The sequence below is a fragment of the Cinclus cinclus genome, chromosome 6 (assembly GCF_963662255.1).
Source record: "Cinclus cinclus chromosome 6, bCinCin1.1, whole genome shotgun sequence".
Taxonomy (NCBI): Eukaryota; Metazoa; Chordata; class Aves; order Passeriformes; family Cinclidae; genus Cinclus; species Cinclus cinclus.
Window position 1 is genome coordinate 4,351,826 of NC_085051.1, and position 288,358 is coordinate 4,640,183.

Genomic DNA, 288,358 nt, shown 5'->3' on the forward strand with positions numbered 1-288,358 from the left:
GAGCAGCCCATCAGACACTGCCCAGTCCCCTGGCACTGCAGGCAGTACAGCTGTTACAGATGTTACAGATGTCCCCTCTGTCCCACTCCCCTGGCACTGCAGGCAGTACAGCTGTTACAGATGTTACAGATGTCCCCTCTGTCCCACTCCCCTGGCACTGCAGGCAGTACAGCTGTTACAGATGTTACAGATGTCCCCTCTGTCCCAGTTCCCCGGCACTGCAGGCAGTACAGCTGTTACAGATGTTACAGATGTCCCCTCTGTCCCACTCCCCTGGCACTGCAGGCAGTACAGCTGTTACAGATGTTACAGATGTCCCCTCTGTCCCAGTTCCCCGGCACTGCAGGCAGTACAGCTGTTACAGATGTTACAGATGTCCCCTCTGTCCCACTCCCCTGGCACTGCAGGCAGTACAGCTGTTACAGATGTTACAGATGTCCCCTCTGTCCCAGTTCCCCGGCACTGCAGGCAGTACAGCTGTTACAGATGTTACAGATGTCCCCTCTGTCCCACTCCCCTGGCACTGCAGGCAGTACAGCTGTTACAGATGTTACAGATGTCCCCTCTGTCCCACTCCCCTGGCACTGCAGGCAGTACAGCTGTTACAGATGTTACAGATGTCCCCTCTGTCCCAGTTCCCTGGCACTGCAGGCAGTACAGCTGTTACAGATGTTACAGATGTCCCCTCTGTCCCACTCCCCTGGCACTGCAGGCAGTACAGCTGTTACAGATGTTACAGATGTCCCCTCTGTCCCACTCCCCCGGCACTGCAGGCAGTACAGCTGTTACAGATGTTACAGATGTCCCCTCTGTCCCAGTTCCCCGGCACTGCAGGCAGTGTAGCTGTTACAGATGTTACAGATGTTACAGATGTCAGCTCTGGTCAGCTCTCCTGGGAGCCAAAGGGCTCACCTTGTGCTCACCTCCCCTGCTTTGGGCCTCCCAGTGCCCTCCGTGCTGTGGGATCATGTGGGTGTGGGAGGACAGGGAGCAGATTCACACCCGCAGTCCCATTCTGCTCCTTACAGCAGGAATGGAGCAGTGTGTCCAGCTGAGCACAGGGCTGGCTTCTGCCCAGGGAATGAGTGAGCACAAAATCAGGTCTTGGAGAGCAGGCCAATAAGAGAGCAATCAATCTGCCTTAAATCTGAATAAAGCACAGCTCATGTGGAAGATATAGTACCTGTGCTTGCAGTAAAGTTGGGGATCATAATGAACTTGGGCAGTTTCAATCCTGGTGTCTCCTAATTCATTAATTCTTGGCTGTACTTCTCATAGCCTTGTAAATTCCTCTTACAAGTAATATATAAACATATTTAAGAAATCTTAGCTTTATAGTACTGTACTCTTCATAATGTCTCAGCTTTTTAAGAAATTTGAATAGTAATTTGCATGTTTTTTCCTATATTTGGGTGCACATATGTTTTTATAGTATAGGAAATAACAGATCAAATAAAGCTCCCAATGTAGTTTTTGCATACAGCTGTGTTTGACTTGGGTTACTTATTAATTTATCCAACATAAGCAGTACTTTTCAGGATCATATGCCCCAAATAAATTTGCCAGACACCTTTCAGACATCAGATTAGAAAGAACACCTAATCCTGTGACTACAAGTCAACCGTGTTTTATCAAGATAACCTAATGTTAAGTACAGTGTGGAATAAAAGAGGTTTAAAAATCTGCCAGGATTTTAAAAATGAAACAAAACAGAGAAAGGGAACAGGTCATGTGGCATAAGGAGCAAGAAAGAAGGCTTGGTGCCAAGGTGGAATGACAGATTCCTTGACTGGAGAGAGGAAAGAGGTTGTGCACTGTAACCTGGGGGAGTGAACAGTGATGAGAGAGCTCAGGGGGAAGCGCAGGCAGGAAGATCCTGATCTAAGAGCTTTGGGAAGCAGCACAAAGACTCAGGTTTCCTGCCAGCTCCTGGAGCTGCTCCGTTGGGTTGGTGTATCCCCCTTTTTGATGATGATCACTCACCAAGTGCTCATTCCAGGGGCTCCAGGTAAGCCAGGTCAGTGATCCACCTGCTATGAGAACTCCTTCCCATGCTGCGAGAACCAGGTGGTGACTGGACCAAAAATGTTCCCTGCTGGGGTGTTCTGGCTGGTGAATGTTCCTTTCTTCAGCTGGCCAAGGTGGTGGGTGGCTGTGCTAATTACTTGGCATGCCACACAAGTCTAAAGAGGCCTTTTGTTTTATTTTGGGGCAATAATGAAACATTCTCTTTGATTAAAGCAGATTACTAGTTAATTAATGCTCACCCATAGTTTTATTTTAATAAAAGCGTGTGATACATCAAGATTTCTGCTTCTTGTAAAAACACAACCCCTTATTTTCTTTACTATTTCCTGATAAATTAATAATGAGCATTTTGCTGCCTCTTTGATGTTGCTGGGACCACAGTCTATGTGTGCTTTTCACTGGAACCTTCAGGTCAGTTCATATTGGTTTGTCTGATTCTGATATAAAACAAATGTTTTCCCTCTCAGTGCTCTCTTAAGTTGCTATTTTCCTAGGCCATCATCTTTTTCCTGCTTGCACTGGGATAGAAATGCTTCATTTTAAGAAATCTACACCTTTCTGCAAGTTTGGCTCATTATAACCTTACAGTGCATTATTAATTCATGCTTAGCAGATTCAGATAAATCACACTCTGGGTATTATTTCAGGATTTGAGGATGTAAGGTGGGGCTCCTTAGGAGCCCCATGGGGTTTGACTACTAGAGATCTTCAAGGAACCTGCCTGGGGCTAAACACCTGAGGCTTTCAGTAAGGACCTCTCTGAAATAATGAAGAGTTTGCTAATGAAAGCCCCTGTTGGAATACAGCTGGGGGACACTGTGCAGGAGAACTGCAGTATGATAAAGAGGAGCCGAATAATCTCGAGGACAGCCAGAGATAAAACAGGAAAAATTCAGCAGCTGAGAGAGCAGGTTCGTGCACTTGGAGTTTTCCATGAGGGCTTTCTCCTGTGAGAATGCAGCTGCCACCTAACCCAGCCACAACCAGGACCCACTGAAGCTTCAGCCCCTGTTCATGTGAAAAACTGCCTGTAGCTTAAAAATCATGGTACTTCTACCAAATCAAAGCTGATGCAATGTTTCCAAGTTGGATATTTTCCTGTCTTTCCCACTGGCACAGCCCTCCAGAAGCACCTGGGAGGTGGGCATCACCAAACAAACCCTGAGGAGCAGAGGCTTGTTTCACTCCTAATTCACTTGTCCCTCCAATTTGAAGGCAGAGCCTGAGTCTCTCAGGAGAGTGCGTTAGCAAGTAGGATCAAGAATACTCAGTTTCAAGTTTTCTGCATTTTCCAGTTGAAATATTTACTCCGCTCATTTCCTGCAAGCTACTTCCACCATTTACACTGCATTGGGGTGAAACGTGACCAAATAAAAAGCTCCTGCCAGGCCAGTTGACAAATGTCGATATTAGAACTGGAGAAGGGGTGCCAATGTCTTGCAGGCAGGGTGGCACTGGCCTCAAGGATGGAGTGAAACTGCCTCAGAGATCCCTGTCCATCATTAACATGCTGAAAGTACTGTGCTCTTCACATTCCTGTTGAATTTGGACCACAGCCTTTGCACACCAAGTTGGATTTAGAAGGAAAGACTGATGGAAATGCCCTTGTGCTGTCCATGTAACAGCACCAGCAGTAACTCATAATCACTGCCAACAATAAATACTCTATTGATCCACAAGGATGGATCCTGGGAACAAAAAGCTTCCCAAAAGCTGAGCACTCCCTCTTCTGAGGCTCTTTTAAATGTCTTCCAGCAGTGGTCCTGCAGTGGCATCTCTCATTATTTGTCACAGTTGTAAGGCTGCTTCTGCTTCTCATTAAATGTTTTGTGCTGCACAACAAGTCTCAGGTTTACTGTCACTTGAATTTCCCACATGGATTGTTTGCCTTTACAAAGACTTTCAAAGCAGTCCTTCTTTACTGATCTTTCACAACCACTAAAACATTGGGAAAGCATACACACTGTGACAGAAAACAATAAAGTTCAGGCAATTCCCAGCTGAGGGTGATATGGCACCATACATCCATCACACAGATTTAGGCATTAGAGAGAAAATTAAGCAGTTTGTTGAAGTTGTGGCACTGTGCCTGAGTGTTGGAAGGGAACACAACACTTCCCATCATTAAATGAGGATTTAAATTTCAGGGTGCTCAAATGTTTCTCATTTTTTCTGAAGCAGACATTCAATAGTGTGTTTGGTTAAGCAGTACAAACTGTCCTGTTCTGGTGGCCACAAGGCTTTGGCTGCAGCTGCCAGCTCCTTCTAATGGGCACTCAGACATCAGCTGCATGTGTCTGCTTTGTTTTGCACTGAGAAAATAGGATTTTTAAAGGGTCGCACTGCTGACTGGTTAAAAGTGGAAATTGGTTCATAAAACCAGTGGTAGTAGGTGCAAAACTGTGTCACTGTTTTAGTTCTTTATTTTTTTTAGCTCTCCTAATTCTTTTTTTCCCTGAAGAGCAGGATATTTTTATTCAAGGGTGGTAAGATTCCAGAAATCAGTGTTTGTAATGTAAATTGTGACCTGACTTTAATGTTAGCCTTGATCACTGGCTGCTGAAACAGCTGTGCCTTAAGAAATACTGACTGTGATAAATCCAGCTCTGCAGTGAAACATGAGAAAAGAGAAAATACACGTACAAATAATTATTTACAGAGTCTGCCATGGGGCTAGAAGAGCAGGAAACTCGGGGAGGAAAACCTGGGGACTCTGCTGGAAGTCAGCAACAGCGTGGCCATGAGTCCATACAGGCAGGCTCTGGGGTCTTTCACATGACCATTGGTGGCGTGCTCACAGCTCTGCCCACCAGGAAAACAGCCAAAAAAAACCACCTTATTCAAGGATTTGGTATTTGCTTTGCCTTCCCTGCAGCTTGTTAAATCCCAGGCTATGCCTGAGTGCAGACATCCAGCCAGTGCCAGAACACAGCTGGGCACCTCTAGCCAGAACCTCCTGGAAGGAGGGAGGGAGGGAGGGAGGATGGTTCGCCCTTGGCTGCTGCATAGTTGTGCTCCAAAAGGAAGAGAGGTTTGGGGGAAATGCTGGAGGAGGAGTTGCTATGAGGATGGTTTTGGTGCTCTGAGGGATATTTTGGTGTTCTCAGGGATGTTTTTGGTGCTCTGAGGATGTTTTTGGTGCACTGAGGGGTGTTTTTGGTGCACTGAGGAGTGTTTTTGGTGCTGTGAGGATTTTTTTTGGTGCACTGAGGGATGTTTTTGGTGCTGTGAGAGATGTTTTTGGTGCTGTGAGGGATGTTTTTGGTGCACTGAGGGATGTTTTTGGTGCTGTGAGAGATGTTTTTGGTGCTGTAAGGATGTTTTTGGGGCACTGAGGGATGTTTTTGGGGCACTGAGGGATGTTTTTGGTGCTGTGAGAGATGTTTTTGGTGCTGTGAGGGATGTTTTTGGTGCACTGAGGGATGTTTTTGGTGCTGTGAGGATTTTTTTTGGTGCACTGAGGGATGTTTTTGGTGCACTGAGGGATGTTTTTGGTGCTGTGAGGGATGTTTTTGGTGCTGTAAGGATGTTTTTGGGGCACTGAGGGATGTTTTTGGTGCACTGAGGGATGTTTTTGGTGCTGTGAGGGTTGTTTTTGGTGCTGTGAGGGATGTTTTTGGTGCACTGAGGGATGTTTTTGGTGCTGTGAGAGATGTTTTTGGTGCTGTGAGGGATGTTTTTGGTGCTCTGAGGATGTTTTTGGTGCACTGAGGGATGTTTTTGGTGCTGTGAGGGTTGTTTTTGGTACTGTGAGGATGTTTTTAGTGCACTGAGGGGTGTTTTTGGTGCTGTGAGAGATGTTTTTGGTGCTGTGAGGGATGTTTTTGTTGCTCTGAGGATGTTTTTGGTGCACTGAGGGATGTTTTTGGTGCTGTGAGGGTTGTTTTTGGTACTGTGAGGATGTTTTTAGTGCACTGAGGGATGTTTTTGGTGCTGTGAGAGATGTTTTTGGTGCTGTGAGGATGTTTTTGGTGCACTGAGGGATGTTTTTGGTGCTGTGAGGGTTGTTTTTGGTACTGTGAGGATGTTTTTAGTGCACTGAGGGATGTTTTTGGTGCTGTGAGGATGTTTTTGGTGCACTGAGGGATGTTTTTGGTGCTGTGAGAGATGTTTTTGGTGCTGTGAGGATGTTTTTGGTGCACTGAGGGATGTTTTTGGTGCTGTGAGAGATGTTTCTGGTGCTGTGAGGGATGTTTTTGGTACTGTGAGGATGTTTCTGGTGCTGTGTGGGATGTTTCTGCTGCACTGAGGGATATTTTTAGTGCTCTCAGTGATGATTTTGGTGCTCTCAGGGATGATTTTGGTGCTCTCAGGGATGTTTTTGGTGCACTGAGGGATGCTTCTGGTGTACTGAGGGATATTTTTAGTGTTCTCAGTGATGTTTTGCTGCTGGTGGGGATGTTTTTGGTGCTGTGAGGGATATTTTTGGTGCAGTGAGGGGTGTTTTTGGTGCTCTCAGGGATGTTTTTGGTGCAGGATGATGGAGCCACCTTGATTTCTCAGGAGAGGTGGCAGCTGCACCTCTGGGGATGTTGCTGATAGTTGATGATGGTCAGTTACGTGAGCTCAGTCCCTAGAGGTTTGTTTTGGTTTTAAATATTTTCCTGCCTTTGTAGCCATGTTGGAACCCAGTAGCCTGGAAGTTTTGAGCTTTCTGTGCTTTCTGGCACTGATCCTCAGGAGAACACTGCTTTTGACCTGATGCCTTGGAGAAGGCTTCCAGATTTCAGTGACAGAATTAAAATCACGGGTGTGTAGCTAAATAGAAGTGTGTGCTTTCACATGGTGAAGGGTTTGAATTTGAAGACTTTAGAATATAGTAATAGGTATGGGACAAGATGGAGAATCTGGGGTGTTTTCTCTTTCTGTCTTCTTCCTTCTTCACAGTTTCAGGCAGTAGATTTTGGTTGGACAGTTAATGCTTCGCTGTGGGTCACAGGAGTTTGGTTATTGGGTTAGAAGTGTACATATAGGTGCTAGTTCTTTATTGAACTGTTTAACTTTAAAAGTCCTTGTAAGCACCTCGATTCACCCCCGTTTTGCTCACTTTTAGCTGGTAGCTACAAGTACAAGCTCTGTACTTTAGATAAGATTTAACAAACAACCAAGCCCCAACACAAGAAAATTCATCTCCTTCGTGTTTTTAATCCTGACTCTGAGTGAAAACAGAAGAAAATGAAGACAAGCCACTAATTAAGTAGTACATCTACCATGACTACATAGCCAGGCCTTTTCCAGGGGTGAGGCTCTGCACTCCTGGCAAACCCTCACTCCTGCCCCTGAAACGCTCCTGCATTGCATTCCTGAGCTTTTCTTCCCCTGGAGCTGTGAGCAAGCTGCTTTGGGAGGGATTGACAATGCTGGTGGCTCGTTTCCTGCGAGCCACGAAAAGCCCTGGCTCACAGCTTCAAAGCAAGGCTTCCCTGTGCTGTGTGTCCTTCCACAAGGACGTGGGAAGAGCAGCGTGCCCAGGGAGGCTTTTGGAGCATCCCAAATTTGTCTGGTGGTAGCACAGGGGGAAAGCATTTCCTGGAGGACAAAAGAACATCTATCCTGTTTACTTTTAGTTCTTGAACAGGCTTAGGAGGGAAGAGAAGTATGGAAGGGGAGGTTCTTCCCCTCGCTCCCCAAACTGGTTTGTTTGTCCCTGCAAAGGGAAGAAACTGGGTGCACAGTGTGAAATCAGTGGTTCAGCAAAGGCAGGAAGCCTTCATGGAATCTGGCTTCATTCAGTCTGCTAATTAAACCCAAGGATTTCATTCCTTTTCCATTTCATTGATGACCTAAGTGGCAAAATAACGTGCCTTAGTCTCTGTGAGGGGATTTGCTCCCCAATGTGGGGAGCCACAGCAGAGTGACAACAAGTGATGAAGTTGCTGCATCTGAAGCAAAACGAGTGCCGGGGCTGGGAAAGAGGGTGTGAGGAGTTCTTTCATGCCTGGCAGGAGCAACTGGTCTAAAGTGAGAATAGCTTAAAAATAAACCACAAAGTTCTCAGTTAGGACTGCCGGAGGAACACCTAGAGCAGCCCTCTGATGTGAGGAGAATGTAGAAAACTGCAGCTGGCTAATAATGCCCACTCAATTTTTGAAAATAATCTGAGTTCCCGTGTCTGAACCAAGTTTCCTGGATCTGTAGAGAATCTTATTTCAACTCTAAAGCCTTATGTTAAGAATTAACTCAGCGTTTCAAGCAAGCTGTTGGAATTTCAGTGGTGCTGCAATTTGCCATCTGCTATTTTTCTAATTCTAGTTTATGCTCAGATAAATTTGGCTCATTTTCACAAATGTTGTACGACTTGCATGTTCTGGTACTGCATGATCCTCCTGGCTTTATTAATGCATTGTGTGGGCCCCTGGGGATGAGGTCTCACAACTGAAAATGTTTCTGACGTCTGTTCCTAACCTTACCTTTTTTCAAATTTAAGAAATTGTTCTAAACAGCACAGGTTTTATTGTTCTGAAAGGGAAGTGAGAGGAGGATCAGTCACTGTAGTGTGTGCCTGATTTGGTGTGGGTTTTGGTGATTTGACTTCCAGAAAGAATGCTCTGCTACCACTAACACTTCTACTGCTCTCAATAAAAGAGGTGCTCGGGGTTTGCTTTCTCTCTCTTTTTTTTTAGATGTTGTTGATGTTATGAAAGCACGAACTTCATAACTGATGGTCAGATTTCCAAAATGTGTGAGGGCTTAGCAAGGTTAACATTCCAGAGGAATAACAATATAGAGCCTGTCTTGGTCCTGGTTAACCTAGCAGTTGTCAGGGGCTGGGCCTTCTCTGCATTCCAGGCTACCTGTAATAATTTCCTGTATTTCTGCATGCCATCTTTTGTTTTCCAGTTACTGTGTCCGGTTATATACAGATGTATGTTCTAATAGTTCCACTGAAGTTTCACACAGAGAGCAGGGAGGTTTGCATCACAATCCTTCCCTGGTGTGTGATGTCCCCTCCTTTGGCACTGAGTCCCAGGTGACTCCTGTCCTGTGGATCCCCACTCTCAGTGTAACTTAATTCTGCCACAGTGTCACCTGCTCTTCACCAGAGAGAGCCTCAAGAAATGCTGTATGAAGGACATGCTTCTATTCCTTTATGGGCAGAACACCTAATCCTGTTTGCAGTCACACAGCCCATGCACTTTGGGCTGCCTGGGAAGGGAATCACAGAGAGCCAGGGAAGGAGCTCTAGTTCCACTGTTGTACTATTAAACACTAGCTGTCCTATATGGGAGTGCTATTAGTAGTTAAAGACCAATTTAAGGGTAAACTTTGTTGTACAACAAGGCAAAATGAACATATTTTCTTTCTCCCCTTCACAAAAGCAAAGCTGGCTATCTGGAGACTTCTGAAATGAGATGGTATTAGCAAGTTTCTTGAAGAAAAATTAAATGTGGGGTAACTAATAGAATTTATTGAAACTTGGGAAATTATATTGCCTGCTTCCAAGCACAGTAAGCTGTAATATCCCATAAGAGGGAACTGAAATCACTTGACTATTACAGGCTTGTGTGATAGATGAACCTGAGGTGTGTACTCCTTGTCCTGCTGCAAAGCCACAGCTGAGTCTGTCCCTGCAAACCCAGCCCTTTCCACAGCCATTCTCTTTATTTGCAAGGCAGCACCTGAGGCCACCTGTGACTTATACCCCCCTACGGATGGGCTGGGTTTGTTTTCCTCAGTACGGGAGGAAGGATCCAGGCTCCAGGGCAGGGCTGTCTGCACAGCCCCACAGAAGCTGAGCTTTTCACTGCTGTGGCTTTTGCTGCTGCTCAGCACAGCACAGTCTCACCCTCTGCTGTGCATGGCCAGCTCAGAGCTGAGTTCCCACTGACCGGGCTGGAGGTGCCAGCTCTAGAGAAGGAGCTGCAGGCACAGCCTGAAGGAGCCAGTTCCTGCATCCAGCCATGTGTGCCTGCCCTGACCTGGTCCTCTGAACAAGGGATAATCTAAAATGGAAGAGAGGCCACTGAGGGGGTTAGTCAGAGATGCCTTTGGCTGTCCTGTAACAGAACTAGAGGCATCAAATGGTGGGAGGCTGGGAGAAAAAGAAGGTGGGAGCTAAGGAGGAAAACCCCTCTGTGCACATTCCTCAGCTCATTTGTCAAGGTCTGGGCTGTGTCTGCCTTCCAGGCTGCTGTAGCAATTCCCTGGGAGACTCACTCAGGGCTGGAGCACACCAGAGTACCACCTTTGACTGGGGAACTCAGCCAGCCCTACATCTCTGTGGGCTGGAGGAATATTTTTGGAGACAGGAAAGCATCATGGTGTGCTCCATGCGTGCTCTCTCTGGGTTATTTGCTGTTGGCTGCTGCAGGGGACAGGCACTCAGTCAAACCAAGCTTCCTCAGACCCAGTAAAGTGTAAAATACTCAGTGAGCTCAGGGAAGGAGCCAGGCTCCCCGGACCCCACCACCCTGCTCAGACAGGCTGGCTGTGTGCAGAGGGGATGTAAAGGGCTCCTTTTGGACCTGCTGCAGCCAACACCTGCTGAGCTTTAATCCTCTGGAGTGCTGAGTGTGCTTTACCCTGGGATAAGTAACCTCTGCACTTCAGACATGCCTGAAAAATAAAGCATGTAGGTGCTCTAGGTGCTACAAGAAGGAAATGGATTCAGAATGTGCCTTCCCCCTCCCCCCCCCCCCCCCCAAAATACTACATTCCTCATTTTTTCGAGGCTCATATATACACCAGTGCCTGTGCTTTATGTATGGATGTGCATACAGGCATGTGTGTGAGTTCTGTGGGGTCACGGAAAGCATAATTCTGAAGTGCACATCTCAGTAATTCTCAGTACCCAAATGGAATGGTGCAAAACTTAAAAAAAAAAAAAAAAAACAAAACAGAAAACCTAAGAGAGAAATGAGGATAGCAGCCTGCCAAATGCTGTTCAACTGTGCTCTTTGTCAGGGTGATTTATTTAGATGATGACCTGTCAGCAGCTATTTTGCTATCTTGAAAGAAGCCAGGATTTTGGTCAGCAAATGCCAGGAGACCTGATGCTTGCAGTCAACAGAAGGTTTTCAGTGCTAGTCTACTGAGGAGCAAAGATTCCAGTGCTGTTTATATTCCTTTTCAAGTATGAATTTTCAAGTATTTTGCATCATTTAAGTCCGAATATTGACAGATGTTGAATGTTTTCAACTAGCAGTGGGGTCACAAGGATGTGAGGTCAAATCCCACACAATGAGCTGAGTTCATGAGGTAAGCCCTACCCCAATTATTTGAGGAAATTTTAATGAAACAAAATCGTGTTAGTTTAGTGTAACCTCGTCCCATATTTATTAAAAAGACTACTACTTAAGCAGAGACAATCTCTGCAGGTGTTAGGCAAGGGAGGATGGCTACTAAAGAGAGATTATTGTAGTGTTGTCTTGGACACCAGCATGGTCTGGATCAGCATAGTTGTGTTGTGATTAATGGCCTTATCAAAACTCACAAAAATTACAGGTCTTACACAAAGGAATGCAATATCCGCTACCAGCACAGAACTTAATAACGAAGCAAAGCATGAACCCCTTTGATGTCATTAATAAAATCTATCAGGGGATGCAGAAAAGCATTTGCAATTGCATCAGTCCTTGAGAAAAAGGCAGACAAGACAGCTGTGGTGATGGAAAAGATAATACATTAAAGAAAAATTAGCATATCTTTGGGGATCTTTTCAGCAGGAGGTGAAGGGAAGCTTTTCTTCATTAGGGGAAACTGCAGTTGTCTGAAAGCATGGAGAACATCATGGATAGAAATCTTCACTATTAGAGGAAGCATTCTTAAAGTGAGCTCCCTTAGAGGTGCCTGGGTGTTTTATTAACCAGTGCTGCTTCTTCATGTGGAAGTTTCAGCTGCAGTTGTGTTTTACCTTGGTGTCAGCTCATGAGTCCTTCTGGAGAATGCACCCACTGTTCCCCATCTATTTCAGCTAAGGGTGGCAATGAAAATGCAGTGAGTGTTAAGGTTCTTGTTTTTAACTAAGTCATGCTGTAAAATTCCTTAAATCTTCAGGACTTGGAGTTATTGTATTCTTGGCTTGCTTAAATTCTTGCCTGACTTTGCCTTTCCTTGAGCACTGAAATCTGCAAGCCTTGTGGCCTGTTCATTCCTTTTTGGCTTCATCCCCTGAAAAAATGGGGATGCTTTTATTGTTTTACACTCCTGTGAAATAGAAAACAACAGGTTTAAAGTCACCAGATCAGGTCATGAGGCACAAGATGCAAACACTGCATCTGGGAATTGCCTGAAAGCCTCTCTGGAAGGTGGCTGATTTTGTGTCCAGCTCCTTTACAATTCAGAGGAGCAGCTGAGGGAGCTGGGCTTGTTTAGTCTGGAGAAAAGGAGGCTCAGGGGAGACTTCATCACCTCATCACAGGAGGATGGAGCCAGGTGGGTGGATCTCTTCTCCCAGCTAACAAGTGATGGGTTGAGAGGAAATGGCCTGAAGTTATACCAGGGAACATTCAGGTTGGATATTAGGGAAAATTTCTTCAACAAAAGGGTTGTCAGGCATTGCAACAGGCTGCCCAGAGAAGTGGTGGAGTCACCATCCCTGGAAGTTCTCAAGAAACACATGGATGTGCACCTGGTGAACACGGCAGTGCTGGATCAGCAATTGGACCTGATCATCTCTGAGGTCTTTTTCAACCTGAACTGGTCTGTGATGCTCCACAGTCACTTACCATGTGGCCACTGGAATGTGGTCACTTGAAACCTGGCACAAAACAGAGAGGCAGAGTCGAGAGAAGCAGGAAGGTCTGCAATATGCAAGATACCTCCAGAGTTTTCATCACCCAACACTGGTACAAAGCATGAACGTGAACATGTATGAAAAAAGTATGAACATGAGCATGAAGAAAGCTCCAGGATTGCCTGTGAGAGGGTCCTGCTCCTGCCCAAGTTCTCAGTGAGCTGCTCCATCTGTTAGTTCTGCTGGCAGTGATGGCCACCAGGCACTGGAGGAAGTCTCAGTCTCATAGTTCTGGGTGTTGGTGAGATCACCTTGATTGTGTTCAGAGGGGGAGCAAAGGCCAGATTCCAGGTTTTTCTTCTGTCAGCCACATGGAGATATTCTGTCCTTCCTAACATTCTAAACTGGCTCTCAAATCCCTAGTTCTTATTAATGAGGAGATATTTTCATTGCTGCGGCTGAATGACTTAAAATAATTGAGAGCTCACTGGGCACATGGCCAAAGCTCTGAGCTAGAAAAATCAAATAATTTGTGGATTTTTCTCCTTATTCAGCCTGCTTGAGCCACCTACTGATGCAAAGCCTTGAGGTCACAGGTTGTCATAAAGCAGTATGTGAGATTATTTTAAATGAATGTCATTGAGCTGGCTTAGTTTCATATAAGACTGAGGTACATTCATTTACTCCAGCTAAGCTCATCTTTTTATAGGGCTTTCTCAGCTCACGTTTCTTTTTTCTGCTCTCAAATTTTTGTCAGTCTGAACCACCCAGTTGCAGAGGACTTGCAACAGGACCACTCAACGAGTTGTATTTTGAACAAGAAGCCTCCAAACCTGGTCATGGTCAAGGATGCTCCCTCGGGGTGTTGGCTACATCTGCTGCTTGCTTCTTGAAGCATTTCTTCAGCTGCAACCTGTTCTCTGGCTTCCAAGATGCTTGCCAGGAGAAAACCTGCCAGATGCTTCTAAGATCCTGAAGAATGCAGATGAGTTGCCTATGACAGGCTTTATTTCCCTGCATGCCTACAGGAGGAGCATCTGTCTGGTGGTAACCATGCTCCTGCAGGCAGTGAAGTCCTGCAGCTGCATTGTTCTGGTTTCAGGAGGTCTCTGCAGCCAGGAGCTGCTTCTGGCTGGGGCGCTGACTGATACCAACTTCAACACTTACAGGGAGGAGCAGAGGATGGGAGCTGTGAGGTGACCTGAAAAGGAAATGCTGGATGCTCTCACTTGGTTCACCTGCTCTGCCAGCAGGGTGGGTTTAGTGCTTTTTTTAGCATGGCACTCTTAAACACAGTGCATGTGCCTATCAGCAGAGTTCCACTTCGCTCCCTTTCAACCCTCCTGATTATTTTTTAGGAGGTTATTAAAAAAAATCTGAAAGGAAAACACACCTGCTAGGTGAAGACAGATTATTCAAGTGTCAGGAGAAAACCTCCTCCACATGCACTGCAATAAAAGCAAAGGCTCTTAAAATAGACTTCCGTGGCTTGCATAATAATTGAGAACACCATTTACTGTGAAGACAGCATCGATGTAACTAAGGAAACTTTCCTGTCTGGTGGTGGAGGGTGAGGAAATGGCATATCAAAGTGCTTCAATCACTGCTTTAAAACTATAATCTGTGTCAGTCACACTGAGAACACATTGTGTGTTCTTTTGCACCATCTGCTCAACAATCAGTTGAGCTCAGTCTGAAAGTGATGGAAAAGCAGCCCTCAGTAAGTAGAGAATATGACATTTATCACATTTAATGCCTACTGAAGAAAATGTCTGTTAATAAAAGGGTATGCTAAAATCATAATGGAGAATTTCTTTGGGTTTCTTTCTTCATTTTTGTATAAAATTGGTGATGAAATGCTACCATCTTGCTTCTCAATGTATAATGTGCCTTTTAATGCTTGGCTGCTAAGTAGTATTTTTTTTTTTCCTTTTACTGGTTGCAAGGACAAAATCTTTTAATGAGACTTTCCCACCCTGGAGGAGGTGAAACTGTTTCAGTGTCTTTAATTGTAGATGCATCTTAGACGCATCCTATGCTTAGGTGAACCTCTACTATCCCATCACCTCCACCCTATCCTATGCACAGGTGGCTTTTGTGGAAGTTGACCACAGTGAATTAATTGTGTTTTGCCTGATGAGGGAAGGTGCATGCACAGACCAGGCATTGCCACATCATAATGCCAAAACCTCACGAATTCAGAGTGTGAGATGGTGATTTTGCATTTGTCAGCTATGACTGACAGGCCAGGAGTTCCACTTGCCTGCAGCCTTCCTTGTGAAGCAGTAGCATAAGGCAGAGAGAGTTCTTGTGCATGGAAGCCTTTGGGAAGCAGAGCCTGTCCTGTCTCTTGCCTTTCTAAAGACTGCTGTGGTGACATCCTCTATGACAAAAGGCAGATGTCCACGTTGCCCTGGACTCTGAATGCCAGGCAGGAATTAAGACAGGCTCTGACACTGGACATGTGTTGATGCCATCCTGTGCTTGACTGAGTGGCTGGCTGGTTTGTTTTTGGGTTTGGTTTTTGATTTTTCATTTTGTTTGAGAGGATAAATTCCAAAATATTTCCTGTAAGCTGGCTTTTCTTTGGCAGATTGAGAGATGAAACTGAATCTTATTGCTAGTATCAGGTCCCCTTAGATACATAAACAGAAAATCACATTCTAGAGGGCAGGGAAGTTGTGCTTTTTTATCCCATTATTGTCTGCAAGGAAGGTGTCTCAAAGACTTTTGGTATTAACAATTACAGAAGAGGAATACATTTTTTTTGTCTAAAATATTAATAAGATGACAACACTAACCTGTCAAATCCTGAAATTATTCTAATGAGAGCAGGGACTAATGTTCCATGTGGGGATCAGTGCATTTATAAATCTCTCACCAGGACTAGCAGAAGCCTTTGCTTGAGCACACCAGTGTTAACTGGAGCCATTGAAGTGTTCCTCTGTACCATGGAAATTCTCTCAGAGAAAAGCCTCTTTTTGCTTGTGTTACAAGTCATCTCCATATCACAGTGACTTAACAGTACTGAAAAAAGACAGCATTTTCTTTTTCTTTTCCTGTGAGCACGACATTCCTATCTGTCTTTTTTTAGCCTGTGATGCCTGTCAAAAATGAACTGTAAAGGGAAGAGGTGGGGGAGTCTTAAATATTGAGAAAAATCTAACTTGAGTGAAATCTAGTCTGAGTGACATGCTCACCTTCCTATTTCATTTAAATAAGGAGGGCAAAGGTTCTCTTGCAAGTGAGGAAAGCTGAGTTAAGCTATGCTGGTTTGTCTGCCAGGGTCAGACCTTGCTGTGTCTCTGAAACTGGATTCTTTGGCTTTGTTCTGCAACATGGGTGCTCAAAGCACAAGTATTGTCCAGGGCAGACAAAAGTAAAAATGACTGCATTGCTGCCTGAATGTGCAGAATGCCAAATGCAATAAAAGATAGGAGAAGCTCCTTTTCATTTTGCACCTTAAATGTTAAACTTCTGAAGTTCTGTGACTTCTCATTTTTGCCCTTGAGGGAGAGTAATAGCCATGGAAGGTGTACATTCCTGTCACAAAGGAAAGATGGAAATTGTATCTCTCTTACCTTTGCGTGTACCATCTATGATGTGAAAGGCTTGCTCTGAAAGGGCATTTCACCAAAACAGGGTTTTGGTGTTTCTGAGCAAGCTCAGGTTTAACAATATTGCAGCTCTCTAACTACCAGACACTGGTATTAGTCTGCAGGAGGAAAACTTTCCAGTTCCAGCACTTACTGGGAGAGAAAAGCAGCAGTGTTTCCAGCCAGTGCTCATGAATTTCACATTTACATGTGGTCAGTGGAAACTGCCATCTGGGAAAGATGTCTTCACCTTTTTGCACTATCTCATAGCCAGAGGAGGACAAGCACATCCTGAAGAGTACTTTTTCAGCTTAGTGATTGCAGACCTCACTTCTTCATATTTGATCTGTCACCTAACTATGCCTGACATTTTTTTATTTAACTGATGCAGTGAAATTTACTGTCCATTAAGTTTCTTTATGAATGAGCTCTGCTTCCCTCAAAGAAAAATGTGTAAATACACACCTCCTAATTTACACTTTTGCCAAATATTTCACGTTCCAGCCCAGCCAGCTTTGACCAGTTGATGAAATTGTTGGTCTCTGATGCAGATTCATTCAAAGAAAGCAGTCTAGTGAAATGCAAAGGCAAAGCCCAGCAGCAGTGATGCATGAATTACTGGTGTTAAGCCTCCTTTAGCTTCCATCTGTCATCTCTTTCAGCTCTGCCAGATATTTATTTAGCAGGAAGAAAAAGGGAAAAAAAAAATCAGCTTTTGGTGATGGCATCTAGCAAGATTTCAGTCAGGGTTCTAGATTTCTCCTGCCAGTGATAGAGGTTATGATGTGACATCTGTGGCAAACTCAGTGGTTCTCCCACTTTATGAATTAAAACAGAGAGATAATTGAAAGGTTTTCCCTGGTTTTATTGTTCATCTTCGCTTGGCACAGTATTTTATCACAGTTCAGTTTAATCTGATTTAGCTGCCTAACAAACACAGTAAAACTTCTAAAACATTGCAGGAATTCTCAATGCTGATGGTGGGGAAAGTGGACAACAGGAATGAGAGAGAGGAGGACTTGAAGGGGAAATCCTCCTCTTTTTGAAGGACAACTAAAAACAGGATCTCTGAGCACAGCTTCGTTGGAGTTTTTTTGTTGTTGTTTTTTTTTGTTTGTTTTTTTCCTGGCAATTCTAAAACTTTCGATTTTTGGTGTCAGAACTGTCTTTTCTATAAATAATTACTCAGATTTAATAATACTACAGCATATATTAATCTGGGGTATCATTCCTATAATAAGCAGAATACAGCCAAAGATTCATTTATGTAGGAAATAGTCAAACTCGTGGTCTCTTATATACATGAGATTATAAAGCCTTCTATGGAAGGTGATGGAAGCCTTCACTGTTAAGATTAGAATTTTAAAAAAAGTCTAAAATAAGGGATGCAACCCAAGATCTCCATCTGCTGCAATTCCCAGCCCTCTGTGACAGCTCCAGCAGGGAACACATCCACTGCCTGAATTTGGGTTAACACAGCTGTGTCAGCCTCACCACTGCTGTTTAACTCTCAGCCTCTCTGCCTGCTATTCTGCTTTTTTTCTTTTTTTAAACTGTGTGCCTAGTGGCATTGATGGGTTTTGTGTATTTTCCCACTGCACCATCAAGCTTCAGTGTTTCCTAAATTATAGTCTAAAACCTGGGGAAGCGTTGCCCTTTTGCTTTTCTCCAATTTCTTCTGACCTTATGGAGGAACACCTGCTGTCTTAGGTGACCCCATGTGTAGCCTGCAGTGGCTGCATTGCTATAAAGGAATCCATAATTCAGCTACTTGTCCAATAAAAAAAACCCAAGGAAATACAAGATGTGCTCTCCAACAGGGCAAGAACTTTTCATCTGATCTGCTGTGAAAGATTCTCTCCTTTTGGTTCATGAAGATGGATATGAATTATGTGATGTCTTATGTCTTGATCTGGGGTATTTATTGAACCTGGCTTGAAGGTTGAAAGTAAATGTTTCAGTTCTTTACTAAGAGCTTGGGCTTTGAGCTACAGGAAAGTGTGGGAGTTTTCCCCCTCTGTGTTGCTTAGTTCTGTTTTAAAAGCATGACAGATTTACTATGGTTTCAAAAAGTCTTGTTAATGTCCTACAGGATTGTGAACAGACTCTCGGATTTTAATTTTTTTTCCTAAATTAGCCCACAGATTCTTTCTTTTTTACAGGAAACAACTAAGTTTTTTCACTGGTTTCTTTTTATTTTGCTCTAAGAATGTCAAGAATTTAGAAGTAACACACCATTAGAAGTACCACATCATTAGAATGAACTCTAAGTTACAACAGTAATCAAATAATATATTGATTTTTTTTCTTTGAATACAAATGCTTTCTTCCACCAAGAAAAAAAAAAAAAAACACCTTTCTGTGCAACATCTTGGAGGGGAGGGTGTCCTGGTTTACAACAGAAGATATATATTCTGTTACCATCTGAGAAGGGTGATCATCCTTATCTCTGTGGGAAATGTCTTCTGTTAATGGGCCATTGAGTCCTACTGTATAACTGATAAAATTACATCATCCCATTGGGAGATGCTCCAGCCAGGAGGACGAGCCAAGCCTTTCCTACCTAGATAAAAACTGAGGTTTAGAACGCCAAAGGCAGCCTTTTCCCACTGGATTCCAGAGGAAGAACCAGGCTTTTATCCACATCATCGCTGGACCCTTTGGAGGAAAACTGCACCAGCACCCTGACTGACAGGGTATCAGGTTGTATTCTGACTCTGTCAGTGGTTTGTTTTTTTTTTTTTTTATTATTATTGCATGTATTTTGTTTTTCCTTTTTCTCTTCCCTATTAAAAATTTTATTACTGGCTTGAAGTCTCACTGGTTTTGCTTTTCAAACCAGTACAGAGGGGAAACATATTTAGTTTTTAGGCAAAGGCATAATGTCAGATTAGGGACTAATGCTTTTCATCTTTGTTGAAAGGAAAGAAATTAATATTTCTCAACGAGTTATTAATTTTATTTGTGTTGGTGTTGCCCAAAGGTAATGTTTTTTAAAGAAATAATGTAATTATTTTAGTCATAGTTGTGTCTCTACATTTTTTTAAAAAAACATGATTTGTATAAATTGGTATCTGTATGGTAGACATGAATTAGTTTGAAATATTTTCTGCTCCCTGTTGTACCAATATCCCCCAGCCTTTGACCAACAACTGGTGTATTGTCTATCTGTGACAGTGCTGGAGATAAAATTTGGATCTGTGAACCAATGGAAGCCATTTGCTGCACATATCCTCACTGCAGAAAATAAAGAATCTTTCTTGCTGCTGGATCGACATGTGTTGCCTCATTTAAACAAAACAAAATAATGGAGCATTGCTGGATTGTGGAGATATTTCTGGGCTCTTTTACCAGGCACAGGGAAGTGGAAAACTTGCTTTACTGAAGGAAAGTGGCAGCATTTTGCTTTTACCCCTCCTTTTGTGTTTGCCACAGCCATTAAGTTAGCTTGCATTAAGAAAAAAACAAAACAAATAACCCCCCCCCCCCCCCCCCAAATCAAGCAAAATTAATTCCTGTAACTCCCAATAAAAAAGAAAAAGAATTATAAAAATTACTCCAGGAGGACAGGCTCACTTTTTAAAACCATTTTCTTAGGGGCTTGGCATTTATGTTTCCCTTGAAGGCTTAAGGACATTGAACTTTTCTGGTCAGGCCTTGTAAAAAGGGCCTTGAAATGGAACTTTCAAGATGGTGTGATATCAGTTTGACTTTTCTGGAAAATAGAAGAAATCCAGGTTTCCAGGACAGCAAGAGAAACACTGCCCTTTTCACAAGTACTTCTGTTTGCCACAAACTAGCCATAAAGCATGTTCCCAAACAGATGTCCTATTTCTAAATGCCAAAGTCACCCTGCTGCTGTATGCTGAGTGCTCCCAATGGCATTGAAGTATCAGAATGTGTCCGAGTCCACTGACAAGCATGAAAACTTCTACTGATGGAAATGGTACATGATGAGCTGGTTCAGAGTTTGTGTAGCAGCAAGGAGCTCCTGTTTAATAGGAGTCCCTATGGAAAGAATTCCCAAATTATGCCTACGTGTTTTTCCCATAATCAGAAATTGCAACTGGAATTGGTACTGCTCATAACAGGGAGCAGTGTGTTCTGCAGCCTGGCATCACTGAGTTCTGCAGATATTTCACAGAAATCTTATTTGACTGATGAGTCATCCTCAGAAAACAGCATTGTAATGAAATAATGCTTGGCATGTGATGGATAAATCTAAGTTAAAACTGGTGGAAATTGCTTGAGCTGGGGAAAGAATTGCATTGAAACATATTAGTTTTCTTTCCGCCTCCAAATCTTTTACAGCAAGAGGCAAAATAGATGAATATCATCAGGAAATAAACATCAGATTAGATGTTTCTCTTTAGTCCTACCAGTGGTCCTTCCTTCCCCTTAGAGCAGAAACCAAAGCACATCTTGTGCCACAGGTGAACGCTTAATACTATATGTATCACTTTTATTGCACCTTGTTTTTTTCCTTTGCTTACAGGTTGGGTAGTTTCCTATCTTTTGCCAAAAAACCTCCACCTTCAGTCTACACTTTACTCTTTCAATTTCACTGCAAAACCTTCCACTACTGGTTGCAGGTTTTTCTTACCATACAAATCAGAATGTGAATACTGGTTCTGCAGCATTTTTTTCAGCTGAGAAATCCAGATGAAGGAGGAGGTCCCACCAAAAAACTGACATCAATTCTCAGAGTTAAAAACTTTGTTTCTGAAACATTTGCAGCAGAACCTTTCCATGAATCCTGGTGAAATAAACGGAATCTTGTTGGGAAAGTTCCTGCAGGGTAAAGCATGGGTATGCTGTAAATAACGTGAGCCTTGGGCAGAATTTCTGTTGCTAAAATAACTGTATTATTTACAATATTTTGTATATTTATAATTATTTTTAAATATTAAAATATTTGTATTATAATACATAGTATTTGTAATAACAATAATAGATTTGTAATAATAATAATATATTTGTAATATATTATTACAAAATAATTTGTAAACATTAATACATTTACAGTATTATTTACAAAATTTTCTACACAGAAACACTGTGTTTTCCACACTGTACAGTCTGTATTGCACGTTTTTATTGACAGATGGGTGGAAACACCACCACAGTTTAGTGAAATTGGTGTTTAGCACAGGGCTGTCCATAGGTGCCAGGCTGCAGTTCCTGAGGATGTATCTCAGCTGCACTGTTCTCTTGATGGCTGATGAAGATTTCATATCTTCCAGTCCAAATGTTTTTGGCAAGAGGCCAGTGGAATGTAACCCTACGGAGGAAATTATCTAACAAAACCAAGGCCATAAAACTGGGTAGGTGAAAATGTCCAGCTGAGATGCTCTGAGGAGGGAGAGGTGTGGTACAATTTAAACAGATTGTGCCTTACTCTCAAACCCATGTGGTCTTGTAATTCCTTTGAACTGTGTAGGTTGGACTCCTGAATATCTTTTTTTCCATAGTAAAGCCACCCTGCAGTTGACTTAATCACTTAAACTTATGGTGTTTCAACAATAGCAGGAGTTCCAAAAGTTCTCTTGATCTCACACATTCTGTTCCAGACTCCAGGACCCAGTCATGTTTTTAAGGAAGTTTTCTGTGGGGCAGAAGAGAATTGTTCCAGCAATTACAAAGCCAAGAGCATAAAGAACAGGAAGATAAACTGGAATATCTGCACAGGGCAATTCAGCTGCTTGTTTCTTTAGATGATCATGAAGTATTGCTGCCTGGTGGTTATTATTCTGTGAGTAACGTGCTGTGCGTTGAACTTGGGGTGGCAAATAGAAATTCATGCCCTTTCCTGTCTTGAGCTGTATAAAATTAGGTGATTTTTATGAAAAAATAAGTGTTTTTCTTAGTGTGCAGGCTGCTTAAGACCAAAAAAAAGGAATGAACAATTTGGTATTTTTCTGGCATCCAGTATTGGATTTGGCAATGAACAAACTGTTATCAATAATCGCCATGTGGGTCCTGTTTATTCTTGAACTTGACTAGAAAAGACAATACCAGGAAGGGTGAAACCAGCACGTTGAAACAAAAGTTCTTCCTTGCAGCCTTCCTGTCAAAAAAAGCCTTGGGATTTTTGTGATCTTGTCATGTGATCTTTAGAGTGAAAGCCATGGGTTAGGAAACTGCTGGGTGCCTGTTACAAATGCACTTTGTAGCTTTTTTTGGCCTAAAGAAGGCATGGATTGTGTGTGTGTGTTCTGCTGATAACAATTCAAGCTGTAAATTCAGCTGTAAATAACGTTGCAGCTGGTGCCTAGACCTGGCTGTATGTGAAGCCAGCTTCTAGACTGGAAATCTTCCAAATTATCTAACAGCATCTTGTTTCTATCTCTTTAGTGCTTGTTTGGTTCTGCTGAAGACCATAAAGCCAGGGCACCCCACAGAAAAAAAAATCCAGAAGAGTATGTGCATGTGACTCCAGTGTACACCACAGGGAAAAAACATTTTTAGTAAGGAAAGAGTCTGGTTGAAGTGCATGGGAGATTTAATTTTTTTTTTTTTGGAGGGGGGTGGTTTTTTGTTTTGTTTTTTGGGGTTTTTGGGGGGCTTTTACTGAGTGGAAAGTGTTATTTAATAATGAACTCAGTAAGTTCTCTGAAGCTTATACTTGGAAATATTCTCCTCAGCAGTTCTAAAATCTGGAGTTCTACCAGACTCAAGGCATTCCTAGAAAGTTGTGAATTATGGATGGGGTGATCTCCACTTGCTGGTACCGTACTGGTTGTTGAAAAAACTCTTGGCTCTTATCCAGGGCTTCTTCGGAGGCCTTCCTTTTCTATTCTTCTGATGACTTCTGTAAGCATCTCTCTTTATTTTGTAAACAAAAGGAAAGTCTTTTAGAAGTTGCTGCATGGGTGCTGGTGTCACAGAGTCCAGCCCAGCATGAACACCTTCCCCTGGCACGTGCAGCCTGTTCCAAACCCTAATCCACCCTTTCTGGGAAAACATCTTCCTAATGTCCAACCAAAACATCTCTTGGCATACTCTAAAACCCCTCTGCTTTGCATCTGCTCTCCCTGGTCCTTGCCCACCTGGCAGGAGTCTGGCACTGAGCAGGGGGCACCAGAAGAGGCTGTGCCAGGGAGTGCTGCTCAACTTTTAGGACATTCAGAAGGGCTTCTCTCCTGATTCTTTCCGTCTGTCCATTAAAGAAGAAAGCAGCAGCTCAGGACAGACCTGCTGGTACAAGAGGAAAGGTCAAGAAATAAAGCGGGAAAAAAGCTGAGGCTGGAAAGTAGAGAATGATTTGTTCTGGAAGAGCTTTTCAAGAAGCACAGCCTGCCCTTTGAAGATGCATTTGGAGCAGCACACATCAGGCACTTCTAGGACGGGGCTGCTGTGGCAGCAGGAAAATCTCCAGGCCCCCTCCAGTCCTAGAGCCCTCAAAGCAGAGGAGAATGGAACTCCAAAGTGACAGAAGCTGTCTCTGAATGCTGTGATGTGATACAGGCATAGAGAACAATTTCAGAGAGAGAATAAGCACAGACAGTCAGCTGAGACACTTCTGAAGACATTTTCCAGGCAAACAACACACAGATGTAACACTACACTCTCTTTACAGAAATCACTGACCCAGGAGTGCAACAAACAGGGGAGTCCCACACATCCCAGGGATGTTGGTACCTTGAATTTGGATTTGGAGCACGAAAGTTTTGGGCCAAGATCTCGGAATGGTGCTCAGGAGGGACACGGAGCTGGACACAGAGCCTGGTGGGAGGGATGGAGCTGCCCAAGGCTGGGCTGCAGGGAGGACATGCTGTCTCTGAGGCACAGAGCCAGGAGCAGGGCAGGCTGTGGAAGCTGTACAGAAGAGAGTAGAAGATCTAGAAGATCTATGAAGAGAGCCTGAGGGTGCTTGGTCTGTTCAGCTGCAGGACAGGAGACCTCATTGTATGTTTACATTTTTTCTTAAAATCTGCAGCAACTTCAGGCCAAACTAACCCAAAAACGGTGAGGTGAAGGGGTGTAGTGGGTTGACCTTGGCTGGATGCCAGGCGCCCACTAAGTCGCTCTCTCACTCCCTTTCCCAGTGAGACAGGGAGAGAATAAGGACAACCAGTAGGGTGAGATAAGGCAGTTTTGTTAGAGAGAGGAAACAGCAAGCAGGAATCTGTGCCTGTGTAAGCCGAGGAAGGAAAGGTCAGTGTGTGCTTCCCCTTGGCAGGGATGTTCAGACCCTTCCCGGGAAGCAGGGCCCCAGCACGTGTGGTGGTTTCTCAGGAGGTAAACATTGAGGAACCACAAATGCTCCCCCTTCCTCCTTTCTCCCAGAGCTTCTATGTCTGAGGTGAAGTCATACAGGCTATGGAATATCCCTTGGGCTAATTTGGGTCAGCTCTGATCAGAAGTAGCCAGAACAAGGGGGTTTTATCAGCACCCGCCCAGCCACTGATGCAGAGCTCAGCACCATGAGGGAGTGAGGGCTGGGAACCTGAGCTCAGCCAGACCCAGAACAGGGCTTACACAAACTGCACTGCCAGCAGTACGGGACCATTCCCTCTGCAGTTCCTCAGAGCAGCTCTGCAGCAGGGCACAGGTGTTTTGTTAGACATTCCTGGAGCAGTGTGATATATTCCAAGCCAAAGCAAATGAAACCTTCCACCTCCTCTCATACCTTTAGAGCTGTTGTAACACTAACATGGACTGAAAGCTTTCTTGCTGTGGAGTCAGTTTTGTTTAAAAATGGCACAAGGGCTTTCTTTTGTGTTTCAGGGTGGTGGTGGTGGTATTTATGCAGCAAACAGATCAGAGAAAAGATAACTTCTGGATGTCACCAAATCCTTTAGATACCAACCAAACAAAAACACATCCAAAGCAGGAGACCTTCTCATCTAAGAAACAAAATGAATTACTGACATACTCTAGGTATTTTAAGGTGAACTGTTTGTTTGCTTAAGCTATGGCTGCAGTGTCTAATGAAAGAAGGTGTCATACGGAAAATTGTTCCAGCAGTCTCAAATTCTAGAAGCTCATGTTTCAGCTAAATTGCATATTTGGATGTAAATGTGGCAAAAGAGCATCAACAGAGGCCTTTGTGCATTTACTCCACCCACTGGCTGAAGGACAGCTTGCCAAATCTCATCTTTAAAATTATTTGGATAATGTTGGTTGGGAAATGGAAGAGTTAAACCAATTGATTTCGCCAACACTGTCCTTCAATGGTGTCTTTCCCACCTCACGTTAAACCAGTAAAAGCAGAATCATACAATTTTTTATAATTTCTGGTCTAATAATAAAATGAACCTACAGAAGTAATGAATCCTTTTTAGCCATCAATTTGAATAAAAAGGACATCTATTTTTATGTTCCATTTTCTCTGATCTCTGGTTTGAGCTGACAGTCACTTCTGAGGTTCTATCCTTGTAATTCTCAGTAGTGGTTTTATTAACTCTCTTTACTCTGGCATAATACTCTTGAATGCTTCAGTGTCAATTCCACTGAAGCAGTATGAAGATCCAAGACTTCAGAAAAGAAAGAATTTGGAAGAAATAATCATCCCCTGGCTGCAGGAATGGGAGGAAAAGGAGTAATGCAGATTTTTAGGCTTCTTTTAAGGAATTTCTGTCTAGCAAAGTAATTCTCTAATGAGCAATTGGAGGAAGTCACTTTCCACCTATTTGCATTTTTTTTTTTTGAGACATCAGAGAACATGGAAAATGATGACAGTTGGTGCTGGATTTAATTGGTATTTGGGCTGCAAAGCCTTCCTAGGAGTTTGTTCTCCATTATGCTTAAGGAGAAGCTCCATTCATGCATTAAAAACTAATTAGGACAGAAAAGACAAAGAATAGGAAGAAATCATCAGTTTCCAAAAAGAAGACAGGAGCAGGGGACGTTGGGATCTGCACTGCTCACCATATGTAGATGTGATCAGACAAGCATGTAAATAGTGAGGGTACCAGAGCCTCAGTAACTTCTAAAGCCAGCTGCAAAAGGTGGGAGAAGCCGTGACCCCGAATGACAAGTTGATGAAACAGCAAAATTACAAAAAGCAACTGAAGTATGGAGTGATTGAAGTCATGTGAGAGGGGGTTGCATGTATTAGGCACCCTGGCCAAGATCCATCTACGAAGGGGCTCTGTGACAGGCCTGCACAACACCTTTGTGTTCCTTTGGAATAGGAGAACCTACCAGTGCAGGACTTTGTGGATTTGGGGAATTTGTGATTGCTTGCACAGCTAGAGTGCACTGACACAGACAGCCTTTAAGCCATTACATTTCTTGAAGCTTTTCTAGGCAAAGTCTGGCAAGGGGACTATTCTTGTCCCTCAGTATTCAGAGCTAGACAGTATTTGGAAATAGGATATTTGGCTGCCTCGGTTCTTGTTTGACAGAGTACAATGATTTGTATTGCTATAGTTAAAGATAGAAAAGAACAGCATTGAGGGATTGTTTGAGAAAGCCAAGATATCTAGGTGTTCAAAATTATTTTGCATTTAGTCCTTTTTTTTTTAGATTTTTTTCTTTTTGAACTCTAAATATAAAAAGATTCAGAGATTGAGTGGGCTGCAATCTCTGGAAATCTGCTTCAAATGTTTCCAAGGTTTGACATCCCAAAATGAAGAGACCTGAAGTTGCTCAGGGACAGGGTTGTCACTGGAGGTGTAGGGTGTAGACATATGACAGCTTTGAGAACAGGACATAATGCTTCTCTGAGAAACTGTAGACATGCCACTCACTAAGAACCATATGTAGCATCTTTTACTCCTGCTGTTGAATTGCTGGTCACGCATGAGTCACTTGAGATGGATTAACTCAGAGTTTTGTGGCAAAAAAAAAAAATGGTGCAGTGTAATGCTGCCAGAAAAAATAAATCACACCAGTGCATAAAAGTAACGAATACAGCAGCATAGCAGAGATCAATTACAGCATGAAGTGATTTTTGATGGGTTTGATAGAAAAACATTTTGGAAAGGCACATGGACAAGATAAGGCTGGCAAACACTGGGAATGGAAAATGACATCTGGAAACAGAAAATGCAGACATAAATTTTATAGCAACTGTATCAGGGAGATGGAAAAAATGCCTTCTGAGCCAGGAACCCGGTGGTGGAGCAGACACCACACACCCACGTGCCCCTAGCTCTTGCAGGTTGCTTTTTAATCGAAGCGTCCAGTGGATGTTTCAATGATCTCCCTGGCTCTGTTCTGTTCCTTTGCATGAGGTGTTTTCTCTTTCTCATTGCTTTGTGTGCAGAGGGAGCTCAGCCCAGAGGACAGGACAAGGGCTCACGCAGTAGCTTTGTGGGTGACACCAAGCTGGGTGGGAGTGTGGATCTGCTGGAGGGAGGGATGGGCTGAGCCCAGGGGTGTGAGGTTTAACAAGGCCAAGTTCTCGATCCTGTCCTTGGGTCACAACAACCCCATGGAGCCCTAGGGGCTGGGGACAGAATGGCTGGGAAGGGGCCAGGGAAAAGGACCTGGGGGTGCTGGTTGAGAGTTACTGAACATGAGCCAGGTGTGCCCAGGTGGGCAGTGACCCCCTGGCCTGTATCAGCCATGGTGTGGCCAGCAGGAGCAGGACAGTGCCTGTCCCCTGTGCTGGGCACTGCTGGGGTCACGTCTCCAGTGCTGTGTCCAGCTCTGGGCCCCTCAGCTCAGGAAGGACATGGAGGGGCTGGAGCGAGCCCAGAGGAGGGAACAGAGCTGGGAGGGGCTGGAGGTCAAAGCCCTGTGAGGAGCAGCTGAGGGAGCTGGGGGCGTTCAGCCTGGACTAGAGCAGGCTCAGGGCAGAGAGAGCTCATCCCTCTGGAACTGCCTGGCAGGAGGGGGCAGCCGGGGGGGAATCGGCCTCTTCTCCCAGGAAGCAGCCACAGGATGAGAGGACACGGCCTCAAGCCGTGCCAGGGGAGGGTCAGGCTGGACATCAGGAGGAATTTCCTCACAGAAAGGATTGCTAAGCATTGGAAGGGGCTGCCCAGGATGGAATGCCCATCCCTGCAGGTGTTGAAGGAGGAAGTGGGCATGGCTCTTGGTGCCAAGGTGCTCTTCGGTCAAGGGCAGGAATGGATGATCTCAGACGTCTTTTCCAACCTCGGTGCTTCTGTGACCCATGGATGTCAGTGATGGGAATGCCACTGGATGTCTGTGTAGGACACCATTCCCTCTCCTCCTTGGGAGGCTGCAGTGCCCACGTGCAGCTGAGTTTCAGCGTGGTCGGTGCTTTGCTGAGCAGTCTTTGCTGAGCAGTGAAAAATGAGGAGTCCTACATGACCTAAATGAGCTGGGGATTGCTAAAAATGTCACAAAGGGTAACGTGTAACAGAGCTAGGGTAAACTTAAAAGTGGTGATTTCTAAATGAGGAATGGAAATGAGGCAGAGAATAACAGTAAAGGGACAGAGCAGACATGGACCCAAAGAAGGCAAGAGAAAGGGAAAATGCCAGAGGAATAAGGATTATGAGAATGTGTCCCAGCATCACAAGGAAAAGTACATTTTGTTTTTCTCTTGTCTTCCTCCATCCTACTTTTCATTATTTCTTTCATTTCCCCCCCAATTTTTCTTTCTTTCATTTTGTTTTGCATTCAGTTCCTATTCATTATCTTACATCACCCACTTACCAATTCCCTTAGTCCAAACCCAGCTCCAGAAAATGCAAAGGCATCTCTGCAATTCCTGCATATGTCTTTTTATAGTTTAATAGAAGTTTAAGATCGATTTAAAATCAGTGTTAGTGATGCCAATAGATAACAAAAATCATCATATCACTTCCCTGCCCACTGAACACTTGACCTTTTTCATCAAAACAGACAAAGCTGCCTCTTTTGAGGAGCTAAAACCCCAGATTTTTATCTTGAATTGTTGGGAAAATCTCATCTGCAGAAGGGGTAATCTCTGCTTGAGCTGTACAGGTCTTGACTTGTGTGTGGAGGCTCAGACATCAGAGCTTCCAAAAAAATAAAAAAAAAATTACCTTCTCAGAGTAATTCAGAGTTTCCTAAATTTATTTAGTCATCTCGCTCCACAGTGTAAAATGTTGTGTTGCTTAGTGAGTGCCTTTGGAATTTTTTATCACCTTTCCAAACAAAAGATGTGATAATCACGGGTGAGAGGGAAGAAATAATAGAAGAAAATCTCCTCAGACTAGACAGTAATGAAGATTATATCTCCACAAACTAATAGGATTTCAGCTAAGAATCTGAATAGAATGTGATAAAAATAAAGTTTAGAAGTTAAGCTTTTCCACTGATTACTAACGAGGTGTAAGAAACTTGTTCTTATAAAATGGGGTAAGTACTTTTGGTTCTGATGTTTCAAGTACCATCTTACATGTAAAAATGTTTCAACTTGCTTCAAAATGCAGCAATAAAAATACAGTTCTTAAACATTTCCCTTCCATGAACTGTAATGATAAGTAAGAAATATTAACTGAATTATTTTACAGCTGCCACTTACCTTGCATTATTTACTAGATTGTGAGGTTAATATTTCCTCAGCACCATTTGAAATGGTGCCCCTATTACAGCAGGGTTGCTGAGAGAAATTGCATTAAAGCCTGTAACACATACCTGTTTTAAAAAATGTGAGATAATTGGCATAGCATGACATAGCACAGCAGTATCAGGACAAGGATAAAATCAAGACACATATTTTAATAACCTGCACTGTAGATTGTACTGCCTCAAGCTTAAACATCTGAGGCAGAAAACACCACTTTGATTTAAGAGAAAATATTTCAAAGACCTTGTGCTCCCCTATAATTTAAATGTTCAAAAAAGAAACATTTAAGGGTTTTACCACCTAATTTTCTCCTTGACTATAATGTGAGGCTGGCAGCATTTCTATTCTCCTATTGTTCCTTTTCCTGTTTTTGTTCCCATTAAATTATTAAAGCAGACTGCTTATATATTTATGTAATATGTTGCATGAAGGGGTCTCATCTGGATTGTAGTACTAAACAGTAAATCAAAATTGCAAAACCAACCAATTTGGAAGTGGCATACACTTGGATACCTCCAACTTTGTATAAAACCATAAAAGAAGACTTTTACAGAGACCTGTCTAGAATATTTCTACCAGAGGCATGAAAGCAAACACATTTTTTTGTGTATCAAAGCATTTGGAGGTTTTGCTATGAAGTCAGTTTTACGAGTAGCTTCAGTAAAATCAAGGCTCAAGTTAGGAGACAGAAGTGCAGCTTTGGCAGCAGGAGAATGTGGTTATAAATGAAAATATATTTTAAACATGATCAGAGGGCTGATGGGAACAAAAGGCTAAAGAACTATTAATAGTTACTGTAGGTTAATCAATTATGTACTGTTATAAGCAACCTGTTAAGGCTGTAAGACACATTATCACTATTTTTCCAAATGCTTGTGTCACTTATGGATGTGCTTACAGCCATTTAGTAACAAGTACTGCTCTTATTTTTTATGTTTATAAAAGCAGTTAGTGCTTAGGATTTCATAGGTTTCCATGGAAATTATGACTTTTTAATGGTTGTTACTCATCCCTTACCTGGACTGATTTCAGATTAGTCGTGTTCTAAATTGAGAAGTCCCTGACTAAGTCCTGAATTCTGCCTAAATTGCTGAAGAATTTGTATTTTGTGACTGCAGGCAGTGTTTACAAAGATTAAAAGAAGTCTAGGTAACACTATTATTAAAGGCTTCAGCCACAGCACTTCCTGCTCTGGGTTGCTACCAGAAGCGAAGCTGTAACACTGAAGTGTTACACAAAGATAGGAAATAGGAAAATAAACGATGGTGTATACAAACATTCATTGCAGACCAGGTGGATTAACTGACAAGGTGGAACTGCTCTAATATACTCTGTCTTTTACAAAGCTTGAACTTGTTCATTGACTGCTTTGTCCGGCAACCTTTCCTGTATTATGGAAAACATTTTTTCTTAAAATGTAAATATTGTTTTCTCGTCCAAATACCTTGTGTTCTATTTTCTAATTTCCAAGGGAGTTCTCTTGGGCTCGCCTGTTCTAATGTGACCACAGGGGAAGTATTTTTAAAGTGGCCAAAATTTCAGTCGGTTTTCAGAGAAGCTCAGGAGACTGAGGGGGCAGTTTGTTTTTTCAGTTTTTTTGGCAGAGCTGACTGCAGCTTCTGTTGGTGCTGGTTTGTGTGTGTCTGAGCACTCGTCATTTTTACTGTTTCTATGGCGTACCAGCGGATGGAAAGGAATAAGTCATTCTCCCTTTTGGCAGGACACTCGCCTGCCTTCTCTCTCGAACACCGGCTCCTGCTTGCAATGAATTTAAACATAACAACCCCAAGACCTAAGACAAATCGCCTGCTTTTTCTCTTCTCGAGATGATGCAATGTGCATTCGAGCTGTAGAAGGGTTTGAACGGTCACGTCTACGCTGCAGAGCAGTCACTCCTGGTACCTTGCTGGGTTTTCTGCACACCGGCAAAGCCCGCTGGCACGGTCAGCTCTGGGGCGTGACTACACAGTGCAGCCAATCCACAGCATCTGATATTCCGGCTTTCATTGGATAAACGCTCAAAATAATTTTAGAATGTTAATTAACACGTGCCTCGTTGTTTCTAATACTGGATACGCTCGTTACATTTCTGTCTCGCGACTATCAGAAGAAAATGATCTCACAGAGTACAAAAGTCCCTATTTAATAGGAATGGGAAAGATTCATCATGTGCCTTCTTCTCAAATCAGTGAGATTTCATATTGAGAGGAATTTGCCTTTTTAACGTGTTTTCAAAAATAATGCAAAATGTGAGGTGAAGAGAGGAAAGCAGCAGGGGTATGCTGAACTAAATGGTGAGTTACTGATCCTGGCCCTGATCCTGAAGCTAATTCTGGATGTTCTAGGATGGAGCGTGTCCCTGCGGAGATGGGGGAGGCGATGAACGGAGGGATGCGCGGCTGCCGGTACGGACGCTCGGCGTTCCCAGCCCCAGCCCGGCGGGGAGCGGGCACGCCGAGGGGCTCAGAGCCGGGCACCCAGCAGGGCTGGGTGGGAGCCGGGAGCAGGGAGCCAGGAGATGTCTGCGGTGCCCCCCCGGCGGCAGAAGGACGGCTCGGGGGGGAGCGGCGGCACCGCGGCTCTCAGCCCCCGGCACAGAGACCGGCACCGCCCGCTGCTCTCGGCATGGAAACCTCGGCTGCGGCTCCGGGCACGGCTGGGAGAGAGGGGAGGCAGAGAAGGAGGGATGCAGGCAGGAAAGGAGGGAGGCAGGGAGCGACGGAAGCAGGGAAGCAGGCAGGGAAGGAGGCAGCCAGGCAGGGAAGCAAGCCGGGAAGAGGTAAGGCAGGGATACAAGCAGAGAAGCAGACAGGCAGGCAGGAGGGGAAGCAAACAGGGAGGCAGGCAGAGAGGGAGAGAGGCAGGGAGAGACACAGGGAAGCAGGGAGAGAAGCAAAGCAAGCAGGCAGGCGCCGGTCGGTGCCGATCCATCAGCCGGTGCGTCCCGACCCGTCCCCGCCCCGCAGCCGCGCCGCTGCCATTGGAGCCGGGCGCTGGCAGCCGGGCCAGCCCCGCTCCCCGGCGGCCTCCCAGCCGCGCTCCCAGCCCCGCTCCCCGGCGGGCTCCCAGCGCTCCCAGCCCCGCTCCCAGCCGCGCTCCCAGCCCCGCTCCCCGGCGGGCTCCCAGCGCTCCCAGCCCCGCTCCCAGCGCTGCTCCCCGGCGGGCTCCCAGCCGCGCTCCCAGCGCTCCCAGCCGCGCTCCCCGGCGGGCTCCCAGCGCTCCCAGCCGCGCTCCCAGCCCCGCTCCCCGGCGGGCTCCCAGCGCTCCCAGCCCCGCTCCCAGCGCTCCCAGCCCCGCTCCCCGGCGGGCTCCCAGCGCTCCCAGCCCCGCTCCCAGCCGCGCTCCCAGCCCCGCTCCCCGGCGGGCTCCCAGCGCTCCCAGCCCCGCTCCCAGCCCCGCTCCCCGGGCGGGCTCCCAGCGCTCCCAGCCCCGCTCCCAGCCCCGCTCCCCGGCGGGCTCCCAGCGCTCCCAGCCCCGCTCCCCGGCGGGCTCCCAGCGCTCCCAGCCCCGCTCCCCGGCGGGCTCCCAGCGCTCCCAGCCCCGCGATGGCCGGCGGCGCAGGGCAGGAAGCGAGCGGGCCGGGGGCGCTGGGCCGGCGGTGATGCTCGGGGCGCGGGGCGGTGCCTGGGGCTGCGGGCACGCCTCGCTGTCTGCTGCCGGCATCGCAAACTTTGGGCTCTTCCCATGCGCTAAGAGCCGGGATTCTAATTGCCAGCCCTCCCCGCCCCCACCTCTCCTGCTAGGTAGGCGACAAGTATTTTTTCATCTGTGGATCAGAGAACTTTTTTGCGTGGACATGGACTGACTTCGGAGTGGTCTCGGTTTCGGGGAAAGGGGAGGAAAAAGGATTTTTTTCATCGCAGCTCATTTTTGTTTTCTGGATCACAGGATTTTTTGGAGCTATATGGAGGGATCTCAGGATGGTGTGCACCAGGAAAACCAAAACTTTAGTGTCCACTTGCGTGATTTTGAGTGGAATGACTAACATCGTCTGCCTGCTGTACGTGGGCTGGGTCACCAACTACATTGCCAGTGTTTATGTGAAAGTGCAGGAGCCGATCTCGGAAAAAAAGTTAGAGGAAGACAAAGGGGACACTTTAAGGATTATAGAAAGGCTGGACCATTTGGAAAATGTCATCAAACAGCACATCCAAGGTACCACCTCACCCCCTCTCGCTCGCCCTCCTTTCCATCCCCTCCCGCTGTGTGTCGGATGCGTGTGCGTCTGTCGCGTCTGTCGCGTCTGTCGCGTCTGTCGCGATCGGCGGAGCCAGCGCCAGCACGGGGGAGCCGGGGGGAGCCGGGAGGAGCCGGGAGGAGCCCGGGGGAGCCGGGGGGAGCCCGGCTGGAGCCCTGGAGAGCCCGGCTGGAGCCCGGGGGAGCCCGGCTGGAACCCTGGAGAGCCGGGGGGAGTCGGGGGGAGCCCGGCTGGAACCCTGGAGAGCCGGGGGGAGCCCGGCTGGAGCCCTGGAGAGCCCGGCTGGAGCCCGGGGGAGCCCGGCTGGAACCCTGGAGAGCCGGGGGGAGTCGGGGGGAGCCCGGCTGGAACCCTGGAGAGCCGGGGGGAGCCCGGCTGGAGCCCTGGAGAGCCCGGCTGGAGCCCGGGGGAGCCCGGCTGGAACCCTGGAGAGCCGGGGGGAGTCGGGGGGAGCCCGGCTGGAACCCTGGAGAGCCGGGGGGAGCCCGGCTGGAGCCCTGGAGAGCCGGGGGGAGTCGGGGGGAGCCCGGCTGGAACCCTGGAGAGCCGGGGGGAGCCCGGCTGGAGCCCTGGAGAGCAGCGGGGAGCCCGGCTGGAGCCCGGGGCAGCCCTCCCGGAGCCTCTCGGAGCCGCCCCCACCCGCGGGCTCGGCCCGGGGCTGGAGCTCCGCTCAGCTCCCCGCCTGTCTGTGCCTTCCCAAGCAGGGGTCCGTGGGGAGGGCTGGGAGCCAAGACCCGCTTCCCATCTTGCTGTTTATCCCTCGTTTTGTTTTTTTTTTTAAATTAATTTACCTTTTAAATATATTTCTATTTGTTGTTTTTCAAAATGATTTGCTGCTAGTGGAATTCTTGTTCTCCTCCCCGTTTCAGACTGACTGCTAATCCGTGCTGAGTCTCTGTGTTCCTGGGGATGATGAAGGTTTTCCCCTTTAGTGCCGAGAGCCTCTTGGGATTATAACTGGGGCAGTCTCTCTGTGTGTAAAGCCTTTTAATTTGATTGCCTTTTAATGGGTGCCCTGGGAGAAGGGTGGAAGTGGGGAGGCACTGGGTGAGAATATGATTACTTCCTGTGAGTTTGGGATTTTGCGTGACTTTTGCTCTACTGGGGGATCTTTAGAGTCTTTCTTTATGTTTTCATCATCTGCATGGCATCATACCCTCCCAGCCTGCCAATGAATTGGATGGTGAGGAGGCTTGGGGATAGGTGAGAACCTGTACAAAATCTAGAGGAACCATCTTTCTCTACTCCTGCATAACCTCCACCAAACACTCAAACCCTAGTTCTAGTCTCTCCTAAATCTGAAAAAGAGGAGTAGACCATGTGGTGAAGGATGCCTATCACCAGTGGAAAAAAAAACTTGCTCACTTCCAGGCAGTTTTGACCAACCGGTCTCATGGGAATGTGAAGCAAATGGAGCGAGCAGGGTGGGTAATCTTGTATGAGTTGGGGTTCCCTGCTTGTCAGTGAACACAACTTTAGTGCTATTAAAGCCCAGCTACTTTGCTTTGACTTGTGTTCATATCTTTCTACATACGGCATATCGTCATTCATTTTGTATATACAGTCATTTCTCAGATAGTCTTGTCATCTGGCTCAAAGGAGTAAAATGCTGCTTCTTATAATTACACCCTCCCCCCCTCCCCCCTTCTCTGGAGAAGGGGTTATAGCAGCTTCTTCAAGTTTTAAGTTCTATCATGCTGTCCTTAAATTCTTTTGGTTCCTGAAATGAATTTTTAAAAGAAATGTACTCTTGTCTGTGTGCCAGTGGAGTGCACTGTGGCAGCACATACGAAAACAGGGATCTTCCAAAGGGCTCTGGCTAAGAGTGAGATACACAGAGTCGGAATGCTGGAGTTCTGGAAAGTTGGAATACTGGAACACAATACTGGAATGGTCTACCCAGGGAGGTGGTGGAGTCACCATGCCTGGATGTGTTTAAAAAAGCCTGGATGTGGTGCTCAGTGCCATGGTCTAGTTCAGGTGTTGGGCTGTCTTGGATGGTCCCTTCCAAGCTGGCGATTCTGTGAGTCTGTGAAAGTTAATTGACTTCCCTCAGGAGGCTGAAGCAGAACTCCTGCGGGTTTTGTTGGTGTGAAACTCAAAGAGCCTTGTTTGTTTTCAAGGAAATTAACCATGCACGTGCCTTTGGTCACTAGTTCTTAGAGCAGTAGAGAAAAGGTGTGCTTCAGTCAGAGGAGGGTATAGCATGGATTAGAGCATAAGCTTTTCCTTTTTGGTGACTAGCCATCCATAAGCCAAACCAGATATTTTTTCACTCAAATAATGCTTCTTTTGAAGTTGAAGAGAGTCTTTCAAAATTAACTAAGTGAACAGTTTGGTGATATTACCAAAATATTAGTGGGTTAAAAAAAAAAAAGCTTTACAAGCTTCTTGTGCCTTACTGAAATGACTTAGTCTTTAAGACAAATGAATGAATAAAATAAAAATCACAGATCCTTAGCTCAAAGTGGATTTTCTGTACTTTCATTTGCCAGATAATTATAACTGGGGTTCTCACAGGAATTCCTGGGGCAGATACTGCAGAATAGGGTGATACTCTAATCAGATTTTTCTTAGAACTGTGAGATGCTTTGAGTTCTGGGCCATGGTGCAAAACTCACTGAAGTTATTGAAGAAATAACCCAAGCTTGAATGTGTTTGATTTGAACCTGAAGGTCAGCATTAAGAAATTATATGTTTGAGCATTGTTGCCAGAAATAGAATAAACCAGCTGCTGTAATGGTTCTAGAGATGTTTATAAGGGTTATCTGCAGTTTGATGTTAAACTTTTCCTTGGACCACTTCATTTTTGTGTTGGAGAGACGTGTCAATAGGTCAGATGTTCTGCAATGCTGAACAGGCATGGAATTAGCAGGGGTAATAGAATTACATTCCGTAGGATATCCTGCAAATGCCAGAGAGCTTTGCTGCTGCATTTTACACACGGGGTTGTGCTAATATTTCATTTTAATTTGCTTTCTGATTGTTTGATTAGATACCATCTGGGAATTCTTTTAGCATATCAATTGCCATCTTGTAATATTTTATCAAATGTCCTGGAAATGAGAAGAAATAAGACATGCCTTCATATAAACCCTTTTAAAAGGATGTCTTTTTAAAAAGACATTTTCATGTCAAGAAGAGTATCAGATTGAAAAGAGATTTCCAGATAAGAGAGGTTCAGAGAGAATCAAAGCTGGCGTGCCTTGCGGTTGGGAAGAATGGTATGGACAGGGAAATCACAGAAGAATCTTGTGGAGCTAAAGCTCGATGCTGACACTTGAGCTGACCCAAGCCTGGGAATCCTGACTCCTGGCTTGAGGCCACACATAGCTCACAGGATGGTTTTGGTCAAGTGACTTCACCTTTTAGCAGTGGCGGTGACCTGCAGGATTTTCTGTGGCAGTGTGGTGTGGGATTGTGGTGTTGGTTGTTATATGGAGATACTCTCCAGCCAGTGCCAAGGAGTTTCTCCTGCCCCCAGCTCAAACCTTCAGCAGGAGGCGTATGCTCCATGCCAGCAGGCAGCCCACTGAGAGGAACTTCTAGTTCCCACCTCCTTTGGGGTTTGCAAACGGGATGGTGTCTTTTCTGATATTAATTGTGTGCATGTGTTTATGTGTATGAAACAAACTGAGTAAAGGACCAGATGGGTAGCTTGATGCCAAATGCAGCCCCTTTCCTGCCTGACAGAGGTGTGTGGCACGTGGACTGAGTAGTAGCACTGAGCTTTATTCCCAGAGAGTATGCTTTAGAGGGCTGAGGTTAACAAGTGTTAAATGGGGTAAAAAAATCTGTGTTCTGTCGAGTTCACAAACACCAAATGGGCTCAAAGAACCCCAGACACTCTCACATTATTAAAATCAATACGAGAGTGCTTCAGCAGACCACAGCATATCCTTCATCTTAATAATGCACCATGCATTGGCTCTCACACCAAAACCTTGCCCTAAGTTGTATGAGCAGTTGGAAGATCAGGGGAGTGGGCAGGCTGCTCTTAATCTAATTCTGGGTTTGTATCAGAGACAAAGTGAAAAACACCAGCCAGAAGGGAGAAATGTGTTGTTTTCTGCAGCTTCGCTTTAGGCCATCATAGTTCATAGTTTTAATTTTCCTTGAAAAGCTAAGCTATGATTAAACCCATATCACTCAAAACACTGCTGCACATCATCCTGGCTGTTTTATTACACAGTGTCATTTTAATATTTTTCAGCCTTCCTGATTTTAATCAGATGATGTTTTCGTTGGGAATTATCTTAAAAAAAATTATAGACTGTGAAGTCTGTGACATGAACTTGCTTTCTTGACCCTGCCCCATTCTTCCTTCCACCCCCTCGGACCTAAACAGAATTACTAAACTGTTAAGACATCAGCTAGGTCTAAATTGAAGTGGTAACACACAGTTTATTCCTGGACTAGCTGAATTTTTAGCTAGGGTTGATGGATGGTTACTATGGCATCTGTGTCCTACTCTGGTCCTTCATCCTTGCAAGCTGCTGCATCTGTTCTTAACCAGGGAATATCAGGCACTGTGTGGACTTGGGAAAATTTGCAAGAGAAGAGTTGTTTACATCATCTTTCATTCTGCTGCTTAGTATGATTTGCTGTGTGGATTTACTCGAGCTGATACTAGCTGTGCCACGGTTGGACATCTGATCACCCTCTGTGCTCAGCTGGGCCAGGGAGAGGTCTCCAGTGTTTTTCACTCAGTCCCTGTGTCAGGTGTTAGAGTGAAATGATTTGCTCTCAGAAACTGTATTTCGAGCTTGGGAACTAGGTCAGCCCACGTTCTTAATTTTTAGCCTGGGAAAGATTTGAATAAGTAAATGTCATGTTTCTTATTTACCCTTTATATCTTGATCTCACACACGAAGAAGAATGTCTTCTGTCTCTCACAGCCTGGCTAACTAACCCTAGCTGGGTTCCATGAAGTCACCTCACCAGATTCAAATGACCACTCCACCCTGTCCCTAACTCCTGAGGTACTCTCTCCTTTTGGGAATAATTAATGGATAAACCCCCCCCCCAGCTTATTTCCCTCAAGCTCGAAAGCAATTAGGCATGTTTATCACTCACTGCAGCGAATTTATTCTGCTGGGAAACATAGGAGCACCAGGCAGCAGCCCTGGGAGCACTCAGCCCTTGCTCCACTGCAGAGGGCTCTGCATTCCCTGTGCATTCCTCCATATTCCCTGGCTCTGTGCAAGCACACAGCTCTGCTGTCCCAGTGCAGCTAATTGCAATGGAAGCAGCTGCTTGCATAGGTAATACAGGCAGGATTAATCCCATTATTTTTCCTCTTTAGACTGTGACTTCTCAAGTCATTCTAGATGGCTGCATGTCAGTGCAGATTAATTGGAATTTAACTTTCATGTTCTTCCATGCTTAGGGATGAGCACACTAAAGTAACCTTAATACAGTTATTTCAACTGGAAGACTTAATTTGCTGTAAATTTTCAAGCACCACTGGAGGTGTAGGTACTCTAAGGACAATCTGCTGAAGACTTAATGTTGTTGATTGTTCTGACTACACCTTGATAGTATATTATTACTATAATTAAAATTAATTTTTTTGTGCTTTTGATATCTTTAGCTCCCTTCTAATTACATTCTTTCTGGTTTTCCCTCTGAGGATTCATGTCCCTGGGGTTAGGATGCAGTGGGCAAAAGTGAGGAGTGGTAGTTGGGCTTTGTTAAGGTAACTGGATTTCATTGCTGCATATTGAATGATTCCTTTCATGATTAAAGTTGTTTTCTTCAGAATGAGGTTTCTCTTTTTTTTTTTTTTTGTTTTCCATTTTCCTGATTGTCATCTAGATTGCTTTGTTTCCTTAGGTGTATACAGTGGGAATAGCACGGCAGATTTATTCGAGATTGTTTCTTTTGACAGAAACAAGAAAAAGTTTTATTCAGCTGCAGAGTGAGAGTGAATGATAGCTTTTTAGTTGGGAGGGGAATTGACCTGGATTCCATTTCCTTCAGTCATGACAATTTCATGAAAGTCTTCAACAGAAGGTTAAAAAAATGAATTGGTAGCAGAGCTGTGACCTCATGCCCTCCACGAGTTCCCTCATTGCTAGGCTGGAAAAGTTTGTCTTTTTCTCTACAGAGGTGGCAGCTGTGGAGATGGCTTAGCTGCCTCCTGAGGGTGATGGAGGATCCTTTATTGTCTTTGGAACAGCCCAGCAGCTTGATGATCAGCTGGTATATGGAATGTGGGAAGGGACACAGGGGATCCTCTGCAGCTGGTTCGTGGCTGTCCCCATCACATGCAGCTGTAAGACTGTCTTGTCAGCCCTGCTTGGCCTGGGGATTGGAGACTGGGCTCTGTGGTGTCTTGGGATTGTCCCTGAGTCCAGAGCAGTGAGGTCATTTACTGGTCCACAATTAACGAAATTAATGAAGTTTAATTTCTGTCTAATGCAAAAGTGACAACTAACTTCATATTGGGAAAACTAACTTCATTCCTCTTCCAAATCCCTCTTTATTCATCTACTATAATATTTTCCTTTTAATTATCCCTGGAGGTATGTTTCTGTGCTGCCCTTGGCTTTGCAGTGGTAGCTCTGCAGCCTCTTTAGAAACTTCTGGGCTCCTTCCTTTTAGCAACCTGATAAACAGCTCAGTAATAAGCTGTTGGATTAGTGTGGACAGATTCTCTGCATAGGCACTGAAATTCTCAGGTACATGAAACTTGATGCTTTGACTTCATGGTGCTGTTATCTATACTTAAATCTTCTCTAGGGTTGTGCAGTATAGACGTGTTCCCTGTGAAACAACATTTTGTTTGTTTTTCTCCACAGTTTGTTTCTGCTTAACTGGTGTTTCATAACTGAGGTGCTGTTTTTAACATATCCTTAGTTTTCTGAGGGAAAGGCAGAGATGTTTAGGAGCTGAAACCCTGATGGTCATTAATTATTACAATTCTCCAGTGTCTCCTTTGCTTTACTTAGGAAATTAACAAATGAGGATATTCTGATTTCTGTTCTAGAACACGAAGGTGGAAGGTCCAAGCTACTACCTTGACGTGCTCTGCCATTAAAATGCCAGTGTGTCTTCCCAAGTCTCCCAGGGATTCTTGCTATATTCACTATTTCAATTGTCTTTAAACACACGAGGTTTTAAAAATGCAGAATTCCTGTGACAGCAGTGCTGTGGCAGCTGGCAGGAACCCCAGCTGTCCTGTGACCAGTGCCATATGGATGTGCAGTGGAAGCCCTGACACAGAGCCCCTGTCCCTGTGGGTAAGGATGGCAGGAGGGGGACACAGAGAACTGCAGTGGCCCCAGTGCTGCAGGCTGCTGCTGGCAGGGCTGGCTGCTGGAGCTGCTCAGAGGAATCAGACACAGGGTCCCTTGTCCCCTCAGGAAGAGTCCAGGGAGCTTGAGCCCTGCAGCTGCCAGATGTTGGGATGTGCTGCAGCAGCCAGATGTTGGGATGCCCTGCAGCAGCCAGATGTTGGAATGTGCTGCAGCAGCCAGATGTTGGGATGCCCCGCAGCAGCCAGATTTTGGGGTGCCCTGCAGCAGCCAGATGTTGAGGTGCCCTGCAGCAGCCACATCTGTTGTCCAATGACACAAACTTGAAGCTGACATGAGCCCCGAAGTGTGAGATCAGATATCTCTCCCAACATGCTCGTTTTAATTACCACATCTTCAACACCACACAACTGCTTAAATCTCTGCCTAGATGATGGAAATTCAGGAGCTCATGGACCTTGTGTTAGTAATGTCAGTAGGGCTGTGGAAATCCTGTTGTAGTTTTGATTTTGACACTTCCTATCTCCTAAATCAAGCCCCATATTTTAAATGTGAATGTTTGAATTTTCCTTTTATTAGAGCTGTCACAGATGGTCTCTGAGAAAATATGATTTTTATAAGCAGCTTTCTGAAGAGTGTAGGAAAAAGACAGTATTTCTGGGCTTTTTTTCTTCACAGATAAATAATCATTCATTTTTAGGGACATAATACAGATTTTCAGGCTGTGTTACTTGCTCATATGTAATCTGAATCTAGCTAAAGATCTCTTTCATGAATCATCCAACTAATGCAGAGAATTACCTGTCCCTGCTTTCATGGTGGATTCAAATTGCTTTGAAGCTTTCCTTTCTGCATCAAGTCATGACTTGCCAGAGGCTTTGCAATAAGATTTGGCATGCTGGAGGTAAAAGTGAAACTTGTCAGATAAACTTTTCAAGCACTGCAGACTCAGTGAGTCTGTACTCATCCATTACAGGATTATCATTGCAGTGAAATTATGGTTGGAGAAAATGTCTTCTGGGATTTCTCTGTGCACGGAATAAAAAGGCTTGCAGACCTGAGCACAGAATAATTTCTAAAATAACTGTGTTCTGTGTATTTGTCTTTCTCTGAGGTGTTTATCATTTTATCAGCTGTATATGGAATGATCATATTATGCCAGCCTTTCCCTCTTCTACTTGTGCTAACAGGAATATTTTAAGTTGCTCAAGTGAAGGGTGTGGGAGTAGTATGCTGTAATTTCTGTGGAATTTCTGATTAGGAGACGTGTTCACATTTAACAGTTTGGAGGACAAGGAGGGTCAAGGAGGAGAAAAGCACAGCAAAACCTACAGGCTGCACAAGAATACCTGAATGCTTTTATCCTTGTTTAGTTGATATGAAATTGCAGTTCTGGAGTGGAAACTCCGGGTTCTCCACTGGTCTTATTGAAACTGGTGCTGGTGAGTTTCCATGAAGTGGAAATAAGCAATGCACCATTTTTGATTCTCTTCCTGTTGCTCTCAAAAGCAATTTCACATCTAGTAGATTGCTACAAATAGTTGCTTGTTAATTAACCCCAAATCTAGCATTCAAAGATCGAAGACTTAAATCGATTTGATTTAGTTTATATGCATCTCATAAAACATGTGTAACACCTTTAATGAAGTAAGAAATATTTTTTTTGCATGCAGCCAGACTGTCATAAGCAAAATACTGGGCCTGGAACCAAAACTATGATGCTGTTATTCTCAAATATTATAATTGTGTGTGGTTTTCTGATCCTGCTTTTTTAGAGTTAGAATTCTGTGACTTTACAACATGATGTCAGCCATAAGGGATTATGACATCATTAAACTTAGGTGTAGCACAATGAAGTTTTTCAAGCTTCTGTTTAGTTAATGTCTTCACATGGCTGTAAAGCTGTACAAGTTTAAAATTAATTTAAAACTGTTAGACATAAACCAAGCAAACCAGCAACAGAAAAACCCAAACACAAGCTCCAAAGGGGTGTGCAAACTTATACACAATGCCAAGAAGACTGGTGAATTTAGCCACTAAAAGCAGCGAGACCAGAAAAAAACTATAACAAAATGACAGCAGAAGACTTTTGTTTGCATACCTCATTCCCACTTGCTGCCATTGTAACAGGAGTGCTTTTGGTAGAGAAACATTTAAATCTCATTGCTTCATTGTTATACCTCCTGTAAGTGCAATTCTATCAACACACCTGAGTTTTCAGCACAGCTTGTATCTTTCAGATGTAAGACAGAGTATTTGTTAGAAGCACCTTCACCGTTCTGATTCTGTTACTCATTTAAGTACTGAGACAAAATTCTGCGTGCAAATGAACACAGAAAAATTAAAAATATCTACAATATTTTCTGTAAGATGTCTCTCTCTGAAAATACAGTTAAACTAGGGATCCTTATAGTTAAACAGGTGCAGGTGGGATCCCAGAGTGAGTGGGGAGCCACAGCACTGATTTCTTGTTGGAAAAAGGAAGCAGAGGTAGAGCTTTTGATGTGGGCTCTGCCAGCTCTTGAGGGTAGGTTTTTAATTGCTCAGCCCTGGGTTCTTTTTTCCTTAATTAAGCTGCTCTTGGAGAATTTCTGAATTTATGACAGGGTAAAATTCCTCGTTATGAGGAAACCTGGAGACTTGAAAACACGTAGAAGGAAATTCAGTGTTGTAATGTGGGAAACATTCCTCAGCTCCTTTCAGTAACAACATGTCAATATATTTCTGTCTGCTTGACAATATGTAGGAAATGCCTTTGATTTTGTAAAATTGCATGTCATTTCTCAACATTTCTTTTGATTCTATTGATTAAAGCTTCTCTACCCGCCTAGAGACATTAAATAGCAAACCATCTGCTAAAAGTGGATTGGCAACATTCCTGAAAATTAACATTGAAAAAAAAAATTAGTTTAAATGTACTTCAAAGTCTGTTGCTATTCGTGTTCTGAGATGAAAAGGGAAACAAAAGCTTATGTTACAGTCTGGCAAAAGGTTGCCAGGTAAGAATGCCATGTAGCTTCCTTAAAATATTCATTTATCTGTCTTAGGGAAAGAAAGAACAGAGTGAAAGAGTTATTCAGTGTTCTGTGTGTCAGCACAGGTTCAGTGGAAGATAATTCTGGATATTTGCTTCTCCAGCAAATCCAGTCGTATTATCATTTCCAACTGTCCAGTTAAGACCAACTTCTAAGTAGAAAAGTCTTCTATGAAGGCACTGAGCATTTACACCCTGTTGCCAAAAAAAAAAAAAAAAAACTATATATATGTATATATATACACACACACACACAAGGTTTGTATTTGAAAGTGAGAACGAGAAAGTCCTGGAGTGACTGCTCTGTCATAAGATTTTTTTCCTTACCTTAAAAACCTTAAGATACTGATATTATTTTTTTAGACTGCATGCTTCACACAGAACTAATGTCACAGAGAGCCCCTGGATTGAGTTCTCAGTCAGTGTGGTTGCACTCAGTGCTTGCTCTAGAATCTCATCTCTCTTGGACTCACAGTGTAATTTTACTTTTAAAAAAGGTATTTTTCATGTATCTCTTTCTCTCTCTGTTCAATGTTTATGCTGCACATTTATTAAGAGTGACTGTGAATTTGCCTTTCTGCTGTTTGATGAGAACAGATGTTATTTTTCTCCCAACTTCTTGACACCTGGAACTGTCAAAATTCCCCATGCTCATCCAATTATCATCCAACAAGAAGGAATTAGTCAAGCAACTTACCTAGGAGGGCCAATTCAAAACAAGATACCCTTTTCACTGCTATTAAAATAAACTCAAGAACTCCTGTGTATTTCATTGGAATGGGTAGCTTTGTCTTTTAGATTTAAAAAGAAATGCAATTTTATGAAGTCACCTCAGACAGCAGGAATAACACTGAGAATAGAAGACCCCAGCTGAAGGAATTTACACTTTTACATTTCCTGTCTTTCAGTTCCAGTATTTTAAAGGGAAGTGTTGTACCCTCAAACAGAATTTTCCTGCAGGAAATAACTGTTGTTATTGCTACTTGAGACCTGAGCACAGTGTTCTGGCCACATTCCTTTCTCCAGCACTGAGCAGGATGTGTTTTCAAATCATCTCATGTCTAGCAATGTTTTTGTTCTAGCTTGCCTGTGTAGCTCCAAAGCTGAAATGTGAACTAAAATGGATTTACTGGAGATACAAAGGAGGTTGCAGGCAGGCAGTTAGAATTTAAGTATTGAGAATTTAATATTAAGTCTTTTAAAGCACTGCAGCAGTGCCATGTTGCACAATGTGCCTGAGACCCAGTGAAGAGCATGATGACTTTTTCCCCTTTTACCACTTTTCCCCTTTCCTTTTCCCTCCTGTTGGTTCACTTAATTAATATATTGTGTTTTCCAAGAGTGTTTTTTCCCCTGCATTACCCCTTACCTCATTACCCTTTAAACCTTGTGCACCTGTGTTGTAGTAATTTAGGAGTTCTCAGTTGGTGGACTTTGGGAACTTGCAGATAAAAGTATTAGGAATAGATGATTTAGGGCATGGGATAATTGTTACAAACATGCAGGAGTTCCTTTGCTGCCCATCTCTTTGAAAGAGATTTTTGAAAACTGAGGGTTTGCTGAAAAGGTCTTTGCTAAACTCTGTCAGCAGCCAAATTTCAGTGAGTACTTGTAATGCAAAATAACATAAGGGGCAATGAAAATTCATTTTTCTCTAGCAACTCGATCCACTTCACTAGGAAGCCACAGAAGGTAAGGTTAGTCCCCTTATGTTCCTGCTAGAACTTGTTTTCCAGAAATGTGGAGGCAGCCAGTTGGCCAGATGCTTCCTGTCTCCTTCCTCAGGAATGCCATTCTTGCAATATCTCAGCCTGGGAGCCCCATGTACACTGCAGGAAAGGCTCCAGGGTCTGGGTGGGAGCTGTTTCCAGTTGTTCAGTGTGGGCAACTTCTTGAATTACTTTGTTTGTTGATATATACTTTATATATCTTTATCTATCTATCATAATAATAATAATAAATATATATTATATAATACTATCTAAATAATAAAAACATATATTTATATACATTTCAAATTGTCTCGATTGCCCTGACATGTATTAGCCACTGCCTTTTACCTGACACAGAAAGTGCAGTCAAATCATTGGTGTGAGTAAAAACCTTCAAAGTAGAAATGATGACAAAACACACTGTCAGAGAGGCAGAATTTCAGTAAAATGTTTTTGAAAAACTTGTATGTCCCATTTCTGTAGGTCTCCTAGATATGTTTTCAATTTTTTTTTCCTGTAGGTTACTTTGGAGCCTCCACTGCTTAATCTCCTTTAGTGTGTGTGTTACCTTTCCAAGAAAAAAAATTAAATTGCTTGAGGCATACCTCAGAATTTTTCCATAGGGAACTGGAGGTAAAACACCAGCTAATAGAAATTCTGATGAATTCACACAATACACTTTAGTTATTATGTAATTGCTTAAAATATTACCAGTAATGTTGGCATTCAAAGGAGGAATCAGGTATCTGCCGGGTTATCTCATAATAAGCTTTGTGTTTTTTTATTTCTGAATCTGAATTATTAAGAAAGCAATCTGTCTGCCTTTCTAGTAACTTTGGAATCTAGCAGTCAAACTGATGTAATCAGATGTTAAAAATCTTAGAAATAACTATATCCATCTAAGTCTCCTCCAGCTAATGGAGGGAGACACTGTAGGTATTCTCTTGTGCCAGTTGAAAAGCTGCATTTATTAATATTCACTGTCAGACAATGTGCATGGGAAGGAACACTCACCTGCTCCCAGTAATTTCCTGAACATTGCAAAATTTTCAAAAGCACTTGCATTAACTCCAGAGCCGAGTCCAAAGGAAAACTGGCATTACCTGCTCTTGTGCTAAGTGACCTGATTTATTTAATCATGTCCTAAGTCCTTCCTAGGCTTTTGGGAAGAATTTCTGAGCAGAAGTGGGAGCAGAATTCATTCTGCTGAGATGGCTGCCTGATCCTGGTTTGTACTGCAGTGTGTTCCCTTCTCCTTCAGCTACACTGAGTTTTGATTGCAGATGGACGAGAAACTGGGACACAGCAAAATTAGCAGCAGTATTAGTAAATGAGACAGAAAGTGTACTTTGCTATTTCCAGATACAGAAGATCATATGAACTGCCTGTCCATTTGCTCAGCTTGATAGGATCAGAGGCTGTCAGCAGGAAATAGAGAGGCTGTTGGAATTCAGGAATAATGGGACAGCGAAACATCGAGATGGGTCTTTGCCACCCCAGTCTTAATTCCAGGAGCCAACTGTTCCATTTGCAAGGATCAGAGAATGTAAAAATAAGTGGAAACTAGATGGAAAATTGCCAGGTTGCACATGCATACCTGCAGACCTTGGGAGCCTCAGCAAGGGAAGGGCTGAGCTTTTGACACGTTTTGGGCTTGCTTATTACAAGCTTGGTAATGTCAAAACATGCACCATCCCAGTGGGACAGATGAAGTTTTCAGTGTTTGAGGAGGATAATTTCTGTCACTGTCTGATGATTTTTCCTGTTTGGTCAGCACGTGTGGTACCCTCCTATAAAAAATCAGCATTTTACAGCAGAGGGTGGTGTTTTGGCATCCCCGGAGTACTGACTTCACCACTTCAGTTAGCCACTTGATTTTTACATAATCATTTGCCCTTCTACAGGAACCTGAACTTGAAAACAAATCATGAGTAAAGTTCTTTTCCATTGAGCAGCAGGAGGTGAGAACATCAGGAAGATCTGCTGATGGACAAGCTGCAGTTAAGAATTCTGGTGTATTACTCCCTGACATCTGTGTTTCCTAAGTATTCTTGAAGTCAGATTTCTGAGACATATGATATTCCCAGTGTACTGAGCACTATGTTCACTGCGTATTAAGGTGCAGACAGGCTGCTGAGCCAGTGTGTAGAGAATTACATCTGCCTGCATTTGCAGTTCTCAGTTTGCAGAAAGCTCTCCTGGATTTCCACGTGCACCTCCACAGCCGCTGCAGAAGGATCGTTATTGCTAATGGGAAGATCAGTTACAGGAAGGATGAGTATCTGGTGGAAACCTGCCTGTTGGAATAGCTGGGATCCAGAGTAATTCCTTCAGTGAGTGTCCTGCCTCCTTTGGATATTACTGGTGCCTGATTTACCAACAGCTGGGGGTGGCTTTTCTTCCATTCTGGTACAGGTGACACATTGAGCTTGCTGAGCTGATTAATATCCCTAAACAAAAGCTTTAGTGTTTCCTGTTCTAGAAGGAGGCTTGTCAAATTCAACCAGTTATTATATTTACGTGGCAAATTGGTTTTGTGGTATATCCTAATCAGCCCGTATATGAATATATTTCTGAAACAAAGCACAGAAACTTGACACTGTTTGGGGCCCTCTGCAATAAACAGAATGGCTATAAGAATGTTTGCAGCAGGAAGATAAATGTTGTTGCATTTTTAATAAGCGCATTTTTTTCCTTCCATAATGGAGATCCTTTTGCTATTTTTGTTGGGAATCTTCTTTGTCAGAGGACATACTTACCTTGTTTAGGCTCAATTTATATGCTGACTGCTTTGGTAAAATGCCAGCTGACCTTGTGACAGCTTTGTACTCACTGGGACTGGGACCCTTGTGGTGCTTGTTTCTGTCACTAGTTTGGATGCAATTCCTTTTCTTGCTTTGCACTGCACAGGGAGTACTGCCTTACACTTCTAAATTTCGTAGAGAAGAAATGAAGATGTGCAAGGAAGGTGCTGTGTTTCTTTTTGGGATCTTATTTTTATGGCGCAGATGTAGTTTCAACCCCCTTTTTGAAGTTGTCTGCTATTTCAAGGTGGAAGAGGAGGCACATTTGCAGGGTTACCATGCACAGTTCAGGAAAAAAAAAATAAAATTGTGCAGTCTGGCCTAGCAAGGGAAGCTCTGATAGTCCATCAGTTTTTGGTGCTGTCAGCTCTGCACTTTGTATTACCTTGGCAAAATTTCAGCTATCAGGCTTTTGTAGAGTTATGGATTGTTTTGACAATGACTGAAACTTGTAAAAAAAAAATCTTATTTCATTTGATGACTACAGCACGGTTGCTTAGTAAAGCATATATTTCCTGTGGTTTCCTGTAATGTAATTTAGTGCTGTAGCAAATGTTTTACTTCTTGTTAGGAGAACTTCCCCAAATGAAGTCTGAAAATTTACTGTGGAGGCAACAAAGCCATTAAGAACTGTAGTAGTACTACACATGAAGTAGTGCTGTACAAGAATTCCTGTCCATTATGGTGAGCTGATAGTTCCACAGTAAAACCCATTTTAATTCATGCCTTAGTAAGAACTGCCTAGTAACTTACTGACAGAAGGAAATTGTTTTTCTCTTAAAATTTAACTTTTATGAAATTTTTTACGCAGAGATTACAAAAAGCCCTTGAACAACAATACCAAACCACAACCCTCAAATCAATGTGATCACTTGAACCTTTCTGTAGAAGACCAGTAAAGACAATTCTGCTAGGTATCTAGGAATATTTTGTGAACTATTGCAAGCTTTAAACACAACACTGTAAGGAACTACAGTTTAAAAATTCTTGAGTTTAGCATTAATTTGATGGAGTAATGACAGATATGAGGGATATAAATAGAAATTCTTATGTGAGAATACAAAACCTCTGAAACTCCACATTTGCCAATTTTTAAAGGAATATCTGATCTTAATTTATGTTACTGATTGGTTTTTCAACCCAGAAGCTCTCTCTCTCCAGGAACCCCCAGTTTCTAATGTGTGTTTAAAAGCAAAACCTCTTCCTTTCCTCCCCCTGCATCTGCAAGCCCTGAAACCCTGTCCCTTGTGCTTTGTTTGGCTAAGCTGGAGTTTACTCGGAGCTGCAGTCCAGCCTGTGAAAGAGCTGGGTTGCCATTCACTCTGTTAATATCTTAATTTCACTGAGCTCGTGCTGCTGGCCTCAGTGCCACTCAGTGAGCGCTTTCCTTCTAATGGAATGTTTGGAGCTATCGATTCTCCAGCTGACTTTATTGCATGCCTTGAGGTACAGACAAAGTCTGGGGGGCCAGCTCTTTGTTCTGCAGGTCTGCTCCAGAAGTGCAGCTGTACGGATCAGAAAAGGGATTCCATGGCAAGCTGCACTGAGCTTCGCTGAGTTATAGGTGCTCAACTATTTTAATAAAGAGGCTTTACTGAGACAGGAGTTTCATTAATAGAAATCCACACTCTCTACATCTATTTCCTTTTCCATACATAGATTTTCCCATAATGACTCTCTAGAACAGAAGCATCCAAGATTCGCATGTTTGATTTTTCTGATCTGGAGAATATAAGCTGCCCGACCTCCCAGCTGCCTTCTAAAAGTTACAAAATTATTTTTTTCCTTGTCTTGGAGCTGGAAGTTTTCCACACAAAAGGTTGTATTTTCTGAATTGCATAGTACTTTACCCTTTCCTTAATCCTAATGACTCCTGCAATCCTGCTGGCTTGGCCAGTAAAGCCACAGTAAGCATGAGTGGCACTGGGATAATCTGCTTCCTTATGGATTTTGATAGAAATTAATTCCACCCTGGCCCTGTTGTTTTTCCAGACCAATCTGCAGCCTGTTCCTTGACTAATTTTTGAAAACTATGGCTGGAGCACTTTTGCAAGTACATAAAAGCCCAAGTGGTTTATTCAGTATGTTCTAGATTGTTATGAATGTGTAGTATTTTCTTCTTAAAAGTTGTTGTTGTTATTCTTGTTTTGCTCAGTCATATAAGTCATATAAGAAAATGTGTGTGCAGTACATTAAAATTTACTATGGCAGTCAAATTGATGAGTTCAGCTTATCCCTGTGTGCCAGTGAAGATGGAGAAGTCAAATGTTAGTTATTCACCTTGGAAAAAATGCATTTATTCCCTTGCAAAAAAGTCCAAGGTAAACTTTGAAAAATATTTTTATGAAATAACCATCTTGAGAGAGAACTTCAGTGCAGCTCTTCTGTTTCTTTATTTACTTGTGCAGCTGAGAAGAAGGGGGAATCAAAAGCCCCACAGAAATGCATTTGTACAGCAAAACAGAGAAAAACATATACTAGAAGCTTGCTTTCTCCCTGGTACATTTTCTGATTTGATAGTTTCACTGTGTTGATCACAACTTAGAGGCAAAAAAATAAACCCAAACCAAATCCACAAACTTGACTAAGAGTCTGCTCCCTTTGACTTGACAAAGGGCAGGATTTATTTTGAATGCTTAGCCTGGAGTTGACTTCTGAATTGAATTTGTTGTGCCTTGGATGTGTGTGGCAGGGGCACTGTTTGTGGCTGGGGAGCAGAGCACAGGGCAGTACTCTGGGAAGGACATGAATTCTTGTCTTGGTTTGAAAGACAGGTGTTTAAGAAAAGCAAGAGCCTCTCTTGAAATGGAAAATGTAAACCCCCTCCCTCCAAATTGTTATAATTTTGAAATTAAGGAGCTCTCAGGCAAAGAAAGGGGAATAGGAATAACAGTTAGAATAAAAATACAGTAATACAAAAAAAACCCCCAAAACACTGCCAGAGTCAGAATCCAAGCTGACACCCCATCAGTCAGTCAGGGTGTTGGAGCAGTCCCATTAAATGGTGGCTGCATCCTCCTGCAGTGACAGATGTGGTTCTGTTGGAGCAGTGCTCCTGGAGAAGTTGCAGTTTTCCTCCAAAGGTTGAGTGATGATGTGGAAAGACCTGGTTTTCCTCTGGGATCCAGTGGGAAAAGGCTGCTCTGATGTTCCAAATCTCACATTTTTATCTGTGAAGGAATGGCTTGGCTCCTCCCCCTGGGTGGAGCACCTTCTGATGGGATGATGGAATTTTATCAGTCATGCAGTGGGACTCAATGGCCCATTAACAGGAGATAACTCCTGGAGGAAGGATGGGTTGTAGAAGAGATAAAGAACACAGCTCTACCTGGTTTAACAGATGGTGATAGAATGCAAACCTCTGGTTACAACCTGTATTGCAAGCCAAGACAGTTCAGCATTTCCCCCTTCATCACTTGTGTGCATGGGGGTGACCAGGACTTGCTGCTGCAGGCAAGTGTCAAATTAAGATCTCCAGTAATTAAACTGAGTAATTCTCTCAAATTCTCTTATCTTGTGATGCTGTCCAGGAAGAGAAAAGACAAGGAAATCTCAGTGTTGCAGAGGGTCTCCTGTTCCTCTGTAGTCTCCTGCATTTCTTCCCAGAAGTTTCTGTATGACTGAAACCTGCCTTAGGGCCAAGTTTTGTAGTAATACTCTAGTGACAATTAAATGTACTTGGGTCTTTTGCTAGTTCCTTGTGCAAGTCTGCTGAATGCTATCCTAAATGGTTCTATTTTGCCTGAAAGCATAGAATATGGGGAAAAGCCATAGAAATGCTAAAAAAATAACTTACTGTTTTCAAAGAAACAAAAAAAGAAAAACTGAGAGCTGAATTTTTAAAGGAAGTGTATTCTTAAACTTAACTGTTCCAAAGTATTTCTGGTATCATTTTGATTGGCAGTTTGGGTGACTTTGTGCCTTACTAATATTTGACTGTTTTGCTTCACTTGGGTAGCTATCTTGTACGATAACTTTAAAATTGCTTATTTAAATCTGTGCTTTACAGGGATTCTTCTGAAGCAGGAACAGTCTTTCTTCTGCAGAATGTAAAGGAGAAGGAGTATGCCCAAAGTGGGTATTTTCAATAAAGATGTTCGTAGGTGTAGTGTGAGCTCTGCCTTTATTTCTTCCTGCTCAGAGATGCCTTTGTTCAAAATGAAAAAGAACTCTGCACTGTATTTAATTGTTTTGCCTTAAACCTTGAGCAGCACTCTGGTTTTGCCTTCCTGTCCCTACTGTGACCATTATAGAGAGTGGGAAGGGAGTTAGCTGATGGGAAGTTTGTGTCAAGGCACCGTGTAAAGGAAGAGGCTCAACTCAGCCCAGTCCAGAACATTTCATTCCTCCATGGAAGGACCTGTTTCTCTCTACCAACAGGAGAGAGACTGAAGCTTAATAACCTTTTATTAACCTTACCCTAACATGCAGATCCCTGCTGTGAAAGGAGCTTAATATGCAGATATCCACCCTGTAAGTGTTTACAGTCAGATGAGATCAACCCCACTTTAAAGGTTTGTCAGTCTAAATCTCTTGAAATCAATAGCGGTAATTATGGGAGTGAGGTTTGCCAGTTTTAAGCTACGACTTCGAGCAAACAAAAAATTCTCTTTTTTCTTCTCTGCTAAAGTCATATTTTGTTGTGTGTCATATTAGCTCCTCTTATGAGTGCTGTAGCCTTTTTAGTTTGGCTGTGTCAGCCATATATGAGGTTAAAATACACTGTTAAAATAAATGCAGTCCCAAGATGTTTATCTCAGTGTTTTAGCATGAATGTCATTGTCTGTTATCACTGTATTTGTGAATATGTACATAAAGACACTGACATGCTGGCTTTTTGTTCTGGTTGCATCTGTAATAATCCCCTATTTCACTGGTAGTTAAATCTTTATCGTGTAGAGCCTTTTACTTGGGATACTCAGGCTCATTTAAATAAAACAGCAGATTGGGGATGCGTTGTGCACAGTTGTGGCAATGCTGCAGAATCTCAGTCAGAAACTAACAGATGAGGCAGAGGCTAGTAAGCAAACAAGGTGTTTCTGTGCAGATATTAATTTATAGATACAAACTCAGGAAATTATTTCTGCTGCCATTTGGGACTTTTGAGCGACAAGCCATTATGAGTCCTAAAAACCAATTTATAGCAGTGCTTCGGTTCTAGCTTTTCCTTTAGGCTGCTGCTTCCACTGGGGACTGGGAATATGAGGCTGGGTTCTTTTGTTTTGTGCAGATTTCAGTGCAGCAACACAGAGATAGCACATCATGTGTAAGGCACAAGTTCCGACTTCTTTTCTTTGTTCCCCTTCATCCTGAAGCATTACAGTAGTGCCAGGGTCACCCATCTCAGCCTACTCTGTTACAGGCTTGCAGCTAGGCTAACAGCTTATTTTAAAAATAATGCCAGTATTGTAAAGAAGCAGCCATGGACAGGAAGGATTTGTTGTGTTTTGTTCTTTATTGTGGAAGTTAGAACAGGAAGGGTTATGCCTGTGGCTTGGAGCTGAAGGGTGAGGAAATTGCCTTCTCTGATGGTGTGGGAGCAGTGAGAATGGAAAGAGCTGGGGACTGAGCCCCTTGGCCTCAGTGGGAAGTGGATGCTGGCTGTTCTGGTGCCCCTGGCACAACCTGGGTGACTGCCAGCCCCTGTTTATGCAAAGGGAAAAGGAAGCCACACACTCTGAAAACAATTAAATTAGGCTTGGTTCTCCGGGGCTACTGATCTGGTGGCTTTCACAAACACTAAAGGATTTCTTCATTTCATTAAAAAGTGTGCACAGGGAAAATAATAGAAATGGGAACCAAAAGAACACTTTCAAATGCTACCAGTTGGAAGGAATTTGAAAGCAATTTGAAAGATTATGGAATGTTTTGGTTTTTAAAGGCTTTATCTAAAGTCCAAGATTTCAAAAAAAAAAAAAAAAGAAAAAGAAAAAAGAATGTGGAAGTGTGAACTCTTTCACGGGTAACCTGAACCTCTCTTAATGTCGTTTTAATATTTTGTGTGTCATCCCTCACCCAGTGGAGATCCCAAAGGGCACCCGTTCCTCCAGCCAGTGCCACATGCTAGCATTCCAATGTGCATGTTGGTTTTTAGGGAGGATAAACCTCCACAAAACAACGATGAACTAGGAAGCAGCTGTGAAAGCACGGTTTAGCATTCTTTAAATAGTCTCCAGCTCTCCTGAGATGAAGTGAGGAATAACTGTGTCCCCATAGCTGAGGACGTGCTGTGCTCTGTGTGTCTGGTACAGGGACTGTGCTGTGCCTGGGCTAACCAGAGCCACCCTGGCCAGGCTGCCAGGGCCATCCCTGCCAATCCAGCCTTTTCCTGTCCTGCACCAGCCCCTTCACAGCTGCTTTGGGCTTCACTCTGCTGGGTTTAAATCCTCCTTAAAGTCAGTGCAGTCTGGCAAGGGTGGTTCTGGTAGGTGCAGTGCCAGGCTGCCATTTATACCCGTTTATCCTGGGTAGATATGTGTGCTTCATCTGCAGACAGAACAAGTTAATGAGCTGGACTGGGGAACGAGCAGTTGAAAAGCTGAGTATAAACAGCCCTGTGCTTTAGAATAGCATAATGTTATGCACAGCTGCCTGCTGGTTGTCACAGCTTGTTACCTGCCTTGGCAATGTCACACTATAGGTTTTGAAGTGTTTGTGACAGGAGAGGGTCTGAAGGTCAGGCAGGTCTTACCTCAGCGCTTTTTTATTAAATGTTTACCTTTCATATTTTTCTTCTAATTTCCCCGAGGATACCTTTTAAAGTTTTTTCTGTGTCAAATTAATTTTATCCAGTTTATTTATTTACTTCTAGAATGGCACGGCATAAAAAGGGAAGATTAAAGGCAAAGGAAAAAAAGGCAAGCAAGCAGAAGATTCTTGCACACTGTGCACCTTGAAGTTAAATGGACAGTTAGTTTGAGGCATCAGGCAAATTAAAGCTGGTTGGTTCCATCCACTTAACTGTGGTTGTATATAAAGAGTTAAACAGTTGCTGCTCATTATATGTAAGATGCTAATTAGGGTGCTTAAACTGTGTGTGGAACAACATATGGTATATTGCTCATAAAGGCATTTTTTTTCTGGTCATAGGATTTATTAATTATTTAATAAGAATATTTAATGTATGGACATCACAGAATGGATTAATTCAAATTAATTTTAAGGCTCTTCTCTGAGTTTTTCATACGTGGCCACAGAGCAGGTGGTTGTCCAGTGACTGCCATCAGAAGTTCAGTCTGAAATTTCTGTGTTTACAGCCTTAGACATTTTTTTTTTTCCTTCAGTACGGAATTAGTTCAGTTCATGGTGTTCCAAACCCTTAACACCCTTAGAACAGTCATGATGGTGATGGTTAAATTGTTTAAATTCTACTTCTGATGAGGAGCATTTATGGAATTTCTTGGTTTGGTGGGGCTGGAGCAGCACGGGCTCTTTCTGAGCTCTGGGTGGAAGACATTGGTAATAAAAAGTTTTTGTCCAGAAATAAATTCTGCCCTTTGCACATGGCATTAAGGAAGAGTAGCTGCTCTTCACCTCTCTGGCCATATGTGACAGAATAAAATTGACCCAAAATGGGACAGGGACACCTGGGAGTACTGTGATACAAGCAGACAGTTTGTGGTAAGAACTTAATCTGCACAGCTGGGGCTTTTCTAGGAAAATCTTCTGAATTGCCAGATCTTGGTAGACATTTCAAGGCAACAGCTATTTCTTTTTTTTTTTTTTTCCCTGAGGCTGGCAACTGCAGTTGTCCGGGACTTTCCAAGATCTGCTTATCACAAGGTGTTTTACCTTCTGCCAGCCATAGAAGTTGTTATTGAAATGAAAGATGTTCCCAAGATTCATCAGGAGATTCACATTTCTCTGACTTTATTGAATTTCTCACCCGAGACAGACAGTGACCGATGTGCTGACCTTGTCCTGTGGGATTTTCTGGAGATTAATGTCTTCTGCATTGCTCCTCCAGCTTTTGTTTCTCACCCTTCCTGCAAGTCCTGCTGGTTGTCTGTCAGTGCCTGCAGATATTCATGGATGATAAGCCCTTGAAATTTTTATCCCAGCAACTCCTGAAAAACAAGTACAAATTCTGAGTTTCCAACTGATGTTTGAATATAACAAAAGCCCCTATGGACAAAGTAAAAGCAGCACTAGCTCAAAACCTCTGCCCTTCCCAAACACCTCATTTGATTAAACAAACAATCTGCTTGCACCTGCAAGAAGGTATGAGCTGAGAAAATCAGCTTTGTTTTGATGCCACAGTTTTGGTAAACTGTAAAATCAAATCCTTTCCATTTGCAGACTGGGCTTGGGAAGGATGTGGCTCCTCTGAGGAAGTAATTTAAAGCCTGAGAGATGTGAATATTTTTACGGTATTGATTATTAATGAAGGCAAGGAGAAGAAAGGTACGACTACATTATTTTTTAAAGGAAATTTGTTCTCAAAATGTCACTGTTATTCTTACTAAATTGGCACTTCTGGCAGCTATGACTGTCGGCGCAAAAACAAAACCTGGGTCCTAATCTTGCTTGTAATAAAGCAAATGTCCCCAGTTAGTGCCTGCCAATATTTGGTATTGCTAGAGTGTAAATCAGTTAAATCTCTGCATGCTGCAGTATCTAGATTGGACCAAATATCTAGATTGTACTCTTACTTTAGTAACAGCCAGGACTTAGCAAGGACAGTTTTCTTTGAACCCTGCATTTCCTGGCTTTGTGCTTGGTCTTCTTTACACTCTGGTCTTTCAAGTCTTGCAATTAAAGTATCACTGTCACCCCCAAAAAACTGATTTTGTAATTTGTCATTTTAAAGCAGTCCCTTTTCATGAAGTGGAAGGAAATTGCACATAAATATTAATACCTTTTTGTATTTTGCATATCTGGGGCATTGTACACCACTAAACCTAACAAATGCTTCCTGTTGTATAGACTACATGAGTATTTTATTTATAGCTATTCAAAACAGAATGATCTAGAATTTATTAACCAGTGAACAATTAAAATTGCTGATTAAATGTAGGTTAAGTGATCTGAATTGTAAAGTAGAAGAAAGAAATTCATAGTAGTATGAAGTTTGAGTAGAGGATCTCTTTCTGTCCTACACATACATTGAATTTGGGAGCATAAATTCATGTTAAGTCACATGTAATTTAGGGCTGACATTATAATGTCCTCTCTGGCATCTCCGAATAATTAACAGGGGAAAAAAGAGAATTGTCCTGTAGATCTTCAGTTTGGAATTCCCTAAATTTAAATACCTACTTCTGGATACATCACTGAATGTTCCACTTCATCTCAGTCTCCTTACAAATCCTCTTACATCTGGCACCACCACATGAAAGTTGCATTTTCACATAACCCTACTCTACAGGCAGTGGAATGATACTCTCTTAAATTTAATGCTTAGCAAATAATTTTGTTTCAGCAGGGAACCGTGGAGTAAATTGAAGGGGGAAATTTAAAAATTACGTGTATTGTATAGCATTAGTCCGTGGAATCATTGTAAAGTTTACTGTGAGTGCTAAAATTTGTTATTCAAAATATATAGAATAATATATTCTATATAGAATAATCTTTTTAAAATAAGGGCAGTCAAAGAACTAGGGCTCGACAAACTTTTGTACTGCAGCCAGGAGCTGCTGACAACTCTAGTGTCAAATACTTTAGTCGTTCTTAATTTGAATTTATTAGAATTTTTTATTCAGTGAAAAATACTATTTCAGCCTAACAGTCAGTCTGGGATGAAAACAAAGTATTTGTGAGTATAAACAGTGTTTACAGAATAAACAGTTCCTCTGTGAACCATGTATAGTTATTAGTACTAACCCCATTTTATGAAAGGTAGAAAGAGATAGCTTAGATGAGAAAGCTGCTCAGTATCTGAAAGGAATTGCAAGATTCTGAGATTGGAGTTTGGTTTCTCTGTTGGTCATAAAATAGCAGGGCCTACCTGTGAGAGATATGGAAAGTTTATGAAAAAATCTTCTGTAGGAATTGGCACAGAGGCCTAGAGCAGAATTTTAGAGCAGTGATGTCTCCAAATAAAAGTGATCCCAGATTCGTCTGGTCTTGCTTTGCTACAGGAGTGTACAAATTGGTGTTTGCCAGTGCTGGGAAGATGTATTTAGTTTGTGTTCAACCACCAGCAATCAGTTTCAAGATACAGGTGGCCAAAGGACATGTTAATTCAGTGTTATTTGTCAAAAATGTGTACTGTGCCATTTTTTTTTAAGGCCGTCTTTGAATTTATTGAGATATTAGGTAACATCTAATGGGGAAAATAATAAAGTTGAGAAGACCTAGTGGTTCATTTCATGTAATTGGAATTTATTTAAAGCTCTTCATTTTTCCAGCCAGCTGTGGTAGAGATATACCTTCTTTGGAGGACATAATGCCTGTTAAATCACCAAGACTTCTGCTCCTTACAAATGAATACATTGGGGCTTTAAAAAGAGAACTGTTCTTTGAAACTGCTGCATAGTCTCATGCACGGTTTTTTCTGCTGCATGATCTCTGCTTAAATTACCTTTTAAAAGTTTCTAACTTACCTTGAATTTCCATCATCAAGAGTTTTTATTCAAGAATGAAAAAAAAATTATTCTGTGTAGTTCAACAAGTGCTGGATCAGATCTTGGACATGCCAAGTCTGCCACTGACTTCTGAGTGTGCTAGTTATTAGCAAGCAAAACTTCTAAGTGCCTTGTAGGAGAGTGATAATTAGAGGGAAGAAAGGTGTGGAACAATACTGTTTGTCTGCAGTAATTTGAGAAAGTCAATATTTGACTTTTCCAGAAGCGTTATGTCCTTTATTTGATTTTTGTTGAAATTTGATGAAGTTGTTCTTAGTGCAGGTTTTCAATTGCTAATGAAAAAAGATAGGTGAAAAAGGTGTTTGATGTAGTAGGCTTCATAGCAGCTCCATCTGTGAGTGGCTTTGAAAATGTCCATAAGTTCCATAAGTGCATGAATGGGGTGTTTTTCTGGGTTGTTTTTTTTTGTTTGTTTGTTTGTTTGTTTGGGTTTTTTTTGTTTTTGTTTTTTTTTGTTTTGTTTTGTTTTGTTTTGTTTTGTTTCCCATTTAAATCTTGGTACTTTTTCTATTATCTATCTATCTATCTATCTATCTATCTTCTATCTATCTATCTATCTATCTATCTATCTATCTATCTATCTATCTATCTAATATCTATCTATATATCTATCTATCTATCTAATATCTATATATCTATCTATCTATATAATCTATCTAATCTCTATATCTATATATCTATCTATCTATCTATACAATCTATCTATATAATCTATCTATCTAATCTCTATATCTATCTCTGTATCTATATATATAATCTGTCTATCTATCTATCTAATCTCTATATCTATCTCTGTATCTATATATATAATCTGTCTATCTATCTATCTATCTAATCTCTATATCTATATCTGTATCTATATATATAATCTATCTATCTATCTAATCTCTATATCTATCTCTGTATCTATATCTTTATCTATCTATATAATCTATCTATCCATCTATCTACTATCTACATCTATCACTGTATCTCTATCTTTATCTATCTATCTATCTAATCTATCTATCTAATCTATCTATCTATAATCTATCTAATCTCTATATCTATCTCTGTATCTATCTCTGTCTCTATCTATAATCTATCTAATCTCTGTATCTATCTATCTATCTATCTCTAGCTCTGTCTATCTATCTATCTATCTACCTACCTACCTATCTATCTATCTGTCTATCTCTCTCTCTCTCTCTCTCTCTAATCATTCTACCACCAGTGAAAGTAAGTTTGGGGTGGGAAGGAGTCACAGAAGCCAAACACCTTTCACTAGGTAAGTAAGGCAGGATCCTTTGAAGGGATGAGATGTGCACTCCCACAGGCACAGTGTTGCTCAGCTGGAAGGGAAGGAACTCAGCCCTGGCTCTTCTCTTCTGTTCTGTTCAGCATCAGGGAGGTGTTTGCTCCCACTGTGTCGTGCTGTGTGCGGTGTTTGTCCTCACAGCCTGCCGTGGTTATGGTTTATTAATTTGATTTTTGTTGTTGTTGTTGTTGTTGTGAGATAGTATTAGGAGGAAGGTAAAACAGGTTTAATTTTAAATGGTACAAAGAGAAATTTTATTACTAGAAATTATAAGGAAAAAAAAAAGTTGGAATAAAACTTTAGATTACTTTTCTTTCCCCCCACCTTCTCCCACACTTCTTTTTTTGTTACACTGAAAACGTATAGAAAACAGCTTATAATTTTAAAAATAGTTTTTTATTAATTTACTTGGGAGAGGATTTTTTTTTTTTTTAGTTTATGGAGATTTTTTTATAAGCAACAGTTTTTTTTGTGGTTTTGATGTTACAGTGACTGGCTGCTTGGGAGAATGGAATTTTGATGATTACGTAAATTTATTTTCAACTAACAGTTTTTTTAAAACTTATTGAGGACTATATTAATTATGGGACACTTTAAGGCTTATAACAGTTTAAATAAAAGCTCTTTTTATTTTTGAAAAAACCCTTTTTTTTTATTATTTAAACTCAGCGGATCACAGCTATTTTAACATTTACTTACTTTAACACTAATGTATTTGTTCATATTTACAGTTAGAACAGTCAAAAAAAAAAAAAGGAAAAAAAGGAGAAATTTTGGTCTCAGCAGGTAAAAATTTTAGGAAACCTTTACAGACCACCACACAGCCTTCCCCTGCAATGGAAGGTGCTGCTCGTTGCACTTTGCTGGTGGGGACAGAGATGGAGGGGGCAGCTCTGAGACTGGGGGTGTCTGTGCAAGTGCTGCACGTTCTGAGTCCCTGCACTCTGGGGCCGATACATTTAATTGCTCTCACATCCCTCTCCCCCTTGAGCTACCCTGTGCTGTGAAACCCTGCTGAAGTGGGCTTGTTTTGCTATTGCCTTCTAAATCTTCTGCCTGTGTCTGAGCACTGCTGAAGTACTCTCAAAGAAATGATTCATGCCGAGGTGAGTTATCTGATTTTCCATTTTTTTGGTTCAGAACCTGACCTTGAAATTGCACATTTTGCACTGAGCTGAGAAATTATTTTTTGTGAACTTCATTAGATTCCTACCAAACTGCAGAACTTCTGAGATTAAACTCTATTTTTTCTGGGATGCAACTTATGTCTTCACCTACTTTATTTTCCCAGTTGGCAATTTAGACTTGAAATTGTTTATACTATCTTATTTTGGAGGATTTTCTTTAGTGAGAGCTTTAGTCTGTCACCATCCTGTAAATGGAGGGAGCTTCTCAAACTAATGTCTGAGCAGCCATTCTTCTGCTTGGGTGTGTGAAGCTGCTTCGATATTAAAAAACGGAAAATATTTCCATAGCAACCTATTAGAAACACAGAATGTTTTTTCTGTGTAGGGTTTTTGTTGTTGATGTTGTTACACCCTTCCAGCAGAGATTTTTGGCTGCTGTAAACAAGCCATAAAAAGCAGCCAGTAATAGCACAGCAACATTTGTTTTTCTGTTTAGGACTTTGTTCTGCATATATACTTTTATAAATAAATGTAAGCTGTTCTTAATGAAATTACCTCAGGTTTCTAAAACAGCTGCATATTTTGCCAGCATTTTGAGTGCTGATATACCAGAATCAGGAAATGTGCAGAGCAGAGGATGAGAAAGCAAAAGAAGCTTTTCAAACCATCATTAACCATCATGTAGGGATGTTTGAACAGCTGGGTGAGATACTCCCCATCTCCCCAGTGAAGAACCATGCTGTGGCATTTATGTTCATGAAAGGGTGGATGTGCACCTGTGTTAGGGACCTGTGTTAGGGACCCCCAGGGTGATGGGCTGAGCTGAAATACTCAGCCTCTGCTTTGGTTAGGCGAGGAAGTCACACATCCCTGCCAGGGCAGCCCTGCCCAGTCCTTTTGGGGGGTGTTCCAGGTTAGCTGCCCTCATTCAGGGTGGGCAGTAGTAACAAGGAAGGCTCTGGGCTTTTCCAGTCAAGCTTTTTTTTTTTTTTTTTTTATGTTGCCAGATTAAATGAAGTCAGCAGTGAGATTGCCGTTGGCTTGATGGGCAGAGTGACAAAGCACTGCTGCCCCTGAGAAGGTTCATACTCCCTTTACCCTGTTGGTTGGGATTCCTGGTGCATGATAGGGAATTTCTTTTGCCACCTGGTGGGCTGAAGACTGGGAGGGAGGGAGGGTTTCAGGCTGTTCAGTCTTTCTTTTTTGGTTGTTAGTATCATCGTTATTATCATGATCCTTTTAAATGTCTGTTGTAAAGGAACCCAGGAAAACTATTTTGGGTTTTTTAAACATCTTTCCTGAGAAGTTCCGTGTCTGCTCCGCATTGTCTCTTGCTTGTTTCCATATGAAGAAATCCTTTGTTTCCTGGCTTGCACCTCTTTACAGGTCCAGTGTCACTGCCCTGACTGGGTTCTCATCTCTTTGCCTCCCTAGAGACATGGCTTAGTTGTGGAGCTGGCAGTGTTAGGTGGGGCTCAATCTAATGATTTTTTTACAATCTAAGTGATATGAGTGAAGAATCAAGAAACAGGCGAGGCAGTTTGTAATTTAAAAGCTTGATTTGTTACAAAAGATACACAAAAAGGCATTTATTTGGCTTAAATTATTTCTTTGTACATTCATTTTACTTTCATAGTAATTCCTGGAATACTTGAATTTTGCCCCAGGACCTTCTGACTTCTGACTTCTCTGCTGCCCTCTAACCCTTTTACCATTGTAAAACTTAATAGCTTTGAATAAATATTGAAGTATATAGTGAATGGTCTCTCAGGAAAGAGTCGAAGAAGTGGGGCCTCATTTTACCTGTGGTGAAGGAACTGATTAACAAAGAGGATTAGAGGGTAGGGAATGCTGCCCTAATCGCATCACTTCCATGTTGTTATTATACGGAAGACTTTGTTCATTTAGTTCAAACTGATTTTTAATTATTTTTTTAATTTGGTGTCACTATATATTTCATTAAAAATGCTAAGGGGAAGTTCAGAACAGTTGGATTCACTGCATGGGAACGTGACCATTTTGCACCAATTTACTCAATAGCACTGGAAGGTCATTAATTTGGGCTATGCACTTCCCTGTGGATCCACAGACTGGTACATTTTGAGATTGATACAGGAAATCCATACTTGTCACTGCTTAGCTCGGCTGTAATGTCACACCCTGGGATCAGCCAAGTGACACCACTTCACATTTGTGTCTCTGTGGCTTAGGAAAGCTGTGGTGATGCTGGAGGCTGCTGATGGAACAATAATTCTGTGGTGCCTGTATCCTGACTGCTCTTTGGATACTGGTATGGCTGACAGGATGCGTGCATTAATTAGAATGTGATTTGGAGATTCTGACTTTGTGTGAAAAATCACTTGCAGGCTGCAGGAGATTGGTTGTATGTAATTTGCTTTCCTGAGCCCTGTTGACAATGAGCCTTCAGGCTGGGAGAGGTGGCTCTTCACTTGGTCAATCTGTGAGCCTCCAGCTTAACTCAGCTGCTGCTGGCTCTTGTGGGATTGGTGTCCAGAGGCTCTTTGGAGAGCTGTCAGTTAAGCTGGCAGGTGTTTATTCTGCACTGCTGTTATCTCTGGGCACTGCTGATCCCTCTTTCAGAATAGCTGTGACACCAGTCAGCACTGAGGCTAACATTTGAGAGGAAATTCAAATAGCTTGATCCCAAAGGCTGCACTACATCAAGGGAAAACCTGACTTTTGGTGCCTTGCTAAATGCTGCCATGCACCACAACTCCATCATCCACAGCTCAGTGGTCGTCTCCCACTTACTTGTAAGGCTTCTTCCACCAGAAATCCTGGTATCCTAAAACTTCCATTAAGGCTGTGGCATTCTGATAAACATCTTTTCTTATTTATGAAAGAAGAGTTTACTTTCTCATCTTTTTACTCTGAAGATATTTTCTCTTACCAGCTCTTCTCTCATGGTTACTTAATACTAGCAGATTTCTTTTATTACCTTTTTTAGCACTGGAGTACTTTGCTACTCATAAGATGCATCTTATAGCTGGAATATGTCTATGTGGCTGAAACCACAGGTCATAGAGGAATATTGAAATTAAAATGCAGTCAAAGCTTTTTTCCTCTCCGAAGATATTTTACTCATGTGTTTGGAGCACATTAGTTTTTCCAGGTGTCACTCTCCTTTTGTGCTACTTTTCAAGGCAGTGAAAATGTGTTAAAATTGAGTAGACAGTGTACAGACATAATGACATAAAATAGCATTGCTTTGCAGATTAAGCACCTGAACCATCATCCCATGGTGAAATGCACGTTTAGTGTGGTTTGGTGTGACCAGAAACCAATTTTCAAAGCAATTGGCTTTGCAGTTCAGTTCAGTGCAGCATTTCATTACAGTGACTAGGAACACTTTGCCTTCTTTCCTCTGAGTTCAATCCAGACACTTCTAACGCTCAAAGTAATGTGTACTTTTACTTGATTTATCTTTGCTCTCAGGATTTGCTAATATTCCCACAGCTGCCTCACATGTCAGTCTGTTTTTCTCAGAGGTATCCAGACAATTCCTGTTTTCTTCCCCCTTCCTCTGAAGAATTTCAAAGATCCAAAAACAGAACCCCAAAGATTGGTTCAGGAGATGACAGAAATACTCTGTTCAGGTTTGCATGAGTGTTCTGCCACAAACTCCTAAAGTCTGCCATAGATTTTAAAGTCCTTGATCTTTCTGCCTGAAATCCCCACCTGTACAATTTTGGCTTGTTTCAGGAGAGAATGCTGAATTCTTATGTGATATCCTGGGGGGACTCACTGGTGTGCCATTACTGTGGTTGGCTGCTGCCTCTTCACTCAGTTCTGTGTTTTCACTCAGACCCCTCAAGTCCTCTGGCTACTCAGAAGTTATGTTCAATCTGGTTCTGCTTGGGAAAGAGCAGGAAAGATGTAATGACCAAACTGGATTTTGCTGCATGCTACAGGCAAATCTTCTTGTGGTCATCAGGAACTGTGTTATGACCAGTACTGGAGAGTGAGAGTGTGTTAATTTAAAATTAAAAGTGTGTGAATACTGATTCACCTAGAATTAAAAAAAAATAATAATAATTTTGGAGATTGAAATTTACATTTTGCGAAATAGTCCTCCAGAGCCCCATCAGGAATGTGTTAATGCGTTTTGTAAGGTGAGTGTGCTCCTGCAGCATGTCCCACCCCCAGGTGAGAGGCATGCCAGATTGTTCTGCACACCTGTCAGTTTTGGAATGCAGCAGAGTGAAACTCAAAGGCAAACTGCTCTGAGTACTCGTGTCCTGACCAGGCTCTGTGGGAGTTAATAAACTTGTGTCTCCCACAGGTGTGTGAAATGTGCACAGCACCAACAGCACTTGGAAGTATCTGGAAATAGCACTACTGTGTTTTTCAGATGTGCCAGAGGCTGGAGAAACTTGAATCCTGATTCGGCGCCTGTAGTTTGAATTTATATAAATTATATTCTCAGGTATAATTTTTTCACTTCTAACAGAACCTACTTACACAATTCTGCTCCAGACCTCTCTTCCATTGAGCAGACCCTGCGTGTATGAGTGAATTGTACATTTCCATAAAACAGTACAAGTACTCCTCTCCTACTCAAATAGCTTTTAAACAGCCTGTGTGGCAGAGAACAGAATTAGGGATTTGAATATTTATATACATGGAGTACCGTGTTTTATTTGGCCGGACACTGTTATCTCACCTAATTCTAATAGAAAGGTTTGTGCAGAGCTCTTGCCTGTTTCCTTGTCTGTGTGACACAGAATGTATTGAACGAATGAGAAAATCGAGAAGTCCGCTTTGTTTTATTTAAACGCCAGAGGCGAGAACGCAGGATAAGGCCAGGCCCCACTCTGCAAGCTAGGCAGACAAACAACTGTGCTCTGCACAGGGGGCTTCTCGGGACACCAAGTTCCATTGAAGGACCTGGTGCTGAGCACCTGGGGAGTCTGTATCGCCTTGGCCCCTCGTCTTGGATCGGTGCGTTGTTCAACCCTCGCTTTGATCGGTTTCTTTCTTGGTTGCTGCTTGGTTCATATGACGGTGCAATCTGGACCAGTCCTTTTGAAATCCTTTGATCTTACAGGCTGGCTCCTTGTCCAGTCTCAGCTCAAACTGCTGTCCTCACCCCATGAAGTAACGCTCGAGAAAGTTCCCTTCACCCAGCCAACCCAACACCCATCAGCCCTCCCCCAATGTCCACACACACACCCACACTGCAGTGCCACCAAGGTGTCCATTATAACGTGTAATTATTCATAACTTCACAACAATCAATTAACAATTCATAACGCCGTAACAATTAATCAACAATTCATAATCTTATAGCAGTTAATAACGTTAATAACAACCTGCAACTCCACCCCTGAACATTAGCTCGTTTATAACACAGGACAGGCAGGGTCCAGCTTCTGGAATAAAAAACCACCTTGAACAAGTGAGAGATGGAGAACTTGAGGTGCTGAGTTCTGTAGTACAAACTCCGGGAACATGTGCTGAAGTTGAGATGGGTCCTTCTCCCCCTCAGTGGTGATGAGACAGCTGCTCTGTGGGGCAGTGGATGCTCTGTGGGGCAGTGGATACTCCGTGGGTGTTAAAGAAGTTGAGCAGATCATACTGTCAGAGTCCAAAGCTTTTCCTCAAATGCATTTTCCTTAGTTTCACACTCCTGAGATGTACAAATCAATGCAAGCTGAGGATATCATGGGGCTTCTTTGTTCTTCGTGCTTTTTTTTAGTCCATCAGCTGCCTGAAACACTTCTGTGGTTTAAGGTGAATGGTCAGTTATGGCCAGAAATTTATAGCAGCTCTAAGAACTTCACAAAGTTATATTTCATAATTCCTTCATTTCAGTCAGCAGAGCAATTGCTGGCATCTCCTGGGGAAGCAGCATGTATTTTTCCTTTTCCCCATTTTGAGTTTGGGAGGTTCACTTCCTCTCCATCCCTGGTCCCAAATTCCTCCCCATTGCTTGTCTCCTTTGGGAACTCCCTCCCTACACAGTGGGCATGGTTTGTCTCTGTCCTAATTCCCCTCTGACTGGAAATGCAACGGGAACACTTGCAAAGAATAAATCTTTTCATTGACAAAGCTGCTTCTGTAATTGTGTGAGCTGAACCAGAGCACGAGCTGAAATCCTTTCTGAATTAGGGTTTATGTAACTCTAACCCAATTTCTGGCTAAGCCTTGCAGCTCTGTCAGAGCAGGGAGTGCTGGCAGCTCATGGCTTTAGCTGCAGTCTGAGGTGGGTGCCTAGCACACTTAGGCTGGCTCAGCTGGGCTCAGCCCTGCCTCTCAGCACATCCCATGGCAGTGGCACCTGCTGGAGAAGGAGAAAAGGCTCAGCTGTACCCGGGGTGCAGCCATTCCCAAAGAGCAGGCTGGGATGCTGGGAGGAAGCCAAAGGAATGTGGTTAACTATTAATGGCATCATATCTTAGTGGTTATCTTATTTTTTCTCTTCTGCCTTCACTCAGAGTCAGGATTGAAAACACAAGAAATGGATTTTTGTGTTCAGAGTCAGATGTTTATTAATTCTTATCTAAAGTACAGTGAGTTCTGCAGCACCTCTAGCTAACAAGCTAAGAGTGAGAAAATGTTGGGGTATCTTGCTTGTTACAAGGTCTTTTAAAGCTTAACTGTCCAATTAAAAGCTAACATCTATAATATTTACACTTTTGACCCAATGACCAAACACCTGTGACCCGCACTGTGGGATTTTCTGTCCAACCAAAAATTACCATCTGAAACGAAGAAGAAGAAGGAGCAAGAAGGAAGAAAGAGCCAACTCCCAATAACCTCCATCTTGTCCCATCCTTATTGCTATATTCTAAAACCCCAAATTCCAAACCCTTCACCACGTGATATCACACACTTCTACACAAACTACACACCAGTGATCCCAACTCTGTCACTTTATTTTGGAAGCCCTCTCCAAGGTCTCAGGTCAAAAGCAATGTTCTCCTGGGGGTCAGTGCCAGGAAGCACAGCCAGGTTCATTGGAAGCCATAACTACAGCATGTTTCAGAACAAAACTGTGATCAGAAAAAGTCCTCCCAGACCTGCCCTGGGTATTAGAAAAGAGGAATTGGTTGATGACACCAAAATGTCAATGGGAGTGAAAACCAGTGGCATATATGATACAAATTGACTTTCGTGCTAGATAAAGATATTTAATAAGAGGGGGAAAAAATAAGTTTTTACAAAGTCTGTCCAGACAATCTGTGCTCTTTTGTGTTTTATAGACATTGACATGTGGAAATTTTTTAAAATAATATTTTAAAATTTAATTTTAAATAATTCAATTAACAAATTAAATTTTATTTTTTTTAAATAATAATTTTAATGGCTATTTTTTAGTTTTCAACATCTGTAAAGTAGTAGTAGTTAGGATGTTGGATTCTTCTTACTGTATTTATTTGGAAATACTACATGGTGGACTTTGATGTTAGAGCAAAAAAAGGAGCTTTGTGCAAAACAGGTGATAGTTTTCTTGACAGACATTAGTATTTGACTTTTTTTTAGTTCTGGAACATGTTCAAAAAAAAAAAAAAAAGGCCTGTTCAGCTTCCATAGAAATTCTAGTGCAGATCCAGTGGCATTAGGTTTTGGACCAAATTTCTGTTAAGTAAGTAGTAAGATGAAAATCAGCTTATTTTTTCACTCAAATAATATTTGACTCTCAACTAAAGATTAGTGAGCTCCCAAAAGCTCCCACAGTCTGCATTTGAAGACTAGTAGTAAACTCCCTTTTGGATTACAACTGGTGGGTTTTCATCTTCTGAGGAAAGAGGGGATTAATTGAAAATGTCGATTTTTGAGGGGGTGGTGGGAAGGGTGACAGAGGCTTTTTTTTCCTTCCAACGTTTCAGAGATGAGAGTCTTCCCTGACATGAGTGTAAATTTGGTGCTGTGTTCAAACTGATCCTTGAGATTTACATGCATAAAAGATTTTCTCAGAAGTCATTAAGAAGCCTTTGGAGTTGGGTGAGGTTCTCAGGAGAATTAAACTGGCCATGTTAGGCAGCACCTTCTGTCAGGATCCTGCCCAGGGAGAAAATGGAACAGAAATCTCCCTCTGGACTCCTGATGATCCATTCCCACATTCAACCTTTTCTCTACTTGCAGTTTTCCACACTGCTAATCCAGGGTGATTAATGTATGAAAGAATGTACTGGTTCTTTTTAATGTATGGAAAAATGTACTGGAACTTTTCTTAAGACTTCTTGGGACTTGGTAGCTTTTACCTGCTGGGCTTTTGCCTAGAGAACAACTGTTTGTTGCACTGCAGTTTCACATCCATTTTAATAATGTTACACACAGATTTTCTTTATATTTGATATATATATAATACACCAATTTATGTGTATCTCTAAATATTTACATATCATTTTAATACATATAGTGAAGGGTTGTTGTAATATACAGATATTAGATTGTATTTGTATAAACGTAAAATGTTTTTGTCAGTAATATGCACATTTTTGTCATGTATTTCTTTGTGTTTCTTTTCATTTGTGGAGGTGTATACATAATTTCCATGAATAATGGCAACTTTTATGCATCTCTACTCTTGAGTTGTTCTGTAGATAGTACCTAGAAAAATTATCATCTATATGGAGTACTTCCCAGTAGTAATTTACTCCGTAGTGTGTAGCCTGCTGGGACTTATTATGCAAATGCTCTATTTGTTGGCTCAACCCCGTATTTTTCTGACAGAATGGTTTTTTCATTCCTTTGGGGGGGGGGGGGAAAGTTTTGACAAGGTCAGTATTCACTTCTTTCCTCACCTGTTATCCTTGTGCTTCCCTTACAACAAAATACGTGGAATGACACTGCTCAAGAATATGTTGTAGGCAACAAATGAGTCTTAAAATTACCCTAATAACATAAAATTACACTAAACCATGAGAATTTTCCTTTCTGAGTTTAATAATAATAATAATAATTTCTTGTTATCAGTTTTTAATTTCAAGATGAGGAGCTTGGCAGCAGCTGTTTCAAGTAAATGCAGTTACTGTGATCTTGGATTTTTTTTGTGGCTTCATTATGCTCTGAATTCATTCTTGACTTCTGCATTGTCATAAGAATTTTGCAGAGCTCACTCTTCTCCCACTGTATCCACACACAGGGCAAATGGATTCTGTTTGTGACTTCACAGCTCCTGTTTGTAAAAATGCCTTATGCTGCTGATGTATAAATTCCCAGAGTTTGGTTTATTTCTTCCTGCTTTTGGTCATGGGTGCCACTACATGAAATGAGATGAGGAGCTTTCTTTGGGAAATACTGATAACCTTCAAGTTGTCAGTGTTATCTGTAATCCTCTCACCTTTTTCTGGTTCTAAGCCCATTGTTGTCATTTTCCCCCAGACATCCTGGGGTTTTAATAAGGCTGCTTTCACTTTGTGTCTGTCATTTCCTTCCTGTGGCAAACAAGTCTTCTCATTGTATTAGCCAGCTTTTCATAAATGACTATTGCTTAGTTTGACCACGTGGCTGCTTCTTGCTTTCCAGTGGCAAGACAGCATCTCCTTTTACTTTTAAAATACATTTTCTTTTAAGTGTCACAAATTGGCTGTGTAGCAGAGGACAGACTTGAGATCTGAAAAGGAGCCAGTTTTTTCCTTTTGTGGTTTCTTGCACTTCAGGCAGGTGTACAGAGGATGTTCAGAACAGGAAGAGCAGGTTAAAAACTGGCAATAATGAACGGACCGTGTAATACTTCCCTTTCTGCTCACTTAGTAACTTAAAAATATGCTAAAAATTCCATGTATGACAGAAGAAGATGTACTCACTTTTGTGCTGCTGGAAAGAAAAAGTTCTGTGTGGAGCTAGAGTGGGAGTGGAGAAAAACAAGAGCACATTGTGTTTGGGAGGCAAGCCAGACGAGTTCTCTTTAGCCACGTTATTTTTCAGACCTTGTGTGCTGGAGGTTTGGAAAATGGTTTTCTGAGGGATCTGCTCCAAAAGATTCCTTGTACACACATCTCAGGGTTAGAAAGACAAAGGGAATAGGATTTATTTTTTTGTTGCACTGAGACTGAGAGCCTAACTCCCCTCTGCTGTGCAACTCTGGTTTGATTTTCCCTGGAGAATAGGGCCAGTAACACCAATTCCAGGAACATTTTGTGATGTTACATTAGTGTAAAGCTGCTGGAATCTAATTCTGCTTGATAATATCCAAGTGATACAGCACAGATGAGATGTGAGGAATAATAAGGCCCAGAAACTTCATGAAATTTTGAAAATATTCGTAAGAAAATCTGTTCAGAAATCTGAGAGCTATATGAGAGAGCAGTACTGAGTTGTAAGTCAGACTTAGTCAGTGGGAATTGATGCAGCTTTGCAAAGACAGATGAGGTTTAAGGAGTTCTTAATTTTTGCCCTGGTGTATAAGAAATTAGGCAAATTGGCAACTTTTCTACCTTTCTGAGAATATCTCCAAAGCAAGTAGAGCTGTGGCAACAACAGTGTTGTCTAAGTGGCTAAATTTTGAACGGTGCTACTTTTAATCTTTAGTGTATTTTACCCGAAACCAAGACATGCAGCAAGAAGATTTTCTTTTTTCTTAGCTCCTGAAAACAGTTTTCCTGTGATGTTCTTTAAGGGAGACCACCATGGTGTATCTACTGTAAATCGTCTTTTAACATTCTGATCAGAGACAAAACAAAGTTGTTCCCTAGCTAATATTTGTAGCAGTTTCTTGGGATGCAAAAATCCTAAACCCGAGTGAGATCTGAGGGAGCACTAAACCTGGACTCTTCTGTGAGCACTAAAGCAAACTGTAGAATATTGAAGTTAGAAGTGCTGTGAACACAAGGCTGCCAAAAGGAAAATTAATCCTCATTTGAAGCCAGTGGCAGCAAAGCTCCCCATGTGTTACAGTGATGCCCTGCTACTGTGGCACTTCCACTGCTTTCTGGACATTTACATGAATTAAAATGAATTAACAGTGGCTCAGCTGTCCAGTTTCCCTCGCAGACAGAAATGGGAGAGCCCTTCGGATGGATCTCAGGCTGAAGCCAAACTGGAACAACAAAAGCCATGCGAGAGAGAAGGAACAGGAGGAAAATGGGGATGTTGCTGGAGATGAGTGTTCCCTTAAAAATAAAAGCCAAACTTGGACTTCATTACGCAGCTGATATTTGTTAACATAGTGAAGTTGTAGAGCATGAACAAATTGCCTTTGGGAGGAAGGGAATTTTGAGAAAGGACTAAAATGTGAGTCACATGGCCCCGTGTCAGAGGTAAAAGCTCCTGCACTGCTGGTCCCTCTGCTGCCAGTGCTGCACTCAGAAAATCAGGATTGCTGAGATAACCCTCATTACCCTCAGCTGCTCCCCTGTCCTTCTCCCCATGGTTTCTGTTCTGGGAGAGGCCAGAGGATGCTCCCTGACATCAGCCAGGGTTCCTTCCCTGAGCCATTTGCACCACAAGCAATCTTGGTGTGCAAATGAAGCAGATGGGCAGGAGGACATGAAAGAACGTGGACAAAATCAGAGGCTGCTTTTTTATTGACAATGCGCACAATTCTTCCAGCAATCCCTTCAGCCCACAGAACACTCACTGAGGCCAGCTGAGGTTTGTTGTGTTGCCATCAAGTTTCATTGATGTGAAAGTGAATTTAAATCAAATGTTGTTTCCCAGGTGGAGTGCACCTTTACCAGGCAGTGGGTTGGTGCTCTTGGTAGCATCTCTCCAGTCTGTTTTCCTGTTACACCACTTTTTCTTACTTAACAGTGCTGGATCAAATGAAAGATGTCCTGTCTTGAGCAGCAGCTATAAACAACAAGGACAGGGCAAGCATGCATGAGAATGTTTTCCATTCCCTTCTGAAACTTCAGCCATTTTCACCCTGTGGATTTAAAGAGATAGGCGTGGCCTGTGTTTAATGCTACCTGTGGTTTTTCCATGCCCGTTCCCTCAATTCCCCTTCCATCAGCATGATCTGCTCCTCACCATGCTGCTCAAACACTTCCAAAGCTCAGCATTCCTTCTGCCAGCTCTTCTTGGAATCAGTGATCTATTCTGCAGATGGGATAGCCTGGCTAACAGGCACTAAAAATGCACGTCCCTGATCTAGTTCACACTGACTTGTGAAAATAGCTAAGGTAGAAACAATTTTATCTGTTTTTTTCTGGTCACTGTTCCATCCCTGTGTTCTGTGCGTCTGACCTGGACCTATCCACATTTTGCTAAGTGACACTAATTTAAATGAATTTCTCAGCATTATGCCTTTACTTATATAACCAATGGTAGCATGGATAGCTAAAGATGGCATGCAAAAGAGGGTGACTCGCTTGTTGGTGTGACTTTTTTGGTGATTCTTTATTTTACTTAAAAATTATATTCTTGTTTCAGTGGCTCATGAATACACGCTAGGTACTCTGAATTTCGGTGTCAGAACTGTGTGTCTCAAATGCCATTAAATCTTAGGAGTGAAGAGTAAATGTAGTTAAGATGCAGTCTCTCCTAGGCGCTGTTAAACTGTTATTTAAAATTACTTTTATGGCTTTGGTTTTTAGTGTTCTTTGTTTCTCAGAATTGCATTTCTTCATATGCTGTTGCCATATAACCAGCACTCTGACACACAGGTTGAAAATATATTTGCTAAAAAGACGAGCCAGAATAGTAATAAAACTGTTGGGGTTTTGTTTGTTTGTTTGTTTGTTTTTCTTGTTTTGTTTTGCCTCCAGGGATGTTCCTCACTGCTCCTGTTCCAATGCCAGTGTGATCCTGGGGGTTCCAGGTGCAGGATTTGCAGTCAGGGAAGTTCCTCCCTGCTCACTGCCACCTGTGCTCCCCTCCTGCACTCAGGGATCTGTTTTCATGGAGTTTGAGGACCTGTGAAGGCAGACACTGCTGGCTCTCAGTCTCTGGTTTTGTTACCCCGAGAGGAAAGTGTGGGGTGTTTGCTCCCACATTATCACATTCCACAGGGATTCTTTCTTACTCCAAATGAGGTAGAGAGATGGGACTTGTGGTTGCTTAGAAAATGCAGTTTATTTTTCTTTTCTTCTACAGAAAACATGAGTTCTTGTCACAGGTGTTGAGAGCATGACCAAAAGCCACAAGACTTACAGTTACATTGTCTTATAAGGAACTTATTAACCAATAAAACACAGCCAACAAGGATATTTATGTTCCTAATCCAATATTAAGAAGTTTTGTCTAGTTACAGTGTGACCTTTCTCAGCCAGTCCTGTTTTACACACAAACCTATTTCTGTCACCTTTGCAATGACTTTATTATTTCTATATCTTAAACTTTATGACTAACCTTTTTTCTACTTAACACATCTCTGCTTTAAACTCCAAATCTACATTCTTACTTCTAGCACCTAAGCTTGGAAGCTTTTCCCAAGGCCTCAGTTCAAATCCTGTGTTCTTCTACAGGCTTTGACTTACAGGCTCAATGCTTTGAGAATTTCTTGCATCCTGAACTCCAACAGGGAAGGATGCCACAGTTTGGAAAACCCCCAGACATTGTTGTGGCACTCCAATGACTGTCATCTGATGTCCCAGATGAGACAAGTGAGGTGTTGGAAAGCCTTCAAACCCAGGTACTGGAAGACCTTAAGACAAACCTCTCAACAAAACCTGTGGCTCTTCTCCCAGGATGGTCTGGGTAACCTCTGGTAGCAGCACTGCAGAAAGGAACTTGTTATAGATGATTGAAATAAAGGTGTTTGAATAATTAGCTTTGATCTAGGCCTGCCTTGATCTAGTAAAATATTTACTGATTTTCATTTTGAGATAGAGCTGAGTGCTTTTCCTGGCTCTGTGTGTAACTGCTACTCTTTGGTTTTAAATTACCCTTTTTGTAATTACCCTTCAGCCACACCTCCTTTGCTTTGTGGCTTTCCCCCCCCCTGCCATTTTAGAGAGGTTAAGGAGAGATTTTTAAGAGCACTGCCAACTGCAGCAGTGTGTGTAGGGAGGGGTCAGAGCATGACCCAGGCTCTGTTTGGTGATGCTGAGCAATAGGACAAGAAGCCATGGACAGAAATTGGTGCCCAGGAGGTTCCACCTGAACGTGAGGCAGAACTTCACCGTGCATTGATCACACACTGAACAGGCTGCCCAGAGAGGATGGGGAGGTTCCCTCACTGCAGCCACTCCAGAGCCCTCTGGACACTCTGTCCTGTGCCCTGGCATGGCCCTGCCTGGGCAGGGATCTTGGGCCACACGTTCTTCCCCCGTGGTCCCTTCCAGCCTCCCCCATTCTGTGATGCTGTGGATACCTCCTGTCATCTTTAAACTGGCTGCTTTTAATAATCTAGAACAACTGTTAGAAAATTTACATTTTCTTGAAGTCTTCCCTCAGTCTGGGAAGTCACAAGAAGTAACACAAGATCTGGTATGATTTCCATATATGCCACTCTGTTTAGTTATCCTTTTCCTGCAAGTCCTTGTCAGTGATTTGGGAGCAGTCTTAGGAGTGGAAAAATCAGCTAAGAGTAACTATCACTAAGAAAAAGCAGCTTGTAACATAAAATGCCTGCTCAAAATACATCTTTTTATTTTCTTTTTAATTCATTCCACATTTTTTGTTGCTTTTCTGGATTAACATGTTACATGGAATGTAAAACATGAGAAACAGTGTGGGCAGGTCCCTAGGAAGTGATGTGAGCTATGTGGGAAGGACACCCTGGGGACAGTGACCTCTGTGAAATGCTCCAGAATTTTTGGAAGATGAAGCATTCAAGTGTTTTTCACAGCAGGGGCTGACCAGATTGTTTCAGCATTGTACCCTTACTCAGGACCTACAAAATGAATTTGAGAGGGGATTTAAGAGGATCTGCAGGATTAATTTATGGAGCCTCTCACAGTGAAACTTACTTCTAGCTTACAAAAGAGCAGAGTGCATTTTTCAACAGTATCATTCCTCTGTTGTTAACTCTTTCTAACCAGATCTAGATTAAGACAAGGATTACAGTAATCTCAAGGACCAAGAAAAATTTAGTCAAAGTGTTGGGAGGAAGAGTGAACTTTTTGTAGTTTGAATATATCCTTTTTCTATTGTTGTTCTGAATTTTCTGTGCTTTCAGCATAAATGTAGAGACTGCAGGAGTTAGTTAGTGAGGATGGAAGTAGCCTCAGGTGAGCAGGGAGTGGTAATTTAACCTGCTGGGGAGCAGCCTGCAGCCAGCTGTGCCCAGTTCAGCTGCACTGGGTGCAGGGAGCGACTGCAGGGAGCTGGAGGGAACGGGAGCAGTGCAGGACCTGCTCTCTGCCCAGCAGCATCCTGTGCGTTTAGGTAGGAAAAATTCAGCGGTGAGTGTCTGGGAATCCCCTGCGGTTCCCTGGATATATTGTGGGGGGTGCTTTGCTGTGGTTAGCATGGAGGTACCTTCTGTACCAAAACTGGTTTTACCTAAAAATCTGTAGTGATATTTCGTGGTGGTCTGTGGCTTCAAACTCGGAGTCAAATGACGATCTGGCGGTGGCACGGCAAGTTGGACTACTTTGAATTTGTTCCCTTTCCTAGTAAATTCTAAACAGGCTTGGAGTTAGGTTGGGCTGAGTAGGTACAGGAGTTACCACTGTACAAGCAGGGCTGTTGTATTTACTGTGTGTATCTAGACTTGTTTAATGTTGACTCCTCAGTTGCCCGTCTGTAAATGCTCTTAAAAATAGACAGGGATCACATCTCACAGGCTGAGCTATCTGCATTTATTCCCCCCATTTCATTCAGCCTCACATGAATGCCCACCCATGCTTTTATATTCTGTGTATTACAGAATTAATTCATGCAAGGGCTGCAGTGGAAGCTCTGGATTTTCTTCCTGAGCTTTTCTTTAACTTTTATTCCTCATTCCTTCTTGTTTTCTGAAAGCAGTGCTGCTAATGAGTGCTCATTTCAGCATCTTAGTCCTGTGCTCCTCTTGGAGGTTTCCTCCCATGATGAGCATTATGTTCATATTCTCAAGCAGCCTACAGGAAAGATGTCTGGCAAAGCTGGAATTAAAAAAAAAAAAAGTCTAAAATTGTAGTCATTATTCTCATTAAAAGCATGTTATCAAAATAGTTCTTCACAATTAGTTTCCCTTGTCAGCTCTTCACAGGAAAAAAATAATAAAAAAAAAACCTCAAGATTCCTATCCACTGAACCAAATCCCAGTGTAATTACTCCCATGTGATAGCACTGAAAGGAATATGACTGCAGAGATAAAACCTAAAAGCAAAATGTGTCTTGGTGGTTTTGTTCCAGAACTGAGGCAAGTGAGGACAATTAGTTGACCTAGAGAGGGTTTACACACAGTCCTAATCTGGATTTTCCTGTCTGCTGCAAAACAATCCAGAAACCTGATTCATTTACAGCCCCAGGTCATGGGTAGGCTGGAATTCTAAAAGTGTGTGCACATGAGAAATCCCTGTGCAAGCCTGGGCTCCTGCCCACAGGCAGAATTAAAATGTCCTTCTGCTTTCTTATTATTGTTTGTGTTTTGAGCATGGGAGAGAAATGTCACTTCTCAGTTAATCTGTGTGCCAGCTTCCCTGGCACATAGCTGCTGTAAAGAGTCTCACTCTGTTTTTAAGGTGCACAAATTGGCAAAAGGTTGTGGCTCTTAGCACATTTGTCTGATCTTTATAGAGGTTCCCCGGATACTTCCCATAGGAAATAAATGCTGCAGAGAGGGAGGTATTTATGATGAATTTCCAGGAGGCTCATTAACTTCCACAACATGGATGAACTTCAGGTAAAATAAACATTTAAAGGGCAGCCTAGCATTTTAAGGGACAGGTGGCAAGAATAATTTGTATCTGCAGTTGCATTTATAAACATGGCATTTAGGAAACCTCAGATGCTGTATGAAAGCTTGTCATTATTTGGTTGCTTACTAAACAGGAGGAAAAATTGTTAGTAATGAAACCATGCAAAAATAAGAAATATCTAATGTCATACCTAAGGAGCAGAAGCAGATTTCTTGTTTCCCAGGTCAGGTTAAACCCAACAATAACAGCAAAGGAACTTTTTTTTAAAACTCTCCTTCTTTAGGTTTTGACTTTAGTTTTCTCACACTTAGGGAAAAAAAAGGAGAAATGTTCCAAGCAAAGTGGGATATTTTTTATTTGCTAGGAAGAGGTTTTGGTGGGGTTCAATGCCAGTGCTGACTATGCAGTGTGAATACCCACATCCCTGCAAACTGGAATTTTATTTAATTTAACTATTCAGTAATTTAACTATTTTAACTTTTGCTCAAGCTGATTCTGCATCATTACATCTGTGGCTTGAAAACAGGTACTGGGCTAACACCTTTGCAGGTGCTGTTGTTAGGAAGAGAAGTCATCAGCTGTTAATGATGATGTCCTTGATTAAAACTGAGGAGTGGCTGTTGGCAAAGGCCAATAATTGGATTTGTTTCAGTTGAGGTCTTTGTGTTTCTGGCTGCTGTGTTCCCCCCCCCCGTGTAAACACTCAGTGATCAAAATCTAATTGTCAGTTTTACTGAAGAAGTACTGGTCAGTAGAGAATTCAGTTTGTTTTCTCTTTCCAGCACTGGCATTGGCTGTGCAATGCCAGCAGGGAAGAATAAAATGAACCCAAGTCAGGTTTTTCCTCTAACTTTGTTTTCTCCTAACCCATGCTGCCAGGTACTTGCTGTGTAAGGTATTGCTTGTGAAGCTTTTTTCTTCAGGGTGAAGCTGTGATATCAAGGTTTTCTGTCAAATGTTTTTTGTTTGCTGTGTTCATGTCCCAGGTTACGTAGGGCTTGGACACCATGACTAGTAATGGCTCTTAAAATCAGACTTGAAGTCTGTTTTTTAATTAATAAAAAAACCAGAAGAGGTTAAAAGCTGGTCTTACTGTTCTTTGCCTGTGTTTAAATGAGTGAGGAGTAATTGTATGTTCATTAGATAGAAACATAGTGAGATGCAAATGTTTTAACCTTAGAGTAAGTAAATTCAGACTGAAGACTAATTTTTAATGATCAAAGTAAATGTCAAAGTGTTTTTTTTTAAATTCAGATTTAGTCCTTAATGCTGTCTGCTCTAAAGTAGAGACTGTCACAGTTGAATCATTGAGTTTGGTGCAGAATTTACAGAATTAACAGACCTGTTGTGGATTACATTTTGGAAATACTTATATTAGCTGCAAATTCCTGAGGTAAAATTGGGTGAGGTCAGACAGCTTCTGCGAGGGAGGTGCAATGTCAGGAGCACTGGGGCTTTCTGCCCTTAGCTTGTGATTACAAAGAACTCCTAAGAATTCCTTTGGGCATGAAATTGGACTATTATGTATTGCAGGTATAGGGGTTTGGGGTCAGTGTAACATTATCAGTTACATTGTGCTAAATAAGTTAGATGTTAGAGAAATACCATAAATTAAAGTTACTGCTTTGTTGTCCTTCCATGAGGAAGCTGAATGAGTAAATTCACTTGTGGTGGATTTAATGTCTGGCTGGCCATTAGAATGGCTCCAGTGCAATTACTTTTGTAGATCATAATATTCTTGAAAAGTAAATAGTTTATAAAAGCAAAAACCCTGAAGGAAATTACAGAAGGCATAATGGCTTTTTGAGAGGCATGCCTTTGCATCCATATATACTTTTTTTTTAATCCAACAAAAATTGAATTGGTCTGTTAGTTATTTCTGAAGTATTTTTTGTCTCCTGCAAACCAGCAGATTTTTAATGAGAGTCCAGTCAGAGCAGCAGGGGTCTTGATTGCCAGAATGTTTATTAGAGGGGAGGAGGGTGTCCTCAAAGACTCTGTTCTTCTCTTCTTTTTTTTAATATAGTAAGAGTTTTTAAAAGAAAAAAAAAAAAAGGCTAAACAAATTTATTCTCTGCTTGCAGTTGCTGTGGCTGAAGGGTTCCCACTTTTGTCATTTTTGGAGGCATCAGAATTGTTACTGGCTTTGTGCCCACTGCAGGCAGTGACAAGGGGTCCAAAGGAAGATTCCTGTTTCACAGAGCTGGGTTACATAAGATGTGCCTCAGGTCAGTGCCTGAGGTCTCCACAAGGTTTTTTTTTTTGTTTTTTTTTTTTTTTCCCCTCCCCCCATGTGTGCCCTCACTTTTCCTTTTTGGCAGCAGGTTTTATGTCTCATTCTCTTACCCACCTTCTTGTGTTTTCCCTTTGCTCTTCCCCACGTGTTCTAATTCTCCCTGTGCTTTTCTCACGTGCTGAACCTCTCTTGCTGGGGTAGAATCAGGTGATTCCTGGTTCTGGAATCGGAGAAGATGGTCCAGCCAGCTGACAGGAGGATGTCTCTGAAGATGGGGCACCAGTGCTTCTGGCACTCAGAAGTTCTCTGATCCCACCTTGCTGGATGCTGGATCCTGATTGCTCTGAGCCAGGTGTGGCTGGGTCCTGCTCCTGCACTTCCCTGTCAGCCTTGAACAGCTCCTGATGTCCAGAGTCAGAGCTAACCTCGATTTTTCACACAGCTGCTATTTAATCTAAGGAGCTGAGAGGGGCAATGGGGGGGTTAATGTGGTTGAATGCAATAAGATGTGTTAATAAGATGTGCTTCTTTTTCTCTTAAGAAAACAGACATGTTGCTCTGGACTTCTAGGATACAATTTTTAGGGTCTGATTATTCTCAGCTGTGGTGTAAGATACTCCAGGGGGATTGGATGATGTGGATGGCAACACTGCTCTCAGAAATGGCTCATTTTGGAACATAAGGCCAAAAAGAGCTTGTGCATTCTGATCTTGTCCCAAGGTTTTGCTTTCTCCTGACCTTCTCACAACCTGCACCTTACCACGCTCTGTGTGCCATTAGCACTTGCTTTATACTCCTTGTAATAGCAAATTCAGCTTGCTGTAGGGAGCCATGGATATTACAGTAACAAACAGGGGTGGGTAATAGGCTGCAGAAATTAGTGTAGAGATTTGGCCTCACTCCACAAATCACCCAGCCATATGTGTGCTGACTGCTGTAATATTTATGTGGAGGTGCTCTGTGAATGTATATGAGCATTTTTATGTGTGTGCACCTCCCCATAATCCATTCTTCAGTCCACATGGGAAAGAAGTCTTCAAACTTGGAGGGGAAATCCAAGGAAATATTTCAGTTTATTGGAGTATAAGGATTGTTAACCACCTGTCTGATCATTTTAAACTCTTAATTTTAAGATGTTTCCACTCTCTGTGAAGGTGGAAAATGAAATGTGGGAAGATGTATGTAAATGACTGCTGAAATAATGTTGATACAGGACAGCCTCAGGAGTGCCCTGTGAGACACTGGGGACAGGGACACCCAATGGTCATCCAGCAGCAAAATGTGTGCTAAAGCTCTTCTGCAAAATCTGTATTTCTAGACCTGTTCTGTTTTTCAGGATGGTAACTGGCTCTCAGTGGGACTTTTTGCTTGGGCCACTGGTGTGGGGAAACAAAATGAAAGCAATTTTCTTTATTTAGCATCTTTTGGTGCACGACTGTATTTTTTAGAGTTCATCATGATTCCTCTAAGCTGTGACCTCCACCAGACCTGTTAATTTCTTGAAAAGGCTACTTAAAAGTATTCAACACTTCACTTGAGATTGCACATAAGATTGCACTTGAGAAGAATATATGCTCTAGAGCTCAGCTTTGGAGGAAGTGTTATTCCCAGAGGTAAGAGGGTAATTTATCTTTGAATGAGGAAATATATCACACTGAAACCTTTGTAAGTTCATAATGGAGATGTTTTAGCATCCAGTGTCCCCAAGCCATATCAACAAGAATGCCTTCTCAAGATTTTGGCCAGGTAAATGCTTAAAATTACGATGACTTTGGTGAAATGGCAGGTTTTTTTCTTGCCTCTGCCAATACAAAAGATGGAACAAATCTGTTTTGTTAGATGCACAAGTTATAGTTCTGTCACACTTTCCATATTGAATAAACTGACAGTATTTTCTTGAATAGCTGCAATATTTCCATGGAATGAGTTAGATGACTGAAAAAATAAAAAAAAAAAATCATAAAATGGGCAGTCTGTTTTCATCACTTTGGTAGGTCACAGTATTAAATAAGGTCATTAACTATCACTGCAGCCAGATTTCAGCTGATATTTAGACTTTTGTTCAGACATCAGATTGGAAGTTCTGCTTACTCTTACATACGACAACTTATTTTCCAAGCAAGAAATAGATTTTATGTAAACAAATAAAAATCTATATTCATAAAGCCTGTGAACTGCCTAATGTGGTATTTGCTGTCCAGTCAGGAGTCACACTTGAAACCACACGCCTTAAAAACTTGGGACAGTCTTTTTTTCCTGATATGGCTGTAAACAAAGCCAATGCTTATTTATTTGGTGTGCAGACAATATAGAGACATGGTGCATTTTCTGGAAGCAAAGCTGCATTTCTTAAGGGTTTTAACTCTAACAGAATAGTGGAATAATTGATTGTGCTGCAGATAGAGAGTTCTGTCATCTCTTTGTAAATTTTAAAGCATTTTGGGATTGAAGATCCACAGTAAAATGTGTTTAGGCAATAGAAGTAAATAGGGAGAGATGCAGTACTGCCTCCATTGCAATACATGGGCTCTTTCTATGGCTTTTTGTTTTGTTTTCAGCAGAAGGTGCAGCAAACAGCCTATGGAAAGCTCTTGTTTTTCTCTTGTGCTTTGCTGTCTGAGTTTTGGTTGGCTCAGTGCAGTGTGCTGAGGATGGGTGGCTGGACCTGCCCTGGCCCCTCACAATGACTGACTGACTTTGAAAAACAATGAGAGGCACTCAGAACCCTCTGGAAAAGGGGATTATTCCCCCAGCTGTCACTAATGCTGCAGCAGCTCATTCTCCCCCCCCTCCAAACTCTTCTGTGGACAGGCTCCTTCAGCTGAGCACAAACTCAGAGTTTAGTGGTTCTGGTTGTTCCACAGTCCAGCATCCTCTTGGTGGATGGAATAAAATTTGCCTGCTGGCTTCAAGGCTGATATTCTTTTGAAATAATGCACTGTTTGGAAATAAGGCACTGCTAGCCTTGGTCTAGCACAAGATGTCCATAAGCAAGGTTGGGTTTTCCTGTTTTTCCTTGTGTTTTGGTTATTTTAATTTGGAAATGCTGATGTTTTCATTCTAGTTTAACCATTATTAAATAGTACTTAGTTAGCATGAAAAGAGCAGACCTAATAATTTCTGATAATGTACTGATAGAGCCTTGCTTCTCTTACATCCTGATATATATATTTTTTGGTGTGAAATCAAAGCTTCTATTATTTTCTATTATAGAAATATAATAGATAATAATATAAAAATCCGTTCCTTTTCCTCTTCATTTGTAGCTGTATTTTATTGGTTTCATCCAGGTGTATAAATGCCTAAACAACATCACTGTTGTTTTACAGACAAAAGTATGTGGAAATTCCCCATGTATCCTTGGGGGAATCTCTCCTGTTCACACAGAGGAGAAGACTTGTTCCTAAAAGGTGAACAAGGGAGGGATGGCATTGCAGCTGTATTGTAATGTAATGTTATCTGGAATGCACAGGCTTTGTTTTGGGGCTGCTGTGCAGCAGGTTCTCTGCCAGGTTGTGCGAGTCCTCTCAGGCCAGGGACAGCCACCACTGCGTGGATTTATTTACCAGGAGAGTAAATCCAGCAGAGAGGATCAGGCAGGGCAGTCCCCAGCCCTGCTGCCTTTCCCCTCCTTGGGGCTCTTCTGTTTTGGCTGCTGGGGTGCCTGTTAGCAGAGGCAGTAATTCAGGAGTTACTCCCAGTACAGCTGTGCTGCTCTGATGGTGCCATCTGCCATCCTTGAGTGGGAGCCAGCTGCCCACAAGCTTGACATTCCCAGGGGAGTTTTCCTTAGGACACCCAGACACTGTGCATGGAGCCTGCACGGCCCAGAGAGCGTGGGAGCTGCTGGGAGTCCTTAGGTGAGATCTGCACCTTCACACTGCAGTGCCAGGATCTGAAATAATTCTGTCTAATTGAGATGGAATCATCAGAAGCAACCCTGCTGGCCAATGTTCATTTTCCCTCCTTTTAAATGAGCTGCCTAATTCATCTCTGTGAAGTGCAGCCCGCCACGTGTGTCAGGGCATCCCCAGAAGAGCAAAATTCCAAATTGCCATCCACAGAGATCACCCTGTTAATTGCAGCAGGCCTTAATTCGTATTTCTGCATTAGTGGTTCATCAGAAAGCTGCTGGAGCCTGGTATTTGTGTGCTGGATCTCTGCTGGTGCTGGCAGCGTCACCTGTGCCAGGTGAGGTTTTCCAGCTCTGTTCCATGGAGGCACTGCTCCCTGTTGCAGAGGAGCTCTGGAGCTGGCTGTGGGCAGGGCAGGCAGGTCTGCAGAGGAGTTTGTCCTTTTCTGCCCCGGTTGGAGCTGGTGAAGTGAAAGCACCTGCTTGGTTCAGCCACTGGTTGATGCTGCCCTGTGCGCTGGGGAGTGCAGATCTCCTTCAGGGCAGGGGCAATGCTGCTCAGAATCACATCACACCAGCACAGGAGAAACTGGGGGTTGGTACCTGCTGGTTTTGCAGCAGAGGAGGGGATTGTGCTCCGGAGGGTAGGTCTCAGAGAGCTCTTGAGCTATACAAATCAAAGGAGGTGTTTAGACATAATCTAATGTACAAAACAAATGAGGACTTGGCTGGTCTGATGAATGGGAAAATAAGTTTTGCCCAAGTCTGTGTTTCAGAGAAAGCTAATGAACGTTTTTAATAATACAGTGTCAAGTATTGCTTTAATTTATTCCTTATTTAAAAAGAAAATAGATTATTTAAAGAAGGTTATATCTCCGTTTCCACGCTTAGGGTACTGAGAGTTTCCCTCATAATTTGGCAGTGCTTTCCTGGCTTTTTGTGTCAGCGAGTATTTGCTGAGCACAATTGAACTAGGTATGGAAGTTTTCTCTGGAAAGAGCTGATTGATGACCTTTGCTCTAGGTACCGTTTCCTTTAATGTGTTTTAGCCTCTTAACAATAACACTTTCCTTTTACTTTGGACTTAGTGTACCCCAGCACAGCATGCAGAAGGAGCACAGCCCTTGCTCTGAGGAAGGATTGTATTTCCTGGCACTGTAGACCCTCCCCAAATCACTGCAATTGCAGAGTTCTCCCAGTGTAATGAGAAATCAGCACAGGGAGGAGAGGCAGTTCAGCTGGAGGCCAGTTAGGTACATTGCAGATGAACACTGATTTTCTTCTCAAGAGTGTCTTTGCTGTGGCTGGAGCTCACCTGAGCGTTGCAGCTCCTTCAGGATTTGTTTGTAGTACTGAATCATAACCTTGACACTTCTGTGAGAGCAGTGTCAGTTCATAGTGACAATTTAAGCCATTAACAAGTGGCAGCTATTTGCCATCTGTCTCTTATATTAGCCCAGAACCCATATGCAACTTGGTGTTGGCAGAGTGGATTAATTTTCTCTTAACATTTTTGCAATAGCAAGCAATTCTGTTCCAGTTTTGTTTCATGACTTTTTTTTTTTTTTTTTTTTTTTTTTTTGGTGTGTGTTTTCACCAGCTGTGGTTATTTTGTGAGGCAAGAAAAAGGTGGACACTGAGCACTTGAGCTGTGTTGGTGACTTCTGTGGGACTGTTCATTTTCCAAAGCAAAGGGCTGTGGTTCTCCAGGAGCCAGCAGCCCAGCCTAGAGCAGAGCCTGATGTCACTGTGGGCATTTCAGCAAGCAGAAATGAGTGTAAGATGTGCTGTGAGAATAGATGGAGTTCTGTTGAAACTGTTCTGTTTAAAGAGTGCAGGTAATTAAGGTGTGGCTGTATTTATGCATGCAGGAGTGTTAGAAAGCAGTGTTTTATTTAACTGCTGTTAGCTGTTCTTCACTTGCCCAAAGCCTGGCATTACTTAGCCTGGTGGTCTCTGAGTAGCAACAACCAAAATAGAATTGCTGTGCTGGGTAAGTTTTAGAATAGATTTCTATGAGAAATAGGAAGGAACAAAAATTCTGCTTTAAAAAAAGCCCCTCAACTTGCTTAGTTGCATAAATGCAAGGGACAAAGTAGTGTTTTTCATGCAAAAAATATTGTGGTGTGTCAGCACATTGGCACTGATGGTGCATAAGCTGTTTTAAGTACATGTCCCAGAAATAGGAAATATGCTGTGATATTTCAGTCTGGGAACCTATGTTAAAACGAGGAGAAAAGACACGAAACAATACCATGTCATTGGAATTTTGGACTTTATTGAGAAGGGAATAAAAAGTGATTGTGAACTCTTTAGACAGCTGTTAAGTGAGTAAGTTTTTAAGTATCTCTGGAAAAACTTGACTAGCAAAACAGCACTAGGTGGTAATGAGATTTGGAGTGTCAACCTTTATGCATGAATAAATGTTTAGTATGTTTTAATGGTGTTTCTGAGGTTGAGGTTGTAAAAGCTGCCTTCATTAATGATGTTTCAAAGCTGAGTGGGGGCTTTACTACAGAGATTAAGTAATTCTCTCACATTGGTGGAGGATTCGGAAGGCTGTTTTGGAGAGAGAGCACCAAACAGTGCAAGTTCTTCTTGGACATGGCTGTAAAAATTTTGTAGACTTAGAAAGATGATTTCTGCTGTGTCTGACTGCTTTCCAAGCAGTCATAATGCCTTGTCATCATCAACCTTGCTGGAAGCAGGAGGCTGAAAGTTAGGAGTTAATTCTGTAACATTTGTTCATGGCAATGAAAATAGAAAAAGATAAGTGTCCTCCCTATCTCCTGTGAAAACCTTCTGTTTTCCAAAGCAAAAGTAGAGAACCTTTTGAGTTCTTTCCCGCCTTGGTTTGTTTTTTGCTCCTGGTACCACTCACTGTCTCTTTTCCCCACAAGTACTCCGACTCTGAAATGTGAATCTGCTGTTGTCCATAACGGCTGTGATGCCTCTAACAGCATCAAGCTACTGAACAGGGAGAGAGGACCTTTTCTCCTTGGCTCTTCTATTTAATTCTGAATTAGAGCCTAGACCAGAGGAGTGTCCAGCACACCATAAATGCATGCACATGAATTTAGTCAGGGAACAGGCTTCTTGGGAAATCAGATTAATTGCCCACTAGATATTAACATCTATGGCTTTGCAAAGTAATTTAGCACTTCTCTATGACTGAGGTTTATCAATGGGATGTAACTCATAAACTTCACAGCCCTGCTTTTTCCACAAGCACATTCTCCAGGCTGCATTTGAGAAATATCTAAATAAGTTAAATTTGAAAGTGTGGTAATCCAGGTCACTATTTAAACTATTTTAAAGTTTTTATTGGAGTGAATAAAAGCAAAGTCATTGTTTTTAAAGCGTACTCTTTTTTTTTTTTGTGAGAATAGGTACTCCATTACTCTTGTTTTGGAAGGTGTAAGGAATGTGTTACTGTTCAATAGGAAGTGCAAAACTATTGCAATATTTGTTATGACTTAAATCTCCTGTGTTAGGAGGGAGTGAAACCCGGGCAAATTTCCTGAGCAGCTTCAAGAGGGACTTAAGCTTTGTTGAAAGAAATAATGTTTGTAAACACTGAAATTGTGAAATGCCCTAGGAGTGGATGTCTGCAAGTTGTGTTGTTTTCTTCCATATAAAAACTGCCACTGAAATACAGCAATTGCACATTTCTAATAATACAGCTTTTTCCTGTGTTTTGGCTGATATTGCAAATATTTGTGGGTTCCAAAGGAAGGAAAGGCAGCGTGAGATGCTGCAGTAGGACCTGGATTGTCACACCTGCTGTTTGCTGGGGGTTTTGGATAAATTTGTTTTTCTTTTCTGAAGGAAAGTTATTTCAAGCTCTGTAATTTGTGCTGATTCTCATTCCTGGTGGCTCTCATCAAACCAGTCTTTGATTGGGAAAGGATTGTACCCGTCTCATGCATCCAAGAAAAAAATAAAAATGTGTTTTACCTCCCGACTCCCTCCACCAGTGGGGCTTCACTGGGAAGGTAATTGATAAATTCAAGAGTAGCAGGAATGAAAATTATTTTGGAAGCAAAGACAGAAGTTTTCCCAGTAGCACATTCAGGGATGCAGTGTTTTTACAAGTACTGATATAAAATGAGTATGAATAAATACCTTGATTTTTTTCCTCTATCATAGCAAAACACATTCTCCCTAAATACCAGGAAGGAGAGCATTACCAGACAAAACAACCAGGTTGGAGTTCACCCTAGGGATTTACTTGTGCTTTAATTATGGAGAAATTTTCAGTTTGGAAGTTGATTTTCAATTCTTACTAGATGCATTTATATAGATGGATCTAATTCTTCCTTCATTAAATAGAGTTATTAAAAATGACTATTAATAATGTAAATTTAAGAATCTTGACATGCAAATGCTCCTAATAAAAAGAGCAAACCCTGTGTAGAGTGCTTAGTTTGCAATGAATCCAACGTCAGAGTTTAGTATTTCTCTGGAGTGCAGTTATCTGAAAGTAAAATGTAGGAAAACAATCAAATACAAATAGGATCTTTTAGGGCTTTGGTGGGGGGGGGTGGTTTGTGAAGTCAGGCAACTTAAGAAAAGTAGAAACATTTTAATTAATTTTTTGCAAAACAGCTCATTAAAACTTGTAAGTGCTTAACTAAACAGAACCTTAATTGAAAGTGTCAGAAGTGATCCACAGCTGCAGTACAATTTTCTTCTTTATGCATCATTTCCTTTGCCACTTAGTTGGATACCAACCACCACTCTGACCTATCAGTTCAGACAGTGTTCGTCCTGGTTCCTCTGTGCTCTGCAGGAAGAGTTTAAAATGGGCTTAGATTGAGAAAGACATGAGTTTTATTGGGGCTTTTTTGTAGAGCAACATCAGTGTTCTGAACAGTTCCATGGATGCAAAGGGCTTTATTCCATGTGTACTCTTTGCATCCTCGAGTGTGATTATTAGAACGTGTTTTTATGAAAGGTGAAAAGTATTTTAATGCCTCTAACAACGGGTTTAAGTCCAGATGTCTACAGTAAAATGGGTGATATAAAAATCCTTAACTGGCATAGGTAAAGATAGCAATCTAATCAACAGGTATTGTTTTTAATTAATTTCAACCAGTGTATCTTACTACTATCACATAGATTTTTGTGTACAGGATAAATTTTTCTCAAAAGGAAAAGTTAATGGGGATATGATCTCGATGAATTTTGAAGTGCTACTTACTTTGTGGGTTCATGTAGCAGGAGTCAGTTGTAAACTCCCTTTGAGTAAATACATTTCAAACCTTTTACTACACAGGTGTTTGCTCCTCACTTGGAAGGGGTTCTCCCCGTGCTCTGTGCAGTTGTCCAGACCTGGGTTCTGCTCTGTGCCAGCTGAGGGTGTGCACTGAGAGCAGTGCAGCAGCCACACAGTTCTGAGTTTTTTCTGGTTTTTCCCCAGGAACCCTTTGAGAGCTCTGATGGAAGCTCACCTTACCTCCCATTGTGCTTGTGGAGAAATGGCATGTAGGAATATAAGAAGCTGTTGAGTAATCCAGTTTATTGAATACATTCTTGGGGCTTTCCAGACTTGATGCCTTCCTCTGAATCATGGGTACATCTCATGATTGTCCTGCACCCCACAACACCAGGGTGAAGTTGATTTTAGCAGTTTTAGAAGGAATATTAGTTCCTGTGTGCCTTGGAGGCTGCCAGGCAAGCTTGCCCTGTGTTTGCCTGAGCTGCTTTGCTCTGGTTAAAATTAGGTCTGAAAGGTTTTTTCCTTTGAGGTATCAGCAGGCAACACAAGTCCTCATAACCCAGGAGAGGAAATTTATCTGTTGTATCCTCACCCCGCTCTGCTTATCAAAATGATTTCAAAGACATTAAGATATAAGGGAAATTGATTTTAAAGGGAAATCGCCGTAGTCTTGGGGCAATATAGGATTCATCTGTCCTTTGAAACTGAGTTCTGTCAATTTACATCTTCTGTTTTAAAGTCCCTTTATGTTTTGAAGAGAAAAATTCATTATCATCTTTCACAGGAAAAAAAAAAAAAAAAACAAAAACCAACCCAGACCTTTCTGGTAGTCTCTGCAGCGAGAGGTGAAGAGTAAGCTTTGAAAAATGCAATAATGGGAAACCAGGCCAGCAGCTAAGATTCCACTATGCTGTTCTGCTGGGAAGTGTGGAAATCAAAAGTTTGAACCTTAACAGAATATGAATGAATTTCAGCCCTTTTAACCCCAGTGGTTCATCAGGTGTCTGTTCTCATCAATTAATACAATCCTCCACTGTCCTCAGAAATGGTGCTGTACCAGGTGAAATTCTGGACTGTCAGCTGCACTGAGAAATGAATGCCAGCCACAGTGAGCACTGGATCCTGGTCTCTTTGCAATTATGACTCTTACAGCAAATGTCATCTGGACTGAAAATAAACCCCAGCTGGAATATGGGATTCAGGTAACTTGGATCCTAGAGGAAAATGAACACAGAAAAGCACTGTGTAGTTGGATTTCTTTTGGAGGGAGGTTGGTGAGTGCAGGACAAAAAACAAACAAAAAAAAAAGAAACTAAAACAAAACCTCAGATCAGTAATTTCACATTCTGGCAGGACGATGTGTGTAATAAAGTCCCTGAGCTATAAAGAGTTTGGCATGTGGAGTCCCATGAAAAAACTGATAGACATCTTAGTTTGCCTGAGAGAAAACAGCCTTTCATCTATAAACCAAGCCTAAACTGGGAAATGGAGCATGTTGCAGGAATATAAACTGGGTTTTATGACTGCTTTTAATGGCACTTAATGGAAAGCTGTTTGTACAGCTCAAGCAGCACACTGGTGTGTGTGTGTGCCCTTCCTTGCAGTTTCTGGCTCTGTATTTCTCAGTTCAGGGGGGGTTCACGCTGAAAGGTGCTGCTGTTCATTCAGCATCAGCCTTGGGCTTTCCACAGTGACATTTATTCACCAGAGTCCTCCAGTGGGCTCGTGCTTAAGCAGAAGCTGAGTTCCTTCAGAAAACAAGAGGTGTCTTACACGTGCATGCTGGAGAGGTTGTTACTAAACTTACCTTTGGAACCACGGAGTGTTGTGTGCAGCAAGGTGTGGAAGCAAGCTGCTGCTGGCTCGGAGTGCCAGCACACCAGAGTGGCACAGGAATTCAGGGACATGGGCTTGGCTTGGAAATGTGTCTATGGGTGCTGTCAGTCACCCTCCTTGGGAGGGGATGAGCTGTGCTGAGTGCCTGTCCTGGCCCCTGTGGCAGCATCAATCTGCAGGACTGGCTGCTCTGGGGGCCACGCAGTGGGGTCACTGCAGGCAGGTCACCCAGATTAATGTAATCCCTGCTGATCTCAAACACCACAGCTCGTTCTGCACATCAGCTCCTCGCTCTCTGATTACAGCTGACCTCTTTTTCTGATGTGCCCTTGCATCTTACCTTACAATGAATGTAAGGCTCAACCAAGTGTTGTATTAATTAGCCTCTTTAATACCTGCTCTCACCTTTTGGCAGAGGTTCACTGAGAAAGAGATCCAGAAGGATGTCTTGTGTAAAACTGGAAAGAGATCTGCTTGTTTTACTTTGTTACTAAGGCTCCCATCAATTAATATCTCACAATTATGAACAGTTAATCCTTTCCCTCTCACTAAAATTCAGAATAATTGAGGTACTACTGCATTTAATTCAATGTAGTCACTCATTCTCCAGCAATCCACACCAATGGCTCTCCCATTTCAGATAAAGTGATGCAAGCACGTGCATTTTTATTTAGCTTCTTTCAGGCCACAAAATCAGAAGATTACTTTTCTGAGTTAAGTCCTGCAAATGCCTGTAAGTGATGTGTTTAGCTTCTGCATGACCAGCATTACGTGAGAAACAAAGGGGCTTGTATTTCTCTGGCCAGACCTTCTCTTGATGAAAAAATATTGTTCTGGGACTTCAGCTACAGCTTTTGCATATCTGGCCTTTAGAGTCAAGAAAGAGTTGATCACCAAGCAGAAGCACATCAAGTTTCTCTGCCCACTTTTCTTTTTATTCTCTCTTACTTTTTAAAAATGCCTAATCACGCATATTTCGCAGGATGAGAGTCTGCTGCATGGCTTTTGGTTAATGAGTTACAGTGCATAATTACCTGCTTCAGAGATTGGCAGTGTGTTATATAATGCATGTTTTGTGTAATGAGCACTGCACTGTACAGTGCATAATGCATGGTATAATGTGTGTACTGTATAATAAGTGTAGAGCTGCTCATTGGAAGCCTTTCCTGCTGTGTTGTCCTGTCTCTGGAAGCAGCCAGTGCATATGGTAGAAAGAAAAAATTGTGCTGGACATCAGCTTCCCTGAAGTATTCTCCTGTCTTTCAGCAATTACGAATTCAGGGAATTGTGGAGGTGGTTACCACTCTCTTTTCTGATCTTTTGAGATTACAGATTCCTTTGAAGCAAAATAGTCAGAGTTTAGAAGAACTGAATGCAGAAACTTGATTCACTTGAGCATTCAGTATAAATATCTTCCTTTCTCCCATCGTTCTAGCTGGGATCCAAGATCCAGCCAGTTGCTGTGGTGTGGCACAGTCTGTAGAAGTTTCTGCAATGGCAGTGAAATTCCATTAGTTCTCTGCCAGCTGCTGCTCCCCAGGGTTTAGTTTTGGCTCTGCGTGGGGATGTTCTCTCAGGCTGCAGGCTATGGCTTTGGTGTAACCCAGTGCAACTGGGATTTGGCAAAGCAGCTGAGAAGGGCTGGCTTGTGATGGTGGCCAGAGCTGTGAGACTGAAATGTCCTGCTGGCAGGCAGGCTGTGTGAGCTGTGGCTCTGAACAAGGGCAGTGTGGTCTGGATTGCCTTCTCTGATCATGCAGCTGTGGAGCTGCTCAGGAGGCAGAAGAGTAGTTGTGGTAAGCTGCACAGGCAGCAGCCAGGCTGCCTAAACAGAAATTCATTTCTCAAATGGAAATAAAGCCTACATTGGGTGGAATCTTGGCTGCTTCACATCTGGGCCTGAAGAGCTGAGCTTTGTAGGGTGTGGCTGGTGACAAATCCTGCCCTGGAGTGCCAGCAGTGTCAGCTGAAATTCAGAGCATCCAGAAATGGCACCTGCTGGGTTTTTACCTGAAGAGAGCTTGTGTGTTCACACCTTGCATTGCTCTCAGGACTCAACACCTCCTATGAGATTTCTTGATACTGTCAGTGGGATTTGGATCCATAAATCCAGGTCTCCTCTATGATTCAACATCGATCCATAAATCCAGGTCTCCTCTATGATTCAGCATCATGATGTTCAGATTAGGGATTTTTTGACCTCTACGAACTCTTAGTAAGGGAGAGGACTAAGGCAGTACATATCCGGTACAAATTGCAAACAGTTATCCATAAAAATATACATCAGAGATATACGTCAGGCAAGGAATTAACCTCTCGTGTTATGCTTAGATTAATATTTGTGTACCTTTCAAGGAGGAGAGTGTGCTAAATTACACAGTTAATTAATAAATACAATTAATTAACACATCCTGTATTGCACTCGTGGTCTGATGTCAACACCAACTGTCAGGTGCTGCCCTGCCACCTAGAAGTAAGCTAAAAAATCTCCAACTTCCTTTTCCCTTACTGCTCTTCTGTGAGGGTTCCTGATTTAATTTGAGCTAGAGGATTTGGCATTAGTTTTCTGTCAGTAACAGAGAAACATGTAGCATCCAAATCTCAACAATCTTTTGCATGTCTTTGTTGTAATGCACACTCATGGTCTTGCTCTGTGTACTTCTTTAGCAGTTGGGTTGCATTTATGAGAAGAAAATGTGTATAGTTAATAAAAATGATAATTTTATCTGTGCTTCATTACCTTGAAAATTCTGTAAAATAGGTAAGTTGGACCTCTAAAATGGCATCCATCAAAGTGAAGAGCACTGCTGCTTCTGGGTAATTGGGAAGTTGCTGCTGTTTAACAGACTTCCTAAATTGATTTATGCTACGCTTGTAGCAGCATTTTCAATGCTCTGGAAATTAGATAATAATTTCAAAATTAAGTCATTCTATCAATTCTGACCTGGAGGGATCTGGTTTTATGCGTTCACCTAAAATTTACGGAAATTCTGCTTTGGAGCCTCAGAAAATTTGAGATTAGAAGAAAAGCAGGCTCTGAGCAAGAGTTCTGTGCAACTACTGTGACTTGCCTTTTTTAGCTGTCTCATAAGTTAGTTCCCTCTCCTCAAGCAATTATAACTTAATTTCTTTATATTCATTTTGATTCCTATTCAGAGAGTTTTATCTCCTCATTACATACTCTGGTAGTAATTTAGCTTTTAAAACATTGCTGATTAAAAAGAGATTTATTTCACTGAGCTAAACATTATTTAAAAATGGATATAGAGGCATCTGCTAACACACCTCCCTCTGAATATTAACTGTATGAGCAGAGCTATCTAGAAGTCAATTTTGTTATTATCAGATGCTTTCAGGGGTTGTAGAGTTTTTCATTTAATGACTTCCAAAGAGTTTTTGCCACTTATCATTAAAAAGGAACTTGAAAATAGGTTGATTCTTCCCATGGTAACCAATCAGTAGTCAAGGTGCTCATGTGGGATGAGACTTTGAATCCCTGACCTTTCTTTTTCAATTCTTTCAGCTGAAGGTTTAAATACCTTTTTGGCACTGTTGAAAATTTAACTTCCAGAGCTCAGGATGTCACCCTTGACAGAGTGACATGACTGAATGTATTTCAGCAAGAGATTTAGTTTTTTCTGGTGACTCATTGTTGTCTTACAATAACTTAAAATATTCTGATAAACTGGAGTTACAGGTAGAATAGCATCTTATTTATTTGTTAGACTGCTTTAAATATTGCATGAAAAAAGAAAGTCCACAGGTGTGCCTTCCACTTCAGGAATATTAATGGCTTACATTTCTTTTTTATTTAAACTTTTTGTGTGTGCGTGTGGTGGATTAAGCAGTCTTTGTGTTTCATGTTTGTATTTTGGATAGAATCAAATTAATCAGAGACTTGGCATTTAGAAAAGGAAAATGGAAGCAACATAACTGTAGCCTGAAGGTTTGTTTGAGTTATGTAGTCCTTGGGGAGGATAATCAAATCAGGAAAACCAATCCAAGCTACATAGTCTGTAACAATTTATAAAATTTAAAAATTGAGGAAAGCTGGATGAGGTCTGCCTCAAAAAACTGAGTGTGCAATATGAAATTTAGCACTTGGCCATGATCCTGTGGAGAGCATCAAAACTGAGTTAAAGTGAAATCTGAACTGCCAGGTATGTAGTTGAAATTATAGACTTTTCTAGGGAAACTTTTTGATTACTTGAATATACCCAGTATCTTACTCTTCTGAGAAAATGGTGAATTTTATCATTAAGTAATCCCCTTGCAGTATTACAAGATAAATCAGTAGAATAGGTAATGTTATTATCCATGAGGAGTGTCAGTGAATATCTATTTGAACTCTTCATCTCTATGATTATCATGCTTCAAATATAAATCTACCACAATTCCTTGTTATATATGCTGGGAAACAATCCATGGAAGATTTTTTTAATGAAGAATTATTTTGTCTTGTTGAAAGATATATCTGCTGATGGCTTCTTTCATAAAGGAAAATGAAAGGTTATTAAAATGAACAGTTTATTAACAGTATGCCATCACAGTGGTTTGGTATCTTCTGTTGTGATTTAGGGTCAGTTCTGTCACTGAAAATGAGAAAAGTGAAGCATTTTATCATAGCTTCAGCTAAGTTGTGTAATGGTACATGGTTCTGGATGAATTATGCAATGGTCACCTTTTTTCCCCAATGTATCTAGTCCAGAAAGAAATTTTAAAAGGCACGTAGTGTAGAACCCCAGAGAAAAATGTGAATATGTTGAGCAAACTCAGGGATATGATTAACAAGAAGTGCAAGGGGAAGAATTGCCTTCTTCACAGAGCTGATGTCCCTGGTGGAGTGCTGCTATTGCTGGGCCAGAAAGGCACTGCTGGTGTTGGTGGTGGTGCTGCTGTCTAAAAGTCATTCATGAAAGCCTGGACAGTGTTGGTGCTGCTCTCTGCATCTCCAGCTACTGTTTGCTCCCTGTGCTGGGGCTGTGCATTCCTGTAGTTTGGTTGGAGCTGTTTGAATTTGGGCATCATAGAATCATTAAGGTTAGAAGGACATCCAAGAGCATCAGGTCCAACCTTTGGCAGAGGGTCCAACCCTTGCCCACTAAACCACATCCTGAAGGGTCACATCCACTTGTTTTTTCACCACTTCCAGGGATGGTGACTCCCCCACTTCCCTGGGAGCCTGTTCCAACTCTGCCACTCTTTTAGTGAAGTAGTTCTCCCAACATCCAGCCCGAATCTCCTGTGGCCCAGCCTGAGCCCGTTTCCTCTTGTCAGTGCAGACTCTCTATCACACCACGTTACACACGGGCAAGGAGCTCTTCAAACCAGAAAGCTGTGGAGAGTCTGACACTAAGCTAAAAACCAGTGAGATGCCTTTAGTTTATTTGCCAAGATGGTGTATAAGTCACTAACAGAATGTTACCTCCTCAAAGACAGTCTGTCCTGTCTGTCTAGAGCTGTTTGTCCTCTGAACAAAGGGCAAAGCCCCAGGTGGAAAATCACTGTGTTCTTGTCAGATGTTTAGGGGGGGGGGCACACAGACACTGACTGAAAGAAAATGCGGGCTGGCAGAGAGAAGAAAGAGATTACTGCAGTCTTAATCTTACCATGGAGTGTTCTCTGTCCCTGTCCTGAGGCAGGAGGTAAGGCTGAAGAGAAGGCTGGTACTGCTGGGGAGGAGCAGGGAGAATGAGGCATTTATGGAGATGTGCTGAAGTTTGGGAACCTTTCTTTCAGCAAACCCATCATGGACAAATTAGTGGTCAAAATGACAACCCTTAATGTTTGCAGTATGCAAAACTTGTTTGTTCCACTCATGCACTTGTTTCAGAAAATTAATTACAGTCTCTCAAATGAAGAAAGGGACTGCTCCACATCCCAGTCATGGCACATTAATGCTGCATAATGTGTTAAAAGCTGAAAGTGGCTTCTGAAAGAAGCATAGTTAAATTTCATTTATTTTCAATCGAGAATAAAATTTGATATTAAAGTGTAAGCATGTTGTATGCCAAAATGAAATACTGTAATTAAGTATTTCATTTAAGAAATTCAGAAATACAGCATTTTCAAGTCTAAGCATTTTAAACTGAAATACCAGAACCAAAAGATTATGGTAAGAAAGAAAGGTGTAATTTAAAAATACTGAGTTTCCATGATGCATTTCAATATTTTTTTACCTCATTTTAGGACTTGCAGATTTGTTCTGCAGTCAGAGTGGTCGAAATCTGTTTTTCTCAAGGAAAGCTGGAGTTGTCAATTTAAGTGTTTGTGGCTAAAGGAAACATTGGTAAGAAACAGCTCAAACCACCAAGAATGGGTTTTGCCATGTAGCATCCATTGCAGGCATGTGAAGCTCCATTTGCAGCCTGCAGTGGAAGCTGACTCCAAGGAGTACATCAGCTGCCACATTTCACTCTTCATTCACCATCATCTGAGATGTGGAGGGGTCACATTCTCTGTAGAATTATTGGGAATGAGGCTGTTTCTAGTGCTGGAGAGGTGGCAGTTTCCAGCAGATGAGAACCCACAAGTGTGGTTTTCCAGGTTGTCACTTCTGTTTGTGCCTGTGTTCGCAGAGGGTTACCTGTAGAGATAAGGAGGTTTGACCCCTCTGAAGGGGTCACATCCTTGTTTCAGGCATCTGTGCTCTTTGGCTTCTCTGGAAATCTGCTGCAGATCAAATTGCTTGGTTGGAATTAATTTTTTACATTCGGAAAATAAAAACAGTTGAAGGGAATTGCTTCTGGGGCTTAGTTCTGTCAGCTGTTACCAATAACACAAATTAAAAAGTTGTCTGGAATCAGTTGTGTGCTCCCAATTCAGGTGAGTCAGGCAAGTTCTCTTTTTTTGTCATAGCTCAGTGAATTAATTCACATTGCTTTGCATTTGAGCCCTGCTGCAAACCCCTGTGAAGTGCCCTACTCAAAGGAGTTCTACTGCCAGTTGGAAATCATCAGAACAGTTCCCTGGGGTAGAAGGTTTTTGAGCTGGAGCGCAGCAGTCCTTTCTCTCAGAGGCCTCCTGGCCATTATGCACAGGTGCTTGCCTTTCCCACCTCACTGGGTTGCTGCTGTGCAGGAATTTTGAGCTGTTTTTACATCACCCCATTTTGGGAGGCAGTGTTAATCAGCAGCATCCCCTGACCCTTCCCCATCGAGTCTGGCAATGATCTTGTGCCAGAAGGTTTGGCTGAGAGAGCTGTCACTCCTCACTCACTCTGCAGTGGTTGTTCTTGGGGAACTTACAAACTGCAGCTCAGTGCAGTGACAAGGTTTGATTTTGTGTGTTGAGAGAAAAACAGCTGTGAAATTTTGTGAAAGACCCTTAGGAATTATTTTTTCCTGCCCTTTCTTCTTGCTTCATCTTGCCAGTGGGAACAAATATATAATCAAGTGGCTTGCATGATAAGTAAGTGCCAGATCTGGAACTAACTCCTGGTCCCCGGAAAATCTCAAGTATCAAAGGAAAAGTCTGAGTTTAACTGTAAGGCAGAGCTCCACTGAAGGGCTGCAGATTTATTGAGCGTTAAATGTCAGCACCAATGTAATAAAGATGGTACACAGTTGGTGATGAGAACTTTTCTGAAGAAAAATCTTTTTCAATAAGTTGTCAACTTGTCTGGAGTGGTGAATTGTTATTCAACAACAAAAAAGACAGGTAGGGAGAGAGTGGGAGCACCTTGTGAGCTGCTCAGCTTTCAGAGGCACTTCTGCAAGCTTAGTCCTACATTTGTTATTTTGGAGAGTTGATGTGTTTTGATAGTGAACTGTTTTTAGGAAGGGGCATACCGAAATATGTCGTGCTTCACAGGTGTTTCTTTCCTTGGCCAGAGAGGCCTGGGTGGAGCAGAGAGCAAGGCTGTGTGTTTAATGTGTCCTTATTAAGCAGAACTTGTTTGATGTTCGCTCCGAGTGCTATTTCCATGGTATGGTCTGGAAAAACCTTGGCGGAAAATTCTGTGTTCCCCTGGGGATGGGAAGTTATTTAAGTGTTACACGTGGGATAGTGAGAAGTTTAAAAAGATGTGTGTGGCATAGGGAGGTGTTTTGAGAAGTGAGGCTAGGGAGTGCCCAGCTATGCCATGGGTGGGACTGGAATCCCTTCGGTGTGACAGACAGCACAGTGCTGTCCCTGGGGCTGGCTAAGCATGGATTTCCAGTGCTCTGGGGGCAAGCTCAGCATTTGCTGGTCAAGGCCAGGGAGTCTGGGATGGTATGCAGCTCACGGATCTGTGGCTGGGTCAATATTTCAGGGATCCATTTGTAGGAAGCCTTGCTGGGCTGAGGCTGCTCATTGCCATCTGTGCCTGTCAAGAAGCAGAGCCAGAGTTTCTGTTCCTTGCAGGCAAGGAATCTGATGGAGGTTGTTCTTTAGTGTGTAAAATGAAAAAAAACAAAAAAAAAAAAAACAAAAAAAAACCCTGTAAAAATTACAGCCTCCTCTACTCACAGCTTGCTTTCCATTTTGTAAACTCTCTATGATGATGGTAATCTTTCTTGAGGGCTTTTTGTTCCATTTGATCTTCTGAAAACTGCAGCTGACAATGCTTTAAATAAATTCTGCATTTATACAAAATGTATAAATACACATTGTCTCAACTAAAAGCCTGATTATTGAGTATGGTGGGTAGTCCTGGATTTTTCTTAAAGGTGTTAAATTTTGCTTTGACAGCCTTGCAGAGTGGAACAGGTTGAGAAGAGAGCTTTTGGGCAGGTGCTGCTGCATTATGCTTGAGGCTCTTTCATTTCAGTTGCTGCATCTCATTTACTCTTTCAGCATTTTTTCTCTATTTCTGGTTCCAGGCTAGTTTTTCATCATAAATAACATGAACAAGACAAATTTTTTTTTTAAAAAAATCCCTCTTCTAGACCATATTAAAGGCATTATTTATTTAAAGAGTTTACGTGTATTGCCTTAATGCCAGTGCCACGTGCTAATCATGAGCCAGTTCAGCAGCAACTGCAGACTTCATTTTCTGGAAGACTTTGTCTACTGCTTGAGACTGATGACACTTCTGTGTTTTGATCACTTAGAGTGTGGGACTCACAAGCAAAGCGTACCTGTAGTTTTAAACAATAAGTTTTTAACAGAATAAAGAGCTCTTTATCTGAGCACTTGACAGATGATGCTTTAACCACTAAAGAACCCTAAGCTAGATATTAGAGACACAGAGACCTTTCTATTACAAACAAAAAATAAAGTGTTCTTTTATACCGTGGAGTGATGAGGTTAATAACTGTAAAGATGCAAATGTCTTGCTGAAGATGAAACTGGGCAAGAAGCTGAGGCAGTCTGCTGCTGTTGCCTGAACTGGAAAATCAATGTCTTTGTTTTGCTGCAGGGAACACTGGCTGAGGCTGTGCATTCCCAGCTCCCAGTGGGTGTCATTAGGAGCACAAGCAGAGCTCAGCTGTACAGGGGTAGCAGGCATGTATGTCTGATGAAGGGAAACTAAAAACATCTGTCCTGATGCTTGAGACTATAGGAGAGCATTGGAATCTGTTGTTCTTAGAGCACTTGCCAAAACGTATTCCTGACCAAGTCACTGCAGTGAGGATTTAATAATGCTGCAGCTAATGAGTTATTTCAGCTTTGTGTCTGCAAGTGGAAATGTTTTGGTAAAGTACTAAACTTGTATTATTATTATTATTGTTATTATTATTATTACGGTTGAAAGGATTACCAACTGAATGGAACCCAGCAAATCTGACTTACATAGGTCACACTCATGTCAATTAGTGGTCCCCTCTGTGCTCGCTGCTGTCACCCTGTCAGGAGATGGATCACCCAGCTATCACAACGCCTCAGCATCACTGTGCGTATTTGGTTGACCTTGAAGATTCTTTGGAAGAGGTAATAGGTTATCTGTCTCCGTTGGTTGCTTCTTCCACCCATCTGCCAAAACGATCGGATCAGCTTCCTGAGCCAGGTGTATCTCAGGGAAAATAGCTTCATCCTGCCGTCACTTTTTCTCAGCTTGCTGGTCTTTCTTTAGTTGGATAGCACCTTCTTGAAAGCTTTTGTTTGCTAGCCAGAGTGATGGCTATGCAAAAATGTAAGCAGATAATAAAATATGGATCATTTCCCACCTTCTGAATCAGTAAAAATGGTAAATTGAAACCATTTTGCAAGTAAGCACAATTGATAGCCGGTTCCATAAAATGCAACTAAGTGCTCTCAACACTGCTTTTTATTCAATCCTGGGTCTTGTTCAGCGTGTCCTGTGGGATTCGCCAGGGAATTTTAACAAGCTGCCCTGTTTTCAGAGTGGTACCCTGAAAGCTCTGTCCATGAGCGAAAACAAAATGTTCTGGTGAGCTGGGCAGAACTGGTGCCCTGGCATCACGTTGGCACTCCTGTCCTTGTCCTCGAGGTACAGTGGAAGGCACTCTTGCTCCTGGAAGGGGGAGCTGCAGATGTCAGCAATCTGCACAAGAATTGAACCCCCAGCAGAGCTGTTTTCTCTGCTGGCTCCTTTGGGGGATTCCGCACTTGCAGGAGACAGAGCCTGAAGGGAAAGAGAAGCCAAAGTGTCTCTGCCTTAATTTACACATTGAGTCTTGGCTTCTCTTTGACCTCAAATGATCTCCATAAGCTGGATAAGTCTGAGGATCCCTTTGTCCTGGGAACAAAGGATTTATCATTTCCTGTATTGTGTTTGTGAAATCTCCTCTGACTCTTTCCAGATAAATGACGTCCCCTGTGTTTTTGAGCGATGTGCAAAGCGAGTACAGGCACCAAAATGAGATCCTGATCTCTTCAGGGGAGAGCAGGCATCGTTCCAGAGGAGACTGGAAACTTGACAGGAGAGCTGAGGAAAAGAACCAGGAGAAAGCCAGTGTAAATAGTGATATGTGCCCCAGAAGGGGGCTGCTGCAGAACAGTGTTTGTGAAGAGATGAGCTTCGGGAGGGGGACGGACAGAGGTGCACATGGGAGGAGAAGGACGTTTAAAAACCAATGTTGTGACTGTAAAGCATCTCTGCCACCTGAAGAGTAGCTGGGGATCAGTGGGTTGAGGCTGCGGTAGCACATGTGAGAGAATAGGTTTCCTACTAACATATTCAGAGCTGGGGAGAGAAAGGGGGAACTTTTCACTGAAACGTAAGGACAACAAAAGCAGCTTTTCTGCTATTGCAAAGGAAACATTTGTTTGAAACTCTACCGGAAAATAACATACCTTGTGTAGTGGTGCTTAGCTTACTTATTTCCTTGTCAAAGCTTTAAAACAATATGGTTTTTTGTTGTTGTTGTTGTGGTTTGTTTGTGTTTTTTTGGTGTGTGTGTGTTTTTGTTGTTGTTGTTTTTGGTTTTTTTTGTTTTTTTTTAAAATTTTTCTAATCAAAGATGGCTTGAGCAATGTAAATTAACATTAATGCTCTTTGGAAAGCCTGTTGTCGGGAATCACCTTCATGATAGGTACTAAATCTGGTAAAGGTTTTTTAACTGCACATCAAGAACATCACAGAGCTATAGAGGGGTTTCTGTTGACAAAGGCTTTTAAAAAGAAGCAAAGCATAGCTGCAATTGGAGAGTATGTGCTAATTAAGTAAGCTGATGTGTCAGCACTATCACCAAGTTGCTCAGTATGGGGGACCACAGTTTCACAAGTTGCTTTATGGGCTCCTAAAAAGAAGCATTAATAGAATAGTCAAACCCATGGAAGATGCTTTTAATGCTTTTTTTTTTTCATAGCTCACTCGAATTTTTGCAAGGTAGAGGATAGATAATTGCACAGGTGACTACTAAAATCAAGTAATGTTTCCCTTTGTGTTCTGGGGAGTGCACATCTGATAGTCCGACCTTGCAGATAAAATCCCTGCGTTTTGCATCTCCATTGACATAAAAACCATTAGCACTAGCCTGTCACCAGAGAGCATTCTTGACTTTAAAGCTGTTTCTCCTGAGTTGCCAGTTGGGTTTCCAGGCTGGATTGGCCTCGTTAAGTAATGAGCTTGATAGTGCTGCTGGCTCTTAGCACTGCAAACTTCCCTCCCTTGAAGACAGAGTTCTCCAGGCTCATCTAAATTCCCATTCAATAGTTTCTCATTGGCTTTTCCTGAAGACTTCCATTTATTAAGAGAACAGTTCGGTATTTAATTTCAAAGAAAGAGCAATGATCTTTGTAAAAGTTTTTGAATTTTCATCCAAGCAATTAATCTCATCTGCTCATAAGCTAAAAGCTTGCACGAATATATTTTCTTCGATTAATTTTAACTGATGAGAAAAATGTTTTAATTGTAGAAATTGTGGGGAATGCTCTGCTGTATCTACCCTTTACTATTCCAAATAAAAATTTTAAAGTGTAGCTAGTAAAATTTTCTGAAGTATTAGAATACCATGATAGATTGGTATACCTAATCAGTAAAGCATAAATTTGCAGGTTTTAACCATAAAAACCGTTGTTCTACAACTGCTATGGGAAAACGTATCTGAGTCAATTTTTCATTAAGTACTGAACACAAAATAAGCCACGAAAATTGTAAATTTGGGTGTCAAAGACTATTTATTTAAATGGAAACTGGAGATTCTCGTCGCCTTTGTGGTTTTGTTTTTGTTGCTAAGATGAAGACCAGGAGTCAGGTTGTTCTTTGTGAAAACAGAAACTGCATACAGTTTTCAGGGAGTTTTTAGCAGCTACAGAGTTATTTGCTTTCTTGATCTGAAGGAATAAATGATCAAATGTGACTTTGTGTAAATAGGCATTAATCTTAATAATGATGTACCGTGGCCTCCCTGACCTTGGAAAATCCTGACTTTGCCTGGATTTATCATGGCGAATCAACAGCAATTACAAGGAAATTGCAGTTGTCCTTGTGGAATCTTCAGTCCCCCAGTGCTAGTTTTTCACAGTCTTACAGGATAAATATTTGAGCTTCTTACACTGACTTGTTTGGAAGCTACTCTGAGGAAGAAGAGGGGAAAAAATGAGATGGGGGGCAGAAAAAGCAGCTTGGTTTACTGGCTGAGATATTATCCATATGTGCTTTCATGCTCAGTTAAATGTGCTTATACTCTAGACTCTAATGTAAAGACTGGTTTTATTTAATATTTAGAGTATGATCTGGGCAGCATCTGAGATAAAAGAAATACTAATGGTTTTAGATGCAAAGGCAGAGCTATTTCCCTTACAGGAGAAGACATCCTTTTAAATATTGGAGAAGATGAGAACAAAAAAAAAAAAACCCAACAGCTTAACCTGTATGGTTGTTTTTAAATAATGCACATGGAAAGTATTACTAAAAGCTGCACAGAAACCTATTTCTGTTGGTTGGAAACATCCTCCTGAAAATTTGGAGTGCTGCTTTTACAGTGCAAGTCTTCTGTCCTGCTGTTTTAATTTTAGTTAACACTTCCCCCCCTCACTGATCTTCCTGAAGGTGGTTCAGATGGAGGATAGGAAGAATGAGACTGTAGCAAGGGGATGCTAACAGATTCTGAAATATGATCATTACCAGCTGTTTGAGATTCAGTGGCTGTAATATGTTAATGAACTATTCAATTATGCAGATAAAAATCACTGAGAGGAATGATATCAAATGGAATTATGTGACAAATATGACACAATCTCATTCCTCACTCCTGTTCTTTTCTAATGGGAAATACTAAATTAAAAAATAGAATTCTATGTTTATACATTGAAATTCTGTGAAGAAGCTTGCATAAATCCAAACTAATTAGTTTTCTTTGTCAAGTATGGCTGAAAGACAAAGAGATGGTGATGTTAGAAGGCAGCCCTTAGAAACCCAGTTAAGCATCGCAAGAGACGATCACCTTTCAGCCAGTCACAAGTGAAACAAAGTTTTGGGTTATCCCTCCTTAGTTTGCAGTGCTATTTTCTTCAGTATGTCTTGTTACCTCCTGGAAAGATATATTGTAATTTTGGAAGTCCTGTAGTTTGAATATACTTTATATAAAGCTGCTCATTTAACTGATTCTTGTGAAAGAGTAACTCCATTTCCTTAGATGTTAAAATACTGTTGGAATTAGTGTTTCAGTGTTCCTTTATGGTTTATCTTCCCCATTAAGGACTGTGTGTTTCAAAAGTGTGGCTGAGAAATGAGAATCTAAATCAAACATTGGCAAGGGCTGAGTTGGTCCCCTGTGGGAAGATCTGAGTAGTCAGTGCAGGAAACACAAGAAGGAGCAACTGTGGTATGAGAAGTGTCCTTTTACTCCAACAGAAAAGAGATTTACATTGACTTTTCCCCCCAATATAATTTACTAAGCATAATTTACTGCTCTCCACAGGGTAGCTCTGTATTGCTGGTGGGAGGGAATGTAATGAAAGTGCTTCCTCTTTTTGCTCTTACCTGTCTTCTGTTTCTACCATTCCCTACAATCACCAAAATAAATCATGAGAAATATATGAAGAGATATCCTGATACTCAGGGTTATGCTTAGATTAATGTTAATAATTGGAAAAAGAAATTTAAAAAAAGTTTGAGGATTTTTAGAACGTGGCTTTCTTGAAGTGTTGGAAGCTGTGAGCATCACTGTGAGAGCTACCAGAAGAAAATACCTTTAACTAGAAACTCCTACGAGTCTGTTGAGTGTATTTAAATTAAGGGCTTTTTTCCCCCCAAAACATGGAAAAGGGGGCTTTTTTTATGGGACAGGTTTTAGCTTTCATGTCTTTGCTCCAGTTGCTTGTTTGAGGCTGAAAGCTGCACATGTTCTTTACATCAGTAGGATACAAAGTCAGATTATGGCAGTGTTTCTCCTGTAGTTCATAGTGCTGTTTACTGAGGTTCTGACTTCTGGTATCACTGTATGAGTAGCATCTCACTTAGGTATACCCTTGTACATTTAGTAATTTAATTTTAAAAAATGGCATGAAGAATTTAATGTAAATCTCTAAACCAGATTCACAAAATACAGTCTTAAGAGAAAACTCTGAAAATTTGAAGACAGACACTTTCAGAGACTCTGTAAGCATGCTTTGGTGTTTTGTGGGCCATGAATGTATCTTTTGACTCTGGAATCTCCCTCTATGTATAAATTCCTTGGAGTTTCTGTAGTTTTCCCAAACACCTAAATTTTACCACCACCAAAAAAAAAAAAAAAAAAAGCATCTGTTTCTGTTATGAGAATAAATTTTAAGTGTGTTTTCAGGAACGCTTCAGAGGAGTTTTGAATGCTCTAGCATCATAAGAAGAAATCATAACACTTCGCTGGTACTGTTTGGCCTCCCAGCTTTGGTAGAGTCACTGTCAGGGAACAGATTTGCAGGTAGTTATTAGACCATGTTAACTGCACAGATGGTTTGCATACCTCTGAGCAAGAAAAATCAAAAATGGGAAAAGAGAGGGGAAAGTAGGCTGTGTAATTAGGCAAAGAAGTGCATGTGTTGTTAGGGTTAAAAGATCCAGTTTAAAGAAGGGATTTTGCCTGAACAAAGTTGTTTGTGTGCAGTGTATTCTAACCTGCTGTGTGATTAGATCAGCTGGGAATAGAAACCCTCTTGGTAACAATTGTTCACAGAACCAAGTTTTTACCAGGCTGTAAGAAACTGAATATCTGAGTCCATGTGACTCTTTGCAGGGGAAATGGTGCTACTGAAATAGCTAATACTCCTCACAAGCCACACTCTAAAGAGGTTGGAAAAATCTAGTAAATCTCCTTACACAGCAAAGAAATCCTCTGATACTAGTTAAGGAAAGGGAATTGGAACATAAACATCTGCTCCTTGTAATGCAGGGAGTGTTGGAGCCTGGTGGCCTGGAAATAGGGAAACCAGCTTGTCAGGATTCACTTTTTGTGGGACAGGGACAGCGAGCAGCTGGAGATTGGGGGTGGTGCAGCCTGTCTGCCAGTGCAGAGGAATTGGTGAAAAGTGGCTGATCTCAAAGTCTTTGCTAATGAGAAGAAGGAGGATTTTTATTGGTTTTGTAAGCATTTCGGTGATGGCTGGTACTGAGCAGCTCTGAAGTGTAGCTTTGTTTTAATACTCCTGCGAGGCAGGGGATGCACTGTTATTCCTGTTTTACAGTGGCAAAATGAGATCCATGGGGAAAACATTCTGTTTTTTCTGCGGGAGCTCAGCTGTGCAGAGATAATCAAGGAATTATTTTAGGAAGAAAACTAAATCCTCTTTTTCCTTTACCGCTGTTGAAGGGTACTGTGAGCAGCAAGAGGAGAAAAGCAGTCTAAGTCATAGTGTAAGTTCCCAGTTCAACCATCATCCTCCACAGGAGGCCAAAATGTCTGTGCTGGCTGTGGACACTTTGGCTTATGCAGATTGTGTAAAATCAGACTGGAGAGTATCCAGGAAAATACCAATGACAAATCTTCCATTGACTCTAGGTGATGCTGAGAATCTAAATAGGTGGAAATCTGGTGTTTGTGGTTCCACTTCTTGGAGTACTGGAGAAACCTGGTGGTAAATGAAGCCAAAAACTTGGTGATGAAAAAGCAGACACCTCTTCCTTCATAGTCTGCTGGGTTTTTTGGCAGGAAAAGTGCATAAACAAAGAAGTGCTGTCAGTGTAAATGTCTGAAGGGACAGAACCTTCTGTAGCAACATTTATTGGAGAACAAACCATACAAGATTTTGCTCAATTCTCTGATTCTGATCAACCTGCTCTCGAGTAAATCATATGGGATGAGTAAGATCTCATCAGTATTTCCTTGCATTTTTTTTAGACTCCTACATGGACAGAGATGCTGCAGAGAGATGCTAATGACAATCAGAAACTGCTGTGCTGAACCTTTTATTAGGCCACTCTTCCAAAACTAGGATGGAGCCAAACTAGTGTAGGAGTTCCCTTGGTATCAGTGTCTGTTCTTTAAGGACTGTTTGGATAAGCACTGGCAGTTTTCTGGCCCTGGGTAGCCCACCCAAAACAAAACTTGCTCTGGGAGCATTAAGCTCTTAAAATGCAGATTATATATTTTTTCTGGAAGTGAACTTAATATGCAAAAGCAACCTGGGAGTTTAATCTCCAGCTCTTTTACACCTGCTGACCTCTTTGACACAATTGGCTGAACATGGGGAGAGATTGCATGGGTGCATTGTATTCAGGTGGACAGGGAAGTAGAGGCATTACAGAATTTCAGCCAAATTGTGGCTCTGCTCCTGGAAGAAGCTGTGTCTCCTCAACAGGCTTTCCAAATCCTCTTCACCAGGGACATGAAGAAACACTGGGCGCCGGCAGTTGGGAAATCCTTTCTGGCTAAGGTTTGGAGTTGTTTATTAGGACTAAAGCAATGAGCCTTAGTTCTCCTGCCAGGGAAGTCACCTCCTGCTTTCTAATTTGCTTCCATTAATCTCAGAATTATTTCTTTTTATCATATGAAAATACTCTGTATTCCATTTTCCAGGTAAAACATTTAATTCTCTTGCCTCAAGCTAGGGTTTGTTTACAAAATTCCTGGAGCCTTTGCTGCCGTTGCCTTTACTTGACTGCCAACTGTGTTTAGGTGTCAGAGTATTAAAGGCCAGCTTTTCTCCAGGAGCAAAGATTAATTGGAAACAAACTGTTAAGAAATTTAATTTGCTGTTAGAGAAAATTACTTGCAGTTTGAATATAGAAAATCATTGGTTTTATTGATGAACAGTTATTCCAAAGGGACACCAGCTTCTCCCTAGTCATCTGTTCAGTGCTGACTGCTTCTAGAACTTCTTCCTTCACTACTACTGTGCACTTAATATCCTGACTCTTATGGTAAGGTGATTTTTTTTGTTCTTGTCTTTTTCAAATAGCATGTGATTAGCCCATCCCACCCCAGTGACTCCTCAGTAATTAATTCACAAGCCCTGTGGGTTTCAAACACCTGCAGGGCAGGTGGAGCAAATGAAAAAAGCACTGCTCATTTTGGACATAACCTCGGGATTAATGAAATCTGTTATCATGCTTAACAATTCCTAAAAGCATTATATAAATTCAAAATTTAATATCATACAATTCTCAGCTTTTTAATCAGAATATATTCTTCTGGTACCTTTTCTAATTAGTCTCTACTACAAGTAATGCTAATGAATAACAATGTCTCTGATTGTCTAGTACTAAAACTGGTTAAAGTATTTTTAATTACCCATTTTTAATTTTTTTATAGGTATTGTGCTAGTGTTTGCTAACACTCCTGGACAGTTCTGTTTCAGTTTATAGCACCTAGGATTAATAAGAACCTCTCTGGGATTATGTGTATATGAGCTACCTCGTAAGTGCTCTCCTCTATTTAATGCACATGAAATGTAACTGTGGTATCCTTCAGCAGCTTTTAAAAATAAAGCAACTTCTACTCCTGTCCATTTTCATATAGCTTAGATGAGAATTCTACATATAGCAGAATATTTTAAATGCTATTCTAGATTTTCTGCATCTTGTAGGGTGTGTGATACACAGTGTTATTAAAAATAAAAAATAAAAAATTTGCACAATTCCAAAACACATGCCAGTAGGGATGAAGAATTTTACCGCTGCATCCTTTTTCCTTTTTTGGGTTTACCAGAAGCTCATCATCAGGTGTGGGGTGAGGACAGGAAGAAAAAAGATGTGTCTGAATTTTACCAAAGTATAACTTTGGTTTGTGTTGCAGGAAAGGTAATAAATTAAAAACCACACATGTTTCTACTTCTCTTCTTCTGTGCTGATTTAGCACATTTGCCAGATGTTGATTTGTGAGTCTCAGACCTTTTGAATAATGTGTCTCACACTGAAGTCGAGAGATCTGCAGGGAAATCTGCAGTCTTATGATGAGAAATTACTATCTAAATTACCCATTGTATCTTGCATAATAAATTGAATTTTTGATTATTTTCATTTAGTTTCCTATTTTGGCAGTAATTCCAGTTTTTCTTGGCTTCCTCATTTTAAATTTTGCTTCTTATTTCTGTTTAAAACTGTAATTTCTAGCTATGTTTGCTTCATTCTCTAATCTAGCTGTATTTTGTGTTTGAGTTATTTTTGTATTGTTTTGTTGGGGTTTTCTTGTTTCTTCGTTTTTTAGTAAAATCCTATGGGATAGGATAGGGCTATGATGATTTAAAAAACAGACAAGAAAACCCCTCCAAATAAGTGTAAATAACCAGCCAGCCAAATGTTCCCATCCTTCACACAACAGAAGCAGAGAAACAGTCAACTTAATGCAATTTCAAAAAGATGTTTTTTTAAGTTAGTCTGCTTTTTAAATATTGCAAAGGAAATGCAGGAGGCTCCTAAGTTTGAAGCCATTTTTATGCAGTTCTTAAATTAAGACAATAGAGGAAAATTCTCAGGTAATAGATATTTCTCCAAGTTCCTAGTTGTAGGATAGAGAGTGAGCTTAAAATAATAGCAAACTAATTTTTTTTAAAAAGTATTTATTTTTAAAAATTATTTATTTATTATATATTTATTTTTAAAAAGTATTTGCTGGGTGCAGTCTAAAAGTTCCTCTTGGCCTTCTGTTGGTGCAGACTGCTGGTTGTCCACATGATTTGTTGTCTCAGCATGTTTTTGATTTACTGTCCTGTTTCCCAAATTAAGCTAAAGTATCATCTTACATCATTTACCCAAATACCTGTGAAACCAGATAACTTAATTTGATTGCATTTTCTTTAATTTTTCCTGCTGTTTCAAGAAGAATTCTTGACACCTTGATAGGCTCAGTATATTGATGTTAACATTAGCACAAGTCATCTACTTGGTATCAAAGATGGGAGGGTGCTCTTAATTTGTCATTCATGTTTTTCTGCCAGGAGGAGAAGCTATGTTATGCTTAATTTTTTTTCTTTTCTTTTTTTTTTTTTAATTGCAGTGCAGTTTGCAAGCCTTTAAAACGTACCTGTTCTCTGCTGCTGCATTTGTCTGCACCCAGTGCTTTAAGCATGACGAGGGCACTGGCACCTGAGAATGGAAGATGCTTTTACAGAAGAGCACGCTGGCTCTTCAGAGCAGCCCTATTCTTCTTCATAATTCTTCAGGTTCCTTTGAAAACTGAAACTCAGGCTCCGTCTCTTGGGGTAGCTTAGGAAAATTCCTGGGAGTGTGAAGTAGCTCCACTGTGTAATAATGCCTGCAAGTGTTTGAGAAGTGCTTTTGAAGCTGGAGCCCTGGCAAGCAGGCAGCGTTTGTGTACTGGGGTGCTGGTGAGAACACGGTGGTGGAAGCGGTGGAGCAGCTCACGGTGTCTAATGGTGCAAGCACTTAGGAAAAGAGAAAAACGTGTCTTGAGTGAAGGAGCTGCTGCTCTCTGAAACTTCTGTGTTTGTGGAAAAGTGGCCAAAATTCCTCAGCAGACTGAAAGAGCTGAATTGAAGTTGTTGAAGTAGAACTAATTTGTGGGAGCTCAGTACAGCCTGGCAAGCAGAGAAAAAATTCATTTTGTGTGATTACTGAGAGAGGAAGCCTGCTTTTGGTGCTTTTGGGTGAGTGTAGAAGAGAGTTGTTTCCTTGTGTGAGCTTCGCTTTTGGTGTGACTGCTCAGCTCTGTATAAAAGGAAAAGCTGTATGTGTGTGACTAATGAGCTGTGTCACAGCCTGAGAGCTTCTGGCAAAATAGTTTTCAAAATAGTTAAGTGCCTTTCATGTTTACTCCAGGTGACATAGATTTGGGTTTATGATATAAAGCACACTGAGCTTTTAAAGCGTCTCTGATGCAAACTCCACTAATCCCAAAGAAGAATGTGGTCTGCTATTCATTAAATGCAGATGAGTTTCCTTTCTTAGGAAGCCCATTAGCAGATGCCTAAATTTAGGAACACTTGCAGTTACAATCAGTGGAATATTCTGAACCTTTTTCTCTTCTTTCTTGCACTGGAACTCTGCTGTGTCTTGGAGAGGTCTCAGACCCCAAGCCCTAATGTGGAGCCTGGTTTGTTCTGTTGCCTTTGCAAAGTGCTCTTTATATATAAGTCTCTGTTTCCACTTCTTTCATGGTGGAAAGGAAGTGAGGAAAGTTATTATTAGAAATTCAGCTTTGTGCCTGAGCATCAAGTAGAAACAATCTCAGTTTTTAGCACAGGTCTGTTTCTGGGATGCAAACGGGTCTCTCCTGTGTGAATTTCTGTTGTCTTCCACTCTTGCCTGGAAAAAATACTCAGTGTAACCAACCAACCAACTAAACTAAGGAAAAACTGTTGGTTTTGAAAAATTGAGGTTTAATTTGTACCTTCTTTTTATTTCTGCGGGGCTCACTATCATAAAATTTCCTGGGCATTTTGAAAATATTATCACAAATAATTAAAAGAATGGCAATTATGTGTGATGATAACATGATGTGTTTTTCATCCAAGACAGGAAACATGTTAGGCCAGTGCAATAATTGTCACAAAACTGCACAGATCACAGATTATGGTCTTAAATTGGTTTGGCATTTTCCTTGACAGTCTGATCTAATCAGCATTGCAGGGGTGTTTGTTCCTCCTAACCAGAACCATGACCTGAAGCAAGGCTGTCACTCTGAAAAGTTAGGAAGGTAATTGTGGCCGTCTCATTCTTCTCTTTCCATTATGGGTACCACTGCTGATTCAGGGCACACACACTGAAGTTTGTGATACTGAGATTTGTGTATTACAGCTGAATAAATTCACCAAATCAATTTTCAGGCAGTTTTTTGGCAGATTATTATTGAATTTTTAGACTGTTATTCCAAAAACTGTGGTACGTTTGCCTATAGATTAGGTTTAAGTTAATGCCTTAAGTACAGAATTATTTGAAATGAGAAAAATAAATTTGCCATTAAAAACATACTTCTTTTAATGAAACTGGTAATCCTTTAAGTTATAGTCAGTAAATAATTATTCTGACCACCCTGTATCCTGGAGGTCTATAGATAAGAAATTATGTGTTGCTTTAAATGAATTGATGCTATTGTAAAATCTGGTATCCAAGTGGAAGGAATGCAGAGAGGCATTGCTTAAGACGAGCTGAAAATTGTGTTTTAGAAAGTCTGAAGACTTGGAACTTGGTACTCCTTAGTGTTTAATATCCTCATAGTCTGCTTTTTGAAAATACGTGTTTTACACATTGGAGAAAACAAAATTGGTCCCTGACAAAATATTGATATCAATGGATACAGAAGGCCTTAAAAGTGCAGTATTGGTACTTGTCAGAGAGTTTTCTGTCTTCATCTGAGGGGAAATGGATTGTACTTGTAAATTTGTATTTCCTTAGGTAATCCCATTCCAGTACATTACAAGTTTTTACCCTGTTTTCAGGTTGTCCAGGCATGTAGTAACGTTGTGTTAACTTTGCCAGAATGATGCATGGACCTGTCTGGCCTGATTCATATCCATGGCGCAGTTACGGCTAAAGGGGAAGTTAATAGGCTGGTAGTGAGAACATATGTAGTAGGAACAACAGTGGCCAGGATTTATACTGTTTTCAGATCAGAATAGGCCAGATGGAGAGCATACAGAAGAAATACATAGCCCTTACCAAGACCTTGTTCCTATAAAATGTGTGCACCAACATCATATATGTTATGATATAAATCATAAAGTTGACTTGATAACATAATAAACATTTCCTTTTTCTCTCATGCATTTTCTTCCCCATAGGAAATAACCACTATCCTGGATTTTGCTGGTTAATGAGCAGTTTACAGATTTGGTACTTATAGCTCTGAGAGCCCTTTAACAAGTACTGAGGAAGTCTGGAAACCCTCCGATTTCTCTGGAGACCCAAATTTTCCTGTTTCTTACGCTGCCCTCTAGCGCTGAGCAGGTTTGGAGAGTCATCTCCAGGCATCTCTCTTCGGTGTAAAGTGACTTTCGTGCCATGACATTTTAGGAGGTGTTGGGTTATCAGTCCGCCAGGGCAGGAAACATCCACCTTCTCTACATGAGTGTCTGTTCTTGATGGGTGCTAAGCACCAGAACTAGACTGAATTTCCACCCTAATATGCACAATAAGCACGCGATTATTTATCAGAAAAAGCTCCAAACAGAAACCCCCAAACAGAAACAAATGAAAGTATATGTTAATAGCATGCTAATAGCTTATACGATTATGTATGTGTACTGGCTGCTTTAAATGCAGTAAAGGTAGCATATAAATTAATAGCATATAAATTATGATTCAAGTTCTAAAAAAATTTAAAATTGAGGGAGTTTCTGGCATTTCCTTCTATACGTGCTGTCATATGCAGTTAAATCTTTAAAGTTTTGTCTGACTGTATACTATTCATAGTGTTATCATGACTTCTTGGCAGCTGTTGAGGAGAGGATCACCTTTCCCTTGTTTGGGTTTTTTCCCATTCCCTGTCTGTCTGATTTGTCCAGTGTTTGCACTAACAGCAGAGTATGCTGGGCTATGCAAGGACTGGATATGGAGCTGAATCCTCTCAGGGCCCCTTGTGTGTTCTGTAAGTAGCTCAGATGAGGTTTATTTTTTCTTGAGATTAGGGCTCTGCTGCTCTGTCATCTGTGCAGAGTCTGACAGGCTCTGTCTGTCTGAGGAACCCTGGCAACTTCGGTATGACTTACTAAGCTGTAAGCAGTAGTAGCAGAATTTAACCCACTTAGATACTGCATTTTTTTTTTCTTAGGAGCACTACTGCTAAAGTAATTTCTTTGGGAACGAGACTAGAATGCCTTCCTTGAAGAGGAATTAACTTGAATATTCAAAACATTGAAGTTCACTTTTCAGCACAAAGCTATGTTAATGTTGATACCTTGCCAGCAGTATTGTGATTTTTTTGGAGAGGCAAGAGAATAAGTAGAATAACATTTCTTGAGGGAAGATGTTGCTGTAACTTTCAGTTTTTGTCTTCTGAGCATACTTTTCTCCATGGCTGATGCAGTGGTGCATCTTGGTGAGCTGCTTCTGCTGTTGCTTGTCGGTGTTTCAACATGCCATGCCAACAAGGATGCTTTCATTTAGAGGTGCACTCATCTGATACAGGATTTATAGCAGGGTCCTGCATGGCAGCAGCCTTGCAAGACAGGAATTGTCAAACTGCAATTTTTGAGAATGCTTATAAGGTGTTTTCATGAACTACAGAAAATTTTAAAAGTGGGATTTTCCTCTGTGTATCTTTCTGTGTGACAAAGTTTAGGTGAAAGTCTAGTTTTCACACTTCTGAACACTGTATCACGGCTCTGTGACCCAGTGCCAGTCTGGGATTTTTACCTGTCACACCAAATGGCCTCTGGCAAGAGGGGTAGTGAGGGTGTGGGTTGCCTGACAGATGAAGGGCACCTGAAGAGGAAAAGGATGAAAAGATCCTTCCTTCCATAGAAAGCTGAAAGGCTACTGCCTGTGGGAAATACAGATTTTTTTTGAGTGCTGGGAGCCAGAGCCAGAGTTCGAGGCCATTAGGCCTCATGAGAGAGCTGAGGTTCGTTTTGCCTTTAATGCTAGTCTGCTTAGATGGACGTCAAGAGTCCACCTTGCACGGTGAGGCAAGTCACAGTTGTGGCATCATCACCCCTGGCATCATGGCCTGTTCCTCTCTGGGCTGGGAAATCAAAGGGTCAGGCGCTGGAGAACTTGGGGGAGCACATGATCAAAGCCTTTCCTCCTACTCTCTGGCATAATTTCCAACCTACTCTCTGGCATAATTTCCAACACTTTCTTCTTTTAGTGAGCAGCCTGTTCCACCTGAGCATGTATCATTCATTGCAGGCGTTGATGCCTGCTGCAGGTTTGCAGCTGACCTGGGGCTGGTTTTGCTGACTTACTGTATCTACCTTCTTGTTACTGGCACTTAATGAAATCAGCAGATAAGGTTACACTGCAGGCTTTGTAAAGCAGTTCTGTTTCCATGGAAGGCATTTTCACAATGGAAGAGCTTTGATGTGGAACACTGCTCCTTCTGTGAATAGACCTCCAGTCGCATAAGGGGTAGAACCAAAATAAAACTTCGGTACTTGTGAGAGCAAACAGCATGTCTGAATCGGTCTCTGCAACTGTTTTTGCAACCCTTTTCAGACTTCATCTGATCCTGTCTCTTAATTGTGAACCTGTTCATGGTAACTTTTCTTTGGAAAAAATACTGAAATCTAAATGGAGCTGAAAAAATGAGTCCCTCTTAATGAGCTTCAGAGGCATTCATGGAGATTAAATCAAAATTATTATTTAAATTATTATGTTAATTGGTAATAAATAAACTCTTTGCTTTCTTCAGAGGTCATAGAATGAAACATCAATTAGACAGCTCTTGGGGGTTGGTTCTTTCCCTTTTCCCTCTGTGGAATTTTCCCCATTGTCATGCTAAGATACCTGTTGAGTGGGCCCTGGTGACAAGGGGGAGGGGAGGGGAGGGAAGAGGGAAGCCCCTCGATATCCAAACATCCAGAAGAGGAAGCGGAAGGCTCTGGCTCTCCCCATTTCCCCCTTGGAGTTGGGACGAGAAGGACGATCGGTGCCTCAGCCCCATCCCTGCCATCCCAGCGTCGGGAGCCATCCTCACTGCTGTGGGACCCTGCCCTGCTGCCTTCTCGCTGGAACCTGCCACCATCCAGCACTCTGCTGAGCACTGGGACCCACACCGTGAGCGGAGGGCTCTCTCTCCATCTCTCTCTCCCCCTGGGACAGCTCTGCCATCACCCCCAGCCCTCCTGCAGCTCTGCGGGACCTGCCCGCCCCCAGCACCGGGAACTGCAGCTCAGGGAAAAGGTGCCTGCAGCCAAAAAACACTGGGACTGAGTTACTGTTCTGTTTGTGGGTAATTTCATAGCTGCTGTTGTTCTTGTTTGTCTTGTTAGATATACTAGTAAAGAACTGTTATTCCTACCCCCATATCTTTGCCTGAGAGCTCCCTTAATTTCAAAATCATCATAATCTGTAGGAAGGAAGGATCACATTTTTCAGTTCAAAGGGAGGCTTCTGCTTTCCTTAGCAAACACCTGTCTTTCAAACTAAACAACAAAATGTCTATCCCTTATTGTCTCAGTGATGTCTTTTGTTTTGTTGTCTCTGACTTATTTTATACAATGAGTGGTAGAAAGAGGAGAGTGAATTTCTCTCTTGGCAGCTGGTCAGTGAGATCAGATGAAGCAATAGGTTTATATAAATGTTAATTACATAACTAGGAAGTGTGAATATGAGCTAAAGAGAGATGATTTTGGAAAACAAGCTGTGGAGTTTTTGGCTCAGGTAAGCTGTGTGTGACCAGCTCCAGGCTGATGCCATGACCAGCCAGTCTTCTGGAAGGAGGCCAAGGCATCAGAGGCACTTGATGACTAGTCAAAAGGCAGCTGATCATCCTTAGTTGTTATTTTAATTTCTTGTGAGAGACTGGCTGAAGAAAGTTGCTTTCCCCAAGAGCTTTCAGCCAAATGAAGGAAAGAAAGGCTTTGTCATCAGAGATGCATGCTTAATTGCATTGATTGGAATTGTAATCAAAAGTTCCTGCTAAAGTGTTTTTTTTTTCCCTGTAGAGCAGTGTATTGAAATAATATGTTTGCTTACCATACAAATATATATATATATTTATGTACATATGTATATATTACTGCATTTGGTAAGTGGTCTAGTAGTGCTTGTAAACTAAATTCACAGATACCCATTACTGGAAAATCTTGAACTGAGATACAGCCTGGATCACTGAGCACTTTTTCAATCAGAATACAACGAGAGGTTCACAGCTTGCTTTAGGAAATACTCTCACCCACAAAATCATGAGATAAAATTCAATATATGCCTGTGTGAGTCTGTGAAGGCAGTTGTTTCTGGGTTGGCCCTTCATCCATGAAAAGACAGAGACATTTGTGACCTCCCATGCTGCAGTGAGTTTTGAACTGGTATTACAGTGCTATTCTGCCTTTTTCAATTTTACACCCTCTAAAATGATCTCATTTTGTCCAATTTGCACAGTCACCAAGTTCTTGTCTCAGACATGCATCTGTGTGGTAGCAAGGCCTGTCACAGTAGTTTCCTCCTTTGACTAAGGGTTTAGTTTGTCTTTCATCTTAGAAGAGTTGGAGCTGATTCCCAAATTCAGGGTGGAAGACAGTAATCTGTCAAGTAAAGAAACATGTCATATTTACAAGGGTTGGAACATAGTGTAAGAAGCAAGCACCATTCATTTCCTGTCAGCATTGTCAGGGGAAAAAAAGGGAGAACATCTTGAACAAATCTAATACCTAGTCTTCTCAATTTATGTTTTTGCATTTTGGGTTCCTTTTAGTAGGAGATCAAAGGATGCTTCCTGGCATTCTTTGGGAGTCGCATATTCAGCTAGCACATAAACTGTTGTCTTTAGGTGTTTCCATGAAGGTTAAGCCAGCTCTCAGGCCTGTAGGTGATTCTGGGTGCTGAGGAGGACTTTGGGGACAGTGGACATATTTTCAAAATATTCACCTTAATTTTTATAAGTCTCTGTGTTTCTAAGTACAACCCTTTAGAAAGAAGAGTTCTTCATTTGGTTGGGTCACTGTTAATGTGACTGTTGATAAAGAATAAGAACTTCCAGGAAAAGAAGATATCTTTTCTTTGTGTGGCTCTAGTTTATGTTGACAGATTGGAGTCAGGTAAGGCATTTGGTCTTGCTTTAGTGGTGTGCTGTGGATTGTAAAGTGTTCACAGAAACAAGGGGTTCTCTTGGTTACATTATGTGGTCAACTGTGATGTGTCTGTCACAGAGAGCACACAAGTCACCTTGAACAGACTTTCTGAGCAACTAAACACTGAGAATGAACACTGTGATTTCCTTGCACTGGAGCCCTTCTTAAATGGAGTTCTGGGTACATCTTTCCCCCTCCTGTCTGTTTGGCATAGCAGCCAGAGATATGGCCTTGTGAAATGAAAATGTTTTCTAATCACACAAATACTACAAAGTGATGATCTCAGCAGCAGCATCACATGCACCTAAATATGGACTAAAATTTCAAGTAGGCTGGGTTGGTAAACTGTAGCATGAAGTTATCGCATAACTGAAATTGGTTTGCTACTTAAACATAGGTGCCTAGCACAGTGAATTTTCTCTGTGTTGAATATGTAGTTTTAAAGGACCTTATTTTATGCAGACTTTGGCAGCCATTTTGTGCATTATGTACAGATGCTTAGTTTATCCCCTCTAAAACTTCAGTCTTTTCCTCACAAGATAATCCAGGCTGAAATTCAGTATTTCATCTCATTATATAAAAGCAAATTAACATTGTTTTCTGAATAGGACTCCTTCAGAACTGTAATTCATTTAGATTTATCCAAATGTACCGGCCTTTAGTCAGATTGTGATAGAAAGGAATTGCTTCTACCTGACTTGATTTGACTATTAGATTTTGAGCCTTACATACTGATTGTTACACCGACAGGAGGGTATGTGAAGGCATGTCATGGGAAGACTTAGATGCAGCAAGCGGAGCTAGAGTTATGTTTTTTAAAACAGCAGATCCTTATGGTTTCCTTTTGTGTTTGTCTCTCGTAGAAGCTCCACCAAAGCTGGAGGAGAACCCCGCGGAAGCGTTCACGGACTCGTCTCTGTTTGCGCACTGGGGGCAGGAGCTGAGCCCTGAGCACCGGCGGCTGGCCCTGAAGCAGTTCCAGTACTACGGCTACAATGCCTACCTGAGCGACCGCCTGCCCCTGGACCGGGCCCTGCCCGACCTGCGGCCCAGCGCGTGAGTGCGGCACCACCCTCCTTCCCTGAGGGGCCGTGCTGGGCCCGCCAGCCCGTTCCACCTGTGGGGCCGTGCCGGGCCCGCCAGCCCGTTCCACCTGTAGGGCCGTGCCGGGCCCGCCAGCCCGTTCCACCTGTGGGGCCGTGCCGGGCCCGCCAGCCCGTTCCACCTGTGGGGCCGTGCCGGGCCCGCCAGCCCGTTCCACCTGTGGGGCAGTGCCGGGCCCGCCAGCCCGTTCCACCTGTGGGGCCGTGCCGGGCCCGCCAGCCCGTTCCACCTGTGGGGCCGTGCCGGGCCCGCCAGCCCGTTCCACCTGTGGGGCCGTGCCGGGCCCGCCAGCCCGTTCCACCTGTGGGGCAGTGCTGGGCAGCCTGCTGGCCATGTTCTACCTATGGGGCCAGACTGTGTTCCCTGCCAGCTCCTTTCTACCTGCAGGACCCACACTGTGTGTCCTGCCAGCCCTGTTCCATCTGCAGGTCTTACACACATAGCTCAGGTACAGATAATAGCCAGAATGAATCAATTCTATCAAACAGGTGGAGGCTGTACATTTCAGTTGTCTTCTGAAGCACTGCTGTGCTCTAGGCCAGTCCTGTTAGGGTCCTACTAAGTATTCATTAACATTTCTTCAGGATCCATTGGAAGCTTCATCTCAGCTACAATTTACATTAGATAGCAGCTGTGTTTTGTCTGCTAAAAGAAGAACCTTTTAATTGTAATTTTCAGTGTTATCAGGTAATTTGGCTAAATAAGAACTTCTTTCTTTGAAAGCCCCAAACTGCCTGATCAAGGTCAGTGGGCAGGTGAAGCTCGTGAGTTTTAGGGGTGAAATACATCTTTGAGCCAAGCCCTGGAAGCCTGGGGCTCCTTCCTTGGGCAACTCTCTGCTCGCAATCACGTGTGCCAGACAGGGTGTTTGCATCCAGGGTTATTCCACAATTGCTTGGGAAGTGCATGGGACCAAGGGAGGGAACAGCCTTCCTTCCTTTAGGTTCATCTGGGGCTCATTTGGGCGGGACTCTTCACACAGTCAACTGTTTTTGAAGCCTTGCTGATACATCTGATGCTTTGAACAATCAGCAGCTCTGGAGATGGAGAAATGGGTAGAGGGAAAACTGCTTTTTATGCAGCTTGTTAAAAAGAGAGATGATTAAAACAAATATGCTGGGTACTTAGTGACTCAAACGTGATCTTACTTATTCTAACCAAATATTTTAATAACTAAAGCAGTAGTGCATTTTTCTGCACATTAAGTTGATGCTACGCATTAAGCTGATGATAGCAAAAATATACGAACACCATCCCAGGCAGCACTTGAGCAGTTTCTATACTATATATTATTATATATTGTATTATAGAAATATTTTTTTGTTGCCGATTTGCTGAAATACTGACTTCAAGGAAATCAAAGTCTGTGCTATTGTATTTGTATTCTGATTAAATCAGTTTAGCAGTGCTTGTAGAGACAGTCCTTTGTTTTTTAATTGTAAACTAATCCAGAGGATAAAGAAATCTTTTTATCTAGACATCAATGATACAAATGTTTCTGTTCTTATAGGTCTTTTGAAATTACTCTTCTGAATGATTTAAATATAATTTTTTTATAACTATGTTTTAAAAATTAAAAATATGGAGGACATTAATGTTACTGTAGCTGAAAATAAATTAAGGTTAGGGTTTTAAAAGAAACTCTAGTCAGAAATGAATCATAATCCTAATTCCTGTGAAAGTTTTGATCCTTTGCTGACTGTCTGCCAGAAACGTGACAGACATCTCAGTATGTTTCGGGACTCAGGCACAGAAAATAATGGCTTGGTAACGATAGCTGTGGCAGATTCCCCACATCCCTTGGGCTGTATGGCAGGCAGGGACTGACCCTGAGGGAAATGAATTGTGTTTTCAGGCAGTATCAAACTGTTTTCTGTTTCTACAGCACCCTGTGGAGTGCAGAGCCACAGGTGTTCTGGAAGTCCTGTTGTTGAAAAAAGAATTCCTTTTCCTGATAGGCAAATTCTCATTTGTGTGAGAGAACATGCATGAACGTTGTGAGGAAAAACAAGTCTATCCTATGAGGGTATGTTTCCAGTGTAGCAATATATTTTTGGGATTTCTAGCAGCTGGCCTTTAAGCCAAATGAAGAAATCATTTCCCAAGTCTGTATTTAAATTATTCTTGGGCAGGTACTGGGTTCAAGCAGCACACATGGAAGCCAAGGACAGTGTGGTGAGGATAGAGTGTGCAGTAAATGCCATGGAGACCAAGTTAGCCAACTTTGCTGGACCTCAGTTGGTTGTGGTATTTCTGTTCTGACCACAAATGCATGAGAGCACAGGTGTGAGGTACCACAGTAGCTCTGGACAGACTTAGCCAAGGTCTGACCAAGCTCATTAGCCTGGTTTTAGCAGTGATTCTGCAAGAGTCAGCATGACAAAGGCTTGTGGTAAAGGAGTAGAGCTCACACAGTTCTGTCTGGGCTCAGTGGTGGTCTGTCATCTGTATTCAGAACCTGTCCTATGAAGTACAGGAATTTGGGAAGGCAACAGTATTTGCAAGTGAAACCCAGGGAAATTCATGCACTGTTAGCTGGCTGGGAGCAGGAGAATTAAGTGACATGCTAAAATTGTGGTATTACCCCTTTTATATCACACTGGTATGACTCAGCTTTGACCTTTCTGACTACAATGCTCTGAGACTTACACATCAACATATCTTAGTGAGGGAGTTCAGCATGTTTTTACAAGGTTCTGCAGAGATAAGGGCCACACATTGGTGTGTAATAACACCAAATTGCAACATGCAGCATTTTCTATGGTTGAGATTGTCAGCTGTAATGCCATAACAGAAGCAGAGGACAATTAGAGATTGCTGAGCCACAACACAGATGGAGGAGAGGGCAGAAATCCAGCCTTGCCCATTCCTTCAGCATGGGTGGCATGAGGAGGCAGCAGAAGACACTGAGCAGTTAGGGCACTGAACTCTGGCCTCTCTAGAAAAAGATCAACACATTGGTTGGAAACATACAGCAGAGCACAGCTTGGTCAAGCTGTGGTAGTTGTCACACCTTTCAGAAGGAGCTGCTCATGCTTTAGGTATAGCAGGGTGTTTCCTGATCCTCTCTACAACCATGAGCCTCCTGTCCCGTTCTGAATTTGCTCCCTTTTCACTGTGGGTATTTATGCTAGAACAGGGTGTCTCCAGCACAGTCCAAAATAATCTCTTACAAGTAACTAAGAAATTAACTGCCCTGGATACTTCAGCCTCCTGAAGTAATCCTCACACCCTGAAGTGGGCTTGGTTTTTGCAATACTTAGTAGACAGTGCAGGGTTTATTGTGGAATACTGTCTGTGCCAGGACCCGATTTTGTGGTTTTGTGCTGCTGAACTTGGGTGGTATGCTGTTCCCCACCCTTCGGTGCATCTGTTAGCCTATAACCTATCTACATCACATGACAAATAGCTTCTGGCCCTAATGAGCGTGGAAGAACTGAGGAAGGCAGTGTTGCCCTTGCTGGGTGCAGGAACAGAGGATAATAGTTCTGATTTGGTTACAGTTCTGTTGTGCTCATTACTTTTAGTAGGGCGAGCAGTACCCACAAAGCTTCTGATGAGTGAAATGTGAATGAAAGAAGCTCATGCAGAAATTCATTATAAGAAGTTATGTTGTTTAGGGGTCCTGAACCTGTTTCCCAGACTCCTTTCGAGCACTGAAAATTCTACTTTGTTGGCTCGTAAATCTTTGTTGCTTGATCCATTGTGCTGAAGCATACATGGGACAGGGAGGTAGTGTTCTTTGAATATGTGATGAGCGAGGGAGGTGTAGCAGGAAAGAAAGTTTGCAGCAGGATCCCAGCAGAGGAGCTGTTTCAAAGAGTTTGGCTCCTGCACAGACTGGCTGGTATGAAGGACCCTGGCCGGTCAATGCAAACCAACCTTTTCAGTCAGTGTAACTGACTGGAAGAAAGTAAAGGAGCAAAAGAAAGAAGCAGACGCAGGAAGGGTGGAAGGCAAATGAAACATTTAAAGATCAGATGTTTTAATTTTTTTGTGATTGTTAAATAGCATGGTATAGCAAGTGGCTTGCAGCAGGTTTGCCCTTTTCCTGGCATCTAGAAAAGTGCAGAGGAGAAGTCCTGTTTCTTGTGCAGAGAAGGGCTTTGGCTGTTTTGTAAGCACTTCTCCTTTCAAACAATTCACTCCTCCCAAACTGATTACTTAGAGGCTCAGTTTGGCAAGGGACAATGGTAGGAGCCTTGAAGACAGCAAAATTAGGTTTGTGATAAAATGGGCACAAACAGAGCAGGCAAGAGGTCCCCTGAATGCAGATGGGACTACAAGGAAGAAAATGAAGTGTTGGCTGGTTGAGGAGAGCTATGTGGTTTGGTACAAAAGTTGTTTGTGTGTGTACACCTGTCCAGCTGTCCATCACTCTTATGGTGGTAAGCACAATCCTGGATGTAGCATGCATCAGACTTCTATATTTTTTTTCCCTTTATTAAAAGAGATATAATAAAAGCACGTGATTTTAAATAGTGAGGTTCAAGCCGGGCATTTGTACATCAAAAGCCAGCTCCTCCAGACTTGCATTACATAAACCTTTGTCCCACATGTCCCTGTGAAACAGTTCTGTTCTGCTGGGTTTGTTAGTGATGGCTGTGGCTCCTTGTTGATTCCTGACCAAGTTCTTTTGTTGCTACTGGTAAAAGAGAACATTGCTTGTTGCTTTTGGTGTTTCAGAGGAGTCCTTTAAAAAAAGCACAAAAGCCTGTAATATATTGTTTTGGACAGAAGTCCAAAAATTACCACAGTTTTCAGCATTCTTGTTAAACACCTAACATTTATTTCTGTCATATTTCATGTTCTCTTTTATTTACCTCTCTACCTCTGATTCTTCTTCTTACCTCACCTTTGCCTTCAGAATTGTTCCCGGAGCATTGTGTACTGCCTGAGCAGCCACCTGCTAGGATCCTGAGCTGAGCTGTGCTTTTCCTGTTGGATGCACCTCCTCAAATGGCAGCTCTAGAAGTGTTCCACATCACTGACACTGATACCAAATCTGCTCCAGTCTTCAGGCTGCTCTAACAACCCACACTAACTATGATGTACCCTTGTACAGGGAAAAAAGGCCTTTTTATATGCTCTTCAATGCCAACCAGGTTAGCATAGCTCAGCACTTAAAATGCTGGTAATAGCTAAAGGAAAAATGAAGTATGATCACATAATGAAATTATAAACATAAATACATAAATAGTTGTGCAGGGGTTATTATAATACTCCTGCAGTTCTTTTGCCAGTGTTAATGCTATTTATTTCATTTATGCCAGAATATTTGGTTTTTTTGGTTTTTTTTTCACTCCCATATATTTCGAACTTCTGTTTGCCATTTTGGCTGTGGACAAAATGTTACCAGTTCTTGAGGAAGGTACAATTCTATTTCTGCTTGTGCTTCTGAGAAATTCTTACCCTGTTGGGACTAAAACTTGCTCCCATGTATCTTCCTAAAACAATATTTGAACCCCAAACATTTCTAGTAGCATCATTATTGCATCCAGTGTTAGACAAAAGAAAAAAGTGGAATACATGCTATATTTTTTTCTAAACAAAAGTAAGGGTTTTGCTATTGCTTCATGTGATACTGTTGGTGAAGGTTTTTAAAGTTTGCAGAGAATAATTTGTGTTCATAATTAATGTACATATTTGTAGAAGGTCTCAGAGATAAGTTATTAATACAGGAAATCATTTTTGGTTTGCTGCTTTAATGCATTGTTTGTGCTAAACTAATTTTAATGGCTAATGACTGGCTAAATTGAATTATCACAATGCATAGAGGAATAGAGTTGTTTTCTGCACAAATATTTGAAAGAAGCCTCATAATATATGCTGTCCTCCATTTAGCAGAGCTGTTCCTGAAATAGAGCTGCAGGAGTTTCTCTAAATTTCTGGTAACCATGACAACTGCTGCTTTGGTGCCATTAGCCTGGTGTAATTGAGTGGGGTGGGTTGCTCGTGGTAATTTTTAGCTTTGTTGAAGTGATGCTCACTCCTGCAGCTCTGAATGCCGTTTGTAGTCTGTACCTGAAATTCAGTGTCCCACTGAATTCAGTGTCCCAGTGTGTGCCTCGTGGAGTGTTTGTTTGGGGGGAGTCTCCTGTGAGATGGGCTTGTACCTTCACCTTGTGGCTGCCATGCAGCTACTCCCTTCTCCAGCTTCATGGGGCTGACATCTCCATCCCTACAGCCCTCTCCTCTCCTCTCCTCTCCTCTCCTCTCCTCTCCTCTCCTCTCCTCTCCTCTCCTCTCCTCTCCTCTCCTCTCCTCTCCTCTCCTCTCCTCTCCTCTCCTCTCCTCTCCTCTCCTCTCCTCTCCTCTCCTCTCCTCTCCTCTCCTCTCCTCTCCTCTCCTCTCCTCTCCTCTCCTCTCCTCTCCTCTCCTCTCCTCTCCTCTCCTCTCCTCTCCTCTCCTCTCCTCTCCTCTCCTCTCCTCTCCTCTCCTCTCCTCTCCTCTCCTCTCCTCTCCTCTCCTCTCCTCTCCTCCATGCCTTAGGCACTTACACACACAGCCCCTCTCTCTAGAGCTGTTTCTTGTTTATCCCTATCACTGAGGAATTTTATTCCTCATAAAACTTGGCATACAGATGATAACAGACATACTTGTGAAAATGAACAAATGCTCTGCATTCTATGCAGGATCTGGGGCTGGGTTAATTCTTACTTGTTAAAACTAAAAAAAAAGGATATTTTTTTTTATTGTCATCAGCTGATATGAAAAACAACATAGAGAGGAAAAAGTGATTTTTAAAACCTACATGCACACTGAAAAATAAGTTAATCTGAGCTGGAAGTAAAGATAATGAATGAGTCTGAATGGGAAAAAAAAAGAAGAAAACATGAACTCAGTTCAGGAATGTACCCTACTTGAAAAGACTAAAGAAATTAGATAAAACAGGAGTCTAATTCTATTCTCTCATGTCTTCTGTGGTTATCTTTTAAGGCATAGTGGTGCACATTGGGAACCAAATTACGTCACAGGATTAAAAGCTTTGCTCTTGTCTGTATAAGTTGCCAGCAATGAAAAGTTTTGTCCAGAGTGATAAAAATTGAAAATATGTAAGATGTAAATGAATGCAGGTAGGAAAACCAATGCAAATAGTTTATTTTAAATGGATGGAAGACTCACCAGAAGCAGACAGTTTGTTTGAGCATTTCAGTTTGTTCATGGATTAATGGCAGGGCAGCAGTATATTGGGGGCTGTTTTGTCGTCTGCAACCTTTTTGGAATATAATTTTTCACTAGTTTTTTGCAGTAGTATATTTTACATTTATTGCATGGCTAGCTTAATTGACAGAAGAGAAAAAATCACCAGTATTTAAGGAAGCAACTGTTTGAACTAATTTCAGTATATTAAATTCAACTTTTTTCCAAAAATCCCTCAGTTTTTCTTAATTCTTTAATAGGTACCATATCTTACCAGATAGTTTAATTTTTTTCTAGAGTTTCATTTTATCTTCTTTGTACATTGTTATGGCTGAAGATAACAGATATTACTGTGCCAGATTAGACAGCTAAAAGATGGATTGGCTGTAGATTTGTTTGCTGGACCATTTTGTATCTGTTCAATTTGGCTGTGAGCACATCACTAAAATAATAAGCATTGTAGGTTCTTTAAAGGGTAATACTGAAGATTGTTTTAATAGGTTTAAACCTGTTAACTAGTTCATAATCTGTTTCAATTTCAAACTAATGGCTGAGTTTGGAAAATTGGTTGACCAGCTGAATTTTGAATATTATGCTATCTCAGTCAGTTTGGGAGTCATATGTCCTGTGCACTGACTTTTTTTCAGAATCTGTAAAAGCACAGAAGTAAGTTAATCACCTTGATTGAACTTAATTTTTGTACAAAATCCAGCACATGAAGAGGAATGCTTTTGTGATAGTTCTCTGTATTTATTTGCTACACAAATTAAAATGCAAAATTCCAAAAGATTTTTTTCTCTTTGAACTGACGAACAGATTTAGTTTAGGAGTCAGATTCAAGTATGATGTAAAAATACTGAATCCATCCATGCTTTAAGTATGCAAAATGTTGGCTGTTACTTATGCTCTGCACAGTTTCCAGGGATTCCTGCATGTAGTGAACCCTGGCATCTGGAGAGGATAGCCACTCAGGAGGCACAGAAAAGCATTAACATCAGTCATTTCCATCTACAAAGTCTATCTAAAAATGCTGCCTAAGTCAGTCTGAGCCTAATTTCATCCTAGTAAATAGTTTTCGAATCTGAGAAAAAGGTAGAATTAATCATTATTCAGAAACATTGTATTTAAATACTCAGAGTTTCACAGAAAAATAGTTAATTCCTTTTACCCAGTTAAGTTGTGGCTTTATTAAAAAAGTATTTTGCTGACAGTTTGAAAAGGTAAATTGGTAAAAGATCTTTCTACTCATATAATTGAAAGATTTGAATCCTTTTTGGAAAGAAGAAGGTGAAAAAAGCCCCAGTAAAACACTAAGGAGCTTTAAAGTTGTGGGTAGCACTTCCATACTGTTGCTTCCATAAGCAAGTTGGAATGTGGCTGAAATATCTGTTTTTGAAAAGGGAAAGAAAAATACACCAGGTTATGAGAGTATTCCTCTTTCTGATTAAACCCCTTGACTGTGCTTACAGGTGGGTTTTCCACTGCTGTATGTGTTTTTTCTGGCTGCACCATCTGTCTTAGCTTTAGTAGCAGGCTGTTCTTCGGAGCTGCATCTTTTAATACAGTCTTACAACTGGGGCTAGATTTCTCTGGAAGGGCTTTTTTTTTTGTTTGCATTGTGAGTGCCAGCAATTTTACATCTCTTCTTTTTCTCAACCTTTGCCTTCAGGTGCAGAAACCTGACGTTTCCCGAGAGCCTTCCCGAGGTCAGCATTGTGTTCATATTTGTCAACGAGGCGCTCTCGGTGATCCTGCGCTCCATCCGCTCAGCCATCGACCGCACTCCTGCTCACCTGCTCAAGGAGATCATCCTGGTGGATGATAACAGTAACAACGGTAAGAGATTCTGCTTCTTCCCTCTCCCTGCCCTGAGGCTGGATTGTCCAGGAGAAACCTTGAATCTTGCCTCCTGCTCGTCCTCTTGGCCTTTCAGATGTTGTCATGGGTTTTCTCCCTTCTTCATCCTACACTCTTGCTGGGCTGTCTTGAACTCTGTGGGGCATTCTGAACAAGTGGGGCACGATTAAAAGTGTGTACAAAAGTCTGAATGTTTGAGGTGTCTGGTAGGCAGAATTTCAAGTGTAGATTAGACCTAGCAAGTTTCTGTCTTAGTGCTTCTTCAGAGTGTTTCCAAGCTAATATGGTTTCTGCCCTTCTCCTGCTTCCACTGTATGATTCCACATGTGTACTTTCTGTTTGTTTCAAATGTCTTTCTGAGTTTCTCACACTTCAGATTTCCAGCTCTCCTCTCCTCGTTATCAGCCCACCTTGCTGCTTATCTGCTGTCTGTGGTCAGATGTTGCTTTCCATAATCTGAAGGATTGCACTGCCCGTCTCTGATGGTTCAGTGCTTGCCCAGGTGTTTTTCAGTGGGTCCATGCTGGGCACTATTTACAAGTCTTATTGTCTAGCAACTTTAGTGATGAAATTTTAGTAAGCACAGAATGCTGAATGTAAAGAAAAATTCTGCTGTGCTGGGGGGTTTAATTTTGAGTTGCTAAAATACAAGGATAATCTGAATTTATGCTGTTGAAGGGAAAAGCTGAACAGAGGATTTCTCTTATCCTTGCAATCACTGCTGCTGCTATCTGGTTATATCCCTGTAGCTAAATCCTGTGACTTGCTGCTGATCACAAATGTGTCTCAGATTTGTACAGAGAAGAAACTTATTTGGAGGCAAGTAAGTTCCCCACCCCAGGATATGCACGTCATCATATCCTCTTGTGCTGACTAGGAATGAAAGCAAAACTGCAATCCTGATTCTTTGAAGTACACACAAAACTCAACAACTTGGTGCAGGCCTCTGCCTTAAGTTTTGTCCTCTGCCTTATGCAACACCTGGCAATTTGATAGGAAAGAACACAACATGGAAATACAGCTTTAACTGGTGCACTTGGCTGTCTCTGTGTGGATGCACTCCTGCACCTTTCAAATGGGAACTCAAAGAATCTGAGTAGCTGCTGGTGCTGCAGAGCCTGAGGTCTCTGGGCGTTGATCAACTGGCCACAGAGCAGACAGAAAAGGAGAGAAATAGTCTGGTGGGAAAAAAAGTGGCTCCTAGATTGTGGGTCTGATATTGTAGAGTTGATAGGTTGTTAGTGCAGTGGGCACATTGCAGAGCAGTGTCAGAAATACCAATTTCTGAGAGCCTGTCATCACTGGGATGAGCTTGCTAACACTCTCTGCACTGTGCCCTACACGCTTGTCAAAATTATTCTTTTTTGTTATTTCATACCTGAAATAGATCAGAAATCACAGGAACTGCTTTATCTTTCAGGAAAACCTGTCCAGCCATATTTTTTCTTAATACCAGTATCAGCACTGTACTGTCTAATATTTTAATGATTTGCTGTGCCTTTTATTCAGGCTTGCCTTTCTTACCTTCCAGTGCCTTAAATCCTTGGGTTCCTGGCCCCAGGCAGGGAGACAGAAATTGAAAGGAAGGTAACCTTTGGTTTGGCTCCCTTGGCTTGGTGTTACATGTCATATTATACAAAATCACACTGTGCAGAGCTGTAGTTAGTCTCACAGAAAAATTCAACCCTCTACAGGATTTTATGCTGCTCCTCTAACCACTTCTCTGGCATCTCTTCCCTGCAGTAGTAAATCAGATTTCTACAGTCCTCTTTATCCCATAAAGTATACTGAAGACATGGTAATAGGCATATATTTGGAGCAGATGGATGTTTGGAATGGGAGCAATTGTAAAGATGATTTATGGGCTTTCCTACTATTAGTTTAAATCTTGAAATATCTATTTTAATGCTTACTTTTCCTTTTACAATTTTCTGTTTTCCATTTTTTCTCCCTTCTAGCATTGCTGAGATGAATCCTTTATATTTAGAGTCATTCTGGGTTTTTGTTAGTAGCTCTTTAGCTTGCAAGTGTTGCTGCTTGTAAGATAAGTGGGTTTCCCTGGGATGTTACCTGAGGGGGCAAACACTTGATTTGTGCTTGGAGTGGGCTCCAGCTCTGCTTCTCACAGGGATCTGTCAGAATCCTGATTATAAGTGGTATTTTCACTCTCTGGTGTTTGCCAGGGATGGCAGCTTCTCTAACTTGACAGAAGATTTCTTTCTGTGGTGTTACAGCCATGGGCTTCAGAGACAGGAAATATCACACTGAGGAAAGTGACTGGAAAGAAAAAGTAAGACCAAAGATCTGGCAGAATCCAAATGGACACCTTTTCACTAATCCCAAATTTCTGTAGGCCTGTATTTTGGAAAAGAGCAGTGCAAGAACTAGGTGGTTTTTCTAAAGTTTCAGAAGGCTGATTTCAGAAACCATTTATTCAAGTATGGGGCAAAGTCTGTACATAGGTCTTGAACAGTATGTGCTGCAATGTTTTATTTCATGTACTTCAAGGTGTGTCAAGCAAATTATCTGTGGCTTTCCCTAAACCTCAGTGCAGTTTCTCAAGTTCCCAATTACGTTTCGGGAGACCTCAATTAATCTCATTGTGAAGTTTCACTTTTTTAAAATAAATGTTTGGAGTTAGAAAACTGTGAAAATGCCAGTGTGTGCCATTTAAAAGCAGAAAATAGATTTTTTCAGGTCCTAAAATTTTGATCCTTTGTTTAGTAAAGCCGATTGCATGACCTAATGTGTGTATTTTGCCATATCATCTTTTCTGATGGAATTTTTTGTGTACATGCTGATAGGTACATTAGCAGTAGAATTTAATTCAATTGAAGAATAACAAAAGGAACATTTCAGTGACCACCTGTGTACTGTATAATGAGAACAAAAGTTTTATTAAAACAAGCCAAGTATCAGTGTTGTTTATTTGTGTCTCATTTAGGTTTTAGTCATGTTGGTGACTAAGCAACTGCACAGATTTCAGATGTTTTACTGTATTTTTAAGTGTCAGAACTGAGTCTTTCCCATTCTCCTCAGTAGTGCTGTTTCCTTTGCAGAAATAATGTATATATAAATTTACAATTTGGCAATATAATTATTTATTTTTTCATTCAAGAGCAGCAGAAATTTATTTTCAAGAAGAGGCTTTAAAAAAAATTAAGTGACCACACCCATGGCTGCTGCTGGTTAATTAGATATTTAGAAGCATTGCCTGAGCTGGAGACTAATGGAATTGTGATTTATTTGCCCCTGGTTTGTGGCATCCTGCCCTTTGGGGACAGGGTGGTGACTTTCTGTGCTGCTGGAGCCCTGGCTTGGCTTTTGAGTCTTTTTGCTGGCATTGAGCATCACTGCGTTACAAAGTACCTCCTAAAGGTATTTTCAGATGGTTTGAAATCTCTAAAACAGCTCATTGTGAGCCATGATGAGTCCATCTTCATGGGGAAGCAGTGGGCATTCATGTGTCCAGAATATGCATTGCACAGTTGAATACTACAGCAGTAATTATCATGCTCCAGGGCATTTTTATTTCACTTTACAGTTAATAATATTGCAGTAGAGGCTTGGATTTTACAAGGTTTCTTCCTTTTTCTTGAAGCATTACTTATGAATGAAATATTCCTACTTGTTCAGTTCAATGATTCTCATTTTGTCCTGAGATTTCCATAAACACAGCTACTGAACTGCAGTAATAATGCTGGGTATCACAGGGCATGAATTTTACATCTTGCAGTGTGAGAGCACAAACTGGTAAAAAGTGGGTCAGGTGCAACTGTATCACCTGTGAGAGGCTGTCCTCAAAACAGTGACTGAAAAGAAACTTCTCAAAAAGCATCCAGAGCTTTTCATTAAAAAGCTGTATTTCTTTGGTGATTCGTAGGAGATACTTGGGAATAGAAGATTGTCTGATTTTATTTTTCTTCACAAAAGCAGTGATGAATAAATCTCAAGACTACTGTTCAAATACATGCTAGATTTCATAGCACAGCATCATTTGAAGATGGCTTACCTGTAGATCATACAACCATGAAAAACCTATTGATAGCAATCTCCTGGGGAAAACCTTTGCTCTTGCTTTTTTTCCTCTTTGGATTCTTGTTCTTCCCTTACCTGAATGTCAGGAAAGTTCCAAGACAAACAGAAACATCTGAAAGCAAGGAAATAGGCTGAGTTTATCCAAACCTGCATTCATTTTTGGGCTATGGTTTATGCATTGGGAAGGCTTTACTTTATCTGCGTGGATTGATTCTCTGCATTGGTTAAAGGTCTTGGTGCTGAAATCATTATTGCACAGTCTTTACACAAGCAGGCTCTCAGAAGGGTTGACAGGGATTGACATGAAAAGAGGGCTGTGCAGTGCTGGTTAAGAATCAGATGCTAAAAAGCATATATTTATGTATAGAGCAGGAAATCTGTCCCATTGTGGGTTTGAGAAAAATGTTGGCTATTGTTACAGACTCTGCATTTTACTTTGGTAACATTGAGCGCTGCAACTTGAATTAATGAAGGCAATTCTTGGAGCATATGTCTGTGCTACATGTTGTGTTCCACTGCTGGGACTGCAGTGCAGTGTGCCAGCTACTGTGGATGCATCTGAAAAGAAGGAAAAAGGAAATAACTGGAGGCAAACCCTTGTCCTCTGGCCATCTGTTCCAGCCACCACCAGAAGTTAAAGCATAATGTACTTTTTATTCAGGGGTGTGAGAGACTGTCCTGGCCATGCAGCTCAGAGCTCGGGTGAAACAGAATATGAACCACTAATGTAAAGAGTCTGTGAGATTTTTGTGAGGACACTGAGTCCTGAAGGTAATGTCCTGGAGTGGCTGTAGACTGTTGCCTCCTCTTGTCCATCCTTGTGACAATGAATTTGATTCCTGTTTTAAAGGGGAGAGGTTGTGAACTAGGATATCAAAATGAAGTGGGAAACAGAGAAGTACACTGCTGATGGATAAGGCCACTTGTGCCAGTTATTCTTCCCCTTGTGTGGTGGCAGTTTTTTTGCTTCTTTATTTGTTTTTACAACTCATCCTTCTTTGTGAGCTTGTGTCCTTCAGCTGGGGTCTCCATTTTGCATGTTCTCAAATTCCAGGGTACCTGTGCCTCTTACCATCTCCTCCATCCCAGTACTTGCTGCGCTTTCTCACTAACTGTGTTCCTACATCTCACCATTCAGCTTTCCCTTGCTTTTAGCTGCAGTAATTCAACTCCTGCCTGAATCATCCCTCCCTGCCTTCCTCCACCCCCAGTAATAGTCTGTTCCTTCCTTTTTTTTTTTTTGCATATTTTTATCATTTCCCGCTTTCTTCCTTTCTCTCTCCGTTGCCTCCTTTTTGTACATATTTTTGCATTCTCTTTTGCTTTTGTTTGAGGATAATTCTGTAATATACTTATCATTCAGCTTTCCTATCTCCCCCATGCCTGAATTCCACAGTCCATCACACATGGGGGCAGGGACAGCATCCCTTGCTGGAGGCAAGGCTCTGGTTTTTTGGCCTCATCACTCTAGTTATGTGAAAGCTCCTTTGATAACCAGCATGGAGTTCTTTACTGGGAACCATCAGAGTCTCCTTTCTTTATAGCTCCAGTGGAAAGTCCTTAGCCTTCCTTTTCTGGGCAGTGAGGAGAGTTCCAGAACTGTGGGACTATTGCCTCTCTGGAAGCTCTTTGTGCTCTAGAGGTGTTGGCAGTGACAAAGTGGCCTTTCAGCAGAACAGTTATTTTAATCATCAGCAATAGAGCACAGTTCAGTCTGTTGGTATGGCTGGAAATGCAGCATTTGAATGTGTGTGCCAGATGATAGCAGAACCTCTGTCCACATCAGGAGGCAGCTGTGCAGGGCAGAGCTTTTATTGCAGTCTCCTGATGTCAGACTTTATGACTCAGACATTCAGATAATACTTTTAATCAAATCTTCCCTAACCAGCAGAGGCCAAAAGTTAATGTATGGTCATTTTACCTGTTATTCCATCTGTGAGGTCATTTAGCTCATTCAGTCCTGATCCACTTGCAGTGTTGCAGTTTGATAAATATCTTTTCCTGGGTCAGATTCAGCACACCAAATCTAAGAGGACTGGCCTTGTTTGGTAGTGGCTCTGTTTTACCCTGATTCCCAGTGTGCAGCTCACACTGCACTTCTGTTCCACATCTGCTGTGTGCCCTGAATGCCAAGTGAGCAATACACAGTCAGGGTGTTCCCATCCTTCATCCCTTGACCTGTCCTGCCACCCCATCATGACACAGCCCTCGGGGTGAGTACATTCACAGTACCCTCATGTTCCTGGGCAGAGCAAAGCCTGAAATAGATGATCAAATTACAGTTCCAGTTTCTAGGTGGTGATAAAGGACTGCACACTGGCACTTTGGGGTATTCTGGAAGAATGATTTGAAAGCTATAGGAAATAGCATCACCTGTGTGAGGTGTGATTCAGAAGCCAAATGTGACCACACTTAGAGGCTGCAGTCATACTCACTGAGAACAGGGTTGGTTTAAGCTCTTTTGGTACTAATGGGGAATTCACCCAGTGTGCTTTGGAGGTGCTCTGGGCTGCTGGCCCCCTGACTCTGAGGATGCCAGCACATAAACACTGCCTTGGTTCACTTTCAGTGCCATCACTGTGATTTTAGCCTTAATGTTAATCTCTAGAGAGCTCTGAGAAATTGCTTGATTGAAAAACCTTTTTCTTTCCCCATTTTCCCCCTCTCACATTTTTCAGATTACTTTGCCTTCAAAATGAATGTTTTCTCTTGATAATGTTCTCAAGCACGTGTCACTAAATTCAAGCAGCAGCCGCAGGTATAGAATTGGTGCAGGGACAAACATTCATGTAGAGCTCATGAAAAAAGTGCCAATATCTGTTGATATCAGTAAGATACTATACTTTAATCAGATTATTTCCTTTTGACATCTTTTCTCATAAAGGCTTTGTTAAAAAATGTATTTGAAATATTCCAGTAATGTATAAGCTCTTATGAGCCTGAATGACTTCTTAAAGGATTTCTTCCTCTTTCCTTATCAAAAGAATGGCACTTATAATTGAAGGAGTTTGACAGGGTGTGGGAAATACTCAGTACTGTCAAAGGAGTTAAAGGATTTTATCCTACATAAAGTTAAGAAATGAAAATTGCCTTTTAAATGAAATTCATTAAAATTTACCTTTTCTTCTCAACCCAAGCGTACTTTTCTTAAAAAGAAAAATGAATAAAAAGATAACTTTCATAAAATCAATGCTGAGCTGTTACCTTTAAGTAGTAGTAAAGCTTCCTGCCAGAGCTGATAATTTCAAACACTTCCATTTCTTTGTGATAGAACCTCAAAATTCTTAATGTGCTGGAGCGTCCAAGACATGATAAGAGATTTGCCTAAGGAAGCATTTGGGAGTGTTCAAACATATCACTAAATTGTAACAATCAGCTAGCAAAATATATGAACAAATTACAGGTTAATCTTTGGTCACCACACAAAGGCACATTTATAGGCATTGCTAGGTATTTTAAAGGCATTGTGGAACCTACTGTAAGTCTAAAATCCAAGCAGACAACATTTTAACCAAGGATATGTGAATTCTAAAAAAAACTGAATCAGTTCATGTTGGCTTTTCTTTTGGCCTGCTTTTCTGTAGATATGCTTGGCATTGAGTCTTTTGAAGGTGTTCTCAAAGTATCTTTGATTGCCAAATTTTAAAGTACTCAACTTCACTTGCTTACTGCTAGTGATTTCTGGGGACGTTGCTAAAATTGTGTTCCTTCCTTTTCCCCTGGAAAGCAACCTAATTAAAGTGGTGTGCTTCAGCTAGCAGCCTGGGAAAACTTTGGGGAAACTCAGTTTAAAACATGGAAAATGTGATGAAGGTGAATAAAACCTAAAATTTTCATTTATGATGATGCAATTAACAAGGGGAAAATGAGGACTTAGGGGTTAGGCTGTGAGAGAGTGAGAATTCCTGCTTGTTTTTCCTCACCTGGTCTATTTGGAAGCAAAGTTTTATTTTCATTGGGCTTCCATGGCCAGAGTTGTTGTTAACACCACTTAGTGGAACTCTGCTGTGAGAGTCTAGGGGTACATGAGTCCATGTGGATGGAGACACAGGTTATATGCTGAAAATATAAATACCATTCATGTTAGTTTTGATTTTCACAAGTGTCTAGGAGGCTGTTAGGTTTTGGGTAAGTTCTGCAGCCAGTTTCCTACACGACTGGGCAGATCTTGCTCTCCTGGCAGTCTGGCAGGTGACAGCTTCTGACTTTGTGGACCTTTGTGGAGCTCAGTTCTCCTGCTACATCCCTATGGCCTTTTGCAGTGGAGGTTGTGAATAAACTGATTATTTTATTTTTATTTTTTTTATTTTTATTTTTATTATTTTTATTTTTATTATTTTTATTTTTATTTTTCATTATTAGTTTCCTTTCAAACATAATCTGTTAGCAATGGTAGATGCTTTTTGGTACCAACTCAAAGGACAGTTCACCTTTCATTAAATGTAAAGGAGTTTGTCTGCACTGCAGTGTGAACTTTCCACTGAGTAATTCAGAATCATGATGAATGCTGAATAATATGGCAGCATGGATCATTGTTGTTTTGGTTTGGCAGCAGGGAAAACCTTGATGGAATTGCTAAGTGCTTTCAGCCCTCTCCAGATAACTCGGTGTCAGCTGCTGCATTGTTCTTTTGCTCCTCACTGACATGCTCCTTTGGCCCAGTGCCTGTCTAATTGTTGTTTAATGTTTCAAAAGCTGCCACCTTCTATTTGAAGCAATCTTTTCAAGCAGTGCAAATACCAGCAGATTTGCATAAAGTAGAAATCGAAATAATTGGAAAAATAAAGTAAAAAAAAAAAAATAATAAATGAGATACTAACAGCATTAATGTTTTATGAAGGTGAAAAAAAAAATCTGCGTAGCTAATCATATTATAGTGAAATTTAAGGAAGCCTAGCGATATTTCTGGGGCTAAATAGATGGTCTATCAGTCTTAACAGCTGTGAAATAATTATTCCTCTGGACCTCTTGCTCCTAATCTCAAGTTTTGCTCATGCACACAAAGTGGAAAGAGAGCAACAAGGTCTTCTAAAATGAGAAACAAGTTGCTACTCATTTGCCAGCAAATAAACAAGTTGACAACTTCTCTGCCAGCAAATAAGCAATGATTTCTGGTTTTTATTACCATGAATGACTGCAGTGTCAGTACTTGAAAAATGTATTTACATTCCTATGTCAAATAAGTGTCTGTGATTCCCTGCCTCGTAGTGTTGTTATTACTGTATGGGTAAGAAGTCTGAACATCTCCCCATGGTCTGCTGCTTATATGAAATGTCTAGGATTACATTTCAGTGGTATTTGTGCCCTTGGAGCTTGTTTGTCAGTAGTTCATAGGCTTGAAAACCAGTTTGAAACATGCACTGGGTCTGGTTTTGTGTGTTCTCTCATCAGGTATCTCTGTTTCCAGAGAAATAATTTTTCTCTTTACCAACTTCCCTCCCACACAAATAGAAAAAACTCAAGGAGTACCAAAGCCCAAGTTGTGTGACTGCATGTGTGGTTAATATCTCATAGGCAAAGACAAAATGTATTTCACAATTAGCTTTAATGTTTATTAATGCTATTTGTGCTGTACAGTGTTCTGTAAAAGGGCTGTGCCATGGCTACCTCTGGAATGCCTTGTGCCCAGCAGGGAGACCTGCTAGACTCTGAAGGTTCCTGTTCCTCTGGGAATGAATGTTATGGCATCTGAGCTTAGAGAATTAGTCCAGTGTGAGAAAAGAGACTTTAAGAAAGCTTTGCAATTCAGCTATAGCATAGCCAAAATAAAATAACTAACTAACTAAATAAATAAATAAATAAATAAATAAAAAGGAGGCAGGTTGGTTAAAATAAAGGGAGATTTTAACCAAGAAGCAAAGACTGAAAGACTTTGTGCAGAATTCCCTTCCGTGGAGCCCAAAGACTGACTAAGGACAAGAGAAACAGTCAAGGGGTTTTTTTAGGTCTACATCTGCACATTGCTAGAGCTATCTGAAGTAAGCAGTGTCTAGCTTGGGAAATTTCCATTTAGTCTGCCTCCTGGCTTCAGGAATTATGTCTCCCAGAGGAGAAGAACATCACAAAATAATGAAGTTACAGGAAACCTCAATTGCTTGTTAAAAGGAACATCATTACATGTGGACACAGAATGATCACACACATCATAGAAAGAGAAATTTTAAATGGAATAAGGGAATTTGTGCTTTAGATTTACCCTGCAAGCCTGGAAAGATCAGTTGTTACACAGTGTTACAGAAGTACTTTACAGGTTGCCTGGTACTCAGTTGACCCTGAGCAGTATTTTGTGTAACTCCAACTAAACTTTGACTGATGTACTCTGCTGAAATCTGAGTAAGTGCCTCTCTATCCCCAGTAGGAGCTCTAGGAAGAGTGTGATGGCAGGGAATGCTGGTAGTTCATATCCTTGAAAACACATTGAGCATGGGAACTGCTCAAAGTTTCTCTCTCTGATGGGAAGTACAGCAGCTGGAAAACACTGCAAAGCTTCAGACATCATGTGGGTAGGAGCACTTCTGCTCCAGACACATCAGTAAATCCCATTTAAAGCAGCCAAAACTACTGTTTTACTGCATGCTGTAGAATGGGATTTTCTGTAGGTTTTGCAGATGTGCAGTCGTAGTCCCTGAGGTAAGAATGGTACAATAATTTTAGTGTTCAAGCTTCCATGACAGACAGCTCTTGGTGCTAGTGTGCTGCCTTTCTCAAAATGATGCTGAGATTAAACTAAGCATGATACTAGATCAAAGAAGATTAGATACATGAAAGTTCCCAGTTGAAAATTATTTTTAAAAACAAAAGGGAAAAAAAGGGGGTTATTCAGCTACTTCAAAAGTTTCAGCATTTGTTTTACTTTTATTTTCCCTGTAGCTTTTTTTATCCTTGTGTTAGTACTCCATCTTTACCAAATGTCTACAGCTTTTAGGTTCTGTTTCTTATCTGTGGACCAATCTTGAAAAGTGCTGACTCCTAGGACTTAATTTTTCATTAATAGGCTGTGTTTTACAGTCTGACATAGAACAATATTGTCCATAAAATTGTATGATTAGTCCAGACAGGATTCCCACCAAATGAAGAAAATCCAGTCCTTCAGTAGTGTTAGGTCAGCTCACATAGCCCATCTCAAAGTAGAGACGAAGAGAGTGTTGGATGTAACTGGAACCAAAGGGATGTAACTGGAACCTCTGTGATCCTGCCAGCTCTCACCAGAAGTTTCAACTCCTTGGAACATCCATCTGAGAGCCAGCAGAGTCTGCCAGGAAGAGGATTGCAGAACTGAACCTGAGTCACTCCCAGAGGTCTGTAATTCATACTGCAAGCTCTGCACAGGTCTGCCATGTCCAGTGTTTGTTCTTTTTACCACTTTTTCAATCACACACAAAAATTAGGAAGTCAGGGGTTTTTTTAAATATCTAAAAAGAAAAACCTTGGGGAAGGTGAATTAACAAAATGGTCTGTTAAACTAACCATCATTTTATGGCCCTAAACTTGAAACACTGAGACGAATTACTTAGATGCAGTAAAATGGGAAAAAAAGGGTCTAATCAGCTTTCCTTGTCACGGAAAGTAACCTAGAAAAATATGCCTGTTGCTTCAGAGTATATCAAACTGAGTTTAATCAGTTGTGGAACACTGCATAATAGCTCAATCAACTTCAGGTCAGCAAGAAAGAAAAGTAGAGAAAATTTTTGGTAGAACTATAAAAAGAAGATGCATGTTCAATAGTTTGCTTGACTTCCTGGGTTTGGGTTATCAAAGTTGTCAGAGTAACATGAAAAACAGCAGTGAGTGATTTCTCTCTCTCAGGAGCTTATGCATCAAGACTTGGCTCTGATGTGTGACAAAACATATTTCAAAAATTCCATGAATTTTTATGGTGTTGCACAGTGTTGTGTGCACCCTGTGGTTTAGGGTTCATACAGAGTATTTTCTAGCAAATGCTAAACTCTGTGGATGGACTCTGCTCTGCTGCTACCCTGGCTGTCTTTCCCATCCTAATAGAGCAGAGGTGGGATGATTCATTTAATACAGAACAGTGATCACTTAGCTTAGACCAGATACAACCTGACCTGGCAAATCTGTGTGCTGGAGATGGGTTTTCTTTCAATTGTGTTTCCACACTCAGAAAATTTTAATTGCAGCAAGTTCCTCTGGTTGTCAGATCCAGGCTTTCTGCAGGCTGAACTTCCCCTGCCTGCCTACCTCCAGTTGGAATGAGTACATTTCTGATTCTGGTCATTTTTAAAGATTCCTATCAGTGTGAAACTGCATTTCTGTCTGTGCCATACATACCTGTTACAGTAGGATTTATATAACTCTGTAGAATCCTGTGATTTATATAACTGGCTTTGGCAGGGGAAAAGTGTTTTCTCTGCCTTTGTACTATAGTTTAAAGATGTTGTGCCACTTGCAGTTACCTGTGTAATCAGTTACTTGTTCAGTGGTTTCCTGACTGAGGAAGACCTATAAAAGCACCAGTAAGTATAAAATAAGTATGTTTCTATTTTTTAATGGGTCCTATTGGAAATGGAAGGCGATTCTCTGTGACTTTTGGATAATTTGATTAAAGTCGCTGTTGAAATTGAGGAGTAAACTGCCTGCATTATCCTGTTACCAGCAGAACCCATGTCAACTAAGCTTCAGCCCAGGGGCTCAGTAGCCTCCCAAAAGGGGCTTGACTACTGACTATTCCTAGCTGAGATATGCATGAATTATAGAGAATAAAGAGCCAGTTTTGAAGGGAGGGGTGAACAGATCTTTGGCCTGTCACTGTATGCACTGTACATGAATCCTGTATAGCTGCCTGATAGTTCCATGTCTGGTAGGATGAGGCACCCCCCGTGCCCTGTCTGGCATTCTTCTAGAAAACAGCAGTCAGATTTCTCCGTAAATGTTCTGCAAGACGTACTTAAACACAATTCTGATTCTAACGAGACAAAACTCCTGATTCCCAGGAGACAAAACTTTGTTTCTGTGAGTGAAGGGCACAGAAGTGCCTGCAGAACAGGAGCAGGAATGCTGGGCTGGCTGTGCTTGGAGTGGGTGAACCTTCCCATGTGGGAATCCAGCTGGCTGACATCCAAAGCCAGACCAGTGTTTTTGGTGAGTTGCCCCTTGGCCCCAGACCTTGGAGGGCATTTGTTTAAGTTTACAACAGTTCCTAAGAAAGTTGTCAAAGGTTTTAAAAACTGTTTATGGTAAAGCTTTATAACCCTAATTTCCCATTGGTTGCCTCTATTCCCAGTTATGTCATCCCTTCTCTCCTCCCAGTCCTGGAAAGTTCTTGTATCCTTGTACCCCCCATTGGTTTATGTTCACTGCACTGTTCCACCCATCCTACCTTATCAGCCCCTGCCCTGTGTTACTCCTCCCTTGCACCACTTTTCCCTTTACCCATTGGATTCTCACCCTGGACCCACCTCTCATCATCCCTTATAAATACCCTGGATTTTCCCTCAGCCTTGTCTTCTACCCTTAGCTCTTATAGTGTGTGCACGTGTTTTGGGCCTTGTCCCACATCTTCTTTTATGCTTATTAAAGTATTTAGTTGCAGAGCTGTGGTGTGGACCCGTTCCTCGTTTTGCCACCTTAGCCCTGATATCAGGGGACCTTTAGAGGTTGGTGGGGGAGACTGCCCTCGAGTCTTGCGCCTTAAGTATTGAAAAACAAAAAACCCTGACATTCCCAGGACAGGCAGCAGTGACAGCAGGGTGGTGGTGTGGCCGTGCAGGATGTTTCTGCCCTTCCAGTAGGAAATAAATGCTTCTCCAATGTGTGCCAAGTCACAGCTCCACTGGGGAAGACTTGAGGAATTCCACTGCTTGCTTAGGTCCCTCCCTGTGTCAGGTTCCAGGCTCCTCAGTGTTTCCTTGGCTTTTCTTTCAGTAGACTCTTCTGCTAATGGGCTGTTGCTGGCACAGATGCTAAATGGGAGCAAGTCTGCTCAAGAAAATCTCACTTAAAATTTGTCCCCCTCTGAAAAGTATCTAACCCTCATAACTGTCCTGTTTTGTGCATTATGGACTGAACACCTAATCATGCAGCCAGCTGTGTATATTGTATTACTTGTGTGTTTTATGTTATTTTGTAAGCTTCCATGTGGAAACGGGGAGGTATTCCTTGATTTAGGTGCTATTCAGCAATTAGATGCATAATGGATCCCATCCTCCTTGATGCCATTACATTCAGTGAAATTATTTGTATCGTATGGTACCAGAATTCATTAACAATTACTTCAGTCTCTTGGCTTCCATAAACAGGGTAATAATTCATCACAGGTTAGATGTATGCATGGACAAAAAAAATTGAAAACCAGGGTACTGTATGTACTGTGACAAGTGTCTGGAATATTTATTAGACAAGATACAAATTCCTGTCATCTTACTATTCCTTTTGACATTGAGAATACATTAAATAACCAAATTAATTTCTTTCTAAAGAGAGTTCAGTGCAAATCACAAGATGGTTGTAGACATTCTGTCTGAGATGGTAGATGAGTTTCATTCTTAATCAGCTGACTTTGGTAAATTTTGATTTTTTTTTTTCTTTTTTCTTTTTTCTTTTTTTTTTTAAGTGCTCTAAAATACTTTTCCTTGAATTAGTTCTGTCCTTGGTGGGATTTGATGTATTTGATGTTTTCCTGGTTTAGCTTTTAAGACTTAAACTACTTATTTTTCCTTCTTTTATTGAAATGGATCGCTTTATATCCTAGCACCTTCCCTGTATTCCTCCTGCAATTTCATATTTGAAGTGGTTTTTCTCAAACTAGTTCTTTGCTCTTTTTTTGACTGTGTTCCAAGTGATTTGGCAGTGAGAAAATTTAGATGTTTTTTCTATGTTCTGTATAAAAGCTGGTTTTTAAATGTTACTGATGACTGTGTAGAGCTTAGAGCCAGCTGTGTGTCTTGCCAAACTGTGAAAGCTCTCACCCCCCAGGCTGCTGATGTGACCATCCAGCACTGCTTGTGGGAGGATTCTCCTGCAGCTTGGTGATGGGAGATACTGCTGTCATTCCATTTCCTCCATCCCAGCAGCATCCTGAAATGCCAGCTGGAAAATCAAAGCTGCTGCAATGAATTTGCCATCAGAAATATGTTAATATTTATGAATGTTCGAAGGGGCTTGTTACTCAAGAGAAGCTCTTGGTCTTCACACTTAGGAGAAAAAGGTATTCTTGCCAGTGGAGAGTTGCAAAAAGAGTTTAAGGTCTTCTATGCCAGTTTTTTGTTTGTTTGTTTTATGGCTTATGTAAGTGGTTAGCTTGAAGAAAGTTATTTTTATGGTTTCAAATGCAAATATCTAGACTTAATCACTGCGGGTTTGGGGTTTGGGCTTTTAAGCTGTGCCAGACAGCAGACTTAGGTATACTGTTATTATATTTGTATTTACAGTGTGCTTTATTTGATCTGTCTATAAAGAGCATGGGACAATATTTGCTGAGTAAACTGAAAAGGAGATGAGACAAACTTCTGTCAGGATGAATTGGAACAAGTGTCTCTCTGTGCTGGGGCAAGAAGAAGAACCAGATGATCTCTCAAAATCCGTTTAGTGCTGTAGTCTGATGGTGTATTTGTCAAACTGTTTTTGATCTTAGAATAGCACTAAGGTGAAGTTGATAAAACTCATTGATTAGTCAGTGTGTGGATTTTCAGGCAGGGATTTCATATTCAAAGAAACCGCTTATAGTTTCTGACCTGTCATAAAAATGCTTCAGAAGCTGTTGCTCCTGTTGAAGGGAAGGTGGCAGAGTTGCAAACAGCAGTAGAAAGTTCTCTCTGTATTTGGTAGGTATATTTTTATTCTACTGTAAATAATTTCTGACCTCAACATTTTGTAAGCCTGGACAAATAGGAAAAAATTAGATTCTCTGAAAGCCCTTAACAATCCTGTGAATGTTCTTCTGCCAACAGGCAGAGCTAGAGATATCTTTAGTATCTCTCATGTTGTAATATTCAAAGTAGTTGGTCACCATTGACTGTCTGCATGTGAAAAAATATTTTTGAGATGTACTTTTAAACAGAGATTCCTGTATATGGAAGAAAAAACCATCAGGCTCTGCAATCTGTTTGAATTATGTATGGAGAAGACACATGAGAAGGCTCACAGTTTGTTCTTTGCATAACAGCCTGTGGTGCCTAAGAACACCAGATTCCTTAGCATTCCTGCTCTCTCGTTTCCCATCTGCAAACAAGTAACTGCAAAGCTCCATTTCTTCAGCAAACTGCTGCTGTTGGAAGATTTGTGGCACAGAACAGCTACATCTTGACTGGTGTTTATTAAGTATTACATAGGTTTAAAAAGGAAGTGTTTTATAAGTTTACTTAGTCACTGATAGGCAGAGTTTCATAAACAATGAAACAGACTCAGTCCCATTATTTCACTACTGGTGAGCCCATTTGTTCAGCTGGATGCTGTAGTCTTTAGCCTCTGCAGGTCTCTAAAAATCAGGAAACTTCTACTCAGTGATCTAAGCAAGGGCTAAGAAGTCAAGCTTCAGACATCTGTTTCAAAAACCTTGACTTTACAGTGTCTGAAATAAGTGCTTAGCTTCTCAGCAGGGTTTTATTTTATCTGTGAAATTGAAAAAAATATTGTTATTAAAGTCAGATTCTGTAAAATTATAACTGGAAGGTGCAAGCTTACAGAAGGGCCAAATCACTCACATCCCAGTTCCTATATTGCTCTCAAACCATCTACTCAGTGTTGTAATTTGTTCTTTGTCTGCCTGTTTATTTTATCAGAAGATAGGTGTGCATCAAAAGAAATGAATGCATCCTCTCCAAGGCAGATGTGAGCTCTGTCACAGAGTCACATCGTGGCTGAGAAGTGACCCCTGAAGACCCCCTAGTCCCACCCATCTGCTCAAAGCTGGGTCAGCTAGAGCAAGTCACCCAAGATCATGTCCAGTTAGGTTTCAAAATCTCCAACCTCAGTATGATCTTTGTTACACTAGTTAAAAACCTTTAAGGTGACTGGAAATTTAAGCCAGAAATGCAAGTTTAAAACGTGTTGACTGCATTTTGGCATGTGAACATGATCACTTTTGATTTATGAGCCCATCTGAGCCTCACTGACTGTATTTGTTTAATTCAGATGCTGAATAGTTCTCACCAAAGTTGCTCTTATCATCCTAATTCATAGAATTATTTCTGATGGCCAGATGCTAAGGAGTTGTAAAATGTGCCTTCTCTTCAACAATTAAAAGGATGGAGATTCAGAGCAACCTCTCATATGACTAAAAGACTGTGATTATTAAAGTGCAGATTCAAAGAGAGTAGTTTAGTAGTTTAAAAATGCCATATTGGCATTGAACTGCACTTGCAGGACAACAGATCTGAGGTAACTGCATGAACCAGCTCAGGGGGTTTGGTGTCCTGTCCCAAGCAGCTCAGCCAGGCTGTTCCTGGTGTCTTGTCCCAAGAGGATGAAATGACTGGATTTTAGTGAAGAGAATGACAGGATTTCAGTGAATAACCTTCAAGAGGAGTGCCCTGCTTCTCCTGCTGGTTTTGTTCATTACAGTGCAAGTCAAACCAATGGGATCAATGGGTTCCAAAATCGAAGTAGCAGATGGGTGGAGATAAATAAGGCATTGTTTGGTAAGGATAGGTGTTATGTGTGGACACAGCCAAGAGGAAATGGAGATGTAGCTCATCCAATTACTCATGAATTTTGCCCACATTTGATCCCAGCAGGTTTCAGAGAGATTTGTGAGTGCTAGTGCATATCAAATATCAGGTCCGTTTTGCATCATTAGGGAAGGATACTCTTAATGGGAGCAACAGGATGTGGGAGATGAATTCATTAGGGAATGGTCACATGGAAACGGTGGTGGGATGGTTTGGCATTGAAGGGACATGCATCCCCTTGAGTTTTACCCAGGGATAACTTGTACCATGCTCTCTAATTAATGTCTTTAGATTGACTCCCTCTCTTTACTAAGATACAACTGATATGTTGTTTGTTTATCCACCTGAAGGGATTAAACAAGGCATGTACCAGATTGTTGGGGGTTTGTTCTTTCCCTTTTCCCTCTGTGGAATTTTCCCCATTGTCATGCTAAGATACCTGTTGAGTGGGCCCTGGTGACAAGGGGGAGGGGAGGGGAGGGAAGAGGGAAACCCCTCGATATCCAAACATCCAGAAGAGGAAGCGGAAGGCTCTGGCTCTCCCCATTTCCCCCTTGGAGTTGGGACGAGAAGGACGATCGGTGCCTCAGCCCCATCCCTGCCATCCCAGCGTCGGGAGCCATCCTCACTGCTGTCAGACCCTGCCCTGCTGCCTTCTCGCTGGAACCTGCCACCATCCAGCACTCTGCTGAGCACTGGGACCCACACCGTGAGCGGAGGGCTCTCTCTCCATCTCTCTCTCCCCCTGGGACAGCTCTGCCATCACCCCCAGCCCTCCTGCAGCTCTGCGGGACCTGCCCGCCCCCAGCACCGGGAGCTGCAGCTCAGGGAAAAGGTGCCTGCAGCCAGAAAGGGACTGGGACTGAGTTACTGTTCTGTTTGTGGGTAATTTCATAGCTGCTGTTGTTCTTGTTTGTCTTGTTAGATATACTAGTACAGAACTGTTATTCCTATCCCCATATCTGTGCCTGAGAGCTCCCTTAATTTCAAAATCATCATAATCTGTAGGAAGGAAGGATCACATTTTTCAGTTCAAAGGGAGGCTTCTGCTTTCCTTAGCAAACACCTGTCTTTCAAACCAGGACACAGATGAACAAATCTTTATTAGCCGTTGATACAAAAAGCCTTTTCTGAAGCATGATTGCCACAAAGCAAATTTAATTAGTTTTCACAAATGCTTCCAATTAACACATTCAATGTTTGCTTTTTAGCTACCAAGAAGATTCACTCACATAGCAAATAAAAGAAGAAACTCTTGACATAAGCTTTCATGTGTAGCTTAGCAAAAAGACAGAATAACTTCCTGTTAGGTGTTGGTAGCCTTTTTGCTTTTCAGGGAGTTATTTGCTTTTGCTGTAGGTTTGAGTTTTTGTTCTTCTGGATGGTAATAGAAAAAGTAGAAAAAAGAAACTCACCAGCCATGTTTTTCAAAGAGATGTTAGGAAACCTACTGGTTCTCTGTGTTCTAATCGCCCTGATTTGTCTGTGCTGAAAGACAGGAACATTGACTAGTCTCCAGCTTGTAGGATTTGAATTGTGACCACTTTTTGTTTGCCTCTTCAGGCATTTTGTCTTCTTATGTTTACGGCATTTACTGGAGCTACTTATTTTCCTGATTTGAGTTCCCTAATTGGAATTGCAGCATGTGGTTCATGTTCTTCACATTATCTGCTATTGTTGCTCAGGTAGCAAACCCTGGCAGTTCCTTTGACAACAGCTTTGCAAGCAGCTCTTCTGAGGAATCTATAAACCTCTCAGGTATAAATACTGTGCAGAATGCAAGTGCCTGCATTTGATTGTTGTTTATGTCAAATTCCTCTGTTGAAAATGCTGCATTATCTTTGTGGTACTGCTATGAAACCAAAAAGTTAGTGCTTACGAGAATTTATTAAGATAACATTAATTTGTTGTGTTTCTATAAGCAGAACCTTGCTTTAAGCATATGGGATCATATATATGGAAGATATAAGGAAGAAATTAATTACCCTTTTTTTTAGGCCACTTAACACTCTCTGTGTGTAGGATGACTGTGTTTATTGTGTAGGGTACAATTTACACATTTTAAACTTAACACAGGGCAAGTTTAGAAGGTGGGGGTGATGTGAGAGCCTTGGAGTTGGAAGAGCCACATGCATCAGGAAGCTTCTTGCTGTTGCTCTATGGAGTAAATGCTGCTCAGGACTTTAAAGTTTTGGATATTAATTATAACTCTGAGTTTAGTATAACTGAACATGGAAGCAAGCTCCTCCTGTGGCATAAGAATATAGCTGTCTAAACCCTCTGAGGTTAACTGAGATGAATGCTATGTAGGGAAATGAGATCATTACCCAGTCCAAAGTTGTCTTCAATGCAACATATTGCAGAATGCAGACAAGGTAGAAATTTAATGCTCATAGATGGAGGGAATTTAATTGTGGAATTTCATTACAAATTTAGCTGTTCAGGAAGCATTATTTTGAAGATGCTTAAGGGCTTAAATCTGAGAAGTCAGGCAGTAACTATTCTGAAAAATGTGGATATACTGCAAATCAAATTGCAAATCATTGCAAATAAAAATCTGGTCCAAGGAAATTAGCCATTATCTGTGCAAAATCGTTATTCACAGTGAAAGGTCGAAGAGGATTCTGGAAGAATTTGGATGGGAGATAGTTTCAAGCCTCTGGATATCTATAATAAATGGAGCCTGGTAGGTTTTGTTCAAAGCTACAGACTACAGAATGGCTGGCTAAATTAGATATAGGCAGTACTTAATGCTAGTAGTCCTTCATAGAAAGATGGCCTGGAAAAAAAACAACCTTAAAATTCCCAAGCGGTATTTTATATAAATGTCAGGATTCAGAATTTTACTGTGTATAAACATAATAATGTCAGTAAAAATTAAGCCGGGAGCTCTTATGGAAGTCATTTAAATTTGCTGCATTTATTGAGCAAATGAAGCTATTTGAATAATGTGGTGGGGGAGGGCCTGTATACAAGTGCCTCTGTGCATAGTTTTCCACGTGGACAATCAGTTTCACATGTCCTGGGTTGTCCTTCATGGGCAGTGACTGATGGGTCCCAAGAGTCTCTGTGCTTTGACCAGAGCTGTTCAAGCCTTGCTTCAGAAGGTAAATTTTGAAGTAAAAGGCTAAAATTAAAAGACAAAAAAAAAAAATAATGAGAAAGGAAGCAAACTGGACTTACTGTGAATTCTACCAGAATAAAGACATTGAACAAACTTGTGTAATATATCTCAATATTAGCAGGAGGCACTGTAATTCAAGAATATTCTCCTCAACTCTTGTTTGCCTTATACTTAAAGGGAAAAAAAAAAAGCTTTAAAAATGTTTTTTGTAAAATGTAGGCATTATCTTCACTTTTGGAACTTTTCTGTAGTGAGATCTTCCAGGATGTGAGGTGTTCCAGTGCCCAGGTGTTGTTTTTGATCTCAGTCCCTTTTCTGTGCCCTTCACGCTCAGCGTAGCAGGAGCAGTGCTGGGTGTCCATGTGTGACCCAGAGACAGGAGCCTGTGCAATGCCAGGCAGCAGCTCCAGAGCTCTGGATGTTCCTCCTACTCCCCCAGCCAGCTCTGCTTCTGCTGACAAAAGCAGGACTTGAGCTGGTAGCCCAGCCTGCTTGCTGTTGTCCAGGGCAGGAGCTGTCCTTCCATAAAGCTCCAGCCACAAGTAAAGCAGGAACCTGGAGCAGCCCAGCCACCTGAGCTTCTTCCTTGGGTGCAAATCCAGGAGCTTTTACTCCAGCACAATTAAAATACACTTCTACTGCTTATAACATATGAAAAAATATTGACTCTACTCCCAGTTGCTTCTAGGGAGCAGGAGAGGCAAGGCTGCTGTGTGCTCTTGTGTGTGCATGTTTTATGCAGCAAGGTTTCCACCCTGCTGGGAGGCATACTAACAGCCACATTAACATACTCTGGTTTTAGAATAATATATTCCCAATTAAGCAGGGTTTAACCAAATCTTTCCCAGATTGCAATAAGATGCTAACATCAGTGCTGTTCCTGTGTTGTGAACTGAAAAGTTATGTTGAGTTGAACTTAGTTCAAGTTACTACCTGGGTTATTTTTAATACCTAACCTTTTTTTTTTTTTCTCTCTGAAAACATAAGGATGCTGCTGCTGTCCCCCACATGTTTCTGATGCAAAAAGGCAGGGCATAAATAGCAGCTGTTACAATTAACTCCCAAATGTGTCTTTAGAAATAATGGATTGATTGTGATTAGGTGCCTATGGAGAAATTTTCTGTAATAACTGATAATGGTTTGGAATAATTTGCTACATGGTGAGCTATTTAAATGTACAAATTCTATGGTATTGTGTTCCTTTAAGACTTGGAGTTCAGGATTTTTAGGAAGCAGTGGATGATAGACTAGTTCTTGAAGATCATATGTGCTGGATTTAGAGGTTTTCCACAGCTACCAAATGGCACCATCCCAGCACTGTGTAACTCCTAAGGAGTAAGGAGATATGCTAGGAAAGAAGCAAGCCAGAATTTCTTGTTTTAACTTGATAATGTTCATAGTTGATTCTTCCAAAAAACCAGTTTCTGTCTTTAGATGGAAACAAACCCTGCCTCCTATGGTATTCAAACCAAATAATTTCTGATTCAAGTGGGAGATTTACAGGTGCAAAAACTGCTTGGATTTTATCCATACTTTAGGGAGTTTGAAAAATGAGCAGTTGTATCTTCCAAGTTCTTCAAAAGGATGTGAACTAAAAGCCATTACTTGCTAGCACAGTAGCTGCCTCCCAAGTTGTCCCAAATGAACTTGGCAGTGTGGCTGAGGTGACATTTCTCGAGGAGCTGTAGTGGAAATGCACTCTGAAGGCACCTCTGTGCTTGCTTGGAAGGTGATGGGGTAGGTCTTGCTCCTTCCCTTTATGCCAAGTGAGCAGGATTTGATGGCTGTGCAGGTAATAAATTGTGTTTGGCAGAATATTTCAAGACTGTATGATAAAGTAAGAGGGTATGTGAGAGCTGACTCTTAAGATGTATGATTTTATCTGGCACTTCCAGTGACATCACGTGTGATTTGCATTTGGGCCCCAGACACATAAGAGTGTTTTCTGAGAAGTTCTCACTGGCTTCGGTGACTCCAGTATTTCCCATGTAAAATTTGTACCTGCAAGGGGTATTACCTGATCTACTCTGGCTGTATTGCCAGAGGTGTATTAGCTACTAGAATAACTACCACGCTTGCTCATATTAGGATAATTTGCTTTTATTTTTATGCTGAGAAACGTCTTGTGTATCTTTTTATTCTGAGAAATCAACTGCAGCTCTGCTGATACAAAACCAAGTGCCTGTTGTGAATGAGTCCCATGTGCTGAAAAGAGCCATCCTGCACAGGCAGAGGCTGTATTCCTCCCTGCTGGGTTTGGTGCTGTGCTGCTACTGCTGTGTGAATTGCATTCTTCTGCCAGCAGCCTTTGAAAGACAATAGCAGGTCACAGACAAGATGATCACAGGTAGCCAAGAAATCAATCTTTCTGGCTTGGAATATGACAGAGCAGTTTGCATCTGATGTGTAGGAATTTCTGGTACAGTAAGAGTCATTCAGTCAGAATAAAAAATGACCAAATGTAACTCTATATTTGAACAAGTTAAAGAAAAGGGCACTGTGAAATAGTGTTACTGCTGTCCTGACCCTCCAGGATGGTTTCTTAGTATCAACAGGTTTTGTACATGTTGGTTTGCTCCCAGGGAAGGGATTCTATGCAATAAAGTTTGATTATAATTTCTGATACCAGTAAGATTTTATGAAAAACTCAACATGGCGTACAAAGCTAAATCCTATTTATTCAAATCAAAGCCTTTTAATGCTCTGTGTCATTCTTTTAAGAAGCTGTTTAACAGTGAATATTGGTTCATATTGTTTACTTGGATCTGTTTTGAGTAAAGGATTGGATTGCACAGATTCTCTTCCAACGAGTATTCAGTGATTGCTTTCTGTTTCCTCTTCCTTTTATAGCCCTGTTCTGAGAGAGGGGTTTGATCCAGAGAGGAATATTAGCAGCTCTGTTTCATCCAGTTCTGATTGAGTATTTGCATATTCCATTTTTAATGCATCCTACATGAATAATTTCCTCAGAATCTGCTCCAGAAATAAAGTAGTTACACTTGGACTAGTGTGTTTTAATTGGCAGGGGTTCTTTTTCCTTATGAATCTGCTATCACAACATGAAGTGCCATGCTGTTTCTTGGAGTCATGATTATTTATCAACTTTACTGTAGAGTGAGCAGCTTGCTGCATCTTATGGTTATGAAAGTACAGAGGCTTCTAATGTGCTCTTTAGGTTGAATTTTTCTTGATTTATACAATCTGATCTGGCTCTGTTCAGGCATTTAGCTTCTTTCCTGAATAGTGATTTTCTAGATGAGAATTAAATGCTGTATATTGGAAAAAAAAATAAAATAAAAGTGCCATTTGAATTACTGGAAACAGCTGGGACTAGAATGTATTTCTCAAGCACTTCTTTTAACATTTAAAGGTCATTTTACAGATGAATCCAGGAACACCAAGGAATGAAATAATAAGCTCAGAATTTGGCTGAAGATCTTCCAGCAGTATATTGTATCAATGTGTCAGCTATAATGCATGCTCTTGGTGCTTGTTATGGCTCTCAGTCTACAGCCCCTTTCTAAAACTATTGTATCCAAATAAATGTCAGATGTGATATGAATATCTGGTTGCAGAGACAGTGCTTATTGCTGCCCTCCTTGTTGTGGTCATGTTATTGTAGCCGTGATCCATCCAATAACCCCTAAGATGAAGCAGTTGTGCCCTGAAAGCTGGATGGGCAGTGTTCCTGCTGAGATCAGTTCAAGCATGCAGCAATCTGTACATCGAGTGGTGCTGCTACATTGATATCATTAGCTCTGTATTTAAAGAGACTTTGAAATTTAAGCACCTTTCTAGAATTCTGGTATGGCCCTGAAGAGACACATGGCAGCAACCCCTGTCCTTCTGGCTGGCGACAGCACTTGGCAAGTCCCTGTCCTGTGTTTCACTGTGCTTGTGTGTTCCACACATGCACACCTGACTGGCAGTCTAAGAGAAGCCATTTTTTTCCTTTTCATTTGTCCTGTCTTGCCTCTTAAGAGAGCTGGAATGTTCACCTGAGAGGAAATGTGTTTTGTTTTCCTTTCTAAATGCTAACCCTTTCCTTTAGTAAGCTCTGCTCAAATACTCAGAGGTAAGCATGTGAACTTGCTCCTGTTGTTGGTGGGATGGAAGGGCAGTGTTCAGATCCTTGGTGCAATGCATTTCTGTTAACATTAGCAAGATCCCAGGTATCAGCTGCCTCTTAATCCTGGCACAGGGATGTGGAAGAGTCCTTGAATCTGCTCTGAATCAGAGCTCTCAGGGCTCCATATGGGCCATGGCTCAAAATGCAGAATCACAGCCTGTGGGAAATTGTGTGGTGATAATGTGCAGCCCTGAGATTTGGGAGTTCCAGGTTCCATTCCTCTCCTTCTGCAACTGCTGGGGTCACCTTGGAGATGTATCTGGTATGTCAGTTTATGTCTCTGTCTCACAAAGTGTTGGGAGACTCCTGCTAGAATGTGGGCTCGGTGATCCTTAGGATGGGATGCACCTTACATTAACTGAGTGCTGTCTCCAAACAACACTCAATAAATAACAGAAGGGAAATAAAAGGGACTTACAGCCCTTGTAATAAAGACATTACTCCAGGAGATGAGTAGTAACAAAAAAATAACAGCTGTAATATTTATTTCTTCTGTCTCCCCCTCCTCCATAACACGCTATTGACCTGTCAGAGTTTCAAAAAGATAATTTTCGTAGTTCTTTCCATACTTCTGGGATTTATTAAGACTCTGCAATTATTCTGTGTAGGACTTAATGATCTGAAGTGGGGTGTCCCGTTTTCATGGCTGGGGTTGGAAATATGTATCATTTAGCAAAAAAAAAAAACAAACTAAGTAGTGAATATGTCTGCTAGATGACTCAAGGAAGAGTTGCTGGCACAGATTTCTTCTACAAAGCCTATTTTTTGTTGGAAGCTGTTTAATTGCTGTTTTGAAGTGGATTTATTTGCTGTATGTTGTCCTTTTGCTGTAGGATTCCCAGGACCTTACACAAGGATTCAGTGAAATGCCCACCTGAGTTCCTTCCTTGCAGAGAGAAGATGTTTGCGAATGAGCTGAAAATGGATCAAAGCAGCCCCGATTAAACCCCTTGAAAACTTCCCATTCCTCTGTATAGGTTCTCCTGGGCAATTAAAAGAATGTGTGTGTGTAGGGGTAAGAGGGGAAATGCATTTCTTTTTCCTGCCTTTCCTGTGGGAGAAGGGTGCTGTTCATGTGCTAGAGAAACCCCTGGCTTGTAATCCAAGATGTGAGCTGGAATAGATTGTTGTAGGCAATTTATCTTAACAGACCTGAGGAGGTCTGACAGCAACTGGGACTTTGGCTTGTTGAATGCAAAGGTTGTGAGTTCATTACACTATCTTTACATGTGGATAGCATGAATTTCTGAGATTAGACTATGCATCTCTGTCAGCAGTGCAAGTTAGGTATGGGAGTGGAGGAGAAGGATTCCACAGCTTTTTTGTTTCTGATGTCTGTCCAGATCAATTCCTTGCATCATGTTGGTAATTTCCCCTGGGTGGTTTATCTATTAGCGGATAACAGAGGGCTATTAAATACATGTGCACAGCAAGCCCTCCTTATCTGCTGGAGCATTGCTACCCTCTGCTGCAGACATTCTCTGTACACATGTGCATTACAAATGACGTGCCTCTGTCTGCTTATAAATATTTTCCATTTGGAAATATCCACTTCTGGTACAGAGGTGAGAGGTGATCACTTGAGCATGAAAGATAAGGGACCAGAGGTAAGGAAAATAAAAATTATGAAGCACTGAGCTGCATACGAAATAAATGACATAATGCACATATCCTGTTAGATAAAGTGCAGCAAAACAGTTTCTCTTCTACACCTAGCTGCTGCCATAAATTCAAGTTACTGCATGAATTCAGGTTGGTTGCCTACAGAGGGACTTATGGGGAAGAGAGGAGTGGTTTTGCAGCAAACCTGTTATAACAGGCTTTCTTAATTTGCCAGAAAATGAGTTAGCTATGTTAATACATGGTAAAGTTGGAAAAGCAGCTCTTCCTGTTCCTAAGACTTAGAGCCAAAAATAATTGGGTAAACAAGGTAGGAAAATCTTGGTTTAAAATTATTTGGCTTGTGCAAAATCTGTCTTTATGCCACTTCACTGGCATTTCACACAGAAGTAAGATGTACCTGATGAGACAGATGTTCCCAGTGTGGCAGCAGCCCTTGTGCTGAAATGATTCTTGAGATGTGCCAGGTGGGGCTGTCCTGCCTTCCTGCAGGGCAGTGGCTTCTGTTCTGACCTGCACAGGGAATTCAGGAAGGCTCTGGGTTCCTGGCCAGAAGCAAGCTGACCAGTGGTCCCTTGGCTCCAAATGCAGCCATAAGCTCCTGCTGTATTCTTGCAGGTCCTCTAATGATTCGCCTTTAAAAGTGTCCTTTATGATCCAAGGGAATACCCAACACTTTCCTTTACCTGGGGTCCAGAGTGTGCCTTATAGGCAGCACGGTGAGCACAGAGATAAAATAATAAATTTGCAGTATTTTACCCCTTTCATATAACATGTCAATCCACCTTTTTGGCACAAGGAGGCGAATTGTTAATTTAAACCTGGTTCTGTATTGAAAAGTAATTCTTTCCTTTCAGAGTGAGAGAAGTCATGTTTGTGCCAAGGGCCTGGGTAAAAAGGGACATGGTAGTTCCTGGGTCTTTGACATGGAAGTATTTCCCTAAAGGAAAAGCACAAGGTTTGCAGAGATGGTAGTAAACATGCAGCGTGCATTGCTGGGCCAAAGTCAGCAGGGACTGTTAGGCTTTAGAAAATGCGGAGCGTTGTGAGTGTTATTTTATTTTTACATTTGTTATTTTAGCTCTGTTGGCAAACTTACAGCTGAGAAAAAGGTCAGTAAAATGCATGTCTCAGCCAAGCATAGTGTGGGGCTTCCTAAACGGGGTTGTTCTGAGAGATGCAAGCTCATTCAAGCACTCGGAGTGGGAGTATGTCAAAGTGTGAAAGTTACTGAAACTTAGCCTTAATTGGCTGTTCTTAGAGCTCGTTCTCCATGAGTATGAGGCAGTAACTTGTTATTTATGGCAGGGCTGTTTGTAATTTGCATTATTTGAAATTTGAAGTCTGAGGGCAGACCCACAGCTGCTGTAAGGGATGAGGCACCTGTCAGAATTGAGCCTGCTCACCTCTCAGTTTAGGGAGGGCAAAGGCTTACAAAAGATGGCCCACTTCATGCAGCTGGATGAAAAGCATGATCTGTAGATGGTTTTCCCTTCAAAAATGGGCTGGCTGATGCCTTCTGATTCCTCATGCTCCTTGTTCCATCCTGTCCAACTTCTGCCGTTTCCTAAGAAGGCACAGTTGTGTGAATCCTTTAGCACTGCTTTGTCATACTGAGTAGGGGAATTTGACAAACAAAATCTTTGTCAATTTGTTAAAAATAAACAAACAACCTCTTAGAAGAGTTTGAACTTAATTATGTTAATATTAAACATAATTATGGCATGCTAATTATGTTTTCTACATTAGTGAGGAGAGCTGTGCCATGCTCTCCAGACATCTGTACCATATAGAGACAGGTGGCAGAGTGCAGCATTTCCAAGTGCCATTTTCCCACTCCATTTATGGCTGCTCTTTCATTCCAACTGCACAGCCTCACTCAGCTTAGTCAAATTGAGTCCTTACTTGAGAGATTCTGCGCTGAAAGGCAAATGCATCTATCTTTGTAAGGTTGTTTGTTTCCATAATTAGACGCTGAATCAACAGTGTATTGAAGATGACACATTTGCTTATTCCCTGTCTTCTTCTTATGGTGGCATAAAACCACAAAGCACAATAATTAATGAATAGGACTGTTTATTACTCAGGCAACATATCTTGAAAAAAATAGCGTGGGTTAAAATGATTTTGCTGAAGACCATCAGTGCTATAGCAAAGTGTATGAATAGTTCCGGGGGGAGAGTCCCATCATTCAGGCTGGTTGGGCTGGATGCTCTAAAACTGTCAAATACTATTGAACTCAGATTTCTCATGTAAAGCTCAGGAAGACATGGAATGCATTGGGAAAAAAAACTGACTCAACTTTTCTGCTAGGCCAACTTTAAAGTGTTTTCCAAAACTGTGACTTTCTAAAATTCATTAACATAATGTCTTCTCTGTCTCGTGGCTGAGTCAAAATGATCCATTTTTTTTCACAGCCTTTTCTTCTGGGAGAACCTGCCCAATAGATCCTGTAAGACAAAGGGTGCATATAATGCTCTGCTTAGCAGTCTGCCTTTGCAGAGCAAAGCTGATCTGTTTTAAATAACAAAGGCCAAAAGGTGCCTGACTGCAAAACACTGCTCTGTCTTCTGAGCACGTGCCACAAAGTAAGTCACTGCTTGTGGGCCAGTGTTGAAGATGAAGGAAAAAGCAACAGTTCCCTCAACCACCTGAAGTGATGCTGAAGCCCAGGGGATGGTTCCCTCATGCTAAGTGACCACGAGTGAAGCCTCCAGGATTCCCCTGAGATGCTCTCAGGCCATTCACTTCATTTGCAAAGAGCTGCGGTGTAACCAGAAAATCCTAAGTGTGCACTGCCTGATAAATGTCTCAGCTCTAATGTGCAGCTGAAGTCACGCTGGTGGCAAGCCAGGGTTTGGGTTCTGTTCCATTTCCATCTCTTTCCATTCTACACCCATCTATGGAATAGATCTTGTGTTTACTCAAGCTTTTAAAGTGAGTCCACATTAGGAATAGTGTAAGGCAGGAGTAAGAATAGCCCACTTACTGAAATGGAGTGGCTGAGGGAACAATGACTCTGTCAAGGCTACTGATTTTCAAGTCTTTGATTAGAGCCTGCTTTCCTTTCACTCATTTTATCCTCAGTGATGTTGCTGCATTGTTGTGGAAAACAAAGCTTCCTGCTATTGCAAAGCTGGGAGCAGCCGCTTACACCAAGAACAAAGCTTTGATCTTTGTGTTTTGATATCCACCCTCTGCAGTGTTGCATTTTGGAAATAGAGAATGAGTTTGTACTATTTTTAGGTGCATAGAATTACAGTAACATAAAGGTCTTCTTTTCAATTTAAAGTTCTGTTAGCTAGGGGTTGGTTTGATAATTCTGTGCTTGCTGCAAGTCCCTCTGTGTTAGGGGGTAAACAGTAAGAATACGTGGTTTGGCACAAGCATGATAGAAATTAATGTGGGGTTTTTTGTTTTTTTGTGTTTTTATTTTTACTTCATAAAGGAGAAAAAGTGTATTGATCAATAAGCAGCAAGTGTAAGGCACAATAGAAGAGTGCTCTATGCTATGTGAGTGGCTCATATTGTTTATTCCTGGCAGTCACAGACAAACAAGTTGAATAGATATTGGCAATGAAATGTCAGAAATTCTGGGAATATATCCAGTCGATTCCTAAAATATTGCTGCAGTTCAGATGTTGTGATGGACATGATCAGCGGACTATTTCTTTTTAATTCTTGTTTTTATGAAAACCTATAAGTACCAGGACTTTTCTGTGGTGTTCTCTCATTTCATGCAGAGTTCATGGACACAAAGGTACGTGGCATGCCCAGTCCTGCAAAGCCTGAGGAACCAGCAGCATCTGGTTGGCTGTCCCAGGGTCTTTATAAAAAGGGATGAATTTCTGGACACTTTGTACCTGATGGGCTCTGTTCCTCTGTCGGTTTAAGAGGACACACCCACCTGCTTTCCAAGGATGACTGTTCAATGGGCCTCATCAAGTGTGCTTGCTTTTAATTTTCTGTGCCATTAGCCATCCTAGCATACCTGTTGTCCACATCTGTTTGAGATGACCAGCTCCCAGAGTGCAAGGCTGATGGTCTGAGGAGCTGCCTGGTCTCAGTGCAGGACATGAGCCCAAAATTCACATGAGAATGTGCCTGAGAGGGTTGTCCAAACATTCCCTGAACTCAGGGAGGTTCTGTGCTGTGACCACTTCCCTAGGGAGCCTGTTCCTCAGGAGAAGTTAAGTGGCTTGCCCAAGTTTTCACAGAAAGGACCAGTCAGCACTGAGCTTTAATGCAGATTTGATAATGCCCAGTGTAGGATTATAGCCACAGGAGCATTATTTTGCATTACAGCAAAGACATACCTGGACTTGTGGAGAGATTCAGAATAAAGGGAATTTATTGTCCCAAAGGGAATTCTGAGTGATACCATAATTAAATAGAACATGGGAGTGTTAATAAAGAACAAAGTGAACAGTGCTTTCAGTTAATAATAATTTTGAGCACAGTATTTATACTCTGCATATTGTATTTTCTCATGCAGCAGTCTTTAAACCAGAGATATGATAGCTGTTGATCGGAGTCACTATATTTTAATTAGGAGTGATTCTCCTCCAGAGCTTTTACTGGTTTTTGTTCTAAGAGCAAAAGTTGTAGAACCTTTTAGTCAAGACAGAAACCAGTTGTCAAAGTTGAGAAAGAAAAATGGAAAGAGAAAAAACAATGCATTTTATTCTTACTTCTCTTTTTTTCTTGAAATATGGGTAGAGAAGATTAATGGAAAATTTTTTTTTTTCCTGGAATTTTTTTTTTCCTGGAAATGTAAGACAGGTGCTTTTTACAGTAATATGCTCTTACATAGCTATGGCACTTCATTTTGTGGCATGTTACTGTTAAACAGTGCCAGGATTCTGATGGTAGTCATGTAGGCTAAATAGTTCTGGGTTTTTTTTTTTATTGCTGTCTAATTCATCGTCCTCCTTTTTGTTTGCCTCCTTTTTGACTGACTATTTGAGAATTCTGGGTAGCTGTGTGAAGGCTACTCCTGTTTTGCTGAAAGAACAGATTTTTACATCTCATCTGGCTTGTTGGAACCCTGAAGCCTGGGAGTTTGGAACTTTCTGTGTTGTCAGGCACTGAACCCCAGGAGAGCACTGCTTTTGACCTGAGGCCTTGGAGAAGGCTTCCAAAATTGAATGATAGAACTGGAATCACTGGTGTGTCATTTGAATGGAAGTGTGTAATATCACATAGTGAAGGGTTTGGAATTTGGGTTTTAGAATATAGCAATAGGTATGGGACAAGATGAATATTTTAGGGCATTGGTTTTTCTTCCTTCTTGTTCTTCTTCTTGTGTTTGGGTAGTATTTTTTAATTGGATAGAAGATGCTGCACTGCAGGTCCTGAATGTTTGGTCATTGGGTCAAAAGTAAAAATAATGTAGGTGTTAGTTTTTAATTGATCAATTAGGCCTTGAAAGACCTTGTAACGAGGCAGATGCATCGCCATTTCTGTGGTTTTAGCTTGTCAGCTAGAAGTGCTGTAGCATTCACTGTACTGTAGATAAGAATTAATAAACAACTGAGTCCAAACACAAAACTTTGTCTCTCAAGCCTTCAATCCCAGCTCTGACTGAAGAAGAAAAAATAAAGATAAACTCTAATACAGCTGGCACTCGTTGCTAACACCAAGTTCCTTCCCTCCTGCAGAGGAGCTCAAGGAGAAGCTGCAGCAGTACGTGGATGAAGTGAATGCCCACAAGCCTGGTTTCATCAAGGTCGTGAGGCACAGCAGGCAGGAGGGGCTGATCCGCTCGCGGGTCAGCGGCTGGAGAGCGGCATCAGCGCCCGTGGTCGCGCTCTTCGACGCGCACGTGGAGTTCAACGTGGGCTGGTAGGTGCCTCCTTCACTCCTCTGACCCAGGCACCCTTTCCAACACTAAGTTACTGACTGGCATTCCTCTTGCATTTAGAGGGTGAGTTAGAATTCTCAGCTTTTCATTGAAGATTCAGACATAATCATGGACAAAAGCAGGAAAAATGGGTTTGTGCTGTGTAATATGATCTAGATCCATTTTTATCGTTCGAGTTACCTGCTAATCTAATTACAGTGTGCTTAAATCATATTGGAAAGCTGCACATTAAAAATCTCCTCCAGTAATGGAGTACTTCGCCCCTGAGGGTGAATGTGTCTTCTTTTCATTAAAAATATTATGATTCTTTTATGCTCTGCAGTGTAAACTAAGAGGAGTTATTTTGGCGACTCTGCAAAAGTGAACATAACTAAAATAATGTACTTTAACTTGTTCAGTCTGGATTTAATATCTCCCTTGCTCCTTAAGTAAAAATGATGGTGAAAAGGCAGGGGCTTCTGTCCCTAGGACAGTTCTGTTATTAACTCTGATCGTGATGTCCTTGATAATGTTGAGAGCCTGAAGTTATTGTTAATTGGCAGCAAGGGTATAAATGCTCTGTGATATGCAGATACTCATTTCTTCTATCCGCCAGCTCAAATCAAGGTTAACAACAGGGCATCCTAGAGAAGATGTTGCAGTGTGTTATTTTGGTGCAAATCCTGCACTGTCTAAACTCTATCTCAAAGCAGAGAGGGCTCTGAATGGGTAACTGCTTTAGACTTTGCTCTTTCTGAAAAATATGGCATAAGCTGCTGTATTTTTTATTTGGTGGTGGACTAAATAATCATTAAAGGCTCCTTCCAAACCAAACTATTCTATGATTTCCATCAGTGCTATCCTTGTATTGATGTAATCTCAACATTGTATTTCATTGTTGTGTGTTTTTTTGTTTGGTTGGTTTTTTTTTCTTTTTTTAGGGCTGAACCAGTGCTCACCAGGATAAAAGAAAACAGAAAAAGAGTAATTTCTCCATCATTCGATAACATTAAGTATGATAATTTTGAAATAGAGGAGTACCCCCTCTCAGCACAGGGCTTTGACTGGGAGCTGTGGTGCCGCTATCTGAACCCTCCTAAGTCTTGGTGGAAACTGGAGAACACAACTGCTCCAATAAGGTAACGTGACCTAAATTAGTGTCACTGGCAGTGCTCTCCCTGGTGAGATGGGGCAAGTGGGCTCAGCTATCTAACAGGTTTCTCTGACTGTAAAGTTCAAATACTTAAACATCCTTGAGCTTTGTCCTTGACGCCTACACAGTCATCAAGAAAACTCCTGTTTTCAGTAGATCTTTTTAAAGGAAACTCTTGTTTTCAGCAGATCTTTTTAAAGGTTTTTAAAGGAAACTCTGTTTTCACTAAATCTTGTTAAATATGTTTCCTGCCAAAGGAATGGTAGGCAGGGCTGCTCAGCAGCAGCAATACATTTGCTTTCTCCAAGTGCATTGCTTGCTAATGTAGTGCTTACAGGCCAGAAATGGAATTCTCTTTGCAGTTATAGGATACAAGCAGGGCTGATCTAACACCTGTGCTCTTTATAATGCTGTCACATAGGTGTACAGCTGTGCAGGAGTTAATGTTTGGTCACTGAGAGCAAAGGCCGTATCGGGTCCTTGCTTTGGGACAATCTGGGTCTCTACTTGCTCACTGTGTCCAGAGTTATGAGGCTGGTACAAAGCAATACCTGTGTCTCAGGGAGGGGAGCAGCCTCTGGACCCACTCAGCAGCTCTGCTGAGATTGCAGCCCTTTCTTGTAGATACATGTTCATTCCAAGGATGAATGTGCCACTGGTACCTGTGCTCTAGCTCCCTGAAGGAATAAAATGTGAACACAGTTTTCATCACCTGAAAAGCAGAACCTCAATTAGCACTGGAAGCTATTTCTCACCCAGTGGCTCTGTCTTTACAGGCAGGACCTTTTCTCAGGTTGTGTCAGTTTAATACTCTCTGAACTGCACTAACCCACAAACAGGACCTAGAATTGGAAAGCAGGAGATAAAAATTTACAGGCCTGCCACAGACAAATGTAAAAAGGGGTGATAATTTCCACATCATTAGAAATAGTTATTTCTGTTAATGAACTCTGTTAACACCATAAAAACGTTCCTGTGAAGACAGGTTGGGACAGTTGGGGTTGCTCAGTCTGGAGAAGAAAAGGCTGCAGGAGATTTATAGCACTTCAAGTACCTAAAGGAGGTTCCAGGAAAGCTGGTAAGGGACAAAAGTAGATAGTGGTAGGAAAGAGAGAATGGCTTCAAACTGGCAGAGGGCAGGGTTACATTAGATATTAGGATGAAATTCTTTACTGTGAGGGAGGTGAGGCACTGGCACAAGTTGACCAGGGAAGTTGTGGATGCCCCATTCATGGAAGTGTTCAGGGCCAGGCTGGATGGGGCTCTGAGCAGCCTGATCTATTCGAAGATGTACCTGCTTATGGCCAGGGTTTGGAATGGGAAGATCTTTAAAGCCCCTTCAAGCCCAAGCCATTCTGTGATCTGTGATTAATTATATAGAATAATTATTATGATTTTTAAAATTAAAAGTATTGAAACACAGAGTAATGAGCAAATGTACTTTTCCATTTTCCCCCCAAACTCTGTTCTAAATGAGGACTGGGGAGTGAGTGTCCTTTATGAATTTCAGGTTTGTTCCCTAGCCATTTCCCTGGCACAGTTTTAAAATCCAGTGCAATATGCTGCATGTGTGTTGGATAATTAAAACGAACACACCAACAAACAAAGCCATGTGTATTGATGGATGGTTTCTATCATGCCTCCATTATGCTTTTAGAATTATAGCAAAGGGAAGCAGGTGCTCTGAGAAATACTTGCAAACAGCAAAAGCAAAAGTACCTTATCGTTAAAGAAGCATAACTTTTATATTGATGTTGCTGCTATTTTATTCATTAATAAATACATCAGAATCAGTCTTGCAGTGTTAGAAAGTGGGTACTAGAGAACTTAGAGGCATTAATATATAGATTTCTGTAGAACTGTACAATTTGTGATTAAGACAGCCTTTGATCTGTTTGAAAGCAGATGTGTCCACTAGCTGTAGCTTGAGCATTCTCAATAAAAGCAGGGTGATGTTCCCTGTACTACTAATTAATATCCTGTCATTACTAGAGTGCCTGATACCAGCATAATAATCTGAAAAGACTTACTTATTTCTTGCAATTGTGGATTGCAAGGTAGGAGAAAAATGAAAAGGCTAAATGACTGTATCCTTCTCCACTGCATCTCATAAAGGTAAAACCCTCTAAGTACCTCTATGTACCCTCTGTGGCTGAACTCTTACCTGGTTCAAATTGGTTCTTGTATAGTAAAAATCACTTGGTTCAGACCATGACGTAAATAGAACTTACTGATCCAGTAATGCCATGAGGTGTTTAAATTTGGATCAGGACAATGGACTAATGTTACATTGTGCTGGTAAAGACAGACTTTTCTGGATTCTGTGTTAGAAAACCTTATCTGGATGATCCTATTCAAGAAATAATCTCTTTTGCTATGTAAGCTTGCAGACACAAGTTTCTTAGCTCTAGCTGAACCTGGCTTCTGGCTAAACACACAGAACTGTGCGTCATTGGCTATCATTTGTAATTGCCACAGACAAGAGACTTGAGGACTTGGCAAGGACAGAGACGGCACTGGCTGGTGCCTCAGGAACAAAACTGAGGCTCCTGGTTCTCACACTCTTAGCTCTGAAATCTTGACTGCTCTGGTGAATGTTTCTATGTCCAATAATTTGACTCTAATTTCCTTCAGTGGTGTTCCTTTCACTTTAGAATCAAGAATATTAGAAGGCAAGGCTCAATAAAACTCTTTGAGAAATACTTTCTTATGAATCTGTTTTTCTGCTCCATTTTACCAAGCAATGATAAATACAGTCTGTCTGCATAATAAAATTCTTCATAATTTATTTGCTAATTTTGGTTGCTGCTGGTTAATTCTTCCAGAAGTCCTGCATTGATTGGATGCTTCATAGTAGATAGAGAATACTTCCAAGAGATTGGATTACTGGATGAAGGCATGGAAGTATATGGAGGAGAGAATGTGGAGCTTGGAATCAGGGTAAGGAAAATAATTAGCCTGTACTGGTGGGTTGCATTTAAAATATAGCTTGCTTCTTATTGCGGGGGGGGGGAGGGAAGGCAGTCCAGAACATGGATGATGGCATGAAAAGCAGATCCACAGCTCTGCAGACATGTAAATTTATTTGGTGGACGGGAGGGAAGAGCAAAAGCTCTCTTTACAGAACTTAATCTGGGACAAGGGTAGCAGTACAGAATTTGGGACTGTTGTTCTTTCAACAGTGCTAGAATTTTGCAGAGTTAATACTAAAACTCCCTGCTTGCCTGTGATCCCAGACTCAGGAAGGAGATTAGTTTCTCACAGGCGTGATTGGAAAAACCTTTCTAGATGACTCGGTTTATTTAAATTAGGAAAATCACTGTGGACCAAAGTGAAATATAGAGGCATTTATTCTGCCTTCCAGAGGGAAGGGAATTAAGGTATTCCATAAGTGCATATATTTTCTTTTTCCATTGTACGCTCTTCAGCTGTTTACTATAATGCAGTATTCTGTGTGATTTGTGTACTTCTTTCTGTATCTCTTCACAGCTAAATACCTTTCTGGTTTCTTTGAGAATCTCAGGTTTTTGATAAGAGTGGAATTTTTAGGTAGATAATGGTAATGAAAAATGGTGTGGTGTGTTACAAAACTAAATTCTGAACCCCACTATGAAATTAAGGGGAAGGTAACATTGTGTTTTGAGCCTTTTAGTTGCCAGAATAAAAGTATGCTGTTGTACATTAGCAAAAAAAAAAAAGGAACGTACTGTAAGAATATAGAATTATTTCCTGAGACAGCAAGATATAACAAAAAATACTCATTTTTACTTCTGGTTTCTTTAAATTCTTTTTCTTCTGCCTGCCAGAGATAAAGAGTTATTTCAGCCCAAGTGAAGCACAGACCCCCTTTTCAGCTACACTTGAGCACTTTTTTAAGGAAAGGGAGAGAGAAATGCAAGACTTTCTTTTAATAGCACCATTCTTCTCACTATGAGATCCAGAGACCTGCCTTCTGTTCCCAAAATCTTATTTTGCAGCTCAGTGTTGCGTTGAGTTGAAAATTTAACATCGCTTTGATTTTTCTGTTATTTTTACAAGTGACACAAAACCATTGTTTCCTTGTTGTGAGCACCAGGAATTTTCTGTTTACATGATGAGATATACCCTGTCTGATCTGCAGTACTGGGCCTGAGAGGAGCTGATTGTTGGTATGTTGATAGACAAGACCAGAGAGACACAGTCTCTGCATAATTGAAATTTTGGAGTAGGCTGGATCACTGGAATGAGGCCCAACACTGCTGTGATTTCCTCATGGCTTTTTGTCTGTCTCCAGGGAAGCACTGCCTGACCTACATAAAAAACTTCCATCTATAACAGATTGTGGCATGCAAGGTAGCCTAATACATGCTGCCTTATCTGACTTTATGCTGGCTTGGATCTGTGTTCCTGGCTATATGAAAACTAATTACAGAGCTGTAAAAAACAGATTTTTTTTAGCAGTTTTTCACAATCTGCAGTGTGTCCTCAGAGATCATGCAAGGATGCAATTCAGTGAGGGGAGACCTCCTTGTGCTCTTCAGCATCCTCACGAGGGCAGGGAAGAGGGGCAGGCACTGATTTCTTCTGTCTGGTGGCCAGTGACAGGACCGAAGGAATGGCCTGAAGCTGTGTCACAGGAGATTTAGGTTGGATATCAGGAAAAGGTTTCTCACCCAAGGGTGCTGGGCACTGGAACATCTCTAGATTGCGTATGTCCCTTTGAACTGCGACAATGAATTACTTAATCAAAACAGTCCTTGTTCCACAAAAACACATTATGGTTACAGTATTAGTGCAATAAACAATGCTTCCACTTTAAAATGCTGCTCCTCAATCTATGGCTACGTGTTACTCCCTGTGCCTCTTCTTTCATTGCTGTTTTCTTTTTTTTTTTTTTTTAAGAAGTATCTAGATTTTCCTAGTGTTCTGCTGCATGATAAGCATTATCACTCAGGATCATGGACAAGCAGACATTGTCTGTCCAAAATGGCCTGCTAGGGAAACTATATGCAGAAGCTTGTAAGAGCAAACATCTAGAGGAACTGGAGAGTTTATTTTTGACTGCATAAATAGCAGCAGGTGTTAGGATCATTTGGGTTACCTGTTTATCTGAAACATGGCAAGTAGAACATGGTCTCGTGTCCTTATAATGCTGATTTTGTTCCAGAGGATGTAAAACTACTATGAGGAATTAGACCCTGAGAAAATGGAGACTTTTCCCACTATCCTCCCCTAAGAGTCACCCCATCATCTGCACAAATATCTAGTTATTGGTGTTACATGAGTGCAAGAAAATCCTCAACTACTGGAAACTATTTGAAGTATCCATTGTTGGTAAACCATAACAAGCCACAGAAAACAGGACTTTGGAGGATTATTCTCTTGATTCTGAAGAATTTGTTTCACTACTCAGCTCTATTGGTTACTGATTTAGAGTACTATTTTAACTTCTAAGATTTTTACCCTTGTATGTGGCTTTGTAACAGAGTTTGTAAAATATTAAACATGTATTATTAAGTAAATATTAATAGAGATTTTTTTGCCTTGAACTAGAAGTTGACAGATGAGTTCAAAACATGAATGCATTTGATTCTTAGAAGATATTTATTTGCCCCATAAGACAAAAAAGGCAGGCTGGTTGATGCAAGATGTGATAGAATCCTCTTTGAGCTGTTCAGTCACTTTCACTGGGATTTTTGAAAGATTCATTTACTGTGAAGCAGCATCATATTTGTAAATTCGGGTTAGGATGAGTGGTGCTTCTTTTTGGTTTTTGTTCAATCATTTCCAATTGAATGGACTTAAGTGTGCTTCTAAATGACCAAATTGTAATTAGAGGGCAAATTGGAATGAGATTCTTATCCATGTCACCGAGCAGGAGCCTTAAAGTGGGAAAAGAATGTGAGTGTAAGGCTGATGTTTCTCAGTGCCATTCTCAGCTTCTGGGTTGTGCCTGCAGAAGCAGTTCTTGTGGCCATGGGAGACCCTACAAATCCTCTGCAGTTACCTGGATGCAGTCAGTCAGATTCTGCTTGGGATGGTTCAAGTCTAGTTTGCAGTAGGCTCTTCCAGTTGCTACTGAAGTCAGAAAGTTTTCTGTCAAAAGCAACCCTGTAGCAATCCTTTTGTCTATTAAAGCAGCCTACATGCTTGATAAACTCCCTAATGTCTGTTACAAGAAGTTATTTGGGCCAATTTTAAGGAAGCCTTAACAAATAGTCAGTGATTTGCCTCAAGTCCTAGACTAAGTCATCATCAGAGTCAAGGGAATGCAAGCCCAGGCTTTGATTTTGAGTAATTCTGTCTGTCACAAAGACTTTGTACTTGCAGGTGAATTTGTGTTCACAAGAATATAATGGCACTGTTAAGTGAGTAAGAGGAAATTTTATTAGACGGTAAAAGCTCTTTAAGGGAAAAGGATTGGGTCTTGTTCCCACTAAATGGTATATCAGGACTTTACATCAGCTGACCAGGAGGAAAATTGCATTTATAGTTAGACTGAGTACAGCATGCTACTTCTGTACAGTATATTGCTGTAGTGAAATTAATTGCTTCATTTCTTTCTAGTCTGCTGCTTTGTCTGCAGACCTTCTGTGAAGCTGATGCTCTTTCTGTTGGTGGAGAAATAGAGGAATGCAGTTAATTAATAGAGATTGAGAAATTAGTTACTTGAGCAGAAAATAGTCCCAGTGTTCTTTGGGGCATTTTCCATACATTAGGGTTCCTCTGTGGCAAAGCAAGCAGATGTGAAATCTCTCAGGCCTCTCTCTGATCAATTTTTTTTTAAATTCCAAAAGTTACTTCCATTATTTGTTTGTTTTGGGGTGGGTCTTGTTTTGTTGTTTGTTTGGGGTTTTTTAATATGTTTTGGGGTCTTACCTAAGTTAGTTTTTTCTTTAACCTCCTCCCTCCCACCATGTACTTCTGGGATCATGATTTTTCACTGCCTGTTAGTTGAGTCTCTCCCCTTTGGTGCATAGAAACTGATGGCTGCTTCCATGTTCCAGCCATTTCCAATCCACAGTGTCTGTGTATCCTGATTGTTTCTCACCTGAGATCTTCCTTCCAATATTGCCCTTGGGATAGCGTTCTTTTTGTTAATCACATGCAAGTAGAGATATTTACGCTTGCCCCCAAATCTCCGTATTTATCTGGAAGCATTTTGCCCTTTTTCCTCTTTCCATAGAAGTTTCCAACAATTTTACCTGTCAGTGTTCCTAACACAGGCCATAAATTACATGAAACTGTGACTATATTGCATGTAAATAGGTGCCTGATTTTATTAAGGAGAGCCTCTGCGCAGTTGTTCTGGGCATGGCTGGGGTGGAGATCATTTTGTTCCTAGTAGCTGCTGCAGTGCTGTGTTTTGGGTTTAGGATGAGAATAATGTTAGACTGCACCAGCAGTCTAGCTGCAATGTAGTTCTACTGCACACAGGCTACTCTGGGTTACATTTTCTCCTCCTTCTTGCCATGCTCTTGGCTGCCCTGCCAGCTGTGGTCTGCCCCACTCCTGCTGCCCCTTAACACCTCTGCTTCAGGAAACTTTTATTTTCTTTTAATTACAGGGTTAATTTTAACGCTAATCAGTTTGTGATTTACCATTAATGTTAATCAGTGTGTGATTTACCATGCTGCCTCACAAACAGTTTGGTCAGGGAGGTTGACAGGCCAGTGTGCCAAGAGGTGGAAATGTCTGGTAATGAACAAAGGAGGAGAGGGGATTTTTCACCAAGCTGCTGTATTCTGGAGCTGTTTGCATGGAGAGCAGTGGGATGTGTCATGTGTGCCTGGTGTCCCTTTCTGTCCTTGCTGCTGGGCTTCCCTTCATAGCTCTGCATTGAGCAATGTAGATCTTCCCCAAATACCCCTCAGGAGAATGAACCAAGACGTTCCCCATTCTTGCACTTGCAGCTGTCATCACTTGTTGTAGTCTTAAAGCCATATTTTTAGCTTGTTTCTAGCAAGAAGGCCAGGGAATACTTTGCTGTACAGAAAATATCCTTAGTACATGATCACAAGTGCTGCTCAACAGTACAAGGTTGGTGATGTTTAAAGGCAAAGGGCTGAGAAGTCTGAAAATAGAAATATCCTTAGCTGCTACTCTGAGATAACTTTTAAATACTGCTTTTTCAGATAATGGTTTCTCTTTGACTTTGCATAAAAGCTTTAACTAGAGAGAAGTTTATTTTGCTTTTATCCATTTTGTGAATTAAGAAGAGACTATTTCTAGACTGAAGCCTGAAAGAAAAAAATTGTAAAGATTGACCAAATGTTACATCTTACAAAATGTACCCAATGCTTTTTGTAGCCCACACTTTCACCAAGACAAAAATAATTTCTTAGCAGTGCAGTATGGCATAAGCACTTGCCTAGCACCCTGTGTAACCAGCAGTGGCTTATCAGTGTACACAGGACTATTCCTGAGGTTAATTCTGTTTTGCAAAGTTCCTCACTGTGTTAACAATCTGAATTCCAAGATGACACAGACTAAAATTCTCTATTTACAGGGTTGTAATTCCAACAGGTAAAAGAACAGAAAGGCTCTATTGAGAATAAAATAAGAAATTGTCAGGCCTCCAAATTCTGCCAGTCATGATATTATCAGAAACTGGATTTTTTTGCTTGTTCTGGTTTCAGTCACTCCTACATTGGAATAGTTGTTTTCCCCCCTGTTCTCCCCATGAATGCCTCAGCAGGTAACCTGCAGCTACAGTGTGTGTAATTATACATTACCAGTGAATCGGTTTTGGTTTTTTTCCTGTTTCTGTGGAGAGAACATTTTATTCTTCCCACAGGAAAGGAAAGTATTACAGCAGCAGCTAACAGGGGATATCACTATACCCTGCAAGGAAGGTTGAGGAGGCACTTGGAGATTTCCCACTAGTGTTTTCTCACCAGCAGTGCATGTGTGGTCGCACATTACCAACTGGGAGGTAATATAGATACCTTGATGTTTTATGAGAGTTAACTGTTACTCATAGTGGTATGGGAAGAAGTAAAACAGTTTAACTCAATATACACTTAGAACAATGGAGTCAGGTGAGATACAAATTAATTAGTGCATTATTAGCCTCTTGTTTAATGTCTTCCTGCCCTTCCAAGTCATGGCCTAGTGTCATTGCCATTGTACCTTCTAATATTCCAAGTCTTCATGGCTTAAGATGGGAAAATTCCATATTTGTGACTTACCTCTAGAAATTTAATTTCATTGAGTGATTTAGTAATCTAACAAAGATTAGAAGAAGAGCAGTGTGGGAGAGCAAGGGGTTGTTGTGGTAGTGCAGAAGTGAGTCGATGACTGAGATGGGCTCACCAGGATGGATCCAGCATGTCCAGGTCACAGGTGTGAAGGCACCTTGTGTTGCAAGTCAGGCCAGTGAGGCAAGAGACCAGCCTGGCTGAACAAGGAATACTCAGGAGCTCTTGCCTTAGTCTTTAACAATACTGATATAATTCGGGCAGCAGCGCTGTGCAAAGGGGCCTGGAGGTGCTGGCTGGTGACCAGTTGGACATGAAGCAGCAGTGCCCTGCAGCCAGGAGGGACAGGGCTCAGCCCTGTCCTGGGGGACCAGGCACAGCATCACCAGCCGGGCTGGGAGGGATTGTGCTGCTCTGCTCTGCTCTGAGCAGGGGCAGCCCCATGTCCAGTGCTGGGGGCAGTTTTGGGTGCCACGGCACAAAAGAGACATTAAACTGTTGGAGGGCATCCAAAGAAGGGCAGTGAAGATGATGAAGGGTCTGGAGGGAAGCCATGTGAGGATGGACTGAGGGCACTGTGTCTGCTCAGCCTGGAGGAGACTGAGGTCAGACCTCAGTGCAGTTACAAATTTCGGTGGGAAAGAGAAGGAGCAGCCTGACCTCTTCTCTCTGGTGACCAGTAACATGACCCAAGGGAATGGCCTGAAGTTGTGTCAGGGAAGTTTTAGGTTGGATATCAGGAAAAGATTCTTCACCCAGAGGGTGTTGGTCACTGGAACAGCTCCCCAGGGCAGTGGTCACTGCACCAAGCCTGACAGAGCTCAAGCAGTGCTTGGACAATGCTCTCAGGCACAGAGTGTGACTCTTGGGTTGTCTTGCAGGGCCAGTAACTGGACTTGGATGATCCTTGTGTGTCCCTCCCAACTCAACCTATTGTATTCTGTGATCAGGTCTTTGGGCACAGTGCAGGATTAACAAGACTGATCAAGCTAAGTGTACCTGTAGTAAGGGAGAGAAAGGTAAAACCATAAAAGATGGGCAGCACAGTGCATTGCTCCATGAATGCTAAAGCAGTGGGGATCCTGTTCTTCAGTCTCCTGCTTTTGTGATTTTCAAGACAAAAAGTGATTTCTTCTAGTGCTGTTCATAAGTTAAACTTGGCAGTGTAGTGGTTGATGTGTGTGTTCTTTACTGTGTGGCAGTGAGATGGACATATTTGGAAGAGAGCCGAACAGAGCCACAAGCCTTGAGTGACCCTTGGCATGTGTTACCTCCAAGGGACATGGGTGGAGAATGGTTCCTGCAGCTCAAACCAGCAGCACACCATGTGCAGCTTAACAGTACACTGTAAAAGTTTCACAGCTCCTGAAGATACGTGCAAAATTAATCCCTGCAGAACAAAACAATTTAAAAAGTACATAATGAAGCAATTAGCTAAAAAGAGGAAGAAAAGTAATGACAATTTAATTTGTGAAGAACCTTCGCATGTATTAGGTTCTCAATGAGAGTGTTTTATGAAGGCACATTTAGTGTAAAATGAGGCCTGTGAGGCAATTAATGATGACTTCAAAAGTTAGATTTAAGGGATAATTTGCATTTTTAAAATTAAGAGCAGTTCTACTTATGTTAGTCTTTTTATTTTCCTTTTAAAAAGTCTTTTTGATTGGGGGGAGGATATATTTAGGTTACTTATACTTTCACATTAAAATATCAGCTTGGATATGAAAAAAGGTTGTTCTTACATACAAATAAATAAGTTTACCTGGCAGTATGACAGGATTGTGTGATGATCAGAAATCTTCAGTGAAGGTTATCTGAATTCAGTGGAGATATGACCTAAATAAATATTAATGTATTTCCTCCAGTGGGTAGAGTTCCTAGCTCTACAGATACCCACCAAATGTGCACGACAATCCATACACTTCCAGGGTGTGATGGAAAACCCATGGATGGCAACCAGAAATATGAACACTGATTTCAGTGGTCTTTGTGCCTGACAACTCCTTCTGTCCTGTCTGCAGCCACCTGTCAAGATACCAAAATAAAAATGCAGATTCAAAATGATTATGGTATTGAATGAAAATAGCTTCTTCATACTTGTCTGTAAAACATCAAGCTTATTACTGGTTATCAGTAAACAATTAGTGGTAATGACAAAGGCCGACAGGATTCACAAGTAGTTTTTACAATAAATTGTTCCCAGAAATATATTTCAAAGATACTGGTAGCTAATTAGTTTGTAGCCACAGTAGTAATTAATTTACATTGACTATGTTTTTTTTTTTAACTTCAGGGCATCTTTAATGAGTACTTCTAATACTGTAATTTGCAACCTTCACAGAAGCTACAGATTACTTCAGCTTTTTAAGAAATCATTTAATTATTAAAAGTTTTTTGTTTTCAGTCCAAATGAAGTGATGACAACAAACAAGGTCACATCAGCTCTTGGAGAAACTGCACGATCTATGTAAATTTCATGAATGCAGTACATGCTAATAAACTGCTCAATGACTTGCAGGGTTTACTTTTTTATTAGATTAAGGTTCTATAACATAAAAAGAATACTCAGTGAGTAAAGAGATAAAAAGAAACTTCTAGAAGTGTTATTTTATAATGAAGTATAAATTAAATATTTGAGAGAGGGAGCGGCTTCAGAGTTATGATTGTTTTGATTAGATATGCAAATTTAAATGAAACTGGGGAGGATTTACTAAATAACGTAGTGAAAGAGATTTTCCAGACATGGATGGAATTTGCTTTAAAAACCTTGTAACCAGGTTCGTTTGGGTATTTGTAAGGAAGTGAGAGACACGCTCTGCAGGTGCAGTGGGCTGTCTGGTGGGAGTGAGGGAGGGGTGACAGGGTTTCAGCCCTTGGCAAATCACTCTGAGAAGCTGCTTGGTGTGTCCCTGCTCCTGTATCTGCCTCTCTGTGCTGTCCCCTGGACTGCCCCTTGCTCGGGTCCTGCCCCCTCCAACAGAGGGGAAACACAGCTGAGCTCCTCTGCCACCTCCTGTGTTCTCTCCCTGGTTTTCAGTTGCTCTCCCATTGTGGAGACCCGGTTTTCTGTTTGTTCTGTGGTGTTACTTCAGCCCTGGTGAACATAAATTCTCACAGATTTAGGGTCAGAGTTTTTTTTATGTGCAAATCAACATTCAGTAAAATAACAATGTGAAGTGCTTCAAGCTTGGACAGATTATCCACGTGAGCCACAACAACTGAAGATTTAAAAGGGAGTTTCCCTCCTTTTGCCCTCAAACCCCAACAGATTTTCTCTATCCATTTAATGTTCCTGTCCCCTCTTCTTTGATTTGCTCAGTTCAGGTCATGGGGTGTGCTGATTTTAGTCTCTCAGATCTGTAAGTGTTTGCCTTGGCGAACCTTGAATTTTGTTATGGAATTTTACTACCTTTTGGTAGTGATCAAGGAACAAGGAACCCTTTCAAGAAGAGGAATCCCTCTAAGCCATTCTTGGGGCTGTACCAAATATATGAACCTCCTCAGGAAATTAAAGAATAAAGAACCCTTTCTGAGGCTTTCTTGGAAGGGAGCATTGAAAATGTCCTGGAGTGGGCTCAGAGCTCTTTGGAAGAGAAACTCCAGTTGCTGTGTTCTTTTCCTGAAAGACTTTTTGCAAAGTAAACCAGCAGGACCAGAACCTCAAGAAATTTCTCCAGAGCCAAGCAAATATTTTGCCTTGCTGGGACTCCAGCAATCAAGGTGAAGTCTGAGGCCTGTACAGTTTTCAATTGATGCTTTTACAGCATGACATGTGAATTACTATTTCTTGTGTCACTGTGATGAAAGCATATGTTATTTTTTACAACTGCATATGTATATTTAGAGCTTTGACAGGAAATTGAGATTATTGCTGGTAATTTCCACCACTTGCCTATCATAGGTAAATTATCTTTATGGGCAACAGGAAAAGTTGCTGAATTTTAACCATGGTTTAAGAAATTAATCAAGCGTTTTCCTTGTAATTTGTACAAGCAGGTTAGTCATTAAGTATTACTGATTGCAGCCACAGTATGCTCAGAGACATAACATTTTACCTCAAACCATTCCATGTGGTTGTGTCCTGGTTTGAAAGACAGGTGTTTGCTGAGGAAAGCAGAAGCCTCCCTTTGAACTGAAAAATGTGATCCTTCCTTCCTACAGATTATGATGATTTTGAAACTAAGGGAGCTCTCAGACACAGATATGGGGATAGGAATAACAGTTCTGTACTAGTATATCTAACAAGACAAACAAGAACAACAGCAGCTATGAAATTACCCACAAACAGAACAGTAACTCAGTGCCAGTCCCTTTCTGGCTGCAGGCACCTTTTCCCTGAGCTGCAGTTCCCGGTGCTGGGGGCGGGCAGGTCCCGCAGAGCTGCAGGAGGGCTGGGGGTGATGGCAGAGCTGTCCCAGGGGGAGAGAGAGATGGAGAGAGAGCCCTCCGCTCACGGTGTGGGTCCCAGTGCTCAGCAGAGTGCTGGATGGTGGCAGGTTCCAGCGAGAAGGCAGCAGGGCAGGGTCTGACAGCAGTGAGGATGGCTCCCGACGCTGGGATGGCAGGGATGGGGCTGAGGCACCGATCGTCCTTCTCGTCCCAACTCCAAGGGGGAAATGGGGAGAGCCAGAGCCTTCCGCTTCCTCTTCTGGATGTTTGGATATCGAGGGGTTTCCCTCCTCTCTCCCCTCCCCCTTGTCACCAGGGCCCACTCAACAGGTATCTTAGCATGACAATGGGGAAAATTCCACAGAGGGAAAAGGGAAAGAACCAACCCCCAACAGGTTGTAAAATGTCTTTGAAGCTCTTTTATCTTTAGACTTCTTGCTAATGCTATGGCTGATAATTTGAAAAAAGCTGTACTGATTGTTAATTTTTGTATGTATTTATAGCCATCACATAAAGTTGCAGTGCTGGAAAACTAGAAGGGTGCTATTCAGTGTGGTTAAAGCCTGAATAAAGATTGCTAATGACAGCAAAAAATAGCTACAAAATCCACAGGGGAAATGTGTGAAGCTGTGAGAAACTAACCTCTCAATTGCTGTTCCTTCTTGTCTACAAGAATTTTATTAGTTGAAGAACAGGCCACTCTAAAAGGTTTCTCAACTTCTCTCTGAGTCTTTGCGAAAATATGTTCCTTAGTATTAAAACAGTAATTTAAAAGCACCCTAAAAATTGTATCTGACTGAAAGGTATTCATTCACAGTAATTAATTTGTCTTTCCTCTGCATTTCTGATGTGAGATTTATAGCATCCCTAGGTTTTTCTCTTGAAAAACCATGCAGCTATCCACAATAGCTCCAACACAGTGATTAGAGGACCAGGGATTAATGTACATGAGAGAAAGGGCTTGGGAGAGGTAGGAGTGGTCAGATTCAAGTGGAGAGTTGGTCTAGAAGGCAAAGAAACTGCAAGAAATTCCATTCTTTAAAATATAATCAGGGAATAATTTAAAAAACCCTGGTGTTTTTTTTTTAAAGCAATTAATTGTGTTTATTGTTTAGTATTCATACATTCAGTGTAGTGTTCAGGTTATGAATAGCAAAGCCCCTCATTTTTGGCTGGAGAATTTGCATGTTTTAGGGGGCTGGGAATCAAGACTTCTATGAGGTTCCAGAAGAGCTCCATATCATTTGAAAGTCCCACTTTAATGCCTGCTACCTACATTTCTATTTTTTAATTTTTTTTTTAGCAACTCACTGCTCCCTAAATGCAGTGAAAAGTTTGGATAAAAGAGATTTCTTGCCACACTGTAATCCCACTGGCAGAGAACACTGGGAGAGAGAAGGGACATGGTCTTGTCCCAAGTGGGAGCAGCTGAGCATGTCAGGATTGTACTTTCTGCCTTTTTAAAGCATCACCTCTGCTTCCACTAGGCAAGGTTTCATAGCCTGTATCTAAGGCCATGCTTCCTGATGAGTGCTGCAGCTAATTTCTGTGGATTTTAGGAGACTATGGCTTGGAAACAGTATGGTTTTGAAACTATTTAATGCAATTTAGCAGTTCTGTATTGATAGCTAATTAGTTGATAGAAATTAAGTAGTGTTTGAAAACAGAACAAAGACTGACAGTGTCTGGAGAAAGGAGTGGCCACTGGAATTGATTAATTGGTGTTTATTTGGGTAGTGGGTAATTCTTATTTGCAAACTCTGTTAAAGACTTGGTCATCTCAGGTTTTTTTCTGAAAACATCTCACTTCATTATAAAGTGAAATCAGAGTTTCCCAATAACTGAATCAATGCTAAAATTATCAATTACTCTGCTCTTCTGGATTTCAGTTCCTAGAAATTTGCTTGGAAATTCAGCTTATTGTAGGCTGATTTTTTTGGCTCAACTTGTTGTCAAGATGGCATTGAGATGCAGCTCTGAAAATACCACAAAAGATTTGGTGTTCACTTGCTGCCTTGGCTCGAGGCCATCCCTGGCTGGAATGAGCAGAGGCTGGGCAGAGTACACAGTGAATGTGTTCTGTGAATTGTCATGTCCTGGGCTAACTTAGGACCATCTCTGCATCTTCCTCTTTTTTTATGATACTAATTTAGGCAGTGTACAGTGATTAACTCTGAAACCATTTATAGCTTCGTGTCCATGCTGTACTAAGAAATGACTTGTACTGAAAGCAGGCATTGTGGGGGCATAGCCTGGTGGTACTTCACATTTAATCTTTTTTAGAAGATGTAGCTGGATGTTAGCTGTAACAGTTAATTTATAATTAACTGTTTGACAAACAGGGATTTTTTTTTATGATTATTTTGATCATTTGGATTTTTGAGCATTTTGATCATTTTTGTTTGATCATTAAATTGGATTGCCCACTTAATATGATATTTAGAAAGACAGGACACAAATGTTGTTTCCAGATTATTTTTTCTTGTGCCAGATCAATTGCATATTTATTTTTAAGTATTTATGATCATCTCAGTTTTGCCCTGATTTGGATGATGGTTATGTTTATTTACTCTAGAGGTCTTTCGGGTTCTGGACACAGAGATGTGTTGAAGTCTTTTCAGCTCCCTTTTTCACTGTGCAGCAGGTTCAGGGTTAGCTCCCTTTGCACAGAGCTCTGCAAACCAGGGCTCTATCTTTTCTCCCAGCATATGTTGAATGCAATTAGGCACCAGTTCAGAAAAAGCTTTGTAAACATTCTGAATTCATGCCACATTTTCTGGTCTCAAGAGCTGCCAAATGCCTAAATGCTGTATTCTAGCCAGATGTCTAAATATATAAAATGAATGACTGAATGAAGTGCGTCCTTAGAAGAGCATATGCCTATAGGGTGGACAGATCTGAGGGGGCTGAGACCAGCTCCAGAACAGGATGTTCTGCCAGCCCACATCCCTGGCCACCAGAAGGGAGAGAAGAACATGATCCCCTGGAGGAACATACAAGGGAGGAGCACCCTGGCACTGAGTTTTTGCTCTCTTAGTATGAGGTACCCAGCCTCAGGAGTCTCTGCTGGCAGCATCATAAGGCAAACTCTGTCACTTCTCAGTGAGTACACCTGTCTCTGGGACACCCAGGCACTTGTTCAGCAGGATCAAGCACCTTGGCTACATCTGGGCTTTCACCTGAGCAGCATGCACTCAGCCATTATGAATGGGCTGCCTTGATCTTCTTAGGAAGTTTACATAATGCAAGGCACACAGAAAAAGAGCTGCTGTGTAAAATAACTCATGTACTTCACTGACTCTTAAGTTTGCCAAAGTGCCTTTCTCTTTTGTTGAAAGCAGAAAGACTAAATCAGAAATGAAAGCAATAATTATGACGAATGTTGCGTACTTTAGCTCAGTTGTGGTAGTGGGGAAAACTGAAATCTGTTTGACCACATAGAGTAACCTACATAAGAAATCTACTATGAGAGTAGTTTGTTGTAGTAGTAGTAGTAGTAGTAGTAGTAGTAGTAGTAGTGATGATGAAAGTGTTCACACAACATCTTCATTAGGCAGTCTCAGTCTTCATCTCTCCTCGAGAGGAATAGACCTGGTCCTTCGTCAACCATGTTTAAAGCAAAGCTTAAGGTGCATTTCTATTCCTCATCTTCATAAGATCTGAAACTTCAGTGGTCTCAAAAAGCTGGTTGGCTGAGTTTTCCTGTTAAGGCAAGCTGCCTAGTTTGAGATTCTGGGTAGCGCATGTATGGTCTGGTGTGGACTGTGCAGAACCTCAGAGAAGAGTCTTGCAAGGCTTGAAACTTGAACCAGGTGTTACTGTTTTGAATGTCCCGTAAATAAATTCATTAATAATCTCGAGAACAGCTGAATTGACCCAGGCAGAGTGCGGTGAGAGGCTACTGGTAATGTAGAAACTCTGTGGTAAGGTTAAGTAGCAAAAATAATTCATGGTAAGGCACGGTAAAAGCTCTCCACTCACAACCTCTGTGTAGTCCAGCAAGTCGTGAGTGGTTATTCTCCTTTGTAACAATGAAATAGAACAGCTCCAGTGTTTGATGGAGGTCGGCAGCGGTGTAGGGAGTTGTCCCTAGCAGAATGTCCTTTGCTTTTTCCCTGCCAGGTGTGGCAGTGTGGGGGGAGTGTTGAGGTCCTGCCCTGCTCCAGGATTGCCCACATTGAGAGAGCACACAAGCCCTACACGGAGGATCTGACTGCCCACGTCCGCAGGAACGCGCTCAGGGTGGCTGAGGTGTGGATGGACGAGTTTAAGAGCCACGTCTACATGGCCTGGAACATACCCCAGGAGGTGAGTCACACGCCAGCACTGCCAGACTTTGCCTTTAGATCCTTTGGGGTTTGGTTCCTGCCCCGAATTCTGATTTCTTTGGTAGGATTTTATTTGTAAGTATGTGTTTATGTCTCACACACAGGCATATGCCTACACATACACAATTGCATATGAGGATATATATATATATATATATATATATATATATATATGTAGTTGTGTCTTACTCTGGAATAATATTTTTGTCTTTAGGTTACTTAAAAATTAATTTTTTGTCAAGCTTATTCTCTTCACTGGTGACTCTCCATGGATATTTTAAACTAGTAGCTGTAGAAATATGGGGGGGGGAAAAAACCCATAAAATCTACATTGCACATCTTAATTTGAATTTGAGTCTCCTGTTCACCATTACAGAGCACTATAATTCCACCAGATTTGTGAGGAGAGATCTGCCAGGGGATGTTGGCATCTATCAATGCAAGTGTGGAGTGTCTGATAAGTACTGCACATCAGAGTGAGGGTGGCTGCTGGGTGTCATGACATGCTGCAGAATCTTGTTGCAAGTCCCCAGTGGACTTGTTGTCCTGATTTCTTTTCCATGGGTGGGCACTGTTTGTTCCGTTGTATTGAGGAGATGACGTCAGATGGCCAGAGTCAGAGTTCTGTTTGATTTTAGCTGTTATTCATTCCTGTAGTCAATGGTGTTTAATGTGTGAACAGCTGTGAGCTAAAGGGCTCAGAGCAATGGGACTCTGCTTACTCAGAATCTGTGGGGAGAGATTGTTTCCACCTAGAAACTGGAAAGCATGGCTCTGTTGAATTTGGAGTTTAACTTGGAGAAGAGCTCTCATAATCACAGCAAAAGCAAAAACAGTCTAGACTTAAATTAAAGGGTAGATTAGCTTTTCTTTAATAAAATTTCTCTGATTTGACAGCATTTCAGAGAAACTGGTTTTGCTTCAATTTCTGTGTCAAGAAATAAAATGCTGTACTTCTCCTTCAGTTTAATTAGAAGAAAATAGTAGAAACTAAAGATCAGCTAAATACATGAATTCTGATGTTGGTTCAGCTGCTCTCAATGGCTTCTTGCATCTCATATGATAAAAACTAGATAATTTTGTCAAAGAGGGGCAGTCATTGTCCTATTTTTAGGTTGCAGCATTAGCCACATTATTTGCTATGACCATGATATAGGAAAGGACTTTTCTGAAAGTCTCATGTTCACAGAATCCAAGCTGCCTTCCCTGTTTTGTGTAGTTGCGCAGCATTCCATGCAAGAATAAAGACATTTCTGCACTGGATAAGGTTACTTACTTTATGTCAAAGCAATTCCAAATTAATTTTATTTACGATCACCCTGGTAGATTTAAATTTCAGTTTCTATTTCATATTGTTTCATATTTTCTCAAAGATTGGTTGATCTTCATTGATTGATCCAAGTTTTGGCTGTTTAACTTGCAAACATAACATGAACACAAAACTTAGAAATTCCTGTTCCTAACGAGGATGTACAGTACTATACACTGATTTGCATCATATTCATCCAGATGTGATGGTGGTGTTGCCTAATCTTGTGCAAATTTGAGATCAAATTCATAAAGACTGCAAAGATAAATTACAACTGGACAACTACAGGAGGAACTCTCTATGTGGAACCTAATGAATACTGGTAATGGACTGTGTAGGTAGTAGAAATATATTTAGTTACAATAGTCAGAACTTTGAATGAAATGTGTTATTCCAAAATGTTAAACATGGGACCTGACTTCTTCCATGGAAGAGTTCCCAGATCTCTGAGAAGTCAGATGTTTCCAAAGGTTTGTGTCTTTGGGAGATTAATAATAATAATAATAATAGTAATAATAATAGGAGTCAGACTCATTTTGCAGTGTGCTGTGACTGCCCTCTTGGGATCTCTGTGGGCTTCTCTCTGAAGTACTGAGGGCTTCAAATGGAGACCTCTGCTGCCATGGTGACTTCTGCATCATTGGCTCTTGGATAAATAGATTCAGAAACATACTTGAAACCCTGAGGAAAGATTCTTCAAGTCCCAGAATCACAAACTGTCTTTCCCTTCTGTTTTTTTTGTTTGTTTGTTTGTTTTTGTTGTTGTTTGTTTGTTTGTTTGTTGTTTTGGTTTGGTTTGGGGCTTTCTGTTTTGTTTAGTGGGGTCTTTCTGTTTGTTTGTTTTTTGTTGTTTTTGTTTTGTTTTGGTTTTTTGGTTTTTTTTCCTCATCACATGCTCAGCTTTGGGGAACACAGTCTGCTGGTGGTGGTGATACAGGCAGTGTGCTACATGTGAGCTGTTTTTCTTCTCCAGCTGCACAGAAGTATGTGATTACTGAGGCTCTTGATGCCCTTTCTTACACGGTGAACTGGGAGGGAGCGGGCACTGATGCCTGCAGGGCTGCAGAGGAAGGATTTGGGAGGCAGTGGACCATTTAGCACTTGATCCCAGAAGCCCTGTTAATGCCTGAAGTGGAATGGCTGTGTGCTGGCAGCCTCCTTTCCTTTCTCAGCGTGGCAGATACCCTGGCAGGTGCAGCCAGAGTGGTGCACGAGCAGGATTTGTGCACCAGATCCACTGATTGTCTTTCAGCACTCTTTATTTAGTCACTCGCTGCAAAACTCAGAAAAACATTGCCTCTTAAGGAGAAGTTCCACTGAAAGTTTTACAAATTATGTAGGGCTTGAGAAGGGGAGTCACCATTTTTTAAATTGTTATGTCTGATCTGTGTATGCCAGATCAGTTTCCTACTTTTTAGCATACTTTGCTAATGTGGAAGTCAGTTTTACCTTAGTTAGAAAATGCTTCCAAATTAAAATATGCTTGTTCCAGATTAGCATTAATTCAGTGCTTTGGAATGCAGTGGTTGTTTCAGCAGCTCAGAAATGTAGATACTTGTACAGATAACCTTTTTTTTCTGTAACTAAGAAAACTCAGTGCTTTCAATGATTTTTTTTTAAATCTTGTCTCATGGCTGACATAGTGTTTGGGGTATTTATGGCCCAGTAAAGGCTGTCATTTAAGGAGACGGATTATAAGATTTCCCTATGAAAATGTATTTATCCTGTGTTTTGCTCTGAGGCAAAAGTCGTAGAGCACAGTGCGGAGCAAAATGTCTCATTTTTCTACCTGTCAAGAGCAGCCACAGATTTGCACTTAGATCCCCCTCTAAAAATTCCTGCTGTGTGATTTTGATGTGATAAATTACTGATTTTTATATACAGCACCTTTATGACAGTCATGCTTTGTGATCTGCTCTTACAAAAAGTGCAAACTAGGTTAGCCAGAAATGTAAATGAGAATAAAAATTATGGGAGAGAATATTCAGCAATTGCTTTTAACAAAAATAACAACTTCTCTTTTTACATTACAAAAGAAGTTTAATAAGTGCTGTTTCAGAGAGGAGAGCAGAGCTTCTGCTCTTTGCAGTCAAGCAGTAACCCAGACTTCAGAAATAGCCAGAAAATGTCGCACGGTAATTATTGGGCCACAGTGGGACACCAGCAGTGCCCATGTTTCTAGGGCAGTTTGCTACTTCCTGCCAGCTTCTTTAGGATATGGGAAATGCTAGGAAGTTAAGAGAACAGCAGTGGTATTAGTTAGAAATTGGATCTAAACCCCACGGGAGTCAACAGGAGTGGTGCCATTGACCAAAGCAGGCTGTGAAAGAGACCCTGCCATGGTGACCTGTATCATGCGTAACTGGGGCACTTCTGGGGTGTCTGTGGGTAACACTTCACAACCAAAACCTGGTTACTGTCATCAGTAGAACCATGTTTGACACTTGGGGCTGGTGCTGTGCAGGGCATTGATGGTCCTGAAGGGTCCCTGATATCTCAGTTTATTCTATGATTCTGCAGTGAGGGAGTTCTGGGTATTTAGCTTACACAGAAGCATATCACTGATGTCTCTCTGGCTTCTTCTGCCCTTTGTTTCATGTGCAGGACTCCGGAATTGATATTGGTGATATTTCAGAGAGGAAGGCCCTAAGGAAAAAGCTCCAGTGCAAGACCTTCAGGTGGTATCTTGTCAGCGTGTACCCAGAAATGAGAATGTACTCAGATACCGTCGCCTACGGGGTGGTAAGGACCTTGTTTACATTTCCCATTGCACAAACCGGGGGTAGAAAGGTGTCATAGTGGAAATAATTAATGAACACAGCGCCTGACTCAAAGTGGAAGAATCAGATCAGTTTGGAGTCACTAGTTAAATAATACAGTTAGTTGACAGGGACGTTTGTGCTAAGGTACCCTGAACATTACCTTCCTCCCTGGTTTTTTGTTCTTTGTTTGCTTCATGGCTTGCATTCCACACAGAAATACTCAAGGCATGACTTTGCAGGCACATTAGAGCTGACAAGTTTGTGGCAGCAGGGGAATTGACAAAATAGACTCAGTATTTCAACTGCAACCTTCTGAAGATTGTAGCCAGATCTTTCCTTAGAATCATGGAGTCATTTAGGGTGGAAAGACCTTTGATCATCAGTCCAACTGTTAAAGGCTGATGTTTTCCCTTATTAAAACTTATAGCCATTTTAGGGAAATCCTGATCTACCCTAGGACAGGTACCACAGTCAAAGACTAACATTCCAAGTTAACCAAATCTCCCATAGCTAACCCATGTATAAAGCACCTCTAGAGAGGTTCTTCCCACAGAAAGTGTAGCTAATCCATGCATTTTGGGCTCAGCATTACTTGTAGTGCCTGTGTCTGTGTTGCAATCACACTTAAGTTGCACGGTGCTAATTCAGGAAGAAGCAATTCTTGCTTCTCAGAAACTGGCAGGGCCCCAAACAGAGAGGGCAGGTGTGCATGGCATTGAAGGTGAGCAGAGTAAATTAACACAGGCCCATAATAAGGTAGTAGACCTAGGATGTCCTTTTACATTCTCTTCTGGTGTCATTTTCACAAAAATTGATTCCCGTGAATTATATTTTTCTTCTTGCATGACAATCCTAATTAGAAAATGTGAGAGCAGATCATACAAGTGGAAGGTTTGTCTTCAGACATTCCTCTTCAGAGGCAAAGCTGAGCTGTGCAGTTGGCCAATGTGGCTCTGGAAGAGCCCTGAGGGTGCCATGGAGCAGCGGCTGTGTTGTGGCAGATGAAGGGATTTTGGACATCCTGTGAAGTGCCAGGGCCCCTGTGAGGATCAGCTAAAGGAACTGTGCTGGCTTTTCATGCAGTCACACAGGAACAGCACTTCCAGCAAAGGTTCAGGACATTGCTAAAGGCATGAGGGAATGGTTACCTTCCAGACCAGTTCAGAACAATGCCAGAATCACACATGAAGTCCTCCAGTGTGTGAGGAGCCTCTGCCACACACCGTGGAATTGCCCTTGTGATATCATGGCCCAAGTGTGGAGTTTCCTGAGGGGAAGGAGGCATAGCATCTAACCAGGGCATGGATCTGCTTGTAGGTGGCTCTGGGTAAAAAAGTCTTTTCAGGTAGAAGTGATACAATATAAGTAAAGGAAGGGCACTGGAAGAGCTGAAGTACTCCTCTCAGGATCAACTCCACATTGTGTGAGTGAAAATGAAAATCAGCAACAGTTATTTTATACTCAGCTGAGAGATTTTCATCAACCAAAAAAATGGAAGAGTTTTTTACTGAAGTACTGAACACAGTGGTCAGCCTGGAGAAGAGAAAGCTTTAGGGAGATCTTAGAGCAACCTTCCAGTACCTAAAGAGAGCTGGAGAGGGACTTTTCACAGGGATGTATAGTGAGAGGACAAGAGGGAACAGCTATAAACTGAAAAAAGGCAGGCTTAAATGAGATATTTGGAAGAAATTCTTTACTCTAAGGTGGTGAGGCACTGGCAGAGATTGCCCAGAGAGATCATGGACTCTTTGTCCCTGTGGAGGTGCTTGAGACCGGGATGGATGGGTCTTTGAGTAACCTGGTCGGGTGGAAGTTGTCCTAGCCCATGGCAGAGGGGCTGCAACTGGACAATCTTTAATGTGTTCTCCAAGCCAAGCCATTCTGTGATCCTGTGATTTAGGTGTTGCCCAATAATTCCCATGATTATCATCAGCTGAGAGAGATGGGGGAGCAGGCCCTCTTTGTACCATCCCAAGTGAAATTGTGGACAGCTCTGGCAACAGATTAAGAGGGAGTGTTTTTTGAAACACACAGCTCACTATTTTATGAAATCCTGTTGTAGGACAGAAGATTAAGTGCCTCTATCCTTTTAGTGAAAGAATCACTTGGATGTCTAATACTCTTATGTGTCTGCTTTGCTGTTTGCTTGCACATCTTACAGCAGAGAAAGGTGTGATATTTCAAAGCAAGTCAGCTGCTTTCTGATTCTCTAAATGCTTCCATTCATCAACTGACTTCATTTTTTGGTAGAAAATAGCAATGCTGCTACTATAGCATTATCATAAATTTAAAAACAATCCTGACTAATTGAAAAAACTGTTGGAATGGGGGTAAAGTATAGGATATAGGCACCTACAGAGACACCCCACATATTTATTTACTTCCTGAATCCTACATTTCCTCGTGTTCTGTGAGAGGTAGGGAAATAGTTGCATCATTCAGGTCTAGCTTATGCTGTGGCATATAGCTAGGGTTGGAGCTGGTGGCAGAGTAAATATTTGGGAAGCACATTTCTTCCTGAATTGTGTAGTAACCTCCTATTTAGAAGAAAGCAATGTCACTGGGCCAAATGCTGTTGTACTCAGTGTAACAGTAATTACTTCTGGGTTTCAGCACAGGGATTGTCTCTTGTATTTCGGATTGTTGTTAAGTCTTGGTAGGCTAATATTGCATAACTCAGGTTAATTGTTGGTTGCCACAAAGCCACTAGATTTTGTGAAGTGATCATTCCTGAGAACTGGGGCCTCAGGTTTTGAAACAGCATTATTAGTCAACAGGTCAGTGGCTGCTTTGTCGCTGGTTTTTTTGCTTCCTTTATTATGGGGATTGTTGTGGAAAAATTTATAACGTTAGCACTAGGACAAGCGTTAGGATTAGAGTTTCTGGGAGAGGTTTTGAAAACACAAAGGTAGTGATAGACCCAGGCATGAATTAATAGAGCTGATATTTATCATTGGTTTGGATAGAGAAGGGTGCTTAGACATGTGTTTGTGATTGGAGTCATGGCTATGGTTGCATTATGAATGAGAACTAGAAAGCTTTGAGAGAGATTTTATGTAATCCTCAAGGCTTTAATTCTTGAGAGTAATGCTAGTATTGATATCTAATGCATATTTTCTCTTTAATGTTGAGATGCATCCTGTCCATTACTGGATTTAGAGTTAGGTTTGGAGTTGGAAGTCTTGCAGAGTTGATGGTTTCAGTTTTATTCACTGCCTGGTTTCAGCCTGTGGCTTGTCCACTCTTATATGCTAGTGCAGTTCCAGGCTTCCTTTCCAAAGGTCTGAGTTTGCTTTCCTCAGAAGAGGCCCCTGTTAACCATGGCTGGTTGCAAACCACATCTGCACTCCACCAGGCTGTTGTGTCTGCTGTTCTCTGAGCCAGTCTTACACGTCTGCACACATCCATGGGTGTGCAGCACACATCTCTGTCCTCACTCTGAACAGACCTCCCAGCTACCTGTGCTCCTTCATTTAGTGCTTAACTTCCAGAAAACTGTCTCAGCATTGCCCATGTTTTTCACAGGGCTTTGTGCTTGCCAGGGCCAGGTACTTTGCAGTCTGTTCATTGCTGTGCTGGGTTAGCCCAGAACAGTCAGGGCAGATGGTGCGTAACAATTGCCCTGAAGTCTCCAGGTGTCAGCTCTAAGCAGTTTTTTAAATTATTTCCAGAAATCAGACGACTTTTCTGAGCAATTCTTGAAAGCTGTTTAACACCTCATCTATCTTGCTCAGCATGATAAATTCAGGTTCTGTATATGGTATGTTCCAGAGATTAGATATTTTTAAAATATTTATTTAAAAACTATTGTTATCTCTGAAGGCATTTTGAAATATACCCTGCCTGAAATTTTGTGCAACATTATTGAAATCAGTGGTGCTAGATTATCTGCAAAGGAGAATTTAGTCCAGGTGCTTTTTTCCTTAAGACCTTCACTGCAACATATTTTAATTTTGCCTATTTCCTTCCTCAACTATGTATGATTTATTTTTTCAAAGAAAAGAAAGTAATCACACCATCTTTTTCTCATGTAAAACTTGCTTGATTTCTTTTTCTTTCTGTTTATTTTAGCTGCAGAATTCCCTGAAAAGTGATTTGTGCCTTGATCAAGGGCCAGACACAGAGAATATCCCAATCATGTATATCTGCCACGGAATGACACCACAGGTTAGTTTGTCTAATGATCTCTGATTTTTCTGCTGCTGTCAGCAGATTGTGTGGGAGGAACCATCTTGTACCTGTCATTGTTTCCCTGCAACAATTCCTCACTAAGGTGTTTAGTAGCTCTTTCACAGAGAGACAGCATTATTTCTGCTGTAAATTGAGAAGCACCGGTATAATAATGCTTTGACAAGGAAGTTGATTTACTCATTTTGAAAGAATTTAAGGAATGTGAGAGCCAGCACTGGCCCAGATGTGCTGATAAAAGCTTTCATTTCTGATCCTTGACTGTACATGTCATAAGAATGAAGCAATGCATTTGAAAACATTTTGCATATGCACGTAGGTATACTCACAGTTTATTTATGCATTATCTGAAGCAATGTGGTTTTTTACTTTATATATTTACTGTGTCATTTCCACAAATGTGAAATGTGCAGCCATCTTCTTCACACCATACAACTGAGTCAAATTCCAAACCCTGTTCTTGTTAAAACCCCTCCTCTAAATCTCCTTTTTTTCTTTCTCTGCTGTTGTCCTGTTACTCTAGTATTTGCCAAAGACTCGAATTACCAAAACCTTTCCATTTGCCTACATAACAGCTGGATTTACTAACTTGGTAGACAAGAGGGTTAAGACCTGTTGTCTCCCTAGCCAAGTACATGGGTTTAAGTGAAAGGATTTTGAGGCAAATCTTGACAGGAAAAATAACCTTGTATGGCCTAGGAACATGCTGGTCAAAGACACATGTGCAAATTATTTAACCCTAAAAATAGCATATGCAAAAATGACATGAAGGAAATGAATATACTTGTGGGGGAGTGACTGGAGAAACTGAAAAATCCCTCCAGTTTGAATGATTTTTTTTTTACCTAAGTTTTATGTTTGCTTTCTGGAAAGGGCCTTACAGCACTGCCCCCTATGTAGTTATGGAATGTGTTTTTACCCAGGAGCTGTCAGGTACCTGGCTTGACTATACAGCAAATCAGTATCTCAGAAATAAGCCCAGAGCAGCAGGGTGGTCTTGTCCCCTGTGCCTGGACCTCGGAGTGAGCTGCAAACATGAAAACAACTGCAGACATGAGTTTGGGGAGGTGCAGACAGTCTCCACTTACCTGCCCTGCTGCAGCTTGTTCTGCACTGGCTGCCTTCACTGAGAGCCTGATCACTAGCAGTACTGATCACTAGTGGTAGTGCTGGAGTAAATTATGAATAATGGAGGCAGAAATAGCTGAAAACCCCTTCCATCAGACTCACTCATTGCATGGGCTGTGCCTTATTTGTCACACAGTGATGTGGGAACCACAGTTTGCCTGCAGGAGGTTTGCAGAGGAGCTGTGCAATTCACCCCCGAGCCAGAGCCATTATTCCTCATCCCCTGGGAGGGCACCATGACTGATGGCACATCATCTGTGAGAAAACACACTGCAGGCATGCCTGCAAATTCCAATTAGAAACTTCACATATAGTGGAGAGACAAACAACAGTAACAGAAGTCACTTCAATTAGTGCAGTTGGGTATTCACCCAACTACCTTTGAATGTCAGCTCAAATTTCTCTATTAATGAGATACCAGCAAACAAATACAGAGGGGAAAGTGGCAAGGGAAACTTTCCTTGACAAGACTCTGCTCCTTCATAATTAACATATTGTGTCTCCTCCCCATTACTATGCATTTCATCTTGTAACTAGTGTTAAAAACAACATCCAGAAGGGCCCAAATTTGGGTAAGATCCCATTAATGACTGATAGTTTTTTCAAAAACAGAACTACACTTTTTCTATGTTAGGGATTATAGTATTAAGAGGAAAAGAACTAACAAACATCTCAGAATACTTCCATGAGATTCCCACTGCAATGGTCCTTCTCCTGCTTAAGCAGAGCTGCAGCCCAGCCATGTACTTTTTCTGTTGCATGTTGGAAGTACTTGTATAAATATTCCTTTTAATCTTGGTGATCTTGCCAGTAGCCACAGAGGATTCTGGTAAGATGATAATTTTATTCTAGTAGTGGTGAAATGCTGTATAAAGGGGCGCATTTTTCCCACCTGGCAGTCCTTGCCAAACAGATTAGTGCCCTGATCCAGGACTGCCTGGCTGAGTGGTGCTGCTCTCAGGTCAGGTTCAAAGTTTTTCTGTTGCAGTTATTCCATTTACAGTTTTATTGCTGCCACCACTTGGCACACTTGCATCTAGATGTGCAATAATATATCTGACTGCCAGGAACCAGTCCCTCATATGCAGTTAAATAGCTATTTTTAGTTACTACTACATCTCCTCTTTTAAATTGGGTAACTTCCTTTTCTTTTCCCCCACTAACTGCTTTTAGGTGTTTTTGAATTTTCATCTTTTTGCATGAGAAGTGGCTTAGATAAGGTGTTTGACATCAAGGAATTGTTTTACAATCATAGCTGCAGCTACTGTTTCCTTTTAATATCTTTTATATAGGAAAGAAATCATCAAAGTCAATAGAAAGAGAAATGCATACCTGACATTAAAATTTCACGCTCCATTTTTTAGACAGTATCAAAAACATCATGTGTAGATTCATAATTAAAAGCAGTAGAAAATGGCAAGGAAAAAATATTCGTAAAATGTTGCAGTGAAATGGTCAGCAGTATATCTTCCCATGGTGTTTCAGTTTCATTTTAAATAGAATCAGGATTAGTGATGGTAAGACTTCGGTGATTCAGATTTCCAAACCTTTCCCCAGTCCATTCTGTGTCTACTGTAACTAATATTGGCATGTTCAGAGTTCATTCCTGAAGTATCTTGGAATGCTTTATAACTGTGTTTTAGATAGAGAAACTGATGCAAATATTATATGTGGTTAAACACTGAATTGGAATGGAAAATCAACATATAATCTGTCCATTTCTGTAGTCCTCTGATGCTTCAAATGTGAAAGAATTCCTCACAGCAGGGTGTTTGGCTTGGCCTGAAAAGACAGAAGGCAGTTGAAGAACTGGAATCTGTGATTTAGTGTGTTTCCTACACTCCCTCCATCTTCAGAGGGTGCCTTCCAGGGCAGCTGTACTTTGTGCTGGTCCCCAGGAGCCTGGACACTTCAGGGGTTAGGGTACCATTCAGTGAGCAGAGCAACTCAAATGTTCAACTCGTGGCAAAAACCAAAAGGGTGATGATCCTGCAATGCACTCCCATGAATTTAAGGGAAGCATTGCTATTCCTTTACCTGTAGTAAGAATGAATTCATTACAAAATGCTGCCCAGATAATTAGAGTTTCTGTTGAGAGCATCTTTGTCTAAGTGTTGGCATCTGAACATCTGAACACAGCTGCCTAAGTAGCTCACCCTCCACTGATTCTGTTGTAAGAGTATTTCTCCAAAGGCATCACAACTTTCCATTCCTCCCTTGACACTCTCTGCCCAAACCAACACTTTCATTTCTGCTCCTCCTGTACAGCCACACACAGAGTGTTGTCATAACTGCCCAGACTCATCTGCAGGAACATCCCCATCACCCCTGAACCCCTGCTGCTGCTCTTGCAGCCACCACAGCACCAGGCAGCTGTTAGATGTGCACAGACCAAGCCATCAGGTGCTTTTGGTACCTCTGGTGTGCTGCTGGCCACTGTTTGTGAGGGGCTTTCAGTGCCTGTGACAGCCTGACACATCAAGCCTCTCCTTCTGTGCAGCTGCTTAGCATAGCTGGACAAAACCTGGCCTCTGCAACTGTTGAAACTGCCAAAAAAAGTAAATGCAGCATAGTTGCATGTAAAGCAACTCCATAAATAGTTATTTACGTGATTAATTATTACAGGTAAAATAGTTAACTACAGGAGTTAAACCAGGTTCCTACTACACTGCTTAGTGGTGGTAGAAGTCGTGTGGCTGTAATCACATAAGATCAACTCAGAGGCAAAACACAACAGCTCCCCATCAGAGTGGTGATAAAGAGAATCAGGAAAACTGAGAGATGAGGTGGTTTGTCAGTGAGAGGAGGTAAATGTGAAGGCAGAAGAACAGCTCTGGCAAAACAGTACCTAAAACAGAAAATTCATGTGAGTCTCTGGGAGTTTTGCTGAGGTGTTGTTTTTTGGTTTTGTTGTTTTTGTTGTTGTTGTTGGGGTTTTTGTTTGTTTGGTTTTTGTTTCTTGGGGTTTTTTTAAGTGGTTCATGTAGAAAAGGATAAAGGTTCTAATTCCTGAACTTGTTGAAGTAAAACAACAATTCAGTCGTACATTTAGAAGATCTATTTCCTGCTGTGCCCCTGTTGTGCATGGAAAAGATGGTTGTTGTAGTTGAAGCAGGTACATGCCCCAGGCCTGACTGCATTCCCTTCCTGACTCTGGGATCTGTCTGAGACTGGCTGTTTGTTGCTGTTTAAAACTGCTGTTTAACCAGGCCTGTAATCTTGAAGGCAGCCTGATGACAGCATGTCACTTGCATCAAAACTCCTCCTGAGTGATAGTTCAGAAGATGCTTTTATGAGAATGAAATGCCACATTATTAGAGACTTTACTGTAGAATAAATAAGTACTATCAATCAATGAAGTGATATTTTAAGTGCAGATTTACCTTGAAAACTGCTTGTTACTGTAGGGATAATGGGCAGTTCTGTTCCCTTGTTCAATAGCTTCTGGCTCATATAGTTCTCAATTTATAAGCAGTTAAACCCCAAAGCTCATCCAGTGATGTGAAAGTCAATAGAAACCCGATAGATTTTGAGGAATTCAAGTTGATGACCAGGGTCAGAAGACTAAATGGGGGGAATCACTAGAAAAGAAATGCAGATGAGAAGGGACACCCATTTACGTAATGTCATATTCTTGCAAGAGATTGCAGAACTGACACCAGAGACTGCAGTGTGAATTATTGCATCTCCACTGAAGGCAGTGGAATGGAGTCCTGCCAACAAATAAAGCTGTGCCGGCTCACACTGTACAAGACTGACCTGAAAGTATAAAGTCTTCTAAGCCCCGTGTCCGAAGTACTGGGAGCAGTTGCAAAATCTCCCAGAAACTTCTAAAAACTCCTCGTATGGTTCATAAATATTTCTTTTGAAGTGTTTATCATATATATTTTTATAAAAGTTTGTTGTTTTCTTTGGTCAGATCTCTTAGCATGGTGATTGTTCGCACACAGATATTTTTCATACATTTCAGAAGATGTCTTCTGTTATTTAGAAGCTTGTTAAGTGTGTGTAAAACACCTAAGCATTGCAAACTGAGATTCTGTGCAAGAAAACAGTTTAACAGAAGGCCCCGTGTGCAACAGCTGCTGATTGTCGGGGCATAAGGAAGAAAACAACAAAGCCTGCACATGGATCAATGACTGGCCCTTCAGTGTTGAAAAATCACCACCCTGAAGTGCCTACAAATAAAAGCAATAAAACAATAGAAGCATTTCGGGCAGCCTTCTTTTTAGGCAGCAAAAGGGAGCAGAGCAGCTGTTCAGCAGCTCTCAGTGACACGAACACTCGGGGCTGGTGCTCACCTTTGTCCCGGAGGCGATGTTCCACACGTTCAGCAGCTGCGTGCAGGGTGCTGCTCTGGCACCTGTCCTTGCGAACACCTTGGGCTGAGCTGGGCAGTCCCTGCTTGGGGATGACCCTTTCCCGTGTGCAGACACACAGAGGGTTGTGCAGGACCCGAGCTGTACCAAACACCCAGTTCTGCCCTGCTGCAGGAGCTCTGCAGTGAGCACTCGCATTGTGACAGAGCAGGCAGCGTTGGGTTGGCAGCTGGATGATCCAGCCTCAGTCAGAGAGTTTTCCAGCCTCAATCAGAGAGTTTTCCAGCCTCAATCAGAGAGTTTTCCAGCCTCAGCCAGAGAGTTTTCCAGCCTCAATCAGAGAGTTTTCCAGCCTCAATCAGAGAGTTTTCCAGCCTCAGCCAGAGTTTCCCAGCCTCAGTCAGAGTTTCCCAGCCTCAATCAGAGTTTTCCAGCCTCAATCAGAGAGTTTTCCAGCCTCAATCAGAGAGTTTTCCAGTCTCAATCAGAGAGTTTTCCAGCCTCAGCCAGAGAGTTTTCCAGCCTCAATCAGAGAGTTTTCCAGCCTCAATCAGAGAGTTTTCCAGCCTCAGCCAGAGTTTCCCAGCCTCAGTCAGAGTTTCCCAGCCTCAATCAGAGTTTTCCAGCCTCAATCAGAGAGTTTTCCAGCCTCAATCAGAGAGTTTTCCAGTCTCAATCAGAGTTTCCCAGCCTCAGTCAGAGTTTCCCAGCCTCAGTCAGAGTTTCCCAGCCTCAATCAGAGTTTTCCAGCCTCAGCCAGAGAGTTTTCCATCCTCAGTCTGAGAGTTTCCCAGCCTCAGTCAGAGAGTTTTCCAGCCTCAATCAGAGAGTTTTCCAGCCTCAGTCAGAGAGTTTCCCAGCCTCAGTCAGAGAGTTTCCCAGCCTCAGTCAGAGTTTCCCAGCCTCAATCAGAGAGTTTTCCAGTGCCGGTGAAAAGCGGTGCTGTTGAATGTTTAGCTTGTGGATTTGGATGGAGGGATTTGCACACTCGTGTCTGCCCAGCTCCAGAGCTGTGTCGTTGTTGCCTTGCAGAGGCACTGTGACTCCCAGGGTGTGTGCTCCTCTTTTCCAGGGGCTCCCATTCCTCTGCACCCATCTCAGCTCTGACTCTAACTTTTATGTACATGCTTGGTTTCTGGGAGCAAGGATACCTTTCCACAATAAATAGCTGGGAGAGGGGTTTGCTTGGTTTGGGATTTTTGGGCTTTGTTGGGTTTTTTGTTGTTGTTTTTGGTGGGTTTTTGTTTGTTTGTGTTTGGTGGGGGTTTCTGTTTGGTTTCTTTGTTTGTTTGGTTTGGGTTTTGGGTTTTTTGCTTGTTTGTTTTTTTTCCCAGTTTAGTTTGCTCACTTCAGTAGATGCCCAAGTAACAGAAGATAATGTAGGGAGTTAGTGAAACTGCCTTGTAAACATGGTTATCATTAATAAATTATATTTTTATTTTAAACATATTCTGTAAATTGCTGTGGCAGTTAATGTCTTATATAAGACATTCCTGCTGAGTACTTTATTAAGGCTATTTATATTTCTGCTAATTTCTTTCAGTGCATAAATCCTGATTTTGATCATAGTAAAGTTAATAGGAATTGTGGACTTTTTTGCAAAGGAAGGAGAATCTGGTGTTAGTTTTCTGCAGTTGTTTTCAAAGTCAAGTTTTTCTGTACCTATGAATTCAAAGCTGCAGCCTCTTTAGAATATATGGCAGGTACATCAGGGAGCTACAGAGATGTTTTAAAGGCTTCCAGAACCAGCCAGTCCTTCTTGGCCCAGCACAGGTAGTGCACTGCTTTCTTCTTGGGGACGTGTTGTGGATGAAGACATTTCACATTGTATAATTTTTTTCATTATTTCAGCTTTTTCCTTAAGTTTGATTCTGGCCAAATTCTCATTATTTCCTTCAGTGCAAGGTTTCAGAGGGAGAATCTGTTAATCTGATTTCTGGGTTTGGAGCAGTTTTATATTGAGCCATTTGCCATGAGGGAATTATTTCTGTACTCGCTGTGGCAGTGTTAAGTTTGCAGTTGGACTCAATCTTAAAAGTCTTTTCCAGCCTAAATAAGAGAGTTTTTAACGGCAGGTGAAGAGCAGTGGTGTTGAATTTTTAGCTTGTGAATGTGGATCTGATGGGTCTGAGGGATTTGCACACTCTATTTTGCAACTGAATACGAGTCTTTTTAATAATAGGACAGAGATCAACCTGTCTCTTCATTCCATGGAAGTATCAGACATAATGAGTGTCACTCTCTGTTCAGAGGGTAAAAGGCACTGGAATTCAAAAGAATCAGCACAAGAGGTCCTTCTTCAGGTTTCATACCTGGGATAGGTCTTTCGTATGTTACACTTCACTGGTTGAGAACAAAAGCAGAGGAAAAAAGCTGTAGAACTGCATTATTCTGGATCAGAGGGAATATCTTTTACATCCCTCAATTTGGAAATAATGGAATGGATATTTCTGCTTATTTATTTTTGTGTTTGAAACCATGTAGTATGAAAACACTATGTGTGCCTGTGGGAATTGAGAGAACTGATCACTTGGAATTGAAACTCCAGCCGTGGTGAAATGAGAGAGTTGAAAAATAATCTTTTTTTTTCCCTAAGAGTAACATTGATTTTCTCATTTGGAAGCATATAGGATTTTTGTAGTCTTGGAGAAATGGTTTTGTTTTGAAGAAATTTTATCTTTGTTTCAATAGAATGGTCTAGAATGAAAAAAGAACTTCAAAATGTCTCGTGTGCTTCTGAAATCTGTATTCTTCCCTAGTGTACAGGATCACTGCTGAAGGTGAGCATGAATAATGAAAAAGGAAAATACTGCTGTAAACTTAAATTAGTGACCTGGCTAAAGCCCTGATCTTGACATTCAGGTTTCAGGACCTGAGCTGAGGTTAAAAAGCAAGATTTCAAAAAGTAGTTCCATTCTTTTAAGGGCTGTGAGGAAGAGTATTAAGAACTTGAAATATTTCAAAACTTAGAGCCAAGAAGGCTCTAAGGAAAAAAAAAATAGCAAAGCATTTTTCTGTTTGAGAAATAACTGCTTCTTTAAGCAGGTAAATGCAGCAGGAGAGTCAAAGCTAACTTGTCCAGTGCCACAGAACACACGTGCTTGAAAAGGCAAATAAAACCCCTAACCACAAAATGTAACAGGAATAAAAGCAGTTGTCCGTAATATGCTGTATCTGTTCACTCATCCATTCTTCTAAATAAGAGAATCTTATCTCAGAGAATGGATAAGAGCTCTTTTATGATAGCAGAACTATTTAATGTTTTACACTAGAGGTACTGGTGCAGTTTTCCGTATATTAGATGTGCTGAAAAGATAGAGAAGCATAAGTTAACCTTTAATGGGAAGGAAGATTGCAAATGCTGATCAGAAGCAATGTCAGAAGGGTACTCAGAAAGTGCTATCAAAGACTTCCTCAGCTTTTGCCTAGCAAAGCAGGATTTCCATAGAGATAATAGAAACTTCAACTGGCCAAAAACCTGATGTGATTTACCTAGCCTTGATAAACTCAGCTTTCATCACATTACTGCAGAAAAGAATAAGGCATCATGTCAGCAAAAAATGGTACTGAGGGAGCTTGTGGAGTGCTCAGAGCAGCACCCTAAGGCCACAGAGGATGCTCCTGTGGAGACACACTGGGGTTAATCAATTAGTTAATTCTCTGTTCCCCTCTGCTGGACCACAGGCTAGGGCTGGGGGCTTTCTCACTCTGTGGTTTCTTTAGGAGGGTTTTTATCTGTTGCTTTTAAGAAAGACTGGTTAGTTGATGATGTGGTATATCACAGAAGGTTCCTCAGGTTTTGTTTTAATAATTCATGAAGTATTTTCGCTTGTGTTTTGTGTTGTTATCATTACCTTGCCTGTTTTCTGCATTGCTTTAGGTGTTGCATTTGCCTCTCAGCCTTTGGGTTATTCTCTTCATCTTGAATTCTGTTCCCTTTCTGTATGACTAAATCCATCTTTATCATCTTTTCTGGTTATATTGTCCACAGCTGATATGTCTGTTATTGCTATGGAAGAAGAGAAGCAAATATCTGCTGTCTTTATAGTTTGACCAGAAACAATTTATTCAGCATTTTGTTAAATGGATGGTGCTGGTGCAGGAAGAAGGCAAGTGGAATATCAAACTAATTGATTTCCAGGCTATGTAATGCCCTCTTTTGATTGTTTGTTTGTTTGTTTGTTTAACGTTCTTAAGATTTAAATAATTATTACTGAGTTTCTCATGGTCACTATAAGACTTTCTTTCCTAGTTTACATTTCTCAGGCAATTTGCCCAGAATATCTGTAATAAAAAAAACCCCTGCATTGAAAATGTAATTGAAACAAACTGTTGAGAGCAACTGCAGTGCCTAAGAATTTAAAATTTTCAGAGCATTTCAAGCTCTCATGTACTGTTTTAATTTAGAACAGATCAGAGTTGTTATCCTGAATATTATAGAACAGTTCAGAACTGTTCTCATCTAAGAAATAAAAATGCACATATATTTCCAGGCTTTTTCTTTTTTTCCTTGTGCTATGCTATAATAAGTGACTTTTTTGTATGGCTAGTTTTGGTCAATTTGATATCAGCAGGTTAAAATAACGAAAAATTTGAAAATGTGGAGGTGAAATACTGCTGTGCTTTTGGATGATAAGCCCAGTACTAGATTTTGGATTTGGATTCAGACCTGTGGTCTGGTGCTGAGGGGCTTTGGAGCCCACACCCTGAAAATGCTCAGGGTGTCCTGGTTTGGGGGCTGCTGCTGCTTTCTGCAGTGCTTTATTCCTGCCCTGGGCTGGGGGCCCAAAACTCTCATCAGCCACCTTGAAAACGAGCACTTCTGGGGTGACATGATCTACTACAGCCTCAAACGGGGCAGGGCTTTCCTTTGCTAATTTGGAAATGGTTTTATTCCACCCCCCTGGAGAAACAGAGCAGCTGTGTTGGGTACCTGCAGTCCAGACTCATCATCTAATACTGTGGGAGCATTTCACAGGTTGCCAGTGCATTAATTTGAAATAGGTCCGAATCGAATATTATGGAGCTATTACTAGAGCTACCCATATTGTAAAGATGTCTCTTCTCATTGCAAATTGGCAGTTCAATCAGCAGTTTGTAAAACCAATCGTCGCTTACAATCTAAACTCAGCATAAAGCTAACAGTTATTGGAGCACATGGAGCACACCTGGAGATGGATGAGGCAGTAATTGTGGGATGGTTGTCAATTTAAGCTTTCTTTTGATTAATATTACACTGTCTTCTTGTTACTTTATCAGACACAGAAGTTCTGAAGGTCAGATTTTTGTTTCTCAAATTCTTAACAGTGTGTTATTAACTATTAGAGAAGGTAGTTAATACAGTAGATGGAAAATTCACTTTATAGTTAATTTAGTTTTATTGATAATCTTTTTATGTCATTCCATTAATTGAAGTGATCCACTGGCTCATTTAGAATTCATGGATCAAGTTCAGTCCCCATGAAAGCATGTTTAAGTCCCTCTGTAATTACATGAGCCATATTACTTCCTCAGCCTTCATTCAGATTCTGATCAGCAGTTCAGCTTCAGCTGGTATTGTCAGCACTGGCAGAGTGTGGTTATTTGCAGAAATGTTGATGGAATGATTGTATCCACAGTGTGTTTCTGTGAACAGGGGAAATTTTTTTGTCCTGCTCATTAACCATCATTTGTCCAATTGGGAAGCACAGAGAATGTCAGAAATTATTTGTTCACATAAAATGTTGATTGAATATTTATGAGTAACTAAAAAAAAAACAAAACCCTGCATTGATTTGGAAGCCAAGGAGAGAGCTATGTTTGTCAGATAATTTATCTGAAATCAGCAATCAAACTAGCTCTTAGCAAGAGCTGAGTTCAGTCTAAACCTGAATATATTTACAAAGTGGATGTATTTTTCCCAAATATGGGACACTAGAGATTATAATCTGGGTTGGTTTCCAGAGCCAGTGGCTAGAAACTCAAGGCAGTTGGATGCCCATTAGGAATAAAGTGCATGCTCCTATCAGAGCAGGCCAGTGGCCATCACAGGAAGGAATTCTAGAGATCATCAAAGCTGACACAACTCTGGAAACTATAATTTCATACAACACAAATCATTGCATCCTGTGATAAGCAGGTGGAAATACAGAGTCTGTGGCATATGGGGGAGCAGAGTGAAAAACCAGTGGTCCTCTTTGGCTCATGAATCTACTGCCATGTCAGCCAAGTGGCAGTCACACCTGGGACTTCTTGGAATTCAGCTCAGTTGAGAGGGCTCAGAAGTAACACTTGATTGCTACAGTGGATGAATAATGGTATGATTTAAAGAATTTTTTTTTGGGGGGTGGTTAATGTGTTTTTTGTATAGCTTTAGAAAGTGTTGTTACATTTCTTGAATTAAGTTTCCTCTTGTTTTGGGGTGGTTTTTTTGTTTGTTTGTTTTTGGTTGTTTTTGTGGGGGTTTGTTTTGGTTTTGTTTTGTTTTTTTTGGTTTTTGTTTTGTTTTGTTTTGTTTGTTTGTTTGTTTTTTTGTTTTATTTCTCCTAAAGTGTGATTGCACAAATTATACAGGGATAGCTGTGTTATGCCAAGCCTGTCTGCTCAGCTGGCTGTCGATAAGGGCTCAGACCAATCAAGTGGAAAAGCTGAGGAATGCGTTTAAGCCATTCTGGTGTTCCTAAAGAATTAACTTTGGGGTTTTTTGTCAGGGAGCTGCACTGATTGTAGATATTGAAGCTTTGTTGCTCTTGCTGTGTTAAAGATGCAGTGATTTGTTCACCATGTTCCATTTCACCAGTTATTTTTGGTGCTTTCAGGCTCCCAAATTAGCCTTAAAACTGTGATGTCTGCATTGACTGACTCACAGATGACAGTTTGGGAAGTTAAAAATAACAACACAGCTCATGAACTCACTAGTTTCGTAAAATAACATGAAGTTTAAGCAAAAACTTTTTAAAAGGATAAAACTGAAGTTACTGCATTAAATCTGGAATTTCTTAGATCATGCTGCTTTACCTTTGGGATGGAGGTCTCTCACCAAAAGGGCAGGGACAGGACTCAGTTTGGCAGAAGTAGATCGTGGTAAATCAGACTTGTAAATTTCATGTTGGTTTGGAGTTTTAATTGGATTTTCTATTTGATATTAACACAGAACCAAATCCTTAATTTTTTTTACTTGTCCTAAAACATGTTAATATGAGGAAATCTTAAATTGCTCAAATCGGAATTGTCAAATACCATTGCATTAATGGAACACAGTGTGATAAAAAGATTTCCTTTGATAAATTGTGCCTGCACAGTATTTTCATTATATGGGGCATATTTTGGGTACCAGCTGACCTCAGGCTTGTGTGCTGTCAGCACTGCTGGATCAAATTATGGCAATGATTGACTAAACATAATTTAATTTATTTGTGTTTGATGCAGTCACAACACAAAGTCCTTTCCCCTGCTGGGTTGATTTAAACATCTCATCAAGTTTAACCTCTTTCTTGTTAGTAACTATGAATTTGGGGTGGTTTAAGCATTTCTGGAGCAGGTTGGTTTTCTTGCCAGATGGCATTTTGAAATTCAATATGATAAGTAGCAGGAGGAGCTGTGAGTGTTTGGTAAAGATAGAGCGAGAGTCTTGGGACCTTCCCGAGCACTCCAGGCACATTTCAATATGAGCTGTCAAATGAGCTGCACGTCATTGTGCCAGATGTGTGCCAGATGTGGTAAGCACTCTGAGGTTCCCAATTCCCCACTTCCAGCAGGAGCTACAATGAAGTATTATGGATTCACTGTAGGCCGCAGAGCACCCATTTCTGGGCAGGCTCTACTGAAGACTCTACTTGCTGCACATAAATTTGAAGGAATTCTGTGATTTGATCAATATTCCCTGAGATAGCACTGTAGTTAAGGTTGCTAAGAAGAAATAACACCACCAACAAGTGCTGTGTCAAGTTTGATGTGTACTTCAGCTTCTTGGGTGCTGTTTAGACTTCTACACATCAATACTGATTAACTTTTTTGTTACTTAAACATTTACCTCTTAGGATTCTTCCTGTCCCTCCAACTTCATTGCTCTCCAGCAGTTTTCAGCCTTGTTCTTGTGGGAAGCTATTTTCCCCAGTCACAGAATGTTTGAGGTGGGGAGGCACCTCTGGAGATCATCTAGTCCAGCCCCCCTGCTTCAGCAGGGTCAGCTCGAGCAAGGAAAATACCTCGTGATACTTTATTTTCCTATTCTGTCCAGAAATGCAGATGAAGCCCAGTTCATCTTGGGCAAGAGAAGAGTCCCCTGTGTGGGAAAATAGGTGGCATTGAAATAATTCCATCTCTTTCTCTGATGCAACTCATTTAGTGGGGAAGGGGCTCTGTTGGCTGGAAGCACACAAAGATACTGCATGACCAGGACTGTGGGCAGTGTGGTTTTTACTGTTAAACTCCCTGCAGTGGATCTGGCAGGTGCAAGGCACAGAGTGAGTTGTACTGGAGACTGGCACATGGCTGGGCTGGGGATCTGCTTGAGGGGCTGACAGCAGTGGGCTGGGGAAGGAGCATGCCGAAGGAATCACTCGTGCCCGGCTGTAGCTGTGTCCTCCAGGTGTGGACCACGGGGAGATCTGGATGTTTATTGACTGAAAGAAGTTTATTGACTGAAAATCTGATGCTTTGCTTCAGTCTGGTTTAGTCTGGGGGGAGAGCTAGGTTCAATTAGTGTGGCTTTGGGTCAAACGTAGCTCTGCTCTTTTGGGCTTTTGCCCCACTGAATTCATGTCACAGGGCACGACAGCCCGGCTGGTACAAGGACAGGGTGTGAACTTCCCTGAGCTCCTGCACAGCCTGGGGTGGATCCGTGGGGCAGGATGCAGTGGTGTTGTCTCCGCTTGGCAGTGTCCTGGCACAGCATTCCCTCTGTTATGGACACGGGCCAGTGTCCCCTGGGGAGGAGGGGAGAATTCCACTGCACTAACTATTCATTAATTCCCAAACCACTATTTCTACAGTGCATGCCTCTGCCACCCCTGCCCTCCGAGGGAACATCCAGCCCTAGAGGGCCTGTGAAGGGCGATAGATGTGTGCTTTAGGGACAATCTGCACGAAACAATACAAATCACTAAATAGTTTATTGTGCAAAAGACAATTGTAATAATCCTTACTAGTGTTTCTATTCATATGCAAATTAAGAAGCTAACAGTAGTCGTTGTTGGTTTAGAACAAACAAAAGGATATTGTAAAATTAATATACATAAAAGAGTCCTGAAAGAACTATTATTTATATTGTGAATATTCAGTAACTTTTAATTATGAGTGACTGATGTGCCCAGTTTTTGTATTAATTCTAAACAGCAAGACAGCAGACTTTTTTTTTCTTTAAGTCTGTGTCCTGCAGATACTGTTACGGGATAATCTACTTCAGATATTAAAATTAAGCCTCCTAAGACAGGCAGCAAATGCAGGGAAAGATCTAACATAATCTGTCTTTGGTGCTGAAGGTGGCTCAGCATCACAGCCCAGTGGTACCTCGGCAGCCTGGAGCTTAGCAGAGGTATTTTGGCTGTTCAGTGTTGTACTTGAAGGTCATTTAAACAGCCTGATTTTAGAGTTGTTGGTTTTATTTTGCTGCCTCATCCGTCTGTTAAGCTGCTGCTCAGAAATCTGAGCCTCTTCTGCTTGGCCTGGGAAGGCCTGAGTTTATATCGAGCCTTCACTGTATGATTGGATGGCCTAGAAATGAAATTAAATCAAATTAATGAAAATGGGGGGAGATATCATGCCATTTGCATGATTAAGTAACGTGCCTTTGCATCTCACGGTATTTGCAGTTTCCTTTCTTGCCAAGGTTTACAGCCTGATCTGTGCAAGGAGCACAGCTCAGAGTTGGCCGTGTCTGTAGTCGTAAGAAAAGTGAAGCTCACTCAGCCAAGCAGGGTAAGGCTTCCTCACACCTGGGGCAGTTGAATTAATGTCTTCCTTGACATCAAAGCAATTTTCTGCTTTTTGAACTGCTTTATTTATTATTGTTCCTAGTTTAGAAAATCTTTTAACACTTAAATAATCATGGTAAAACATGGTGTATACTTGCTTCTAATGGCATTCTTCTTCTTCTCCATCTTTCCATTAAAAAATGCCATTGGCACAAAAAGCACATTTAGTGACAGAAATGTATTAGGTGATGCTTTTCTTTGCCCTTCCTTTGGAGACAGAAGAGCAGAAGAGGAATCTCTGGGATATGAGCACAGTATGATATGAGACACATCTCAATCTTACCTGCAGAGCTTTGTGAACTTCGCAATTTATTCATGAGCACAGGCAGGACAAAGATCCAGCTTCTGCATGAGGTCATAGTGTGCAGGATCTTCATTTAAATACTAGATGTGACTTCTTTCTCTGAGTGTCATTTGCTGTCATCCTGAAAACAGTGGAGCCACTCCTTCAAGACATTTGGTGGGCAGGGAAGGTGCCTATTCTATTAAGGCACATATATTTTTTGTCCACTTGACTTGGAGAGCTTAAAAGTATTTCAGGGAAGAAATTTTCTTTTAGGATACAGTTGGGATGGATAAAACTTCATGAGCTCCTGTCAGTGTCTACAGAGAGAGACCAACATTAAAGATTTAAACAAATTAGTTGGAGTGATAGACTTTATTACTTGAAATACATTATCTACAGCTAAGACATAATACTTTTTTTGATACTGTCCATTTAAAATATAAGAAACTAATTTATTCAGTTTAATGGGCTTAGCTTGGTTTAAGAGGTAAAATAGTCCTGAGCGTGCCCAGGTGGGAACAGAGTAACTTTCCTTTGTTTGGCATAGGAGGGAGACTGCACCAAGCTGCAGCTCTCACCCCTGCCCACTGAACAGCCACAGCACAGGCTGTTCACCCATCAGCACAAACCCAAAAGAAAATGGAGATGGCCTTTGCTCTTCTATAAAAAGAGAAAAGCTTAACTGTTGATGACAGAGGTAATCAACAGAAAATGGTAAATGTGCTCTTTGCTTTGGTGATTATCAGTCATATCTGCATCATCAGAATTCAAGCTGTCTCATCCATTAATACTCTGTTGTGAAGTTGACTATTAAGTTGCAAAAGTCATTTAAAGAAAAGGACATCACAGCACAGACATCAGACGTCTGAAATTTTATTCATATTATGACAAAGCAGGCAGCTAAACCTGATAGAGATTTTACTTGTTTATAGTTTAGTAAAACAATGTTACTGAGCATGAAATTAGGCTACATATAGAATTTATCTTTTCTGTCAATGTAGATATGTATGACATAATAACCTGAGGCAAATAGTGTCAGGTTTTACTCTGAAAAGTGACTAATTCAAACCTGGGAAAGGACTCCAGAAGCATCCACGGGCAGCTCAAGTGGTGGAGCTTGATACAAGAAGTGCTGTTTGTCATTGGAGCTGCAGTACTGAATGTTCTGTGTGTGGAAATGCACAATGAAACTGCAAGTAATCAGCCTTTAAGATGGTGTTTCCTGATGGCAAAACCTCAGCTGTAAGACAATTCCTGGAGCCAGGTGAGAGACAAAACACTGAAGAAAATTGTCTGTGTGAGTCCTCTGCATCTGTGCTGAGTTTTTCCTCACGTTCCATGTTTGAGCAAAGTGGAATTCTTTTTGTTTTGGTGTTTGAGGCTCTCTACTGTACTGCAGAGGGTTTTGTCTCTCCTCGCTGTGTTGGAACACTGGTAGTACTCCAGACTACTGGTGTTGCTCAATCCATGGGTCTCCAGATGGGTTGTGTTCCTAATTCACAACTTTCATAATATCCATAATAAAACTTTCAGAGTATAATCATTTCAGAGAGGTTAGGAGGTGAAGTGGGAGGTTAAAACTGCTGCTGAAGGAAACACTACTAATAGGAGTAGGTGAAAACTTCACTGTTTCCCTTTTGTCAGAGTGCTCTGGCACCCTAGGAAGTTCTAAGTTGTTTAAGTTTTAATTTGCATATGAATTTTGGTATTTCCATTGTAACTCTAAGCGGGTTCTTTGGTTGCAGGTAGTTTGACATTTCAGTTTGTCCTCTCAAAGGTGCTTGCATGAAGGTCACTTTATAAACTTAACTCTGGCTGATGAACTCTTGTGTGGGTATATTTGTTCTTTGGAGTTTTTCTGTGGGGAAAAATAAGTATGTCCTTGCTAGTAGTTGGGAAAAAAAAACAAAAGAGTTTGCCATTAACCATCTTAGGTCAAAATGTGTTGCCTCACTTCCATGTAGAAGTTTTAATACCTTTATTTTATTGTCTTCAGCACCGAAAGTAACTACATTTTAGATAATTTTTTTCTTGAATTTGCATGTGCTGGTGTTAGTGTGGTACCTCTGGAAAACTGACATGGAATGCACACGTGATTCTAAGAACGGTGAGACTGGCTCAGCTGATCTTAGAAAACAGATTTGTGATTCCTTCCAGTGAAGCCAGGAGAAGGAGTAGGCTTAGGTGTTAAGAAATATCTCTAGGGAGTTGGGGATTCTTCCAGAGTTGTACAGTAACTGCCTTCCTTTGTTCCTGTCACAAAATGCTGAAAGTTGGCAGCACTTGCGGAACACAAGAGGAGTTAAAGGAGCTCTGTACCCACAGTCATTGCTCACTGCCATACAAAATTAAACATGACAGGCCTGGATTACTAAGCAAAACTAAAGCAAAACAAAATTAATCTACAAACTGAAAACTTCAAATAAACAAAAAAGAACCTCAAAGCCTTTGAGATCAAGGTGTTGACTGTAGAGCATCTTGAGAGGGTGTGGGGCTTGGTTGTAACTTGCCTTAACTGATTCCTTGTAGACCAAAAATTTAATCAAATTTAGTTTAGAAAACACAATAGTGGTAGAAATAACAGAATTTATTTCAGAAAACTCTCAGAAAGCTATACCACAAGAAGAACCACTTTCTGAGGAGTGGTAAGATACCTGATTCATCCCTACACTTCATCTTTTTAGTGTTATGCTCATTATTATTGCAGTTCTAGGCATTCCAATGACCCAGATGTCTTTTATATCAAGTGCTCTACAACCTCAGAATAAAACCTATGCCCTTGACTTGAAGAGCTAAAGCCTACAAATAGAGTACTACAAAAACAGGAGATTCTGGGAGAGAAGGGAAGAGAATGCTAGGAGGTACTGACAGAGCATTCTTGAGTAATGCTCAGATTCATCAGCAAAACTAAAATTACTGATTTATTGTTTTCTTTATGGAAATTTGGGGAATTCTGTGGAACAGGTGGAGAACAGTGAAGGCTGACAGTTAGGAGCTGGATGATAAGCTGGTGATACTTGGCTGATAAGAAACAAGAGAAGGGCTCAGAAAGGCCTGGAAAATGCAGACAAGCAATTTAAGCAGCATGGAAAACAGAACAAGAGGCAGGATATTGCCTTCCTGAAAGGCAGCCTGAAAAACAAGTTTTCAGAAGTGTTCAGGAGGAATTTGAAGTGGGCATGAGTCTTATCAGTGAGGAAACCAGCAAGGGTCAACTTTAATTGGAAAAGATGTATTTTATTGTAGGATAAATAGGGTGTGTGGCAAGATTTGATAACTTGGGAAGAGGTTCAAGGTGAAGATGTGCATTATGTAAACACACAATTACCTGAATGTGACTGTGCCCATAATAATCTGGAGGTCTAGCTATGAAACAGTAAAAAAATCTGCTTTTAAAACTATTGATGCTGAGCTACCAAATATTTATACACAGATGGCAGTAAACTAGCTGAGATTTTAATTTGCCTAGAAGTCAGCTCTGCTTTAAAGGATGGACCAGTGCATCAGCATATGGAGATAAAGGCTCTTTGTTTCCTGGTGAATATATGTTGAAGGAAAGGAGATCAAGGTAAGAAAGATATGGGGTTCTTTAGGAACCCACAAAGAAAACTGTGAAGGTTAAAGCAAGATTGAGAGGAAAGAATGAAGGAAACAGTAGATAGGTCCAAGTCATAAGACAACATGTTTTTAAAAAAACAGGACACAAATGTCAGAATGGATCTGGATTTTTTACTGCCATTTTTATTTTTTTTTTCTTGTGGAAGAGATGTAGAGATTTTGTGCAGAGAAAAGAGCAATACCCAGAGAAACATTAGGAAGCAAATCAAGTAAAATTTTAATTTATCCAGGTCCTGTTTTGTACTTACCAGAATTAGGAGAACTATGGCAGTAAATACTGAAAGCATACATAAACCCTGTAATTGACAGCTTTATTCAATTTAAAAAGTGGAGCTTAAGTAATAGGATTTTTGTTTGCTTGTTTTAAATAAAACCAAAGCAGAGTACCAAAGTAGGCAACACCAGAATTAGGTATTCCACTGCAATATGAGTTCATGAATTTGAATTAGAAAGAAAAGGCCTGGCATTTAGTACCTGTTTGTTTTCTATTAAAATGTTAACATTTTTGTGTCTTTAAGCATGTATTTATAGCACCAGAGGGTATTATTTAAAACTCCTGAGCACCTTGGTTTTATTACTATCAAATATTGCTCAGAGTTCAGGTCTTAATTAGTGCATGGACACGGAGAAGAGCAAGTAGGTCAGATAATCAGTATGCTGGTGCCTTAATTCAGTAGATACAAATCTGAACACTGAAGTGAAATAGTGAATGTTTCTTACACTTCAGTATAATTAAAATGCAAGTTAAGGTGTTGCTACACTTGGTATACCAGAGCTGTTTGCCAGCTCTTCACTAAGCCAAGGTTTGTAGTTAATAGATCCTCAACGTGGATGAATACCATCATAATGGTTTTAAAGTTGGATCATCAGGCTGCAAACCTGTCTCTAAATTAGAAACAGCATGAATCTTCTAAGGGTTGACCTGTGACTTAGGGGTAACTTTCTGTCAGTCTCAGCCCATGTTCTCATGGATTTCCTTCCTCAGCAGTGTTTTAGGGCAGCACAGGTGTTAGGGGTTGGTTCTTTCCCTTTTCCCTCTGTGGAATTTTCCCCATTGTCACACTAAGATACCTGTTGAGTGGGCCCTGGTGACAAGGGGGAGGGGAGAGAGGAGGGAAACCCCTCGATATCCAAACATCCAGAAGAGGAAGCGGAAGGCTCTGGCTCTCCCCATTTCCCCCTTGGAGTTGGGACGAGAAGGACGATCGGTGCCTCAGCCCCATCCCTGCCATCCCAGCGTCGGGAGCCATCCTCACTGCTGTCAGACCCTGCCCTGCTGCCTTCTCGCTGGAACCTGCCACCATCCAGCACTCTGCTGAGCACTGGGACCCACACCGTGAGCGGAGGGCTCTCTCTCCATCTCTCTCTCCCCCTGGGACAGCTCTGCCATCACCCCCAGCCCTCCTGCAGCTCTGCGGGACCTGCCCGCCCCCAGCACCGGGAGCTGCAGCTCAGGGAAAAGGTGCCTGCAGCCAGAAAACACTGGGACTGAGTTACTGTTCTGTTTGTGGGTAATTCCATAGCTGTTGTTGTTCTTGTTTGTCTTGTTAGATATACTAGTACAGAACTGTTATTCCTACCCCCATATCTTTGCCTGAGAGCTCCCTTAGTTTCAAAATCATAATAATGTGTAGGACGGAAGGATCACATTTTTCAGTTCAAAGGGAGGCTTCTGCTTTCCTCAGCAAACACCTGTCTTTCAAACCAGGACAGCAAGACACAGAGATGCTGCTGCAGGATAGCACAGCCTCTCTCCTCTGTCACTTCCTACATGAATAGTAAATGGGAAAACACTTGATTTTTATCTTAGTGATGTATGTGTTTGTGTTGCTCAGAATGAGTTTGGATTCTGTTGGGCCTTTTGTTAGCAGGGTTGGAAAGCTCTTTCTTTCAGATGTGTTCATGTAGCAAAAAAATGCCAGAATAGGAATCAGGAACAATGCAAACAGCCAAGTAAGGGCAATGAGAGCTAAGTCTGGATTCACTGGAAGCCACCAGGCTGCTCTTTAGCTGGAGTTACAGTCAAGGATGAATCTGCTATGAGACTTTGGACCTAGTGTGCTAATATATTACTCCTGACAATAAATGACTTCATGGATTCATTTGGGGAAAAATATGGTTCAAAGATGGAATAAAGTAGTGGTGAATTAGGCTTCTTATCCCTCAAAGTTATTATGCCAAAGGCAAGGTAGTAAATAAATATTGCTGGTGGTGAGCATTAAGTTTGGTCATTAGAAATGCAGAGTTGTGTAGCAGTCTCCAGAATGATTTCATCTGGGAACATTGCCATAAGGATTACAAATGGCTTTCAGCCTGAAAATTGGTATGTATTCCTCTAAACTTACAGTGGGGAGTTGGCAATTTATCCTTCAGATAATCATCTTGTGTTAAGTTGAACATCTTAGAGTAACTTTCTGCTACATGATAATAAGCTAGCTCCTATGAATAATTCACTGCAACTGGCAATCCACTTCTGAAGCCTTTATAAAGTCTGGTGGCTTTTCATAGTTTCATAACAAACTTGGAGCCAAAAATCCCATTGCACTCGAAGTCAGTGGAATTTCAGTGTTAATTGCAATGGGAATCACAATTTGACCTTTTAGGGCAAACTTCTCAAGGACACAAGTTCTACATGACATCACTGAAAAGGCCAAAGCTATGCATTTGTGTCCCAAGTAAGCAGAGCTCACTTACCCTCCCGTGTACTCTACAGCATCATGGGGGGTTGTGCAGATTTTATCTTGTGTAGGAGTTTGAAATATTTGCACCGGGCATAAAAAAGCTGAATTACCCAGGGTTTCATTTCTTCCATGGCAGCTTTTGGTGTGTTCACCACTGCAACACAGCACATGAGATGTGAGTGTTGCACCAAAGCGATCCTTCCAGCCCTACAGGAAGCCTGCCATGTTGGTGCAGTCAAGTTGGTGATTAAGAGAGAGCAGCAGCACCTTTCAGTTTGCCAGGCCCTGAGTGAGTGGCTGATCTGTACCAGCGAGGTCTGTCCCAGCCCTTTGGTCTGGCTCTGCCTGGCTGAAGTACAAGAGGGAATTCTGTGGATCATGCTGTGTAAAACAGAAGCAACCAAACCTTGTCAGAGATGTTTAACATCAGCAAAAAAAGTATTCTACAGGCATGTACTAGGTTCCATAAACATCAGCTCAGCTCTGTCCCTTTATAAATCTTATTTTCCCACTTTGAGCATTCTTGCTGGGCATCATCCCTCCAGGCCCCTGGCACATGTGTGTGCTGGGCAGGGGATGCACAGCATCCTTTCCAGGAAGCACTGGCTGAGCAGAGGATGATCTCTTTGGCAGTGAGAGGGCTGTGCAAGTGCTATTTCAAGATTGCAGCTGAAAGCAGAATTTATCTTGGAGGAGATGGGTTAGATGGGAATTGAAGGGCCAAAAAGATTCTTTGCTCTGAATGCAACAACTGAGATTTTGGGGAGATTGTGAGTCCAAGCATGAACTCTCCATTTTCTCTTCCCTGCTGATTTGCTACATGAGATGTGTCAGGAGCCAGGGAGAGTCCTAACATTCTCCAGAAAATGAGCAAGGGTATTGCTTGATCCAACGACAAATAAAGGGTGAAGTGCTTCTCCTTATATCTGCAGTTGGTCTGAGTAGCAGTACTGAATACAGCTTTTGTTTTCATTGCAATATTGTAAGCTTTCTTGATAGGAAAGCAAATTTTTAGAAAAGCGTAGAATATTAAACAGAAAAAAATAAGATTGAGCAGACTAGTTCACCTGAAATGCAGGTGTGGAGAACATTTCGGACACCTAAATTTCTCCCAACAGTTCCTAGTCATTATGATGACTTCCTGAGAATCCTGTGCAGCTCTCACCTACCACTCATTCATACTCTCAATGTTTAGATATCTTTTTTTCAGGACAAATTAATGTTTTTCTTAAGAAAAGAAGGTAAATCGTTTAACAAAAATAAGTATGCCTTGACTAAACCTCACACTTCCATCTCATATGAGGGTTTGGGGAGCCATTTTATTAGTTTTAATTATGTGATACCAATCTGAGTTTTCTTGTTTTAATGTGAACAGACAGAGAGATTATTGGGTAGAACAAATGGAAATGGAGCAATGTCTTTAAATAGGACACTTCTAGTAAAATAAATTCAAGAAAGCTCCAGAATAATTGGTCCTTTCATTGGAAGGTGCCAGTTTACAGACATAAGGGTGTTTGCAGGCCAGTTTTCTTAGCAGATATTAAAAATACTGGAAACCATTTACATGAAACCCCCACATTTAACAGTCTGGGGGAAAGTGAGGTATGAAGAGTTTAGTTTTGAGACTGGCCTTTGAGAACACAAAGGAGACTGGAACGGGAATCTTGTTGCAGGCACCTCTGTCATGCTTTGAAGGCACCCAGAAGTGCTTCTCTTGAGAACCAGGTAGGAAAGCTCTGTTACTTTAATAATGTGCTTCCTGCAAACCTTCAGACTGATAACACAGGGTTTTGTTTTGAGGAATTTCCTTCCCATCACTTTAGTCCATTGTGAGCCCCAAGGCTCCCAGGGCAAGTTTCCTGAGGTCAGTGACTGCAGCTGGAGCTGCAGGGACAGCAGGCAGCCCTGGCAGCTCCAGAGCCAGCCTGTCCCTGTGTGCTTGGCACTCACCCACCTGTGGCAGAGTGAGAGGTGGCACTGCCAAAGGCTCAGGGCACACACTGGGACGCTGTGGATCACAACCTCTGCCCAGGTTTCTACAGAGTTTCTCATTGACAGTAGTGCTGAATCCTTGCAGCTCCACTTTCTGAGAAGGTAAGTGTCTTTTGTCAAACCTAACTGATTTCCTGAGCAGCAGTGCTCCCTGCCAGGTGCCCAGGAGACATAGCTGTACATCAATGCTGCTGTAGTGGGGGAAAAAAAGCTGGTAAAATGCTGTGGGCTAGAACAGACTAATGAAATGTAAGGAGGCTTATTTTGTTACAGATGGAGTTTGTTACCTGATGCTTTGGTACCAATATCCAAGCTGGATTCTTTCTGTGCAAAATGTAGAAGCTCCTTTGGGAGTATGCATGTGATGATGATGCGAAAACGTGTGCTTGTTTTCCTAAGGAGTTTGGAATGAATGCTCTAAATCAGCATACAGCAAGTGTCCTGACTTCAGTGGAACTAAATAAATTTTTGTCTGAAGTCTAGTCCCTTGAGCAAGCACTGATGTGACATTTGCTGTTGTAGCTCAAATGAAAAGTCCAAGTTCTGAGTAAAATTTTCAAAGTTACCCCAACAACTTAGTAGTCCATGTTTAGTGTTCAGTCATTTGGACTTCCAGGACAGTACTGGAGTTGTTCAGCAAATTACTGCCCTGAATTACTGCAGGATTTCTGTGCTGTTGTGTTGCTTGATGGTGATGTTTGCAGTGTTGTAGAACAAATGTGGTAAAATGCATTTCACCTGTATCTTTTCAAGTGTTTTAAACAAGAGTGCCTCAGTTGTCTATTTTGTGCTGAAGTGGACTGCAAAACAGCTTGTGTGCTTGTTGATGCTTATGGAAAGCATCCTCCTCAAGAAGGACTGCTGTGACCATTTATCTTTTCAACAGCTTCTTTAAATCACAAGTGCAAGCTGTGTGTTCACAGAGCTACAGGATGTTGAAGCATGAGCATGGTTTTAATCTTTAGGGCCATACTTTACCTGAAGGTCAATTTAAAACATGATCAATAAAAAGGCATAGTGTGCCTAGTTAGCATGTATATTTTGAAAGGGTAATTCAGTTTGTGTAACTCGGGTAATCTCCTACAGTCTTAAAAAACAAAAAACAAACCACAAACTATAAGCCACAAAACAACAAAACAAAACAAAACAAAACAAAAAAAAAAAAAAAAAGAGAAAGTATTTTGGAGAATTCAAGCAAGCAAACAGAAACAGGAAGGTGTGGTATGAAAGCAATTAAAGTATTTTTCATATAGGAAATTGTTTAAAGGGAGCTTTTACCATGGTTTCATGTTTAGTAGCTTTAGGTTTCAAACTAGAACAGTAAGCAGTAGTGTCAATGGCTGATTCTCTTACAAATGGATCTCCTCCCTCCATCTCAGCAGAGTTATTATTGTGTTCTCTCAGTGCAGGGACTGTTTCATTCTCAGGATTGGGGAGAACCAGGGACTCTTGGTAGGTTTTAAAATAAGTTTTCTGGCCAAGTGCAACACAAACCAGTACCTCTCTGTTTGGTAACATGCTGCTCAAATCAAATTTTTAGAGGTTGTGTGCTTTTGATGTGATTCCTCCAGTAGAAAAACACAGCAGTCAAGCTGCAAGGTTGTGCAATGTTTTCAATCCTGACGTGAAATAAGAAATGGATTTGTTGTATAAGAGACAGAAATGTTTGTAATGATGTACAGAACAGTTAAATATTGCCCACATTACTGGATAAGCAAAGGGACACCTGGAAGTGCCTTGCTGGGCAGCCTGCCACCCTGCCACGTTCTCTTTCAGTTTGTGCTCGTTTTTATGTGCCACTAACTGAGCTGAAAGGTGCCTTTCCCAACACTAGGTGAGAATCCAAGACTTCTCACCTCTTTTTCTAACTGGCCCACAATGAAAAATGAAGTGATATTAGCAGGTAGGCTATCTTAATTAGCAACCTGCTGATTAAATCTGTTAAGCACAATTGTATATGATGGTGCTGCTTCTGTACAGTTTTGCCAATTGAGTAGATCCTCCAGCTAGAGCCCTCGTTCTGCTGCTGCCCAGAAAGGCTCAGACTGAGCCATTGCTGCTCTGACACCCAAAGAAGCTGCGGTTTGTTCTGGGTTTGCTCTGTCCAAAGATGAAACGTTCACCTGCACCCTTGGGGCCATGCTGCAAAGGGCAGAGGTGTCTGAGCTGAAAAAAAACAGCTCAGCCCCGAGCGTTTGCAGGCATACTGCTTTCTTTGTGCAGACCTGGAGCCACTGAATGCCCTTCTCAGAGCTACAGCCAAGCCTGCTCATTTGTTTGCAGTGACTGATACAGATCATTAAGGGAAAAAAAATGCAACCCCCCTTTATTTTCTTGCATCATATTTTCTGTAGTGACAACATGCTGAAATGAAATACCCCTTCCTATTAGTTAAAAATTTAAGTAAATGACGATTTCTCTTTATGTTTTCTAGTAGTAATTTCAGGCAAGAGGTAAATGAGCTGCAACAAAATCTGTAGGCTGTACTAAGTTAGTGTATCCTAATCCCCTTTTAAGATCATCCTAATCTTACAGTCTTCCTCTGTCACTACCTCAGTCTCTCTCCAAAAAAAACCAGTCTAAATAGATCATAAACATGTCTAAAATAGTTGCTCTTGGCCTGTCTAGAAAGTGCATTCTAAATGTTTATTGGTTTTCTAAGGCGTCAGTTTTGTTTGCTGGAATGGTAATAACCTGAGTTGTGGATGCAGTGTGATGTTATTAGTGTGCCCATAGTTCTTAGAGTTTCCTTCAATCAGAACCATCCATTCTGGAAATGTGCTCTGCCAGGTCCTTTTATTGTCCTGTTCTCCTCCCATAGGGCATGACTGAACTATTCAACCTTTCTCTGTTCAGCCTCTGAAAACTTCCACTCACCTCAGCCAGCTCAGGCTTGTTATCATTTCTGTGGGGTGAAAACAGTGAAACTTCATTAAGGGGGGAAAACCTTGGGTTAGTCTAAAGCATTAATGATAACTTAATTAACTTAATGCAGCTCTGTCAGGTTATATCTGCCCTGGCAGTGTTACAGGAAGGTAAAATGGGGACACAGTCTGTCCAAAACACCACCATTTGTTGTGATTGCATTCAATCCCTGCACTAACTGCTCCCAGAATTCCATTTATTTATTTATTCTTCTATTTGTTTGTTTATTACATGGAGCTCCTGAATCTTTGTCAGATCTGGCTTGCTCTGCTTTTCTGCTTCCTCTTGTATTTCACCACAGTTATCCCAAATGAGAATGCTCACACATAAAACAATTTACAGCATCAACAGTGAACAAATAGCAGGAAATTCTGAGCATTGGAAAGATTCCCAAATACACCCAGCATAATTTCCAGTTTCCCTTTTGTTACAGACAAATAGAATAGCTACAGTAAATGACAGGGACATCAATTGGGTGCTTCTGTCCACTCTTGTCTGTTGTGACTCTGTCACCACTGAGTTAACAAAGATTTAACACCTACAGCATGTTGTTTCCATTTCATCTCTCATAGTCCTCCCAAGAAAAAGGTCTATTTGAGCAAAATAAATTCAGTTTGTGAATAGCAAGCAGGCAATCCTGGCATGTGTAACACAGTCGTGTGTTACTCTCCTGGGTTGACATGTAACCTGTCAAAGTGAGAGGACATATCCCCTCCATCCTTCCCCTTCTCTTTCTTTCTTCTAGAGAAACCTCCCACATGTCTTTGTAGTCAAACAGAGCAGAAATAATTTGTATAACGTCATAAATTCATGTCTTTGGTCCCAGGTGCAATCCCTGATCAAGGGATTTTGAGGGCCCTTCTTTGCTAGAAACAGAGAGCAGCCAGTGGCTCTTGTGCTGCCCAAGCTTTTAAGGCCTGTCAATAAATACCTGTTTTGTCCATTTAGCTCTGTCTAGTCTCTGTTCCAGGTCAGCCTTTCTAAGCATCAATATAAAGAGTAAAATGAGAACAAATGCTCTGAAACGTGGCCATTCTGTTCTCTCTCCTGTCTGTGTCTGTCTCCAGTTGCTAATAACTTTTTTTTTTTTACTATACAGTAGCTGCTTCAAGTGTGGATTTCCGCATTTGTTTGTAGAAAACCTTCATTTATCTATCTGTCCTATAAAAAATTGAGGTGCTCTGAACTCATTGTGCTGCTGTTCCCTTTTTTTAGCTCTCCAGTGAGGTGTTATCCTCAGATGAAATAGTCTAATCAGAGCTGATGGCCATATTAAAGCCAGTCCCAGGTTGTGTATCTTCCTCTTTGAACACCCTCAGTATGACCATAGAAAACATAAGTAAAAAGGCACATGATGAGACAATAATCAGTTGTATTTGCATATTTCCTCTGAAATACTTAACCAGCATTTAAGCAATTAATTGTTAATTTAGACCAACTTTTAAAATGTGTTGTGTTGCTTCCTGCATGAAAGGAAATAATTTAAGAGCCACTGTGGGTCAGCCTACTGCTATTGAGCATATTTATCTTTGCCATTAGCTTTTGGGTAAAAGTGCTGATTCTGTGCAGAGGCCACAAATGCTGTTTGTGCTTCCTGTTGCAGAATGTTTATTACACAAGCAGTCAGCAGCTGCACGTGGGTGTTCTGAGCCCCACAATCGACGATGATGACAACAGATGCCTGGTGGACGTGAACAGCAGGCCCAGGCTCATTGAATGCAATTATGCCAAAGCCAAGAGAATGAAGCTTTACTGGCAGTTTACTCAGGTAATTCTTTCCCAGCAGCCATTTCAGAAAGTTTTAAGGCTCTTTTTCTGTGTTGAAGTGTAAGTAATCTGTTTGCTAACAGAACAGAACCAGATTTATCCTTGCTTTCTTTGCACACAGCCAGGAGGCTGGTGTTTAGTTCTGATCCCAATGTCAGCTGCCTCAGTAGGGTACAAAACTTGTGTTAAATTTTCTGAGTTCACCATTAATAACTTGTTTCTAAGGCAGAGTACTGTTACAGGGGGGAATAAAAACGTTATCTCAGTAGAGTCAATTTTAAACTAACCTATTTAAGAATGAGCAACAGAAATCTTTTTATTGGTTTTTTTTTGTTTTGTTTTTTTTTTTTAGAAATGGAAGTAGTGGATCATTGGTGATAACAGCCTCATAATAAGCCAGTTCTGCTGTTTCTTTCTTAAAAAGGCTTTTGCACATGGGTGTGAGAGATGCAGGAAGAGGCTCAAGGACAGGCTGAGAGGTGTTTTCCCAGTGATGAGGATGCTGACAGCACACTAAGGCCAGGCCTGGGGTCTGCATTCAGAACTGATTTAGAGACACAAGGGAGAGTCAAGAAGTCACAGCAGTGCTGAGGCTAGAAAAGGGGCCCAGCCACAAAACTCTTGTGATCACTCTGGTTCCTTTAGCTCAGAGGAAATGGCAAGGTGGCTCAAGGCATCTCAGTGTTCCCACAGAGAAATCCTAGGTTACCCTGAAGACAAAACAGGTTCCAGTGGTTGGAAGCCAATGACAGTCAAAATCTGGTTTTCAAACAAAGATGAGTTTTTCCCTAAGGTAAGTTTAACACAGTGGAACTTTGCCATAACAGGTACAGGCACACTGGTGACTCAATTAAATGAAATTGCATTACTTTCTAAAACAACTGCATGATTTAGCTTCTGGGGGAAATGCCATAGCTGATGGAAGTTTGCCTGGTATCACAGCTGCTCCTCTGAAGTTTTGAGTTAACAAATCTAGTTGGGTACTCCAGCCCACAGGCCGAGGTTCACCATTAAAAGCAATTTATTTTCCAGCATTAAGTTTTTCTGTAACATCTGTGTAAGTTGGCAAATATCTTCTCTGTCAACTCAATAATTTCTTTAACAGCCATTATCCATATACTTTAGGACCTTCTTAATACAGTTAGTATCAATCTGTGCAGACAGAAGCTGGAAATTAATCACTAAAGCGTAGTGTTAGCTTATTTTGTGTTTATACTTGAAAGCCATCTAGGATTTTAAGAGGTAGCTCTCAAGCAACAGATGTTACATCCCTAAATTGGACCCTCAAAGGCAAAGTTTTAATTGGATCTTCTCACAAATTGTAACACTAGTCTTCTCATGAGGGGAGCCTCACTGTATCCATCTCTGCACTTGATTTTTATACCATTTCTAAAAAATATAATTAACACTGAAGAGTATTTCAGTGACATTTTAGCAATGAATGCACTGTATACCCCAAAGTTTTGGTGACGATGAATGGTTTCTACTCCAGGATACTGCTGCTATTTCATAATACTGATGATGTTAGAGTGTATTTTGAGGGGGGGTCAGGGGGCAGCAATAGAAGGCCTTGATAATTTAGCCATTAAAATCTTTTGAAATGTCACTTAGCGGTGACAGGTTTGTTGCAATTCCATGTTCCAGATAAAATCTCTCACTGAAGGTAAGCTCAACTCTATAGCCTGTCTCTTCCTTCTGCAAAGGAACTTCTCCCCAAGAGAAGTGAAAGCTAATTAGTTGTTTCTTCATGATAAATTAAAAGATAAATGAAATAATTAAAATATTTCTGTTCAAAAAGGATTTTGCTAATACCCAATACAATTAAAATGTCATTACTGCTCAACATATTGCCTGGCACCCAGCTCTGGGTACATTCTTTAAGTTGGAAGAAAATTAATTAATGTCATCAAGGTTTGCCAAGATCAACTGGTGAACACCATTTGAAATGCTCCCATTTAGTCTAGTGAAAAGATGTGATTGTGTGGCTGTCTTGGAAGCTCTCTCTCTCTTAAAAGACTCTTTTTTATCACTTTTTTAAAGCTCTGGTATTTCTTTTCCATATTGTCCAGTGAGCAGGACTACTGTGAGTATTAGGACTGTAAGCATTGATCTTACATTGATGCTTATTGAAATTTGTGACCTAGTAGCTGCTGGTTGTAGCTCTTTGCAGCACTTTCCTTTAGCTGCAGCTGGGCTTCGACTTCTCTGGGTTCTTGAGCCATTCCATGAGAATGTCTGATGGCATAGGTAAGTGAAAATAGAGCTGAGCAAGTGGAGAATTGTCTCAGAAAGGGAAAAGGAAACAGACTGACCACCCAAAGTAGGACAAAACAATTGAACTGGATTTCCCTGATAAGCACAAAAATCTGTATTTTCATTGCTTTACAGACATTTATGTTAAATTAGTTTGAATGAGGAAACACTGCAATCTGAGAGGCTCCACAAATAGTCTGTGGTGGGACATAGCAGTCTGGTTGATAGAAAACTGTATTTAAAAAAAACCAAAAAAATCCTTCAGGAAACACTTTCCTCCTCCTTTGTGTTGTGTAATGAGGAGTCAATTCCACATAACAAAAGTAGAAGATAATCTTATCCTCATTTGGGGGATTCCTTGTTTCTGTACATCTAGTACAGAGTTATTTAATTAAGTCACATCTTGTAGATCAGAAGTGTGTGTATACACATATATGGATGCTTGTGAATATATATTAAACTTGATTTTTTATCTTTTACTTTGCTGTTAACATGTTAAATTCCCTGGCTATCTTCAGTTGCAGGTAGCTGGAGTCAGGCACCAGATGTTCACTGCTACCTTGTGGACAGAATTGTGGTTTGATGGGCAGGCATTTGGAGGCAATCACTACCTCTGGTATCTTTGTCCTGTACAGAAACTTGCATTGAGCATTCAGAGCTTGTACTATGTGTATAATCAGGATCTATCCTGATGAGCACATTTCCATGCTCCACAGTTTTGTACAGCTGCCAAATGCAATGAGACCAAATAAAATGTAGGCTTTGGTGGCATTCTTGCTTCCAAAGCTTCTTCAAGTGTTTATAACAGTAATTATGTCAAATTATGTAAATTAGCCCAGAAAAGACTCCCATCAACTGGGTGGTGTTCAAGAATTTTATTGTTCAGGCTGTTTGTCAAGTCTTCTCTTAGGGAAATGTTTGTTTTGGAAATAATCTTATGCTGGAATGCCTTCTAGGTGTTTGACAGCTCACCTTGTTCAGTCAGTCCCACCACTTTTTCATTTAATCAGAACAAAGTTGGAGCTTGTAGCAAAAAAACAGTACGTGAGCAGAAATTAGACAAGGCAGAGAAGACGGAGGCAAGAATTAGTGAAAAGGTCAGAATTTTGGTAAAATATTATTTGAAACATGGTCTCAAGGAAGCTGCTTTGGCGTCGTGAAGCATGAGGAAAGGCAGAGCTCAGGCTGTGAACTGGTTTTGGCCAGGAGCAGGTGCAGACTCTGCTGGCAGCAGCAGCTCCCATGGAACCAGAGCTGGCACCAAGCTCCAGCTCAGCAGCATTTGTCACTGTCACAGCCCCGTGTGCTGGGGCTGCTTCAGGGGTGGTTCTGCAGGGGCTGGTGGTGGCACAGGAGGGGCTACAAGCTCTGGGAAATGGCCAGAGCACCTGGACAGGTGAGGCCCCAGGACATCTGCTGGTACAAACGGCTTGTGGCCAGCCCTGGGCTGGTAGGATTAGGTTTGTTGATGTTCTGGAGAAGCAGTTACATTCTCAGTGCTGAATCAGGGTTTTGTTGGAGGGCAAATCTCAAATATGGGGGAATTTTAAGAAGTCTCTCAGTCTCCAGTCTGATTTCTCAGGTTTATTGCTGATGCAGAGTCAGTTGCCTGCTCTACTAGTGAAATTTCTCCTTCCATACCTCACCTGGGTGGCAGCAGTTCAGGTATTCACTTGCCCCATTAGGGCTCCTCCAGAGGCATAACAAAGGCAAAAGGAGGAAGTTTTTCCATGATCAGTCTTTATCTGGAGCTATCTCCCTGTTTCTGTTTACTTGGACAGGGATGTGACTATTCCATTCTAGACAAATGAGCCACGCTCTCACTTTTTGCTGCTGTGAGAAATGCAACAGGGGAGAGTTCCATGTAAAAAGAGGCAAAAGAAAGGACAAGACCGAGGTAAAAACTTGAGATTAATCATTTACAGCTGTTTCATAGGTTAAGTAATTCAGCTTCCAGTGTGGTTGCCATAGAAAGGTAGGAAGAATCTGTATCAGTGGGATGGACACTCACCACATCCTTCATGGGAGGGAGATGATGTTAAATGTTTGGAGGGAATGGTTTAAGCTATGGCCAGAAACTGTAACATTGCTTGCTGACAGCAGTAGTTACAATACATATTTCCTAAATATCATAGTAGGAATTGCTTGGGAAGGAAAAGGGAACAAGCATAGTAATTACTGGAGTGTTAACAGGTATTCCTCAGCTAAATTTTATCATTTAGATCTTATTTAAATCTTCTGTTGAGCTGTATAAAGGAAGAAAAAACCTTAAAATTACTGAATTTACCTCTTGTTCCTCCTGCAGATTTTGCCTTTCAATGACTGTTCTCCCCCCTTTATCTAATACAAATAAAGGTTGTGCAGTGCTGCCTTACCCACAGCCACATCCCAGAGAAGCACAGGAATGCAGCTGCATGGCAGGATTGAACTGCTGGGCTGGGAAGCAGGCAGAGAATCTCTGTACCAGTTTCAGATGCCCCCTTGTTGGCACACAGAGTGTAGAAGCAGAGCCCAACACCATTATACAGCAGCCTAATCCTAATGTCCACTACTGTTTTCATCCCATCCCTTAGCCAAGGACATCCCTACGGAGAGGGATCCATCCCAGCAGAGCTGGGTGTGCCTTAGGGAACTGTGGCCCCATCCACTTCAGCAGATCCTCCTGCTGGGAGAGCCACAAGCTGGCAAACAGCATCAGTGGTTTATCAAGAGTTTGGATGGATGTGGCATTTCTGACCACAAAGGATGCAAAACCTCCCAGTCTGCCTGTGCAGCTGAAGACATCCTGTGCTGCTGCAGAACTGTGGAATTAGGCAGTGCTGTTTGTCCAGCAGCTCACAACAGAGAGGGATGGTGATCCTATTAAAAGGGACACAGACTTTGATCCTGCAGGAGGAATATAAAGAAAAACAGCAGCTAATTACTCAATTAAATCAGCCAACAGACTAGGTTAAGTGTATTTTTTGTGAGGCAATCTGATTTTTAAGTAACCAGTGTTGCCAAGTGTGGAGTTTTGAAGCTCAGACAGAAAAAGGCACTTCCACAAACCCCAGGGGCCCAGGGTTGATGTAGGGGTCCAGTACATCAGCAGCATTTCTATATTTAGGTATTCTTTGCCCATTTTTGGTCAAATATTACCCCAGCTCGTCTGTACTTCATATTTGAACTAACTGGATAACTGCACAAGGTGTTATAGCTAGCTGAAGGACAAGGAAGCTGAACCCTTGTTCTGCTTAGACATGAGAAAATGATAGTTAATGCTTCAATTTTCATTTTGCTCTAGTAAATTTGTCCCTAAGACATGTGTAACTTAATATTCCTGTCATATTTTAATATGACAATATTAATTCAAAAAAAGGTGTATTAAAATATTCATTTTTTATTCACCATGAACTATGTCTTACTATAAGCCTATAAACATTTTAGTACCATTCATGAAGAATGGAATTGAGAAGTACAAAAGTCTGAATGCATACAGGCTTCCTCCATTTTGAATACTTGACTGCAACTTAAATATGAAAATGTATATGCAAAAAACAAGCACAAAAATATGGAAAAGAAATATTACTATAACAATATTGTGTTCCAATAACTGCTTGGCATTTATCGCTAACTGATGTTAAATTTACTTGTTACTTATTGCAGTAGATAGTAGTAACCCAGATTTCATTTTATCAGTTTAGTTTTCTATTTGGAGTCATTTTCTAGTAGCAAGTTGTAATCCTTGCAAATTGGTGTAGAACTTGCCATCTAGAATTTACCAGCTAGAAAGTTTGAGTGAAATACAGCAGTAAAATGGGCTTTTAGTGGGTGCATTTCAAATCTTTTCTAGCATATCACATTATGCAGTATTTACTCTCCTGAGAACTACATTTAAGCTCCAAAGACACTTGTGCTGAATTAATTTAGAAGAAAGTTAACACATACCCATGTTTTTCCTTCAAAACAGATGCCCTATTTGCATATTTTAGCATCTAATTTGAAATGCCACATTTATTTGCAAAGAAATGATTTGCTGGAGTTGCACATGATCCTTGCTAACTTCAGGCTGCATCCAGCAATCACAGGTGACAAGGTGACAACAATTCCATTGCTGCCAAGGCACTGCATGGCAGGCATGCAAAGCAGTGCCCAAATCCAGAATGTCTCCTACACCCCGACCTGAGTGATAACCAGCACTCACCTGTGCAGGGCCTGAGCTGAGCTCAGGAGATCTGAGCTCTGCTTTGGGTTCCTCCTTTGCCCTACTGCTCCAGTCTCTGATTAGGTTCTGCATTCCCCAGAAGAAGTTTTGCTGTTATTTCTAACTTCCAGGCTGAAAACAAAACTCTGTCCCTATCAAGTCAGTAAAAGTTGCATCTTTAATCCCAATGGACATAAAAGAAGTTATGTATGTAAGCAAGATTTGGCTACCAAGCAATCGTCTACAGTTTGAGAAAAGAGAAAAATGTTCCCTTGGAAGTCAAATAAATCAGGATGAAAAAAATGACAAGAAAAGAGTGGTTGTTATTCAGTGAAATGATCCAGCCATGAAGCCTGGTGTCCTGACCCCAAGAATGGTGACACTCAGTATATCAGACAAAAAAAACAGATTATTTTCATTACTGTCTAAGTAAACTGCACAAGATTTGTGCTGCAGCAGCAAGGACATTGCTTTCCCAATATTAGTTATAATCAGATTTGTGTGGTTAGTGGGGAAAAAGCCATTTTCAATAACTAGACACTATGATCAGAGTCCCAATGAGCCCAGCCTAAATTCCCATGTCAGAATATGCAGATCAATTGAAATACTGGTGCAAATTCACTTCCTAATTTTCTTCACTTGGCACTCAGTTTATTTCTTAGGCTTTAGAGACTAGTTTAATCATAAGCATATAATGATCATGCAAGTAGTTCCATTTCTGGGTTAAAATGCATTAAGCGTCCTTTTATGGAGCATTCAGATGAGAAAATTTAGATTAATTAAACACAATACACACACAAAAGAAATGAAATTGTCATTCGGTATTTTTGTTTTCCAAGGGAGTTATTTCTCACAAATAATCTCATTTAAACCCCATAAACCTCTGGAAATCCATTAACATGGCTAAGAAAAATATAAAAGTCTTAGGTTTCCTAGTTGTGCTAAAAGGAGTTTCTCAGTTATCTAATTATTGCTGGAGATATTTAAAAGACATGCAGAAGTGGCACTTAGGGACACAGTTTGGTTTGGCTATAGAACTGATAGTGTTGAATTAATGGTTGAACTCAATGACCTAAAAGGTCTTTTGCCCCCAAAATACTTCTGTGATTCTATATATCACAGTGATATTACTTCAATACCAAACAGGTAAGACCTTGGAATACACAATTTGCTGCATCACAGATCACAAAATTAATTAGCTAGATTAATTGCCTCATCCAGAAGACTGCCTCAGGCACTGGCCAGTGCTGCTATTTCATAGAAGTGAGCTCTGTTGTGAGCCAGCAGTTCATTGTAAGTCCAGGAGGAGGATTCCCTTTTTGACCCCGATGTGCTCTCCTCAAGAAGACCGAGACTTGATTTATTTGAATTATCATCTCAGCATGCCTGAAACAGTTATCAGCACTCTTAAAATTAACTCAGCTCATCAAAAATACCTAGTGAGTCACTGAACATAGATGTCTGAGACAGTGAATTCAACAAGTTTCCTATACTCTCATAAATCACAATAGTTGTAGCAAATTTTTAGTCTAACACTCCCTTTTTCCTTAGAAACTTTGTTTACCAGTTCTTCACTGCTATTCATACTTTGAATACTAAAGGAAGGCCCCACTAATTTTCATTCCCTACTGAGCAAAGTTCTGTTTTTATTTCATGTTACTATACTTTGTAATTCCCCACCATCTGAATATTCCATCACACTTCAAAACATCTTTGCTGCCTTTCTCTGTCTTAATCTTTAAACAGCTTGAAGCAAGCCTAGATCACAGCAGATGAATCAAGCCTGAGTTGTTTGCAGAAATCATTTATATGTAATCTTAGAATGAAAGAGAAAAAGATAACTTTTGTGAACTTTTCACAAAATGCATTATTAAAACATGCAAATAAAGCAAATGTCTCCAGCACTCCTGTCTTTTTCTTGGTTGTATCAAGATACTGTTTCACTACACAGGCAGCTGTTGCCTGGCACAATCAGTGAAAAGAAAGATTGTAAAAAATTCTGGGTTTTAGTTAGAGAAAAATTACCCTGCAGAAAACACGGGACAAAGCATTAACTTTAAATATTTTCTGTAGGTAAAGTCTCACACAGACTCCAGAGGTGCTTAAAACACAGATTTACCTATATCCAACTCTTCAACTAGAGGGAGTATAAGGTGCAGCAGTTGTAGTTGTTGCTGTGAGCTGACATAGCTCGCAAACACATCTGAAGTTCTAAGTCAGAGCTGGAGCATCAAAGTTGGAGTACTCAGTAGCCAGTGGTTGCTGAATGTGGTGGGTTCTGCAGATGCAGTTTTCTGAATGCTCCCAAGTAGGAGAGCAGGCAGATTAGGGCAGAGGAAGACACAAGTGCATCATCCCCTTCAGGAGGGAGGAAAATAAAATCAGAAATAGCCATCTGTGGCTCATCCCTCACCAACATGCATCTCTGCAGTTTACTCCTCTAAGTTCCCAATAAGGCAATTTATTCCTCAGTGACCTGTCCTGTTCCTGGTTACTCAGGACAGCTGTGCTCAGAAAAGCCAAGCACATCATCCTCAGCCGCAGAGCATCAGGTCAGTTTTTCCTTTTGCACAAAGGACTTGCTAGGTAAGCCTGGCTTTCAGAAGATCAAAGTAACACATCATCATCTGCATTTGCTGCTAAATAAAAACCAAACAATGCCTTCAGCTGTACATTCTGCATTCAGTCATAATTATCAGGGCTATGTATGGATAAAGGATTCCCTTTTTAGTCTGCTTTACACTCTACCACAGCCATCCCCCCACCATGAGGCAGTGTTCAATAAGTAATTCCAAAAATCACATCATATACCTGCAATACTTGTTTCTACAGATGCTTTTCTAGCATGTCAGGAAGATTTCCTGGCCACTGCTGATACATCAATAATTTATATATACTTTTTGGAAAATACCTTAGTCCGGCCAATGCATTCTACTCCAAAACTTCAATTTTCTTAGTCTTATCCCAATTTTCTGTAGTAAAACACATTTTCAGAATATCCTGAAGAGCTTCTTGGTATTTCAGTGAAGGCTTGAATTTAATTATTTTCAAGTTATTATTTTCTTAATCTTTCTATTAATAGGACTTCAACCTATTACAAATCTGTGATAAATTGTTTTTATATGTGCGGAGAAATGTTAGTAATAGTATATAGTTAGTAATAATAGTTAGTAAAGATATCTATCCACATGTTCCATTTCTGGTTTTTATGCTCTATCTCTGTAATTTTTTTCTGTTCCAGTTACATTCTCTCTATGAAACTGCATTTCCTTGTACCAGGTTGAATTGCTTTTATTTTAATACCTTAATTAACATGATTGTATATTTCTACATCCTGGAGAGAGTAAGTAAATGAGACCATCCAATCTAGAGTAAATAAAACAGAAAATGATTGCACGGACCACCAGTTACTGAAACCTGCCCTGGACATACAGATGAGGCTGCTTCATTTGATTTGTCACAGCTGCAGTATTAAAAATTTGGTGCAACATTATGAAAATTTAGCATTTATGATCATGTAAAACCTAAGCACTCAGATGTCTTGGGAGAGGAATGAGACAAAGTTGAGATGTAGACATTAAAGTGGTGTAAGTGTTGAATGACCATGTGTCTAATCCCACTGTCAGAGGATGTTTCACAGTATTTACACACTGAGTACCAGCAACTGGATCTAAGTGCTTGGGAGGCAACCTGACAACAGAACTTGAGTGCAGAAGGAGGGGGAAAAAAATTACTTTTTCCTTAAGAAATGGTTTGGCTGATCCCTATTATAACTCCACTGAAGTTTACACTGTACATCATCATTAGTTTTGTTTAGTATTGGAAATATAAATTCACATTTTAAGTGTGTCGTGTAAAAATTTTCATTTGCTTCTCTACCCTGTAAATAAAGATCTAAATAGCTGAACTGATAGCAGTATATTTTTCATATATAAACCTGCTGTGCATGATACTTCATATACATAAAAGCAGTTAAATTTACCTTATTTTCACAGTACTCATATAAAACATATTAGTAATCATGTCTTTGAGTAAGAGCAGCTAACAGTATACTTCAATGAGAAAGATTTCAATTAAAATAGTTCAAATTATTGATGAAAGATTTGAACAGCAAAAGATATGTTATAGAGCCTGCTTTACTTACAGCACACCTGTTAGACAAAGAGTTGGAAAAGTCATACAAGAAGGAATTAATTGGTTACCTCTGTATTATATATTTCCATATCCTTTATACAGCTAAAAAGCAGAAAATCTAAACTGAATAACAGCATCCAATATTTCCAAGAAATGGGCAATACTGGCAATGCATTAATTACTAGGTGGGATAAATGATTCCCTTCTTCCCAAAGAAGGACACTTTCTAATGGTTAGCACCCATACAGAAGTGAATCACACAGAGGAAAAAAAAATGCCTTGGATAATTTGATTAATTTTCTTCAGGATTAAATTTGGTGTACTAACAGTCACTGAAGATTTACCCCAGTATTCTGGGGAAATGCAGGAGGAGATCAAATGTTCTGTTTGGTGCAGAGATTACCTCTGTCTCATACACCTCACCATAATTCTTTGATTCAAATGTATCAAAGCAACAGCAAAGATTAGAGTTTCTGCCTCAAAGGCAGAGAGTACATGTAAATATTTGAGGTCACTGATTGAGGTCCAAATAGAAAATTAATAGACTAGAGAATGCAACGATCTATACAGTGCATGTGGTAGGAGGCTGCATATACTTATTAACCTTTAAGACCTTTTTCTGAAATATCCGTGTCTAGGCAAGCAGGTAAAAGCGTGGTTTTTCTCTTCTAGGTAGAATAACATGAGCATTAATGTGATGAGCAAAAAGCAGGTTTGAAAGGAACCTTTGAAAGGAAAAGTGTTCACTTTAGGGCAACTCCTTAAAAATAGCCATCAGTCTGATATTCAGTAATGCTGACACCTCCAGCTCCCATTTAACGTCCCTCATCTCTGCAAGAGATCAGGTCTTTTAAAGTGATCAGGTTTGGTAACTGTGCATCCAGCACCCCCAGTAAACCAAAACAAATCCCACAGATCAGCTCAGCAAGAACTGGCTCACTGCTTTGCACAACTGGGCACTGCAAAGGTTTGCAGGCACATCAAACGGTGTCATTAAGTGCCACATTACTGGAGAAACTCTGCTTTAGTAAAGCACTGGGAAGGAGACCTCTTACACACAGTAGAAATAGAGAAAGTACAACTCCAAAGGATGTCAAAAGCATTGCTTTGCACTCTGTACCAGTATGCTGACTGGAGACAGTGTGAACATGAAAAGTACACTTCACAAAGCACTCCATCAGTTTTCTGTGTGTCTGAGTACCAGCAGGAGCTGAAAACTTTTGTGCTTCTCACAGGAATTGCTTCAATTTACTTTGCAAAAACCGTGCTGTTCTCAGTCAGACTTGTTAGTGCTGACACGTTCAGGCTGTTTTTTACAGAATAATTGACTTGGATGCTTGTTTATGCTCCTGAGACTTCTACTGCCATTGAGCTGCCTCTCATCATCAGTAATCTTCATCCTAATTCTGTTCAACTGCACAGAATTCCTCTTGAAACTTGTTTCAGCCTACAGAATTATGTTTAATTTCTCATGATTAAAGACATTACCCTAGGCTATCAATTTTTGCCTTTAAATTGGAAAGTAGGGATCTTGCCTAGAATGGGGAAGGGAACCCAGATGGGCAACTTGCCTTTCACTGAGCCTGAAGTGTAGTAACACAATTAAACATTTTGCCAAGCATGCAGCAAACCCAATCATGAGAGTTTTATACAAGTTTGGATAACTGCTGACTTAAAAAAAAAAAGGCACAAGAAAATAACTTAGAGGACACATTTGCCTGCATTTGGCTTTAGGGTTCCAAATGGTAATGATGATGACAGACTGCAGAAACCAGTCAGGCATGTTGTAATTTGGAGGCCAAGCCAGTTAGAGCAGCAAAATGTAGTGCTAGCTTTTGATGCCTCAGTGCTGCCTGCTAAGCCCTGTCACTGGAGTTGCTTTAGCCCTTACACAGCTCACAAGTGCAGCCTCACAACCTGTGTTAGGTGCACAGGCAGCTCTGGGTATCAGAGCTGAAAGCACAATCCCACTGTCCCAGGCCTGTTCTGAGCATGTGAAGGGGTGAAGACCAATGCAGTTAAGTAGAAAAACAACAGGAAATTGTACATAAGTACCAGACAAACCATCCTCCCTGTACTTCAGAGCAGTTCTTTAGTTTCTGTGCCTGCTGCAAGCATCTAAAGCTGTGTGCATCCCCTCTGAGGCCAGAGCAGCAGCTCTGCACAGCTTCACATCTCTCAGAAACAGATCAGCTTAGCTTCTAAAAGGGCTCCAGCCTTCACTTCTCTTTTGTGGTTAAAAAAGCACAAAATCTTGCTAGAAGCATCTGTGCTCTCCACAGCACTCAATTCACACACTTTAGCCACTACTGAACTTCAGTGTCTCTTTTATATTCCTACAGCAGCTCCAGTGTACTCAGCAGGTTGGTTTTCAGTAGCCATGCAGAGCACTTCTCACACATCCAAAAGGGCTTCCTTGGCTTTTTTATCTCCCAAGTCACTTATTTCTGTTAAAAAGAAGCTGCATTTCACATGAGGGCACATCAAAAAGAGAGAAGGAGTGTGAGGGGGCTCTTTATATGCTTTTTTGGATGCTTGCTTGTTTTGTTTTTCCTTAGGAGTGGTTAACACTTTGTGTAGCTGCCTGTATTAAAGTGCTTTCTCATGAATACATTTACTGTAACACCTAGGTCTGCTCTGCCAGATTTAGAAAAAATGAAAAAATGTTGTCTCCACTGTGAACATCCTCCTTCCTCTACCCCCCAAATCCACAAGGTATTTGGACCCATTCAAGTGGAAGAAACCCTTGACCACTGGAACAAATGGGAATTAAGCAGAAAAATTCCAACTGCGCATGGCAGTCTTTTAAGTCTTAACGTTGTGCCTTCCTCTACCTGCCAGAGTTCCAAGTGCCATACTTCACAAAAAAAATGGAGAGAGGGAATTCTCTTCCTCCCCTTACACCAGTAAGTTAGAAATGACAGGAGCAGCCTAAGAGTACAGAGTCATATCCCAGGTCCAGAAAACAGGCAAGTAATGGCCCCAACCAAGTTCATTTTCTAACAAGGCAAAGTGGGACAGCTTTCCTCAGCTCCAGCGCAGGGTCTGAGCTGAGAATGGCTCAAGCACCAAAAGTCAGATGAGAGACAACCAGTAAATGGAAGATACAAAATTAGTTTACACAACTAACAGCAACACAAGCACCTCCAGCATCAGCTGAAAACACAAGGAAGTTAGTCTGGATTTGGGGCTTAGGTAGAAACACTTCTAAGGTGTAATTCCTAGTTCCCAGTTTAAGCCAGGAGAGCTGATCCTGGGTGCCATGCAACACTGAGTCTGCTCAGTGGAAAACCACACTCCACAGCTTCCAACAAGAACAAAAAGATCATGTTGTTCTAGAAGAAAACAAGATAACTGTTCCTTTCACAATGAGAAAATATCTGTTGCCTCAGAGTTTTATATGTGAATAACCTGCTTCAGAGCTCATTAAATTAACTTATAGGGGAAAAAAACAACCTCACTACAATGATCTCTAGGAGGCAAAAGTAACCAAAGGAGTGGGGGAACGAGAATGGGGGGCTGGGAGATGTAGGCTGAGTGTCTAGGATAAAAGAAGAATTGGTATATAATAAAGCTTTGACAAAATTTTCATCCTCGTTTCTTCAAGTTTCTTGTATGTCATGCAGTGTAACTGCTTTTGGATAGTTTGGAGTTGATGCTTCTACCAGACAGCCAAATTTAACTAGTGTTATTAATACAAATGACAGTAACAGTTATCCAGCAGGGGGAAGATCCAGTTCACTCAGCATTTTATTCTGGAGGGGGTACTAAAATGCCTCTGGCAAGCCTGTCTGTCCAGTAAAGCAATCAGTGGGAAATGGATCAAGGCTGCACACAGACCTACCAGGAGGATTCACTGGAGCCACACATTTAAAATTTTTTGTGGATTATTCTAGAAAGGGTCCATCTTACCCAAGGCTGTTTTTAAAATGTGGAGCTTTCAAACCTGATCCTGTATTTCATTAGCCAGGCCCAAAATAGTATTTTAGAAGTCATATCTTAGAGAAAGTTCTTGCTGAGCCTTACTGGTGGGATAGGAGGGGACCCTCAGCCAACTGAATGAAGCAGAACTTGTGCTGGATGGCACAAGGTGCCCTTGTCTGGGGAAAACCTTCTCTGAAACAGCACACAGCTTTTCCGCAGGGTTTATGCCAATATCCTTGAGATTATAACAGAAATCCTGCCCAGTTCTGCCTCTATAATGCAAGGTACAACACAGACTTGAACAAAGCTCAGAGATGGTGGGGATTTTGTATGGAGTAGGGTGTTTGGTATGGGTTTTTTGTAGCAACTGCTTTTTCTCATGGTCCCTATAAGCAATTTAAATACTTCTGCTCTTTTCATACTTCACGTGTACTAATCTGCACTCCATTCTTTGATTTGCAGATTAAGCCAGTAATTCTCTGCACAAGTCCAAGACGCTTTAGAGAAAGCCACTTTCAGACTTCTGTGCAATTACTCTACTCTGTGTATCTTGGAAGAAACCTCCCAGACACTGATGTGTACAAGTTATCTGTTGCCTTCCTTAGACAGGAGAGAGGAGAAAAGAACCAAGTGAAAAACAGATTTAAAGGGAGGAAAATGTAATTTATGTCACCTGCATGACAATTCAATTGTAATTGAGGTCTATAGTTACCTGTGCGATAGCAGTGATTTACAGCTTGATGCTTTAAATTCAAAAGTGAAAGCAGGGCTTTAATAAGGCAACATTAAGCTGGGAATTGAACAGAATCAATACTAAGGATTAGCAACAAAAGATTATACGAGACATTTCAATATTCAAGGAATAAACAATTTTTTGCCTTTCATCCTTTATACAGCAGACCATGGCTGTCTTTAGCCTTATTTATGCTCTTCAGAGGCACAGCAGAGCCACAAAATCAGGGAGCTGAAGCAAACAGGAAAGCTTTGGCTCATGGTTAAAATGCATAGCTAGAAACACCGCTCAATTCCAGAAATGCCATTTGCTGAAATGGAAATCAGGCACTTGAGGCTGCAGTGGAGATTAAACTGGCCTGTGACGAAGGAACCTTCATTTAAATCCAGCACTTGTCTTGTCTCTAACTGGGAAGTTTTTCACAGTAGATGGACACTAGAGTGTTCTATAATTTAGATGATCTTATTGCATTGCTACTTGGTGATAAGTATTCGACACAAACACTTCTTTTTCTTTTCCCCCCCCACCCAATCTTTACAGGGAGGTCCTATCCAGAACCGAAAATCCAAGCGCTGCCTGGAACTGCTGGAAAACAATGAAAACGAGTTTGGATTTCAGCTGGTCCTTCAGAAGTGCACTGGGCAGCGCTGGTCCATCACAAATGTCCTGAGAAGCCTGTCATCATAGCAGACTAAATTTTGTACCCTTTTCTTTTGCTACCGTGTAGCAAGTACTGCATTGTCGCCTGCTGTACTGTATTCCTTCCGTTCCCCCCTGTCACCAGCTCCTTCTCTCCCCTTTTTTGTCTCTGATTTGATTTTGTGAGTGTGTGGAAATAGGGTTTGCGGGCTGGAAATAAGTCGTTTTTATTTCACAATGATGTTTTCAGCATTTATAGAGACGCTGAATGACAGGTGACGGGTAACCTATCCTATAATATTTTACAACTGTAAATAGGAAGCAAATGGAGAATATTTATAACTCAAACTTTTATTGAATAAAAAAGTTCAAACACTATTACTGTCTAGCTGTCTCCGTGGAAATCCACGTGGAAGTTAAGTGCTGGTTTCATTGTTTTCATTAACCCAAGCCTGATCTCAGCACATTGCTGCAGAGCATCAGAATTCTCCAGACTTGTCCTAAAAGTTTCTACCTGCACACCTGTACTGGTTTGAAAAGCAAAACCAGTGAGTCTTCAAGTCAGTAATACAATTTTTAATAGAGAAGAGAAAAAGGAAAAACAAAATACATGCAATAATAAAAAATAAAACCACTGACAGAGTCAGAATACAACCTGATACCCAGTCAGTCAGGGTGCTGGTGCAGTTTTCCTCCAAAGGGTCCAGTGATGATGTGGATAAAAGCCTGGTTCTTCCTCTGGAATCCAGTGGAAAAAAGGCTGCCTTTGGCATTCTAAACCTCAGTTTTTATCTAAGTAGGAAAGGCTTGGCTCGTCCTCCTGGCTGGAGCATCTCCCAATGGGATGATGTAATTTTATCAGTCATACAGTAGGACTCAATGGCCCATTAACAGAAGACATTTCCCACAGAGATAAGGATGATCACCCTTCTCAGATGGTAATAGAATATATATCTTGTAAACCAGGACAACACCAACAGCTACAGCCACAGGAGGGAAGGTTTTCTCCATTCTCCCACTCCCAAGATGTGTGTAGGCCACTGGTGTGCAAACACAGGGAAGGTGCACTGTGCGGAGGTGTATAACATGCCCTCAAGTATTTTCCATCTCCAGTACCACTTAAACCCCAGAGAGAAGCCCAGGGCTCAAGTGAGGCAGAGAAGAAAATGCAGTAAAAAGAAGGGGAAAAAAGCTACAAGAGAAAAACAGCAGCTACTGGGAGAAAACTAAAATATAAACCCTGACATTTTGCAGTGGGTTGGCCTCCCTTTCACTGACTGAATTTCCCTTCCAATTCTTCACTGTTCTTACAACTCCTTTTTTAAATGCTCCCTGGGTACTGCAGACTTGGGTAAAAGTGGCTCCACCCAAGGGAAAAAGGTGTGAATTCCATCTGCCTTTCTCCCTGCCTTGAAGGAGGTGTGAAGGCAATTCTATATCACTTCATCTCTGCTAAGACTGGTGAGGAGAGAGAATTTGATGAGGTAAACCAGAACACTGGGACCACTAGAGTCTATTTCCAGCTGCTTTTATTTGTATGTAAATTCTCTCTTTTATTACTCTATTTGTTGTTTTTGTTCTGTTTGCTCCCTTAAGCAACAGCCCTAACCTGTTTAGGAGCTGGTTATGTGCCAGACTGTCTTTGACAGAATGGCTTCACATTCAGGATCAGCTCACACCACTGATTCCTGGGGCTGCTCAATAAGCCTCAGGGCACGTTAATTGTAGGTGTCCTAATTTCTGCTATATATATTTATCATATACACAGATGTATAGTTACCATACCTCTGCTTCTCAAAGAGGAAAACCCTGAACCAACAACAGGAGAGAAGTCACAGAGGTGGAGATGGTCTGAACACCTGAACTTTGACTGGCTTTGGAGGCCCCTCAGCTCTTTCTGAATAAAAACAAAACGCACGTTAAAATTAAAATTAGAATTAGAATGCAGAGTCATTTTGAGTACTCCCTAATTCAGCCATTCCAGCTGAATGGAGAAGAAGCTGCATGTCCAGACAGAGAAAGCACAGAACACATGCAGAGTAGCCCGAGACAAACTGAGCTTCCTTCCAGCAAAGACACCAAGGCTTTGGTGCATGGAGATGGGGCCACATAAGGGAAAAACAACAAATGCTGGGGATCAAATCAGTCTCCTCTTGATTTCTCCAGGCTTGCTGCTGTAGGCCTTCACTTTTTGATCTGGGTATGTCTTTACTTAGGAGCACTAGAGGGGAATACGTGACAAAGACTTGAAAAAAGGTGCTGATCTCTGAACTGCTGTGTTTCATACCAAAGTGAGTGTCCTGTGTCTAGAATCTGCCCAGAGAAGATTGGAGTTACCCCTGATGAAATTGTGCTGATGCCCAATGTCAAGTGGAAAAAACAACAACAACAACAACAAAAAAGAAAAAAAAAACAACCACCACACCCCATTTAACCTGATCCCAATGCCAAAACACAGAGTCATGGAATGGTTTGGGTTGGAAGAGGCTTTAAAGATCTCCAGAACCACCCCCTGCCATGGGCAGGGATACCTTCCGCTCAACCTGCTCACTCAAGCCCATCCAGCGTGGCCTTGAACACTCCCAGGGATGGACCATCCACAGGTTCTGAACAGCCTGTGTGTCACCCCTCAGAGTGAGAAAATTCCTCCTTATATCCGACCTAAATTTGCCCTCTTTCCGTGGGAACCAACCGACTGCTCCTTGTCCCGGCACCGTGTTCTGCGCTTGCAGCTGAGCCTCCCTGCCCCACAGCAGCTCCAGGGCTGCTGCTCCCCTTCACCCCGCGGGGGCCGTGTCGCGGCAGGGCGCACTGGTGGAGTGCTGCCACTTTCCAGGGAAGCGTCCAGAGAAGGACAGCGTGGTGACACGGGCACCTCCGCCCTTCCGGGCCGAGCGATTTCGTTTTTCTGTGAATCTTCTGGAGAGAGGGACGGGAGCCTCATGCAGTGTTCCAAGGAGAAGTTTATTTGGTCTGCTTATATGGAGGGTACCAGTACCAACTAGCACAAAAGCACTGAGGGAGCCGGATTTATATAGGAAAGCTAAGGGCAGGGTAGAGCACCAGGCATATCAGCTGAGGGCACAGGGGTGGAGCAAGAGGGGAAGGACCAGTGGGGTACAAACAATCTGCCTGGAGCAGGGAGGAATTTTCTCCTCGAGGCTGCCTTAAAAGCACTTCCCTTCAAGGGAGAGGGGTTGGCTTGTTCTCATTTGTCCCATCGGTCTACACAGGGCTGCACTCAGGAACTCTTTTTTTCAACAATTTTACAGGGAATCCCTCAGTGGCAACTGTGGGTTTCAATTGGAGCATTTTGCAATTCTAGCAACTACAGCAGAATTGCTAGGAAAAAAAAAAAAATTTGTGGGGGGAAAGCCCCATAAATCTGGACTTGAAACATTCCTTTATACTGCAGCAATTTGGCTGTAAGATGCATGTTTCAGAATATACTTTACCCTTTTTTATCAAGGAGAAAACATTTTTATGTGGTAGCATAATAAAAGGAAATGGGGTTTAAATCTGTGGGTAAGCCTACAAAAAGGGTACAGTAAAAATTATGAGTTACATAACCATTACCATTATTGTGCTCTGAGACCTCAGGTCTCTGAACAGACTTTCTTTGACAAGCCTCTCACAAAAACACAGCAGCACAAGCAGAACTGAAGGATGTGGCTACATTTCACTGGACACTCAGGAACTGCCTCATCACCACTTTCTTTTTCAGCTGCATAAAAATTACTCAGCTGTAGGAGCACTGCCTCACACTGTAAAAGACAAATTATCAAAAGTACCAAGTGGAAAATAAAACTTCACTTTCTGGAAAACTATAGAACCTTATTCAACCATCAGTTGCCTCAAAAAGTAAAAAAAAAATGTTCCCTAATGATAGTTGTTTGCATTTGGGGGGTTTTGATTGTTTTAAAGAGGAAAAGCTAGCAAAGAATGCCATTCCAGAAGTCACATAACTCGTCAGCTGAGTCTGGTCAGAAGTGAAGACCAGAAAGATCCAGTCAGCTCCCTTTCCTCCTACTACTTGACAACTATTCCCATATATTTTGATCAGTTTTTCTTCACAAATAACAAGAGTACATCTACCACATCTCCCAGCTGATAAGGATATACTGACAATGAAAGGAAACAACATTCCAAAACCCCCTAGTCCTTTTCCTACAGTACTTGCTTAAATATTTATGGACAGCAAATATCTTCTCAGGTATCACTCACCCATGCCAGGATATTGCCTACAGTGGTTTCCCAGGGTTTCCCACTGTGTGTTCTTAGTACAGGTGACTCTGTGTGTCAACACATCAGCACATGGGGCAGGACAGCAGCACCAGGGAGGAAAGAAGCTGTGCTGGTGACATGAAGACAACATGCAGAAAAGAGCAATTCTACATCCTAGGGAGAAGGTGTTAGGGTTTGGCTGGTACCAGAGATCCTTGGGCAGTACTTCTGGAGGTGGGCTGTAAGCATCTCCAAAAGAGATCCAGGTTGTAGGGATTTACTCCTTTATAGGTTTATGTGCTTACTTTTACAAAGCTGCAGGTATTCAGGGGCATGGATTACCTGTTCACCACCAACCTGAGCTCTGACAGGAGAATTCAAGGTTATCCTTGCCTGCCTGATCTTTCCAGGCTTGCCAGCATCTGTTGGGAGCAACTGTGCAGAGCAGGGTTTAGGATTGTCTTCTGTTGCTGTGGAAGAGGCAAAATTTCACCCTCTGAAGTCATGCCTCCTGCACCTTTTATAAACAGAAGTTAACCTGTCAAAACTAATCACTGAACTTTTTTATGTATGTTAATCAGAGGTACTTGCAAAAAATGATAATAAAGCAAGTAGCTATCATTTTTTACTGGGTAGCACTGAATACTTATTTAGCTGGAGATATAAAGGGATACAGATTTTATAAGGTCATACTTAAATAGATTGCACCACTATTCTGCTTTCAGACTTGAATTATGTGTACTTATCTCTGCATCATCAAATATATTTTTATTTATATGTAAATTTATATGTAAAACATAAGCATGCGTGTACACAGTCTGTTTACTGGCCAACCACAACAGAATTAAAAATCACATTAAAGTGCACTTTATCCAACTACAGTCTTTAAGACATGTAGATGAGATACCAGAATGTCAGGTTTGGTTCACAATTACATCACTGCTACACAGAGCACCTTCAGCACTACATCTGTTTTTAATGTTGACAAAAAAAAAGCAGAACACTATTTCAACATGTGTTCAAGTGCATGTTAAAAGTTTTCCACTTCTTCAACCAGAATACAAAATAGATGTGCTAACACAGAGGCACAGCAGGCAATTAGCAAGGCTTTTATCTAACAGTGTTCTCTACTGATTTTCCAAATTTCCCCTGCTAAACACCTTGCCTTAAAAATACTTAAAAGTGCAGAAGTTGAGTCTCAGCTCTGTCATTCATGGCTACATTTTATAACAGCAAAGCAATGTATTTTTATTTACTGACTAGCATTAGCTTTGCACTGTGGGGGGAAGTGACTATTTTACCTGAATTCAGTCTTGTTCTGAATAGTCTGAGGGGATTTTTTCTGATAAACCATCTGAAAACTTTTTTTAGCACTAAAAAACCATACCTTTCATGATAATATATTACTTCCAGCGAAGTAGCCTCATTTGAGGTGCATATATGATAGGACAGAATTTTTCAATTACTAGATTATCATCTTAGGATATGAAAACAACAAATATGTATTAGTTGCAAAAGGCCAATGGTGCATTAAATTTTCATTTGGCTTTTAAAAGGAAGGAAACTGAGTATTCTAAGTAAACTGGGCCACAGCTTAGAGGGTGGTGACTGCTCAGACCCAAAAGTATTAAAAGCAGAGCCTTTAAACTCTGCTGACATTCTTCATCACAAGTCTGTAGGGGTGGTAGTTTTGGGTATTTTAAATAAACAATAGCAGACAAAAATTTTTAGTGACTCTTTCTTACTCCTAGAGAATCAAAGCTCCTGTCAGCACACACAACAAATGTTGTGAGCCTCAGCTTGTCATTTGGATTGATATTCCCTTACCTTCTGTCACTGCTAACATCATTTATATTTCAGTGTTTTGTTTCCCCATCTGGAGCTCTTGCTCTAGAACTGGCATACCAACAGCTAACTTCAGGAAGATCTGCCCATTTTCTGCAATCACAGAGAGGAAATACCTATATTTAAGTGCCCATAAATGCCAGATAATCTCTTACCAGTTGTGAATATTTTGCTGCAGATGACAAGTGCACTCATTCCAATTCAAAACAAACCACTGAAGGCCACTTATTTTCTAAATTCTTATTTTCAGCAGCTGTAAATAAGGGTTTTCTATGCACCATATTTCTGTGATTTACCATTATTTTAGAGTTTCCTTTATTCTCCTAGACACTGTTCAGCTGTATAACAAGAAGTATCACTTGCATTAAATGCTCTGGAAATGCTGACAATTAAAGAGGAAATTTTAAAAATAATTCCCAAACATGTCAACAGATCAGCTTGAATAAGCAGTGACAATCACAAAAAGGATCTTGTCAGCATAATTGGATGCTGAGACCTTTCTAAACAGTAGAACAAGTACAACACATGCACTGCAAAGACAAGAATTGAAAGTTATTGTATGGACAGCACTCTCCAAAACAGGTCTTATGCTTTAGGCATTTTTGCTGACCATATCTCATCAGATGTGGCAGCCATTCAGAGAGCTTCTTTTTATTAAGAGATGAAGAAAGATCATCACACTAGAAAAGTGAATAGCCTTGATTTTTTTCCCGTGCTTTGCTATTGAGCTCTTTTTTACTTGAGTACACATTACACAAGGGGAAATACACCACCAAACCACAAAACCTATATCAAAGATAACTTTCAATTTCTGGCAAGTATCACTTTTCTAATCTGCCTTACTTTCCTATTCTTAGAAAAAACAAAACAAACAAAAACAACACAGTCCAAACTTCAATTGAATTACCTGGAAGCCACATTGTCTGACTCTGTGAGATACCTGATCCTCCTGCCTGCAGCTGAATGCAATGTGTGTCACCTCCATTTCTCTAACCTATATCATGTATTGTGCCCAGGCACTTAAATGGTAAAATTCTGTGTACTTAGAGATCAAAAAGGTATTCAAAATGTCAGTTCACACTTGAACCTGCTCATATTTAAACCACTTCATTGTTCCATAGCATGACTTCCTCTACTTGGTCTCACAACAAATAACTCCTGTCAAGGATGGCCAATTTAAATAGTTCTCCTTGAAAGGAAAGCTTTCAGGTATTAAATCCTTGACCAAATTTTCCTGGGAGAGATTGAATCACATGGAGCCTTCATCATCTGGAAAGATCTGAAAAGAATTCTGTGTATCACATCTAAGCTCCCACCAATCAAGTTTTGCTGGTGCAGTTTCAGAAGCCTGTCTGTCCACTTAGATTGTCTGCAGAATTGGTCATTTACTTTATGGAAAACTTTTGTGAAAGGTGAATATTGCCTGAGTCAAATTAGCTTGAGAGCTATCATCTTCTCTCATATATCAGTTTCTGTGGGAACACCTGCAGTGACACACTTTGCAGGAGGAATGTGGTTATAAAAACCTACCCCTTGATTATTAATTCCATTGATCCATGCTGTTCTTCTACCCCAACATAATGCCTTGCACTGTAAGGGCACAGTAGAATCAACAGATTATTAAAGATTACTACATGAGTCAGAGGTACAGGAAAATTGAGTTTTCCAGCAGATTGTGCTGTCCCAGTGTTTTACCTAGAAATAGCACCTGTATTACACTTGCTTCTTAAAAACTGAGCAGAAATTCCTCTGGCAGGAATGATATTGCCAACAGTTTCCTGTAAAACAACAACGGTTTATCCAACACCTTTCTGACCCCATCTGTTAAAGTAATAAGCACCAAAAAAAACAGAGTAAAAGAAAGTTGATAACTATAAAAGGAAACAATGAACTGGTACAAAAGCACTGAGACAAGAAATGTGATCGAGTCCAAGTTTGGCATGAGGCCAAAAAAAACAGACAACAAGTCAGCAGACAAGCATCCAAATGCAACCCTAATTTCACAGCTGGAAGATGGGAAGGTGTTGGACATGACGGGTTACTCAAAAAGATAATCCAAAAATTGCTGCAGAGTATTCTTGTATTAAGCACAGCTCCTGTGTGCTTCTGTCAGGTGTTTGGGCAGGATCACCAGGCACGGAGTGAGTGACACAGACACTGGATCAGTGAGACAAAGACACAGGTTGAGTGTGACAAACACTGGGTCAGTGACAGTGGAACTGGGTCAGTGTGAGACACTGGGTCAGTGTGATACAGGCACCGGGTCAGAGTGACAGAGGAACATGGCAAGTGACAGTGGAAGTGGGTGAGTGTGACAGAGACACTGGGCCAGTGTGACAGAGGCACTGTGTCAGTGACACTGGCACTGGATCAGTGTGACAAAGGTTTAGAGAGACAGAGACACTGGGTCAGTGACAGAGAACCTGGGGCAGTGTGAATGAGGCACAGGCTGAGTGACAAAGACATTGGCCCAGTGTGGCAGAGACACTGGGCCAGTGTGACAGAAGCATTTGGTCACTGTTTCAGAGACACATATGCATTGACTTAGTGTGACAGGGACACTGGGTCAGTGACAGTGGCACTGGGTCAGTGAAAAGAGACATGGGGTCAGTGACAGAGGCACTGGGCCAGTGTGACAGCCCTCCTCTGCCACGGGAGCAGCACACACTTTTGGCTGCCACCAGTCATGTGCCAAGCAGCTGGATGTGCTTGCAACCAGGCCTGCTGGATATCAGAGCTTTGGAAAAGTCTCCTGGTGCTCTTTCTGCATTTGTGGGCTGCCCTTGCTTCCGTCTTCTCCCCTGGGAAATGTGAGACTAACTTAAAACCCATGACCACAATCTTCATCCTGCTCTTTGGCAAAATCTCAATTTCCCATTCCTTCAGCCACATCCAGCTGAGCATGAGAGACCTATGCCTCTCCCAAACAGTATCATAGAAATATCAATAAAGATGCTGCAATAGTTGCCATAACAACTGCTTTTAGCTGGAATAGGAGTAAGGAGTAAAATTTCTTTTTGTCCATAAACTAACAATGTGTTCATTATTGCTAATCAAACCCTTGTGAAGAGCAGAGTTCTTTAAAGCTGTTACCATTGAGGATGTATTTTAGATCTGCCTTTTTTCCCTTCAGAATAGTAACTATTCTAATTAATACCTTATGTTTTGGTACGTGCTTTTCCAACTTCCTGCCCACATATAAAGTCAAAGATTTTTTTCAACAAAATTACTGAAATAGAGATAACATCAGTTTGTCTGTAGAAAACATCACCTGTTCTTCACAGGTAGTTTGAGTCCATGTTTGTATTAAAGTTCTAATGATCAGTAACAGCACAAGGCAACAGTGACCACAGAGATCAAAATATTTTTCTTTATCTCATTATACACCAGTCTACAGAAAGGGGACAGGGGGTGAATTTCACATACGTTGTCACTTTTGAAGGCTGTGTTTTCCAGAGATTCACTTGTTTCCAATCCACTCTACACAGACACCCTACAGCAGCTGGTTTGGCCCTGAACACCTCCTAGGGAAAGGAAGGGAGAACCATGAGCAGCTGTGGCTGCAGACACCTGCAAAGGGCCAGAGGGAGAACAGAGAAAGGAAAAAGGGTTTTTGGCAAATGGTGCAGGACACACAGGGGTGACAAATCTGTGCTTCAAAGTGCAGCACCTTGCACGAGACTGGTGGATTGACAGACTCACAGATCAGAATATAATTCTCAGTTCTTGAGGTAGAAGGGCTTCTGCAATTGTTCAGCCTTACCTCCTGCCTAGCAAAGCAGGGTGCTGAGGGCACGGAGAGCATAAGGTAGGAAGTCCTCTTTAAGGTGACTGAAAAACTTCCAGTATTAAAAAAAAACAGTGGGAGTTCGTGGTGGAGAGAGGAACTGCATACAGATGTTTTCAAAGTCTTGGAAGAACATAACATGTTTAATAGCCGGTCACAGAGAAATCAAGCTAGCACAGCATTCTTGTTATTTATTATGTTGTTTAAAGTACCAAATGCAATTTTCTGTAATTATCTTGCAGATATTTTTAGTGCTGCACTCTCTCTATTCATAGCATCTTAGGAAAGGAGTAATTCCATTCCAAAGGAGTAATTCCAAAGGAGTAATTCCACATCCCCTGAAAACTGCCAGCACCAGAGCCACTGCCTATGCACAGTGGGGGTGCAGCTGGTTTTTCCAGCTGTTACTGGAAATAGCAAATGCAACAGTTCTGCAAATATCCACTCTGACAGCTCAGTAATTTGGGGCCAGCCCTGCTCCCCCCACTCCCACAGATGCTCAGAAAACTTTGCATCAGTGCTGCCACTCCTCAAACAATAGAACAATAGAATAAAATTGTAATTTTATAATGTTTTCTGAAAACTGTTAATTTTACACAGCCTTTGCACTCAAGTATAACTTCCTGCAGGAGAAATTTCCCGACAATTCACTCCAAGGAATTATTTCATGGGATATATTAGAACCTGTCACTGAATATATTTACATAAAGCAACTGCTGTATCCAGGGAATCATCTACAAAGGTGTGTGAAGGGACAGCACTGGAGCCTGTGTGAGTTAACATTTCCTCCCAACCCTGTTCCCAGCACAACCTGATGGACACCCAAGCTCACAAAAGGTTCTTCATCTTGGCTGGGTTTAGCCTGGCTGCTGTCCAAGCTGTGTTTGCAGGGCAGATTTCTTGTGCTGCTGCCTGCTACAGCAAGAGCACAGCACAAATGCACTTCTGTGAGCTCCAGACACCAAGCAGCCAAAATTATCCAGAATTATCTGCTTCCAAATGCTGCTCTGTAACGATGCATTCAGACCAGCCATGTCAGCATGGCTATTTCCAGCTCTGTCATCACATTTTCACAAATAAGCAATACACAAATTGATGTTCTGAGTTTTCCTGAAGACAAACTGGGCAAGAGCTCAGGTTGGACACAATGATTCCATCTCTAATGATATTAGGTAATTATGTCTCTTAGATAATGATGTTATAAAATTATAAGATGAAGCATTATAGCTATTTGAAGTTGGCAATCATTTAGCTTTTCAGAACTGATACCCTGTAATTGCTGATCATTTTGTCGCAGCAGCAATTCCACCATAATACTAGACTTAATTTTAATCAATTATAATGAAGTATTTACATTTACCATAAAAATAAAAAATAAATTACCATTTACCAAACAAAAAAAAAGGGCACATGTCAATGTTACAGCCTTGGAAACAAGAAACTGAATTAGGCAGGGGAAAGAAAAATTTAAAAAGGAAAAAAATACCTTTTTAATCTTTCCTTTCCAAAATTAAGACTGTTCATAAAACAGCAATATTATATGACATTATATAGTTTAAAATATTTCTGGAGAAGCACTAATTAGGTCTCACTATTTAGTTTAAAAAGAAATAAATAAATGTACAATACAGTATCAAACTCATTGTTTTGAATTCCTTCGCAGACCTTGACAGGTGCTCAAGCCTGAGTGAAATATTTTCTCCTTGACTTTTTCGACACTTTTCTACTGGCCAACATTGCTTTGCAGGCTTCCAGTGAAACAAGCTTCTGACACTTGCAGGTGTTGACACGTGGAAATTGTTAGTATACAAGGAATTTCAGGGAAATTGTAATGAGAAACTCAGTAAAAGTTATGATAGGAAAAGAAAATTTTGCCAAACGTTTTCACATGACCTGTAGTGTTTAATTTCAGTGATTAGTCGATTAAACACTGAATTCTGCCATGACCCAGGTTTTGCTTAACACACGTTTCTTTGTAGGAAAAGTCTCTGCTGCACCTGGTTCCTCTTTTAAGCTTCTGCTTCACCAAAAAATTATTAGGTACAGAAGTAAGGGATGTGACTCCTGAAGATGGGACTGGTTGTGTTCTCTGAACCTTCATGTAAGTTCAGTCACTACTCAAAAGCAGCAGAATGAGAAGGTGTGCCTGCCTTCTCTTTCATCAGCAGTTAACACCACTCACACTGAAGCAGCAGTTACATTAAATAACCTTCTTTCCCCAGGAATAAAAGCCCATTTTTCCCAACTTTCAGGGGATTGAATTTCCTAAACAACATCTTTTTGAAGTACTCTGGCAAGGGTTTTCCTCTCTTCAGTGTCCTTTATCACAGTGTTTCTAAGCTATTGCATTGGAACCATACTTCATGAAGAAAAATTGGAGCTGCTGCTGCCACCAGCCCTGCTACCCCCCAGGAGCTTGGTGCTGCACTTTATCATGAGTCAAAGGTTTCAGGGGACCCACATTAAACACTCCAGCAGCACGTTCCCGTTGTGAACCACGCCAGAACATCTTCATCACCATTACTGATATCCTGCAAACAAACACAACTGGAAACAGACACTGTGATGCTGGCAGGTGCAGTGCTGTGCTGGAGATGTGGAAACTTCTCAGATGATCTTTTTACAAAGGCTAATTTTGCCCAGGGAAACAAAAATCCATGCTGAGGGAAATTCCCCTCTCAGTTACACTGTGACTAATTTGCCCCATTTCTATGTTCTGAGTGTTCTCAGTTCTGATCATCTGGGCATCTTCCAAGGCCCTTTGAACACTGAGCTCACAGAGCTGCTCAGTCATGATATTAAATCTCAGTCAGACTGGAGTGGCTACTGTGCATACCATGCCTCTTCAGTGAGTATTTAATAAATTCTTTTCCCCTCCCATTCCAGTTGGATGTATGGCTTGGATTTCTATCTGAGCATCTTGAAACAGCAGTACTAAAACTGCTACCTTTGCAGTGCCTTTACCATACAGCAGGTAGTTGTCACAAAAATAAAACCATGAAGAATTTCACAGAATAAATCAGTACCATTTCTAAGTGACAATGATTCTGTGGGTCATAACTTCAGCAAACACCCAATTCCCTGTCAAGCAACTTAAGTATAGCAAATGACATAATAATTAATTAATAAAATTGCTTTTGAAATAGAAAGCATCGTGCAGGAAGCACAGAAACATCTTCAAAAACTATCACATGATGTACAACTTGAGTAAGTTCACTGGAAGGGCCCCCTCTTCCTGGAGGATTTCCAAACTCTCTGCAGGTTAAATGCCTTTGAGGTACATCATTAGTCTTGCCATTTGGCACAGGAGTTGAGCAGCTTCCCCCAGGTCACAACAGCAAATCTCTAAACGTTTGCAGAGGCTGAAATGGCTGCTGTGTCCAAATACCATTTGGGCATCATAGTGTCTTCACCAGCAATACCCACCAGCTACTCATAGCAGTGCTTTAAAATCCTGCCTAAATAACTTATTAGCCTTTTTAACATTCCCATGAAATAGGTAACTAATTTATTTCTATTGTACAACAAGTTAAAATGAGGCATAAAGAAGTACTCTGGCTAGCAATCTATGAACTAGTCCAGAAATGACTACACCATGATTTTTTGAAGTGTATGTCCATTTTAAATCACCAAGACCCTACCCTATTTTGATACTCCCTCCAAACATATAGGTGCTGAGTTTCATTTACAAGCAGTGAAACGGGATTTTAAGAAAAAAAAAATCAAAGCAATAATCTACTAAAATACATGCATACTGTATTATGAAACATTATAAAAACATTAATAAAATTATACTTTAGAAACATTATGCTCTAGAAAGATTAATAAAATTATACTTTGCTAGGATAAGAGGAAGGGAAGTTCACCCAAATCATTGCACTGGGAAAAAAGTGAAGCAGTACAGAATTATTTTATACTTCGCTATTAACAGGAATTAGAACCAGACAGGAGCATAGCACTGAAATTTGGCAAGTTCCCCCTTAAGAAAATAGAAATATGTACCCTAAACAGTTTTTATTTTGGGGTTTTTTTGGGGGAGAGACTGGGATGTGGCACGCCTGGGAGTGAGGCAGCAGAAAGAATAAAGAAACAAAGTTGCATGCTTAAATGTTTGCGTTTTTTATACTGCCCTTTAGTTTTTGTCTCCTAGAGCTAACACAACAGATAAAAGCTTTTAGTTTCCATAAGAAGCCCATGAAAGCTGGGTTTGCCCTGCAGACAGCTCAGGCTCTGGGCAGATCCCACTCACCCTGTGCCCTCCTGGCACTGTGAGCCAGCACTGCTTTGTCACAGGGACAACGTGCAGAACTGACAGAGGATCCCTGCTGGGAAACTGGGATTTACATGAGAAACACAGACCTGGAGAGCTCCGGGACTTTCCAGAAGTAAAAACAGTGAATTATTCTTTGAATTTTGTCTTCTCAGGGCGTTCAGTCCGGGGAGAAACACTTGCAATAAATATTACTGCAATGCCACTCACAATACACCCACTCTTCTACAAACACACAAGGAGACATCACCCTTACTCCCTGTGAGAAATTCACCATTTGTAAGGCACATGAAAGCAGAGGGAAAGAACAGCACAGGCACAAAGAATGAGGGGCACTGCCTGGTCTCAGGAGCTCTCTGCATGCATGCAGGAAAACACACGCACAGGCAGAAATCATCCCTGCACTTCCACTTCTAAATCAGTTTTATCACCTGGGAAACGGAATAAAAACAGGAGAGTATGTACAGCCAAGGTGGTAACAAACAAACAAACAAAAAAAAAAAAAAAAAAAGGAGAAAAGTACCTTTGGGAAGACATTTTAGGTTCAGAAAGAAAGCAAATGATGGTTGCAGCCTGACAGTCCAGAGGCACCTGTGCATTAGCAGCTCTTTATCCTGTTATCCTGAGAAAGCCAGGCTGGAATACAGAGACACCACCTGCATTAAACCAGGGTGAGTAATTCGGGTACCTGCATGATCAAAAAGAAATTATTTTTGGCAGAGTAGTCTTTGGAAGAAAAGGTTATTTGTGTCTGCAGCAATGAGGTGACAGGCCAGAGGATGAAGTGAAAGAGAGCTTAGATTAAAGTTCTCTAGTTTGTAGGGGTACAGGAGAAAGGCAGGAGAATAAAAAGCTGAAAAGCAGAGGGACAAAATTCCTTAGTTCCAGACTGCTTTTGTTGTTGTTGTTGTTTATTATAGGTTTTGTGGGGTTGTTTTTAAAGATGAAAAACTGAGATGACGACACTTGTTCTTAAAAGAAAAATTTCCTTTTTCCCTCTGGTTAAAGCCTGCCTTCAAGTTCTTTTATGTTCAAAAGTTCCAAACCTGCCCCAAGACTCCCCCAGTTCTGGGCTTCTGGCCCCAGTTCATGTACTTGCATTTGTACCAGACTCCATAATCAGCTGAAAAATAGAACAGCAGTGTGAAGAACGCTGGCCAAAAATGCACAAAATTGATGGGAAAAATTTAGCAAAAATGGGAAGGAGCTGGATGTGAGTACAGGGAAGTAAAGCATGGAGCAGCTACAGGAACACATGAGCTGCTTGTCCCAAAGAGCAAGAGAGGCAGGAGCTCAAGGCAAGGGATTTATTTATTTCTCACAGGAATCTGTGAGAGCTGAAGGTGCTCATCTATGAGAAAAGAACAAGGTTCTGAGGGAGACAATGGCTGTCCAGGCTAAAGGAAACATTATAAACAAGATGCTTAAATGTTCAAAAGAAAATAAATAATAAATAAATGTAGTTTAAAATCTACTTTATACCACTCTGTGCAGTTCTAGATGCTAAGTGAGAACTTCCTTAGAGATAATTTTGTGCTTGCCAAACAAAATTAAATATCCGACAAATTTCTTTTTTGTCTATGCAGAATTACTACCATGCAAAGATATGACAGGACTGAAGGGGGAAAAAAAAACCCACAAAAAATAAATTAAGATCATAACCAGAGTGCCATTGTCCACTCATCCCTCATGTTCCCATATGTACAGGTTCCTAGTAAGTCACTGTGAAAAAAAGCAAGCATGCAGAATTTGAAAGCCTTCTTATCTACAAGCTTAAATGCTGCATTTTACTTTGTCTTGAAAGCAATTGCTTGTTATTATCCTGAATGATTAAAAAATGCAGGTACAACTAAGCAGCAGTCTGTTCTGACACATAAATGTAGCAGGGCACAATACAATGTCCCAGGCACCATCAAATATCTACTGACATAAAAATATCAAACTGCAGGTTCTTAAATCATACAATCTCAATAGGAGTCCAATGAGAATTAGTACAAAGACATTGATTTTCTTCCAATGGATTTTTTCCCCTGGGGTAATACCATAAACAGTGACTGGGGTACACCATCTGAATTCTGTTACAAAAACTAGTTTCATGCAGTTTAATTCCCATAAGGAGAATGTTGAATCCCAGCAGTAATAATGAGAAAATACAAAGCTAAAACGGGTTTCAATATTCTTTTTCATGTTTTCAGTGGTTGCCTGCCCCAGGAAGCCAGAGAAACAGAGTTTACAAGTAGCACACATTCTCATTTATTATGCTGCTCTGCACAGCCATGAAACAGCTACAAGATAAGAATTTCATTCAAACTGTACTGTCAGTAAATGGCCTTTTTCCTTTTCTTTTGGAAAGGTTTACCAAGCTCTCTGGAATCAAAAGTGGTGCCATTAGAAGATGGATGGGAGAGTATGGAGAAATAAACAGAAGATTCAGCCATTTCCCAGCCTGTTCTAACCATGGAGAACATAAATAGACTTCTGCCAAAATTATTGTATTGTTTATACCCCACCATAACCCCTCCAAACAGCAGTGGTGGCACAGGTGCCACCTGATGTCAGGAACAGGAGCAAATTACCTGGCCACAGTTTCTGCCAAAGACTGGATGTGACCTCAAACACGGCACCAGGCTTATCTTACCCCCAGCTCCCACACCTTAAAACAGAGATTTAAAAGATCTCTCTCTTGTTTTGAAAATGAATCCATTACGATTCCCATAGGGTTGGCGGATGACTTATCAGGACATTTTGAAACACCTCCAGGGATTAACCTGGCAGCCTGCAGAGCAGACTGCAGCTTTAGGAACTGAACTCAGGAATAGTTTCTATGACTAGACTCTTTAATAGATCCATAATCCATGACCAAATTCCATATATCAATGCAAACTGCAGTTCTTGTGCTCTATTCTGGCTAGTAACTGCAGAGGAACATAAATAAGGCAAGGACAGAAAAACTGATAGTGAATGTGCACTGACTGTTTTTTGGGGTTTTTTTGGGTTGGGTTTCTTTTTATTTTATTCATTGTTATGGGACAATGACAATTTACCTGTGGAATGAATTCTCTCTTCTGCTCTGTTTGCCATCTCCCAAGTAGTGTGATCTTCCAGTTACCACTGGCACTAGCTCCTTCAAAGTGTTCTTTTTATGTGTAGAAATATCCATTCCCCTCTATCTAAAAATCTAGAGTCTTCAAAGAACCATCGTTATCAGCACTTGTCAGTCTGACTCAGCCCATTCAAACCTGACTTGGTGTTCCTGGACTTGCAGGGATCTTCTTGCAAAGAAAGTACTTATTCTTGCTTTCCTTTGCTGTTTAGGGAAATGGGATTCTCATTCATAATTAGAGCTATTGGTCTTTGAACTGCAGCTTATCACAGCTCCCTGGACTCGGAAGATAAGCCAAATGCTTTCTCCTGCCCCAGAAGAGCACAAGTTTTGTCACTCAGTGCAATCCTAACTAGGACACTCATCAACAGCACGAACCTGTAAAGCATTACAAAGCTCCAGGAAAACAGCATGTGTGACTTACAGGTGTGACATGTGGGAATTGCCTTGTCTTGATCCAAGACTGTCCATGAACAGCTCCCTGGAGCTCTCTAGCGGGGCTCCAGGGGTGGTGCTGGGACAGAAGCTCACTCAGCTATCTCAGGGTATTTGTTTGTTGGACTGTGCCACTTCCCAGGACTGTCACTCTAACACAGCGTGCCCAACAGGAATTCCAGCTCCAGAAAACCAAGGTGGAAGAGTGACTTTCCCCTCCCAACTTTTGTACAGTGAATAATTTGGCATTAGACAGATGTTGTTTTACTTAGGAGAGGGAATTGCAGGGAGGGGGGAAGACAGAACAGAATCAAAAGACAGATAGTGAAACCATAACTCTGAATTTATTATTTAAGGAAAACCCACACTTGAAAATGGAATGCACATTTTACTTGAATATTATCTCCTGCCTATCTACTAGTTAGAGAGGTTACACTAGCCATCAAAATCCCTGACTGAAAGGGGCCAAAGACAAACCTCTCTGAACCCCAGTGTATCATACAGGCAATGCATATGACTCTGGATATCATAAAATTTGCCTGTACCTGACAAATTGCAGATTTTTCCAAAATTAAACACCAGATCACATGTACCAACAAATACCTTGGAAGTAAACATTATCTATTGTTACATTAGAAGGAGTTTTATATTTGTAGTCAGACCTTTACCAAAGTCCCTTGATTTAATGCTTCAAGTGAGGGGGAAATAAAATGTAGAATGAAAGTTCAGAAATGGAGCACTTAAACCCCAGAATTTACTAGTCTTAAAATTCCCACTGGATACATCAGATGTGCCATAGTACAGAGATTTAACATTTTGAGGAAATGGTTGAGTTGAAAAATTTTGGCAGAGATAAGAGCACTTTACTTAATCCGAGGTAGAGAATACTCATGTAAATAAAGATTTTACAGTTGCCTCTCTTAAAAACTTGATGTTCAAATATGGATCATAGACCACAAATGTTGAAAACCCTTCAGGAAAATCTGGTGCTGTAGGTACCAGCTGTCATATTTTGATGAGGCATGGATAAAGCATCCCAAAACTCACCCAAGTGTCCCGAGTTAGATTTCTCAGCACACTGAAGGGGTTTCTTTAGCTGCACATTTTACCATGGCCCCTTCACTGCCAAGGAGTAGCTATGCTTTTGGCAAAATCTAAAACACATACCGGGGGGTAAGGAGACAAATACATTTACCACCAATTGTTATCAGGTTTGTATCACACGCATCTAAAGGAGAACACACCTTAAAATTTTTCTCCTTTTTTTTGTACCAATGAAACCCAGTGAAATATGTGGAAATGCTCTGCTTTAGATTTGCAAATGGCACATTAATGAACTTTGTGCTTTACTTTAGTTCACTGAAATGGCCTGCCAAGGGCTCTAGCAAGGTATTTCCTCTGAGAATTTATTACATACAGGGAAATCTGACACTCTGCAGCCAAGAAATGTCTCTGGAACCTCAGATGTAATCAGGACAGAAGGGGAGCTGGATGCATCTGACTGGTGTCTACAGGATTATTCATCTGCACACAGGAGCTGGGGATGAACTTGGTCCTTGCTAGCTCCCTGCTAGCCCTGCTGACATGACCAGCTAGAGAGAAAAACCTTCAAAAGTGCAGGGTTTCATTGCCTTTTTTCCCTAGGATACATCCTATTTACTCCCTCTGGAGAAAGCCTCTTTCTTCACACAACATATTGAAATGATGCTGTGGACTGGAAGTGCTGCAGAATTCCATTTATGATTTCAGAGTTCACAAGCAGCCATTTGATTATTCTAGAGCTGAGCAAACTCAGGTATGGGATGAAAGGTAAGTGCCAGTTCTGGGCTTTCCATTGTAAGCAGCTCAAAACACTTCTACTTGAAGAGCAGAGCATCATTGTTCAAAGCTACTTTCTCCATTTATAGCTGTGCACTTGGGGTATAATCTCCTAAAGCACTTCTATCTGCTTTCTAAACACAAATACCAGTGAATGATTTTCTTTCTCTTCTTTTTCCTCTAAGTGAAGTTTCAGAAAGGAATTATTTGGGCATGATAAATGCTTGATGAACTCATCAGCATTAACAGTTCTTTGAAAGCTATTACTTTTACAGAGAGAAATAACTGAATTTCTTTTCCCTTTGAGAAGCACCACCAGCAATACAGCTCTTGTTGCATGAGGGAATGAAATTCCTTCCCAATTCCACTTCAGAAATAGCTTTCATGTTAATAAGTAGTATTTGGATAATTTTACTAACAAGGAAAATCATAAAAAGTGGGACAATACAAACCTAATCAACACAAATGCCTACTTAATGAAAAGCCAACCTCATTAAAAACCAATAGCAATTGGGTTTGGAGAGAAAATATTCTCAGCTGCCTTGTGTTAGGGAAATTGTTGACAGCACAACACACACAGATGCAGATGAACTACTCCTTGTCACCAAATTTTTAAGTGGAAACAGGCTTTAGTGCCTGAAGAATTAGGGGACAATCAGAATCATCTAAGTGTCACCAAGGGAAGGATCAGATTTCATTTGTCAAATTGGAGGCTCAGAAAAACAACCTAGAAATAGGTCCTGGGGACCCGACTTTGAATGATTAGTTAACCAGCAGAAGAGACAAATGCAATTCAGAATTAATATAAGACAATTAAGTATAAACACAACTCAGAATTAATGTTAAAAAACTAAGTATTTTTCTAATAACTTCCTCTTCCTTCCATTGTAATAACCCTTGGCAAAATACACTAACATAATGTTTACATGGGAACTGGCTAAACAATTGCAGGAATGCTTTGATCCTAAAATTTCCAGATGTTTGTTTGAATTATTTATGCACATAAACATCTCCTGCTAAATAGTCTTGCCCTCCCCAGTCTTCTTGAATGAAAATCAGAAAGGAGAAAGTGGTTGGTTAATATGAAGCCTCATATCATCATACAGGATTTCCTCCAGCAGAAGTAACAGCCATTATTAATAAAGAATTGAAAGGCATCCCCAGAGTCTTTACTGCAGTGAGTTTGTTCTCACAATACATATATATGGGACATACATTTTCTTCAGTCTTTTCAATCAGCCTATATTCCATCCAGACAACAGGAATGTGATAGGCAAGGTTTTAAAGTAAATTTCAGCAATTTGTTATTTACATGTTTAAGATCTAATTCTCAAAAGCAGAGTTGGATTTACAGTACAGTGGTGAACATAAGGATAAAATAAAGAGCAAGCACTCCCAATTTGGAGTCATTTGTCAAACACAATGTGCTGATAAAGGACCTGCAAAGGGAATTATCAAAACTCCCTGGCTTTCATCCATGTGCTCTGAATATCTCAAATTTCCAGACCTATAAGTTGATTTTTAAATAGAGAAGAGAGGAGGAAGACAAAAACGGTACTTTGCTACCATGCAAAATTTTATCCTTATTTAGATTCTAATTCGAAGAGCAGAACTCGGTGTTCTAAGTAACAGAGTTAGGATGGAAGCATTAAAAAACAAACAAACGAACAAACAAACAAACAAAAAAAACCATGAAGAATTAACAATATATTATAAGTTTTGGCCTGACCCAATTTTGCCAGCCTTGTCATAGCTGAACCAGAAAATCCTCTTACAAGCTGAGCTTGAGCAGAATTTATGTTGATTATGTGTTTTACTTAAGGAGGCTGCATATTCCTCCTCTCCACAAGGCTGGAAATCCACAGCAATGACTTCCAGAGCAGTCATCAAGCTTGGAAGATTTCACTGAAAGTGGAATTCAAGCTTACATTAAAAAAAAAACAAAACAAAACAAACATCTCCCTTGACAGAAGGGCATTTTAAAGTTTTAGTCATTGCTAGATGAGAGGCAATAGGGAGTAAGCAATTTCAAAAACAGGCTTCTAACTTACCTTTCTCAAGTGAAGGGTAAATTGCCCTGATTTCACAGCTCTCATATCCTGTCTGCTTTTTGGTTTGGATTTTTTTTCTGAGTAAAGGGTACACTAGACCCAGTTTTGTCTCTATGAGTTTTATTTCAAGTAAGGTTAGTAAAGGAAGAGGCAATGTTTTCCTTGACTAAAAGAACTTTAGGAACATGCAAGTCCCTCACAAGGTGTGTTTGGGATATGTTTAAGAGAAGAAATAATAAGAAACTGAAAACCATGAGAGGAAAAATGAAAGGAAGAGCGGAGTAAAGCAAGCGATTTTTAAAAAATAGTCCTTCCAGATGTAAAAAGAAATCCTTTAGTAACTGATGTGCCCTATCACACATTAAACGTGGTTCATTCAGGAGGGCTGAAGAGAACTGAAAGGACAGAGAACTGAAGCTTGACATTACAACAAGTGAAGAGCATCTCCCACATCAGGAATGGGCTTCTGGGCTGCGGTGGAAGAAGAGAGAAAGGGACACAGTGCAGAGGAGTCAGCTCTCTGCTGGAGCTGCTTCCTGCAGCTGACACAGCACCAGCCCTGCCCTTGCCCTTTTCCACAGAAAGCAACTCCGTGTGTTCAGTTGCAGGGGGTAATTCATGCCACGTGTCCTACTTCTAGCATTACCCATCCTCCCTGAGGAAAAGAGTGCCAAATGTGAATATATTTCCCTTGCCATGCAGCAGAACTCTTCATCACAGGCTCTATAACTTTTGTCTTCCGTATCACATAGGAATTCTGTCACCAACACTATTTGCACAATTCCCATTATCTCTTCATCTAATGGCACAATTCTCTCTTAATTTGCCTATCAATCAGATACTAAAATTTGCCTTTTGGTCTTTGGAAAAAATGGCTCACCTGTCAAACTCTTGGAAGGCTCAGCATGCAAAACCCCTGATTGTCACCCTGGTGTTCTGTGCCCTTCTTACAGGAATGGGCTTTCCACCCATCAGCATAATTTTCCACTTGCGTTTTAATGTGTCCAAAACTCTTCAGCTGGACTAATGACAGACCAAATCAAATTAGTGGAATAATCACAGGAACATCTCACATCTGTCTTCTCCTGTATTATATCACATCACCTTCTTAGCATAAATGTGGCACCAATTGGCCACTATCATCTACGACTGGGCTCACTAATTTCAATTTTCTAATACAGGGTAAAGAATTATTCTGTACAGATATGCAGTAAAATCAAGTTATCAGGGTTTTTTTCTCTTTAGTTTCCAGATAAAGAATAGCAGGTATAGTGTCAAACTAATTTGATGGGATTCATGAAAAACAACAGCATCTCATATAGGGCATAAATGGCTTTTTATGCCTTTTTTTCCCCCTATAAATTCAACAGGAATGTATCAAATAGGACAGCCTCAAATTTCGTTTAGATTTTGCTAGAGGAATCTTAAGGAACAGTGTTTTACAGCAGAGTATAGGTGCTGCTACTCCATATACAAAGCACAACTGCTCTCTTCAGCTTTGAATTCTCTGGACTTTATTTCAGGGAATTTCTAACAAAAAGTAGCCAATTTAGTGTTTACTCCAAATCAAGTAAAAAGTTGTGAATTCATTACTATGTACAGGTCTTACTCAAGCACATACTCTTGTGCACCTCACTAGAAGTCACACGATGTCTTTGAGCCTGCATCCATGGTCTAAGAATCACCAGGCATGAAAACTTCAGTTAATAATCTTTCATGGCAATAAAAATCAGAGTTAGGATTTCACTCCCAGCTTAAATCATAATGAGATTTTTCTTAACTGAGTGGTTGCAGAACTTTTCAGAAATAGTCATAATCCAACGAATGCCAAAATTGTAGGGTTTCAATCATATGTATCTGTTCTCATGACATATGACTGCACATGTGGCAATTTAGGAGAAACACCCTTTTTTGTCTACACCTCAAGACAATATTTGGTTGTGGTGTGGCATGACTGTTTCCAGAATATCTAAGTTAATACAAAAGGTAAAAATCTCTTCTATTGTGTACTGGAAAAAACCTGTCCTCCAAAAATCCTACTGTTCCTAGCAGAACTAGGATGCCATCCTAGGATGCTCAGTGCATGTAAACACAATGTGCATGTCTGCAGTCATCCTCTGAAAAACAAATCCACTGCACAGAGAGGTACTCAGAGTTACACCCAAAAAAAAGCAGCCAGAAGTGAAATATGCTGTAGCTAGGGATCTGTGGCACTGCAGTACTGGGGTTTGTGTTGCTCTGGAGACCACAGAGGATAAGGCTGTGGTGGATATTGAGGGGAGAAAACACAGAAAGATGAGACCCAGTAACAAAGAGATGGAGATGACACTGCCATCCCCAGCCAAAAGCCTTCTAAGTTTAAAACCTGATTTTTAAACATGATATGAAAAGCTATTCTGTGGTATAGCTTCTCTACCTTCTATATATTCAGATGAGATTTCCCCAAGTATTTGATGTTTGTTTTTTAATAATAATTAAAAAAATAACAAATAAGACAACAAAATTAAAATTTTCTATTTCAAAGCTGAGACTAAAATAAAATCTGTCTTACCACAGGGAATTATGACATCTGAAACATCAAGGGACCCTACAGAGTGGAAGGAGCCCAGGGTTTCTGCTCAGCCTTCTCCATGCCTTAGCAATAACTATTTGCATTCAAAGGTAGTGGAGGGTAGTTTGGGAAGGGAATGGTGGATGCACGGAAAGTTAACAAAGCCAAAAGAACTCTTACTCAGAAAAATCTGAAGGAAATAAATCACCTCAGCTTTCATGCTACTGTGTGAATATATATGGGTGCATTATATAAAGACATATATGTTTTCAGCATGTAATATTAAAAGAACTGGGGGAGGGAAGAGACATGAAATACATTTAATTCTAAATGTTTGTTTATATAAAGCAAAAATATGTCCAGGGTTTATTTACTGAAGTTTCTTTCACTGGCATTCTTAATGTTTGCTTTTTAAATTTTAAAATCATGTGCTTTGCTTCTATTCATTCTTTAGCCTGACCTTCCTAAAATGACCAAGCTGATATTGTGATTAATGAGCCAATTATTTTCATCTAAGACATGGAACAAAACAAATAGCTTATTCCCTTCCAATTTACACTATTAATAAATAGTGCCCCCACCTCCTTTTTTTAACCACTGAAAGTTTATGATGGATTTCCCATGCAACTCATCCCATAAATTAACAGGATCTGAACAGGGCAGGCTAGAAATGTGTTTAAATGGGTTATAATATTATTTAAATTTAAATATAATATTATGCAATACTAGATAGGTTTAAATATTAATTTCAATGGGTTTAATTACCTATGCTATTAAAGCAAGATGTAAATTTAGTTTTACTAGCCTGAAGTGAGAAATGCTGACAAGGGAAGCTGATAGGAATGCAAAAAGGAAGCACACATGCTTGAGAACAGTCACCCTCCCTACAACACTAAGTGAAGGTATCAGCTTTCTTCCTGGGTCTTCCTGAGGCACATTTTCACCATTAATTCAAAAATAAAAATATGTCCCTGAAGTACAAAAGAAAGGTACAGTTGCAACAAAAGAACATGAAAATTCTTTTTTACAAATAAATTGTAAGCCATATGGGTGGACTCTACATTTATAAAAGGAAGAAAATAAGAGAAAGAAGAGCAAAAATACCCAGAAAACTAACAATCCTGTGGGAAAAGCTTTCTCCATCCAAGGAGCACCACAGTTAAACAAATAAATGCATTGGAAAGGCATCAAGGGAAGTTCATTATATTATACTCAAGAGACAATTTAACAGCAATAATGGAAACTGTACAAGGTCTGTGACTTCTAAACTACAGGTCCTGAGAACCTCCTGCCTCCTTGAACAGCTGCAGAACCCCAGTTTGTCCTTCAGCTGGGGAACTTTGCCCATTTGGTTTCTGCCCAAGAACCCCAGTGCTGATGCCTGCAGAGAGCAGCACACCCAGCTCTGAGCCTGCCTGTGATAAAACACAATTCCATATGCAAAGTAAACTCTTTGCTCTCCTTTAGCATTTCTCTTTCCTCAAGCTAGGAGTTTCATTTTCTTTTTGACAGCTTACGAGAGACAGGAGAGAGAGGCATCTTCAAGGAAGTGGAGATAATAGTCCGCAACTCCCAGTGCAAAAAAAACCAAAACAAAACAAAAACAAACAAAAAAACCACAAAACAAACAAACAAACAAGCCCACTCAAATAATGATGATGATAACCTGTCCTGCAGCATGTCATTTGAGGATCTAGTTCTGTGCTCCTGTGGTGCCTTCCACTCAAAGATTTCCCTTTTCTTTATGACCTAATCCCCAACATACCTGACGAGGATCAGCTTGACAAATACATAAAAAAACCTCCAAACCCAAAAGAACAACCCAATCAAAATAATAAAAACAACCCAACAACAACGGGAAGATTATGAAAATACCTTACCCAAGATCACTCATTGTCAGAGGTAATAACAGAGTCACACTCAGCCTGAACTCCAGACAGACACACAAGTTCCTTTCCTCATGGATCTGGTTCAGAGGATCCATCATCTGTTTGAGAGTCCAGGGCTGCTCTCTGCACTATGTCACAGTCAAGACACCAGCACACTGAACAACCCCAGGTCCCTCAACTCAGTGCATGCAAACCACACAGGGTACAATATTTACACTTCAGATATTCAAAGGTATGTTTCAAAATGCAACAAATATCTTTTCCGTGTTCAGTGCTGCAGATTTCTTGGACAGCAAATGAAAATATTCAACACGTTTCTGTGAGCCCCAAATCAATTCCACACCTGTCTAGGTGCTTGGCCCAGCACTCAATCCCTTCCTGGTGTGAATAAACACAGATTCTAGAAAGCACTTACTGTTTTAAGATTTTTGGCTGATAATTGCATTTGGGCTGTGCATCAGTCTACGAAGGATAAAGAAAGCAAAGTTGCTGAAACATGTTTTAGAAAACCTGCATCTGGTGGAAATATTTTTGCTACTGACGCATACAACTCATTTTTTTATGATGAATTTTCAATCTAACTCATTTCTTGAATTTATATTAATATTTTCAAATACAGAACTTAGGTTTGATGTGTCCTCTTTTATTCTTAGCACTTTATGAAGGTCCACTATCCTCAGACCTTGATCTCACACCAGTGGCTGTGTAATCCTCCCAAAGCAAAGCTTCATAATGGCATTTAAGGAATTCCGTTGGTTAATAGTTTTCCTTGTCAATTAATAATCAAGATCCTCAGTATGCTACAGGCCAGCCTCTCTCATTAATGTTTACATTTTTCAGTGTATAAACACTCATACTTCCTCCTAAAAGCTCGAGAAGCAGAGATATTTTATACTGAAAACAATAAAGATTCTAAAAAGCACACACACAGATAAGGGCAGTACCAAGGCATTCAAATATCTCCAGTGCTGAATGCAGAAGAAAAGAACTTGCTACAGAATAGTAAAATATAAAGGAAAATCCTTATAATCTTTGAAGCAGATTTTCTTTTATCTTCAACTGAAAGCAATTCAACTGTTCTTTCTGATGAGCTGCAAAATCCTATAGCTGAAGTCAGTCATGCATGGAAATACATTTAGGAAATGAAAAAAAGAATAGTTTCAACTTTGGAATTCCATACAGAAATTAGAAGAAAACTCATCTAAATGGAAAGTTAGTTTTCAGGATGATTCTGTGCTCCAAATTAATGTTGACTTTTGGAGAGTTCTGGAGAAACCTGTGCCATTTCAAGAAGCACCAATTGTATTTACAGAGAGCTGCTGAGTGGGTTAATCACCATTTCAAACAGCTCCAAAAATCAGACACATTAATACAAATTGAGGAAACCTTCTCTTCAGTACTTTTTTCTTGATGCAAATGAAGTTACAGCCCTGAAATTGCTTCTTTTTAAGAACGAAAAAAATAAGAAAAATACTAGTAACTGTCTACACCACCACCAATACTGATAACTATCCTGAATTTGAGAAAAACTCAAGACAGTCTGCACCAGGCTGCCACAGATCACATTTTAAAGGTTCCTTAATTCTCATACTTTCCATAAAACTCCCGCATTTATGATCTACCCCAAATGTGGAAATCAAAGTGACCAAATTTTCAAAACCAAGTCTGAAGTCATTAGCAATTACTGAAAATTTCAAACACAGCTTTAAATAAATAAGAGACAGCTTTAGGGCACTCAATTACAGTTTACCAAAATGCTAATAGATTTATTCACCCTTCTCTCTCACCTCTTGAACTCCTTGAAATGCACAAGTATTCTTCTAAATCTCTTATTTTCTCTGTTCAGTATCTATTTTTAGCAGTCTTCCAGCACTCAGAAAAAGCAGCCATTTTGTTCTCAGCCTTTAAGTCTCTAGTAACACTGCTTGTGCTCTTGTGCTTTATTTGGAAGAACAAAACCACAAGTCAACAGTACCAAGAAAGCAAAAACAAACTAACCTTCCTCCCTGCCCCCCCCAAAAACAAACAAACAAACAAACAAACAAAACAAAACAAAAAAAAATCAAATCAAACGCACACACACCCCAGTTGTGAATTTCCATGCTCAATGACAAAAGGAAAACCTATGAACACATTCTGGTGACAAGGATAGAATTTTAACACAGAATATGAACTTAAGAAAGGGGTAGGACAAAAGGTATGGTGATTGATTCTGAGCCATATGAAAAGGAAAGTAAAATATTAGTAGTTGCCCAATAGACTTCAGAATTTGACATAACATCACCACTCTTGTATTAACAAAAACAAAAAATACATAATAACTGTACAGAATTTTCTTCCTTATCCGCCTTTCTCTATTGGAAAAGGAGAAAACTCAGAGCTTGAACGTATGGCAGAAGGTTGATAGGCAGAGACAAATGACAGCTAATGGATCTTTCAAAATTGTCTCAAAATAGAGAACTTAATTCTGCTGCAAGGTAGCATAGAGTATTTAATTTGTTGTAAAACAGGGCCCTTGCCATGACAGCTTATTATCTGAGATGTGCCAGCCATGGCAGCCCAGGGGTTTCTGCTGCAAGCTCAGATCTTCAAACCCTGTTACATTTCTTATTTATGAACGGATACACTTTGATCAGCCAAGCCAGTCACTCTTTTCTCCTCTCTATTTTCATCTTTCATCAAACTCTTGATAAGATTTTACTTCAGACAGGTCTACACAGCGACGTTATACTTGGGGCAATTCAGTCAAGATTATTTTCTATGTTAATTCCAGAAACAGAAAAAAATCAAATACACCCTATCATTAAATTTTCCTGACAGTCCCTCTCTTCTTGCAGAAAGGCACAACCACAGTCAATAAAGAGTAAAATAAATAACACATCCTCACCCCCACTGGGAGAAAATATTCCTCACCTTTCAATAGACTCGGAGTATGCAGGAAATGACACAAGCAAATTCAGTACATGTTGTAAGCAGGCAAATTTAGCTGCACATTCAGGTACTTTTCTTGAGAAGAGTAGTAAAAGGCTTTTGTAAGCAGTGCTTCTATTTAATTTAGTGTTTCACAGGTGATGGGGTTAACTAACAGCGTGACTGAGGCTTTGATCAGGTGCAATCAAAAACAGAATATGTAGAGCACAAAAGAGTATGAAGTGTACAGACAAGAGCAGGCACTGCAAAACCCTCTGCATCACACATGGAGGAAAAAGGGTGCTCTGTAAGGCTCCAGGGACTTCTTAATTATTTCATAACACTGCATGTTCCTTACTTAGAGTAAATGAGAAACAGTGGAGTTAAGTATATTTCAGAGGCAAGGAGATGAGAAGAATTTCTCTTTTCCTAAAACCTTCCTCAGTCAGAGGCAGCAACTGTGGATCCCTTGTCTCAGACCAAAAATGGACAGTTTTTTGGGGTCACCCATTTCTGAATAACAGTGGCACATAAAGTCCAGTTTTAACTGAAGAAACTGCTCAGTTATTCTACTCATATTCAATAAGGAAGCACAAAAGATACATGAACTGTAGTTAGTTCTGTCTGTGCTGCTGAGCTCTGTACAGCTCTTAGTGCCTGACAGAAATAATTAACAGAAAAACCTTTCCATTCTGAAAAGAAATACTGTGGATCTCAGCTGTGAACTTTTAAGCTTCCAGCACTGTCAGTGTTTTTAGGAGGGGGAACAAAAGGTGGAAGAAAAGAAGTTTCAATTTTGTCTCCTGAAATGGGAAGACCATTTCTTTCCCAGCTATATGTGTTAGGGGATAAGTAGGTTAGAGATGTTTTGTGCTCCTTGCCTCAGTGCAGCTTTCAGTAATGTTGGCACTGGCCCAAGTAAAATCAAGGTAAGTCCATTTCCACTTACATACTGAACAGCCTTCTTATTGTCCTCATTTCCCTTTTATTAGATTTAAAAGAAAATTAAACAACAGAAATCCACATCTCCATAAGGAAACTGTACCTAAACTCCCACAACCCCTGATTTGACTACCAGAGTGAATGTTATTACAATATTGACAAGGCACAATCCCCTTCATGACTTAAGGTGGCAGTTTTACTGTAGTGTCAGAATTTAAAAATGTGTTTTCATGGTTGAACTCCAGCTGGAAACCAAGCCCCTCACAGCTGCTCACTCCCTCCACCACACTCGGATGGGAGAGAGAATCAAAAGTGAGTAACCTCATGGGTTGAGGTAAGGATGGTTTAATAAGCAAATGAAAAGCAGAGCACTTGAGCAAAGCAAAACAAGGAATTCATTGCTGGCTTCCCCTGGGCAGCCATCTCGAGGAGAGCAGGGCTCCATCCCCTAGAAGTGGCTTGGTAAGTCAGACACCAGCACTCAGAATGTCTCCTGCCACCTTCCTCCTCCTTCCACCAGCTTTATACCCTGAGCATCACCCCCCTGGTGTGGGACCAGCCCTGGGTCAGCAGGACCAGCTGTTCCAGCTGTGCCTACTCCCAGCCTCCAGTGCACCCCCCTTTCCTCACTGGGGTGTGGGGTGAGAGGCACAAAAAGCCTTGACACAGCTCAGCAGCAGCCAAAACACCCTGTGCTACCAATTCTGTTTTCATTGCAAATTCAAAAGGCAGCCCAGTGCCAGCTACTCTGAAGAGAAGTAATTCTATCCCAGTCAAAATCAGCAAGTGTCCATTCTCCTCCTATGGATGATGGGCCTGTCAAAACCTTCAATCAAGGCTCAGTTGTTAATAGTCCTACAAGCCTTAGCTGCTGGAGCCGCTCCAGCTCTAAAAACTGAAATTCATTGCTGATGTGCTACAGCAGAATAAGTCAATGCTCCATCCACTTCAGCACCTCATTTCCTCATTAGAGCTGCTCCACAGAAAGTGAGCTTGCCTTTTGTCATGTCCAAAGAAATACACACTGTGTTGGACTGGAAGGATGCACCTTCCACAGCAGCTTGGCCTGAGGCTGACCAGATGTTCTAATGGAGACCCAATACATGGACTAAGGCAGGAACTTTGGCTTATAGAGTGTGGTATTACAAGAAAAAATGAAGAGCATTGGCAATGCCAAAGTTTCCATACTATTTCAAGTCAGACTGAAGAATCCACAGACTAATCTGAATACACCTGTGCCAAGCTTGCATCTAGCTCAAGTTTTTTGTTGTTTGACCTAATTTTTAATCTTGTTGGATATGAAATCTATTACTCCATTAAAATGAATATTTTTTTTAACTACAAACCAAACTGTTCAGTATGGGTATGGGAATGTAGAGAAATACCTGGTTCAAAAAAACCCAACATACATGAGTCATGTTTAAAAAAACCAACTTCTCATATTCTATATAAGTTATGAGGAGAAAAAGGAAATCACTTTTGCCACATCAAGGTGTAAACCCTGTTTTAGTGTATTTGTTGAAGTTGATCCTGTGCTTCAGGAAAAACCAGCCCTTTGCCATATATTTAGGTCATATTTCTCCCCTGATAGTTTTCACCATAGCTTTCTCTGCCTTCATTTCTGAAGTTTCTCGACAATGCCACAGTTCTACAATATCATCACAGAACATTTAACCAGTGCTCTGTTGTGTTAAAACTAGGGGCTACATTACTATAGGGAATCAAAAGCATCTCCAGGATATTCTCTTATGTCACACCACAGCTTTTGTTGTTATTATTTTTTAATAAAATTACAAACCAAAAAACCCCTCAATTATATACCACCACGTGAACCAAGGCAGAGTTTCAAAGCTGTAAAGGTAGAACAGGCACCAAGATGTTTTGCCAAGCTGTTATTGAAAGCCAGCTTGGCAGGAGCTGAGTTCTGCTGGAACAGGACAACTCGCACCACTTGTTTAATTTTCCCCATCACTGATACATCTCTGCATCCCACAGCTGGGGACTCCAGGAGGGACCTGTGCTGCCTCTGCCCCTGGGTGTGCTTTACACCTGCCATTTTCTTCTGAAGTAGTTTGGAATGCTTCTATCTCCAAACAAAAGTGTGCTGTTTTGCTTGGGGAAGGGGTGGATTGGGGGGGTTTTAATGCTTCGGGAATTGTTACTCACAGCTTACTACAATAAAACCTGGATGCCAACTCAGTAACCAGTTAGGTTAATAAATCAAACTACTGTACAACAGCATAAACATGACAAGGTCAAACACTGTCACTGGACATTATTGCATGTCTAAGGAATCTGAAAGATTTGCTACTCAGAGAAGATTGGAACCAAAATTCACTAAAAGCCACTGAGATCTAGATACTTGTTTTCATGGAGCTGTTAATGCTTCCAGTGAAGAACAAAAGAAACCAAGCCAGCTGACAGCTACGTCTTACAAAAAGTAAATGTACCCTGGCCAGGGTGAAAATAATGCACATATTAACAATTTATAAACAGGGCATTAATAATTTAATTTAGCTTTCTGCATGCACTTCTAGAAGGGAACCCATCTGCTGTATTTCATAAGCACACCTTAGAGTGAAATGAATAATGCTCTGCAGTCAATAAAAAAGTAGATACAAGCAAGAGAGTCAAGCAAACAAGTAAAGTGCCCACATGTGAGCCAAGGAACACCATTCATTGCTGCCATTGTAGTAGTCCATTCCTAAAACAGCTTTTCCTTTACTAACTCTGCACAGCACAAGAAAAGACCACGTATAAAAGACAGCACTAGAATCTGTCAGGAGTTTCACTCTAAAACATAAACAAGCAATGGATCTCAGTTCCACTGACAGTTTAATTTTCCTCTCCTTCACTCTGAGGAAATTATAATTTCAACCTCTCACATCTGGGGCAGCTTTTTGATCCTCCAAGTGCACTTGCCATCATTTTGAAAATATAAAACAAAACAAAATTAGTCTCAATCACACGAAACAGAGCTATTCTGATCAGTGTAGGTTTGATGTGTTCCAAATGAGTAAAATCACCTCAAAATCGTAATAGTGATCTGCACTGCATAAACTGAGATTTCACAAATTGGGTTGGTCCCAGGACATGCTGTGCACATGCAGATACCTCTTGTCGGTGCCTTAGACCAGCCCTTGGTTCTGCAGTGCTGATGTATCACTAAATAAACCAATTTCTCATGTAAGCTGAAGAGATAAGGGTTCTGAGAAATCATTTCCACATTTTGATCAATCACACTGATGGCTGAGCCTAACTTTGCAGTTCTGGGCAGGGGTACTCTGGGACAAAAAGACACCATTGCAGAAGAAAAGGGAGTCTAATTCTGGTCATGTGCCAGCCCAAACAAAGGATAACTCAATTCTTAATGCAGATAGCATTAGAGCCAGCCTAAAGTCTGCTGCCACAACTCAAAACCACATTTGAACTAACTTGACATTTTAGGAGTGGTTTTGTTGGGGTTTTTGTTATGCTTTGTTTGTTCATTTTAATTCTTTTTAAGTATAAAAATGCTGAGATCCTCCAAACTCAGGGCACTAAAATGATAGGCTGTTTACTCAGCAGCAGCATTTTCTCAGCCCCCCCAGGATTCTGTGTGTCCAGCTGACCCTGCTTCCCTCCCCTGAACTGCAGCCCTGCACTCCAGATTCTGCTGACCTACATGCAAACCCTTTCTCCTCAGCTCTCTGTCCAGTCCCTTCCCTCTGGAGATAAAAGCCATCTCCACAAAAAGATTATTATACACACACAATTTCACATATCTGGGGGAACTGTGCTACTGCACAATCCTGACAATTTAACAGAACAGAATCTCAATAAAGACATATGCCACAGCCCACACAGGCTTTTACTCTCCCACTATTTCTAATAAAACACTTTCAAATCAGAGAACACGCTCGTGTTGGGCTACGTATCATTTTCAACTGCTGCCTTCACTCATTTGAATTCCTACTGTATTTGAATTTAAGTGCATATTACTTCAAATGCAGCTTCTCACTCTGGATATCAAATGCTCTTATATAATGTTCCAAGGGCTATGCATCAGCGGTTCATTTCCCATTATTTAGGGGCAGTAAAGTCATTGCAGTATTTTTTGGTGGGTGTTAAATATGCAGAATAGTAATCTGTTAAGAAATGCTACTCAGGGCAGTCAGAGAAAAGTTAACTGATGAACTTGGAAAATACCAGTCTACACTCAGGGTACTAGAACAACCTCCTGTCACACTATCAAATTTGTGAGCACATATCATTCCTTGCCTCTAATTACTGTCTTTTCATTCTTATTGGACCAAATCAACTCTATGGTTCAATTTTTTCTTTTAAAACAAAAAAAGACTCCTAATTCTTCCATAGTACTTTCAATTCATTTTTCCTAGCTCTGATTGGTATTATAATGCACATTTAATTATATTTTGCTGCTAAACTTCCAAAACATGAAGTTTTGAACAAAGAGGTAGATCCCAGCTCTGCTTTTGGAATGCAAATAGCAACAATCTACCTCTGTACAGCGATCAATAATTAATACCCAGTTACATTCCACTACTACTGCTATGACAGAAGCATCAGAAAAATCTTCATGCCACATTCTGGAAGGGAAGGAAAATACTGTAACAAGCTATGTCATCAGTGTGATTTTGCCCCACATCTTTACACATTTCATGTCCGCCTTCTGACCTACTATCTTGCTATTTTGGCAAGAGATGCTACTTTTAGTAAATATAGTAAGGCAATATGATACAGTTTTGACATTCTTTTCAAGTGAGCATGGTCTCTGGAGTTGGTATATAATTTGCACTGTTTTGTCTCTTTGCTCTCCCTAGCAATCCCTGCTCTATGTTCCTTCCTGAAGCATGTTGAGCTCTGGAAATGTAAAGTCTTTTTCAGGACAGAAAAAGACTTAGTTGAAAAAGAAAAAGACTTTGCTCTTAGTTGCGCTTCTCACACACTCTCTTGTGTTTAGAAAAAAAGAAAGTTAACAGAGAAACAAGAAACTAAACATCTCACAAAACAACCCTTCATTTTTTCTTCTTTAACCCACAGGCTGAGCAGTTGTTTTCTCAGAGCTCATTCCACATTAGCTTCTACCATCACTAACCACACTCACTAAATTGCACCAAAACCCTTCTATCTAATAATTAACCAAATGACCAAAACACCACCCTAATGCTATTATAGCAAGAATAATATTCCAGTTAAAAAATTAAATGTTTATTAATTCTCCAGCCATAAAAATGTTAATTTGGATTGTGTGTAAGGAAGCTACAAAGTAGTTTTCCCTTTATCAGGACAGGCTTTATGTTCTTAAAAAGCTTTGGTCTGTTGCAGGTTTCTACCTTTAAGCTTTTTCATTCCCAGCTACAGGTGTCAGCAAGTCAGTGGGCCTGCATGCAGAGTTCAGAAGTGCATGGAAATTTCACTCCTTCAAGTTAAACAGCAAACAGAAAGCCTTTGGCCGAAAGGCTTCAGTTTTAGCAGAAAAGCAGGAGTTAGAGTTCCTGTTCTCAAAAAATCCACTTCCCTCCCTTTTCTTCCAAATCTTCAAATGGGATCCAAAGCACCAGCCATATAAACAGCAGTATTTTATGACCTCACATCTCCTGCTGGCATCCCTGACAGATCATGACTGAAACGGATTTTAGTTTAGTGCATGACACTGCAAAGGGAAGAGATGAAGTGAGATGAATTTATGCTGCCTTTGCAAATACCAACATACACTTTACAGAACTCAGAAATAACCAGGAAAACTGATACCTGGATTCTAAAAGATGTGCATTTTAGGGGTATTGTATGGTATTCGCAATTAATGTTTTCCTGTTTTCTTCATATTGCAAAATAACAGTGATTCCTGTAATAGATTTCTTCTTTTTCTGTCAGGAGAGCTGCAGAGATTAATCAGACCAACTCTTTCCAGCCAGGGCATTAGGACTCAGGGATAAGTAGTTTACTTATCTGCTCAAAGGTAGTCCAGGACAGTTTTTCTAGTCTCTCACCCCCCAAATAGACGTGCTCAAAAAAAGTTGCTTCAGTAGAAGCTTAATGTTTTTAGAAGCTCTGACTAAAAGAAAACACCTGCCTCTCCTGAGCCTTGCTTAGCAATTTAGATCTACTAGGTAGGCTTAGAGCACTGCTGGAGCAGGCTACAAGGAGTAAAACTCAAGTTTAACCCTACCTTGAACAGTTTTTGTTTTTACTGACATAAAAGAAGCTGTCTCTGAGGACAGTGGGAGCATCATTTGCTCTACTGAGTAAATTGCCAAATTCAGAGCAGCCACAGACAGTAGAGCTGGCTATAGCCAGCATAAAAATAAAACCCCTGTGGCAGCACTAAAACTTAAGGACTGAGTGAGTCATTTCTGGAGGTAATGGGGAAACTACTAAGTTGAAGCCTTGGACCCATTCACTTCCAGTGTAATTCAGGCTGCACCTCTAAGTGACTCAGAGACTCTACTGTAAGCACTACTTAGAAACTACTGAAAAAGAAGATGGGAAGAGATTAAGCTACTTTTCCTCCCCACCCCATTCCTCTTTATGTTCTCACATCTGACAAAACCCATCTCTTAGCTGCTTGGAGCAAAAATTCTGCTGTTGTTTTTTCTTTTAAAAGGTTTTCTGATGATCTCTCAATGGGAAACTGAGCAAAGTCAGGTCCCAGTACCTACAGTGTCAATCAAACTGAAAAGAAAGATGATTCCCTTAGCAACTTCTTTATGTTTAATTATTCCTTGCACCTTCTCACAAGTGGTTAAACTAGGCTGGCTTATACTAAAGGCCTCATGATCCTCAGGTCTTTGACACAGAATCTAAAAACAGGTCTAGTAAAGCTCACAAAAGCAGAGCATTCTTTTTAAAAATGAAGCTTAAAAAAGATGGTCAGATCCTTAAATCCCAGCCCTCAATGAAAGATGGAAAGCTGGAGGGACTGAATGCATGTTCTTGTTTCATTAAGGCAATCTGTACCTTTAAGAATAACAGGAAAGTATTGTTTTCATTACATGCCTTGTGCAGAACTAGCCTTTAGATGGGGCATCTAAAAACACCCTAACAGTTTTTTAAAGAACATCTAAGAATTTCAATCTGTTTAGAGAAGTTTGTGATGTACAGAATTCTAAGCATATACTCAGAGCCATAATCTCAGAAGATTACAAACCCATTCTTTACCCAGCAATAGGGCTCACCAGTTGAGTTTATTTCAAGATTCCTGCCAGAGTGAGTAGCAGTCACCAACTTCTCTCATGCAAGCTGAATATACCATTCCCTATTCCATTTCCTGTTTATATCCCTTAGTCCAAAGGATGCTTTGAGGACCAAGAATGTATTGCTTGTTTTCTGTGAGCACAGTATTCTCTAGATGTTAACAAGACACTGATAACATGAGTCAGAGGTACTACTTAATACCAATCAGATGGAGAGGTACAAAATTGTGCTTTCACTTTTTTGAATCATTCATATGCAGGAGAAAAAAAATAAACTATTACATTTTCCTGCTGACTGGAGAACTCATCACAAAATACTTGTCCAGTCTGATGCTGAAGAAAAGTCAGATATGAGATAGCTCCTGTTACTAAAAGCAGCGGCAAACATAAAACTGAAACCAATGAATCTAAAGCACCTTAGTTACAAAATTGTTGGATTCAAAAATATTATGTAATTGCTTCCAGGACTATTTTAGCTTCACTGTGTGTGCAAATAAACACAAGCATTACTGTGGACTATTGAAGAATCTATCAGACTGTCAACAGATTCTCCAATAGCTGAGAGCCAATTTGACAACTCAATTACCTGAGAAAAATCTACTTGACCATTTAAATCCTGAAAGTTCATATTTACAAAGCAGCAAAGAGAAACTCAGCCTCTTGCCACCATTTCAGCTCTAAAAGCTTCTAAAATAAAATCACACTAATGGGAAAACCAAATATCCTCAGTACTCTTTAAAACAAGAATATGAGTACAAAATTAAAGCAGTAAGTCTTGTCTGCATAAGGCTTTGTGTAGTATTTGCACCCATTAGCTAAAACATTTTAAGCTACATTCTGAACAGTTGACTTTGCAAATGTCCTCTCAGAAATCATCTGAGATGCTGCTCTGCAGGATGAAGTCTGACTCACTGAATTGAGAGATACCATTGAGTCACGGCAACTGAGTCATTGAGTAGTTATGTTTCTATCTAAAACAATTTTTTAATCACTTGAAGATGCTCAAAATAGTAAGGATATTGAAGAAAAAGGGAAAAGATTAATTCAGAAATGCAGGTCTTCCTTTTACACAGGTCCCCTTGCAATAAAAACCACAAGGATATACATAGGGGGGAATAAAAGTTATAGAGATGCCAAATTTTGGAAGCAGGAAATGCACAGAAATAGAGTGCTTCCCAGATATTTATACAAGACAACTGAAGTTTTGAAGCATAGATCAACCACTGTTACTGCTACTTTTCACTAAGTTTCATTTACTTGGCAGCCTGTACAGAGCTGTAATATTTTCATCATTACTGTAACAATGTCACTGCTGATCCTCAATTGAGTTTTTAAGGGTTCCAGGGAAATGGATGCCATTTTGTGGGTAAAATTGATTTAGAGTCAATACTATCTCAAAATAGGGCAAAAGATGAAGAGAGCAACCAGCCTGTTCTTTCTGACTCCAGCTTTGTCAGTCTTACATCTTCATTGCCCATTAACAACTTCTCATTCTCAGACATTTTACACACTTTTAATAGAGAATTACCTTAATAACCTGCTACAGCTCTGAACAGAATGAGAGAACAGCAAATGGTCATCCATTGATTTCAGCACTGAAAATATTCCACCTAAGATTTAAGCTTATAATAACCTCTTCAAGCAGGAGAAATAATCTAAATCAAAATCAATGCTAGAGATGATGAAGAAAAATGCATAGAAATCTGATTCACTTCTTTCATCCCTTTTTTATAAAGGGGTCCATTCTCCTGATAACCTGAAGAAGAGATGTCATAGTTTTAACTGTTTCTAGGGCATTTATAGTGTACCCTGTGGTAATCCAGCCTTCTTTTTTTCTGATACTTGTGCTCCTCATGTTTTTCCTTCCCCAAGGGATGACCCCAACAACAATAAAATCCAAAGAAACACAAGAATGCACAATCAGACCAAGAAAAAAGGCTGGGCTTATTCTGAATCCCTTACTAAATTGATTAGTCTCAAGTATTTTCCCCACCATCTTTTTTACCTTCACTTTTCCCCCAGCTGTATAAAAACAAAACTAAATCAAATAAACCCCAATGCAACAAACACACACGCACCCCCACCAACCACTTCTCAAAATCAAATATCCACTGAAGATATTTATCCATGAGTTGTGTCAGTTTAATTTGGATTGTCAACTTTTAGAGGCAAGGACCTTATACAGTTCTTGTAAGCTCCATATTCTTATACTATTCATTCTTCTTGTATTACTCATAAAATTTTACAACTGTATGACTAAAAGGAGAAAAAATATCTAAAAGTCCCCTAAAGTACAAGACAATTTGGCACAGAATGTCCATTCTTCCATTGAAACAAGTAAGCCATTCTCTAAATTTAGATGCAGAGCTTAATTCAACTAAGAGAGAAATTTTTTCCTTGGGTTACTCTTTCATTGCCACCAACTGATACTAAACAGGTAAACTTTATTCAGCTCTTTCATGTCCTCAGACTTGCATTTACAACGAGATTTATCTGCAGAGCTGTACAAGCATAGGGGAGGCCTCACATCTGTGACTCAGAGGGCTCACGGGTTATGCTGAAATTGCACTTCTTTTGAGAAGCTTTTCCTCCAGGAGTACCCCACCAAGTGAAACACAGGACTTTTCCCATAGTCTCCTCATAGCTTTGAAGAGTTCCATTTGTTTTCCCTTGTTTTTCTAGGAGGGCTAATCTTATCACTTCACCCACATTAATTCCTATTACTTCCCCATTACTCTGCTACTGCAAAAGTATTTCCAACTGCAGTTACATACCATTGCTAATGAAATTCTTTATGCTCTACTATATAGAGCTTGTGAAGAAAGATCTGGAAGTTATTTTAAGTTGATATATCAATATTTCATCTTTAGAGATTTTGCTTTCCCCTTCAAAAGATTTAATCCTCTTCACAGCAATACAAATTCAGACTTTGATGCCAAAAAGGGTTTAAGTAGCTGTACTGCTAAGCAGGATGTAGAGTTTCTTCAAATGATTCTCGTATCCAATCCATAACTTTTAGGCAAACAAATGCTCGTCTTTCAGAAAAGTGCATTTCTGTAATCTAAAGAAAAAGTCACAATGCCAGTCTGCAGTGAGTTACTGACTTGCATTGGCCATTTTCTACCTTCCTAATTCACTTGAAAACCCAGCAAGAAAACCCACAGCTCTCAAGGGAATCAGAGTTTGCATCTGAATTATTTTTCCAGGCACTTAGAGGGATAAATCAAGAATTTAAAAGAAACTGAGTCAGTGAGTGTTTCCCAGCAGTGTGCTTGAACTCTGCTCTACAGCCTTATGTAACTTTTTACTTTCAGACAAAAGGATGATGAGATATCCCCCAAAGGAAGTCCCTCATGGACATCCCAGAGAAAAATTACACATAGTATTATCCAGGAAAAGAGAACTGAAGTCACATGAGATATAATAATTGAATTATTATCATAATTAGATATATGACTGTAACTTCTATTCAGTAAAATGAGTTTTGCAAACTCTTCTAAGTAGTGCATAAATAATAGCATTTCCAACAGTGGCAGCCATCCCAGCAATAAGACAAATTATTTGTTCTAGAAAATACATTCCAGATTTAGCAGAAATGATTTGAGTTCACAGGTCAAATTACTATGTTTTGAGGCCAAAAATCAATCTAATTTTTTAAAAACTTAAAATAAGATTCTCTATGGTGTCTGCCTCAGGCAGCCTTTGAAAGAGATATGTTACTGAGACAACAGTGAATTTAAAAAAGGACATTAGTATCATCCTACACTGGAAGAGGGGAGATTATTTAAAATTTAAACTAAGGCATTTGTGAATCTGGAAGAGCGCTCATGGGGTTTATGTTGGTTTGTTTAATGATATTGCTCAGAGTTTGTTTTAAAACATTAGCATTTAATGTCAATTAATATCTATATTTAAAAAAAAACCAAACACATTCACTATCAGAACATAACACAATCTCTGATTGAGAAAAAAGGAAAAAAAACAGGTGAAGTGACTGAGTAGTTTTCTAAACTGGAGCACATGAACCCTTCCTGGCTGACCACCTTTCAGAATGACAACTACATTTAACAAATTTACATGCAAAAATATTTAACTGAAATAAGATGCAACTGAAAAATTCAATACACTTATTAAAATTTTGCCCTTGAGGTTTACAAAATCTAAAAGGATAGTATAAGTCTGCTGAGTTTGGAATTTTACATCTGTTCTCTGTATTTCACACACTAATTTGGCAGCGGTTCTAGGCCAAGTCCTGCATTACTTGGTGTTGGGGGTTGGTTCTTTCCCTTTTCCCTCTGTGGAATTTTCCCCATTGTCATGCTAAGATACCTGTTGAGTGGGCCCTGGTGACAAGGGGGAGGGGAGGGAAGAGGGAAACCCCTCGATATCCAAACATCCAGAAGAGGAAGCGGAAGGCTCTGGCTCTCCCCATTTCCCCCTTGGAGTTGGGACGAGAAGGACGATCGGTGCCTCAGCCCCATCCCTGCCATCCCAGCGTCGGGAGCCATCCTCACTGCTGTCAGACCCTGCCCTGCTGCCTTCTCGCTGGAACCTGCCACCATCCAGCACTCTGCTGAGCACTGGGACCCACACCGTGAGCGGAGGGCTCTCTCTCCATCTCTCTCTCCCCCTGGGACAGCTCTGCCATCACCCCCAGCCCTCCTGCAGCTCTGCGGGACCTGCCCGCCCCCAGCACCGGGAACTGCAGCTCAGGGAAAAGGTGCCTGCAGCCAGAAAGGGACTGGGACTGAGTTACTGTTCTGTTTGTGGGTAATTTCATAGCTGCTGTTGTTCTTGTTTGTCTTGTTAGATATGCTAGTAAAGAACTGTTATTCCTACCCCCATATCTTTGCCTGAGAGCTCCCTTAATTTCAAAATCATCATAATCTGTAGGGAGGAAGGATCACATTTTTCAGTCCAAAGGGAAGCTTCTGTTTTCCTCAGCAAACACCTGTCTTTCAAACCACAACACTTGGTCAGGACAAGCTGCAACCCAGGAACTGGCAGACAAAGAACTGTGTCTCACCACTGTTCAGTGTTATAAGAAATTATCCAAAAATGGATTTATGCCTTAAATAACACAAGGACATGTCTTACAGGATTTATGCATTACTCAGTGTGCAATACTACTCTTTTTCACGAGGAAGCCTAGATATCTACAGAAATGTTTTTACAGTCTTTAACTCTGATAGACAAAAAATTAAACAGACCCTGTCTCTGCATTCACAGTGTTTTATTATAACTTCATCTTCTAATAATCACTGCAAGCAACTTTTTAGGGTCCTGTGGACAAGGTACTCAAGAATGAAATTTGAATTCTCATACACTTCAATATTATTCATCACAGACCTGCACACTTTATATTGCCCAGAAAACATAAACAATGGTCCTGCATAGAAAAGACAAGGGCAGACTTTGAAAGGATAGAAAGAAGGAGATAGAAGGGACATGGTGAAACCAGTAATAAACAGTGAATCACTCACCTCATAAAACCCCCACAGAGAGAGGCTGCCAAGTTCACAGCTTCTGTCTCTAGAAGGCAATGATTGCCTGATTAGATAAAAAAATATTACTGACAGCTGCACCTTCATCTGTGACCACTCAGTGAGAAGCCAAGGAAGAGCTACATAAGCTGTGACAACAGGAGACCAAAGCAGATGTTTGTCCAGATCACACCTGCTTTCACTAGTACCTCCATACCAGACCCTTCTGACCACACTAGAACAACAAAGGATTTTTTATAGCAGGCTAATGACAACTTTAACTCCTCTCTCCTACATTTTTGATTCAGCTGATTAAGGTACGTACATGTCCATAAGAAAACCCCACAGGCTGAGATAGTCTCCACATCTTTTGGCACTGGAAAACCTGAAGAGATACCCTATAGCATGCTAATAAATTGTTACTTTTACTTGCAGCAGTATTAAGTCATTATCTCCAAAAAATGTTCTTGTCTTACTTATTTCACTAAAATAGTGTCTCTGATTTTACAATTTATTATATCATAAAAGCAGCAATGCAGAAGCAGTAGTAGAGACTTGAGACATAGTTTTAGACAAATATTAAAAGTTTATACGGCTTAGAACTCTATGTTGTACTGCAGCAGTATTTCATTACTTCCAATCAAACTTCCAACCAGAAGTCATAGATCCTAAAGTTAGCTTTCCTGAGTAGTACAAAATAACAGCATCACCACTACAAGCCCATTAACGACAAGCAGCTGTGCATCTGCAAAGATTAAAGAATCTCAACCCTCCTTGAGCCTTTTCCCTGGAAGCAGCCATAATCACACTTTGAAGACAAATATAATAACTACAGAGGGTTTAAAAAGAAAGCCTTTGTGGGGGGGGGGAGGGAAGTGGGGGGCAGAACCCAGGAAAAAAATAAGGTTCTTTCTCACAATAGGATGGCAAATTGGATGTACATACTTATCCTCAAGTACTTAAAGACTTAAATTCATCTGTCAGTACTCATCAGAAAAAAATTCTAAAGGGTTGTGGGCCAACATCTATTCTTCCTTCCTAGGATTGGACAATTAGAAGCACAAATAAGGGGTCATTGCCCTGTTAAGATTAGCAGCACAGCTCTGTACAGCTTCCTGTTGGGGCAATAATTCAGTATATTAAGAGTTCCACAAGTCTATCTGTTGCAAATTAATGAAAACTTAGAAATTATAAAAAAAAAAAAAAAGAATTAGAGACCCATGGGCTTAAGCGTTTTAGTTTTTTATGTTTCGGGTTTTTTTGTTTGTTTTGTTTTTATGCACATAATAGCCAAGCTTTATTAAGTTTTATATTGTAGTTACTTTATCCACTAGTTTTCAACAGTTTCTAAGTTCCTAAAGTTTCCTAAGCTACCTCATCACATTTTTAGATAATATCTGCTGTGACACTACTCAAGAAATAAACTCCAGCCATTGCGCACTCTGAATCTCCCAGGATTATAAAGGTAGCACCTGAAGAACACAGTCAAGCATAAACAGAAAAACAGATACTAATCAAAGTCACTAACCTTATTATTTCTCCTCAATTCCCTCACAAAGCAGGACCTTCTCAGGAGCTCTGCAGCTCTCAGGCTGGGGGTGGATGTGATGCAGGAGCAGGCTGCAGGTGTTGCCATCCCACCAAACTGCTCACACCTGGGCACTCCCAGCTCTCCACCCCTGCCCCACACTTCCCCTCTGGAACTCTCAGCAGGTTTAGGGGGTAAAGTTTTCAAGGTTATTTAGTATTTTCTGATACTTTCAGTTAAAGACTGCGATGAACTGATTACAACACACATTGCCTATTCTTTGCCCTGTGTGGGGGAGAAAGGAGAGAAATGGGGGGTGAAGCTGAGTCCAGAAAAAGGGACGGGGGGTGACAGAGTGGCTTTGGTGGGCACTACCCTGCCTCACCTGTTCAAGGACCTGCACTGGTCACCAGTGCTAGTCCTGTCATGACTGCCACAGAGCTAAACTGACTTCAGTGTGCTTAAATGTGTCAAGTCCTTGTTTTCGTTTGGAATGGAAACTGCTGCTCTGATTTTGCCTCTGGATTTTTGCAGGGCTCAAAGCCACAAAATGCAGCAGCACACTGCAGCTGTGTGATTGTCTCTCAGGCTGGCAAGGGAGGAAGAGTCAAAGCCCTGCTCAGCTGCCAAAACGACCAAATTATGATCTCTTGGTGTGAATGGAGTGTGAAGGTCCACAAAAACTCAGTGAGAGGAAAGATTAAGACAAGATTGATGTGGAACAGTATTTATATAGACATTTGCTGTTTGTCACTCTAAGTCTGAGCAATGATCTTCCAGATGAAAGCATTCTGTATCTGTCATCTGTTTTCTATCAGATTCATAGGATTAATATTTTGATCTTAGTTAAAGAGAAATTTGAAAAGTAAATAAAAATAAGGGAATGCAACAATTAACCCTTAGATCTATTCATACAAAAAATACAAGGAGATACATTCATACATACAGTGAATATATCTTTTCTCATTGTTCATTTTCTTGACATGACAATAAATTAATGCGGGGGGCTAAAGCTTCTGTATGACCACCTCAGTTGTGTTGGGCCTAACTTTATGTGCATGTATTTCTGAGCTCAAAGGGTGCATGAGAACCAAGTCAAGGAGGGAATGTGCATTCTGGGGTGAGTGAAAAATCACTTGGAAAACCAATATTAATAGAATACAAATGTTCACTGAGAGGGTAGATTTGTTTGTGGGTCAAACATCGTTATTAAACTGTAACCAGTTTACGAATGTAAAACCCAGTTTAATGGGTTTTTTTACTCTTCTATTTTTGTGATCTTCCAGAATTGTGGGAAAATGTTTCTGTCTGCTTGAACAGAAGTGTTCATTTCATCTGTGTGAGATATGTTTTGCAGAAAGCATCCACTATCAGTCCCCTTGCTGGATTGCTTCTAATTGACCTTTTTTTCTAAGTACAGGGGGAAAATTAAATCTAAACTATCCCATTCAGTACTTCTTTGTGACTAACCTGTTCAGAAGGAATTCAGAGCGTGCTGAACATGTTGATATAGCACAATTTATTCATTGTAGAAGCTGCAAAGATTCTCCATTCACTGTGAAGTCTTTTGCTGAATGTAAGCTCCTGAATCACTTTTTTGTGTGTGTGCAGTGCAGCAGCTAGTTCTCTGTTTGCAGTTAATCTGTGTATATTACATACCAGAGGGTCGAAACCAACCCATTTATAAGCAAACAAAATTCTGTTGATGCCAGGGAAATTACCCAAGAGCTAAGCTTGTTACCTAATATTTTTTACCACATTGGCTGGCAGAAAAGGGTACCTGCTTTCTGAGAATGTTGACTGCATGTCCTTTTCATTTCTTTTTAGTTTATCATGCTTTTGAAATGTCTCAGAATGATCATGTGAGATGATAGACAGCTCAGACCTGTCAGACACTGCTGCTGGCTTCGGGGAAGTTGTCTAGATATTACATTTAGATCTTTATGTTCTTCCTTTCATCTGGTAATAAGATGTTTACAATGAACCATTCTGTTCCTCAGGCTATTTTCCATGAGATTAAGTTCTCCACAAGCAAGAAAGCACCACACCATTGCCTCTGACTATAGAACTGCAAGTCTAGATAAGCTTGGCTCTGATAGAAAATCACCAAGCCTGTACTGTTTATTTTTTTTCCTTTCAAGACTGAGTGCACCACAAGGAACCATGGAAGCAGGAACCCGAGGGGTGGGGAATATGATGACAATTTTGGCAATGAATTCAGTATCGCTAGCATTTTGAGGCTACAAGAGAGGTTTAAAAAAATCTACATGTTTCATAGAATTTTGACATTTTGTTGCCATTATGTCTTCTTCTTGTATGTTCTGACAAATTAAATCCTTGGCAATACTCATATGTGCTTTCGAGACTTTTTTTGACTGCCATTCAGAGCTTAAATGCTTAGAGTAAATGAACTATAGACAACACATTCCATCTAAAATTTATCTAAACTCTAAGAGCACTATTATCCCTCAGGAGTGGAACAACTTTAATTTGTATTGCCTTTTTTTCCCCCTCAACTTTAATTTGTATTGCCTTTTTTTCCCCCCTTCACTTTTACTTACAAAGAGCACACTCAATATTAATAAGTAAGAAAGCAGATTCACTGGGACTCAGCTTAAGATGTTAGACATCCTGGGCAAAGATTCTAACATTTAGGTGTTGGTAACTTTTGAAAACTCCTTTTGAAATAAAACCAAGCAAAAAACCACAGCAGCCTGTGAAGAGCCTGATGCTGGATTCTGTTCTGAGATTTGTACTGCAGCAGACTTTCAGGGGACTGAAGCAAAAAAACCATTGAGCACAGCTGCTGGATTACATTCAGGCATACATGGGACCTGCTGCTGGTTTGTTCATTGGGAATCAAACTCAGGACTGGAAGCATAACCTAACTGGATATGTTGCAAATACCAATGTACTTGTCCCTTGACCTTCATAATTAAGGTTCTCTTTTTTTAATATTTCATTATATTCCATTACCTGGACAATACAGAGGTGACAGTCCATTAGCTCTTTAACTTCTTTCACCTTTCAGTAAGTTTGGGGAGTGTATGGCTATATAATGTCATTAAAAACCTATGAAATTGCAAGGAACTTTAAGACTGTGCTATGTTATGAAAAACAGTATTCGTACAACCAATTTGTGGACCAGTACAAAAAATGGTATTTTTTTGAACCTGAATGTTAATGGTGGCTGCCTGCGTAATTAATTCTACTCTCAAATTAATTTGACTCCTCAGTATTGTATTATTTGTAGAGTAATAGCCATAGGCTTTTTTTTTTCCTTTTTCCTTAATGAATTTTTTTAGATATTTTATCCAGTTTCAAAGAAAAATCAGGATGTTTTCTCCAGCAATCAAGGTGCCCAGTTTTACATGTTGACAATCCTGTTTTGCTTTGGAAATTGTAACACTGGTTAGTGGGTGTCTTTTGCTTTGCAAAAAGTACTGCTATGGACACTACATCCAAATTCCCCTTTTGCTTGTTTATGCAAAGCCTGATGATGATGATCATACTGCTCTGACTGCATCTTTAAAAGGAAATTATTGTACTTCTACAAATGGTAGATAATGTATGCATTGTTTGTTGTCACCTTAACCTATGATGTTGTTCACCATCAAAATGTCTCTCTACAAGGGAGTTAACTCAGATTTAACCTTCTGTCTCAATAGCATGCAATTTGAAGTGTGAGTGGTAAAGAGCTGGTGAACAAGTTGACTTCTTTACTCACAAGGATATGCCACCGACATGCACAGAAGTTTTCCTAAAGCAATTGGTGCCATGGATGTGTTTCCAAGGCTGTGGATTTAGGATTTTAAGTAAGAAGCATCTGGCTGAGTAAGCAAAGTAGACTTAGGAGTTTAATGACTCTTATCAAGTGAACATGAGGGGAGATGGCAGCCTGGTGGGGTTGGTCTCCCAAATAACAAGTGACAGGATGAGAGGAAATGGCCTTAGGTTACATCAAGGGAAGTTTGGACTGGATATCAGGAAAAAAATATTCACTGAAAGGGTTGTCATTCACTGGAACAGACTGCCCAGGGAAGTGTATGAGTCACCATCCCTGGAGGAATTTCTAAGCCATGCAGATGTGGCACTTAGGGACATGGTTTAATGGTGGATTTTGGCAGTGCTGAGCTAACAGTTGGACCCAATGACCTTGGAGATCTTTTCCAGTGTAAATGATTCCATGGTTCCATGGTTTTATAGCCTTGCAGACAGAACCTCCCTCTAAAGTCAATCCAGTACCAGTTTGGCAAAATGAGGTTGATGCTAGCTGGTGGATTCATTTGGTTTCCACTGACAGAAGCTTTTGTCAGTGGCTGTACAACAGCACCCAGTGATTGCAGCACTAAAATATCTGTAGTGCTACACATAAACAGCTCTATTCACAATGTGCTTATCTCCCCTGGCAGGGTGGTGTAAATAAGGATTCTCTATTACTGCTCCAGTACATACTCAGCTTCTCTATGACTCTAAGATTGATGTTCCCCCTTTAACTTCCTTCATGATTTGTTTATTTAGGTATGATAAGTGATGTCAGATATCAGGCCCTGCTTAAAGATAGCAGCAATGACAATCAGCTTCAAAGATGAGAACTGACTTGAGCTTCCAGACCTTGAAATAACCTGCTTAGCCACTTGTCTCTGTGTGTGGTGCTATGCATTACTTTTAAATAAATACTAAATTGTATAATATCTCAGAATTTATATACTAAACTAAATGAAATACATTATCTATCATGATGCTTTCTGGTTTTAACTGTAAATTGGTTGTTCTTTATACTTAAGAACTAGAGGACAGTTTGCTACATCAACAGTCAATCCCTGGAATGACAATAGGATACCAGAGCAAGAGAGCAGAAATTCTAAACATCTGGTGAGATTTCTTACTTCAGAAACTAAAGCAAACAAAATCTTTCTATCAGACACCTGGAGAACAGACAATGCCAGATCTCACACCAGTTTGCAGACAGCTGCCCAGCAGTTCCAGAATGAGTATTTCCACGGAAATAAATCTTCCCTTTTCACTGATTTTCAGAAGGGGCACAGAATTTTGCTTCCACCAAATTTAGTTTGAAGATCTTGAGGGACACAGCCAGATGGTATGACCCTTGTCCACAGCACAATATTGAAAATGCCCTCTGTTATCGGTTACTGGATTGAGGACACATAATGAAATTTCTTCTGAAGCCTTTTGTGCAGCTTTGGACGGTCTTTGATCACAGTCTGTTCCCTAATTGCACTCTAGAGAATTAAACTGCTCTCCCTTTCTGCCTGTTGCCTTTTGCACACAGCAAAAATCTAAGCAGAGGTGGAGCTGTAAAGCAGCCTCTCAATCAGCATGTGATCACAAGAAGATCTGGCCAGAAAGGCAGTGTGCCCTCAAGTTGTTACTTAAGGCACAGCCCTGGAAGATTATGTCCTTAGATCTTCTTCGGGTTGTGAACTGTTGAATCACTGCAAATGCAAAGAGACTGGAAAATTGCATCAGAAAAATCCTCTCAGGGAAAGAGATGCACTGAAGAAAGAAGGAGAAGGTGAAAAGGACAGACTAAAACCTGTCCTCTGCTTCATTGTGAGCATGAGACTACAAAGAGTATACAAGGAGTATGACTGTAATCCAAGAGAAATTGAGTTCTTCCATCTTCTGAATGCCTTAATGGACTAAAACTTCATCTGGGGACACCCAAGAGCAGTCACAGCCCTTAACAGTTCTAAGAAAACTGAGTACCCGTACTACCATGTAAAAGGGCATGAACCATCTGAATTGAAGATTCCCTTGATCTAAGTGAGGTACAGAATTGAAGATTTCCTTGGTCTAAGTGAGGTACAGCACAGTTTCATTTTATTCTCGCCACAGGTCTGAAAGGCATTACAGCCCAGACATCCCCAGGTCTAGGAGCAGAGATGCCTTCACCTCTGGGATTTGCTGCTGTTTAATCAGACACTTCCCACGAGCTCCTCTGGAGTTTAAAGTGAGCTCTGACTCCTCAGCTGAGTCCCTCGATCCTGGGTTCAAATTGCACAGTCACTCTGGCAAAGCAGGTAAGAAATGCCTTGTGACAGAAGAATTTTCCTTTCTTTTGGCTTCAAAACCTTTCCTTTCATGTGGCTGAGCAACAACTAAAAACAACAAATGCATCATGAAAAAGAAAAAAAAAGCTTCCATCTGAGGTCATCTAAAAGATTGGTTTTCACTTTGTCAAAAGGAGAACAAGTAATAATCTCCTGAAACCACAGAATAAATCAGGAAATAACAATAATTTAAATCTAAGTTTGTTATTTCCATAATTTATTTATCCAATTCACATCAACTCAATGCATTTTTACTTGAGTTTCTCTCATGCATACACTTTTTTTTCCTTTTACTGTTTTCCTGCCTTGCTGTACTCTTTAATGGATCCCTCTAAGGGTTGCTATTACTCTCAGGTGATGGAAAAACAGAAAAACAGGCAGTGAGTCTGTTTGGGTTTTTTTGCTTTTGAGCACAGTCTGTACTGCATCCAAGAATCACTTTTCCAGGCAGTGAGTATGGGTTCCATTTTATAATAATAATTTTTTAAAAATGTCACAGTCAAATTATTCTGTATTAGAAATACTGGAAGGACTCTTTTTCCTCACTGCCACTACACATAGGAGAAATCTATATTACTTAATCTTGAGGCTTAATTATTGCCATATTTTTAGGGAAGCCTTGGAATTTACTTCTCACATTTTTTTGTGAACGTAATTCCAAACTCAAGCACTGAAGTTGCATATAGACAGATAGTATTTTTGTCTCTGTATAATAGGCATAATTAGTCTTATCCAGGCAATTGCAAAAAACAAAATATATTCTAAAATCTTAGGCATATGCTCTCTATTTAGTATGGACTCACTGGAAGGGGGTTTTTCCCCCCTAAAAATATTTTGTTTAAAAACTGTGTTTAACACCGTTTGGCTTGGAACACTAAAAAACCCACAGTGCCTAATCACCAAAAAACCCCTCAGCCTTTCCTGTAGGTGGTGTTAATTGTGCTTCTTTTTTAGATCCAAATGATCTGACATTCAAAACTGTGGATTATTGAGTGACTCCTTCAATATCAGTGGGTCTATCAGCACTTGGATCTTTGAGAAATTCAGGCCAAAATTATGGATGTGAGTGGGTAAACTCTGCAATCTGCCTGTAATCTTGGTGCCAGTAACCAAATGTAAGTCAGGACAGCAGTAAATCCACATTCACCTTTGAACTGTTACACCCTGACTTTTCCCATCTAAGACCAATAAAGCAGACATCTTGATACTTTATATCCTGATTTTTTCCTGCCTCTGGCACAGTATTTCTAGAATTAAGGATAACTTTGTCATCAAATTTCTAATATAGCTAAGACAAAGCAGTAATTCTCTTTTCTGAGAATTACTTTTTTATTGCTTTTTTGCAGCCATGAAATGAAAGATCACTTTCTTGCTAGAATAGAGATAAAACAGAAATACTTGACTAATGGGCAATTTATTTAAAAAATCCAATCTATATGACCTTCAAATGCAAGAGCAATTTTTCACACTTTCTAACCAAGATTTTTTTTCTCATTTTCAATATTTAATAGGATAAGTTATTTCTCAAGCACAATTCCCCACCTTATCTTTAAGTGCACAGTGATGTCAGAAAAGGCACAGGCAAGATAAATCCAAGCATTTTTCTTTGCGTGTATTGAGATTTCAGATATTTTTTTTATTATGCAGAATGAATATTTTGTGCTAAAACGTTTTAGAGCCTTGGAGGGGCCTTCTGCAACATTTCTAAAGAGATACTAATAGCTTGCAAGTTGATATTTAAGGGGGACTTAAACAAACATAAATTTAATAATTGCCACATGTACATAGTGCAGTCAAACATGAATAGTGATCATTGTATTAAAATCAGCAATTCTTCTTGGAAGCTTTTACATTTGGCATTGCTGTCATTACCAAATGTGTTTATGTCAGCTACTTTAATAATTTTTCTAATGCCATAACTTTCTTCAGTTAATTATAAATTGGCACACTTAATTAATGGGTCCTACTAACAATATATTATCCCAAATATGTGTGAATGATACCCTGTTACTAGCAGTGATGCAGCTCAATTAATGATGCCAAACACTATAACCTTCTTAATGGAAAAAGACACACCAAAATTCCTAGAAACAAAGTTAGAGGTCTTTAAAATAGAAACAAAGCTAGAGTTATACAGGTGGCTTCATGGGAGAAAAGAGGCATCACAGGACCTTGTTCTTTGGTGTGGTTGGCTTCAGGGCTTTGCTAGTAGTAGGATTTGTAATATTCCTGTGTTTAATAGCATAGAATCATTCATTTTTATTGAATTCAAGTAAATTTGTTACTGTAATGTGTAATAAACAGAAAATACAAAATGTCACAGATTAGCAGCAAAAAAAAAAAAAAAAAAAATCATTGTTTTCCCCAGAAGGAATAATCTGAGCTTTACTAATTGCCCAAAATGAAACACTGCAAGATAAAATCATTTGGTTTTCTCATTTTTTGTTAATCACAGGAACTGTTCCTGCAAACTTTGTGTGTATATAGCATAGCTGTTCACATCTAAGCGCTTCAGGTTACCTACGCTGCCATTTATTCATATACATATCTATGAAATATCATGCATGTTTCTGAGAGCTGTAAAAATTAACACTTGAAGGAGCATGATAAATGAGCGAGTTAGCTAAGTGAAATTACACTTTCATCAGTGCAGCCACTTAATAATGATATGTGACTATTACAGGGCAGTGCAGCCTTGTACTTGGATGGTTAAAAATTAGTTTGCTTGGTAACACAGTTCTATTGTTTCCTTTCCTTCCTGGGGAGGGAAAGAGAGGTAGAAAGAAAAAGGAGAAAGGATGAGAAAGATGGAGCTAAACCCCAGGTTCATTCTGGAAACACTTCAATCTACCCTCAAAACTGAGGTGTTTCGGTTTGCATCGAATATTCTACTGGCAGATCTTGTGCTGGCAAGTTCTGCTGCACAGTCAGAATAGTTTTACATCACTAAACGTCTGAAATGTCTGACCTGACCTGCAGGGACAAAGGTAATGTAGTTAGAGGCAGAAGAGCCATTGGGTTCTGATATGTAGCAGCCCACACAATATTTTTTAACATGGTTACCTCTGGCATTTTCTCCACTCACCACTGGTACAGCAGTTGTGACATGTCTCAGCATTCTCAAAACAGTTTGAAGTTCATTATCAGGCTCAGAGATTTTCTGTCAAAGGTGAACCTGTGCCACACACATTCACCCTTATTCTCACCTGGTTTAGGTTCAGACGATGTCAAGGCTTCTTGGTAGAAGGGATTCTCTGAAGCTTTCTCTGTCCACCACTATCAATTATCAAGATAATGGTTCTCATAGATAGAAGCCTACACTCTATTTTTTGAGTGCTCAGTGCTTGTCCCAGCGCACTGATGTATTTCACTGTTGTTACAGATCAGATACTCCTGCTGTTGTTTACTAATGAAGTCCAAATGAATAATGTCTGCTTTCCCTGCCCTTTTTTAAATTACAGACCTGACCTAGAACATCTCACTTTTATTCTAAGAATAGAGAATTCTTTTACTAAAAAAGTTCTGAAAAAGACAAGATGTTGGCCACAATGTATCCATAACCAACATTTCCTTTTATTACCATATTTAAATCTAAACTAAACTCTAGGTCTAGGCATTTCAAATAGGTCTCTAATATGAAATCTTGCTGTATTTTGAAACAGACATTGTTCTTTAGTCTCCTTTTACTTTGCACCAATTTCACCTTGCTCTTGCCTGACCTACTTCATGTGAACGAGGTTTGCTCTGCTTCTCATTAAACTGCACTTTCCTATCATCTCATGGGATTCATCTGAACCACAAGAACTGTTACATCAATAGAATTATTAATAAATAAGGTATTTTTTTACATCAAAAGAAACACAGAACATCTCAGTAATGCTGTAGAAGTAAAAGGGAAGAGTGATCTTAATGAGATGGTCATGTGTTGTTTGCTCAAACACAGAAAATAATTTGGACTAAGTGAGAAATGCCCTGAGTTTATGAATAGCTAAATCTCTCACTTCCTACCAGCAAAGTTAGGCAACATTTGACAGTTTTTAGAAAAAACTACACACTCTAAGATAAAACACTATATCTTCAACAAAGTACATTGGCTAAAAGATATGGATAAACATTTCACTCTTAATAGCCTGCTTTATCTACATAAAGTGTAACATGCTTTCTGCCTTTTACCACCAGAACTGGCAGCAGAATGTACCTGTGAGACACTAATTTATACCTATTGAGTCACTTTTTATGCTCCCTCTTGTTTTCTGCATAAGAATGCAAGAAACCTACTAGTAAAAACATTACACAGCTTTAAATCTCTTTGTTTGCCACAACAAATAATTAATGAAAACAGTGACCTTCCTATAACTTGTTTATATTTGTACTGAGGGGGAAATTCTTCCTGGCCTGAAAGAAGACAGCAAGAAATTGCTTGACATAAAGTATAGATTTAAACAAGAAACAAGACTCAGTTCACTATCAATGCTGTTACAGTTTGGGTTGCCAATTTTAAATATATTTAACTTTTGTTGTGAAATAGAATTAGGAGTAAAAGCAAAGCAGGCTTAAAAGTTAACATGAGATGAAGAAAAACTTTATTAATAACACAAAGAAAAATAATAATAAATTCAGAGCAGATCTTCAGACCACTTCCTTCTTCCTCTTTCTCATATCTTAACAACATACAGAGACACTTCAGTCAATTCCTTGCTTAAATAATCTTTTTTAGTTCACTTTAGGGAGAGGACGGTTTTTTGTTTAGCTATAAGGATCTTTTCAAAGAGAGGAAATAACCAGTTCTCTCCTGACTCCACTCTTCCATGAATAAGAGCTGCCCAGGATCTGCCATCATGAATCTCCTCCCCCTTCAGAGTCTTTCC

The 288,358-nt window shown here is 41.0% G+C and overlaps 1 protein-coding gene across 2 annotated transcripts; it reads left to right on the top strand.

Moving 5' to 3' along the window:
- The first annotated feature begins 33,678 nt into the window (after positions 1–33,678).
- On the top strand, positions 33,679–233,432 carry GALNT18 (polypeptide N-acetylgalactosaminyltransferase 18). 2 transcript variants are annotated; one of them, XM_062494436.1, is made up of 11 exons: positions 33,679–33,913; positions 119,920–120,112; positions 128,973–129,139; positions 161,360–161,543; positions 162,483–162,680; positions 165,520–165,634; positions 180,385–180,570; positions 184,504–184,641; positions 188,733–188,828; positions 217,355–217,519; positions 233,286–233,432. In XM_062494436.1, exons 1-11 carry the CDS (start codon positions 33,679–33,681, stop codon positions 233,430–233,432), a joined length of 1,824 nt encoding a protein of 607 aa, XP_062350420.1. The 2 variants fall into 2 exon arrangements, with proteins under 2 accessions (XP_062350420.1, XP_062350422.1); XM_062494438.1 differs by lacking the exon at positions 180,385–180,570.
- The last annotated feature ends 54,926 nt before the right edge of the window (positions 233,433–288,358 follow it).

Bases quoted from the DNA above. Each gene is read 5' to 3' on its own strand.
- GALNT18 (XM_062494436.1), top strand. From the start codon at position 33,679: ATGGTGTGCACCAGGAAAACCAAAACTTTAGTGTCCACTTGCGTGATT. The intron at 129,140-161,359 runs GTAAGAGATTCT...TCCCTCCTGCAG, and splicing joins GGATGATAACAGTAACAACG to AGGAGCTCAAGGAGAAGCTG. The intron at 180,571-184,503 runs GTGAGTCACACG...TTTCATGTGCAG, and splicing joins CCTGGAACATACCCCAGGAG to GACTCCGGAATTGATATTGG.